Source organism: Vanessa tameamea, chromosome 13 (assembly GCF_037043105.1).
Source record: "Vanessa tameamea isolate UH-Manoa-2023 chromosome 13, ilVanTame1 primary haplotype, whole genome shotgun sequence".
Lineage (NCBI taxonomy): Eukaryota > Metazoa > Arthropoda > Insecta > Lepidoptera > Nymphalidae > Vanessa > Vanessa tameamea.
This window is the reverse complement of record NC_087321.1, coordinates 9,982,800-10,271,157: the sequence shown is the minus strand read 5'-3', so window position 1 is coordinate 10,271,157 and position 288,358 is coordinate 9,982,800. Positions and strand designations below refer to the sequence as shown.

The window sequence follows — 288,358 nt, the reverse complement described above, 5'->3', positions numbered from 1 at the left end:
TAAGCCCTTTGATATTTTTTTTATCACGCTTCGTAAACAATTTAGTTTTTAAAAGCTTTAGCTTATTGTTAGTTTTTTTTTTTTTGCGTGAAACTATTACTAGTAATTATTTAATTGAAGACAATGTTTTAAACTGACATGTTATTTATTTCCATGACAATTTAAACTCTGTTAAAAATAAATTGAATACGAATGTTAATCATCAATTGATTTTTTAGATATACTAAGACTAATAATTGCTAGTTTGTTGCACATATTGTTTTAAAATATACAAATAGAAATGATTATACATAATAAATCTTTACAATTAACCTCTCTCCACGAAGATCTACTGCGCAGAAGGTATACTATTCACTCGGTGCTAGGGCTGTAGAGAAACCCGTCTGAGTAGGTTCGGTTGCGGTTTGAAGGGCGAGTGAGCCAGTGTTGCTACAGGCGACTTAAAATCGTATCTCAAAACATTGGCGACGCATTGGCTAAGGAAATAATGGTTAATGTTACTTACAGCGCTAATGGGTCATCTGCCATTTGCTCATCTTCTTGCCTAAATTATAAAAAAGGCACAAGAATGTGCATAAGCATACACTCGAAATTCCTTGGAACCATACATATAATACATGAATACTTTTAAATTTCGAGGAGACCATAGTTTGTGAAGTAGACGTGCACTAAGGAGAGTTTGCGAATTTTTGTTTTTAAAGGGGTCACTGGCGCTTGAGAAGTTTTATTCTCATTGGCATACCATGACGAATAAATATTATTTTATATTTATTTTTTATGAGAAAAACGTATATATACTGGGTATACATGACATGTATGTATGTATATAAATACTTTCGTGCAAGTCCACAATAGACCCGATCAAAATCGATCCACCTATTATAGATCGTTAAAAAATAATGATTTTTTAGACGATAACATATTTCGGCAAAATTTATATAATCGAGATATTTTGATAGTAATTCCATGAAAGTCATGATATAACAGTTCAACGGGCAGCCAATGTTTGACGTTTATAGGTGCGTTCAGAAAGTATGTTGCAAATAATAATTTCGTGTAAGGGTGTTAGTTAGTATATTTATATTTTTTAGTTTCATTCATTTTACCCTAGCGAAGCTGGGTTTTCATCTAGTAAATACATATATTTATTTATGATGAAGATATATATATAAAAGAATAATCGAACATCCTGTACAAATAAATGAGTCACAAAAAGGTGCGTTCACAATTTACTTTATTGTTATTCTACTGTATATATTTTACAAAATTAAAAAAGGTCAAAGCATTATCTATACATTTTCATGTATGTAGTCGATTTTTCAATGTTTTATATTCTATTAAAAAAAAATTATACCTTAGATATTATGGTTGTGTCTATGGTAATATATGTATATGAACTTTTTTCGAAATCGGCACGTAATCGGTGAAGGAAAGTACATATAAAAAAATAGACAGTCACCAGAGGCCCGAGATGAAACATTAAATTTGTTGGTTATTGAAAGAATTAATTGAAAATAAATATATATATTTTTTATACTATACAGCGATAATATTTTTAGTTAGTACACAATTTAGTACACAGGCACACACAGGTTCTTTATAAGTACCGGGTCGTTGCGTGCCGTTCATCATGCCGTTTTCCAGTTTGAGTCAATCTTACAACCAAAGTCAATAGATCTGTCACGTCAAAAGTATGTTGTTGTCGATGTATACACTACGAACGGAGAGTTTGCTCCCCTCGATACATATTGTATTAAAATATTTGGGAATAAGTCGGGAAGGGTATATAGTTCAATATATTTTTAATGTAATTACAATATCTTTAAGCAAACAATCTTAAAATAAGTTTGACATACGGCCAACGCGTGCAGACCTCATTAATTCGTAACGAAGCTTCGAACTTTTCGCATTACACGAACTTTATTGATTGGACTATATTAATATTGCTGTTTTTCGTATTTATATTACTGAAACTCTAAATAAACTTGTACATACATATTACGCATTTCGTAGCTCATAAAACTTTTTAATTAATCATTTTGTATCAGAGCAGATATGAATTCGAACTTTATTAATTACAAAATTAGCTAAATCATTATAGACAATAATAATAATTATTATAAAGAGGCAAAATTTGTTTCTATGTAGGTATGTAGATAATTCCGGTACCAATTATCTTTAAAAAAAATTGCTGGTAGAAATCTGTCATTGTTCCCAAATGCCTACTACGGGTACACCCGTACTGTAAATTGCGAGCATAACCGTGCTCAGTCACTAGCAAATTATAAATACAAACTAAGCGAACGTAGTTTTTTCAGTACTAGTCGGGATTTCAACATTCAGTTAAAATCCAGGTTTTCTCCTCATCCACATCCATTGACATGGAAAACTAAATATTCAATAATATTATAAACACTGACGAGCTATGCAGTATTTAAATTAATAAATGATATTAAACCATAGAAAGCAAAACTATGTATACATATATGTATACAAACATACATATGTCCCGAAAATAATAGATTAATTACCAAATGATTTTTTTTATACGTATAAGAAATAGTTTTTATATGATTTATAATGTCAATTATAATTAATTTTCTTCATCATTCTCCGTTCTGTTCCACCGTTGTGTAAGGTTAATTAGCCAAGATATAATATTATGATGTATTTATTTAATACTATGTAATATATACACTAATAAGTTTCAAATTCATAAGTTATAACTGGCCATAGTCACATAATTACTTTAATTATGTAACTATGGCAACGCGGGAATAAACTAGAAGGCACTTGACATCATTGTTGAATATAATTGTTAACAATATAATATTTAAATAAGAAAATAATCGACTTTAATTGGAGAAATAAACTTAGATGCTTTTAGTTGATATAGGCCTCTGCAATGGAACGTCAACGATCTTAAGCCTTCAATTTCCTTCCGGCGCCATGCATTGCGTATATCGTCACCTCACCTACTACTCGCTGGAGGGCGTCCTGCGCCACGCTTGCCAAGGCGTGGTCGTGAATTTATAATTTCAATTGATTAAATACAATTATATATTTTATTTTTACTGTAATACTTATCTTTATGTATTCTCTAGTTGCTATAAGCATGGAAGTTTTGCATTGGCACATTTAACAAGGTAAATTAAATCCATTTGTTTGAAACAGAAATTCTTAAGTTTGATGACAATGTAACAAACACGAGCCAATTACAGATTTTTATAAATACTCGTATGGAATATTAAAGAGCTATTATATCTGGAAGCTTTGCATTTAGGTCAAGGGCGCATTGCACGCATTTGTATTCAGTGTGCAAATCAACCTTTAACATTTTCGCATAAAGATAAACTCGATATGGTGATGCTTCGTTAAACTTGTGACGTTTTCCGTTATACATTTTTAGCTAAGTTAGCCAGGTTTAAATCCAGTTAGCGGTGTATCGATATATTACGGACTTAGCTAATATCTAGATTAGATGTAACTTTACCAGTCAGCCTATATTTGCTGATCAGCCTTCTATAATTCTATTATTAAATAAATAAACATTAAGTCCTTAAATATATACAAATATAAATTAAATATTGACCGCATATGAATAGTGGCAAGAATGAATCGCAATTGTGATCCTCTGGGCAAAAAACGAACCAGCCCTCCTGCCACCGGTGGAGGCAATAAGGCAAGGTGTTCTACATTTAAAGAAGCTTTTTGCACTACTACTCCAAGAGTCAAGTGTTTCGACAGCAAAGGTGACAGCATAAATTGACGCAGAAAAAAGCAATGATAAAAGGCGCGTACATTATACATAATATGTGTATAAGTTTAATGTATGTTGTTTATGATCCACGCAATAAATTCCGCGTCGGCTTCTGGAACTGAATTAGGGTGGGGCGTCACTACCAGAATGCGAGATGAGACACGCATGCCTTGACCTTGTATGAATACTCCATTTAAAAGCGCTTTGTGATGAGTTATAAATTCTACGACAATATATCTTATTATGACAAGTGTTTTTTTTGTAATCTGTTAATTATATAAATAAATAAATACATAAATAATATTCGTTTCATTTTACAATTTTAATTAATTTCATTGTAATACCTACTAGTTTAGTTATGTTTTAGCAATGTCCTCTTAGCACTGTTTTATGTCATTTTCGTGCTATACAATATTTTGTTTTTATACATTTTTAATTTGATCAGTATTTAGTAGCAGTACTGTAAATTTTTTTAAATTATAAATAGTTTTATTTTGATAAAACTTGGTTATTTAAGTTCATCTGTTAGTTTTTAGCCCAGACCCATGCGATTCAGCAATAATAATGAATTAGTAAAATATCTATTTTAATTATGAATATAATGTAATAATCTCACATTAAGTATACTTTTAATAAATGGTCAAATATTATAAAATAAAAAACATAAAACTAAACAAACAATTTATAAAAAGAGAGGTGTCCTGAGAGGCCTGATTGGAACGAAGTTCGTTGCATGTTATGTATTAAATAAAAGACACAATTAAATAATGACAAAAACATTAATAAATACCCAGAGTGAATAAAAATATAGGCTAACGTAATATTAAGCCGTATACAAAAGAGAGAGAAAAAAAAGGAGAGAACGGGATGAAAAGTACCCTTTCGTTTACGTGACGATTACTGCTAGTTCACTCTACGTAAGCTACGTAAAAGAAATTCGTTTCAAAAATAATAGAAAACAAAACAAAGCCTTGTAATATTCTTTCACTTCTCATTATATACCTGAAGCTGTCATGACAAAGATCGTAATCAGAGTTCCGTGAGCGCAGTTTTTAATCTTGAAATGTGTGCTTTGATGCATTGTTACCAAGATTCTAGATAGACCTTCATATTGAATTGAATAAATCTTCCAACGAAATTTGTAAAGATAATTGTATTTACAATCTTATAATCGATGGCGAAAACTTCGTTAAATATCATTACGTCACAGAATAAATTAAAGAGAATAATCAACAGTTAATAATAAAAGTGGAAAAAAATATTTCAATCAAATTAAATTGATTAATTAATCGTTTACACACTTTATGAGGGCGCAGTAATTATTTCACCAAAGTCACGTAGGAGGGACGAGACACGAAGGTGAAAAAAATATTTTTAAATATAATAATTATCTGTTACCATTCAAACCTTCTCCTCAAAAAAGGGGGAGGTTCTTAGCCCAGCAGTGGGATATTTATAGGCTATTATTTTACTTACTTAAAAAACATTACGCGATACCTTTGCTTATATTAGGTAAGTTGGGCAGCGGATTCTAGACAATGTCACAGTATCAGGTCAGGATTACCTTACTATTGTCAAATCATTGAAATAACAGAATTAAAACGGTTCATTCACTTTGGAGCTACGATGCCACAGACAAACACACATATACACATTTAGATAACCGCTGTTTTTGCATCGGAAGCTAAAAATTGAGATTAAAAAGAGCATTTTAATGCACTGCAGTTGCCTTCGAGCTTTTAAAAAACCACAATGCTATCAACATTTACTTTAATCGTCGCGGTAGAATGCTTTCAACAAAATTGACCACATTCTCCATTGCAATTTATTATAGTCTGTAATCGTCCAATGATCAGGTGCTAAGCGAACAATTTGCGGAGTACGTGCGCCAATGGGCCACCACCAGGGAACGATAAATCTTCAATTTGGCCCAGTTACCAGCTACTATAGTCAACAAAATAATTTAATACATTTTCTTTTTTTTTTACAATACATTATGCATTTAATTTATTTTTATGTCATTGAGCCGAGATGGCCCAGTGGTTAGAACGCGTGCATCTTAACCGATGATTTCGGGTTCAAACCCAGGCAGGCACCACGGAATTTCCATGTGCTTAATTTGTGTTTATAATTCATCTCGTGCTCGGCGGTGAAGGAAAACATCATGAAGAAACCTGCATGTGTCTAATTTCAACAAAATTCAGCCAAATGTGTATTCCGCCAACCCGCATTGGAGCAGCGTGGTGGAATATGCTCCAAACCTTCTCCTCAAAGGGAGAGGAGGCCTTTAGCCCAGCAGTGGGAAATTTACAGGCTGCTAATGCTAAAAAAAAATGTCATAGCCACCTTATAGTAAATTGTCATAATCGCCCATAGACATTGGTGGCGTAAATAATATTAACCATTCCTTAAAACACCAATGCGCAAGCAATCTTGGGAACTACTTAAGACATGATGTCCCTTGTGCCGGTTATACTGGCTCACTAACAATGTTCAAGCTGTTTATAAATACTGAGTATTTTGGTAGAATATGTAATGTGTGGACGGTACCTACCCAGGTAGACTTGCCTAAAGCTCTACCACCAAGTATACATAATAATATATTTAAATAATTCGAATACGAATTTAAGATAAATCTTTAAAAAAATTAAATATAACTAATATTTGTACAAATTTAAATATAATTAATATTTTTTTGTTATATAATATTTATATATCAAAAACACGTCAATTATTCAAGCTACACATAAAGAGAACTAAATAAATTTAAATAAGGTATTCTCTTATTCATCCAACGGTACTATATAACGAAAATATATTATATTCTATGGTATTATAGCTTTTATTTTTATTGAGATAAGAGCTATTACTCTTAAAAGGTCTACTGTGTTGGCTATCTCCTAGCTTTATTTTATAACCCATTGTATAAATTGACATCTAAACGTTTAATCTGCGATACGTGTTCAATGTTGCTAGTTTTTCTATTAAGTCAAGAAAAATATGGTTTTTGTGCTATTTATTTGGATTTCGTGTGACGTTATCTGTGGATTTTTTTTTTATTAAGCTTTTCTTATTACACGATTACAAAATCCAAATTATAGTAATAATAGTCAAAACTAAATTTGTAGCAATCTTTAAATGCTGAAAAGTATTTTTATATAGTGTAAGTCGCTAATCGCGAGCACAAGAGGACATCAGGATCAGCAATATTTTAGTGAGATCAGTCATAAAAGATCATGACACTTCCCAAGACAAGTTTTCAAGTATTTGAAATAAAATATTACGATCTATGATTTTCAGCATAAAATGCTAATATACAAATATGACTGATGTCATATGAATATAGCGCCTCATATGACGATAAATTGAGCATGGATAAATGACTTGAGGCCTCTTGCTACAAGGTTTTGTTAGCTTACTAGAAGGCTCTCAACCTTGTACGTTAGAATGTTAGAAAGAAATTAATAAAACTTATTATTATTACAAAAAATAAAATGGACGACTATTGGCTGAATGACTGAGTATTTTTCTTTTCTTTTACTCTTCTACAATTCGATTGGATGAGTCAAGAAGTTTATTTAAAACACTACTAAGATGTTTAAGTTACATATTTAACGCACAATTTTGGTATGATACGCAATAGCGTAGCATGTATCTACGCGCTACGACATTGTAGTAGAGCTACGAAAAATCTCAATAAATATCATATCGTAATATTTCTATTACTTTTACCGTAATGGTTTTCAATATATGGTTTCTTAACGTTCTTCCTTGATAAATTTGATTTAGATTTTAGAGCTAAATAAGGTATTTAGAAAATTACAATTTAGAGTAATGCTTGCCCGTATAAAAAGACGTTTTTAAAATCCATATTTCATTCATTATTTTGTCATTGATATCCAAAGAATAATACACAATTATACCTACGAATAAAGAAATGTGCAATACTATGACACAGCTATTAATCTTATTTATATATATAACATTGGAAAAAAGCTTTTCAGTCTTAAAGTTCATACCAAATAACGGCACAAGTTCATAGATATTCACATATATCTCACCTCGATTATAACCCTAAGTGACAGCATATGAGTATCATTAGTCACTAAGACCGAGATGAGCACAGCCATAAGCTATAAGCATACCCAAGTTCGTATTAGAGTAATAAAAATTCTCATTACAACCTTCGGGCAAACATCGTTCGCTAATATTGAGAATTCCTCCTACACTTCAAGGAGAAAATATTTACTTTCTTCGATATGGGAAATTAATAATACATGGAAAAAAAAAGTTTGTGAATTTTGTCTTGAAATTACAGCTGAGTGAACAGAGCACGGCTATTTTATCTTATCTGACAATCTGAGCAAACAAGACCGAACCTTTACGTAAGTTTATATGCGTATGAATCGAGCAAATTATATTGGAGGACGTTGCGTCTATATAATAAGAAGGTGTCCTCTTAATACGAGTGTTCAAGTGCATTAGTTCAACAAACTCTCATAAAGACCTCATTTTAAATCACCAGTTTAAGGGTATTTGAAACGATAGAAAAAGGATACGCGTCAAACCTTCAAATCCTCCTTAATGCTTTCAGTGCACTAGACATAATAGCTGAGTAATTAATATGACGTTTATAGCCGAAAAAGGTACTAGACAATGTTTATTGCTAAGTAATAAGTCTTGAAGAGAAATAAATGTTGTGTTTAATTCTGTAAACTCACAGATTTTCAGATTGGAAAATACGACTAGCATATCTTTCTTCTTCTACAGCTGATAAACTAATATTTCTACATACAAAAATGATGAAAATAACCCATCATCGAAATAAGACTTGACGTAATTATTAAAAATATTGATAACGGTAGTTCCCTTGATATGTATTTAAATTTAATGAAGAAATAAAATACATATGTACATAGAATACAAGCTACACGTCCCGATTTCACTGACGTGCTTTCACTGACTAGAAGCATTTATAGAGATTTACACTTCGTTTTCGTGAATCAGTAATAGCTTTAGCAGTACTTGAACAGACAATTTTTAATCCCACTTTAATGACATAATTGGATTCATCTCAAAAATTCGCAACATATATACTATACAATCTATGGTTACGTCCTAAAACTAAAATAAAAAAGTTCCATATCAATCAAATAAGTAGTTAACTTTGTACAAGCCCACCTGGGAAGGTTACACTCTCATCAGATATTCGAACGCCAACAGCAGTACTCAGTGTTGTTGTGTTGCGGTTCGAAGGATGAGTGAGCCAGTGTAATTACAAGCACAAGGGACATAAGATCTTAGTTGCCAAGGTTGGTGGATGTAAGAAATGATTAATATTTCTTACCTACCATCAGATGATCCAGTTGCTCGTCCACCTACCTATACGATAAAATTAATTGTTTTTGTAAGACGGGAAAACACGAACGAACAAACAAAACTTCATATTGATATGATTAAGAGGATTTGCGTTTCCAAAACAAATTCAGTACTTATAAAAATAATGATTAAAATTAAACTATTGTTATGCGTATTGTAATTTAATCGAAGATTTAAAATTTGTTAAAACGATAAATGAATACAAATATTTAAACCAATCAGCTTTAATTTAATCTTCGAAAATCCGATCACCGTGTTTATTCGATCATCCAATAATCCAAAGGATTCGTTTTAAACTTCAATATGACTGTGACAAAGGGTTATTCGTTCGTTATGCAAACAATTAAATTATCCCAGAGTTGATCCGAGCGTCTTTGTTGACACATTAGAATTTCGTCATTAGATTGCAGATTTTAAAATATCATATTGTGTCTGTGTGATGTGTCTGTTTAATTCTTGCTGCGTTTAATCATTTTTGATTCATCATCAATGGTAACTAATCGCATATCCATCAGGTAAATGGTCACCATTTACCACATCGAACATTCTACATGGTACATAGATAACAGAAAACTTTACATAAAAGTACACAGTATATAAATCTATTTTATTATCTGTAATCATCCTGACCGAGTTTCGTTTCGAGACCTTTGACTAATTTTCCAATGTACTACAATTTTACTAAATAAAATGGGACGGCACTTATCTTTTACTAATAACGTGTCCACAAACACTAACCCGAAAATTGATAGGGAAATGGGAAGCGTGGGAGGACTATATACGTATATCTTTGACGTAGCGCAGTTAGTTAAAGTAGCTTAGTTTAGATAACTAGCGCTCGCCACATTAATATGTAAACTACCAATAGAAACTCAGCTTAGGTCTTAGTTGACGACTGCTCTGATACTTATCAACATATAGGTACGCGTACATGACATATTCTAAGATTAGTTTACACATACATTGTTTTTAAATTTTTATCAAATATGTATTTCTTAAATGGTTTAAGTTATGTATAAATAAATAAAATTAAATAAATCATATACATTGCTCTTATCTCAATGTAGCTAACAGCACTTGTATTATGGAAAATCAGTAACGACGGTACCACATACACCCAGACCCAAGACAACATAAAAAACTAATGAACTTTTTCTACATCGACTCGGCCGGGAATCAAACCGGGGACCTCGGATTGGCGTACCCATGAAAACCGGTGTATACACTACTCGACCACGGAGGTCGTCAAATAACAGTTATTATATCTAAAAGTTATGTTAAACATTTATAATATTGTCAAATGTATATTGAGGTTAGGTTTTAGGTTAACATATGCATATATTTCTTTCTTGTAAGATTAGGGTCGTATTTATATAATGATGTATTTAACTAAAATGGTCGTTGTGCAGGCATTTCTGTTGTACACTTTTATTAATATAAATATTTTTAATACTCGTAATTTAAATGACCTGTTTAAGTAATAGGTAGTATATTTATTTAGAGAAAACAAGTAAATAATCCAAATATGTATCCAATATGATATTTTAAAATCTGCAATCTAATGACGAAATTCTAATGTGTCAACAAAGACGCTCGGATCAACTCTGGGATAATTTAATGTTTGCATAACATACATAAGTAGTAGAACTTTTGCCTTGATAATTTTGAAATGTAATTTTTTATTTTTTATTTTGGATGTGATATTGTATCTACTGTTGTTTGTCCTAATGAAAATAAAATAAAATAACTAAATAGACGAAAACAAAATAAAAATAAATGAAGATTAATGTATCGTAGCGTTGTTCTGAAAGTAATGCAGTTTAAATCGTAAAAGAGATTACAACAATAGGAAACAGAAATGGGCCAAGGTTTGTTCGTGAGAATTACTGAAATGGTTCAAGCGAATTAGGAAAAATTACCTTTTAAGCGATTTCCACGAACTCGAACTCGCGTTTTCTCTTCATGTTCTTATATGTTACAATTTTTATATTTATTTGCTATAAATGTACCTCTATTGCCATTTGTAATTCTCTTAATTAATCGTTCTATTTGTTTAGGGTTTCGTGTATAACCAGCAGAAACCGCGGCTTCGACCACGTGGAATTTAGCTTACTCTAATAATAAAAACTTATATAAATTGTAGATTGTGGAGACTGCTGTAACGCCAAAACCAAACACAAGGTAGACATTTCTGACTTTCACCAGCATTAGCTAGCGTGGCTGTACTACTTTCTCAATACTGTGTCTCTAAATTTCGCGATATAATCAATTATTTTTAAATTTAAATACTAATAATGATTCTATTTTATTTTTAAAAACGAATAAAACCTCATACCAAATTAAATATATTAAAATAGTTTTATAGTAAAGGGACAAAACCGTTAAAATGGCTTTCTTTTTGTGGCATATGTAAGCGGACGGCCAAATGTACCACCTGATGGTAAATGTTCACCATTGCCCAGACATTGGCGCCAAATAAGATTAATCACACCTTACATCGACAATGCACCTCAATGAGTGGGAAGTATCATTTTATATATTTTGAACCAGTTACACTGACTGACTTGTTCCTTAAATATCTATTTAGATCCCAACCTAAGTAAATAATTTTACATTTATTCCTTTAAAAGTTAAAATTACTATTTTAAAGGAATAAATCTTAAATGAAATTAATTGAATAAATCTTAGCTATATTGCCGACGTTAAAAAAGAAACACAATATTCATACGTTAAGTAATTTATTAATGTCCAGCTCATTCATCAGGCCACACGATACCCTCAATCCAATCAACGAAACTGGAAACTCTGGTGTAGACGCCGGGCAGGTTGGGTCGAGCGCATCCGATCCCAAATGAAGTCACGCCGATCACGAAGTGCATTGAACCTTCCCTAGATACAGGAAGAGGTATTTTCATTTGAAGAGGTCCGCCCGAGTCACCCTGTGATAAAATTCATTGTATTGTATAATGTAACTATAAACTTGCTTATATCAGCAGGCTCAACATCGTAGGCTTTAGTTTATAAGTGAGCCCTCATTTCGGAGTCTTCCCAAAAAACTCAACCACTCGTTTGTTCTAAGAGCGTTAAAAATAAAAATAAATAATTTATAAAAAAACATTTAAAAGTAGTTATAAAATCCAATAATTTGTAAATTGTAGAGGATTGTAAAGAATTCTAGTCTATTCTATTATATTCAAATCAATTACATTATTTAATAATTGATTTGAATCTGTCGTTTGCATGATTAAATTCAAGTTATTTTATAGTGCTTGGCCTATTTTCTTTCTGCTTGTATATTTTTGATGGCAATTATTAACGTGTACTCTTACTATAGGAAAGTTTGTTGGTTGATTTATTATAAATAAATAAATTTATCATTTGTTAAAATCACTTGAAATCGCCTAAGAAATCTTCGTCGTTCTAGCTGTCTTGATATGGCAAACTGTCTCGTTAAGTTGTGAGTGTTAACAGAATCAGCACCGAATTCTAACAATTAATTTGCCTTTTATGTATGTATGTATATTATTATGTCACTGTGAAATTGTTACGACTGTTTGATTAAAATAAATCTAGATTGTAAACTTGTCGAAAAATGTGAACGGAACATTGAATTCACAATAAAAGGCATTAAATACCAACAGATTAAAATGTTTCAGTTTAGATTCGGCGAGTGTTACACATTCTGTATAATTTAACTCAAATTATCTCATTAGTAATTTTTTTCCGACATTTTTACCTTTGCCGTTTCATAAATTCAAATCATTTGTAAAAAATACATTGCTAAAGGAGACATATTATTCAATACAAGATTATATAGACGCTAGCTGCCTAGACCACATTTTACTACGCACGAAACGCTTAACCAAAACCATTGTCCTTGACGCCACCGTCACTGATCATAGTTCTATTTTGATAGCTATCAAACATGATAAAACTCGATATCAGACAGAAAAACCAGTGACAAAAGTAGATTACAAATCCTTGGACCTTGCAATTCAGCAGACTAATTTCTCTTCTATACTCGACATATTAGATCCAGGAACTGCTATTTATTCTTTAGTTCGCTTATTGAAAGTTGCCATTGATACCGCGAGAATTATCAAAGTACCTTCCAAGCAAAAGATACTCAGACCATGGATTACTCCTGGTTTGTTGAAGTGTCTGCGTAACAGAGATAATATGTACAAACAGCTTAAAAAATCACCACATAATATAATTCTTAAATTAACTTATTCACGGTATAGAAATTTTTGCACAAACATTTTAAAGAAAGCCAAAAAAATTTACGATACCCAGGAATTTAACAAGGCTGGAAACAATTCTAAGCGTATATGGAACGTATTCAAAAAAGTTATTGATAATAACCATTCCAAACAAAATTCTTCTCAATTCTTACTTACAACTTCAGATTCCCCGAAAGCGGCGTGCAACTCAGTAAACCAATTCTTCGTTAATGTTGCCAGTGAATTGGCATCTAAAATTAAATTATATTTTCCTGCAAACAAACAGCCTTCACCGACCACCTCAACTAAAAATCTCTCATCGTTCGTATTAACGAGTACAGATACAGATGAAATTCAATCAACTATTCGGTCCCTTAAATCTGCTGCGGCTGTGGGTTGGGTTGGCTATTCTTCTATCATTCTTAAGACGTAACTATTACGTAACTATTTTGTCCCATATATTTAATAAATGTTTTTTAACTGGATGTTTTCCGACTGTATTGAAAAAGGCTATAATACACCCCATTTTTAAAAGTGGAGATAAGACTTCTGTAAATAATTATCGACTGACAATCGCTGTTTTACCTGCTTTATTGAAGGTCCTCGAGCTGTTAACTAATAACAGACTGGTATTACCTTGAAAAGTACAAACTAATTTCGCCTCAGCAGTTTGGCTTTCGTAAGAAGAAAAGTACAGCAGACGCAGTTCATGGATTGACCAGTTTTATTCTAGACCATCTGAATAAGGGACACAGAGCTCTTACTATTTTTATCGATCTTGCAAAAGCTTTTGATACAGTCCCAATCTCCGTACTTATTCAAAAACTGGAAGCGATAGGTGTTCGAGATACTCTACTTCAATTCTTTCGTAGTTTTCTTACTGGTCGGACCCAATTAGTTAAAATAAATGATTATTACAGTGATGAACTATTTCATATGGTGTTCCACAAGGCAGTATAATAGGACCTACCTTATTTATTATTTTTATTAACGACTTATGCAATCTATCTCTCTATAATGGTAATATCATTTCTTATGCGGATGATACTGCCATTTATTTTTTTGCGAATTCCTGACTTTTTTTTTATGTCATAGGTGGCAAACGATCAGGAGGCTCACCTGATGGAAAGTGACTACCACCGCCCATGTACATCTGCAACGCCGGGTAATAACCTCCAGGTAATAGCCCAACAGGGTTTCCATTCTGTTAATTCTTGGCTTATTACCCATTTTCTAACACTAAATTCTTCCAAAACTACATTTATTAACTATTCTATCCGCCCAATCTCTCAACCAAAAACTTCTTTAACTTTGATTGCCCACTCTTGTTTTTTTAATCGTTATTGTCAATGCCCTTCCATATCTTCAACCGATAATATAAAATATCTTGGCCTGATATTAGACAATTTTTTAAACTTTAAAGCTCTAGTTGACCTTCTTACCAGTAGAGTACGAAAATTAATATATATATTCAAAAACCTTCGTGACATCGCCAATCACTTTATAATACGTAACATTCATTTTGCTTTATGTCAGTCTGTGATTTCTTATTGTATTTCATGTTGGGGTGGTATTCCGAAAACAACTTTGAAGCCCCTAGAAGGTGCACAAAGGGCAATCCTTAAGATCAGTACATTTAAACCACTACTCTATCCAACCTCACAGTTATACAGAGAATGTAGTGTACTCAATGTTAGACAATTGTTCATCTTGGATACGATTCTTCGTCAGCATTTGTCATGTGCCCTTTCCGAAATTTAAATTCATCAAACACTTTTTTATCTATTTAGGTCCTTATTTATACAATAAAATTAATACAGATATATATATATATATATATATATATATATTTATATATATATATAATATATATATATATATAATATATATATATATATATATATATATATATATATATATATATAATATATATATATATATTAACAAAATGCCATACATAGAATGTAAAAAAAATATAACACATTTTCTTCTGAATAAAAATTATGAAGAAACTGAAATATATTTTAGTACAACATTCTAGCTTGTATCTGATGATCTACAAATTACATTATTTCAGCACATCCTCACACACGTTCACATACACACATCATATCACATCACACACACAAACACACACATACTCATTCATGCTTTCAACCGTGGCGCTGTTTTGCATTCTCCCATGAAGTTATGTAAATAACCCATAAAGGATAATAAGTTTTACTCTTTTTAAAGTGCCAAACCACATGTAAATAGAGTACTTATCTAATTCATACTTATTTTGTAAACTCATATATATAAGCTTCTTTTGTAATATTTACTTTTGCACCAATAAATTATTATTATTATTATATAGATGATAAAAAAGCGTCGAGTTAACGCTCGTTGACTTCCAGGCAGGATATATTACATACATATATAATTGTACCTATTTAACTAACATGACTATATTTTTAGATGTTGAAAAAGAGTAATTACTGAGTTTCTTGCCGACTCTTCACGGTAGAATCTACATTCCGAACCGGTGGTAGCATTACTTAGTATAGTTTCTTAAATGACGATTCATAAGTGATTGTATAAGCCTACTTGTATAACGTATATTTTGATTTGATTTGATATAAGGTATTTGCCGATGTAAAAAAATATGCGCCGTTCATTCTACAATCTGCCTAGACATAATATAGGTTCTTACAATTATCCGACAACATTTGTTAATTTAAGAATAAATTTACCTATTTGTTCTTAAATAAACAAATCTCCTCAAACCTGTTGCAAATGCCTTTAGTTGGTATTTTTTATAACAATCGAAATTATAAGATTACTTCCTATGTTGACAAGGACTCTAAAGTTCACTTGTTGGTAGGGCTTTGTGCAAGCCCGTCTGGGTAGGTACCACCCACTCATCAGATATTTTACCGCCAAACAGCAGTACTCAGTATTGTTGTGTTCCGGTTTGAAGGATGAGTGAGCCTGTTTAACTACAGGCACAAGGGACGTAACATCTTAGTTTAAAAGACTTAGACCTTTGAGCATTGATCACAAATATTAACTCAGTTCAGAAAGATCTTGAAACGGAATAAGCTCTATTATATTCACCTGACACGCGTCCACTCCGCCCGCTAGTTTCCCAGCACATATCTGGTGCTCCTGAATACCACACCAATGTCTGCTGCACGACGGCCTCAGCAAAGTGTCACACTGCTCCGAATCTATGATGTCCACTACAGCTGCTTGTAATTCTGGAGGTATTCTTTGCGTAGCTGAAATGTTTTATTTACAAAAATTTACAAAAATTAATGTGTTTAAAATTTACCAATATTTCTGTTGAATTTAAACATAAACATATAAGAATAACTATATGATTCCAAAGACATTTTTAACTTTTCCATTCAGAATTCATAGTTACTTGCCGGTTCTTCTGGGTTGAATGTACATTCTGAACCGGTGGTGGCTTTTTTTAGAACTGTGAAGTTCTAAAAAGTGACGATTAAAAAGTACAAGCACTAAGATAAAAAAAAATACTTAAAAATCTACTTGAATAAAATATATTTTAATTTCGAATACGAAATAATTACCTGTTTCAACAACTCCCCATCCAGTTAACGTAGCTGATGTTCCAAGAGTGTCGGTAGTAAAATTATTCCAGAGGCAGGCTGGTTGCACGTTCATTGTGAATTCAACACGTTCAGCCAGTTCCATTAACGCTATATCATAATATTTTTTTGGTGCCGCATACTGCGGGTGGACTATGATTCGTAAAATCTTAGCATCTATTGGTTTATTGAAAAAGAAGGGCTGTAATAAAAAAACAAATATATAGCCGTTATATAGATAGTATATAATATAACAACATAATATAATCTCTTTTTTTAAATGTTATTCTATAATCCATATCAAAACTATCCTGTAAATAATGGTTAGATTAAACAAACAATTATATTATGATTGTTGTAGCCATACTTTCATTTGGGTAGTAGTAGACTGGATTTTAAATGTATTCTAATGAATAAAAAAATATATTTTCCTTTGGTTATAGATAACCGAGAGGCGTCGACGTCATCACATCAAATGAAACAATAATTATTACTCGTTGATATAAAATTATCAAAAAAAAAACAAATAGACGAATAATAAAAAAGATGAAATTTTCAAAGAAAATAATACACACGCAAATTAAAACAAAGTAAAACACAATTTGCAAAATCAGTTCAATAACCTGTAAAAACGGTTGTAGATTAAACAAATGAAAAAATACGCCCTGGGTCTAAGTTAATGAATTAATTTGATTGTTTTTTTGTGTTCGGTCTTAGAGCGCTATGTATGCGTTGAAGTCACAGGGACATTATAAATGGTGATTGGGCGTATAAAGCCTTTACCGCTAAATATTCAAATATGTCATTGACATGGAAATCAAACTTACGAGGTTCATTATATTTTTGTCGCCAAGTCTGACAATCTCAGGTATTGGACTCGCCAAACTCGGATCAGGTGGTGATTTTGTACAATGTGCAGCAGTTAGGGTGAACTTCGAGCTGATGAGAGTGCAGCCGCACTTGAATATCCACGTCCCATGTACGACCCTCCAACCGACTGCTCCCTTAAAAATGATTATATTTAATGCAATTATTTTCAAACTTGTTACTTTGAGCTTATGCAAAATGTTTAACAATAGAACATCTGTCTTTCTGTGTCATTAATATGATACTAAATTTGAAATTTTTGAAGAATAAAACGTCGGCCATACTTACCATATGTGGGAATTCCCCCGGTGATGTAGCTCTACCGCCGATTGCAAAGTGCGGTTTGTTTTCGAGTTTACTTAACCATAGCTGAAAACCTTCACCAAAAATAAAATTTAACACACTGCATTTATCAATTTAAAAATAATTTACTGGAATTTATTTAAAATGAGCTGCAAGATTTGACACGCTCATACTAACATCCAGAAAATAAAACTACTTACATTTGTGGTGCTTTTTACTTTTGTTTTCTCTGTTGGTTCGTTCCCATATATATTCAAAACATTCTGGAAAGAAAATATTTGTATTAATAACTCAGTAGTTACTCTTTTTCAACATCTAAAAATACAGTCATGTTAGTTAAATACAATTATATATGTATGTTATGTCTCCTGCCAGGATGTCAACAAGCATTAACTCCACGCTTTTTTATCATCAATATAATCTTGTATCGAATAATATTATGCCTTCTTTACCAATGTATTTTTTACAAATGTCTTGAATCTATGAAACGGCAAAGTTGACATAATACTGTGAAAATAACCAAAATATACTTGACGAGCGGTATCGATATCAGTTAGTTGTCTAACTTTTCTAACCGCGTATGTTGCGGAGCTGAGTCTTCCTATCAGGGACGATAAATAAGGACTCCACTGAAGTTTGGAATCCAATGCTATTCCCAAAAAAACCGCAGTATCGGCTACATCAAGACGGCCACCATTTAAAGATATATTATAATTTTGCTTTCTAACATTAGGTAGGGTAAAAACTACAGATGTTTTTTTTTGAGTATTCAAAATTAAATTATTTACTGTAAATTACCGAGAAAGCAAGGTATTAGTGTAATTCAAATGAAGCTATTTAATCGGATCATACGACACCCAAGGTACCGTGGGATGGGATGATTTTATTCAACTCTATGCTCGAACATTTGATGTTCATGCATGAACAAAAAATATTTATTTAGCAGGGTTTTGTGCAATCATTTGAACTACTGTAATCCTGTTTAAAGACTTAATCAGCTGGGTCAATTAATACCGTGCATATTATTAATTTAATTAAATAAATAAATAAAAATCTATCAATATCTTAGCACCCAAGATTGGTGGAATATTGGCGATGTAAGGAATGATTAATATTTATAACTGCACAAAAGTCGAAGAGTTTTGGTGATCACTTATAATCTGGTGGCCCATATGTTCGTCCGCCAACCTATACCATAAAAAAACCCATTCTAATGTCTTTGATAAGATCTATCATATAATTTGAGAGAATTATAGAACGTATCTGTCTGTCTATCCCAGATACCCTTACGGTAAATAATACGTAACCATAACAATACAAAGCGACATACGAGGCTAAAGATTTACTAATAATACAGGCAGTTATTTTAATTTTATTTTAACATTAGTATTACGGTATAATTAAAAATATTTTATTAATTAAAGTAGGACATTACTAGCTTCACTTATGCTGCGTCCTGGTTTCTTGAAATCCGGTTTATGTGGTCGATAAAGGCAAGGATCATCTGTCGTAGTGGCAGGAGTCGAGGTCACAAATGGAGGTAACAAATCGAGATTATAATTTGCCTAAAAATAGAGATAAGTCTGTTTAAATAATAGTAATCCTGAGTTCTTTTTTGAACAAATTGTACTATTAATAATTTAAAAAAAAAATAAGGCCGTTTTCTCATTATGTTGCGATGTAAAACGCATTAGAACTCGTCCTAAAATTTATGAATCAATAGTGTAAAGTATACTTACGACAGCTTCATTGTATTTTCTACTAATCCAAAGCCAACGTTCTTGCTGAAATAAGAGATTACGAAAATAATTACTGTGCCTGTATACATATGTATACACCATTTATCGTACTGTTATAGCTAAATGAAATTATTTGATTTCGAGTAATCGGTCAGAAGGATATATCATGAAATTGTGCCCTACAACATCAAAGCGATCTTCCGATATTCTAGTCGCCTCTGAATTTATTTACTTGAATATAATTTCTTCATCTACATACCCTTTTGTTTCGCGTCGATGTTAAAGGCATGCTGCCACCAGATCCTGTGAAGTAGGTAAAGAAAAATTATAAAAGTATAGACATATAACCATAACAAACTTTTTTATATTTGGTAGTAGAATATAATAATATTTACTTTTTTTTGCCTATTAAGTGACGTCGTCGCCCAAATGTAGTAATTTTATTATAAATAGAAATATTCACTTTTTAGTTTTGTGTTTGAAAAAAAATAATTAATGAACAGATGCTTTCAATTTCACATTTAATCTATACTTCCATACTAATATTATAAATGCGAAAGTAGCTGTCTGTCTGTCTGTGTGTCTCGCTTTCACGCCAAAACTACTGGACCGATTTAAATGAAATTTGGTACACAAATAGTCTAGAGCCTGAGAAAGGACATAGGCTACTTTTTATTTGGGAAAAAAGTACTATAAAGGGTTGAAAAGGGGGATGAAAAGTTGTAAGTTGTTGAAAGTATTGTCATTTTTAGAACTAGAAGCATAAAGCTTATATTTTAGGCTGTGCCCTGTGGAAATTCTACTCCTAAAGGGGTGAATGTTGTTTAGAATTCCGTCATTTTTTAAGATAGAAACATGAAAATTTATTTTTGGGATACTGTTAAAAATGTGGACAACATCACAAACATTACTCTGATCCCAATGTAAGTAGCTAAAGCACTTGTGTTATGGAAAATCAGAAGTAACGACGGTACCACAAAGACCCAAGACAACATAGAAAACTAATGAACTTTTTCTACATCTACTCGGCCGGGAATCGAACCCGGGACCTCGGAGTGTACACACAACTCGAACACGGAGGTCGTCATTATAAGATACCACATTAAGGTCCGTGCCCCAGGAAGAATGTATTAACTTTGCAATGGAATGTAGGAGTTAGTGGTTTACCTTTCACGATTGTCACCGGGTTTATCAAAATGTTCTATATTATTGTGAATTCTATATTTTTCTAAACATATTTTGAAGCAACTGTATACCGACTTTATTAAAACACATCCCGAAGTTACATGATATTAAAGGGCTACCTATGTACTTAACTTTAATCATCTACTTTTATTTTTTTTATTGTTCTCTTTTAAATTTATTAAGTGCCACTATGTAACATTTCTTTATGTTTAAATTAAGTTTAATAAATATTTAATGTGCTTGACACGGTCTCTTATAATTGGAGGAGCACATACAGTTTAAATAATTATTGCACAATGTGCAATTAATGTACTCGTGAGTTTGTATGCTTTGTAAGAGATCCTTTGTAATTAAATAAATAAATCTACTGAGCTTTCCGAACCGGCTACATAAATGCAACTATGAACTGACGCAACAGAATCATCTAAGTACTCAGCCGGAGGATTTGTCAAATGAATCTCACACAAGGGTTCGACTGCACTTATTCTTGAATTACCTGGAACTTTCCCAGTAGACCTTCATACACCGTTCTCGCCACGAACTACGACAACCAATAAATCGACAACGCACTCTTTAATTATTTATTAAATCGTGTATTCATCCATAAATCTTATGTTGTTTGTTATTTATGTAGGTATGTTTACATATATCGAGATTTACACCCGCAACGAGTTTATAAGTTATGTAAAAATATAAAAAGCAATAACTCAATTCGAATATAACCAATTCTTATGTCATTTCTTATATAGAAAGAAAAAAATAATTATATCAATTTGGAATTACAAATGCAAATCATAATCAATTTAAATATCACGTTACATTAACAGCCTGTAAATTTCCCACTGCTGGGCTAAGGCGTCCTCTCCCTTCGACGAGAAGGCTTGGAGCATATTCCACCACGCTGCTCCAATACGAGTAGGTGGAATACACGTGTAATAATAATAATTATTATAATTAATAATAAGACAGAATATCGTTGAAATTTGACACATGCTGGTTTCGTCACAATGTTTTTCTTCACCGCCGAGCACGAGATGAATTATAAACACAAATTAAGCACATGAATATTCAGTGGTGCTTGCCTGGGAGATACGTATCCGATCCCCGGGTTAGTACAATGGAAACTCTTGACGCCTTGGTAGAACGCATTAATTTGACATTAAAACAGGATTGGGACGACGATAACCAAGTCAAATTTAATCCCACCAAGACTCAAGCGTCTTTGTTCATCACCTATTCCCCCTGATTTCGACTTTCTGAAATGTATCTGTACCTATCACCGACAGTATTGAGCTTATAGAAGTTACTTTAACATACAAACTCAACTTTGACAATGCATTGAATCCGAAGCTAAAACTGCTGGCAAAAAACTTGGCATCCTCAATCAGTTAACAGTCTAACAGTACTTCACACCGAAACAGTTCTGACCTTATATCAAGCCCAAGTTAGATCGTGCATGGAGTACTGCAGCCATTTATGAGACGGATTAGATTCAGAGGATCGTCGTCCAAGAAGGCTCATTGACACCCAGATCAATGATCAATACAAAACTCCTGAGCTTGGAACACTCGCACCCGTACGTAGTTGACGTACTCAAAACACGTACGAAACGATTTGCTTCCTCGTATACCGTAATTCCCTTACTATTCCCCACCACCTACAATATGTGTACCTTCAAGTCTAGCTTGAATAGGCATCTTCTAGGCAAGCGCGCTATACTTTAGGCTGAACCATCACTTTTCATCGGGTGTGGTAACAGTCAAGCGCCAGCTTATAAATCAAAGCTTATATATATAAATTAAACATATGTTTATATAACAATCGTTTCCCTACCGGTTTTTCTCAGTGGAATCGATGGAATTTCGAGAATGTAACTAAACTAAGTAACTTTAAAATTCAATTCAATATTATATAATAATAATTTTAATGTGCTAGAAAACAAGGATATTTATATGACCTCAAGACTTCCAGTACGATAAGTGGAATTAAACTTGTTGAACAAAATAAACAAGTATTATTAATTAAATATATAATCAACATACCGATAACCTCTTCACATAATATAGTCTTTATTGGAAATAAATATCTGTGTGATATTAGTCTTAATTTCAATGATTATAAAATTTAGTTATTAAAATTTGATTTTATATATTTTTTACTGATTTTTTTTTTTTACTTAATTCATATCAATATAATTTAATAGTGACATTACAAACAATAGTCCTAAAAATGCGTAATCCATTATCCCGATCCTACGCTCAAAAGTAGTAGTACAGATCCTTGATGCAAAAATAATTACTATCAAAAATAATATGTCTCATCATAATGAAAAATTCGCTAATCACGAAAAATTCGCTTGATCAAATCAAGTGCAAAAATGGACCATGGATCCTGCACTATAGGTTAGTTTGTTTTATAATTTTGAAGGTAAGTGGTGTTTACACCTTTCAAGACGCATCACTTTGAATGTTACCGACATCAGTTTTCAATTTTTATTGTTTAGTGATAAGTTGATGATGAAAATATTTTAATAAATAAATAACATTGAATACTATATATATATATATATATATATATATATATATATATATAATATGTATGTGTAATATGGTTCTTTTCAAATCACAAATTACGATATTTAATATAACGATTTTTTTTATAAAATAGGTAGGCGATCGAGCAGTACCAAATATTTATATTTGGCGATAGAATATGTGAAGAGGGGATAGTACCCACCCTGGTGGGCTTGGACAAAATACAAATTGGATAAAAAAATACAGCCCTCAACTGACTGAAGGCAAAAGCCTCATTTACAATGTAATCTAGCCACTAATTGAGAATATTACAACTCAGTTGAGCTATAAATAATTATAAATTATAAAAAACCCTCAGTTTCATTCGCCGATCACGGGCTCTTAGTTACATCCCATACGTTCATTAACGATGTAAGGACTACGTGATATTGCTATCCTTATATGGCTTTGTCTATGGTTGGCGATTGAGGTGATCAATCTTCCTAATTTAAATTTTAAAATAAAACTCCAATTTGTTTGTGCCGGTATTTGTTTCCATAACTTCCACTCCACATATACATGCATATGGCCGAGAAAATGTTACAATTATTAGAAATGAAAAACTTACTCCATTGTACTCAACATTAGTATATATCAGTACGTACGGAAGGTACCAATAAGTTGTATAATAATTATTATTGTTATACATAATGAATTCAAAAACCTACCTATTAAGAAACAAATAGTAATTATCCACAGTTTCATTTTAACAATATTTAAATTATTAATAAAAAATATCACATTCGACACATTACATAAACACAGTATTTATTGACTTCTTCAAGATAAACTAAAGCTTTTTTAGCTATCTTCGTACAACGGAACGCGGCTATGTTACGAGTGATACTAACAAAACAAATGCCAGAGTTTTGTATTTATTTCGCTTCACAGGCTGCAATTTCACATAGGACGTTTTTTAAACGAACGTTTCTGTAATAATAAAAAAAACATAGTATAAACGGCTTAGATCTTTTTTGAATTCAAATAAAGTAGAAGCCTACGAAATGTACACATTAATTTCAACTTTATTTAAATTCAATATCCTATTTGAAATTAAAATTCTATTTTAACTTTAAAATGTTCCACACCGACAAAAGTCATTTCCTATAAAATAACTTTTGAATCGTCGGCCCACGTTGGGCCACGTCTTTCAAGGAGGACGACGAGTTCCAACTCCAGCGAAGATCAGGTGATGTTTAGTAAAAAGAAAAATTGTAAACCGCCACACCTAACTAGGAGAAAGGAGGAGGACTTCAAACGGGGAGGAGGCCTTAGACCAGTGGAAAATTTACAGAAATTATTTTAGTAACGACAGATCTTGTCTGATGTATTTTTTTACTTAGTTAAAAATCTTTTGTCTTTTGTTTAATGTTTGGCAAAAATATTTGGATGATCTATTCACCAACAATATTTTTTCCGTTGATCTTCTATAATCTCGATTCAGCAGTATTGCTGCTAAATTTAAGCATTTAAACGCCCCGTGCTAAAGTGCTCATGATATATTTTGCTCTATCTTATATATAACGAGGGAAAGTCCCTTCTTAGTGGAAACTATAAGTAATTAAAGCAATTAATTTAACTAATAACATTATGGATTAATTATCGGAACGATTTATGCCTAGAACTATAGAGATAACATTTGTATAACTCTAATTACATACATAGATCATTTTACACGGCTTATAGATTCTAATTTTGAATTCAAACCACATTATATCAAACAACCAATCCGACCACCCGTTTCGCAGGTTTTATAAACACAAATTAAACACATGAAAATTTACTGGTGCTTGTCCGGGTGTGAACTCGCAATCATCAATTAAGTAGAGGTTTTCTTTTAACTAGGTTACTCCGGTTTTTATTTGATATTACAAGATAATTTTCCATTATTTATTTATTATGTAATGTAATATGTAACATATTAACATGTTGTTCTGGTATTTTAAGTGATTAAATTTAAATTGCTTAAGGAGTGAATGGTGAACCAGAGATGGGGCCCATTGATGCAGCATTTTATTCTTTAGCTACAAGTCATTTACACTAATTCGTCTCTGCTTCTAAATTAAATTTTCCTAGGTGGTAGGGTTTTGTGCAAATCCGTTTGTGCAGGCACCACCCACTCATCCTATATTTTTCCGCCAATCTTTCATACTTAGTATTGTTGTGTTCCGGTTTGAAGCGTGTTGAGCTAGTGTAACTACAGGAAAATGATATAACATCTTAGTTCCTATAGTTGGTGGCTGTCGTCTGATCGTCAGGGATATGGAAAAGGGTACCCAACAACTGTTATATAGATAAATAAATATATATAAAATCAAAATATTCTTTATTTTCAAGTACTTTTCAATCGTCATTTTACATAGCCGTATTAAACGTAAAGATACCACCGGTTCGGCATGTAAATTCTACTGAGAATAACCTTAAATACAATTAAATACGAATAGCTGGCTCCGACCGCGTGTAATTTAGCTTTTCACGAAAATCTATTGTCATCGTCAATGTCTATTTTAAAGCTAAGGTTATTTTCTAATAAAAAACATATCTAAACTGTAGATTGTGAAGACTGTTGGACAAACGCAAGGCAGGCATATCTGACTTTCCGATGGTACGTCTTGCCTTCAACCAGCGTTGGCTAGCGTGACTATACTAGTTTTTCAATATTGGGCAAGAACACATTCCGTGATTATAATCAATTATTTTCATTTTAAAACTAATTATGATTCAATTTTATCTTCGAAAACGAACGAAACCTCATACTAAGTTACATCTATTTATTTATTTTTTTAGTGAAGTGACATAACTTAAGCTTAAATCTTTTTGAGGCATAGGTAAGCGAACGCCCAGACATTGGCGCCATAAAAACATTAATCGCACCTTACATAGACAATGCACCACCAACATTTGGAACTAACATTTTATATCTTTTGAACCAGTTACACTGACTGACTTGTCCCTTAAATATCTATTTAGATCCTAACCTAAGTAAATAATTTTTATTTATTCCTTTTAAAGTTAAAATTACTATATTTTTTTTAATTTCACGTTATTAGCTATAGGTAATATTAGTGGTCAGTTTTCTATGTATTCTTGACAATCACGAAAAGACCATATAGAGCCCCACTATAACTAGCATATACATATATATATTTGTATATTATAAAAGTTCCAGATAACTTCATCCCAAATTTTGCCCCCATGATGGTTGATTAAATGACACACTTATATAAAGTAATTAATAAAAAAACAAATGTTATAAAGCAATATATATATACTTAATATTTTCTTGCTAAGATCACTTTTCATTTTCCTTATTAGTAACTAACACCCGTGTGAAACGCTGGTCGAAAGTAGAGTTATCAGTTAGTATTAAGTAATAATACTTTGAGTATACAAATGAATTGAAAACATATTATTTGTATTAGAATGTACTTATTACGATATGCATCGTAATACAACCTATCTATGAGGAAGAAGAAATTAATTTAATAAATCTTAGCTATATTGCCGACGTTAAAAAAGAAAGACAATATTCATACGTTAAGTAATTTATTAATGTCCAGCTCATTCATCAGGCCACACGATACCCTCAATCCAATCAACGAAACTGGAAACTCTGGTGTAGACGCCGGGCAGGTTGGGTCGAGCGCATCCGATCCCAAATGAAGTCACGCCGATCACGAAGTGCATTGAACCTTCCCTAGATACAGGAAGAGGTATTTTCATTTGAAGAGGTCCGCCCGAGTCACCCTGTGATAAAATTCATTGTATTCAATTATACTGTAACACATTTCATAGCCTCCATAAATTGCTTACTAAATATGTCAAATACTCATTTGCTCTAAGAGTTCTAAGAGCTTTTTATTTTATAATAAAAAATAAGTAACATTAAATAAAAAATAAATACTTAACAACGTAACGTAGTTATAAAATGCAGTAAATTGTAGAAAATTGTATAGATTTCGTGAATAGGCAAATCAATTATATTATTTAGTAATTGATTTGAATCTGTCGTTTTCGTGATTAAATTAAAGTTATTTTATAGTGCTTTTTATATTTGGTTTTGTTCAAATTAAAGCGTTACTACGATTTATTTTATTAAACAATATTTATATTTAAAGATAAAGATACAATATCAAATTCTAACAATTAATAAAACTTAGTAAGGCGCGGCTTAAATTTGTTAAATATCAAATGTATTTCGTTTATTTTTCGAGGTTTTTTGTTACTGAAAAAAACTTATGGTCAAATCTGCTGTCCCATATGGATCAGAGCGTTCGGCCACACAGCGTTGCAAAAGGGATGAATGAAAGACAACTGCATGTAGCGGAGATGAGACTGTTGAGAGATGTGTGGTGTTACGTGAATGGATAGAGTAAGGAATGAGTATACATATGAGGAAGTCTGAAAGTGGCACCGATAACTGAGAAATTATGTGGAAGTCGGCTGTCATGGTACGGGCATGTTATGCGGAGTTTGACCATGTTGTATGGAAGGTCTTGCGCATAGACGTGGATGGATATAGAGGAAGGGGACGATCAAAAAAAACGATGGATGGACTGTGTGAAAGACGTTATGCGAGCGACGAGCTGGAAAGAATATTACTTGTGAGAGAACTATGGAAGAAGAAGACATCCTGCGCCGTCCCAAATAAAATTAGGATAAAGTTAGGAGGATGATGAGAAGGCTATTTAATTAAGCATAAGTATAATATAATATTAGCTCAGTTCAGAAAGATCTTGAAACGGAATAAGCTCTATTATATTCACCTGACACGCGTCCACTCCGCCCGCTAGTTTCCCAGCACATATCTGGTGCTCCTGAATACCACACCAATGTCTGCTGCACGACGGCCTCAGCAAAGTGTCACACTGCTCCGAATCTATGATGTCCACTACAGCTGCTTGTAATTCTGGAGGTGTCGTTTTAGTAGCTGAAATATTTATTTCGAACAATACTTCAATTGAAGTGCTTAAAATTATCCAATGTTTGGATGGTTTTAAAAACTAATAAGAATAACTGTATGATTAAGTAAACATTAATAAATAAAGCATATCATTATATATTATTAATAATAGGCAAGTTATATTCAACGCCAGAATATATAGATAATAACAAAACGTGGAGCTAATATTCTTGATTTTGAAGCTGGATTTCAAATGTTCGTAAAAAGTAACTACTGAGTTTTCTGCCGGTTCTTCTGGCTAGAATCTACATTCCGAACCGGTGGTAACTTTCTGTTTAGTAAATTTCTATAAAATGACGATTAAAACGTGCATGTAAAAGTCTACTTGAATAAAATACATTTTGATATCAATTTTGAAATAAATACCTGTTTCAACAACTCCCCATCCAGTTAAAGTAGCTGATGTTCCAAGAGTGTCGGTATTAAAATTATTCCAGAGGCAGGCTGGTTGCACGTTCATTGAGAATTCAACACGTTCAGCCAGTTCCATTAACGCTATATCATAATATTTTTTTGGTGCCGCATACTGCGGGTGGACTATGATTCGTAAAATCTTAGCATCTATTGGTTTATTGAAATAGACGGTCTGTAGTAAAAAAACAAATATACTGTAGTTATATACATAGTATATAATATAACAAAATAATATAATCTTTTTTTTAAATGTTATTCCATAATCCATATCAAAACTATCCTGTAAATAATGGTAAGATTAAACAAACAATTATATTATGATTGTTGTAGCCATACTTTCATTTGGATAGTAGTAGACTGGATTTTAAATGTATTCTAATGAATAAAAAATATATTTTCCTTTGGTTATAGATAACCGAGAGGCGTCGACGTCATCACACCAAATGAAACAATAATTATTACTCGTTGATATAAGGCTGTTCAAATTATCAACATAAGAAATGAAACTCACTATGTCGATTATATTTTTGTCGCCAAGTCTGACAATCTCGGGTATTGGACTCGCCAAACGCGGATCACGTGGTGATTTTGTACAATGTGCAGCAGTTAGGGTGAACTTCGAGCTGATGAGACTGCAGCCGCACTTGAATATCCACGTCCCATGTACGACCCTCCAACCGACTGCTCCCTTAAAAATGATTATATTTAATGCAATTATTTTCAAACTTGTTACTTTGAGCTTATGCAAAATGTTTAACAATAGAACATCTGTCTTTCTGTGTCATTAATATGATACTAAATTTTAAAAGTTTTGAGTTGAAGCATAAAACGTCGGCCATACTTACCATATGTGGGAATTCCCCCGGTGATGTATCTCTACCGCCGATTGCAAAGTGCGGTTTGTATTGGAGTTTACTCAACCATAGCTGAAAACCTTCACCGAAAATAAAATTTAACACACTGCATTTATCAATTTAAAAATAATTTACTGGTATTTATTTAAAATGAGCTGCAAGATTTGACACGCACATACTAAAATCCAGAAAATAAAAACTAGGTACTTACATTCATCGCTCTTTTGACTTTTGTTTTCTCTGTTGGTTCGTTCCCATATATATTGAAAACATTCTGGAAAGAAAATCGTTGTATTAATTCCATTTCACCGTCGACTTCCACTTCATCTGCGCTATGTTGCAAATTTCATAATAAAATTATTTGACTGGTCGCCAGTCCATTGTGCCTAACACCCATTGTAGAAATAAACAAAAATGATAACAAAAAAAAACCGACTTCAATTTAAACACTATTCCAAAACAAATTAATATGCACTAAAAATTTAAAAATAATAATTGCGTAATTCTTCTACAATTTAATAATCAATTTACTTTTTCTACTCATCAATATGTAGGTACGATCTATGAGTTTAGTAAGCAAGTAAAATTAAATGAAAATTATTAGAATAGTTTGTTACATTAAAAAATATTTTTATAATATTAACTTTTTTTTAAATTATATAAAACGTCACAAAAGTGTCAATTCGCTAAAATCCGTGGCGTTAACCCATTTCCCACTTCCGGTATATATATCGGTATTGCTGGCCCAATACATCATTTTGGCTTTACGTAAATTACATTTATTTTATCAGTGCAGTGAAATAATTATTACAATTAGATTTTATTATCTAATTCGTTTGTTGTGATTGTTGGAAGTCATTCGTTTCATATTAATTTATTAGCTGTCATCCAATTTCAAGGCTAGTATTTGTATGGAAATGTCGGATATTTTTCGGCTTTTATTAAATTAAATAACTTCCAGAAGGTAAATTACTGCTTACATCCCTTGTTAAAGGTATTTATCTCTTGGTTATTTACTTGATTATTGAATCTGTATATTTCGTATTGCAGGAGATTCTTTTTTTACCCACCACGTAGATTTGAAATTTTAAGCTGAAATATTAAGTGTGGACGGCTGCAGTTTCCTGGTTGAGTGTGTCCAGATAGTTGCTGGTGCAACTCCATGGATGGCATGCCTGTTCCCTTAGATATAAACAATATCCACGTGTAGCTGGAAATTTGGTGATGTACCCATGTTTATTTTTTATACAAACTTAGTTACACTGGACATCTTATGGACCCCCATTTTTTATTCACGCCTACGTAAACCCCCAGCAAGTCTCCCGTGGACCCCTGAGGGTCCGCCTGGACCACTTTGGGAATCACTGAGCTAGCGCAATAACAAGCAGAAGCGCCATAACTACCGTGATAGATCAAAGGATCTATCACGGTAGTTATGGCGCTTCTGCTTAAGGATGCATCCTTACCGCCTACTCATCAGATATTCTACCATCAAATAACAGTAGTCAGTATCGTTGTGTTCCGGTTTGAAAGGTGAAAGAGCCAGTGTAACTACAGGTACAAGGGACATAACATCTTAGTTCCATGGTTGGTGGCGCATTGGCGATGTAAGGAATGGTTAATATTTCTTACAGCGCCATTGTCTATGGGCGGTGGTGACCACTTACCATTAGGTGGCTCATATGCTGGTCCGCCAACCTATGCCATAAAAAAACCCATCCTAATGTCTTTGATAAGATCTATCATATAATTTGAGAGAATTATAGAACGTATCTGTCTGTCTATCCCATCTGGGATAGACAGACAGATACGTAAGGGTATCTACCCTTACGGTAAATAATACGTAACCATAACAATACAAAGCGACATACGAGACTAAAGATTAACTAATAATACAGGCAGTTATTTTAATTTTATTTTAACATTAGTATTACGGTATAATTAAAAATATTTTATTAATTAAAGTAGGACATTACTAGCTTCACTTATCCTGCGTCCTGGTTTCTTGAAATCCGGTTTATGTGGTCGATAAAGGCAAGGATCATCTGTCGTAGTGGCAGGAGTCGAGGTCACAAATGGAGGTAACAAATCGAGATTATAATTTGCCTAAAAATAGAAGTACGTCTGTTTAAATAATAGAAAACCTGAGTTCTTTTTTGAACAAATTATATTATTAATAATTTAAAAAATAAAAATAAGGCGGTTTTCTCATTATGTTGCGATGTAAAATGCATTAGAACTCGTCCTAAAATTTATGAATCGTGTAAATGAATAGTGTAAAGTATACTTACGACAGTTTCATTGAATTTTCTACCAAGCCAAAGCCAACGTTCTTGCTGAAATAAGAGATTACGAAAATAATTACTCTGCCTGTATACATATGTATACACTATTTATCGTACTGTTATAGCTAAATGAAATTATTTGATTTCGAGTAATCGGTCAGAAGGATATATCATGAAATTGTGCCCTACAACATCAAAGCGATCTTCCGATATTCTAGTCGCCTCTGAATTTATTTACTTGAATAAAATTTCTTCATCTACATACCCTTTTGTTGCGCTTCGTTGTTAAAGGCGTGCTGCCACCAGATCCTGTGAAGTAGGTAAAGAAAAATTACAAAAGTTTAGACAAATAACATACTTTTTTTATTTGGTAGTCGAATGAGAGAATGAGTTAGAATTTTCTTTTGAGAATATAACTCCGTACGATGTATTAAAAAAATTTAAAACATTAAATCTTAATAAAACCAGCGATCTATGGGATCTATCAGTAACAATTATTAACAACGTAATTGTCGACTTGGCTCCTTGTTTAGCTATCATCTTTAATAAATGTATACAATCTAGTATTTTTCCAGATCTATTAAAATTAAGTAAAGTAATCCTATTATTTAAGTCCGGTGATAAAAATGACCCAAACAATTATAGACTGATCTCTATTTTGCCAGTATTAAGTAAAATTTTTGAAAAAATCATGCTTAATCAATTTTTGTTATACTTTAACTCGAATAAGCTATTGCATTCTCAACAGTTCGGTTTTACTAAAGGTCGCTCGACTACTGATGCGGGTATAGCATTTGTTGAGCACATTTATGATGCGTGGGAGAAGTCACAAAATGCTATTGGAGTTTTTTGTGACTTATCAAAAGCTTTCGATTGCGTTAGGCATGATATTCTTCCAGAAAAACTTAAATATTATGGAATCAAGGGCCCTACATTGAAATTCATTTCCTCCTACCTTAATGAAAGAGTTTTGAAGGTTGTTGTTAACGGTGCAAAATCAAATGGCGCTCTGGCGCAAATGGGTGTACCACAGGGTTAAATTTTAGGACCACTCCTGTTCTTAATATATATAAATGATTTATCGTATTTTGTAAATAAGACTTGCGACATTGTACTGTTTGCAGATGATACATCCCTTATTTTTAAACTCGACAGATAAATAAACAACTGTGTGTAAGCAGTGCTCTGTCGCGGGTTCTTGGTTGGTTTGACATAAATAATTTGGTACTAAATTCCAAAAAAACTAAATGTATTTTGTTTTCTCTGCCAAATGTCAAATCAAATTCTTCTGCCGTCATTTTGAATAATGAAAGGCTTGAGTTTGTTGAGTCGACGGCCTTTCTAGGGATAACCCTTGACTCCAAACTTCAGTGGGGCACCCATTTGTATGCCCTAGCAGGGAAACTAAGTAGTGCCATTTATGCAATAAAAACAATAAGAAAACTCACGGACATAATTACTGATAGACTAGTTTATTTTAGTAACTTTGGCAGTGTTATGTCATATGGAATGTTGCTATGGGGTAATGCAGCAGATATTGAAATAGTATTTATTCTGCAGAAAAGAGCTATCCGAACTATTTATAATATTAGCTCTAGGACATCATTACGCGAAAAATTTAAAGAAATAGGTGTATTAACGGCTGCTTCACAATATATTTATGATAATATAATGTTTATACAGAAGAATATACAAAAGTATTCCATAAAAGCTGATATACATACTATTAATACAAGAAATAAGAATAAACTTGTAACCCCTACTTTCCGTTTGCATACGGTACAGAGAACGTTTTTGGGCAATGGTATACGCATATATAATAAGATACCGGGAAATGTAACCAATTTACCATTTACGAAATTTAAAAAGTTTATTAAGACTAAATTAATAAATAAGTCTTATTATTCATTAAAAGAGTACTTTTTAGAAAAAAACGCCTGGATTTAGGCTCGGTTTCCATCACAAGACACTAATTATTGTAAAAAAACAGCATTGTAAATCTGTTTATTTTAAAAGAGCAACTATGCGAGTTTCTTGCCGTTTCTTCTCGCTGGAGGCTGCTTTCCGAAACGGTGGTACTATTTTAATATTGACGATTCAAAAACGCTTCGTTGTGAAGTTTACTTGAATAAACTTGATTTGATTTGATTTGAATATGTTTACTTTTTTATTTCTCTTTGCCTGTTAAGTGACGTCGTTACCCAAATGTAGTAATTTTATCTAATAAAAATTTAATCTCTTATTGGTCATGTGTTTGAACAAAAAAATTAATGAACAAATACTTTCAATTTACTTGGTAGGGCTTGGTGCTATCCTGTCTGGATGGTACCACCCACTCATCAGATATTCTATCGCCAAACAACAGTACCCACTGTTGTTGTGTTCCGCTTCGACGGATGAATGAGCCAGTGCTACTACAGACACAAGGAACATAACATCTTAGTTCCCAAGGTTGGTGAAACATTGGTTCTGTAAATAATAGTTAATATTTCTTACAGCGCATTGTCTACGGACGGTGGTGACCACTTACCATCATGTAGTCCCACTTGCATATCCGCCTATCTATATTATAAAAATAAATAAAAATACAAATTCACACCCAATATACAATGATGTAAACTCAGAAAAAAATGATGGCCAAAGAATATGTGTGAGGGTTCCCGCATTCCCGGGGTCGAGCAGCAGCTGTTACAAGTGATAGGAGCAAATACAAAACACATGACGGACCATGTTTTATACGTATGTTTATGGCAGATACGATTAGTTGTAATAGTTGCGAAGCAATTGAGTCAATCTAAAACAGACAGCTATAATTTAAACTTTGCAAATAGAAAAAAAGTATAAGAAAATTTGCAATCAGCTCTGCTATACACACTAGAAAAAGTTGTTAATGTATTTTCGTATATAAAACAAGTCTGTATCTGTATTTTTATGTTACTTCCAAAGTATCGATGTCAACTTCGTCGATATTCAAAAAATTTTCGCAAGCCATTTCTGAATATCTCAGTATAATTTTACTAATGTCAAAGTAATTTATTTCTTCTTGTGGTCGGAGTGGGCTACTACTTTTTCTAAAGTGATTTATGACCAGACGAGAAATCAAAATGTTCTTTATCAAGTAGGGTCATAAAAATCAGCTATTTTGAATCGTCATGTTTCAGTGTTGAATAAAATTTTGTTTTTTTTATGTTAGAGGTGGCAAACGAGCAGGAGGCTCACCTGATGGAAAGAACTACCACCGCCCATGGACATCTGCAACACCGGGGGGCTTGCAGGTGCGTTGCCGGCCTTTCATGAAGTAGTACGCTCTTTTCGTGAAGGTTCCCAAGTCGTATCGGTTCGGAAAAACCGCCGGCTAAAGCTGGTTCCACAGAGTGGTTGTGCGAGGCAGAAAATGTCTTAAAAATCGCGCTGTTGTGGATTTTCGGACATCTAGGTGGTGCGGGTGATATTTGGAATTTTGACGAGATGTCCGAAGGAATAAATATAATAATAATATATAATTTTGAATTTAAAGCTATGTAAAGCTTCGAAAGTAGTTCCTACCGAGAAGAACCGGAAATAAATATACTGAGCTTTCTGAACCGACATACTAGCAACGGGGAACAGACGCAAAATAATCATCTACTCAGCAGGAAGACGTGTCAAATGAATCTCACACAAGGATTCGACTACACTTATTCTTGTATTACCTGGAACTTTCCCACTAGCACTTCTGCATACACTGGGCTCGGCACAATTACAGAGAATATTTTATGTTGTTCGCACGGGTGCAATGCTGACACTAAATATACTACAGAATGTCTTATAACGGTTCAGTCATTAGACAACACAAACCGCTACGTCCCTTTATGCGTTATAAATCTGTAATATCTTCGAAAATTAATCATTCAAATTACATTATGTAAAGGGCAATATTGATCTGTATTAAATGCACAATGTATTTAAGGTATTTAATTGCATAAGGATTAATGCTGTTTTGCTTAAAGTCGCTTCGAAAATAAGTCATTATTTCTCGTAAAAAAAAAAGATAAAAACTGGTTGCTGTGTTATCCCTAAGAGATAGATATTTACCATGGCGGACTTTTTTGAAGACCTTTTTAAAGTTTACAATACTGTATTACATTATATTGATCTATCTTGTAGGCTTCAGCCAGCGTTTGCAATGTAAGCGCAAAAAATGTGTTTATTTACGACATCACTTCAGAAACCTCTAAAATTATCAGTGTTTATCTACTATATTGTACATGTATTATACATATAAACCTTTCTCTTGAATCAATTTATCTATTAAAAAAAAATCGCATCAAAATCCGTTGTGTAATTTTAATGATCTAAACATACATAGGGACAGACAGCGGTAAGCGACTTTGTTTTATACTATATAATGATGATATAGGTATATTTATATCGATATTTACATCCGCGAAGAACGAGTTTATAAATTATGTAAAAATAAAAAAGGCAAACTACCTTTTCGTCTTAATAACGTAGTCGTGATGATTATAACAATACAATATTTTATGGTTAATTACCTATTGACCTTTGGTTCTTAGAAGACGAAGGTAAAAAATAAACTGCCAAGTTTTACATAGCAATAGTGCTAAATTAAAATTAAAATATATCAATTTTAAATTGTAAAAGTAAAACATAATCAATTTAAATACATTACATAACAGATATATTTTAGACAATCAAAGAATCAAGACATAAAATATATAAATTAAAAATAAAATTACAATCATAATGCATGCAGATTTTGATTAGTTTCAAAAAAAACACTGCCAGTACGACTTTTGATAGTTGATTATATCAATATACGTTCCGTGTTCTTCCCCACACATACTAACAGCCTCTAACGAAACTCGAAACAATTGTTTTTTGTCAACAATAATTTATTTCCGAGCAAAACTGGGTCCGTTTCTCAAACTGATGTTTTATTTGTGTTGCTTTACTTCTTTAATTTGAAATGAACTAATATCTGTCCCTAACTGACGAATTTATAAAAGACTAAATTTATTATTTCATTAAACTGGATGATGGATGACTAATCACCAATTACATCTATTATAAACGAAGCACAGGTACATATAGCAATTAATTAGATGTACTATTATTGCATATTAGTATGAGTCCAAGAGTCACCGCTCTTTTTCAGCCTAAATAACTACTACAAAGACGTATAAGAACTAAACGCATTCCAACAAATATTGATACACAAATTGAAAAAAGTAACACTCGAATACATTTTCTAATAAAACACACACATAAAATGGGCGAAGCAATCTTGTAGACTAAGAAGAAGAAGGAATTCGGAAGGAAAAGAGGAAGAAACGGAAGTAGTTTTTTTAAAATATCATCCATATTTTTTGTCTCTGACTTGGTTATTAAATTTCATATAATATTATAGTAGTAAATTAATGATAACCTATGGATGAATTGAAATAACTGTCGATTTTAAGTATTTTCAATTAATAATAGGAATACAGGAATAATATTCGTATCACTATATTAAAGGATATCGGAGCGTTAGATCGGCCGCTAAATTAACAAATTGTTTTAAAGTAGAAACGCTAATTTAAATGAAACAATGACTTTAATGTAAATAATAAACGTTTTCAAGAGTGTAAACATGAAATAAACCTTACTTTTTTATATTAATTAATTTTTAAATTTTGTAATAAATACATTTAGTTTTTACGATGTTATTAGAACATTACAAAATATTTGGAATTAATACTTAAAATCATTTATGTTAAATTTTATATAATAAATATAGTTTCGAGGTGTAAGGGCGATATTTGGCACGGGCCCTATAGTCTACATGAAGTCATCTACTGATAATCAAATTAACGTGAATCTTTTTAAGGAAATAAACGAGTTTATTATTATTAAATTTTAGGTCTGGACCCGCTAAGCTAGAGTCAAGAGAGATTTCGGGCATATTCATTAATTAATTCATTGATTTATTTCTGTGTGTGCAACTGCTGACTGATGTCAGTCATTGTATTCAACTGTTTATTACAACGGCTAATAATATTTTTCTTATTCTCTTACGTAGTCGTTTTTGTAAATATAGCAAATACCCATTAAGGTACATTCCCTTTTCAATATCGTTCAATAACAGAATTCATTCGTTTCGTCAGGTTTAAATTTGCCTTTATATGAATAAAATTGAAACGTAGTTCAAGTGCACATGTTAAGGAAAATTATATCTCGAAATAAGGAAAATGACGAACTTCTAGAAGTTATCACGTGTGTTGATAATCATTAATCAATTTTTTCAATAAAATTTTAATTTTTATAATTATTTAGCATTCAGTCCAGTGTTCAGTCCTTTCATCATTGTTCAAATAAAAAAAAAATACAGGTGATTTTTTTGTTATTTTTTTTTTTATCATAAATTACATCATCATTCACTTGCATTCATCCTTCTAATTTAGGGTCGGTGTGTGAAATTAAAATATTGGGAACAAGTATTTTTATAGGGAATTTAGTTCATTTCAAACTAAAAAACGAGGTGAGACTAAAAAAGGCTTGTCTGTTATTATTAAGCTCGTAACTGAAGGTTAGTAACCGGAAAGAAAAAATCACATATTACATACTTCCATGGAATTATACTTAGTGAACAAAAATAAAAAAGTGTTATAAATTAAATATATTTGACAGAATTAACATACCGATAACCTTTCACATATAGTCTTTATTAGGAAAAATTATCTGTGTGATACAAATTTTAATTTCAATGATTAAATAATTTAGTTATTAAAATTTGATTTTATATTAGTTTCATTTATAATTTTGAAGGTCAATGAATGCTATTTACACCTTCCAAGACGTATCACTTTGAATGTTGCCTATATCAGTTGTTAATTTTTAGTGTTTAGTGATAAGTTGATTGTGTAAGTATTTCAATAAATAAATGAATAATATATACGATATTTAATATAACTTGTACTTAACATAAGTATATAATAGTAACATAAGTACGTACGGAAGGTACGACGAAGAAAGAGAAGATAACGGATTTACGTAATGAATTCAAAAAACCTACCTATTAAAAAATAAATAGTTATTATCCACAGCTTCATTTTAACAATATTAAATTATTAATAAAAAATATCACATTCAACACATTACATAAACACAGTATTATTCACTTCTCAAAGATAAGCTTAAGCTTTTTAGCTATCTTCGTACAACGGAACGCGGCTATGTTACGAGTGATACTAACAAAACAAATACCAGAACTTTGTATTTATTTCGCTTCAAAGACTGTATTTCATACTGGACGTTTATTTAAACGAGCGTTTTTGTAAAAATAAAAAATACATAGTTTAAACGGCTTAGATCTATTTTGAATTCAAATATAGTAGAAGCCTACGAAATGTATAATTTTAATTTTAAAATGTTCCACGCCGACCAAAGTAATTTCCCATAAAAGAACTTTCGTCATCGTCGGCCCACGTTAAGCCACGTCTTTCAAGGAGGACGACGAGTTCCAACTCCAGCGAAGATCAGGTAATGTTTAGTAAAAAGGAAAATTGTAAACCGTCACACCTAACTAGTAGTAAGGAGGAGGACTTCAAACGGAGAGGAGGCTGTAGACCAGCAGTGGAAAATTTACAGAAATTATTTTAGTAACGACGGATCTTGTCTGATGTATTTTTTTACTTAGTTAAAAATCTTTTGTTTTTTGTTTAATGTTTGGCAAAAATAATTGGATGATCTATACACCAACAAGGATTTTGTCCGTCGATCTTCTATAATCTCCATTCAGCCAGCATTCCTGCTAAATTTAAGCGTTTAAACGCCCCGTGCTAAATATACCAAGTTATGTTAATAATACACGAACATTGTGTACAAACTTGTTTAACCTGATGATACATTTTGCTCTATCTTATAGGTAACGAGGAAAGTCCCTTTTTAGTGGAAACTATAAGTACTTAAAGCGATAAATTTTATAACTCTAATTACATACATAGATCATTTTACACGGCTTATAGATTCTAATTTCAAATTCAAAGGTCAACATTATATCACACAACCAGTCCGAATACCCGTTTCGCAAGTTTTATAAACACATGAAAATTTTCTGGTGCTTGTCCGGGTGTGAACTCGCAATCGTCGTTTAAGTAGAGGTTTTCTTGTAACTAGGTTACTCCGGTTTTTATTTGATATTACAAGATAATTTTCCATTATTTATTTATTATGTAATGTAATATGTAACATATTAACATGTTGTTCTGGTATTTTAAGTGATTAAATTTAAATTGCTTAAGGAGTGAATGGTGAACCAGAGATGGGGCCCATTGATGCAGCATTTTATTCTTTAGCTACAAGTAATTTACACTAATTCATCTCTGCTTCTAAATTAAATTTTCCTAGGTGGTAGGGTTTTGTGCAAACCTGTTTGGGAAGGCACCACCCACATATATTCTTCCGCCAATTATTAATACTTAGAATTGTTGTGTTCCGGTTTGAAGCGTGTGTGAGCTACTGTAACTACAGGGAAATTATATAACATCTTAGTTCCATTTCACATCATTTATAGTTGGTGACGCTTTGGCGATGCAACGAATGGTTAATATTTCTAACAGCGCCAATCAGATGGCCCATTTGCTTGTATGCCTATATCTACGGAAAGAAACAAAAAATAATCGGTAATAATATTTACACTTTTCTATTACTTAAACTATAAGTAACAAAAATAATAATAATGTTCCTGTTTAAATGATTCCATTAAAATGTATAGATTAACATTACATCGCCTTGTAGAATTTAGATAGGTTGTTTTACTCATAAAAAACTCAGGAAACTACTACCTGAAGTACAGACAACGAAATAACAATGTCGTTTCCCCCGTTACATAGTTCTTCCCTTTACCTTTCCACCATTATGGTTCCACGAAGTTATTAAGTACGAAACAAATTTGAAACTCGATGCTTAACCAGATTAATAGAATACAGAGCAATAACGATTAACGGAACCGCCTTTAAATCGCGCAAATATATAACTTAATGCGAATAATTCTGAATATAATTTTAATAAAACATAAGGCGAAATCAATTATTTTATGCGCAAAACAAATAATGTTTTCAAAGAGAAACCTTAGTCTCAAACTAATAATATAGGATGTTTTATTATTTTAACGTGTCTGGAACTGACTGCAGTCGAAAGCATTCGTCACTGTCGTATTATGATGAAGCATTTGTGCGATCGCATTTGTCACCGCGCAGACATTCTCGACGCTGAGGTAACGAAAACACTAAATCTGAAAACATCGCCGGGTGAGATACGTTCTAAAACGACATTTTTATTTTCTATTTAGTATCCGAGTAACTTTATTCGTTTTCTTATCAATAACTTTGAACTGTAATCCAATGTTTGACTTACCGGCAGGTTAATACTATGTATGTTATATAACCTATACTAATATTTTAAATGCAAAAGTATCTCTGTCTGATACCTCTTCGTGCTCAGGCCGCTAAACCGATTTAGATCAAATTTGGTATGGAGATAGTTTAAGTCCCTGGGAAGGGCTTTTTTAATTAACCCCTTGAGGGGGTAAAATAGGTGACGGCTTATAGAGTTTCATAAATTCCGCGCGGGTAAAGTCAACCGGATCAGCTATTCGTGTTTAATTGTATTTTAGGTTATTGTCAGAAGAATTTATATGCCGAACCGGTGTTATCTTTGCTTTAAATACGGTTATGTAAAATTATGATTGAAAAGTACTTGTAAATAAAGTATATTTAGTTTTATATATATTTATATAACAGTTCTTGGGTACACTATTCCTTTTCCATATCCCTGACCATCAGTAACAAACGCATTTCACGATGATCGTTTGAGTAGCTAAGACTAGAAAGCGTAACAAACAATCAAAAACATTTCGCATATACAATATTAGGTAGGATTATAAATTACATTTAAATGCTATTTTGTAAGAACAATTTTGAATCTTGGCACAGAAATATTATTATAAATTTATAACATGCAACATTGACTTCATAATTATGACACTTGAAGCAAACGCGCATCGAAATAGCGTAACACAGTCAGTCGGTTTTAGACATTTCAGATGAGCACTGCTCGTTTTGCTTAAATTGGATTCTAGATTTAGTATTGAAATTATATTGCTCTTATGAAAATATATTTTAACCGGCGTAATTTGGAAACATTATAACAAAACTCTAGTCAACTCTTAAATTTAATCCCTCGTCTTCTCTATTCGTGAAGGCTATGAATTAAAACTTTAATCAAGATTTTTAATATTCGTTTAATTACATTTTAATTTTGATATACATATTACATAATAATATTTATATTTAAAAAATATATATATTTTATTATACCTTTATATTGTATTAGACTAGCTCAACCCGAGGCTTTACCCGCGCGAAATTTAAAAAACTTCACAGCACATAAACCTTACCTACCATTTTTCCCCCTCAAGGGGTGAAATAAATAAAAAAGTTGCTTATATCCTTCCATGGAACTCAAACTATCAACATACCAAATTTCATCTTTAATTTTATTGGTTCAGCAGTTTAAGCGTAAAGATAGAATTACTTTTGCATTTATAATATTAGGAGGTAAATAGGTATTACATATGAGGTGATGACATCGTCACATTACACGATACCCCAAACAACATATGGCGTTCTAAGACAAACGGAAAAGTCTAGAGGCCTTTACCTTTTGTATTTTACATGTGTATAAATTCTTCTTCCTAACCAACCTTCTAAATCTTATATTTTTATTATTATATAATTTATTAATCCAATTAACATCCTACCCATAGCTAGATTATTTATTCTCATTACTATCTAATATTATTGTTAAAATGTAAATCGTAAGTAACTTTAATTTATGCAAGAAATAAATGGCTGTGGTGACAAGACCAGTTTGGTGTGCAGGAGATAAGTAAAAGTCGAGAGATGCGCGAATAATGCATTGATTGATTTATTGATTGCCATTGCTCACTTTATTTCGAAGCGTTGTATATTTATAGCAGTTAGAAACGTGCGTCATTACAGAATTTGCTGATATATATTTCGATGCGTTGTAGTAGGTTACAAAATGCGTCATTGCAGAACTTGCTGATGTTAATGTAGGTTATCTACAAGACTTTCGTTCGATTCTATTCTATATGTATAAGAGTAATTAAGATCAACAATCGTCCGAATGGATTCAAACGATTGTATGGAGTCCATTCAAAACCAAATATCAGTAGTCCCTGCCAAACTCCTGCAGTCAGGACTTTATGTGAGTCCGTCTGGAGAGGCACCACCCTTTGATTAGTTATTTTGCCGTCAAACAGCAATACTTAGCAGTTGTGTTCGGTTTGACAAATGACCCACTGTAACTACACAAGGGACATAACATCTTCACTTCCAAAATTGTTATAAATAAAAAAATAACCAACTCGTATTTAATTCTAAAGTTAGTTACTCTTATGAAAGTGTGTGTTTATGATAATAGTTTTCGTCTGAGAGGAGCGTCGTCTGGTAACCGTTAATGTTTGAAGTGTTCAACATCAAAGCGATTTAGAGTTCAAGTTGTCTTCTAATTGCTTTTAGTAAAATGAACGGCAATGTCGATAGCAATTACAACATTAAGCTATTAATATAGCTATTAATATATTGGTTTCAGAACTTTCAAATCAAATCAAATCAAATCAAAAATCTTTATTCAATATAGAAGTGTTTACACTTGCTTATTGATTGTCAAAAATCTACCACCGGTTCGGAATTTAGCACCTCGGACCTGAGAAGAACCGGCGAAAGAAACTCAGCGGGATATTTTTTTTTTTTTTCATTTTGCATGTACAATAATAATTATATTTTAGTTATTTGAAACAGCCTGGAGGCGATCATTTCATTCCCAAGGTGTGCAGTCAACTAAAAAGTCATTAGTGTTGTAATATCCTTTAGCACACAAACGCTCTTTAACGATTCTTTTGAATTTTATAATTGAATAATTTTGAACGTTTTCTGGGATCCTGTTGTAAAAACGTATACATTGCCCCAAAAAAGAGTTACTAACCCTGTGTAATCGGGTACTTGGAGTAACAAGTTTATTCTTGTTCCTAGTGTTAATAGAATGTACGTCACAATTTCTGGGAAAATCGTTTATGTTTTTGCGTACATACATAACATTATCAAAAACAAATTGAGAAGCGACAGTCATTATTTTAATTTCTTTAAATTTATCTCTTAACGAATCTTTTGGGCCCAGGTTATAAATTGCACGAATAGCCCTCTTCTGCAGTACAAAAATAGTATTAATGTCAGCTGCATTACCCCAGAGTAGGATGCCATACGACATTATACTGTGGAAATAACTGAAGTACACAAGGCGAGCCGTATCCACATCAGTCAAAAGTCTAATTTTTTTTACCGCATAGGCTGCAGAGCTGAGTCTATTCGCCAACTTATTTATATGGGGGCCCCATTGGAGCTTAGAGTCTATTGTCATACCAAGGAACTCTGTTGATTCTAAAACATCTAATGCTTCCCCGTTTAAGCGTACACTCGTTTTGACACATCTTACATTGGGAGTAGTGAATTTAATACATTTAGTCTTTTTACTATTTAACATTAAATTATTAACACTAAACCAATTTACTATTTCAGAGAGAGTATTGTTCACATCGTCATATATTGAAAGACGTCTTTTTATTTTAAAAATTAAAGAAGTATCATCAGCAAACAATACTATCTCGAGTTTATCACCTAGGAGATGTGGCAGGTCATTTATATAAACAAGGAAGAGGAATGGTCCAAGAATTGATCCTTGAGGGACCCCCACAGTAACTGGAGACCCGGGAGATCTCTTTCCATTTACATCAACCCTCTGAATCCGATTGCTCAGATACGAAATCAGAAGACTGAGTGCAGTGTCCCTAATTCCATAATGACGTAGCTTTCTGACCAAAATTTCGTGTTGCACGCAATCAAAGGCCTTAGATAAATCACAAAATATCCCTAAGGCATCCTGTGACTCCTCCCAGGCCCTGTAAATATTTTTAACGAGCTCAACACCAGCGTCAGTTGTCGAGCGACCCCTTGTAAATCCAAATTGTTTCTTGTGTAGCAACTTGTTATTGTTAAAATGTACTAGCATTTGATTTAGTAATAACTTTTCAAAGATCTTGCTAAGAGTTGGTAGTACAGAGATGGGCCTATAGTTGTTGGGGTCTGATGTACTACCTGACTTAAATATTGGTAATACTCTACTATGTTTCATGAGGTCAGGAAACACGCCACTAAGGACACATTTATTAAATATAGTGACAAGGTAGGGTGCGATTACATCAATTATTGAATTGACTACCTTGACTGAGATCCCCCACAGATCGGCCGTTTTCTTAATATCTAGTGATCTGAAGGAACTTATTACATCACTTACACTTACTGTATTAAATTTAAAGCTAATATTACATTTTTCCACGTGGTTTTTTAATAATGATTCAGCAACGGTAGGAGAGGAATTTAATGAGTTAGTAGTCGAAAATGGAATGTCAGCAAAAAATTTTTCAAAAACAGTTGCAACATCCCGATCTGAGGAAAATAAATTGTTGTCAATAGATAAGCTAAAGTCGGAGATGTTATTTTTGACTCTTCCAGTTTCACAATTAATAATTTTCCATGTCATTTTAATTTTATCAGGTGCGTCATTTCAGAAATTGTTAATCGTAATTTTAAACAAAGTGCATTCTCTGTTTATGTTTGGGTCATTATATACGAAAGAGGCTTAATATCTATCAGCTTTGGAGCAATTAGAGCGCTGGATTTACACTGACTGCCCAGAGAGACAAAATTAAGAGGATGACAAAAAAAAATGTTTGCCCTATTGAAAATGATTTTCTTATCTTCCGAAATATGAACGATTAACAATATATAAAATAATAAATCCGCATTTATTTATTTAATTTTTTTTTTTTTTCGGTACACACGAAATTGTATCCATTTTATGCGAAATTTCGCTAAGATTGATTCGGCACTGAGTGTTTAGGCAATTTTTGAAAATTACATAAGTTTCGTATTTTTTCGATAAAAATAATTACAATTAGCCAAAATGCCATTGCTGTCTAAGAAGCCGATCAATAATTGGGTTGTCTCGAAATATTCTCAGTGAATACAGACATTCATTTGATTAAATTAGAAAAATAATCAAAATATGAATGGAGTAATGTTGCCATATGAAATGTGAACACGCTTACAATTCATATGTTTTTCTTAGTTACCAGCACTCGATTATTCGATATGACTAGCGCAACTATTGTACATGAATAGAATATGCTATAAACCTTCACCACGTGCTAAAAGCAACTGAACAAACTGTCAAGTCATTTATATAAACCGCTATCCTTACAGACGGAGAATACGAAGAAAAATAACAATTTACATTTCCATTAAAAAAAAATCATAAATGAAAAAAATAAAATGTAGAACCATTTTATTTTTTTAGATCTTTCACAGTTAAAACCTTTTACAATTCATATAATAAATTGAAATTAAAATACACATAATTATGCCGCAACTAATTGTTAAACTAGGCATTTCTAAGCGGTGCCGATCAACCAGCGGACTGAATGATATCAGTCAATTCATCTTCCTTTTATAGTATAGGAATGATCCCAAAACCAAAGTTGTTTAGCAACAATTTCCAAATCAGTGACATTCATAACAAAGACTAAGCTAAGTAAGACCGACAAGATCACATAGAATAAAAGAAGAAATCGAGCCGTTTTTATCACCCGTTTAAAAAAAAATAACAAAGAAATTAATATTATTCTAAAGCATTATATGAACGTAAGATGAATTGGCTTATGTCATTCAGGCCGCTGCTTTAACGTTTCCGTTTAGTAAATTAAAACTACGCATCTTATTTAATAGCAATTTAACTGTGACAACTATATCATAACGCATTCATTGAAATTGAGTTTAGTATACTGGTCAATCAAGGCACTGCATCTTTAGGTCAATATTAACATGTTGCTATAAAAACTAGTTTCTTTTTTTTTAAACCCCTTTTTTACATCGGCTGTTTAAAAAGAGGGATACTGCAGTACTATATATACTTACCAACAAAAGTTCGAGATCACGTTTGCTGTGTTGCCAGTAGGCAATTACGAAAAATGTATTTTAAAAATATGAGACGGGTGAACAGAATTGTATAATTTGTTACTTTATGTGTAGTATAGTACTGAGTTTATATTACCAGAGAAAATTGGAAGATTTACTTTGGAGCACGTTCCTAATTCCAAAATGCTTTCAGTAAAATTAGTAAATAAGATGTCATTGTTAACCCTACCAATGCAAGTAGCTCGACGTACAGGTCATCCGATCGCTTTTTATTGAACAAAACATTGAGTGGTCGTTTAAGGGTTAAGACTTTTACGATGGCGACGTTTCTTTGATATATTAAAGCGTTGACTGCGCTACGATTTATGCAGTAAATCAAGAAGAGCCATGTTTTGTTTTATAATGAAAACTTTATGTTGGATTTTAAGATCGATCATCCATCTCATGCGATATGAAAAATTGAGCATTGTTGTTGCCATCACTAGCAGTTGGGGAGTCAACTCCCCAACCGATATCGTATATTAATATATTGAATCTGTAATCAGGGCGCAAATAAATGTATAGCCATTCGCAATACACTGTTATACTGATATAAATTTATAAAAAAAAAGACTCGCGAGTTTTTTTCATACATTAGTTTATCACACACTTGATGGACGGGAAGTGTTTTAAGACAATTTTTTTTATTTTTTTACCTATCTATCACATTAAATAAATTTTTGTAAAGTATAGAATTGATTTCATATAAATTATCTTCATTCTGTGAACGAAAAAGAGTTTTAACATAAAAAAAATTCTAGCTTATATATATACGAAACATAAGATGTATGTTCTTCTATTTAAACGTAACAACTTAATAAATAATTAAATGTTATTTTTATTCTTTAAAAATTATGTGAAAAATCTTTTTATTAAATAAAACAAGTTATAATGATAACAAAATACATTTTATTGTCGAATTCAATAAAACATTTATGTAACATCAGAACACAGCCTATTATTACCCATATCAAATATATTTAAAAAAAAAAACTATACTAGCAATTACTTTTTTATTTTCATTTGGTCAATATTTATTATTAGTAAAAACTAAGTTATTATCTAAAAATTATATAAAAATATATTACTATAATTGTACGTCTAAAAATATATTTATTTAACATACAAACAATATAAAACAAAATCCTTCGTCGTATGCGTTACATCGTTTGATTCCAATTTCAAATATTCTCTACCGATTTCCGTTTAAATCTATCTGTACATAATACAATACATGTATAATGCGACCAAATTGTGATGTGTTGTAAAATCACCTATCAAATTCGATAAATTGTCTCTCATTATTACAACTATAACATAACATTAGCTACTTATAACGTAAATTTATTTAAATATAAACTATTTGTAGAATTTAATCAATAAACTAAATTCATAGCAAAGTTGAAATCGACTCGTAACGGTCGCTAAATGTCGTTATCTCGCCCTCTCAACCGATCTCTACTCCCTTGTGTGTGTCTTTGTGCATGCAGTGAACGTCTCGTGAATGTTCATTACTGCATAATTAAAAATACAATGATACTTTATTAATAACATTTTAATTTTTAATTATGTTAAATAAGCTTCAATTAATCTCGATGTCACCGCCTAATGGTGACATCAATTCCATCGCACTACAAATCCAAAAAATGGAATTCTCTACCACTACACGTGTTCGTGAGGAAGCTCTTATAACCTAGGTCACTTTAAACGAGGCATGAAGAGGCATCTTGCGGGCTGGCATGGCGAAGGCGATCTCGGCGAGAGGCGAGTTCATTCTTCCTGATCGTCTTCGCGTTTGGACTCCACAATCACTTACCATCAGGTCAAGTGGAGTCATTTGCCTACCCCGAAAGTAATCCCGAGGCGGTCACTTTTTTCCATAATTTCTGTCTTCATATTAATCTAACATTTCTAACGAGAATCTAATACATATACGGAAATGTGAAATTAGTTTCGATAATACTCGTGTAGTATATAACATTTGGTTTATGAGGTCTGCATTAACGATGAAGCGAATATTTGTTGCATGATGTGTGGCAGAGATGCGACGTCCATGCACACGTGTGCGTGTCCCACGGGCAGCCGGCGCAAGAGTCTGCAACAACATAGTTTGGTTATATCCTTACGTGCATTAAAGTCTACTAGTCTAGTCTTACTAGTAAAGGCGAAAGTTTATATGTACCTACAGAATATACTTTAATGAAACTTTACAATAATATAGCACATACATCAAACTAACATATAGGCTAGAATATATAAATATACTGTGTAAATAATAGCTGACGTTCAACCCTAAACTAGAGCGAAAACTATTTTATAGAATCAAACTAAACACAGGTATGACTAAGTTATGTATACTCTCAAAATATATACAATATATTCATACAAACATACACAGACTATGTCCGTTCTAAAATTGTATGTACTGTTATATTTTAAATATAAATATGAAAGTCCTTTATAACACAGATCAAGACAAGGAAATGAAAAGGATCTATAATATTAAGTATGGCTACTATAGTATTTAATTATTATCAATTAGGTTTAAATAATTTATTTCTCATAAAAACATAAAGTTCACTTACAATGGGATACAATCAATATTCTATAGAAGGACGTGACAATATTTATACCTCTTGAACGCTTAATGTAAACATTTGTAAACAACGCTTCATTAAAACTTTGATCAAATTGTATATACGTATTCTTTTAATTTTGATTTTAGAAAATTCATGATGTCCGCACCTTTAATATGATTAGGTAAATTATTATACAGCTGGACTCCCTCAAACAGTATGGTTTTTTTATCCGACTTTGTACGTACACCAGTTAGCCTCAATTTATCCTTATTTCTTAAATTGTGTTTAGTTATTTTTTTATCAATTTTGATGTTAGAGTGTATTGAATTTTTGATGATGTTATAATTCAATTTTTATTTAGTATCATACTTACTTCTTTTTAGCTTAGATTATTTTTATTTCTAAATAAAGTAACGCAATACAAAATAACTAAAACAAACGAGTCAATTTTTTTATCCAAGTAAAGGCTACGCTTAATACACGCGAAATTTTACACTATTAAACCAGCGCGCGTGTACTGTGTGGCCGAGATGTGGCCACAATTTTGATTTTGAATTCTCAGCTTTAACAGTCTAAGAATATAAATAATCAAAGCTTTTGATAAATTAATACCAAATAAAATTTGATTTCGGGTTTCCGCTTTTATATTTCTAACATTGATAGAGCCATTCATTTGACATTTGAAGTTATTAACACTTGGTAAACATTGAAAAACTTACGTAGCGGCTTCATCGCCGAGACTTCCGATAAATATAACGTGGGCCTGTACTCTTGGATCTGATGTTAAAATTGCACCTAAATCTTCTGGTCGGATGCCATATCTGCAAAAGATAAAACCGGAGATAAGATCGATATGATACTATAATATTTTTGGGTGTTCTCGTACTACTTGAATCGGTTGCAACTCTTTGGAACTGAGTTCTGCGCGGTCCGCGGCTAGTTCTATATTTTCTATGCTCCGTATTTTCTAGGTATCCGATTAACAATTAGTGAGATAACATTTCAAAAAGTAAATTAACTCCTTTTTGGCCAGTTTTAATCCCAAAGGATTGAATTAAAAACATTTTTTTAAACTATTGAATGAAAATACCTTTGTTTTCTTTACTACAACTAAAATGTTATATGTTTAATACAATACATCCGGTTTTGATTTCTTCTAACGATTTTAAGTTTCGATTCTACAACAATTTCAAAACTATAGACACTAAAAAACATCAATTTACATTAACGGCCTGTAAATTTCCCACTGCGGGGCTAAGGCCTTCACGCTGCTCCAATGCGGGTCGGTGGAATACACATGTGGCAGAATTTCGTTGAAATTAGTCACATGCTGGTTTCCTCACGATGTTTTCTTCACCGACGAGCACGAGATGAATTATAAACACAAATTAAGCACATGAAAATTCAGTGGTGCTTGCCTGGGTTTGAACCCGCAATCATCGGTTAAGATGCACGCGTTCTAACCACTGGGCCACCTCGGCTCAGCAACAACCGTCAAAGAGCGCACCTGCGCAGGTTGGCGTCGGACAGCACGAGCAGCACGGCCTCGTCCGCGTCCTCGGCCGCCAGCGCGCCCAGCGCGTGCTGCGCCGCGCGCAGCGTGTTGTCGCCCGACCAGCAGAACTGCGCGTGCGCGTGCATCGTGCGGATTATCTGCCGGACGAAGACTCATCAATATTCACTAAAATAGTATTTCATTTGTATTTAAATTTTAATTTCAGTTACGTCCTAATAAGTTATCTTCTTAAAGCAATTCAGGTTTTTCAATTCAATTTACTTTTTTTTCTTCTCAAAAGCATTTGATGAGGTGAACCTTGTTTTGCTTTGTTATAAACTTATAGCTTGCTGGAATACATTGTTGCTTACTCCATTGGGTCGAACGATATCTAAATAGAAGAACGCATTTGGCTGCTACTAAAAGGTGCACTTCTTTATCGGTAATAGTTACAGCAGGAGTGCCACAGGGATCGAACCCTAGCCCCTTATTCTTCTCGTACGTGTTTTCCTGGAGTGTGATCAATCTCTTTTGTTGTTGAGTAAAATACATTATTTTCAAAATATTATTTTAGAACAGAAAAACCAGGAGGAGGAAAATCCGTATCCGTAGTGTGAAAATTGTCATTTAAAAGTCGTTATCATGAATATTTTTGTAGAATTTTATAACTCACTTGTAACCGTTCCTTCTCATTCTCCGGAGGCCTGTCCACCTTGACCAATTCCAAGGCGTATTCCTCTCCTGAATGAGCATACATGTCGTATCTTATTCTTGATTCGTAACCCTTCAGAGCTTCCGTCATTAAGACTACAGCTTCCATAGAACGTTCGAGACGACCGTCGTATGAATTAAACCTGTAAGACGTTAATATCTTAATTAATCACCAATTTACGTCATAAAGCAAAAAAATCTGATTCATAATTATTGAGTAAATTAGCCATCTGTTGTTAAATGGTAAACTCCATTTATAGTCATTGATGATTTTAGAAATATAAACCATTTATTACCGTCAATGCGTAGCCAGGAGCAGTATATAAAGTGTTACGTCCCTCGAGTCCGAAATTGCACTGGCTACCTCACCCTTCAAACCACAATACATCAACACACAAAATTGCTGTGTGATAATAGAAATACGAAAAGGTTTTCCACTTCGAAAAATGGTATGCTCTAATAATCATTGAGATTCTATATTTAGACAGAACAATAAAAATCAAAACAAATGTATTATTGATGCTCCTGCAATACTGACCTATACATGCTGCCGGATACGTCCACAACTAGTCTCAGACGTTTGGGCTTGTCTGGCGGAGCTCCCGGAGGAGGGTCCTGTTCAGTCCTCCGTCTGTAGATAGATCTTTCACCAGTTATACCTAAATCAAAATTATTCTTAATACGTTGCATTAAGTTCCGGGATAGAATATGCTAAAAAACTGAAACTTTCTACATGCAATGGATGACATTTTTTTTGGTCAAAAGTACCTTTAAATACAGACATAGGATCTATATGATATATACATATTTTTGTGTCAATATACATATATTTCTGTGCCAAATACTTGGTCTCGATGCTATTCTTGCCTGTGCCTATTTTTCAATAAAGAAAATTCTATAAAATCCTGACTACTGTTATGTATAAAAAATGTTATAGCTACATATGTATGTCTGCCAACAATATAAAGCCGGTCGTTATGTATATTCAATAAAATAAATAAACCCTTAACAACCGATACCGAATCCGATATTCGTACTTTGTTAATCAAAAGTTACCTTCAATTATTTTTCCATCATCTAATTCACCGCTGGTCTGATGTCTGCTCCATTGTCGTTCCTTTTTTTTAGCTTGTAATTCAGCTAAAACTCCTCGAAGAGCTCCAATCTAAAGATTTTATACGATTTTGCAACATTTCCTAAAGGTTTAAAAATATAATTCTTAATCAACGCTATTTATTTATACATATTGCTATATTTTCGTAAAGCAAGAGCGCAAAATGAAGGAAAGACCAAATGAAACCAAATATGTACGTGTAACCGGAGTTTTTTTAATATTCTATCGCATCGTAAATGTTGCGACTGACTTAAATACACTTGTTAAAAGTAGACGTTTCGTTATTTCGAAATAAACAAATAACCGAGAAAATATATATAACAAAATACGTCATGGGGTTGTTAAACAATATATTTGGCATATTTAGAGGCTAGTCGCCCGCCTGTTTGGCTAACCCTCAATGTTTTTGGTAGCAAAGTTTAATACTATAAAATGGTTGAGACTCTTACTTAAGTTCGATTGAGGGATTCGCTTGAGAAACAATTCCTTAGCATGATAACGTACGTCACCCGCGATTTGAGTTGAAATTGGAGATGGGATAGAGGTCTTATCTCCTCTACCAGAACTATTAACTACCCTGATTTCAAAACGTGTAATTACATAATACAATTACAAAATATTGTAAATAATCTAACCTGAGGCTGAACAGCTCTTAAGAATTGGCCGTACAACTTCGCGTCATATTCACTCATCTTAATCTCTTTCAATCTTTCCTCGAAAGCCTTCCTGTTCATCTCCCGCGCCGCCTTCTTAACGTGCTCTGGAATATCATCTTTCTCTGCATCTGATAGCTGAAAATCGAAGGATTACATAATAATTATTAATATTAATACATATTCAATAGCCCTATTCAAAGTTCAAAGCTTTTTACTAGTAACAATAATTAGACGAACTCTAACCATCAAACCCCAAGTTACAGCGAAACAATAACTGAAAAGTGTACACACCTGATGGACATCATGCCCTTTATCCAGTCGGTACGGTCCCCCCTTTCCCCCGAGCCCCGCTGTGTCCCTGCCCCCCGTTCCACCAGCCCACGTGTTACCACCTACATGAGGCTGGTTATCAGGGTCTTCTTTACCATGCTTGGGAGATGACACGTCTTTGCTAAGAACAAATATTGCAAATGAGAGTTAATTTTTAAGTTGTTGAAAAAGGGAATATGATAAAGTATCCGAAATAAAAACGATAAGACCAAGTTTTAGCTCCATCATGTCCCACTGCTGAGCAAAAGCCTCTTCTCTTGAGAACATGGTTTGGAGCTTATTCCACCACGCTGCTCGAATAATATTTGGACTAATGCACATTTTCTTAAAATGTTATCCAAAACAGCCGAGCAAGAAATGACCTAACAAATTAGGCACATGAAAATTCAGTGGCGCTGGCCCGAATTCGATCCTGCCATGTGCGGTTACGGTGTATTCATCAAGTGCGTTAATATAAAATACTTACCCACTGGTTCTCTCAATAGTCATTTGTATCTTTTGCAAGGCTTCCTTTGATCTCCCCTCTAGCACTCCCTCAGTGGGTAGCCCACTAGCGTGTAATACTTCTAATAAAGTATCGGCCATATCTTTGCTGTAACGATCGAAATCGAACACGTTGCCGATCGCTGTTGCTAAGTCCTCTTCTGGATATTTCTGGAACGACGACGACATCAAAGGTCAGAAAAGAGGTGATCACACATCACTAACGAGGCGGTAGCTTATAATATAATTGAGTTTAAGTGGAGAATTTGTTGTTATATGTATGCACCGCACGTAACACGAACGCAACGAAAATATTTTTTTATATTCATAGTCATTCAATTCTATATGTTATATTTATTTTTTATTATTATATTCTAGTCTTTACAGTCAAAACCACTCGAAACGGTAATACAAGTGGTGTACGTGCTCGGATTATACCGGATCCGTGTCGCAGACGTGGGCAAATGTGGGCAGACCCTTACGATGACATTGTTACTGTTAACATATTAAGAATCTGACAGACAAACTTTTGACATCAACACTAAGTTCATATAAATAAGTGGAAAGAAATTATTTTACCTGCAAATGTTTAACGATGTTCACAAGCTCTCGTGTGGAGTAGGGATAAGTTAATTGACCTTGGTCGGCCATATTCCTTAGTACTGCGAAAGCTTCGACCAATTTCTTCATTACTTCTTGTGGTACATCAGGACCATAGGAGCGGAGTAACTCTAGCTCTGAATCTATTGAAGGATTGTCCACTGCATGGCAGGAGAAAAGGTCACCTGTAATAAAACAATAAGTCCTCAAAATTCGTTATTGAAAGAAAACCTAACTATTTAAAAAAAAATTTATACTTTTAAGTTTCTAAGAAAATAATACTTTTTATGTATAAGAGCTGAATCCTGAGTTACTTTAGTTTTAGATTAATACACGAATGATGTTCAATTTATGTACATGTTTTGAATAGTACAAAAAAATATTTATAATAATAAAGACTAACCCAGCGAAGCGAAGAAGTCGTTCCCTAAGAAAGGAAATCCTGGTCTATTGGCTAGCACGATCATCCTGAAATCTTCATGCACCGGTATAAAACTGGACACATCCCCTCCAGAACTTTCCATCATATCCTTAGGCACGATACGTCTTCCATCACTGAGGATCATCTCTCCGCTTTCCACCAACGTTTTCAGTATACAAGTAACATGAGTGGGGGCCTTATCTGCTTCATCCACAACTAAAACGTGGCCGTATTTAACAGCCTTGACTAATGGTGAATCTTCGTAAATGACAACACCATCTCGCACAGTTGGCTGAACAGTTAAGGATTGGACGGTCGTGTCTCTGTGTAACTGTATATATTCTCTCGGACGGTTTAATAATTGAAGAAGTCTATCCGCTATTTTGTTCTTTCCAACGCCCTGGTTACCGACTAAGAGTAAATGGTTTCCCAGTAGGAAATCTTGCAGGAGCCATTCCAGAAGAGCAATATGTTGAGGTACGTCATAGAATAGAATATCAGGAACTTTGGTTAAGGCATCAGTTTTAAATATTTCCGTGCTTGTTTTGCCAATAGTTAGCACTCCATTTTGAACAGAACATCCAACTTTTTTAGGATCTCGTCCAAAAATACCAAATTTCGTTGGTGGTTGGATTCCAATCTTCTGACTGGCTCCATCAAGCGCTCGTCTAGCTAAGTTCGGAAGGAATTTTGCCAAAAACGTTCTTTGTACGGTTTCATAAGCTGAATCAGCAGGATATTTAGACATTCGACTTGCTATCCTCAGGAGCTGTCTCGTAGATAAGGACGATGAGAGATTCTTTAGAGTACTGTCTTCCGATAGTCTTAGTTGATCGGCTAAGTCTATTATAGAATGTAATGGACTAGAGATGTCTCCATACTGTTAAACGATATGACATCGATTACTTTATACAGAAATAGAAGATAAACAAGCGTGGCGTTCATATTTGTTGACTATTAAATAGGATATATCATATAAAATTATTTCTATGTAACTGATATAACTTTATATTTCAAATGAAAGAAAAGATTACCTATCGAGTTTCTTGCCGGTTCTTCTCGGTAGAATCTACATTCCGAACCGGTGGTAGGTCTACATTTAACACAAATTTGTAAAGTGACGATACAAAAGTGCTTGTGTATTATGTATTTAAACTTACCAACGAATTAATAATGAATATCTCCTCGTTTTTACTTAAATTCCTCATCTCGTGGAATATGAACAAACTGAGTATTTCAGGAGACAGCCAGTGTTGCCCTCGACTAGTGACAGGAGGTTCAGCTAGTGCTATTAGTCTGCGAAAAACGAATTAGATATAGAAAACATGATTTGGGCACATTTTACAAATGTTTCTCCACGATTTCTCTTAAACGCGAGTGAATTGCTAAGACAAAAATATTTTATTTCTTAGTTATAAGTTTATCTTATCAAATACTGATCTGATTATGATTTTTACCTGAATGAAGGATGAATTCTCTTAACGCCGCTTTCTTCCAATTCTCTTTGAGACAGTCCAGAAGACAGCAGATCATCGTATCTATCGTGGCGAAGGAGTCTGGTGCCATCGTGGAGTTGAATCTCTCTGTCGTGGACTAACCTGTTACGTTCAAACGATTTCTTGAAATAACACCTCTTGTAATTTAAGTAATTTCTAATATTCGCATAAAACAGATTTAATACAGGTAATTTTAAATAACCCCAATGATTATAATAGTTTCAAGCCTAACATTTTCTTTTCTTAACCAGTGACTGTTTTCACTTTGACTAATAATACGGAAATAAAATACTTCTTTACTCAATAAAATTGTTTTTTTTTTTTTGTTAATTATATATTGAATCAATATATAATAGGACTATTCTGTAAGACGAAACTCGAAACTCACCGCTTAACAGGAGCGTGAAATGTCAGAATGTGATAAGCGACGCTGACTATAAAACTTATATTTTTTTTTAAGAAATATATATCAAAATGGCGCTTCACTTTAAGTCGGTTATTGTCGACGCCAGGAGCATTTTTAGTTATCGATGCCGTAAAATGGAATTTTGCAGGTTGAAGGAACTGATAGAAATATTTTTTAACTACAAATGGGACCCGTGGCACTAAACACAATTATTATGTTAAACTGTCTGTAATGTTAACAAACATTTGCGTGTCTGTTAAAATTTAAATAATCTATAATACGGTTAAACTTCATGAAAATCAAGTAATTATAAAGTTTGTAAATTCGTATCTACAGCAATCACGCGAAAGCTACAATAATATTATCAGTCTGATAATTTGCGAAGTTTCCTCATAACAATAATTTATTTAAAAAAAAATCTAATTCATTATTTTGTTTAAAAACTCAATCAACAACAACAACAAAAGTTAAAACACCACTAATATTTAAAATAACTTAAAACTTGTTTTAGATCCGAAATGTTATAAGTCGATAATTACTTATTTATAAACTAATATAATTTATACCATTTTTCAATGAAATAAGCAGTAGCAGTATAAATAAACTTTAGATTTACGTATTCCTTCCTATATTTATAGACATACGTATTTATACGATTTACTTATAGTTCCGTTGCATGCACTACAAACAAACCTTGCAATATATCTAAATTAATTCATTAAAACTCAATTCCAAACCGGTGCTTATTGACTTCAATCTCAAAAAAGACAATTCAAAAGTAGTTTTATTAGTCTAGACTTTGAATGAATATTAGCTCGAATCAAATCACCTGTGCAAAACAGCTAAAGTACTGGCATGTATTCGATGTAATCCATCTAATACTGCCAAATGTCCTTTTAGAGCTGCTTCAACTAAGGCGGAGTTTCGCCAAACAGTATCCCCGTTGTCCAAGGTTGTACGCTGCTGAATTAGATCTCTAGCTGTCATATCCTGATACAGGACTATAGGTTCTATTGTATAACCTAATAAGGACGCCATTTGAGACACAAGAAGACTTTTACCACATCCTTTGGGACCTTTAAGAGAAAATGAAAGAAAGTTACTTTGACAATAATAATAGCCTAAATTGTAGTGAAATAATTGATATATGGTTGAAAGTCATTTTAAATTTTTATTTCTAATGAATACATCTAAGAATAAAAACAATGCAATTTTGACACAATATCATCAATTGTAATACACAGATTTTACTCGGTGTTAGAGCTATGTGCAAGCACTCCAAGGGTAAGTACCACCCAATCACCATCTATTTTACCGCCAATCAGCAATATTTAATATTGTTGTGTTCTGTTTTAAAGAATGAGTGAGTGTAATGGCAAGCACAAGGGATATGACAACTTAGTTCCTCAGGTTTAAGGCGTATCGGAGATTTCAAGCCTAACATTTTCCTTTCTAAGGTATGGCTTTTTAAGGTATGGAACAAATTTATTGCGACGACAATGTCTATGGGCGGTGGTGACCATTTACCATCAGATGGTCCATTTGCTCGTCCACCTAACTATTTTACAAATAATAATAATAATATAATCAATGATCCTCTAAAGTTCTGCGACCTTTTCTCTTGTATCCTCACCTGCAACAGTATAAATAGTAACTTTAACACTTACCAATAATACAGAAATCTCCAACACTATGGCTTAGAAGTATCTCATTCAGCAACTGAGTCTGGTATTCAGTATTAACAAATCCTTTCTTCTCCGTCTTACTCTTTCTATCACCGAGGGCAACCCCAAATTGTGAGGTTTGACCATTAATTTCCATATCTATAATGTCCTGGTTTTCTTTAAAGTCTACCTTTTTTAGAGATATATTCCAATCTGGTTTGGTGTCTATATTGAGGTTATGTAAAACGGCCTGCACGTTCTTCACGTGGTCTTTTGAAAGGAATGTGTTGTATGGATATAAAAAGTACAAGAGTTTGTGCACGGGTATATTTGGGTTCCTTTCCTGAAAACAAAATTTGGTTTGAATAAGGAAGTACATTGACTTAGGAGTCGAGATGGCGTTTTAAATCCAGGCAAACACGACTGTGTTTCATGGAATTAATTTGTGCGACTGTCTCGGTTGAATGTCGCGGTTGGTATTCTACAATATGTAAATACGCCTACCCGCACTGTTGCAACGCAACTTTAAGAGGAAAGGAGTCCTTAATAAATCCTAATCCCAAGGATTGGATTTATGCCCGAGTTACCTTACATAGATTTCTATAGAGCTCTATAAAAAATAAGTAATCAAACTGTCATCATAAGAACGATTAAGGGTTCATAAAATACACTCGCAAATATTTTACGGTGCGTGCGTGTTGACACGTCCTTGAAATCTATTACCGATGCGCGTTTCACGCGATCTCCTCGTCTCCCAACTTTGTTTCAAGGTCAATGTTAAATTTACTTAATTTCAATAGAATATTATAAGGCAAGAATATTTTCATGATAAAACTTCATTGTCTTGTATTGTGGTTTCGAGAATAGACAAAATTAAAAGAAATATTATTTTTTCTTAATGTATTTTTAATCTTTTTAACTCGAGAATTGTGCTGTTAGTCAGTCAAAGTCAAAAATCTTTATTCAATATAGAAGTGTTTACACTGGCTTATTGATAGTCAAAAACCTACCACCGGTTCGGAATTTAACACCTCGGACCTGAGAAGAACCGGCGAAAGAAACTCAGCGGGATATTTTTTTTTCCATTTTGCATGTACAATAATAATTATATTTTAGTTATTTGAAACAGCCTGGAGACGACCATTTCATACCCAAGGTGTGCAGTCAACTAAAAAATCATTAGTGTTGTAAATATCCTTTAACACACAAACGCTCTTTAACGATTCTTTTGAATTTCTATAATTGAATAATTTTGAACGTTTTCTGGGATCCTGTTGTAAAAACGTATACATTGCCCCAAAACAGAGTTACTAACCCTGTGTAATCACCCGATTATATATCCAAGTACCCACTTGGAGTAACAAGTTTATTCTTGTTCCTAGTGATAATATAATGTACGTCACAATTTCTGGGAAAATCATTAACTTTTTGCGTACATACATAACATTATCAAAAACAAATTGAGAAGCGACAGTAATTATTTTAATTTCTTTAAATTTACCTCTTAACGAATCTTTTGGGCCCAGGTTATAAATTGCACGAATAGCCCTCTTCTGCAGTACAAAAATGGTATTAATGTCAGCTGCATTATCCCAGAGTAGGATGCCATACGACATTATACTGTGGAAATAATACACAAGGCGAGCCATATCCACATCAGTCAAAAGTCTAATTTTTTTTACCGCATAGGCTGCAGAGCTGAGTCTATTCGCCAAATTATTTATATGGGAGCCCCATTGGCAGGTCATTTATATAAACAAGGAAGAGAAATGGTCCAAGAATTGATCCTTGAGGAACCCCCACAGTAACTGGAGACCCTGGAGATCTCTTTTCATTTACATCAACCCTCTGAATCCGATTGCTCAGATACGAAATCAGAAGACTGTGTGCAGTGTCCCTAATTCCATAATGACGTAGCTTCCTGACCAAAGTTTCGTGTTGCACACAATCAAAGGCCTCAGATAAATCACAAAATATCCCTAAGGCATCCTGTGGCTCCTCCCAGGCCTTGTAAATATTTTTAACGAGCTCAACACCAGCGTCAGTTGTCGAGCGACCCCTTGTAAATTCAAATTGTTTCTTGTGTAGCAACTTGTTATTGTTAAAATGTACTAGCATTTGATTTAGTAATAACTTTTCAAAGATCTTGCTAAGAATTGGTAGTACAGAGATGGGCCTATAGTTGTTGGGGTCTGATGTACTACCTGACTTAAATATTGGTAATACTCTACTATGTTTCATGAGGTCAGGAAACACGCCACTAAGGACACATTTATTAAATATAGTGACAAGGTAGGGTGCGATTACATCAATTATTGAATTGACTACCTTAACAGAGATCCCCCACAGATCGGCCGTTTTCTTAATATCTAGTGATCTGAAGGAACTTATTACATCATTTACACTTACTGTATTAAATTTAAAACTAATATTACATTATTCCACATTGTTTTTTAATAATGATTCAGCAACGGTAGGAGAGGAATTTAATGAGTTAGTAGTCGAAAATGGAATGACAGCAAAAAATTTTTCAAAAACAGTTGCAACATCCCGATCTGAGGAAAATAAATTGTTATCAATAGATAAGCTAAAGTCGGAGATGTTATTTTTGACTCATCCAGTTTCGTAATTAATAATTTTCCATGTCATTTTAATTTTATCAGGTGTTACATTATTAGTAGACGATGACTCACCTTGATCAAGACAACATGATCTTATGGCTCCAATAATTGAAGTTTATATAGAAAGAAAACTAATAACTAAAAAGAATCTTACCAAAATTAGTGCAGCAGCATACAAGCTATCCACTGGGAAGTCTGGTAGACTTATTTGCTGCAATTCAGGGCTGATAAGTGCATAGGCGGCAGACAACAATTGTTCTAGCTTGGCCGTATCCACACGGGGTGCTTCTTCTTTCAAGGCGTTTAGATGTTCCTGAAATTGAATATTTCATATGTTTAAAAACTTGAAACGAAGTTGCTTTCGCTATATATTATGTTTTAAACTTAGAACATTAGAGTGCGTTTACAAGAAATATGTAATACTTTTATACTAGTAGTTAATACGTTTCGAGCCAGTGGTATTTCGTTTAAAGAAACGATGGAGAACCGATGGATGGATAGTGTGAAAGACGATATGGTTAGAAAGAATGTTACTTGTGAGATGACGTCCGACAGGGAAGTATGGAAGGAGAAGACATGCTGCGCCGACCCCAAGTAAAATAGGGATAAGGGCAGGAGGATGATGATGATTATCATTTATCTTATGTTAACATCTGTGTATACAAGAAATACATCTAAATAGGAATTCAACCTAGGCAATTATTTCATTTTGTAGTATATAATTGTAAAAGACGTTAGAGTTCCGTTTCATGACAATTAATTGCTCAAATGTAAACTGCATGTGTCTAAATAATTTAATTAAAAACAAAATAACTGTTACAATTGAAAAAAAAAACAAAAGCGCTTCGTGTTGCGTTCTCCGATGATAATGATAAAACGAATACCATAAATCTAAGTATATCATTCTGGTGTAAAACAAACAACACGACTGTCGCAATGTTCGCGAAGTTGGAAGATTTACAAACCAGCCGAAGTAACACACGCGAACGCCACAAATCGTCTCGATATATTTACCTTTTTATGTTTTTACCTAAACAGTTTGTTCACAGATTATTTAAGTACTTACAAATATGAGCGAACTGAGACCGCGAGAAGCTTATATTACTGAATTTTAAGATCTCTTAATGTACAGAGCACTAAGCGTTAAGTAATCTTTATCGGTACAAATAAATTAAAGTGCATTCATAGAACGATATTCATTCCTTATCACGTTAGTAATTTAAATTTAAGGCGGGTATAACTGCGAACTACAACTACTTATAAATTATAATAATATTATATACGGAACCTTCGCCTAAACTACACTACATAATCTGGTATAAGATTTATGTATACATAAAATAATTTATATTAGATTAGTAGAATTTTTTTCCGTTAGACATTACAAATGTTTAAAAAAAAAAAAGGTAACATATCCTTATTAATTCGTGTAGATTGCAATTGAAAAGTTTGGAATTAAAAAATTCAACCAGCATAGCTCTGATTACAAATTCCCGTACAGTAACAAGAATAATCACGCCTTCATGTCTACGCCCATTTAAGTCCTCGCCGCTACACGGAAACTATTTGCCGCAATTACCGAGGAAAATTAATTCTATCAACTCGTATATAACTGTAACTTAATCTGTTTTAGTTGGATAATGACAGCCTTATGTTACTTGTAATCCTTTAAACTACTATAGAAAAACTTTACCAATTACCAATTCACTTGGCTTTGTGCAAAACTGGGTAGGTACCACCTACCATATCGCCAAGTCACATATTCTATCGACAGACAGGTATACAATGGTAAGATGGTAATATAATTTTGTCTAGTAGTTACACTGGCTCACTCATCCTTCTATCCGGGACAGAAAAACAACAAGTTCTGCAGCTTGGCGGTAACCAAGATAATATAATGTTAATAAGTCAAGTGAAATATGAAGTGAGTTCTTGCAGATTAAGGCTGCATTTGAATTATCCTAAATAAATAGATACTGCGACGTTTTTGATAGTACATTATAATTTATAATATTTATCTTACATTCCTTTACTATAAACTAAGTTGAAATGGTAAAGATCGTAGCAATTGAATTAAAAAAAAAAAAAAGAATATATATTGACATTTCGCATCTCGCATTTCGCATATTACTTGACATTTACGATGGGGTTCTGCGATGAGTTCCGCGATTATTCTTATAGAATAGCTGTACAGATTTAAAACCATAATTTGTTAATTATTTAAATATAGATTTCGTTCTAGAACCAACCAATGTATACAAAATTCACTAATCGCAAAGCCTGATATTATTTGAAAAAAGAATGCTATTTGTTTTATGAGCATATTACGTGTCGTATTTAGATAAGTTAGGTCACGTAAGTTGTTTATGGGTCTAGCAATCTCACAAACAGAACCTATACAAGTCGCAATGACATGTGATAGCGATCTCATTTGAATACGGTCTAGTTTTACTTTAACTAACTCCTTATACCTAGACAATGTTTATCTACTTGTTTTACTTCACATATTGGATTTGCCAATTGCTTGCTTTTGTTTTATATTCACTTGGTGGTAGGGCTTTGTGCATGCCCGTCTGGGTAGGTAGAATATCTGATGAGTTGGTACTCATCAGATATTCTATCGCCAAACAGCAGTACTCAGTATTGTTGTGTTCCGGTTTGAAGGGTGAGTAAGCCAGTGTAACTACAGGCACAAGGGACATAACATCTTAGTTCCCAAGGTTGGTGGCGCATTGGTGATGTAAGGAATGGTTAATATTTCTTACAGCGCCATTGTCTATGGGCGGTGGTGACCACTTACCATCAGGTGGCCCATTTGCTCGTCCGCCTATCGAAAACATAAAACCAAGAACACGTGAATCTTAATCGAAGTTTTTGAATTTTAACTTGGCCAAGTACAAATGAATTTTCATATGCTTAATTTGTATTTAAAATTGATTTCGAGTCAACGGTAAAGGAATCATAATGAAGGATCTAAATGAATCCTGCATGTTTCGGTAAAAAAATCTGTCTTCCAGTGGGAAGTCCACAGACTGTTACTTTTTTTCTGTTTTATGAGAAATATATGTATATATGGACATTAGTCCCATGTATCATTAAACATGTTGCTAAATGAGTTAGATTTGAGGTTTTAAACTTAATTTTACAACTGCGAAAGTAACTCTGTCTGTATATTGTCTTTCACTTCGAAACTACTGAGCTGAATCGAATTGATGAAATTTGATACGAAGCAAACTTGAACTCTAAGCAAAGACAAAGACTACTTTTTATGACTAATACCTGACAACCTACCCCTGAAACGCGAGCGAAGATGCGATCGACAACTAGTATAAAAAATAAAACTGTCTCTAACTCTTCGCTGATTATTTCTTAGTAGAAGCGTAGCAGGTTATATAAAGTAAATAAAATTTATGATAAACTTTATAGCTTTAGAAAGACTGGCGAAAAAGTGAGCCTTCTGATGGCGAGCTGTCCAGCATTACCGTAGGTTACTGACTCTTCAAGCTCAAACACATAAATACTTTGTATCGGTCTTTGGAGGCAGAATATATTGCTGTGTGGGACCTACCCAGACGAATCTGCACAAAACCATGCACTAATGTACATTACAAGCCATTGTATTTACAGTTACGTAGTCACTGGGCGGTATTCTCATCAGTTGCTCATCAGGGGGCTCATTTGAGAGTCGGCCTATCTATTTACATAAAAAAAACTTATTTGCAACACTTTAACCCCTACTTTTAACCTGTGAGGGGTGAACTAAAAAATGGCTGTTTGTCCTCGGGCTTCGAGCTTGTTCTGGACTAAATTTCATCAAAATTGGTTCCATGGTTTAACCGTGAAAACGTAACAAACAGACAGACAGACAGAAATAAAATAAATGTTTTGGTAACTCGCAAATAGCCATATCAATTACAATGAAGCAGTTATTTGCATTTTTTTAATAAATGCCTGAAACTTAAGTCAGGAATACTAAATATATATAAAAAAAATCGCATTAAATATACGATTAGATAGAACGAACATAGTTTCCCCGAACATAACTTCGCATCAGCACATAGATCGCATCAGCCTATCAGAAGATCACCATTAGGGACTTCGAACATTCCCAAACTACTAATTTTGGCGCATAAAACTTAATGTTTCGTGCAAACTAACAGTTTCGCTGTTCCGATATTACACGAAAATCATTGAATTTATAATGTCTCTTGTCGATATTATCGCGTGATTCCCGATCGCACGAATATCAATAATAGGGACCGCGAGTCATTATAACTTGGCCCTTAAAATGAGCCTAGCCTTTGACAGGTAACTAATATTTATTTATGTTATAAGTTATGATCTGTACGGTAAAGTTTGTGTTTAAATTTTTCATTTTCTGTTCATTCATTCTTTCGTTCCTTTCATTATTGAGCTGAAATTATGAACACACTTTTTAATCTGGTATAATAAATCAATTGTGCATAATTATATTCGTTTTAGTAGAGATAAAAAAATAGCTTATTCATAAAAAGTACTGTTTTTAAAATCAACTTATATAATTCATCGTAATTTGATGCACAAGTTTAATAATTACAAATATCATTTTTATCCTGTTTTTTTGGTGATTCTTAGCAACGAAGCAAAATATCAGTCCCAATCTTTCCTTAATAGTATTTCCTCTACCAACACCGGTATCCTTTAAATATACACCGAAACGACGCGTCCCTTATCAACTCTCAACTCCTGTCTCCTGGCAGCATTACGGACAAATTCCAATAGGAAATGGTGTATATCGGTTTGGAGAATTTAATTTCCTCATTAGAAATCCAAATATATTGAGTGGAACATGTCCAGAACGCAGCCTAAGAGCAATAACAAATTGGTGACGCGTCAGCCCTAAGTCGCAAAACCAGGGGATACGAGGAGAATAATTATTTTTAAAACATGCAATTCATCCTTAACTCTATTCCAAAATTACAAAATCAGAAATGGAAAATAATACTTATAATTGTCCTCCTTTTGGATAAAGAAATATTCAAATACAGCACATTGCATGATGTATTTCCACAACAGCGAGTCCCAGATATAGGGTCACTTTACCGCATGAAATATATAAGTTGTACTGGGAAAGATTAGCAGCAACACGAATTGCATAGCACGGCTACCTTGCTTCCTTTATAATTAAATTAATTACGGTTAACACTATTCAAATATTTACATTTAGTACCTTTATAATAAAATATGGGAGACAGTTCAGATATGTAGACTCCACGTTTTTAGAAAATACGGAATACTTAAATTAATTAATCACATCAATCAAATATACAAAGTAGTCTTTTACGAGCACTTTTGAATCGTCATACCGAAAAGGACCGGCAAGAAACTCGGTAGTTAATCTTTTATAAAATTTAAAATACAAAGTTATATAAATATAATACAATTATTGATATATAATATATTCTGCCTGAAATTCTATAACTTCTTATCATCTATGTATATATTCTTCTGTTGAACAATATTCCTTGTTTATAAAAAATAGCAGTAACTTGTAATAGACTCTTCAAGATCATAGTCGTCAACTACAGTGATAGACTCTAGTCTATACTAGTGGTATAGACTAGACTTTATCCTTAATTACATAATTTATTCTATTCGTATAATTATATGATTCCTACGGTCAAATAGATCTCTCCCTCTAAAACAGTCGAATCTTATCTCCACTAACGGAGCGACGATCGATTTTTTTTTTTTTTTCGTCAATCTGGCCTAACTGCATATCTTCTTTTAAATATATCTCTACATATTATAAATATAATTAGTGTTTATTAAAAAATCATATCAATTCAAAAGAATAAAAAATTTAAAATAATTAATTTAAATATAGAATAAACTACGATAATATAAGTTTTTCAGCATTTTTCAGCGATGACGTTTTATTTAAATTGCATCAAAAAAAGAATAACACGAAGCTAAAATGAGGTTAAAGTTAAATAAAATAAAGATTTGTTCATAACATAATAAATAACTAAGCAGGACTTCATAGGTTCCGTATTAAGTTCTAGCTGGAATATGTCCACTTAACGTCAATTAAATTTTATTAATCGTTGTTTTGATGAAAAAAGCCGATATAATGCTAAATAACAGGTCAATATTAACCGATGATGAAGGGTTCAGATTCAAGACAAGCAAGACCCGTTGAGTTTTCAGGTGCTTAATTAACGAAACCTGCATGTGTCACCCCTTTGAAAGAACATGGAGTTGAACAAGTCATATGTACAAAAACTCACACTGAAACAGCGTGATTAAATCAGCAACGGCCAAGCAGTGATGCATTTACGAAGACGTTTATTTAATTTTACTTAATTTTAATTGATGATGATGATGTCTTCGAAATACAAAACAAACTTCCTACTTTTTTTATTTGGTTCAACAACAAATAAATACATTTATACACATCTATGACGGTTTTAAATTTATAAACTACTAAATTCGAAAATCCGTGCTACATACTTCGGTAAGACTTTCGGTACGGTACGGCGTTATCACCACGGTCGTCGTTTTGGAAAATGTATCACTGTGAACAGAGCTTTATAGCAAAGTTCGAGACAAAACTCGTGAACGTAACGTCGGGTCTTCCAGTCACTCGCATCGCGGAAGTTCGTTGCGACGTCATTTACATTTCAATAAATCGAAGTGATTTGTTTGTGTAATTTTAGAATATTAGAGAATAGTATCAACATAAAACATATGAATTGATAATGAATTTGAAGCTGTTGATATTATTGGAATTAATATATTTATTCCAAATATTAGTGATTTCTTGTATTTGAGACAATTTGCATACTTTATACATTTTTAGTTTAAAAAATACTGGCAATATTTTACATGAATAATATTTTAAGCAAATGATAACGTATGTACGTACGTTGTTGGATTGGTAAGTATATAAAATTATATATTTTGTGATATTCAAAAAGTGACTTGACAATATTTCAATTGACAGTTTTTGTTTCTTTTTGGTTTTAGTTCTTTGTTTTTCTTTGTCCAATGTACACTTAAAAAATAATAGACGATTTAATTTGGTTTTCCTATAAATATTAAAAAAACTGCATCTAAGGCAAAACGCCCGAAAGGTCTGTAAATTGTTGTAGATTATTTTTAGCCAAGATAATTATTATTAAGTATATTATTTTAAAATTACTAAAATTTTGATTAAATTATGAATCATGTATATCGGCCATTATTTTCGTAACATTTATTTACACTATTTTATTCAGGGGTGAACTAATTTTATAGAAATATGTCATACATAGGTTTTTTATCTCTAGCTGTATTCTTCTTCATAAGCTTCATTACAACATTAAATAATATAATATGTAAAATATTATGTAAATATATAAAATAAATAAAATGCCTAAATCACGAAAAAAGATCCGCTTAATCACATTGCTACGTCCAATAGGACATGTTCAAATTGTAACTTGATTCGTTTTTTAAATTATTTTTTTCTTCTGTTTGTCAATTTTAATCACTTTTTTCCTCTGTTTATTAATTTTAATCAAATCTTGAATGTAAATTTTAAACAAGTTTGACATAACCGATTTGACAACAGTTCTTCAGACGCTTTTAATACTGGTGCTACACAATAGTCGTTTAAGCATGTTTTTTTTAATTTTTGCATATTAAACAGTATAGTTTTACAAAAAAACGATGGGAAATGAAACGTAACTCTAATAAGGTGCCAAATTTTTGAACATTCATTCAGTAAAACTTCCCCTATACGTTGCATCTAATTACGTCACGTCACGCATGACTCACATTAATCAATTCAAGACGCAAGGGAATTGAAAGGACTTGCTATAATAGGTCATTTAACACGTTTCAATTAAACGACTTTTATCAAAGGTTTAAAAAAAAATCAATTAATTAAAGCCTTTTTACCAGAAAATTTACTGCTCAATAATTCTTGATGTAACTTGGATAAAATGAAAAAAAATATTTCACCAAATACTTATCACAACTAAATAAACAAATAGGGGACAGTGCAGTAATTTAAGGGGGTACCTAATACACAATAGTTAAAGAAACAAAACCAAGTCACAAAATGATGTAACGAATAATGATTAATAAATAAAGAGTTTATAATTACAAAAAATCCGACATTATTTATTTCAGGAGGGAAAAAATAAGTTTCTTACAACGTATATACATTTTTTTATGAATCTGTCTGCTTTAAAATTTAATATTTCTTATTTACCAATAATTCATAGGTCTGAGACAAAAATATTTGATTTTATTTTTATATATCAACAAATATTCGTGATAACAGGATATTAATCTTTGTGCTTTCTTTTAGCACGTCAAGCGTTTAATCATTGAGGAAAATAACAATCAATTATGAAGGGAAAACAAACATTTGCACCGATTAAAGTATATCGCGTGTCTAGAAGGTTTAAATTTTAACCAGCGGGTGGTGTAATATGCCAGCTCTCTGGCAGTCGTCTCAGCGCCCTATGTACATTAGAACTGTATGGGTCGACGGTTTCCGACACGCGATACTAACCCACGACGATCCCCACTTCTTGAAACTTGTCGCTAAACGTCGAAGACCGCATTCATCCGCTAGTTGTGCGAAATCTACGTTGAGCAGAAACATAAGCTCACTCAGCCACCACGACGACTTGAGGGGCTGTCTTAGAAAATTAAACTTCGTTATAAGAAATGAGAAGTACGAGAGACGAGTTAACGAAGAACCAGAAATAGAAAAATTAAATTTATCCGATGTTGAGAATTGCGAAGAAGATTTCATTATCAAGGCGTCTCCTCAACCATTGTGCGACATTAACAACTTCCGTCTAAACTTGGACACTGATAATAACATGAGGGCTGTTAAGAGCAATCGAACTGTGCGAACCGAAGTCAAAGAAAACACAGAACTATCAGATAGGGTTCTGCAATGGCTGGATCTAGCCGGAAAAGTGAACCTCTTAACAATAGACAACGTGGAAAGGATGGCGCAGCCGAGGCACAGCTGGCCCGAAATCCAAAAGCGCAATTTGACAAAATCGAAAACCGCAACGGATTTAAGAGCAAAAGAAGTTAAACAGATTGTCGATGCGAAAACGAATGGGAATATCGATCGGCAGGAATTTTACATGCCAACATCGGCGAACACGATCGAGAACTACGCGCGACAGTCACGAAACGCGAAAAGCACGCCACGACATGACACGAAGATTAAGGAAAACAAAAAGGTCAAAGACATGAGGGCGAGTGTCATGGAGACGCGTCTCAAAATGGCCAACGAGAGGAGTGCTGTCGAAAAACAATACGCTGAAATGGTCAGCAAGAAACTTATACCAGACGTAGGGAAGGTAAAGAAGCAAGTGCATATATTTATGCCTGAAGCGCTGAACAAAAAGTTCAACTCGAACCCATCTAGTGTCACCGAGAGTATATTGTCACAGAAATCATAATAACATTACTTTAACTTCATACATTATATTGTAATTTTATTGAATATACGTCTTTAAGCGCGTTGGGAGTACAATTTAATGGAACGAAAATTATGTTAAAACATGACAAGATGAAGCTTTTCGCGAAAGAAAGATAAATATGTAGGTACTTATACCATATTCAGTATATGGTATAAGTATATGGTAAATGTTAACTTTAAAATTCGTTATAAAAATATATATAAAGTGCCCTAATCCTATTCAATTATTTTTTTTATTATTTCCTATAGGCACTATGATAACGCATATGTGTCAATTTTAACAAAAAAAAGATACTCTTGCTTTATAAACATTACATTCTATGGAAATTTCGAATCTATTTTACAGCAAATTAAAAAAATACCTCCTAACGCATTGTCCCACAAGCAGGCAAAGGACGTTCCTCTTAAGGAAAAGGTTTCGACCTTATTCTTCCACGTTGCTCGAAATATTTCGTGCTTTTCTAGATTTAAAACCTTCGGCTAAGATTAATATTTTATATATACTAATATTATGAATGTGAAAGTAAATCTGTCTGTCTATCTGTCTGGTGCTCTTTCACGACCAAACATTTTGTATGTGCTTCATAGCTTGAACTCCAAGGAAATATATTAAATATAATATAATTAAATATAATACAATATTTATGCCTAAAACCTGACGACCATCACTTAAAACGCGGGCCGCGGAGACAATGAATAAACGAAGATTTATTTAATTATAAAAATAAATTGTAAATTATTGGAAAATAAAACACCAAGTTCAACGTTATGGATATTGAAAAGTATTACTTTTTGCTTTGTTTACTGAAGATTTGTTATTGTTTTATTAATTCATGTGTTCGCAATGATGTTTCAATTTATTCCTTTTTATACTAGAGACACCCGGCTTCGCACGGATGGAATATATAAATGAAGAAAATGATAGGTTAAGATAAATTATATTTATACCCTGTAGCACTCAGGATTATAATTTAGCTTTTAAAAAAGTTAGTTCTTATATAACTTTTCTAACTGTCTAATTTAATTTATGTATTGGTAAGTTTGGCATAGTATATCTATTATAATAAAATTAAAGTACACAAAAATATGAAAGCTAAGCTAATGACAAATATTAAATTGTCATAAGTATTCCTGTTATTTGTTCCTACCAATTTGTTTGTCTATATTTAATACAAATTATAAATTGAGACAATGATTAAAATCTTGTTTATAATACAGTATAATGTTTTTTTTTATTCTTACCCCAAATCCAACAGCAGCGACATCTCTCGCCTGAAACCGCGAACGCAACGGCGGATCTAGTGGTTGTCCGGTGTACTTTGGAACTGGCAATCCTAGCGCTATAACGCGAAAATTTTCATCTACGCGCACTAAGCGCCACTTTGAAACCTCTTCTGCACCATGTTCCTGTCAAAATAATTGAAAATATTTAATATAAACAGTTAAACAGAAAAAAAAACACAATAAGAATTTAATTATTACGTATGTGACTAAAATTCTAATTCAAATTTAATTAGACGAACTTTCCGTTGCTAGAAGCGTTTACAACTTTGAAACTTTGAGCTGCAACGAAGAATTTCTTGACAGAAAAACCCAATAACATTTTATTGGCCCGCCCTGAGGACCCAGAACCTCTAGATCTGCCTTATGAGCTATGCACTAGATTATTACATACAATTTTGAAGTCATTAAGTTTATACTTCAATAATTTATAAGCATAGGTCAATTAAACTTACTTGTAACAATTTATCATATCTTGAAGCTGGTATTAAAAATCGTCCATCTTCTAAATGCATTTCTCTATTTTCGAGAAGGTTATTTAACACTGGCAATACATTCCGTTCTGCTTTTTCGATACCCTCTATTACAAGGACACGACCTTTAATTGCCGCGCGTACTGCACTCTATAAAAAAATGGTAAAAAATATATCCTGCTCAAAATGGACAAAACTTGTATTTGAAACAAAACATTTATAGTTTTTAATTAATGTTGTTGCAAAGCTGTGTTTGTTTTATTTTATTTTTTATTTTATGTAAAGTCAAATAACTTATAAATATTCAAGTAAATAAACATATGAAATAAAGAATTAATGAACTTTATATAATAAAAAACCTCCAGCAACAAATAAAAGCCATATATACCTGATCAAAATATGTAGCTGTAGAACTTTGTATCTCTCGTCGCTGCTTAAGGTCTGCTTCCGTTGTATCCCTTGATAAAGCGACATATTCTAATTCTCTTTGAGTCAACTCTAAATACTGCAATGCCACTTTTCTCCTATAATATAATATAATAATATTATTTTCGTAATATATATCATATAGTATGTCATGATCATATATTAAAATTGATGCTTTTTAACTTTTTAGTATTGTAAATACTTTTTATAGATTGAATGTATTCATATTAAATATTATCACTAATTTAAGTTTTATATAATATAGGTAAAAAATGAATTGATTCTATCAAACTTGTGTTACTTTAAATATAAATAATAAATCCGTAAGCTACAATCTTTATTTCAATGTACTTCACTGACTATTTAAGTGACGTCTGTATGACTGCATTTGGGATTAAACTCACCGACTAGGTCCAGGTCTTCCTAATAAAAACATATCCTGTCCTAAAATATCCTTTTGCATCATCCATCTTAAATTGCGTAGAGTACTTTGTGATAATGACTTTAGTTCTAAATCTTCAGTTATAACTACAACAAACATAAATATTAAGAGAGTACAGGTACACATTTAATTTTCGTACTGATTGATTGATTCTCCTAATTGATTTATGATGATTTTTATAATTTATTTTTAAAGTATAATTCAAAAGGATAAATAGAAATGTTATGAGTCTTACAGGTTATAAATATTGTAAACATTAAAAACTTACGATATTTTCGAGGCACGTATTGAAGCTTTTGTGGTTTCGTAATTTCTTTACTTACATTTCCTATCGTAATTTTACCTTCAGACGAATAGGCTCGGACAGAGTTAGAGGATAATATCGTTTTACGACCATTCAAAATACGAATCAAAACATCGATTCGTTTTACAATTACCGCTGGATTATACATTTTAACTTTATTAAACAAAAAACAATGTTAATATAAAATACTTCAACGGGCTTAAATCATTTCATTTCATTATCTTAAATTATAAGTTAATACAAAAAACTATAATTATTGCGGATAATCCGCAAGTTCAAAGTCTAATCAACGCAGTTTAAGCATTATTGTAAATGTCAAAATGACGCAATACAGCTGATTACATTATGACTACGTTCAAGCTTCTAATTTCTTAACCATTTAAGGTCATACCTTTTTATGGTATTAAATGGATGTCATAAAAGTGCAATAAATGAACATTATTTAATCTACTAAAACGACGCGCACGGTTTACTTTATGTTATTGATTACTAAGACCCCTTTCTTACCTATAAAATAAACCAAGCGCAGCTCACCAACTTTATCATATTATCTGTAGATTTTTCCATATTATCTGTAAAATCAACGTACAAATCAATGTTTTATAAAATTATGTATTACCAATAATAGTACCATAATAATAAAGTAAAAATTCTTTAAGGGTCGGGAGTTAGAGGAAATATGAAAAACCATTGATTAAGATCTTTTAATAATATTCTTTGTATAATATATTTTTACTAAATCATTCAATTGGAATGCGCACATTTAAAATATATAAAAAACTACAAAGTTGAAATAAAAAACCATTAGAAAAGATGATCTATCACTGCTCAACTAAAAATTAATCTGTAGCATATTCTATGTTAATATATATTTTTAATAAATTATGTTTTATTATAAATCTCTAATATCATATGTTTTTGTGCTTGCTTAGATAATACAGAAATGGTGCGAAGACTTATAATTATGCAATACATCAAATATTGAATAACTTACAAACTAAGAAATTTAAAAGTGAGCTAGAATTTTTCTAACTAATGTTAAATGAATACAAATGATTATTAATATTAAGCACTAGTATATTATAAATTACTCCATGTGTTCATCATCTAGCGGTTCTATCTTAACGCTGACAAAGTCAGTAGGTTCTAATTCCTCTTCTACAGTTGGTGTTTCCTGCTTTATTACCGTTATCTCTGGTTTTTCATCATTTTCGCTTTCCTTGTCTGTCTGTGCACTGTCTTTGGTATCATTGTTTTCCTCCTCATCCTCAGAATCATCATCGGACTCTTTATTTGCTGCATTTTGGGCAAACGACAACTTCTTCGAGAATGTAACAAAATCTCCTATCAATATATCTGGTACTTTCTTCTTAGGTGGGCCAAATATGCTGTTCATAGTTGATTCGTCCAGATTCAATTTACACTCTCTAGGTTCTAATCGGGTGAAATAATCTTTTATATTTATTTCCGTGCCTTTTAATCCGTGACGTTTTCGCAAGTGCTTGACGATGGTCCTCTTGACCGCATAGGATTTAGGGCAACATTTGCACTGTAAACAAAAAAAAAGCAAGTTATAATGAAAGGTATTTTTTTAGTAGTCAGTTATTTTATTTTGTATTCTAAATATAGACATATTATTTACTATTTATAGTTTTACATATCTCTTGATTAGAATAGGTTATAGTGCTATACATACTCGGAACGTGTTGAGTGGGCTGTGCGTGATGACGTGATGCCTCAGGCCGGCGGCGCTGGTCAGTAGCTTGTGGCAAATCGGACACGAGAACTGCGAACGCGTGTGCGACGTGCGCAGGTGACGTAGCATGTAGCGCTCGTCCTGGTAGCCTTTATCTGCAATTAAGACATTTCAATGATTAAGGACCACTCCCTGCAACATAACCACCACCACTTCTTATACCAAATTTCATTAAATGTTATTGACTTGCTTAAATAAGGTGGTTTGCATTGCCATTCGGAGTTCACGTTCGAGGATACCAACTGCTTACGTTGATCCGTTTGGTATAATCTTGTGCGACATACAAGATAACGAGACAATAATTCTTCATTGTATTTTTTATCAACATTATCACTTAATTTTTTTTTTATATAATAGATCGAGGCCACCTGATGGTAAGTGGCCACCACCGCCCATAGGCATTGACGCTGTAAGAAATAATAACTATTCCTTACACTACACCAATGCACCACTAACCTTGGGAACTGAGGTCTTATATCACTCACCCTTAAAACCGGAACACAACTTTGGTGTTTGGCTGTAGAATATCTGATGAGTGGGTGGTGCTGACCCATCCAAATAGGTTTGCACAAAGCCCTACCACCAAATATAAAAAATATAGTTATACTTTTAAACTACGCGAGGAATGTATGCTACACTATTGAACAAGTAGGTGAGTTTAAATTAAGTACTTATCTTAAAATTACACCAATATTTTTACATATAAAATGACTTTACCACAAAGCGGACATTTGACAATTTGCCTCTTCTCAATGTGTGTTTTCATGTGTTCTCTTAAGGAACATGCACTTGTAAACAGCTTTGAGCAGACTGTACACGACTCCAGGTCTGAAATTAAATAATTGTTTTATTATTTATGTGTGCCAACACACAACTAATTAGTCAGTCTGTAAAATAAATATATTATTATACAAAAATAAAGCTACAATAAATTAAATCACGAATATTATTTATAGGAATGACTTACTTTCTCCGGTGTGTTTCCGAATATGGTATGTGAGTTTAGACTTCTGTACGAATGTCTGCCCACAATATAAACATGCATATGATGTGTCTCTTGAATGTGTTCTGGAAAAAATATTTATTTATTTATGTAAAATATAAAAACAATTAATTCAACATTTTTTTGAAAATAAAGGCAATATAAACTGTTAAAATTAAAATTGGAAAAGTTTTGAACGAATTTTTAATTCATGTGCGCTCAGAGTTTCAATTAGCAGATAACTAGTGCTAGACGTAATTAATGTAGCTTATTATTTGAATTTCTGCTTAATAACAGTGAATCTCGTGCTCAGCAATTGTGTATTAGCACACACTTTTATAGCACTACAGTATGCAATCATGCCAGCGTGAGGCGCAATCGGTATTTTATTAATATCAGTGATAAAGCCAACCGAAAAATATGCCCCACATGGGACATAGTTTATCCAAAAGTCACACTGACAGAAAATTATTGCACCCAGAAAAAAAATATTTAAAAAAGGAATCGAGTTTGGATATTATCTTTTATCTAGTAGCGGAAAAATACACGGAAACTCCAAAAGTGGCGCCGGCTACCTGGTGTGCGCCGTGCAGGCGCCCTTGTCGGCGAAGGCGCGCGGGCAGTGCGCGCAGCGGTAGGGGCGCTCGCCCGTGTGGCGCCGCTCGTGGCGCAGCATGTTGGAGCGCTGCACGAAGCGCATGGGGCAGTACGAGCACGCGTGCCGCGGGCCCTCGTGGATCTGCACGTGCTCGCGATACGAGTCCTTTTTCTGGAAACCGATACTCTTTTAATCGAACGCCCGATCCAGTGAATCTTAATTTACGATCGTTATTCAAATTCAGAAGGAACACACATACTAATATTATCAAGTAAAATGTTTTATAAATATATCCGTAACGGTCACGTTTCACATCAAATTATTATTTACGAGCCAATTAAATCCTTTGATTATTGATCAAGACCGAATCGAGCACTAATATGTGATTAGGAACACGATACGACTTTACCAGGCCGAGATCGGACCGAGAACGAACTGTGAACGGCATCACAGTGAGGATCTGCCCTTAATATTAAGCTCACCGCAAACACTTTGCCACAGTAGCTACACGTGTAGTTCTGCTTGTTGGGCATGTGATCCTGTTTGTGCATGTAGAGCGATGACTTGTACTGGAAGGATTTGCCGCATTCCGAACACTCAAACGGATGACGACCAGGATGACGAAGGAGATAATGGAGTTTCCTTTAATTAAAAATAAAAACCATGTCAATGATTTTACATATTAAAAAAAAATATGATTATTATTTATAGACCAGCAGGATTCACTTATATATATATTTTTTTATATATATAATTATTAATATTAACAAGGGAACAATGAATCTTTCTTATTTTAATAAATAAATTATTTATTACTATAGTTAAATATCTATTAAATATTTTATTGTTATAGTGACTAATAAATAGATTGACGACCCCAAAAACGCTGGGTATATATAAAATGTGTTGGGCTTTTCTGTAAAGAAATAACAAAACAAACCAATACCAAGAGTTTTGCGGCATTTGACGGGACATCATAAGTGATGTCCATATAGTTTATCGTAAGTGACCAAAATTCGACCACATAAACGAAACTTGTTCAGTTATAATTATTGTATAAAAATTTAAGCAAAGACTAATTGTTGTAAATAAAACAGTTACCTACCTTTCATCTAAAGTCTGAAGCACTTCCCTGCACAGTTTACATTTGAATTTACCAGGACCGTGTACTTGAGCCATATGTGTACCGCAGGCACGTGCGCTAGCAAATTCTCTTTGACACACGTTGCAAGTGACTGGCTTATCTGATCTGCCTGAGGGGCCGTGGATCATCTATAAAAAGACACTTCTCATACATAACAAGCGTAAAATGCGCAAAGGTTTGCGGGCCGCCTATGATAATAGGTGATAAGGTTAAAAGCAGGGGGTAAATAGTTCGTAGTAGGTAAATAATTCGAGGTAAATATTCAAAAATACTCAATTAATTTGGCTATTTCTTTTTACAACTTATAATAATATAATAAACATACATTGATACATTATTTATATCTAGTATTTATACAAAATATGAATAATTTTACAGCTGAGTTTTTTAAATTTTAATTAACACTTTGAGAGACAGTGCACAAGACACAATAGCAAAGTAATTGTTATGATTTGTATAGATACTTACGGTTCAAGAAAGTAACACTTTCTCTAACCTCGGATTGAACACAATATACTTTTTAAGAAGTTTGCGTTTTTAAAAATGAAGCGATAGAATCTTTATCTGTATTTATATTATTATTGATTATGCAAATCTCGTTAGCCACCAATCCTATCAGAATAATTATCCTGCATTAGTATAATTATTATACTGTTGGTTATGTATCACAAAACACACGAGCCTATGGAGCAAAGCGGTAATATTAAATGCCAACAATTTTTTTTATATTATTACATAGATGGCCGACAATCACTAGGCTCACCTAATGGAAAGTGACTACAACCATCCATGGACATCTGCAACACCGGTGGCAGCCTTTAAATATAGCTGAACTATCACACTACTACAGGTCAACAGTAAGTCTAGACTATATGTTATAAAAAAACATACCTTAACATGTAATTTGAATGACTTTCGATGACTAAGAGGCTTGTACATGCAAGAATCCAGAGAACAATACAATTTCCTGAGTTCAGGATGAGTCTCTTCAAAGTGACTTCTCATTTCATCAACACCAGACAGTACAATGCAGCATAAACAACACTTGAGCAAATATGAACTAGTCGGAGCTCCCTGTTCAAAGTGTTTTTCTAAAAAATGATGTATGTACCAAACCTTAAAAAAAAAAAATCTTTATATATTTTATATTGTAATCAAAATTATACACAGAATTAATTAATACTCAGATATACTATTACTATAGTGTAGAGCAAGAGCTTGTTGACTCTCGGTCAACACATAAAATATAAATTTGATTGACTTATCTTTGTATTTTAAATGTTGGAAAAATACAACTACTGAGTTTGTTGCTGGTTCTTTTTCTTAGAATCCACATTCCTAAGCCCATGGTAACTTTACATTTTATATAATACTTTAATATGATGATTCAAGTTCAGTTCAAATTAAATAAAGTATTATAATATATTTTTATTCAAATACGCTTTTGTACAAGAACCATCCAGTGCTACTTTACAGCTAGTTTTTTAAATACAATAATATGTTTACCAACCTTATCACCAAATGTTTGTGAACAACTTTCACACTTGTAAAACTGTTCTTTATATTTATTAAAATGTACTCTTATCTGATGTGTTTCTCTGTCTGGCTCATTCCAAAATAAAGTAGGACAATACTTGCATTTGAAACCTAAGTGTGGGCTGAAACAATTATCATAATCTAAGGCATTCCAGTGTTCTGTCAAATGTAGCCTCGTTGCCTCTCTGTTATCAAACTCTTTATCACAGAATTGACATATCCATAAATCCTCAAAATCAGCCAATTCTTCTGTTATATGATTTGTCAGTTCATTATGAGTATCAAATGTTGTTGCACATACTCTACAAGAAAAAACAGGCACCGTTTTAATACTGTGTATTTTATTCATGTGTGTAGTTAGGGTCAGTGCTGTTTCCAGTTTTGTTTTGCATAGAGAGCATTCCACATCCATAATAATATCAGATTTAGCTTTCTCATAATCTATATGAGAAGTTTGTGGCATTTGGTTAGAATTAATATCAACAAGAGTCTGCTTAATATAGTTAAAATAACATTTTTCTAATACTATCAATTCTGTCAATGTGATATCAAAATCTTCATCACCCTTATAATCTATTATTTCATCATTTTGACTCTGTTCATCCTTTTCACTCATTTCATTGTCTCTTTCTGGCTTCTGGTCCTCCGTATCACTAACATTCTCTTGTTTTACTTCTGGTAAAACAACTGTGGAACTTTTACTTTCATTACAGGGTTCTTCTGCAAAGGATTCAATTATTGGTTTTTTGTCAAAATTCTTTGGCTGCAAATCAACATAACCAAGCCTCACATGTCCTTTTAGTTGTTCATCGATAAAACGGTCACTGACTTCTGCTCCATTCACCAAGAATGGTGTGTCTTTTCCAGCTACAATTGTTGTCAAACATTTGAGTGTGAAGTGATGGTAGCCCATATAATGTCCAAAGAAGTTCGACACTGAATTATCAGATTTAGAACAAAGTAAACATAGAAATTTATCAGCTCCTTCGTGGTCAAGCTCCCAGAGAAGTTCTTCATTCTTAGAAGATACATTTGTTACACTGTGTTTCTGGAATAAGTGTGAATTGTAGTGATCATCAGCAGTGACTCTGAAGTGGCACAAACGGCAATGGACTAGATTATGCACAGTATTAAGGTGCTTGCGTAATAAAACTTCAGTTGGGAATGTCTCAACACATTGAGAACACGGCCATGGAGTGTGAAACTTTTCATGATTCCACCAAGTCTCTCTGTCCGGTACAAAATATCTGAAAGAGACAATATTTATGATAACAAATGATATATATTTCATTAATTATAATTGTAAATACAAATATTGTCTTCCTTAATGTTTCATTCAAATAGATTTTTTTAATTGAATGTATTGTCCGCTTATTGTAAGAATTAATTGATAAAAACACTAAATACTTTTCAATTGGTATAAAAATAATTTAAAAAATAATAATATGCCTCTGTACAGCGTTAGCAGAATAAATAATGTAAATAAGTAATTTAAAATAATTAATACTTAGGGGATTTTTGCGCTTCATGAGTGCTTGTAATAAGACGACGAAATGTAGGTTTTTTACCTGCAAATTCCACAAAAATCCTTTTTGTGATTCAAAGAGTAATGCATGATCATTTTAGATCTGTTTATGAACCATTCTGAACATAACAGACAGCTGTAAGGGCCTGTCGGATTTAAATCTTTAAGGTAGAGCCATACATCCAATGGCCTAGCAATAACTACTGGTGGAATAACGGTGTTTATTTTTTTAATTTTTATGGTAACACCTAATTTTTTATAAGGTGGATCCTTCTTTTTCTTTTTCTTAGGTTCGTCATCACTGCTTTCAGAATATTGTTCTTCAAATCTTTCTGGATTAGTCTTCTTAGCCGCCGCCAAAACGGAGAGAGGTTCATCGTCCGACTCGTCAGAGGCCATTTGAAGTACTTATATATAACTAAACTAAATTGACAAAAATACAATCGGTATTAGTAGTTTTTAATCTATAAACTGTTTCGCAACGAATTAAATCTCGCTAAATTTCAAATACTTAAGATAATAGATCATGGGACATCAAACAAAACTAAAATTCGAAATATATCAACAATACTGTCAAAAAAACAAATAAGCAACAGATAGTAATCAATAAAAACTCTCAATTGGACCAAAGAGCCATAGAGCATAAATTTAGATGGAAATGAAACAAACTTTCAACAGCATTTTTTAAATATTGATATTTATTATTAATATCAAACAATTAAATAGTAAAATTAAATGAAGCAAATATTCATAAAAAAATATTTTCAGATTCAATATTTTATTAAAATGTTTCATTCTACGTAATAATGAATTTTGATTCTATTTAGAGATACAACAACTATCATAAAAAAATCATAACCAATCTAGTGCATATTTTATTTATATTTAAAATAAGTCAGGAAAAATGTTATTTTATAAACGTTATTTCAAAGAAAGCGAATACGTAATGAATGGCTCATAAAAATAAATAACTTTTAGAAAAACAGCAATGTACAATGGAACTTCTACGAAAAAGTTATATCGTGGCAGCCATTTTATAGATATTAATTTGTCTATGGTAAGAGCCAAAGAAAGGTGAAGCTAAACAAAAGGGTAGCATGTAGATAGCATTTGCTAAATTATTGGTGAATTATAAGAAAGAACTAAAATTTTGCAAGTATTTTTATGAAGTGAATAAGTGACTTTCATTCTTGTTATAAATGTGTATCGTAAGTGTCAATAAATTGAAGTACAATGCATCCTGTAATGGTGGCCATTAGGAGTAATAATTATGTATATTGGCATACTTACTGTTTTACGAACCATCAATGATACTTCTAAAGTTGAACTATATTGTGTGTTAATATAATATTTACACAAAACACTATGTAAACGTTTAAGTGTTTATATTATGTGAGTGAGAGAATCTAACCCAGTGTAAATAATAATTACCAATACCATGGCCCAAAATCAAGGGGATGTTCAAGTGACACCAACTCAACCTGTAAAAGATAAAGATATTTACGCTTGTCTTCCTGATATACGTACAAACGGTCCTCTTGGACCTGACGAACCGTGTTCTGGTGGAGAAGAGTTGAGATGGTTGCCAGCTCAGGCTACAGACAGGGATCTGGTTATGTACTTGAGGGCTGCACGCTCTATGGCAGCGTTTGCAGGTATGTGTGATGGAGGTTCTCCTGATGATGGCTGCGTAGCAGCGAGTCGTGATGATACTACTATTAATGCTTTAGACGTCCTACATGATTCAGGTTACGATCCTGGTAGGGCACTTCAAGCTCTCGTTAAATGTCCCGTCCCTAAAGGAATTGAAAAAAAATGGACAGAGGAAGAAACCAAACGATTTGTTAAAGGTATTCGTCAATTTGGTAAAAATTTCTTTAAGATTAAAAAAGATTTACTTCCACATAAGGATACTGCTGAATTAGTTGAGTTTTACTATTTGTGGAAAAAGACACCAGGTGCTAGCAGCAACAGACCTCATAGAAGACGTCGCCAAGCATCATTGAGACGTGTTCGAAATACACGAAATTCCCGTGCAGGTACACCTAAGGAACAAACACCTGAAGCTACGCCTACTGTGCCTGATACAAATGGTTCTCGACCATCTCCTATTCCTAAAGAGGCAGGGGAAATGAGTTCAGTTACAGAAGATGAGAATTCTGAAGATGATAGTGACTCTAGAGAAGCAGTAGGTGATCTTGCCAAAGTTGACAATGGTAGGGTTGATAATCCAGAAGATTCACCTAGCAGAATGAGGACTAGAAATAAATCAAAAGAACAAACTACTCCAAATGGAAAGAAAGTTCAGGACGAAAGTGATAATGACTCAAAATCTAAAAAACCTACTAAACAAACTACACAGAGTACAAATAATAATATTCAAGAGAAAGTATTGGCTTCACCTGTTAGTAAAGAAATTAAAAAGAAAGTACCAAATGGTAAAGTTGACGTGTCAAAAGTTAAAAAACGACTACCTGACGATACAAAACCTGAGGGGATTATGGATGGTGATGTACAAATGAAAAAGAAGAAAGCTGCTGAACCACCAGAAAGTCCATCAGAAAGCTTAACTAATGATAGTTTTCCAGCGATGGACGAAACAGAAACTGCTGAACCAGAAGTAGAAGCATGTGACTTTAGTTTTAATAAAACTGACAAAGAAAGTCCTGATCAAAATAAAGAAACTGAACCAGATCAGCCTCAAAAGCCTATGGAAACACAAATTAAATCAGAAATTAATTCTGAATCTACTATTAAAATGGAAAAAGATCTTTTACCTCCACTTTATAAAGCAGTGCCTGAAAATGATGATAGAACTGCTTTGGACTTAAAAACTGATTCTAATAAAAACCTGGAAAATATGGATCAAAGAACACATCCTTTATTCCCTAAAACGGAACTTATAATACCTAAGGTAACACCAATGTCTGCAGAAGTTATGGAAAAAATTAAAATAAAAGAAGAAATTGATATGGAAGAACAAACGCTTAATTTACAAAAGGAAGAATTTCAAAAAGATCCACTCGCTCACAATTTTTCAGGACATGCTTTAAGTCAATCTAGCAAACCATTAAACTTAGAAAACACAAACTATTTTGTCAAAGACAATCACTTGTATAATCCAAAACTTAATCACAACATTAAAATTGAAGGAGTCCCAAGTAATATTTTCAATCCAGCATTATCCAAAGATAATTCAATTATAAGGAATACAAAAGATTTTGCAAGTGGAATGCCACCGTTTTCATATCCATCCAGTATCAATTTTAACAGTGATCCTAATAAACATAATCCTCATATGAACCCATTAAAAACCGTGATCAAGTTGGAACCCAGAGATGAAACTAATGATATGAAAAATCAAAATACTCCTGAAATATTCACTGCAACTATATCTACTGCCAACAAAGTAGATTCACCTAGTACGCCCCGTTTAGATTCTATGCAAAGGATTAGTCCTTCACCAACAAATACGCGCGCCTCTTCACCACCACATATGGAACATCCAGTTACTACAAATACAGAACCCATTTCACCTGCTAATGCACAAGAAATGAAATCTCAAGAATCAGATGCTGAAGAAAAACAACCCACTGATTTAAAAACACAGCCAATGTCAAAGCATGATAGTCAAAATAATAATTTAAGACAACCATTATTTCAACCACCAAGACCAGAAAATCTTGGTGTAAGATCAACTGAGGCATCTAATACAGTATCTGGTCAAAATATGCCACCTCCCCATAGCCAGCCATCCATGACAGGGCTTTTGCCTCCAGGCCCTCTTATATCTGTTGGGAGTGGATCTAATGTTGGGCCTTATGGTTTTATGCCAGCATCATTATATGGTCACCCAGGACATCCAGGCTTAGAAAAACCAACAGCTCTGCCACCGTTAATGCAACAAGTTCCTCCATCCCATAGTCATTCTGCTTCAAATTTGATTTCTCAACAGTCCAACCAGAATGATCCATCAATGCCGCAAGATCTTAAAATTAAACAGGAAGTTCCCGATAATATGCCTGCTAATTTATCCACACAAAATGTGTCGGATCCCTTGCAATCACTCAAAGAAGTGAAAGTGCCTGGTTATCCGATTGGAAGTGCAATTGCACAACATTTAAGTTCAGAGAGAGATAGAGAATCAAGTGTTGAAAATAACAGTCGACCTCCTAGCCAACCACCTAACAATGAAAGTTCAAATATGCCAAGTGGTTTCCTTGGACCTAGGATAGAAAGTATAAAGAAAGAACCAGATTTCTTACATCAACCACATATAACACCTGTATCAACGAGTCAAGGTAGTGGATCAGACACAGGAAGTACTGCCCCGCCTGTCAAGAGTCCTCATACACCTACACCTATCAAAAGTCAACCAGGTCATAATGGAACGCCTGGCCATCCACGTCCTTCAGCTACGACATCCCCCTTTTCAAGGCATTTGACGAGCCCTTCTCAACCAAGACAGATTTCAGCTTCTCCTGTTCAACCACATACTCCAGTCTCACATTCAGCTTTGAATTTAATGAATCCAACACCACTTACAATACCAGCCACGATGTCTGGCCCTATAATTCATTCTCAACAGCATGGACCTCCGCCACATCCGTTTGCTTCACCGCTTCATCATCCTCATCACCATTTACTTCATCCATCTTCAATTTTCCAACTGTCTGCGGCGGCAGCGGCACACGCCATGCATCCTTACTATTCACACCCACATCCCGGTTACTCCATGCCTTACCCTTATCCTTATGGACCTTTGCCGCAGCATCACCCAATACCGCAAATGCACCCAGCGTCAAGCACGCCAGGAAGACATGAGCCAGTAAAACCATCAACTATAGAATCTACTACTATGCTTAGTGCTCATCATAGCACTAGTTCATCAGTAACGACAAGATCACTAAGAGAGATATCTGAAAGTTCTGATGATCCAAGAAATCCAAACGCAACAGAAAGACACCAGTTGCATGAAACTACTATGACTCATCATCATTCAACGAGTCACCATAGTGCGGTCCACACTAGTACAGAGAAACAACCCAGTCACGTTGGAGGAGGTACCAACCATACTCTTTCTATATCGCATTCGACATCGAGTAGTTCATCACAATCGATTCAGCATAAAATAAATACACAGCAAAAGTCCAGTTCACATTCAAGTTCTCCTCTTCACTTATCGGCTAGTGTGTCACAAACAACAAGTAGTTCTTCAAGTGTAAACGTAAATAACCATACGCATCATCACTCTCATCATCTTGCTCACCATCCAGAACGGCTATCTCCTGCAGACTCAATGCTTCTAAGACATCACCCTAAAATGCTACCAGGTAACCCAAATCATCTCATGATTCAACCTCCTTCTATGGGTCATCCAGGATTAAGCCTAGGCTTACAATCTGGCCCTGGGCCAAGTTCCATTGAAAGCTTACGACTTCACGCTCAAGCTGCAGCTGGGTTACAATCTTCGCATAACAGATCGGGTTCGCCTCATCAATTACCACATGGTCATCCACATTTACGTGGTCCACAGCGACAATTACAAGACGATAATCCCGAACTAAAACTTGAAACACAGTCTCAACCTGAAGAAGAGGAAATACCGAGTCCTGCGCATATACCCCATGGCCCTAGCCCGGAACCTAAAATTGAAGATACCGAATGTCATAGATCACAATCTGCAATATTTTTAAGACATTGGAATCGCGGTGATTATAATTCATGCACCCGCACTGATCTTATATTTAAACCAGTTCCGGAGTCTAAACTTGCGCGCAAAAGAGAAGAACGTCTTAGGAAGCAAGCCGAAAGAGATAGAGAGGAAAGAGAAAAAATTGCTCAACAAGCTCATAGAAAAATAGCTACACCTGAAAAGCCTGAGACAAAACCACCTTCGAGAGGTGCTATTGAAACGATAACATCTCCATATGACAGATTTCCTCGACCTCCTGGATATCCCGACACTCCAGCATTACGACAATTATCAGAATATGCCCGGCCACATGCAGGTTTTAGTCCAGGAAATATTCCTCGACATTGTATGGATCCGATGTTACAATATCAATTAAGTTCTATGTACGGCGCCGCTGGTGCAAGAGAACGTTTAGAACTTGAACATCTTGAAAGAGAAAAAAGAGACAGGGAAATAAGAGAGTTACGAGAACGTGAATTGAACGATCGATTAAAAGAAGAACTACTTAAAAATAATGTCGGGCCGCGTGCTCTAGATCCTCATTGGCTTGAAATGCATAGAAGATACGGAATGCCACCACCACCACCCCAGGGAGCCATTCCTGTACAGTTTGGATTATATCCGCCGGGACACGGCCCTGCAGCACTTTCACAATTGGAAAGAGAACGGCTTGAACGGCTTGGAATTCCACCTGCGGGAGCAGGAGGCCCACCACAATCAGTTCCAGTATCAGGAGCATCACATCATCCACATCACCCACACCCCGGTGTAGCAGCTGCGCAGTTAGAAGCCGCTGAAAGACTAGCATTAGCTGCAGATCCGATGGTACGGTTGCAGATGGCAGGAATTAATCCAGAATATCATGCACACACTCATGCTCACACTCATGCACATTCACATACGCATTTACACCTTCATCCTGGACAGCAAGCCGCTCAGGCCCAACAAGACGCACTGGGATTGAGCCTAGGTGCAGGCACGCCTTATAGACCACTGCCACATCCTGACCTGCTAGGCAGGCCATACGCCGAGCAGCTGGCTCAGCAAGCTGCTGCTCATGAGCAATTACAACGACAATTGTTGCTTGAACGTGAGCGGGGCTTCTTGCATCCGGCTCACCACGAAGATTTCCTCCGGCAGCAGCGCGAGCGTGAGCTAAAAGTGAGGGCGCTCGAAGAGGCGGCACGTGCCTCGAGACCGTAGTGTCCCGCACGCCTCCCGCCCGACGACGCTGTTGTGGTAATCGAGTGAAGTGAGGCTCCTCCAGTCGTGAGGCCTTTGTAAAAATACTTCAAAGTGTTCATGCGCTAGTGTTACGCAAGTTAGAACCGAACGGTTTTTATTTTTTACGTGTGACGATACCTGTAATTTATATTTATAACTTAAGTATTTAAGTTTTTATAATATTTTTATAGTCGCATGGTCGTATAGTACGCTTGTTTCCATGCTCAAATTTATTTCATAACGACTAGTCATAATTAAATTTTATTTGTAGAGAACGAGATGAGTCACACATTTTACATAGAGTGCTGTTAGTCTAAATTATTGTTTTATATTTTAATAATTATACAGTTTAAGGTGCTGGTTAACATTCATTAATATACGAATGGACCACTTGCTACATTAATTAATGTAGAGAATAAACTTTATTTTTATGTTTATGACATAATAATAGTTAATCATTATATTGTTAATGAACTTGTAAGACAAAAGTAGGGTCTGTGACTTGCCTTCTAATCGACTTGCCTTTTCGTGTACTTGAAAATAGAGAATGTGTCTTTCTATCTATATTGTCAAAAAGTATACTTTTTCTAATAGAATCGCTTTGAGTACAATATTTTAGTTTTCTAGTACGCAATCACTGTAACGCTAACTAATAACATATCAATTTAAAGTCTAAAACGAGTTATATTTCAAAATGTTCATCTTTATATTGTCAGATCGCAATAAATTTTATTTAAAGCTGTCTAATTTTGATAGATTGGAAAGGTGTAAATGTCGACCTTGTAAATTATGAGCTCATTCGACCATTAATGATAGTAATATATTTTTTTAATTCGTATAGAGCTCCAGTATTGTAATTAACTGTGTTATGACTGTTAATGATGTATGTTATGTATTCAATGAATATTAATAACCTATTAAGATCTTCAATTGATTCTTACGTGTAAATGAAAAATATATTAGTATAAATTTGTTGCAGTTATTTATATTTTATATCATAACTGAAGGAATGTTTTAGGTAAAATAATATGTTTTCAAGTACAAACCATTGAAAGGCTACTTGAAATCTCGTACAATAAAATAACGATGTCTTAATATTGTGAACAGTCATAACACAGAGCTGTTTAGTTTACGACGCATTAGTTTTACTGCAAATTTATTGCCGACGTAAAATATTATTAAGTACAAAGTATTTTAAATATACCAGCGCAATATTTCACAAGTTTCACGTGAACTATAAATGTCGGCAATATTTGTGTAGTTTATTTAATAACTTACAATTTGACTTAATGATAAATTAACTACTTTTACCTACTTAAATACTCTTGCAATGCATAAAAAACTTAACGGTGAAAGTAAAACATTAAACACGGTTTTAAACCAATAATTATTTGTTTATCTAAAGTAAAATATGTCGCAAAGAATAGAAGTGTGATTTGATACTTGTAAATTATATTAGTATTTTTCACCCACTGTACACATTAATATTCTTTATTGCACTATGTAAAATAAATCCCTTTGTAATAAATAGATCCTTTAGCGATGAAATAAAATTAAACTTATAGATTATTCTAGATTAAATAAATTTCAAAATGTCGCTTGGTAGGTATTGTGTTTATAATGCCATAGTTACTTTCAGATTTTAAAAAGAGAATGAGTATTATTTTTAGAAAAAAAATATATCTTTTAATTAAGAGGTTGAGTGTCGGATTAAAATTTCATTTATTTAGACAATAAGGTTAAATGGATGTCTTAGTGCTTTTGTGTAAATTTTTTTGAATAATATATGTGAAAAAAAATCCTTATGTTGTTTATCTGTTATAACCACTAATTATAATATGCAGTTAAAAGTTGGGAAGTACATATTTTATTATTTTTTGTCGTAAATGTCTTGAGAATAAGACCATGGTATTCCCCTTTGGTATTTCCCTCGTTAGTTTGATGTTTCGATCCGATTTAATCTCAAGTATTTTCGTAAGAGTAACTTTTTTTTTAAATTAAAAAATGTTTTTTATTTATACTAACTACTTTCTCGTAATGTCGACGAAACAAATGTTTTTCATCTAATATATTTTATGTACTGAATAGTTAGTCTTATGACTAGCTTATCCCATGCATATGCTGTATGCCCAGGTCCGGGTTTCAAACTCCGGGCCAAGAAATTCTGGAGTTTGGAAATTAGCAGCGTTAATATTTCCTTGCCTCGAAAATTATGTAAAGCAGTTAGTACTACGCCTGTACTTTCTTTGGTCTTATCGCCTCTTTATAGCCGGGATCTGGTCTCCTTTGAAAATAACTATGTTTAATAATCATAAGTCTTAAGATTTAGCCTAAAATGATCTCAGGACCCTACAAAAGAAAAGGAAATAAAGTACATTTGGTTACCTTCACTAATATTTGCGTAGTGTGTGCGGATATGAAGCCAGATATATTTTTTTAATTAAAAGGGGATATTTTCTGTGTACGGTATAGGGCTGTGTGCAAAAGTTTCTCTGGGTAGATATTAATGACAACCAGGGATATAACATTTTATATTCCTTAGAATATCTTAATTGACCATGTGAGGAGTTGATTTAGTTTGATTTTCACCTCCACGTACGGTGGCATATTTTCTGCCTTACTATAAATAAATAAAAAGAGATACATAGATAAGTACGGAATATAAAACAATAGCGAGGATTTTAAAGAAAATGTGTTAGGAAAAAAAAATCGCCATGACAAGCATAATTATTAATACTTGTTTTTCGAATTCAATAAAAAAAGAAGAAATCTGAATACCTATGTAAGTGTCAAAGTATCATAATTTATTTAGCATACAGATGTTTGATATAATTTTACGTAACCAAGAGATTGATTGATCGATATACAGACTTAAAGAGAAATAAAATTAAGTTATGGGACTAACCAGTAACACTGGGTTATTGGCGAGCGTGCTGCAAAAGTCTGCAACGAATAAACAACAAGAAACAGATAAAGTGAGTACTGCGTATGATACTATCATATCGTATGCATTTATACCTACAACGCCACTAGCTGCTTCACTCGAATTCATCCGCGTCTTTATTTTTACCGGTAATACCGCATTTTATACTAAAGTAACAGCATGTAAACGTACTGCTCGACTAAAGCCTTTCCTTTCGGACTTTTCTACTGTGCTGCTCAAATGGGGGATGGTGGATTTACGTGTCGGAGATTTACATCCATCACATGCAAGTTATCTCAAGATGTTTTCCTTCACCACCGAGCACGAGACGAATTATAAACAAGCATAGTTAAGCACGTAAAAGTTAAGTGGTGCTTGCCTGATTTTGAAACCGCAATCATTTGAGATTAACTTGTTTTAGCCACTGGGTCGTTAGTTCGTTTGTTTCTCAATTTAAATCTACTTATACAGCTTCTGGCTACATCTGCCTATAAGTTAATGTAATCATAGGGTAAAGTGTCTTAGGTAGGTACTTAGGATAAGGTACGAACAGAAGGACAGTAAGTTTCGATTTCATCTAAAAGTCTGATTATCTATCTATAACTAAAAATTTAAATCATAAAGAAAACCTTTGAATATTCACTAAATATTTCATTTTCTGGTACGTTAATAAATAAGGTGTTGTTGTTTATATTCAAAGATTTTAATTTGTCCAAAAATTAGTAAGTAGATACATACAAAATAAGTAATGCTTACGCACCAAACAGAAGGTAAGAAGGTTGCTTATTTAATATTTGTATATGTGTGTAATTATTTTTGAAATCTTGCCTTTATTATCCGCTGAATAAAATTCATTAGTGTTAAGTTAATGTTTCTAATATTAACAATTAATGCAGGTATACTCTATAGTTCGTATTCGTTGTTTACTTAGACTAATTTAGAGCTACGATGCGAAGTGACACCAGCGCCGTTTATGCTGCGCCCTTATGCAGGCCTTTACAACCCTTTCTCGAACGCTTGTTCCGTTCTATGCAACCATCCAGCTGATTCTACTGCTAAAGAGTTTGTCAAAAAAGCAAAGGATGCATGGGTATAATTCTTACTCATTCAATTTACCATATTGTTATCTATGGTACATTATTAATTCCTTATATATATATTTTTCAGTTTCTCGAAGGTAAGGGCCATTGCTTTCAAGAAGACTTAACTAAGTTTCAAGATCAAAATGAAAAGGAAAAAAATAGGACGCCACATGATATTGTCACAGAAGATATGTTTAGGAGGTACCCAGATCGGCAATGCGTACACCAGCACTATTTCTTGTTTATTGTATTTCTGCCAAGTGTACACTTTCCAAGAATTCTTAGTTTCAAGAAAACTCAGATAGTATAATTGGTTCCAATTAAATCTATGAAATACATATAACGGTTTTGTATACCAAGTAATACTTGTATAAAGTAAAGTTTTTTCCAGGTATACGGAAACAGATTCACGACCTCTTACGCCAGCTCCGACTTTAGCGAGCGGCAAATCCAGAGGTTCGAGAAGATGCCTCACGCCCGACCAGCCACATCAAAAGACGACTATCGTTCTCGATTTGAGGAGAAGCCATAGTCAGGTACGCAGATATAAGTTACAATAAAGTCTGAGACCAGAAACATTTAGATTAGATCTACTGATGCTTGGGTTCGTTTAAAACGTTCTTCTCCTGGAAATTTTGTAGTGGAAATTAACATGAAACCACTTGAAACTGCATTTGGGCCTAAAATGGCCCTATGATTTTGAATAAATGTATGGTACCATATACCAAAATTCTGAGTATGCTTTAAGCATGGTATTTATAAAAACTAAGTTAGAACCTGTAAGCCATTTTTTTAATGTTATAAGTTGGCCGACGAGTGCCACCTAATGGTGAGTGGTCACCACTACCCATAGACAATGGCACTATAAGAAATATTAAATTACATCGCCAATGCGCCACCAACCTTGGGAACTGAGATGTTATATCCCTTGTGCCTGTACTTACACTGGCTCACTCACCTTTCAAAATGGAACACAACAATAATGAGTATTGTTTTTTGGTAGTAGAATATCTGATAAATGGCTGGTACCAACCCAGGCGGGCTTGCACAAAGCCCTACCACCAAGTAATAAAGTATTCACGACGTTAGAATGAACATTTAAATTGACTTATTTCATTATAGGAAACTCTCTACTATCATGGTTACGCGACTTCAGAGATGACCACAGGACACACGCCCAGCGCCAACGACAGGTCCACATTACCGTCGCTAAATCTATCTGGCAGCACTCATAACCGTCTTGTGAATGGTCAATGCGAACAACTACCACCGTTGGCTTCACCTTTAATTTTATCCAAAAGAACTACTAAAGACCCCATTAGTGTGAGAAGTATTAAAAAGGTAAGGTTACAATTATTTCGTTTAAAAGATAAAATGCTTTAAATACTCTTAGGGACTGTCATATTGGATTACTGCGGCTAAATATAATGGCTAAAATTATTTATCTACAGGTTATTTCTGTATATTATCTTGTTTAATTATGTATGTTTTTAACATATGTATTAATGCGTATAATATACTTTTGTTATAATAGGATATATGTTTATAAGTATAATTTTTTTGAAGTGTGTATAACAATATTTCAGGAACTTCATTTTAATAAAAAATATATTTCGCCCGTACGAAGCTAGAAGCGATTTAGTATATTATAATAAAAAATATCTGTATCTATATTAGTGCGTAAACTCATATGCATCATACATATATATATTGCTAGATAGTAGGGTTTTGTGCAAGCCCGTCTGGGTAGGCACCATCCACTCATATATTCTACCGCCAAAAAGTAATACTACTTAGGGCACGTAAACCAGTGTAACTACTTGTACACAACATCTTAGCTCCAAAAGCTGAAGGCGCGTTCGTGATGTATGGAATGGTTCAGCAACTTTTCAATGTCGATGGGCGTTATATTACCTACCATCCGATGGTCCATTTGCCCGTCCGCCTTATATGAATTTCCAATGTGGTCCTGACTCTAAAACTTGGTTTTAACTGGAGCCCAAAGGAGATAAAGAAAATCCTGCTTCAAAGTTTTTACGTAGTGGGCTTAATATAAATAATCTCTATGACCCTGGCACCTTAACCATCTGCTCCAAGAGTTACTAGACCGTGTTAGATATTTAATATTTTATGACAGATAAGTGCTAATCAATAGCTGACTGACGTTAGAGATAGTGTAACTTTCACTAACCTTCGGTCTCGTACGTTTTCACACATTTCAAATAAAACCTTTCGAACGTTATCGCCTATCAAAATGTTACCATTTCTGATATCAAAAACTAAATTATTACAAATTAAAAAACAAAAACCGAATGATCAAAAGTCAAAAGGTAAAACTGTGTTTAAAGTGACTGATGGCTTAGCTAAACCCAAACCTAGACGCTTGAAACGTAAACCTCTAAATATTCCTATGGCTATTTCCACGTCACCGTGTGATTGTACATTGATGCACGTGACAAGGATAGTTGTGAACTATGCCCCAAAAAGTAGGAAACGTGGTGCGTCGAATATAGTGTTTTCAGTGACGTCTTGGGGTACCACAGGGCAGCAGAAGAGGATTAAATTACCTAGTATTCAAATCCAAAAAAAGTTTATAAAGAAAGAAAATACGGTAGCATACGATAGTGGTGATTTTTTTAAGAAGCTCGAGGTAATCCTCTTTGACTTCTTCAATATTAGATTCAATTAGAAACCAATTGATACTAGATCTTTTTTTTAGAATCAACTAAAAGCGTTAAATATAGGAAAAGCGCTTAAAAATAAGGCGAAAAGTGAAACACCGGCCTCCCAGCGTTCTGTGGGTGAAAAGGATGTTAATGATGATAATGAAAATATTGGAAACGTTGATGAGAACGGTAATTTTTTTCTGACCGATTAACTAATCATAATCGCGTTACTTTCTCGCATTTCTTTAGGGTCAAATTGGGGGTTTATTCCATCCTGCTGCTCCAATCCGATTATGTGAATACACCTGTTGCAGATTTTCATCCGATACTTACAGATTTTCTTGCATTCGCACGAGATTAATTCTTATCAAACACTAAATACAAACATATTTTTCAATTGCGCTAAGCCGGATTTGAAGTTCCGTAAAGATTAACGTTTTCTAATCTGGGTTATCTTGGCTCAACTAACACATATTTTTAATATTATTTACGATTTGCAGCCATCCATCACACTATACATATATATAAATAATTTAAACATATTTTAAAATATAATAGTGTAATTGTACATTATTAGAAAAAATATTAAATATTTTGAAATAGTTTGATAAATTTTTTATAAAGGTGGTGAAGTTCGACGACGTGGTAAAAGACGGCGCAAGGGCAGACCTGGAGGTAGTGATCGTTTGACCTCAGCTGGGTTAGCAGCCCAAGCTCAGCAGGATCCTGAAACGCAAGTAGGAATTTCTCCGAATGTATTAAAATTGACACCCTTTTCTCTGAAAACTGCTTTTTAATTCAATATAACAAGTTAAAACTTAATTTATAAAATATATAAAGATAATCTAAAATACAATAAATTAATACTTTTTTAACTAGTTAAAGCTATTTCTAACAAATAGCACTCTATTAGATCGCAGGTATAGTTACGGACTCCCAAAATCCTAGTTCCCGAGGCTCAATATCTCAAGCAGTAGAGGATGATATTATTCTACCGGTGATCAAGGCCAGTGCAGCGAGAAAGACAGACTCATTCCTTGATGATGATATTTTGAAGTATTTACATAGGGAGGTCGATGAAGAAGCTATCGAGACAGAATTCGACACAAAGGTTTGACGTTACAATATCTTTAACTCTTCATAGCAAAAAGATTTTGGTTAACGACAAAAAATGGATTTTCCGTTCTATTATAAAACACAAAAGAGATACAAAACTTTCTATAAAAGGTGCAATATTTCAATTTTTTAGCGTCGGTATGTGCTAGAAGAAGCATTACGTACTCGTCCTGAGCGTCCCTACTGTCAAGAGATGCAGAATCTTCTACGTGAGCTACGTGTACCGGCTGTCAGTTTGGGTGATTGGCTTCACATACCGAGAGTGTTTTCAAGACAGAATGCTCAGTTCAGCTTGCCAATCGACTCCAACGCTTTAGAAAGTAGGAACTAAAAAAGAATATACCATTTGAATTGTATCGTGTCTACATCTAAATCCTTCTATTTATCAAACTTTAATATTCAAAGTAGTCTTTTGTAATACACAAAAGGTTCAATTTAGTTAGCATTTTAAATTTGTATGAATTACTTGTATTCAATAATTTTTGTATTAAAATATTTAGACTTAACACCAATGCAGTATGCGGCTCGGTTCGTAGTATTGAAAAAATCAAAACAACTCCTTTACTTGACAGTCTTAAGAAAGTTCAGACAAAGAGGTTACAGGATGCCAATAAAAGTAAGTATTTCAAGGATTTTGTATTTTCTTTTACGTTGCTTAATACTAAATGATAACTCAAAGTATCTTTTGGTTTTCATCTGTTTGAATATATAAACAAGAGTTGGTAATGAGTATAGACTGAGAAGGAGTTATAATAAGCCAATTAATAAACAACTAAATACTAAACAAGGTTAATTTATCTTTTTCAGAACTTACAAGAAGGACTTATGCTAATGATGGGTGGAATACTTTCACTAGAACAAGCGGAACAGTTTGGTACCATCATGGAATGGGATGATTACGAAGAAGACGAAAACATTCCTGATGAGATTAAACTCACTCTTCTCGACACGGGTTATAGAAAAAACGATCATATGGAAGGAGGTGATACGGGCGAGGTTATAAACACAAAATTTTTAAACATAGAATTTATAATTTTTTCTTACTAGTGAGGCTATTTATTTTTAAAGTAGCATGGTAACGGTCGCCTGGTGGTAAAAGGTACTAATCGTTGACATAGGTGCTTCAAGAAATGTTTACCATTCGTTACATCGCTCATGCACCGCCAACGGAACGAAGATGTTATGTCCTTAATTATGTCTGTATATTGGCTCATTCGCTAAGTACTGCTGTATGGCGGTGGAATATATGTGAGTAGGTGGTGGTGCTATTAAAGCCCAATCACTAAGCAACTATAGATGAGCTATTCGCATTAGGATAGTTAAGATTTGTTTTTTCAGAAACCTGGGTAGTCATTTTATTACTAGGGATTAATATAAAGACGTTGACGTCATCCTGACCGATTATTTATTGGCGAGTGGCCATTCTCATTGGAGAATCGTCAAGGATCGCAAGGAGATGCAGCCTGCAGTGCACTATTACCCCGCTCTAATAAACCGATTAGACGGCAATCCAAAACAAACAGAGACAAACGACTATCGTATACAGAATACAACGAGAATAATTTTATTGTTTCATGATACATAACATAGTCAGATATATCATTCTCACACAACATGATCTGTTATCATACGTTCATTTCAGTTATCATACATGTATTTTATTTTCTACCTCGTTAAGGCTCATTAGCAGCCTGTAAATTTCCCACTGCTGGGCTAAGGCCTCCTCTCCCTTTGAGGAGAAGGTATGGAGCATATTCCACCACGCTGCTCTAATGCGGGTTGGTGGAATACACATGTGGCAGAATTTCGTTGAAATTAGACACATGCAGGTTTCCTCGCGATGTTTTCCTTTACCGCCGAGCACGAGATGAATTATAAACACAAATTAAGCACATGAAAATTCAGTGGTGCCTGCCTGGGTTTGAACCCGAAATCATCGGTTAAGATGCACGCGTTCTAACCACTGGGCCATCTCGTTAAGGCTCGGAGCAGTACAAAGACAAAGGGAATTTGTGAAAAAAAAATCTAATTGATATTGCTGACGTTTAGAAGTTGACAGTACATTACACTCCCGTGCTAAAAAAAGCACGTTAAGCCGTTAGTTGGAGGTGATTGAATCGAGCATTTAGAACGAGAGAATAGTTAGTGCAACATGGTTGACTGATTATAAGATGTTACATATACAGGTTTTTTCGCTGTGGAAACTCGCTCATATTTTTCATATTTGTTTAACATTCCTCATCAGCCCTGAACGATTTCAACCACGATAGCCAATCTCAAAGGAAACCAACGCAGGACATATTGTGTACTAGTGTGTTCGCAAACAGAGGTGCACTATCTAGTCCCTCATACTCATAATGATATGATAATTCCGACACGGCCCGTAAGGTTAGGGCGAGACATGCGATACTATTGACTTTACCGTACGGTACTATTGTTAGTTTCTATAAAATGCACCAAACTAATATTAATATGTGGATACGTTTTGTATTGATATTATATTTATAGATGTTTACATATTTTAATAGGTCGAAGTTGACAGCATAACTATAGTTAATCAAAGACTTTATTTTCAGTCTGATGCACGAACGTTAAAATATAGAACTTGGTGCGGTCTATGCGCAATTTGCGAGCGAATGTACGGGCGCTTTCCAGCACGAGAGAAGGACCCTCCTGACGGTGTACGTATTTTACGTAAAAAAAACAACCTATTTTTTTTCGATATACCCTTCATAGGCGAAAGTAACTATTTTAAGGTATTATTGCTTACGCAACGATTGATTGTGCTTTTCCTCGAAGTCATCAATACTTGCTTCTGAAAATAGCATCTCAGCTTATGCTTAGACACTACTGTCAGTACTGTCAGCTGATTATGCAGCTGTTGCTTGCTAGTAATACTGGCTACAAGTTTTGAGTAAATTCTGGCATTGAGTTTTAGGAATATCACAACTCATAAATAGAAGTAAAATTGTCTATTTCTAAATATTATTATCTTTAATTCTAGTATTTCTAGTATCTATGATTATATAATGTTTATAGGTCTATGCCGGAGAATTCTGTAATAATAATTACTTATATAGTGAATTTGTAGATAAACAAAACCAATAACTGTGATAATAACATTCTGCGTCGTATTATGGCAGTCTGATTTTTTTATTGAGAATTGCCTATCGTATACATGTTCTGTATCTCACAGATGTTTCAGTTAAAATATTTGCCTATAATAATATTTAATGCCTTCAAATAATATTTCTTTTTGTGACCTTACGTATGGTGCTGTAGTCAAAATGTCACCAAATATTCTGTACTCATTTTTTTACCAATATTTATTTTTATGTTTACAGATGGAACTCAGTGACTTTACTATGATAGAAACAAAGCTCGCTATGTTAAAAGTACACTGTGGACTGATAGAAGTACTAAATACAATTAGAATACGATAGTTTATTATTTATTTACCTTACTTGATATATTTTCGTATAAATGTTTGTACACGTAGTTTTGTTGAAATAAACCTTTTTTTACCTATAAAATGAAATTATAATTAATCTACCTCATCACACTTTTATTTGAAAGTAAATTTTATTTTTAAAAAGTATAATTTTCATTTTAAACTTTTTTCAATTAAAAAAACACGATAATGATTTTTTACAATAAGTACGTACCCGTAAGTATCCACACGTACGTGTTTTAATATATTAACATTCGTTTAAATCTAAAAGACGTAGAGAGTATGCATCTTACCTACTCGTATAATAAAATAATAAGGTTTTAATGTTTTATTTTATAATCTTTAGGCTCTTTATTATTAAATGGACTCTAAATAATTAATAATTCTTTGGATTTATGTCTTAAATGTGATTCAAAATGATCAAAAAAATATTTGTATGAAATACCATAAGATTTATTATTAATAAAATGATCCTGCAGTAAATTAATTCTCATTATTTATTTCTGCTCGATGTTGGCATTAATTAATTTTTAGGATTATTTTAACTAAGTCAATAATATTTGCATACCTTCCCTGATTAGAAAAAGTTCGTGAGCAAAAAATAGCTTGAATTTGTATGTTTCTAAAAAAACATAGGTCTAATAGAAAAAACTTATTTGTCTAATATGGACAACGAAAAAAATATTTACTTCTGAATTTTCATTATTAAGTTTATGATTAATTTGTACTAACATTCTGGAATTATGAAATGTATGAGGCCAATAAATTATAAAAAATATATAAGGCCATGTAATTTGTCAATGGTATTTCAACTTTTATCTGAAGAATAAAATTTACATCTCTACATTATTTCTATGCAATAAGTAATTAATGAAAAAAATCATAAGGTAATTTATTTTTTTACCTCTACATAACTTTAATTGTGAGTTTACACAAATTAATTTTTGAAAAAAACTGTGCTGTCTTCACCAAAAAATCAAAATATACTTTATTCAAGTAGGCTTTTTAAAGTACTTTTGAATCGTCATTTTACAAACTATATTAAGTGAAGCTACCACTGGTTCGGTATGTAGATTCTACTGTGAAGAACCGGCAAGAAACTCAGTAGTTACTCTTTTTCAACATTTAAAATAAAAAGTAATATTAGTTAAATACAATTATATATGTATATAATATATCCTGCCTGCCTGAATCGGCATAATATTTTTTACCATTTATAATCTTTTTTAATGGCACGTGTTCTACCAGGTAATTATTTGCGTTAAAACAACTTTACTTATGATCATATCAACGTATTTGGTTTGCAGTTTTGTGTAAAGCATTTTAAATTAATTCAAAAATGCGCAATTATACAGTTTAAACTTCATAAAATGAACGCAGCTTATATTTTAATTTATTAGTGGTATTATCTGTGGCGCTTTGTTTATCAGAGTAAAAAACAGTGCAGTGCCTAGAAAAATTATCGACTGTCATTAAACATAATTTTCAAAATTTTGTTTTAAACAAAATGAAAAAAATATTTTATAAAAATGTTATTAAAAATGTTTTTATTGGTCTAAGATGGTAATTTTATGATAATAATTTAAATTTTGAAACGAAGGAAAGTAGCAGAGTCTCTCACTTAATTTTATCGATATCGATCACTAAAGTAGGACTTGTCATACTAGCTTGCACAGCACTACTTACGTTAAACCGTTTTTATTACAAAACTATTTTTGTACTTCGTTGTAGCGTAACGAATTTATTTAGGCTAATGAAATATAAACAATTGACTTCTAACGTACAAGCGTGACAATTTCCAGATTAAAATAATTAATATTATTGTAAATATTATAGTCTGAAGTTCGGCAAAAAAATGAGTCTTGACGGTGATCGAAGCACGGACGGTGAGTGTAATTTTAAATGTTTATTATTGTGACTATGCGTTGGTATACTTCCTCATTACTGACTTGCATGGTTTATTTTCATTTTTAGAATATATCGTCACGGCCCTACAGATCTTTCATTATTGCGGTGCCAATAGTACTAATACTTTACGGGTTGATGATTTAATTGACAAATTCGCGCCTTTTGTCAAAACAAATAAGTAAGTAATTATTAATTTATTTTTAATATTATATTTTACTACTGTAATACTATATTTATATCCACATTTTTAAAAATATATTAAAGTTCTTGTTTAATTATTTTATAATAATATTTTATTTGATTTACAACCCAAAAATACGTACTTACTATAATAAAAATAAAAACTTCATAGTGTCTAAAATGTTTACTATCACAATATTCTTATTCAAACATATAAAGATATTAAAATAATTAATTTATAGAGTGAAAGAAAATAATTAAATTCTTTACATAGAGCTGAGTATAGTTATCTCCGATCTCTATTGGACCCGGATCAGAGCAATCCTGAGATAACAGTTTCAATGCTGGCATCAACACTGAACAAGTATAGCGAAAACCAAAAAGTCAAAGTTGACTTGGACGAGAGGTACTAATATAATTCTATCAACAAATTTTATATAACTTAAAACTTTGTATTTTTAAGCTCAAATTAAATATTCAGTTCCTTTTAAAAGTATATTATTCATTAATACTTTTTATCACGACTAATGTCATTAATTGGTGAACAATTGGTAGAATACCAAAGGTATATGAAATATCTAACTTACTTGCTTGGTGGTAAAGCTTTGTACAAGCCCGTCTGGGTATATACCACCCACTTATCAGAAATTCAACTGCCAAACAACAATATTTAGTATTGTTGTGTTCTAGATTGAAGACTGAGTGAGCCAGTGTAACTAAGGGCACAAGGGACATAACAACTTAGTTCCCAAGGTTAATATTTCTTACAGCTCCATTGTCTGTCTTGTATGGGCCGTGGTAACCACTTACCATCAGGTGGCCTATATGCTCGTCTGCTAACTTATACCATAAATATATACATACATATAAGTAATGGTCAGTTTGGTCTTCAGTCAATCAATTGGCTCCATTTCCAAACTCCCTGATAATATGCTTATACTACACCACAATCAGTACTGGTGTTGCTTTACAAATCAAATAACCAATGTTTTTTCTAATCTCCACAGTTTCAATCTGAAGAGTGAACAGGGCCCACATGATTCTGATTCCGGCATATCTACAGATGGTAAGTACTAAGTACACTTCAAATAAAATATATATGATTGATAATGATGATGTCATTCTTATGGCTTTCGTCCCGTTAGTATATACATAAAGTTATATGGTGTATATTTATATTATGTATTGGTATAATGTTATTTATATTACATAAAAAATATTGTTATTTAGTGATAAATTGTTTTTAAAATATCTAGAGATTTCTGTTAATGAAATATGATAGAAAACCATAGTCCTAAATGGCTTATCATCACATAGTATAAAACAAAGTCGCTTATCGCTGCTGTCCCTGTGTATGCTTAGATCTTTAAAATTACAAATTAAAACGGAGGGACATAGCGGTTTGTATTTTCTAATGACTAAAAAACTATGAATGTTGTAAGACATTCGGTAGTAGGTATCTTTAGTATCAGCATTGCACCTCTGCGAATCCGGGGCTGGTCACTAGAGATCAATAAGTTTAAGTAGCAAAATGTCCAAGTACCCAGATTGACTTTATATCAAAACGTTTAACTATCGAAACATAAGAAGTATGTATAGTACAATGAGCAAATTGTCCGTTTTTTTTTTAGTACAGTCGAAAAGAAAAGAAAATTAAATTGAATTATTATAAATTTCTAAGTAAGATGTATTAGTTAGAGATTAGTCGGTTGTACAACATAGACTAGTCGGCCGACTTTTCGGCCTCTTCACTTTTGCTGTGCACAGGTCAGAGCGATGTTTATGTGTAAAAAATAAAGTATTATCTTTCATTAAAGTGAATGAGCTTAAGATCATAAAAATTTCATCATATTAAAAATAAAGTTTTGTCTATGTATTTTTTTTTTTTTTTATCAAATGAATGTAACTAGACTTATAAAGTAAAGTAATTTCTACTATATAATTTTTATCATGAAATACATATAATAAAAGAAACCAGTTAGTCGACACTCTTTGTCGAATAGTCGCCGACTAATCGGAACATCTTTGTAAATAGTCTTTGAAAATCAGATGAATGAAATAAAATAAAGATAAACTTAGAAAATGTGATCCATCATTTACTAATAAATCTATACAACTTCTTTATATTGAGGCCTATGCGGACCATCACTATTTAGGGAAATTCTTGGGGTACAGATAACCCTCCTAGACCGGTTTACCAACGCACCGATATCCCGTAAGCACCTGAGTCAGCGTGAAGTTTAATGTACGTTACTCAGTGACTCCAAGTCATAATCTTACCTCGTTGAGGTGCTGAAAAAGAAATTCACCCAGGAACCCCGTCCGGACTAGGCGCAGTAGATCTGTTACTCAGTCATTCAAGCTCCATCTCAATCTCTAGCTCCGTGAATTCTGGTGGAGCCACATTGTAGTCCGGAGCGAAGGGCCATATATGTATGGAAACTGAAACTTTTAGATTAAACAAAAGACGTGAATATTTTTTTTCCGACTAGGAAAGTTGGAATTCTCGAATTATCATATAAACCTTTCTCTTAAATTGCTTTGTTCATTAATGTAAACCGCATTAAAATCTGTTGCATAGTTCAAAAGATCTATGCGTACAGACAGTGAGAAGCGACTTACATTTATACTATTTAGAAATTATATATGTTGCTGTGCTTTGCAAGCGTGTATTTCATGTTATACAATATATAATTACAAATCAATATATTATACTATTAAACACAATGTTATTACTCCATTGTCATAAATATAAAAAAAATAATCATGTTAAATGATATACGACAATTAATACAAGCATAACTCTTAAAGTGTAAAACAGATAAATTATTTTTATACTCAATAAAACTAAAATTGTACAAACATTTCTGCATTCATTCTGTCACATGAAGCTTGTGTAAATATTTGCTTTTATTTCTGCTACAATATGTTAATGATTATCTGAACTGTATCTGATAAAGGCAGTCTTGTTCTAGTTTTTGTTTAATTTCACAGCAAAATGTTCGTTTTTCTGTACAATTTTATTTCGTTTATCGTATTTTTAATTTTTGTTTATAATTTGTTACTTTTTCAATGTGTTTTTTGGAGGTATCTGAGAAGTTTAATAACTGTTGGACAAAATGGTGAGATATTTGATCTTTTTAGTTCGAAGTTAATCATTGATCATATTAATATTTGGCTATCAAAATTCTGGTGTTCAATGATTTTTAAATCGAATTTATCAATACTCAATTCTTTAATTTTTAAAATGTCAAAGTAAGGTTGTGTACTAAGTAAACTAAGGCTAAATAAGTATCCATATGGCTAACTTTAATTAGATCCATAAAAACTGTTTGAAAGTAGTAGGTACGAGTTTATGTAAAACTACCTGAACCTGCGGCTTTACACACTTAAAATTTAATTTAAGACGAAATTTTTTTAAGAACTTCCTTTTATCCCCTGACATTACCCCTCAAAAGGTTAAAAAAGTAGTCTGTCAGTTCTAACTTCGGACCAAATTTCAACCTAATCGATTCACTAGTTTAACCCTGAAAGCGCAACAGACAGAGTTACTTCCGCATTTATAATATCAGTACAGATTACTTCCGGGTTAAGGTCTATACCACGACGATATTTTTTTTCTAATTATTGTTGTAACGAATAAATGTCTTAAATTTATGTTTCAATGCGAGACTGTTTGAATAAAATTGACTAAAATATGTCGGTAGAATCTTAGTCGAAGATTGCGGGTTCAAACTCAGGCAAGCACTACGAAATTTTCTTGTCGGCGCAGGAAGTCATCGAGACGAAAATCTTCCACACGTTTATCCACCAAATCGTATTGGAGCAACATTTTATTGAGGCTAGCTCGGTGGGACATTACAAGCTGTTAAATTATTATTCAATTATTACATATATAATCTTATTTGTATTTTTTTGCTGCCTTTATTTTTATTGTCTTACGCACACTAAGATATCTTGTAAACGAGCGTCACTCATAGTAATAATGCATTAAATAATCCAAGCTTATACTTATAATAATTTTGTCGTCAGGATTCCAATTGCTAGAAGAGTTGCAATGCGAGTTGCGCGAGAAGTCCCACCTGGCTCACCAGCTGCGCACGCAACTCGAGTACTCGGACCGCCACCACGAGGAGGCGCTGGCGGCGCTCAGCGCGGAGCGGGATACGCTGAGGGCACACCTCAATATGTACGTTCTAGAGCCATGTATTCTTCTAGCCTTTATCATTGTTAGAAATATGTCTATCTAGTTAAAACGTAGTGATTGTCAATGAGATCATCCTAATGTCTTTGATTAAAAACTAAAAAATACTTTGTATTGAACAGGAATTATAGTCATTAAAATTAGACATAACAGTCATATATCATAATTTTTAGTTGTAGAACCACTCACTCTACATTCTACTGCCAAACAGCAATACTAAGTATTACTGTGCTCCTGTTTGAAGGGTTAGTTGTAAGTAACACTGGCAGTGTAACTACAGGCACGAGGGATATAACATCTCAGTACCCGAGGTCGGATGGCGAATAGGAGATGTAAGGAATGGGTAATTTCTTCTACGGGGCCAATGTCTACGGGATGGGTGACCACTAACTAACAGGTGGCTTATTTGTCTGTTCGCTTACCTGTGCCATAAAAAGAGTATGGATTCAAAGTATTGCCACACTCAATCCAGCAGGACAAACGACAATCAATCGACAAGGTGTAAACACTTCGAACTTCCAAACTCTTTTAGTCGAGGACCTCGATATCATAATGTAATCGAATTGAAAACCACGGTGAATGTACCGACAAGGCTACGCGACGAGTCGTCGGCGCTGGGCGCGGTGCGGCGCGACTACGAGGAGGCGTGCGAGCGGCTGTGCGGCGCCGAGCGCGCGCTGGGCGACGCGCGCCGCGACCTGGACGCCGCGCGCCGCGCCGCGCGCGGGCTGGCCGAGCGGCTCGCGCTGCTGGAGACCGAGGCGAGTCGCGCGCTCTATACTGTCTGCCGCTGGTGTGGCCATGCCATTAGGACATCCTTGTCGGCAAAGTTACGTCTGTAAAACTTGACGGTCGCTTGGGACTTATTGGTTATTTTTTGTTTTTCATTACAGTTACTCATTGACGTTTTAAAATAAACTTAAATATAACTTTGAAGTTTAAGTACCTGTTGAATATTACTCCGAAATGAATTTTGTTGATTTAAATAGCTGAATTTGGGATAAAAAAAAACAATGTATTGTTGAATTTAGTGTATTATTATGTATATTACTTCTACACGGAACGGTAAGTTGCATGATATGATAACTAATTTTCAATGTTTTTGTTTATAGAAACAGACCCTCCAAGAATTGTTATCTAAATCTAAAGAAGAATGTCATCGTATCAACGACATGTACGCGTCTCGGCAGTCCACGCTATTAGTAGAAAATGAAACACTAAGAACGGAGCATGCTCACCTAACGGCTCGTCTGCAGGACCAAGACGAGTTTATACAACACATAATAAAAGAAAAAGTTAGTCCAAATATATATCTTAATCATTCCACTTACACTTCATATTTTCCACTTAAATCGAACAAAATTGAAACAACTTACATTACATTTTAAAATAATAATTATTAAAATTAATTATTAAATTTTTATAGATATTAATTAAATTATTATTATTTAAAAACTCATTCAGTAATTTCCTACAATGATAAAACTCTTATGTCAACTCAATTCAAGGTCAAAGTTATTTACTTTTATTCCTAGCATTTTAATATTTATCTCATTAGTTTGAAATACATGCAATTTTCTAGGAAATGTATAATTTCATTACTACACAGATATTAGAGAGTCTTCAGTAAAAATATGATAAATATTTTATTTTGTATGTAGAGAGATACATACAAATTGGTAATTATCATGCTATGATATTCACAAGCATATTTTAACTTCTTTGCCTAGTTATATGGACGAAACATTATTTAAAAACAGGTGTTATATAAATGTCTGGTTAAAGAATCTTTATCTCATACGAATCACATTACTTTAATAAAGACACAAATTTTATAACAGTTCAACTGAACACACAAAAGTATCAATAATATACACTTATATAATAAAGAAATTCGTTGTATATGTGTATGGAGGACTTAATCCCCGGAACTAATAATCCAATTTAAAAAAAAAGTCATTGTTCAAAAAAAAAAAAAAACTTTGTAGCTTCTTAAATTCGTGATTGCTATACATTATATTTATATCATATAATTAACTTTAAATTGCGCGAGGATTACTCGGATTGCTTTGCTTATGACATGGATGTACTAAGCGTGAATATTTTATAATATAACCCGATCTAGATACGGCATTGAATATTATGAATAACGTATAGAATTAAATAAATAGTACTAGTAATATTTCACTTTGTCTTACGATTAATGATGTTAGAATAGATTGATTTTGTAATACTACAATGATTTTGAATATGTATATTTCTAAAAGTTACGTACAGATTTGCATTGATATTTTTTTTTTTATAATTGGCATTATATGTATGTATGGTAACACCATTTAGGCACGGGTCCCCGTGGAACAGGCAAGCTTAGCTCTCGTCAGACGCACAGTTGTCGGTTTTTAGATTGTGCCTTGAGTCTTACAATTATATTCAAAGTATTTCTTAGTTTTTTTTTTTAAGCCCGACTGGGTAGATACGACAAGAGATGTGCACAATTGTTTATAAAAAATATTTTAATGCAAAATTCAAAATAGTTTTAAATTTTTTATTTAAATACTAAACGCAAAATATGTATTTTCAAAATATTCTTTATTAATATTTTCAGGATCTTCTCGAAATGGAACTAAAAGATATGCTGAATAAATCCAATCAAACACACTTGCGCTTGGATCGCTCTATCGACGTCAGCTACACGGAGGACCAGATGCTAACGGCGCTGGACACTCTTAACGCTGATAGCAGATTTACACAAGGTAAATAATGATTAAGACACATTAATGTCTTTATCTATTTTATTTTAATATTTTTAAGTAACGCTTATTTTCGTTTAATGAATAAATTAAGATGCTTATTATTATGACAAATAATCCCCCATTTTTATCACCCCGTAAATATCTTACTATTCAACATAAATCTATGTTTCCTTTAAAAGTATAATTATAATTGTATTTCTGCTATTTAACATTTTCCATATACAACAACAAACCTTATTCGTATATAATGAAGCTTAATATCGCTTAATTTTATACTAATGCTTTGTACGCAATCGCTCGGCAACTGTTTAGAAGGCCGTCTGCTGGATGAAGAATCCTTTGTAAAGGCTCTCCGAGAAGACCAGGGTCGGGTTACGAATATGTCCCTCTTCGATGAAATACGATTAAGTTTCTGTAACATGTCCAGACATAATCTCAACGATCTCAACTCTACCCAGCCTTCTGATAAGCAATCTGAACACGACAACTCCCTTATAACAGCTGCCACCCAAACAGAAAATGAACTTTATTCACTAGATAAAAAGGATGATATTTGTATTTGTAAACGTGAAACTTATGACGATTATAATCCGTTAAGGAATAGTACAACGCAAACTGATGAAAGAGAATGTTATTCGTATAATAAAGACGATATTTGTTCAAACGATGATAACATTAAATGTCGAATAAATTATGACGTTTCATTCAATACATCGTCTTGTCAAACAATAGATTTTCCGTTAAGTGAGTCTTATGTCTATATACATAAGAAACAATATAAAAATATCGAGACACAAGACAAAATGACAAACACAAGTTGTCAATTATTAGAAGTGTTCAAAGACATAGAGGTGATGAATTTCGGTACACAGACGGATGCAATTGAAATTCAACCTTATGTTAATAACAATAACGATCCACTTTGCATTGAATGTCACAAGTGCGTTGAGTGCGACAGATTAAATAAATATATTACTAAATTGGAAAAGGAATTGAAACACGCGCACTATACGACAAAGGAAATGCAAATCGAATTCGACAAATATGAAATTAATTTAAACAGGCTGAAGCGATATGTAGACGAAGGGAATGAGGATAATCGGTATTTGAAGACGGTTGTGGATAGTCTAACAGCCAAGCTCGATACACTAGAAGGCACGTGCGCAGGTCAGGGAGATAGGATGGAGAACTCGGTGGGAATTCAGACTGAAAGTGGTAATTTTGTAGCGTGTATAAAATATATATCAACTTAATGTAGAGTTGGTGTTAAAAAAATATACTGTAAATGTACTGTACCGTTTAATAATTAGGGTTTTATCGTAGTGTATATTGTAATGTATTTTTTACAAAAAATTATCTGTATTTTTAAATGATGTAGTTTTTGAGATTTGGTGATGGAAATATCTTAAATATTATATTAATTATACGTAAACTTGTAGCGTCTAGTATTTGTTTCGTTAGAATTCAGGATTAGTTTTAGATATGGATCTGGAGATTGTGTCAAAAGATTTCTCACTTGAAGTTGTCGCCCGCAGCTTCGCTCGCGTTTTAGGGATTGGTCGTCAGTGTTTAGATTAGAAAAAAGAAGCCTATGTGCTTCCTTGGAGTTCAAGCTTGCTTCATTAACAATTTCATTAAATTGGGTTCAGTGACTTAGCTGAGAGAGAGCAACAGACAGAAAGACAGTTACTTTCGCATTTATAATATTAGTATATATGACTAGGATTTTTTTGTCACTATGTCCAGGTCGGTTAGTTGTTGTGATCGTTTTATATAGTTCTAACAATAAACACAATATTTAACATAAAAAAAACGTTTATAATTACTTCGTAAATGATAATAATAATATTTCTTTATTACAGAGCAATCCTCCGTGTCCACCCAGGCTGATATACCTTGCACCGACTGTACATCACGGCTCATTCCACATCGCGGTCTCGGGAGATATTTTTGGTATGTCTTAGCACATATTAAATTATTTAAAAATATCAGGATCTCCATATTGTCGCATTTGGTAAAGCCAAAGAGAAAATCTAGTCATCAATAATAATATTTTCTTATTTATTTATTTTTTGTTGGAAAAACATATAAAAATTGTCCATTTTGGACAATATGATAATGTTAGAGCAATTGCAATTGGTACAAATCAGTTTTGCTTTAGAACTTTAACTTGTTAAGAAACGTTGCATCACATTAGAATTTTTAATTTTACTTATATTCGCATTAGAGTTTTAAATTTTACTTATATTGGGCTTAAAAACGTTTCAATATATTAATTCTCTAAAAATATATAATATATAATAAGGCCGACCTTAGACTATTGGTTCAGTCAAATGGAACAAGTCACTAACACCACAGAGTAAAGAAAAAATACCTGTATGCCAACGGACTCGTCTAGACAGGTCGACTATGTGGCGACCTCGAGCCCAAGCTGACAAAAACTCGCTTGGGACGCGCCGGTCAGGGGTGTAAAAATCTAAATTTATGAATCGAGCTGATCGTGCCATGTAGTTGATTTTACTATTTTTTAGATATTTTATATTTTAATCTATAATAAAAACACACATTAGATTCCCGGTATCGGTACCCGACACACGTGGACTAGCGATAAACGAATACGGGACAGACTAGGTATAACAAAGAATAAATAAATGTGACAACCCTGCGGCATCGCACGAAACTCTACGTAACGTAGTGTGCTAATCCATGGGGCGCGGCAGGGAGCCGCTGAAGTGCGCGTTCCAGCTGCTGGCGGCGCTGTGCTTCGTGTGCGCGCTGTGCGCGCTGTGCGGCGTGTCGCGCGCGCGCCGCGCCTGCCGCGAGCCGCTGCCGTGGCGCTGGCTGCAGCCGCACGACCTGCTCGACCTGCTGCTGTCCGTGGAGTACGTGGCCGACGTGCCCATGTAGCGGACGTGTTTAGCTTCAAGCGCTCGAGTCGGCTGCCCTCGTGTTTTCGTCGTGTCTGTTGATCGTTGTAGTATACGATTGTGAATTCCACTGTCGTTTAAAATACATGCTGAAATAATATTGAGCATCATAAACTTTATTATAATTAGTTTAATACGTATTGAATTATTTCCCCTATAAAAGTCGTATGTGGGTAGTAAAGTTACGCAGTACGTTGTCTTCTTCCTTTAAATGACAAATAACCAATGGTAGACAGAGATAAATCGGTGCGCGACTATCAACTCAAGTATTGTAGAGCCGGTTAACCACTCCTTTGCTTTGCTTCGAGGTCAGCGATTCAATTGATATTAATAAACGGATAGTAAAAAGGTTTTTTTAAACAAACTTGTATATAAAAAATTCGGTGTCTATGCTATTGTAAGTATTGTCATCGAAACTGAACAAAAATGTAAAATTTTAATGCCATAGAATAAGAAGAAGTAGGTTCTGAATTTGACCTAAACAAACTAATAAATATTGCAATTAAAATAAAAGCTAGTAGAAATACCCATATAAAAATCAAAATATATACATAGATTTTTTTTAATATTTAAAACAATATTGTCTGAAATACTTTTGATTGTTGTTCTGTATTATATAAAATATTGTCCAAATGTTCATGACAATATACATTAATAATAAATATGGTATATTATGCTTGATAAATACAAACTGATTTATAACGATTGCTATAAAATTGACAGTATTTTGACAGGAAATATATTTGGATCATCCAAAGAGATATGGAGCAACAACTCCAAAATATAGATCAATCTTTAGAAAGAGACAAAGCCGTGTAGTCAGTGCCCATCTTCTTATATCGGCCTGTAATGAGAATAACTCCAACAACCAGTAGCCGAAACATAGCTTTGTCTCTCTCACACGTGTCGCTCTTATTTGATTCAAACGTTATTACCATCTCAATAAAGTGTCGAATACACTAGGGAAAATTTTGTCCCGCAACATGATACTGCAACTTAGAATAATATCCCACAGCTTTTTACATGACGCAAAACATGTTGCTTGCTTCCGCTCCGAGTGCGAGCGCTTGTGTCCCGCGTCATTGTCCCGTTAATTCTCACCGAGAGTAAACGTGTACGCAACGTGCTTCTATGTTTCATAATTACGTACGTTTCATCACTCCTGAAACAATTATGTACACAGCATCTAAGCAATCTCCTCGAGCGACATTTTTTTTGAATACTGACTAGTGTAGCATACAGTCATCTCGGTGACATTCCACCTAGTTGCAGGTCCCATAGCATGTTGCTCTCATTGTTCCCTAGTGTAACCGTGGCTTTAAAATTTATGAAATCATCTTACTATTCCAAATCGTATAATTTAGTTCATTTCTAAATGTTTCTTTCTAACATACTTCATTTTATCGTTTCGATTTTTTGTGTCTACTGAAGAGATAAACATCCTTTTTAATAATTTGTAATTAATTTCTTATAAAAACATTTTAACACTTCATATGAATGTACATATTATCCAATGCATAATGTGTGTGTTAGTCTGTTACGGTTTACGGTTATAATATTTATTGACATTGTTAGTACATTATTTACATCACAAGATTATAATCTGTAATATTAATTTTGTCTTTACTTACCTAATGTAATGAACATGTAAAATAACTTTTCATTAATATTATATTTTTTAATATTAGCATTTAAATGATGATATCTATTATTTGTTAAATATTAACATTTTCTATTAATATAACATGTCTTCCCAGTTTCTTAATACTGTTTTATAATTTTATTACTTTTATTGTTTGGATAAAATAACATTTTAATTTAACATATTCAGTCTCCAGTGCCTAAACAGTTTCGTACATTATATGTGTCGTATATTCACAAATCTAGTATATGTTTGTATGTAACTGAACTCCTCCTAAACAAATGGAATTTTGATGCAAATTTTTGAGTGTGTCTCTGGATGGTTTAAATTGAACCCGGTAGGTGGCGCCGTGATTGGAATGTTAATAGAACTCTCCTGGTGAAATATCACCCGGACGAAGTCGGGCAGCTATTTTATGTACGAAAAATGATAGTATATGTATGTTTGAGATTAATATACTTCGACGCTGTTGGCTAATTACATTGACAGTTGGCACATAAAAAATTCATGTATTTATAGTTTGTATTTCGCCGCTAGATGGCGCTGCAGTACACATACACATCTGTATCGTTCAACTGATCGCAATGACCATTAGTAAATATACACGCAGGAAAATGTTTGCCTTGTTTTTTGAGTATTTAATAAATTCGCATTAAATCTAATATAGCGTATCCAAAATCATTCAATTTGATACGAAAAATTTTAATCTCACTATTGCTGTTTTGATATTTATTCTATTTTACTAAAGAATGTTATTAAATATAATTTTCCCTTCAAAAGAGCACTAAGGATAACGGGAGTGGATTGAATATTATGAATGATATTAAACTATTAATTGTTGCGTAATATTTGATTGACAAACAGATAAAATTAAGCAAAAAAAAAAGATATCAACTGAGAAATATATGACTGTATAATCACATGTTTGCCTAATGACATTAAAATTAATCCTGTGATAAATAGTGCCAGTTTAAAGTAGGATAGTATGGTGAAGCGTGCATTGTTGTTAACTAATGTAAAAATTAGCATAAGTCATAAATTTTAATGTATATTCAACCAAAAATTAATTTTATCTTTCTTTTTTTTTAAAGCAATTTATATAAGTTTATGTGAGTTCTTATATCTATGAATGTTGAAAAAATATATTTGGTTCACTTGTAATTCATTGTATTATAGTATTTAATACAATTTTGTGGAATAATATTTTTAATTAGTATATAAAATTACTAAAATGTTTACAATAAATGTAATTTGTTAAAAATATCGGAAATTAATAAGACCACGTTTTTAAGTAATTTAGCATTTACTAAAAGGCATTTATATTGTGAATTATATTCTAATGTTGGATTCTTTAATAAAAGTCAATACATTTAGAATTATAAATTGAATTCTTTATTTCCCGCTGTAAAAAGTAACAACGAAATTACACCACAAATATATATTGATGATTTATTTATTAAAAATGATAAAGTACCTTCAAATTAGAATACTGCAATATTAATATTTTTGTTTGGGAGGATTTGAGGATTCAACATTTTTAAACCACTAAAAATCAGAAGGTATTCAGTATTTTTCGTAGCATATAGAAAAAAAAGGATCGTTACTTTCCTTTCGTGGTTTAGAATATTAATAATGCATAGCTTGAATTCGATCAATTATTAAAGTGAAATAATTTAGTCAAATATTAAATTGAAATGACGGAAATACATTTTTTGGAAGATTATTACAAGAATAATATCTAAGATAAGATTAGTGCTACTAGGTAAGAGGTAGGACAGGACGCAATCTTACCTAAACAACTAAAAATATCCTTATTGATAACGACAACGATACATCTCATTCTGTACCAACTACGCTTATTCTATATACATCTAAAAGATAGAAACCAAATCGATAAGATGTTACAATTAGTGTTGAATATCGATAGACAATCGATAGTCTATTGATAGTTAAGTGTAAGCGATAGTATCGAATAGTATCGATAACTCCTCATGAGCAATATTGTTGATACTATCGATAGTATAGCAAAAACCATTACTTTTAACCTAAACTATCGATGGTTTTGTACTATCGATTTATTATTTTTACTTATTATTGTACTTATTGCTCATAGATAGCTAGCGATAGTATCGATAGTATCGCCGTTATCAATAGTATTGGTCTTATCGTAATTGTTCTTTTCTCAAAATTCATTCAATGACTATCGATAGTCTAAAACCATCGATAGTATCGATAGTATCCCTGTTATCAATAGTATTGCTTACGGATAGCTAGCGACACTATCGATAATATCGCCGTTCATCGTATTGGTCACGGAGAGCTATAGATACTATCGATAGTATTAATCAAAACAATACTATCGATAGTACTATCGATATCCTGAATAGTTTTCGAGGTCAACTATCGATATTCAAACTATCGATAGTTCTGCAACGCTGGTTACAATATAACGTAATGTCAATTATTGTCTTTATTTAATAAAATTTTGGCTTTTATTTGTGCCGAGAGAGCACAGATTATTTCGCCAATGTCACGTGCGAAATTCTTACGTCAATAAAGTATAATTGAATTAAAGAATAGCAATACGGCAACGATTACGTTCTCATTCGATAGCGATAAAGTGATAATTGTTTAAGTAGAATTGTTCCATTGTATGGACTACAGAACCAAACTCTGTAACAAGAGATTCCAGATTCTTACCAAAACACGATCGTGAAATGTCTGAATATGATTGATATGCGACAGTGACTTTATAATAATTATAAAATGTGTAGGTTACACGTACCAAAACATCATATATAATTTAGTTTACATTTCACGAATGAAATACGATGTGATATTACTTACAGTATCACATCAAAATAAATACTGTTACAAAATTGAATATAACATTAATTTATTATTATCGTACGGAACACACTAGGTAATAGCAATGATGTCAGTGGGACTATTCGGTTATAGCATAGCAACTGTTGCTATCAAATATTTGTTGCGGATTGATAAATGTTGCAGTCAATAAATCAGTATTATTCTACTGCATAGGTCCATAATACTGATTTATATTTTTTTAATTTGATTTGATTTGATATCAATCCGCAACAAATATTTGATAGCAACAGTTGCTATGCTCTAACCGTAATAAACTCACAGATCATACTTAAATGATCGCGGTTTCAAATCAATCATTATTCGTTCAGGCTTAAGCCTCGGCGGTGAAAAAAAATTCAAGGAGTCATATGATGAAATTTGTCCACAAATGTGAAACTTATTTAAATTATAAGAAGGGAGTCATTTGACCAGTTGTGAGATATTTACGGGCTGTTGATTTTTTATTTTAAAATGTTTTACAGACACAAGACGATCCCCAGCTAACGCCGAATTAACAATAAGGATTAGTAGCAAGGTTAAGGATTCCGTACAATCTGATTGTTCATCGTTATGATGGATGATCGTAGATATTCAATGAAATGTATGTACGCCTTATAATATAATATCTTTATAATTATAAATAAATATATAACAACTATATTTTTAAACTCGGTAACATTTAATAAAACAATACTTTATTCAAATACCTATGTTTTTTTACAAACACTACTGAATAGTCGTCGGACGCTTCAATTTTTCAGCAATCAAATTGCATAATATATAGACTTTGTTTATCAACGTTATAGTATTGTAAATTTTATAAAATTACTATGCCTATATAAGTCTGTGACTTTTTAATATAAACATCTATTGCTAATTTATTTGGGTTGCTTGATTATTTATCAAAACTGGGTGTTTAGTAAGTTTACCTGTAGCTATTTCCAGTTAATTATTGAATAAATATCACTGTTTATATATGAAATTAATTTGATAACGGGCGAAAACCTTAATAACTTTGAAACACACTTCGAAAAAAAAAACACCATTAAATGACACACTCTCGCCAATAATTTGCATTCAAGACTTTTAATTCTCATAACCTTATCGATAATGACTCCTTTTAAGCCGTATCCTTTTCAAAGGTCCGCAATTTTGAAGGGCTTCACAAAAGACAGTCAAGGTGTAGCGTAACAAAAGAATATTGGTAACTGAGAAATGCATTGGTTAGTACTTCCCACAACTTTGCAATTTCTTGGTGGACTTGTCTGTGGGAGCAACTTTAATCCTATTACGATTGAATATCGATAGGATATTATTATGTAATTGAAAACAGAGTGTTATTACGAAAAAAATTAATAATATTTAAAAACTTTATTTAGTTACACAAAATTATTTCACTACGGCTTTGAGCCTGATCTTCAATTTAGATTTTCTTTCAGAACACTTGAAGTATTTATAATCACTAAAGACAAATTTTCAAAGACATAATATTTTAATAGTTTATTCATATGGAGTATGGGCTGATTGTCTGATCATTCATAAATTTAAATTTTGAACCAGTTGCATTTTTCAGATACCGCAAAATTTAAAATGCACGTTGTTTTTAACTCTATCGCAATTCACTTTTATTCCGTACGAATAACGTTCATTATTGTACCCACGTCTTTTAGTTATTACAAACCACACCTGTTGTGGGAGCGTGAGAAAATGGGGTCGGGAGGAAGGAGCCGATTGGTGCAATAAACGTGTCCTCGTAACGGGAAAGACTTTGTTGGTCGATCATTTTCAGTTTTCATTATAATATATTTGGACTGTATGCCTATAACTTAGTACTTTATTGGTTGGTAGTTTTTTTATAATATAACTATAAAATATATAAAACCTATTTTTAAATTATTAATTAAAATTAGTTTTAATTACCTATATAATATATAAAAAAATATTATTTGTAATTTAATTAAATTTAAATAAATTAATAAATCATTTAATAGATAAACATGTTTAAAGACGAATTCTGACACTTTGTGTGCAGGCAGTTGTGGATGAAAAAAATATCTAAAAAGTCTCAAAATCTGTATCATTTTTTCTGCAGTTCCCATAGATTTTCATAGTTTACCCACAGAAACAGGTGTAACAAAAACAGGGCTCCCATAACTATCAACTCGTTTTTATTGAGAAGAAATAAAAAAACCACATCCGGGGCTGGATTTCCGGGTCGAGGACGAACGTTACAAAAACTTATTGTATAATGATTGATAGATAAATATTTAGAAATATTTATATCACGGAAATTTATATTTTTACTTCCGATAGATTAAGTGATTTTCATGTTTACGTTAATAGATACGTAGTAACCATATTACATACCTATTAGTTTAATGTTACATAAAATAATAGAAGATACTTATTATTAAATTGAATAAATTATGATTTAGGTACATGATATTGATTTTTTTTTCATAAAATTTACGTACATTGTCTACGAAACCTGTGCAAAAGTTTAATAAACCAAACTAAAACTTGTCAACTTCGATACAATATTTCCTTGAGATTGTCAACGAAAATAAATTAATGTATTTGAATACTTTTACTTTCAATAATCCAATATCCAATAAAAAAAGTACACGGTTCTCATCCATCGGTAAACATTTTAACTGACCAAATATAATGCAAATGTGTTTCTTTTCTGTATGTACGGTGATCTTTAATAATGTCTGTAGGGTGACCAATGTTTTATTTACGTTTAATAAAGGAAACTGATGCAAAAACAATTTCAATTTATGAATAAATAAATTAAATATTAGTTAATAAAGTATTTAGTTAGAGGTATTAATTTTTGATTTTGCAAGCTGAAATATTAATTCAATTGTTGCAAAATATAAACTATCAATATCTATTAAGATATTACTTAAACAGTTAAGTAGCAAAAAGGAGAATATATTTTTTGAAGGTCTAACATTTATATATGTATATAAATTTTTTCTTTCAACAGTCTTAATATTACTGCGAGTTTTGTAATAAACACGGTTAATGTTGAAAAGGAATTTAAAATCCAATAATAAATTAAAGTCGCTAAGTATCTACTAATACTGTAATCTAGGTTGTCACCCTCTAACGATATCCCGGCGCAGGCGCAGGGCGGAAGGAAGGACCGTTACAATTTGTTTGAAGTTGGTTCACACGAGCCCCTCACTCCTCGGATTAGACCGAGATGTGTGACCGTAGTTTTATTGTTCTTTGTTGTTTATACTTTTTACTTACACTTTCTGAAACTTGCCAAACAGTTGTCGGAAATTTTCAATTTGAAATAAATATAAGAAATAAGTATTTTTTATAGCACTTTATTGCCTACATATTATAATAGACTTCATTTAATAAAAACTTATTACCTTAGTAACTTCTACGAATAAAAAAAAATATACATAACAATAAAGGTCTTATATTCTGTAATATTCTCGAATAAAAATAAAAATATTATAATTAATAAAACAATAATAAAAATAAATAATTAGATAAATATGTATACAAACTAAAAACTATTTACCGAGTTGTAAATGTTTGATCTTATAACCTCTATTCTCAATGAAGTAAATAAAAAAAAAGGTCTGAAATTGTATGAATTTTCCCACTGGAGCCCTCATTGAGCGCGTTAACGACATATGACAACGGTTATTCACTCTCACCGTTCATCACGCGATCGCATGCAATTTCGTCACATTCGAATGCATCCTTAAACTGCAACACGTTAATTTATCGACACCATTTTGAACCTTATGGTTATGTATATAGAAACTATATAATCCGCAAGTGGCTGTGGTCAGCAATTCGTTGCGATTTTAAACAAATTTTCTTTACTCGTGAACTACTGTATTAGTCATAGCATTCTGACTCTTAATACAATGTAATAAGATATATTACTTTTATGTAGAAAAATGAATAAAAACATGTTTGTTAATTTTTAATTTCGGTAACTACTCGTAACTACACTTGCCTAATCTTATTACATAGCAATAAGGTTGAATTTACAACAGCAATCTGTCATACAACTTAAAATTAAGTTGGTAATTGTTGAAAAGACCGTGGGAGAAATGAGTTAATTGAAGTTTAATATTAAAATATGTATGTCGGTATGTGGGGACGGTATAAAGGTCATTTAGAACACCTGGGCCGGTCAACGGCATTTAATAATTACGTAACTATAAATTATTTAATCATAATGTATTCCGAATGTTGATTAAATTCCAAAATTAATTTAAGTGATAAACAGTGAGAAAATAGATAGATAAGATAGAATAGTTAGGGACTACGCGCGGTGTCGTGTTACGAGTTTTGTAATTATTGTATGGCATTATACTAACGAACTTTAACTATTTCATGATAACAAGACGCAGTATAATTTCTTTGCTTAACATTAATTTAAAAAAAAAAGCGATAAACTATTCATTTCAAAAAATGTATGTCTCGAAAAAGATACATCGTATTTTTTTGAAATTTAGTACATAAGTATATAAATATAAATCTGTTTTTTTGTGTATAATATATATAATTATATTATTAAAGTTATTTTATATAATGTAATTTTGGATATATTTTGAAAATATATTACGTTTAACACGTAATTCCTAAGTCATTTTATAACACCTATATAAAACATAGTTACCTATATAATTATGATATGTACTTAGATAAATGTACGCACATAGGTAGAGTTTTCTTTTTAAAATAATCGTCTATCATCATGTCTTCGATTGCATGACAAACAAACATACCTCTAAGGTCCGAAACTGAACCCTTGCACCTTTCTACATTCCCACACAGCGTGAGAATCGGGCGACACCCCATAAAGAACCCAATTCCTATACTAAACCCTATAAAAAAGCCATACTCACCTTTTACGCTACGGTGCCCATGAAGTATCGCATTTACCATTGAACGTTGTGAAATAAATTAATATGATACTTTATAGAAAGGTGCAAATTCATGAAGTATGCGATTTTTTGAGAATAAAATGGATGGCGGGGTTTGAGGTTTTTGATAGACGTGTGTATGGCCGTACATTCCCATACTACGTGAATGAGGGGAGAAATGAAGTAGCTTCATTTTATATTATTATTTTTATATAAAATTTGACTATTTCTTTTTATAATTTAATGAATAAATTTGATATAGTTAAGTGTATATTATATATTTAATAGTAATACTAAGTAAAAAAAAACAATGGTTTTATATCATCAATACAATTGCAAACGGAATTAGGAGAAAATAGACATTTTTTTAATATTATATTATGAAAGTACTGATATATTATATAAAATGTAATTGAAATAACAAAGCTTTAATAAAATTTAACTTAAGTAAATTTATACTCTGCCCGGAATCGATCTCAAAACTACATATCCCTAATAACCAACAGTTCAGCGGCGCCATTCACAGCAGGTTCCCGTACAGAGCGAGAGGGAACGAAAACAAAACATTCCTATACAGTTCCCATCGCTTTAACCCATGCGTAAGAGCGAGATAGCATGGTTTTCACGATTCATCTTCGAAACAGGATGATCAAATATGGTGGACAAATTTAAATGTTGTTCCATGATCGTCCTACGTCAGTTGATTGTGAAACGTTGTCCAGGGTGGATATTTGTGTTCTAGTGAAGTTAAGATCGTGGATAAGTTAAGCTTTAAAATGCCGTGCAGTGAAGATGACGATTCCCAAAGTGGTTTCATGTCGGAGCCATCGCACTCTATGTCCAAAGCGGAATTGCGCAAGGTGAATACCTAGCTTTATTTTTATATATTTGTGGAATTAAAAGACGAAAAAGTCCGATTGTGAATAATTAAAGTTTTTTAGATAATTAATTTAAATATATAAAAACAGTGTCGGAAACGATTAAAACGTGTGTTTTAAATAAGTAAAATTAGTATAGTGATTCGATTTGTTTCAATTGTGTATCAAATTATGTTTAAGTAATATGTATTTTAATCATTTCAGACAAATAAACCGATAATGGAGAAAAAGCGGCGCGCGCGCATAAACAATTGTCTCAACGAGCTGAAAGATTTACTAATGGATGCGATGGACAAAGACGTAAGTTTTGATAAATAATATAAATGTTGTTGAGCAATTATCGAACATATTAACTTCATTAGATGAGTATCAGTTGGTAAATAAATTCATTCAAGTATTTTAATTCTAAGTTATATTTTTACTATAAATATTTTTTTCGCTTAAGTGATCCTTGAATCTTTGTTGTTATTCTTTATAATATTTCTACTCTATACGTTTCTGAATATATTCTAATGTAAAATTATATACTTACAGCCAGCGCGGCACTCAAAGTTAGAAAAGGCAGACATCCTGGAGTTAACCGTAAAACACCTGCAAACGCTACAGCGCCAGCAACTCGCTGCTGCTATCGCTGCCGACCCAGCAGTGCTGCACAGATTTAAGGCTGGTTTTGGAGATTGTGCTGTTGAAGTCCGAAGATACCTCTCCAGACTCGCAAGCGTTCCAACTGGACTTCGATATCGTCTTGGAAACCATCTAAATACTTGTATAACTGGTATCGAACGCCTCCACCCTTCAGACTATCCTCCATTAATTCCTGACCCTCTACGGCTCGACGACGAAAGACCAAGCGCCTTCCACTATGTCAAGTCCACGAAACCGACCAGCCCACCTCTTAGCCCGCTATCCTGCGACTCAGCGTGTGACTCCTCAACAGAATTGGAGACTCCACCGAGACCAGTACAAAAGTTTCCTTTCCCAACACCACCCAGTCATTCGGCATCGGATCAAGATTCGAGTCCAGAACAAAAAGCCACAGTATCGTCGACAACTATTTCTCCGGAAACGTTGAAACAGGAAGCTCTGAGGAAGAAGAAATTCATGGAACCCTTATCCATAGTGATTGATGTTGAAAACTATAAAATCGGTATCGACGCGTCCCCGAAACGTGCAGTTGACTACTCGATGCGTCAGAAGTTAAAACGACACGTAGAAACAATTGGGCCTATGCCAAAGTTGATACGATTAGAAGGAGAAAGGACTCTGACAATACCAGAAAAAAGTCTTTCCGAGAGATTGGGAGGTTCGTGTGAAAAGTTGGAATCAGAGCGAAAGGTAATGACCGAACCGCATTCTGCATTCAGAAAGGTAACGGGAATATTACCTTACCCTGAAAGAAAACTTACAATACCCGAAAGCATACCAGCGGTGGTTGAGAAACATTCGCTCGAAAAACGATTGCATATTCCCAGAACAGTGATAAGTCACACGGCTGTGTCGCTAGCTCAGTCTAGTTCACAAGACACAAGAAAAGTAGAAAAAGATTCCAAAGAAACGGAGGCAGATACGAGTTCGAAATCTCCAGAGCAGAGTACATCTAGTTCTGAAATGTGGAGACCTTGGTAACGACAGATAGATATTTATCTATGTAATATAGAATTTGTCTTCCATATTTATTTTACCAAAAGAAAGATTTTACGTATTGAAGGGTCTTTGGAATATTATATTTTTGATATAATGACCTCGTTTGAGTGAAGTTTTACGAACGATGTATTTGTGAATTTCTTATTTATTTTAAGAAATGTGTAATTTAATTACAGTGAACGCAATTATTTTTTACGTTTAAGTATATTTTGTGTTCGATTATATCTTATTCCAGTAAGGAATATATATGAGAAATAGCTTTAAGTTTTACCAGTTGGTATACTTGTTTTAAGAGAAGATTATTAAATGATTATTTTAAGTTTTTTACACCAAAATTCATTTTATTCTACCCAATAATGGTACTGATTCTTCGTACACAATTCATCCCCTTCTCGCGAGTGGAGTTAAAAGGGATAGCGAGTATGTTCAATCTTGTCTCGACGTTTGGTGAAAAGATTATGAACTACAGAATTTGTTCATTTATTATAAATAAAACTCCAATTCTATTTAATAATTTATTTCATTCAAAATACAAATCAGATATTTACCTAATATTCTACATAAGATACGCATAAATAATATCATTGCAAGTTGAATACCTTAAATAAAACAAGCGTATCCTGTTATCGTCGTTTAATCACATAATTGGACGGATTTGAAATGAAAACAAACGTTATTATTAATATTAAGCTAAGTAACAATTACATAAAATGTAATTAGACCAGGGCCGGCCCGTAAGTTTAGGGGGCCCTGGGCTAACACTACTTAGGGGCTCACCTAAGATATATCTGAACGTAGACTTGAATTCATTGAATGGGTTTGATTAATTGCAGGACTCGCAGGGCTTACATACGATACAATCTGTTTAATTTAATAAAGTTATGGATTCTTTCGCATTATAGTCTATCTTTAACTTTGACTTGACTTAGCCGAGGGCCCCTTGAATCCACGGGGCCCTGGGCTAAAGGCCAAAAAGCCATATGGTAGATCCGGCTATAAATGAGCCCAAATATCGCAGTTGCTAATGTCACCGAAGATCTTCGACTACCGAATTTCAAATTTCAATTTAATTTTGTTTTTTAAAAAATTAAAAAAAATCGATCCATTGTGCGATTATTTCTATTAAAAGTAAATAGGTGCCAATGCCAAGGTAAACGACCATTACACAAAATTAAGAGAAATATTGACATATGTTTGATAAATGAAGCGTTATATGTACCGTACAAACGTCATCATTTCCATAAGGTCTGATGTTGTTCTAAATTTCATAGTTTTGTTCATACTTATTACACTTTGGCTTAAGATTCCCATTTCATTTTTTCTACCTTAATATAAAAAATTAAACAAACATTTTGAGCATTAGCTTTAAAATAGCAAATATTACAAAGGCTTCTGAACTGTGACGTCAGCAAAATAACGGATTAATTTATTGTAATCAAAATAGTTAAAGATAATAATCAAAAATCTAATTTTTTTGACGCAATTTCCGCAAATTCAATATATAAATGCTACAAAGCGAGCTAGACTACACTACATGAAAGGGATTCCTTCTGTTGACAAGACATACATCGAGACCCCTCACCTGAATTACTTATTGTATTAACAAAGATTGCGAAGTTACTTTTTAATAATTTGATATATTGATAACATTAAAATACAATTTAAAGGCAATGCGTATTACCGTAAGTCGATTTTCAACACTTTACATGTGAGAGACGAAGTGTATTCTTACAGAATCACACTGCTGGCCTTTGTTCCACTCACTACAAGGTTCGTGTCTGGTTCACACTTTTGCACGAGAAACCTTAATAAAATAAGTTAATCGGGGTCAAATCTTTGAATAAGAAATTACATCGTTTAATCACTATATCACAGTAAGATCGAACATCAATGATTAGTCTAAAACTATTTCGACTTAAGGAAGTCCTTCCTCTGCTGCTGTAGCTTCTGTTCCAGCAGAGTTATCTTCTCCTGGTACTTGGCCGTCTCCCTCGTTAGCGCCTGTATGGCCGAATCTTTTCTCGCCACTGCTACTTTTACTCTGTGACATTAAAAAATATTCTTATCGTTGATTTTATTACAAAAGCTCTTTAAGTATATATATTGATTATAATTAATAAATACTGTATTATATTTTAATGGTAAATTATCAATATTTTGTTAAAATTTTTATATGTTTTGTAATATCATATATACATCAATTCATCAGTGTTAATCCATTGATTTGTTAGTATGAATATTTGACTTAATATGTTGAAAGCATTGTTATACCAAAAGATCAAAAGTAAAGTCATTGCTAGATATAGTGCTGATGTAAAGACAGGAAACTCATTATATATTAAAATCTAAGTGCTTTGCACTAGTCATTAGATATTTTTAAGATTGTGATCGTTGATTTGTGCCACATCAAACGCCGAAAAACGTGAAGCATTATCCTTGACAATTGCAATTGTTTAAGCAGAGACAGAACAGACTTCGCTTCCGTTTCAGGAGGGCGTCAGGTATTCGGAATAAAAAGTAACAAAATTCATTAAATTATTTTTAGTGGTTTGGCCGTAACAAACAACAGACAGACAGTCAGAGTCACTTTCGCATTTATAATATTCGCAAAGATATGGAATGATTATGTTCTTTCAATCACTGAGCGAACATTCGTCTATCTCAATAGAGTAACAGTACGAGTTGCCAGTTGGGAAGCCGTTACAGTCGGCAGACCCTCCCGTCTGGGATACTCACTTGGCGTACAGCTGGTGCATCTGTTCCTCATGAGTCTTCTTCATATCTTCTATTACCTTCTCCAAATTTTCAACTTTACTCCTCCAAGACGATTCGCAACTAGCTCTTATTTCCTCTGCTCTCGCTTCTAATTGCGAATTTTTCTATTGAGGAATTTAAAAAAAATTAAAAACTTGCAATACTAAAAATATAAATATTTCCTATGACACCCGGCTCTGTTTATCAGACGGTAGAACATAGTAGTATTTATTACAAATAACAATATTACATTACATAAATTAGCAGCCTGTAAATTTCCCACTGCTGGGCTAAGGCTTCCTCTCCCTTTGAGGAGAAGGTTTGGAGCATATTCCATCACGCTGCTCCAATGCGGGTTGGTGGAATACACATGTGGCAGAATTTCGATGAAATTAGACACATGCAGGTTTCCTCACGATGTTTTCCTTCACCGCGGAGCACGAGATGAATTATAAACACAAATTAAGCACATGAAATTCAGTGGTGCCTGCCTGGGTTTGAACCCGAAATCATCGGTTATGATGCACGCGTTCTAACCACTGGGCCGTCTGGGCGGCAATAACAATATAATTTTGTATTTTTACATTACACTTTTTAGTGTCATATTATAGTAAAAATTGGTTCTTCGAGCCGGATTTACCTCAGTCAAAACTCTGTTTCTTGTCTCGAGTTGACTGATTGTAACTTCGAGTTCTGCGCCTGAAAAATACTATTAATTCAGAAACAGGCAATATTTTACTTTTATCGAACATGTTTAAAATATTTACATCACAAAAAAACTTCTTACACAGCCATTTACCATCTCAGTATATGTATAATTTAAAATACTAATTTATATTTAAAATTATATGATATACTTTTAAGAGAGATACATACAACGATCTTCCGTCTCTCTCACTCTCGCCTGCGTCTGTTGGTATCGCTTGAGGGTGGCTCGCTCCGTCTCCGCCAGCTCCTGCAGTTCTGCTTCATACTGCTCTTTATTGCGTCTTAAATTATACACAGAGTTAAATTACTTCGTACTTGCTTACTTATAAATGTTTATAATACGTTACCGAAAAATCCATATAAATATGTATATTGGAAGGTTTTATTATATAATATTTATTTATTATATAAGAAGCTGCGTATAGTTTCATCCACTTTAAATTAAGACTAATAACATTGAAAAGCGTAAGTTTAGAGTCCTTTAACTTATATAAAGAAAAAATAATAAGAATTTATTACCGTCATCATACTATTATTATCTTGAGAACAACTTAAATAGCATAAACGCTTTGAATACAAATTTACGAAAACGGTTTAATTTCGTTATTTAGTTCACAGTCGAATATAACATTCATTGTTATTTATCAAGTAATAAAACTTCGGAGAAAAATGTTCGTGCAAATTGTTCTTAGTTGATCGAACATTATTTAATTCAATATAATTTATTTCGTGATGACAAACAAATGGGACGCCCGATGGTAAACGATTCACCGAAAGACCCAACAGTTTCAAGTCAATCAGCCCAACGCGAGAATAAACCCCGTCATCTTATAATGTGCAATCTAGCGACCTATACATGTATTTAAAATCGTACCTCAATGCGTCCTGTAGTTCCTTCCTCCCCACTTGGGCCTCGGCCTCCATGCTCTCTATAGCTTTCTCTATCTCCCTGTCCCGCTCCAACCTGTGCTGTGTCGCTATTTCCGTCTCTCTCTTCTTCAACAACACCTGCTGGTTCGCTTCGTACTCCTTCTTGTAACGCTCGAACTCATCTTGAAGTTCATCGCGTTTTTGCTTCAAGCGTTCCTGATATTAGAGAAATTCGGTAAAATTTTAAAGTTATTACAGATAAAAAATATATTTATATTATTTATATATTTATTTAAAATTTTAATTGAATAATTAAATGCCACTGAAATTATTTATCATATGTAATTTTAAACATATATTTGTAATATAATTTTTATTATTAATGCAAACCCTAATAATCAGGTCAAACCGAATAACCAATACGTACCTCGATTTTGTTTCTCTCATCGTTTAAATCCTGTTCCAATTTCGTTTTATTTTCTTCCAGTAACTTCTCCTGAGCCTGCGTCCATTTTTCTTAAAAATATTAATAGTATTAAATGGACTACAAATATAGGACTATGCTCAAGACACCCTCCCACTCATCAGAAGGGGCCCACCCCACCGATGATGAAAGTGTAATAAAATAAAATTTATTATTAGCAAAACAATAACCGAGTTAAAATATTTTATTTCTATTAAATTTAAATAACCCCCCCCCCAAACAAAAACAATCCAAATCGGTTCATAAATGACATAGTTCTGAAGTATCAAACATAAAAAATACAACAGAATTGATAACGGCTACAAGAAAATAAATTCTTATTTACTCGAAGTCGGTTAAAAGCTTACCAAATTGTATTTTCTGCTGCTTTTCCTTGTCGACGAGTTCAGCCGCGATCCGCTCGTTCTCGGCGCGCATGTCCGCGACGAGGCGAGTCCTCTGCTCCTGGTAGCTCACTTCCAATTCCAGGATTTGTTTCTCCATTCTGAAATATACACATTGCGTTTTTTATCACGCGCTGCTCCGTCTAACCAGTGGGCAGGACTGTTTGTCTTAGCAATTCACTTGGGCGAGTGAGCCGGTGCTTCAAATGTTGGAAAAGAGTAGGTACCCACTGATCTTCTTGCCGGTTCTTCTCGATGATATATATATTCCGAGCCGGTGGTAGATTTACTTTTAACAGTTACGTAAAGTCACGATTTAAAAGTACTTGTAAAATCCTACTCGAATAAAGTATATTTTGATTTTGCTTTTGTGGTTGATGTGCACAGAGTTTTAAATATACTATATCCATATCGTATCGTTGTTTTCTATTAAGATATTGTCAATAGCGGCACGGAGCTAAACGCTGTCAGCTTACAGACAGTGTTGACCCTCTCGCAAAGCACCAACTGGAGAGAGGTCAGGACCAACATGCGCCTGAACCTCAACCAGTCCTCAACCTCAACCTGAACCTCAACCCCAACCTGAACCAGTCCTATCTGATCAGTTGTGGAAATATATATACATATATGCACAATAACCCCTACCCAGCTACAATGACCTATAACGACTAACGCTCAGGACATCATCACAATAATTACTTATCTACGCATCTCGCTTCCTCACCTAGAACTTGCTAATTGCCTCTCCTTCACTAGAGCTACTTCCTTCTCCTCTTCCAGAGTTCTCCTCAACTCCTCCAGCTCCGCTGCATGCTTGGCTGTAAGTCGTCCATTTTGTTCTGCATGATGCATTTTTATATCGGATATCTCTTTCTGTTGCCGTTCTGCCATCTCCCTTAGTTCTCCTTCCAGACCTTTTACTGTTAATTCCTGAAAATGTATATTATTTAGTGTATAAGTGTTGAAGCGCCTACAAATTCTTCCATCGATTACATACAACGTCACCTTCACTAATTTCATCTGCCAGGCGTACGCTTTTGTATGAACATTATTTATATTTATTATATACAAATAATATAAATACACTATACATACTATACGTACTCTAAATAAAGTATATATTTTTATATTGTAATTGCACCACTCCAATATACGTCTACAGATGAACAAAGGCATTGTTATTTAAATTTTGTAATATATCAGGGTCAAAGACAAGTGAATATTATTTATTTGTATGGTTTCAAATACAAGCAAAACTACTAAACTAATCCCATTAATAAGGGTAATTTCGATATCTACTAATACAATTAAACATTTATGAGATATGGATTATTAAATCTAAGTATTTTGGAGCTCTGAGTCAGTTCCAAAGTCAAATACAACACACACGAAACTAACAGAAACACGATAATTTTGTATGAAAGAAAAGCTACAATTTATATATAGAGGTACTCATGTAGTTAAATTAACCAGTAAAGATATCATGTACTTAAAATTTAGTCATGTGAAGTCGAGACATACCTATGTAAACGATAATTTAAAAGTAAAAAAAAAAGAATAATTAAATTAAAAATATTAAAAAAATTATCTCAAACAAAATGACTCCAGCACTACTCGGTTACCTCCCGCGTACTAACCACAAGGCGGTTAGTCATATGTACAGGAATAATACCTTAATTTTCTCAGCTTTCTGTCGGACCCAGCGCTGTCTTGCCACCTACAAAAGAAAAAAAGTTATAAACACGTCATATTATATTATTTACAAAAATATAGTATTTTAAAACAGATTTACTTTATTTTTTACACAAACAATAACTATAAAAATATTTTATTAAGTAGAAGTATTAAATTTTTGTATTCATGATTAATTCCAGCTATATTACTTTATATATCAACAATTTATGACATTATATTGTAATACTATTTAATAAAGAAAATAGTATAAATAGACATATTATAGATATATAAATAGTATAGAAAAGCCGATAATTTCAAATTTCATGGCAGGAAAAACAAAATATTTTTTCTTTTTGTGTTCTTAAATCTAAAATTTGTATATAGACCCGTATTGTTATGAAGCCGGGGCAAGTAGCTAGTATATAGTATAACAATACTGAATCTTTTTTTTTAAATAATAAATCTATTTGAGGAAAAATATATTGTAAATTAGTTTATATAAAATAAAAAAAAAATATTATATTACATGCTATATGCAATACTATATTTAAGTTTTGAAAAGTGAAAAGTTAGTAATAAACGGCTTTTTTAGTTTATTTTATATATTTCTTATGAATTCCTCGTTAACATTATAATAAAGAAAAATAAAAAGGTTTCCCGTACCGGGAATCGAACCCGAGCCTCCTGGGTGAAAGCCAGGTATCCTAGCCACTAGACCATACGGGATTGTGTTAGAAATGTCGAATTACATGATAACATGATTGTCAAAACTTAACTATATCTGTAAATTATAAAAAAAAAATATTTATAATAATTAAAATAATCTAAGTTTTTAAAATGTATTTTTTTGCGATATAGTATATGGCGGTATTGCTTACAAGAACGAATTATATCAATTAATAAAATTAGCTAATTACAAAAAAAGTTGTTATTACTATTAAATAATGAAAAAATGAATATCTTAAAGAATAATCATTTATTTAAAAAATCTAACAGTAATATTTATTGTTAGAAGTCCAAAATGGAAATGTACCTAAACATATTACATAAAATTATACTTTTATGAGTATTTGCTATTTTTTTGTAAAAGTTATATTTTTCTTAAATAAAATTATACCACCTGGCTTTCAATGATTTTAAGATGTTTATTAATATGAAGACTATGTTACGCTTACGGTATACTATATGACCATTTGGACCACTATCACCCAAAAACAACGGCCAAAAAAATAACCTATTACTCGGTATACGAGAAGTAAAATTGACAATCAATACGAAAGTAAGATGCTTCTATGTCGAATAAATATTTTTGAATTTCGAATTTGAATTAGAATAATATATAAATAATACTAACACCTATAACATCATCACCTTTTAAAGGTTGGTAGGTGTTAGTATTATACCGGAACACCCACACACAAAGTATTGATCCTTGACGGTTATTGATGAGTAGCACTACCAGTCAATTTCTAGTAAATAATACATGAATTAAGAACTCTCTTTAAGAGTTTTAGTGTACCTGCTGAGCGGCGGCCATCTTGTCATGTTGGTTACGAAGCTCCAGCTTGTATCGCTCCTCCAGCGCCTGCGCTGATCGCTTCCACCTCTCCTCAAGGGAACGGCGCTCATCCACTAACTGCTCTATGCGATGATTTAAAGTCTTCTTATCATTTATAAGCTGAAATAATAACACGAAGTATTTATGTAACTAGAAGGCAACCCACAGTTATAACCTATTTTTTCCCATATATTTTTTTTATTTTATCGTTTTATGTCTGACTGACTGCCTAATTTATTATTATTTATTTCCAGGACTCAAAATTAATGTCATATTTCATAACAATTCATTGGTATTGTCGTTACGAAACAAGCAAAGCGAAAAGAGTTTATTATTGTGACTAATTCAAAGTTGAGACATTATTATTTGTATTGACTTGCAAAATTATACCAAATGCCGTTTATATAACTTAGAAGAGGAGAAGAATAACCTGATCAATAAAGTTCTGGTGCCTCTTGATAGTTTCCTCGCACTCCTGCTTTACTTTGGCGATGTTACGGTGAGACTGCTTCTCCAAGTTGTTCACTTTAGATATCATCTAATTTGGAAAAAGTATTTATATTTATTTATTAAGTCAAGCCGTGAAAATCCAGTGGTTAGACCATGTTAATCTTGATTGAAAATTGCCGATCCAAGCCGGGGTCGACGCCACTGACTTATCCTGTGATTGCATTTACTAAAAATATTATTTAAAGTCAGCCTCGTCTTAAGAACAACAAGCATCCGAGAGCAAGCTGAATTTGGGCGATCTCCAACAAAAAAAATAATTAAGAGACCTTCTGGCACTGCACTGACTTCCTCAGACTTTATTATTCGCGAAACGCCCCCAAGGCGTGACACTCGAGTTCCTTGCACCTTGGCTTAAGACGAGCCTGTCCAAAGTGAATCTAGTACGCACCTGTTCTTTGTGATTAGCAAGACTCTCTTGTAATAACGCGATGCAGCAAGATCTTTCTTCCAGTTGCAAAGATGCAGTTACGAGTCTTTGAGCTAATTCCGTTTGAGGTAGTTTTAGGAGTACTTCTAGTCTGTTATCGAGAGTAAGAAGAAAAATTTGATTAAAATTATATTTCGCTGTGTTTTTGAATTTATACTTGAATAATATTAGTATCTTGTATTATCCATACTTCGGAATTGTTTGCGGTGTGGTATTTGTCACGACTGATAGTGCGTCGTTGGCACTTTGCTCTACCTTTTCCAAAAATTCGAAAATTTCCCTGTAAAATATAAGGTAGGTTACATGGTGATATATAATATTCACTAAGCCATTGTTTCTATTCTACTTACATAAAATTGTCTTTAGGTGTGTTACACCTTTCTTCTTCCTTCTTCTCGGGTTCAGGTATGATATTTGTATTGGTCACTGAAGTTACGGGGTTATCTCCGTAGCTTTCAATTTCTTTCAGCATAGAGTAAATGTCTAGAACCGTTGACTTTGCATTTAATTCTTTTGGTGTTTCAGTTTCTGATACAACTCCAACGTAACTTGTATTTTCTACCACATTTTCTATCTTCTTTTCAGAAGGTTTTGATTCAACTGATTTTTCATCTTGTTCTTCTTTAACACTATTGATTTCAAGTAATCGCGGTGATGGAGCAGAAAGGGACATCCAAGATTCAATATCTTTGTCGTTTTGAACACTATCTATTCTAGCGCTCAAAGGAACGCGCGCTGTAATCACATTTTTTTGATGTCTCATATTGACGGGTAAATTACTTTTATCGTTAATTTTCGAATTTCTATTATTCCAAAACTGTTTGTAACTTGAATTTTCCTCAGATTTAGAATTAATATTGTTTAATTTCTTGTCAAACTTTTTAAAGTTTTTCGAGAAACCGTCTTTAGTATAATCGTTCTTTACTTTTAAATAATTTTGTATTAATTCTTTTGTTGTGACTTTGGTTATATCTTTTTTATTTGTTTCTAAAGAATTCTTATCACTTAAAGTGGGAATATCGCTTATATTAGAACTTTCTTGTGAATTTTCACTCGAATCCTTTTTGTCGTCAGAAAAGTTATTGGAATTTTGTTCAAACAATTCATATATGTTCAGTGGAGTTGGAGAAATTGCATCTGTTTTTATATCTTTCAATGTTAGTTCATGTAAATTGTTTATAGCTTCTAATTCTTTTTTATAATCTTCAATAACCTTTGAAGTATATGCTTTAGTTGTGCTATTTAGAAGATATGTAGGATATACTAAATTACTATTTTCTTTGTCCTCTTTTTCAATATCACACTCGCTAGCACCCGGAATGGGAACATCACATTTAGTAGGCGTATTTTGCGGTGGCAAAGCGACGTGACCTTCTTTTTTCAAGAAGAAATCTTTATAAAGTAAGCGGCTATGATTTAAAGGCTCTACACATTTGTTTTCTGATTCGTAACCACAATAATCTTCTTTAGTTATTGGGTATTCTAAGCTCTTTGCGCGCACTTGATTTTCTAATGTAAAATCAGGTCTTTTCGTGAAGGATGTTGATGGCAAAGAGTATTTCGGAGAGAGCACTTTTTCCTCTCTCAAACCACTATCAGTATAGCCTGAATCTTTCGAACTTGTATCGGTGTGGATGGCGGTACTTGAAAATTTACTTTTATGAAAATCGTCGTAAAAATTGCTATAATTTTGACTATCAATCATTAATGTGTCAGGAGGTTTTGAGTAGTTAAAAAAGTTTCCTTTAACACGTGAAACATTTAAAATTTCATCTTCAACTGGATCTTTTTCGTTATTATCAGGAGTAGATTTCGGTGAAAAGTTAGTCATATTCTGAGAAGGAATACTATCAAGATCTTGAGTCGATTCCTCTTCAACTAAGGACAACTGTTGTTTGGTTACTCCGAGGCGATGTGTGTAGGTGTCAATAGATTTGTCTGTTTCAGAATTAACAGGCGCAAAGGATACTCGACCCGATAATCCATCTCCACTCTTGATATCACCATCAATAGAAAGAAAATATGACTCGAACGTTTTATTTTTAAATTGAGGCGAAGCACTTCTAACTTGAGACAAATCTCTGAATCTAGTTGGCGACGGTGATCGTGATTTTTCTGTTATTGTAACTTCTAGACCGTAATTGTGTCCATTATTAATCCTTTCATCATTAGAAGCGCAATCTATTTGCTTACGTCCTTTTTTGGCAATGTTTCTGTATTTAATGAAATTCTTTGTATTGTTGTTTTTATTTTTAAAACACGATTGTGCCTTGGCTTTGATCTTAGTACCTAAACTCATAAAAGTATCTTCTGAACCGAAGTCTGAGGCATTGCTGCTTATATCTCTATTTGTTTTAATATTTGGATTTAATCTACTCTTTGAGTGTGCCAATAGTTCTTCAGTTGGCGGTAACACTTTCACACTTAGTGGAGAATCTACAATGGATTAAGTTTAATCAATTCAAGAAAAAATTTATCAGATTTAGTTTTAAAGTATTTTTTAAGTTTATAACATACACATTCAAAGACTACTATCCTTGATTTGACCTGTGCTATTACTAATCAGAAAAATATATATGAGATATAATTATTAACAAACTATAAGTACATACTATCATATGACTGAAGTAACTCAGCACTGAATGTTTTTAAGAAAGATCTCGTAGATGGTATATGGTCCTTGGTGTCTGCAGAGAAGGGCCGCTTATATCTTTCCTGTATATCCTACAAAAGAAAATATATATTCTAATCTACTCAATTGTTATACAAATAAAAAAAATATATTAGACAATTGACTTTAAAATTGATACCGTTATTATAAACAATACATCTTTTTCTAAATCAACAATCTATAAAGATAGTATATTTTATAAAAAGTAACTTTTGTATGATGTAGGTGATGTGATTGCTTGCCTCTTGTTCTTAATAATACTTATTCTTTACTTTCCTTAACTTATCTTATTCCCTGAAGCAAAACCTATGAAATTGTAACTACATACAATACCTACTTATCTATAAAATATTAATATTATAAATGCGAAAGTAACTCTGTCTGTCTGTCTGTCAAACTTTCACAGCTAAACCACTGAAATAAATTTGATGAAATTTGGTATGAAGTAAGCTTGACCTCAAGGAAGTACATAGGCCACTTTTTTATACCTAATACCCGAGGACCAATCCCTAAAATGGAAGTGAAGCTGCAGGCGACAAATAGTAGGATGTAATTTTTCCCACTACAATATTTTAAAATATAAGCTGGTGTTATACTTGGGTACTTGGGCTGAACTTTAAATAATCAATTTGTTACTCATACTTTTACGATGGCACAAGACTTAAATCTTGCCAGGGGCACTTATGGCCATAGCTACGATGGTGGCGAGAGCAATAGCTTCTTAGAAAAATGTGACAATTTTTCATATCATGTTTGTAATATTAAAAATCGCTTCTTCTATGTCATTTGGTTAATAAAGACACAAAAGTGACTTTCATATAAAATGTAATGCAAATTTTTTTTTTTTTTTGCAATAACAATTGTAATAATTATACTGTTGTCTTAATAAAATTAATAGGTGTTTTCTTTAAATCTGTGAAAGCTGTGACGCCACGAATATTTATCAAAAAACGCGGATGAAAATAATTGTATTCTTTTATTTACCGTAGAACAGGAATTTTGAAGAGCAGATCGCGGTCGATTTTTTGAATTTTTTCTCTCTTCCTTCTTTTTACTCCTGTAAGTTAAATTTACTGGCGAACCAAGGAGCCGCAGATTATTACTTTCTTTCGACATTATATATAGATTTTTTCAAATATACTACTTTATTGAGAAAAGCCGATAAGCGAAATTAACGGTAGTGACAATTTAGAATGTTTGTTGATAAGCTTTCGTTGCTTAGCAACAAAACTATTTTTGACGTTACACGCCAGAAAAAGATTTTTTAATATATGGCAGCATTGGTCTAAGAATACTTATATACATTATTTTAAAAATAAGTAGAATTACGTCATGATATAAATAACATTAAAAATGTATATTTATATAGTGGCATAATATAACTTAATTTTATTAACAATAATACTAAAAAATATCTAGAGAATCATTGAAATGCAATAACAAAACGCGTATATCATGACGTAAGAGATAAAAATAGCTGGATGGCTGTTGGCTTTTGCTACAATATTGTTAATTGTATCATTCAGTCGGAAACCGAATAGTGTTCGGTTGAGTTCGGATTTGAGCATTTCGCCTTTTCTTGCACTTGCGGTACGAATTTGAAGGTTGCGGATATTATTACGGTGATTTGGTCATACTATGTACTTTGGAATAGCGTAGATTTAAAATTAGTGTGGCACTGACTCGTTTTGACGTTGAAATTAATTTATCTGTGACTTAATTCATCAGATCATTAATTTAACTTGTGGCTTTTATCAACAGGAAAAATGTTCAGCGGAATCGCAGGTAAGATTTTTATTAAAAATAAATTTTGTAAAAAAACACTTGATTTATGTATAAGTGTTAGTATTAATAAAACAAATGAGTCATCTGAAGACAGGTGAATTTAATACGATTATTTCATATTAGTTTTAGATTCTTGGTTTATAAACGTAGAATGCCATGGCCAAAAGTATGTACTATGCAGTATCTATTATTTTGCAGTATTATTAAAAATAGCGTAGTGTAACGCATATTTGTAACTTTGTAGACATTTTTGCTTGTAAGTATATAGTAAGTAGGTAGTTGTTGCAACATTAAATCGTTATAAAAAATATAGTACAGGAGGTAGGGTTTTGCGCATGACCACCTATAATACCCTCATCTGTATCTGTACCACCCACTCACGAGTTATTCTATCGCCGAACAGCAATATATTGTATTGCTGTGTTCCGGTTTGTATGTGAGTGAACCAGTGCACAGGCACAGGGAATTTTATAACATCTTAAATCCCGGCGCATGAATATTACACTTACATTCCTTTCAGTCTAAGACCTACTCGTTTAATTCCCACTTCTTTCCAATTATAAATTAATGAAAAATCGACTTACAACGTAGGTCATATTATATTGAAAATCAGTTATCACAATAAAACGAAATATTTATAAGTGTTTATGGTTTTTGCAATTTTACAAGAAGAATTTCCAAGTCATGCGGTATCTTGTTAGAAATAAGTAATTAAATAAAAAAATATATAAACTGAATTCCTGAATGGGTTCGTTCGTCCAACTTTTTTAATTTCAGTGTATCTGTCTCACGTCATCCTTTATTCTGTTGATCAGTTTTTAATTGTACTGTTATTAATAAATATAAATAAATGTGTTTGCGACCTGGAAAATTAACCATTCGTGTTGTGCAGACGTGTGTAACGAGGTCAGTTATAGGACGGCACTCGACCACGCAGTCCATATGAGATAACAATTGTTTTGGAATGTGTATCTGTTAATGAGTTCTTAAGGAACGGTTCATTAGCTCCATGAGTCATTCGTGTCTGAGATTGAGATTGGAATTTTGAGTCAGTACAAGAGTCAAGAGCGACGAGAGATAATACCTGGGCGATCCAGAGTACCGTACGTTTAAAGCAATATTGCCTTGTTTATACGAAAATAATATATCAAGCCCGACTGTATTGTTGTTTTAATAAAAAACACTGCTATTAAAAAAAGGAAATAAACATACAAAATATTAAGTTACATATTATGATTTACAATTATATGTTCTTAAAAAGAATACTACTCAATTTGTATTTTCTCGAGCTTATATTAGTAAAATCTGCTGAATATGATCAAATGAATGAAAAACATTGAATGAAACACGACTGCTAATTATTATACTTGATGAGTTTACGTAATTGAAGGACTCATTCTAGAAGAACCGCTTTGTCAGCAATTAGTCTCTTTGTCATCTATTGAAGTAGCAAAGGAAAAAATAAATAAAATAATATCTAGTTGTGAGTCAACTACAAATTGTTTGAAATTATAAGACGCAAAATCTTTAAATATATCTGAATTTGTCGTAAAGGAACTACGCAGTACAAAATTGTGAATTTGGTTTATTTTGCCCAAGTGGCTGAATAGTCACGTTCATTGCCTATTGAGAATTCGAGCCAAGAATACGAGTGCACATTATGTGGAATAGCAATGTTGCCTCGTAATCGAACTACCTCGTTGGTCTAGTAGTTAGATTATCCAGTGGTCCGAGGTTCTAATACTCTATAGGAAAAAATATAAAAAAAAACCGTTACCCTTAATAGCAGTCCAGATTAAGGAAATGAGAATGACAGTGCTTCAATACTGTATCTCGAAAATTCAGTGAAGTTACTCCTGCACATGGACTTTCTCCGACTGTGTCGGATTACTGTCGAATCGGACTATTAAGTGAGTAAATAGAGAGAGAACACTTGTGCAATTTGCGAGTCTGAGATAGGTTGCACTTGCCCAAACTCGGTCAAGAGATTTCGACCAGGAGAATCATTCAATAAGTTTCCACTTGATCTAAACCAAATGCTGCAATTTAACCTCAAAATTCCAATACAATACACTTATTTATTTTAAAGCGCTTGTAAACATTGAATTCTACGTTTTAACTTGAATATTATTCTACTCGAAAATTATAATAGGCTAAATCAATAAGCTGGAGCTACATGTTATTAGCGTTGTCACAAGATAGTGTACCGCATGGCGCATACACACGCCGCGCCGCTTGCGTCACATCGTTTGAATCGATACTCTTACATCACCCGTAACATATTTCCTACCCTGTAATATCGAAAATATTTGCGTTTCATTTTTATTATATGGTAACTCTAACAGTGTTCCTTATTACTTATTATACGATAATCCTTTAACAGTGGTACTCAATACTTTATAGGTATATATTATGTATTTACAGTTAAATTAGTTTTTGTCTGGTACCCTTCCATCAGGAATGGGAACTTTGTTAGAGATTATAATATTTTTTTTTTATATTATGGGTGGTTAACGAGCAAAGGGCTCACGTGATGTAAAGTAACTACCACCGCCCAAAGATATTTGCAACACCGGGGAGTTTGCTGGTGAATTTGTACACATTTAGAGAGACGATTTTCAGAAATCTCTGAACTCATTTCTACTTCAGTCAAGTAGCTCGACCAGATATTTCCTATTGCCATTAATTTATATAAATGAAACCATAAATAAATAGATATGTCATTAATGATATATCGTATTACTGATGGCGATTACTAATGATGATCTTTACTTAAATATTATTAAAATATAATTTTAATAATTGCCACTTTTCAACGCAGTCATAATTTGTGCAGTAGCTATTTATAATTTTGATTCGTATATAGGTAGGTAACTGAATAACTTAATGTTAATCTTTATTACGTAAATAAGTAGGATGATTGGTATCGACGGAATACATATTATCGATATGATTAATATGTCTGTTTTTGTCAGAAATAAACATTGTAATTATAATTATTGCTACTAATATACAAATAATATATACTAACTCTACCTTTGGCCAATGAGAATCCATATATGTACCTTTGCTGTCAAATGGCATTTAAGGATTATTGAAGCTTTTTCACCATGTTGCTCCAATGTGGGCTGGTGTATATACATGTACAATGTACATGCATGGCTAAATGTAATAAAATAAATTCTAGGAATCGTATGAATGCTCGGATTTATCCCTGCTACCTTCAGATAAAATCCACGTAGTTTATCCACTTAGATCGGTTCGGTTGTGAAAGGATTAGTTTAATTGGATTCAAAACAAAATAGAAGTAAAAAAGAAAAAAACATGGCGTGACAATCATTGTGTTTTTTTTTTTGATAATTTTTATTTTTTTAGGCGAAGGTTTTCGTTGAATCTGTATTATTTAATGATTAAGACGATTAAGATTAGTAATTAAATTAAACATTTAACTACAATAATGGCTACAGCCAGTATAGTGGTACTACAGATGTAGATTCTAAATACGAGATGCAAGGTAAGACTATTTTATAATTAAAAAAAAACTAACTGATAACGAAAAATAATTCTGTTCCTAAAGTCTATTCTAACTACGAGAGGTCAAAGGCCAAATAAACAACATATTACATCGAATTAACGCGATGTCATTGGTCGAGAGCTTGAATAGTCTATGATATTCATTATGGAATTTTAAAAAAAATGCGTTTTTAATGTTATCGGAACTTAAGAAGTATTAATAAAATGGATCGAAGTAGTTAAGCAAATTAGTGTTGATTATAAATAAATATATATGAATCAAGAACTCTTAGTAGTGCACAATATAGCTGATCTTTTAGCAAATCGCGTGGAATACGTAAATCAATGGTTTGTTTATTTTTATTCCTTCTTCGATTGGAATAGGCTATATGATGATAATGTATAGTTGCTACTCTAAAATTATAATGGTTTTGTCAAAAATATAGGCCGCGTAATATTTCCATAAACAATAGAACGTTTTTTTTATCAATGTCGAACAATTTATATTTTAAATTACAATCTCAACCACAATCTTATTTTTATAGCCAGTATGACGCAACATCGCCACAAGCCAATTAATTTAAAATAAGTTTATTTTATAAGGGTATGTGCTTTATATTTTCACGTAGGAATCGCTAATGTGGGCGTCTCAAACATTCCCAGTGCACGTGCACTGGGACGGAGGTCACGGTCATACAGAAGATACGCAGTATTGTGGAATTTGTGATTCATACGTTGTTTCGGTTTATGTTTTACTTAGGGAGAGTTTAGGAACTACCTGGTTAAGTACCTGTCTGCATATAACCTTATGTGTCTTTTGGCTATTTTACTTACTCGGCTGGAACGTAATTGCTCGCTTAAGTTGATTCCAAAAAGGAGAAAATGATGATGATCACGGCGGCTTTAATTTTAACAGAACCTAGCCAACTACGCCCTTCAGAGATTCCATGGCCCATATAATCAGTATGTATCTCAGCAAACAGGTGCATTCATTCATTTCAGGTGCAAAATAATCGCTTTATGTGTTTTCCGACTCGGTTGTAACCTAGCTTCTGAACTATTTAGGTCTGAAAAGAAACTTATTTGAAAAGAAGAACCTAATAATTTTTCAGCCCCAAGTCTGGCATCAGCTCGTATTCAGGAACTTGGAATCTACAGTCTACAGTATTTAAGCTAGTTATTAAATCCACAAATCAGTGATACAAAAGAAATGTATAATTAATATACAAACCTACATTTTAACCCCTTTTAAAAAAAAAATGCAATATTTTTATTAAAATAATAGTTACTTACATCGTGAACTTAAATAAGTATATATTATATCAAAATAATTAAATATTGTACAAAAGTATTGTACAAAATTACAAATAATGATTGCGTGTAATGATGACAAGAATTCCAGCAGCATTCTGCGTTTGTAATTCCGGTCCTTTGATCGATAAATGAACCAGCACTTCTAACACCAATGGAGGCAGGCAATGTGTAGTTTTTAAAGGTTTTTGACACGATTATTCCAAGGTCCAAGTGTTTCAATCCCATACGGAACGAATTTGGAATAAGAGACGAATACTTGTGTTGCCTGTTCGCATCAGAATTTTAACCTAATTATCAAGTGCCTACTTATGTTTTTATCGTATTAAAAAATAAACAGTAAAGTAAAGACAAAGGTCTACTTAGCCCTCCTGATAATATTTTCTTCTAACCTTGATCAGGCCAAGTAATCTATAAACCTTTGTCTGAGGTGCTTGAGCCTTTGATTAAGGTTCAAATGATTCATTACTCGTAAATAATTTGATTAGTTATTACTTTAGTATTCATAGTCACGCACACCTTACTTTTTATACTTAAGGTAAACGAACGGACATACCAGCCACCTGATGGTAAGTAGTCACCGCCCATAGACATACATGGCTCTGTAAGAAATATTTACGATTCCTGACATTGTCAATTGGTGGTGTTGAGTTAAGATGTTTCGTCCCTTGTGCCTTTAGTAACACTGGCTCACTTACCCTTCAAACCGGAACACAACTACTAAGTATTGCTGGTTGATGGTAAATCTGATGAATGATTCGTTCCTAGCGAGACGGACTCATAGAAAGCTACCACCGAGTTATTTTTTTTTTAATTTCGAAATAAATTGAAAAAAGCAACATTACCTATATTATTTTTTTCGTAAACAATAACCTTAACTAATGACTAAAGACTTGAATTGACACAAAACACTCTACCCCACGTACATTTCCAAACCTTCAATCGTCAAATTATGTACGAATATATCACATACTTCATCAATTATATACAATATATTAGGGATATAACAATTTGAAGGTTTTTTTAATAAACTATACAGTACATAGTATAGAATGAAAAATGTTTACATCAAACAAAGCCATCGTGTTATGGAACAATCAAAACAAATTCTGTAAGCAAAACGGTGACATCATCAAGGTCGACAAGACGAGGCTCGTTATTTTTCTTCCGTCTCTGTTTTACCTATTTGAGAATCATATGTGCGAAAAAAACAGCACGACCAGACAAGGGTCTTGTATGGAATGTGGTGTGTGTTAATTTGAACTTATTTTATAAAATTATAGCAATCTGCCCTCGGAACAAAAGCACTACGTTCTATGGAATAGTTAACTATCTACAACAGAATTATAAAAAAACTCATTATACTTAACAATGTACTTAATACTTTTATTTACACGTTCAATTTTCAAATTGGGGCCAATAAAATCAGACTTTTTGTTTTATTTGTATCAATATAATATATATAAATAAAATATCATAAACCTGAAAATTTATCTGTCTGTCTGTCTGTAAATGAAATTTGTGAGGCCAACCTCACTTTCGTTAGTAATCTTAAATTTAATAAAAGGGGATTATCCCACCAGATTTATTTATTTTTAATCTAATCGATCTTTTTTCATATTGTAATTAAATGCTCAGCGTAAACAATGGTCTTTCGCCTCAGGCATTCATTTATTGAATAGATTAAGTGTGGATTGAATAAATTCATTTTCTCATTCTCGAACAAATGTATCACACAATGCCGTTAATAATAACGCGACTTTGTATTAGCTGTGGTAATTTAAAACTAGTGTTTTTAATGTTATGACTTATATTGACTACAATTTTTTATTGTCATTTTTGTAGTTTCGAATTTACATAAATTAATATTTATTACATTTGATTTTCAAACAAATTGTTCACATCACAAAATTACGTTATAAGATGTTACTATTTAATTATTTATATTTTTGAGTATTTTTCAACATTATACATAATAATATGTTTCAGCAAAACTAGTAACCACAGAGTGTAACTAAATTTAACAGATGATTAGTGGATGGTGCATTCACCAGTACAATGTAAAAATAAATTATAAAATAAGAGTAGAACTTCTTAGAATTCCAATTAGAATCTTTTAGAGACTTTACGTCAATTACTGATTAATATTATATTCATTCAAAGTGACTCATTTACTGTAACTAAAACTCTGTCCACGAGGTCTTTTTTTATCATAAACTTCAGCAAATATTTTTAATATATTTTTTATTTTAAATAAAGAATTCTGGAAATTTTATGGTTCTACTCACCGACTGTTACATAAAATGTTTCCATATTATGTAACTTTTATAAAATGGTGCGATGTGGGATGTCGAAGAATGTCTAGTAAAAAATTATATTACTTATGATTTAGCCTTTTGAAGCGAATACATTCTAAAATATCAATGGCCTGATGTCAGCACCTGCTCGTACTTTTTAATACCGTGTATAGCAAATGACCTAATAATCGTGATTCGTGATAAAATTCTTCCTGACATACAAGGCGCATTTATATTATGTGCTTTGAATGAATAGACAGTCTTTGTTCTTATGTTAAATTAATTTATACAATTCCTTACTTGTATATTATTTAACATTAAGTAAGTTGGTATTAGTGTTTCATAAAAACTGAAAAGAACATTTTGAAAAATTTTAGTAGTTTGTCTGTTCAGTAATTACTTATTCTTTTTTTTAGGCTCGATGTATTTTTCTTTCGATCTTTTGTTTTAGTAACGTTATTTAAAAATAACAAATATTGAATTTGTAAGGAGACCTTTTTAGATTGTTAATTTTAAGTTAAACGTTATGAGAGTGCATATACATTTCAATCTGTGGTTTATTTATAACCTCGAAGCCATCAGGACCATATGAAAGAAGTATGCTATACGAAGAACGAATTAGAACAAGCAAAATGTTAACAATGCTATAATTACGGGACATAACTACACAGCACACCTGAGTACCGTTATCGCTGGGCTGTCTTCGACAGAGTAGAAGAAGCTAGGAGTTGATATTTACTTCGATGTATGAAAGGCCATATTATAACATATATAGCATATCTTGAAAAAAATATTTGGTCAATTTTTGAATACTGGCAAAACAATATAAATTGGGCAATACCACAAACCAATTAAATTTAATATTTAATTTTCCGATTACCTGTGTTTTCCAATATCTCGACAATAATAATACCCGAGACAAAATTGTTTCCTCTATTCAAAAGAAACACTTATTGTTTGCGTGGGCTTGGAGCAGGACATTAGTTTATCTCTGAATTTATCTCAACTTTGACACACGACCCGCATTTGTAATAGTTAATACGCAGTGCACTTCTACGACAAGAATATACTAATTGATTTTGTCATTAATTGAACTGTATTTAATTGCTTTAAAAATTAAAACTTCCACTAAAGTTTTCTGAGTACGATTCTGTTAAAGAGGTAGGTACATGTGTAGGGATTTTGTATTTGTGTGTGTTCGTACATACGAACGTGTACATGTTAGTGAGTATATTGTCCAGCATTTTTTATTGAATTCCTTTTTAGCTTTGTGCAAGCCCGTCTAGGTTACTAGGTACCACCCACTCATCAGATATTCTTCCGCCATATTGTTGGGTTCCGGCGTGAAAGTTGAGTAACTATAGGCACAAGGGATATAACATCTTAGCTACCTGATTGGTGGCGCATGTAAGGAATGGTTATTATTTCTTACAGCGTCAATGTCTATGGGTGATGGCGACTATTTGCTATGGTTGCTCGATTGCTCGTCCGCCTAACTATTACGTAAAAAAAAACTACGCTGGTCATGTCATACCGGTACAGAACAAAAAAAAAAAAAAACTAAAAATTCATATACATAAATATACATATATTAATTTTTGGAAGATTATCTAGCATCGATGTAAATTTCATAACTGGCTCTCCTACCTACCTACTTGAAAACAAATTATGAAAATATATTCAATTCTGATTTATAAGAAACTGCTTTAAAAATTGACGTATTCCTCAAAAGAAGTAAATAGTATATATGTATACTTATTTACAACCAGAATATTAAAAAAATACACCTTCCTTAATTTTGTGTTTATTCTTGTATTCTTAAATGAAACCTTAATCTGCAAATATTCTATTACTTAAATATAAATAGCTCACACAAAATAGTTTCTGAGAGTACTGACTTCACAGCCATGAGGTCATCGTATGCCAAGACCGGATATTCGGTTAGGACGCCTCCAGATAGAAATCATTCAAGTGGACAATTTTGTTCCTACATATAGAAATTGTAGGCGTTATGGAAACATTACTTTTGTACACTGAGTTTGATTATAAGCAAACAAATATTACAAACATAGAAGATAAGTAGCTAATTCTAAAATTCTGTTAAATATTTTAGCTTAGTTGAGTAGAGTTGATTTAAAATTCAGTTGCAATATTTGACGTACCCATATAATATTTATATAAAACTATAACTGTACACCTCCGTATCGCATTTTTAATCTCTCATCCTTACGCAAAGTTTGTCTGGGTGAGATCGGTCTCCTATCAATAAGACCGTCTTTCGTACATAACATTAATTTTATTATTTATTTTTTGTGAAAAATAAATCCAAGACTTATACTGAGACAACACATGCCCAGAGTGAGAGATGCTGACATCGCCAGTCTTGCTCGTCTCCGAACCTCTCAACTGGTAACAAAGGCATAAAATTGATAATTTAATTCCGCACGGGAACACGCATGACCATATGGGCTGCCCGAGACTATGTTATTACTTCTGCCCATTTTCATTGGCACTATAAATAATATAAATAATTTCTTACACTGCCAATGCACTGCCAGCCTGGGACCTAAAATGATATACGTATGTCGTATATCGTCTATTCCATACCTCGGAGATTATTTCACTCGTTCTTCAAATTCGAACACAAACTATTGATTAACTGGTAACTTCCCAGCTCAAATGGACTGACCTACCACCAGTAAACTTTCAGTATCTAAGGCTATCACTATTCTGAATTCTCATTTACAAACTTACATAACGAAGGTAAAATATTACCTACTGGAATTAATTGTCTCGTAATTTGATCCGTTTCATTACTTTCTAATGTATTGGATTAGGTGTTACTTGTTTTCTATGTTGTTGTGGTAGCCTCGTCACTTAATATTTACCGCAGATCACGTGGTTAATGTTTATCTTAAATAACATTACTACGAGATTTTTCATGTGTTTTGGTACTCTTATATTTGGTAAACTCTCAATGTGTCTCTGTTTTACAAATTGACCTACATTTTAGTTTACGTTATTAAAACGTATATTAATATAAGAATTTATTAACACTTTTACATGCCCTAACTATTTCAGGCATACCAATACGAAATAACACCAAACCTACTTACTTTTTAGGACACACACACAGTCACACCTAGTAGTTAGTTTCGAAAACAGGTACTGGGAAATTTTACACCGAATCAATATTTTAGTTTACCGCCCTTGACAATAAAAATACACCGTCATCAAATTAAGATGTTATGTCTTTTTTGGCTTTAATGACACTGGCTCCTTCACCCCTATAAATGTGTTTTGGATACAGAAATACGGAGTATTAATTTTCAGCGGAGTAAATTCACTCAGATACAAAAGCACGCTTCGTAGCGCCGCCATAAAACGCAACGATCAATACATTTAGTATTAGTGGTCTAGATTCCTAGTGCCAGACAGACTGGCGACTGATAACGGTCGCGGGAATCGCTTCAGGGAATGGTTTTATGGACTCATGAAATTACATATACAATATCTTGTCAAGTCAACTACAGTATATTATTATTTATTTATTTAGGCACTTTAAGACCGCCCTTTGACAAGATTACATAAACGAAAAGCTATTTAATTAACATCTATTTTATCTTAATTGGTGGGAAAAAAACGGTAGAGTCTGTATTCCGATGGTAATTTTAAATATGATTTTACTGATTAAGGACCAACTTAAATGAGCTACATCTTTTTTTTAGATTTTAACTTGGTTTCGGTTGTGAATTACACAAATACAAATAATTGCGCCGTAAGAAATTTTAATCATTCTTTACATCTCCAATGCGCCACTAACCTTGGGAACTACGTTGTGTCCCTTGTGCCAATGTGCACTGGCTCACTCAGCCTGTATCAACAAAATAAAGTATTGCTGTTTGGCGATAGAATATGTGATAAGTGCGTGGTACTACTTCACTGTTTTTCTTTGTTGTACCATAAATTAATCATAATTCATAACTAGATTCATTTGTTTGCTCAGTGCTATTAGAAGTAACATAATAAATCTCTGAATACACAAACCTTTATAAATGTCTAAAATCGCAAATATGATTAACTGTATACCTGACAAAGGTAGATAAAGGTTGACCTATATACTCATCTCCACTTACCACCGACAACTAGCAGGTAAATTCCGGTTGACCTGTAAACTATTTTTATACCGCGTATTATCGCCATAACATTCCGTGACTATGAACGAAATCAGTATTGTCTGCTCTCTGCTAGTATATCTACAAAAAACAGCTCGTATTACGTTTAAATCTATTTTCGTCATTCACGTAATTAATATTATATGTGATTGTTCAAAATACTGCATCGAACACTGCAATATTATATAACGTATAAAATTACTAATAAAATTCGTAAGTTCGTGACCAGCGATTTATTTATGAAATGCTCGGCCCGGTAGACTATTTGGATCATTCAATTGCATGTGGCCGATCAATTTCAGCCTCTTTGAATGTTTTATTGCGAAACAACACTCAAGACTCGTGAGGTTTCAAAACTAAGTTATTTTTGAATGAATTGATTGAAAAGCCCTCGAATTATTGTTTGATATACTATTTAACAACTCAACTCAACTATATTATATAGATATACTTTTAACACAAGGCAACTGTATCGTTTTCTATTTATTTTAAGAATAGCTAGCTTCTTAAATTGCGCTTTTAGAAATTAGTTCAATTAATTCTTGGCTTCAAAAATATAGACCCCGTTATATTGGCGCCACTGGTGACAGTGAGTCTAGTCCAATTGCACCAAGATATTCAAAGTATTCAAATTTGAGATTCGTCGTGGCAATGCTGCTAGCATTCTTGACATTCCAACCGGGCAACATTTTAACAGTGCCTTTTTTATTTTTCAAGTTTTATTTAATTTGTATATATAGGTATTTTGAAGAATTACTATTTAAGTATAAACTAAATAAATCAGTAGCTATTATACAGCACGAAAACGAGGTCGTGCTTTTGCTCTTATCGATAGAAAATAACGCGATTCAACATACTTTTTTATTATTATAATCGATATATTTCTAGTTAAGTCGTCAATGCAATAAATTATTGTATATTTTTCATATAATGAACAAGAAATTTCAAACATTTTATGAATTATGTAACATTATGTAATAAGATAAAAAAAATTCGTTGTAATATTTAAATCAGAAGCGAACGGTGTGTTCGGATTATGTGAACGGCTAAATAGCAATTTTTTATCTCATGATATATTTATAGTAAGTAAATATTTATACCCACGAAAGCCAAGATTAGACCAGTGATCACGTCAAACATTTTTTACGCTGATGATACACGAAAGTATAGAATTTATTCATTCTAATATCCTCAATATATGTAGCACTACCACTTTTTTCCAGATAGCGTAAAATATAATTAAAAACCTAATTCCTTAAATCAAATCCGCTAATCCGGGGTGGGTTACCAGTTTGGAACATGACTTTTTCCGGATCTGATTTGATCTTATAGGTTTGGATAACCAGTGAGGTAGATAGACAATGTTGCGTACGTTTATAATTGTTTGTAAATAACATTTCCGCCATATATTTTTTTGATATAATTTCTATCGATCGATGTACACGGCGCATGCCATGGAAGCTCCTAATCGGCACGTTATTTTTGGCGGCTTAAGCGATATATACACATAATTATAATTAACATTACATTTAAAATTCAGCTTTTGAATATTATTTTGAGCTGATTACGCAATTGCACAAATAAAACGAAACATATTTGTTAATAAAAATTAACTTTAAATTATAGTCATTCTTTCTTTATTTCCTTTTTATATTACAATTTATAAAATGACTATTTTAAATTTGTTTCGTTTTTTTTTTAAATATGTAAATGTTTTTTTTGCAATTATAAGCAATAATAATGATTATCAGGAACTGGCTTCTTTAAGCAACTTTTGTTTTTAATTTTGTTCAATAAATAAAAATAATATTCAGATATACTTAATATAAATAAGATTCTATATTCAAATTACGTTAAAAAATAAGACCAGTGTTAAGACAAATAGTTAAGATTAGTAAACTATTATTTTTTTTTCAAAAATATTTTTATCGTATACCTAAACATTGCGGAATACAATGGAATGGAATAATACCACGCATCGATAAACAGGAGAGCAATAATCCCGACTGACCGACTGAGCTCTATTTTAGAGCCAAACTGGACCAATGAACGCATGTGACATCTAAATAGTTAGTGCTAACAACCCATCACTCTCCACGCTGCCAAGATTATTGTCGAATTTACATTTAAGATTTAACACTTCATAACTCTAACGCTGTGTCAAACAGAACTCGCACATTTTAAAATAAATAATTTTATTACACAACTGGGTACATACATAGAGCGTGGAATTGGCTGAAACAGATTTAAGAACCGCCATAACCCAGTGGTTAGAACGCGTACATATTAACCGATGATGGCGGGTTCAAACCCAGGCAAGCACCACTGAATTTTCATGTGCTTAATTTGTGTTTATAATTCATCTCGTGCTAGGCGGTGAGGGTAAACATCGTGAGGAAACTTGCATGTGTCTAATTTCAACAAATTCTGTGAATGTAAATCCACCAATCGAATTGGAGCAGCCTGGTTGTAAACCTCCTAAGCTTCTCCTCATAGCGAGAGGAGGCCTTAGCTCAGTATTGGTTAATTTACAGGCTGCTACTTTATTTAATTAGTAAAGTGATTTAAAATAGATAGCTAGAGTGGCGTCTGTTCGTAAGTGGTCATTACCGCCCATAGACATTTGCAATTGTAAAAAAACATTAACCATCCCTAACATCGTCAATGCACCACCAACCTCAAGATGGTCACTAGTTAAAGAGCCGAGGTGGCACAGTGGATTGACGGTACACCTGGATCACGCTGGCGTATGCATATAGATATTAAACATCAAAACATTTTTATCTACTAAGAAGAATATATTAAGACGTGTACGGTATTTTGAAAAGAATATAAGTACAAAAAAATACTATTTCTTCTTGAGGTATTTATTTTGTCATTTTGCGAAAAAATTGTTAATAACGCATGTTTTAATATTCAGAAAGCAAATATTGCTATTAATAGTAAAGCACATCCACATCACACATTACCGTAATGTTATATAGTTGATATCAATAATTGATAGGTTATATACCCTACTAATAAAAGCTTATTTTTTTTAAATAATATTATAAACATAATTTTATCACGAAAGAATACAAATAAATATACAAATGTTGTTTATATTTCCAAAGTAAACATATAATTATCGGAGTAATAAAATAAAATTTTATCATCAGCATAAAATATACCCTGAATGCGTTTAATTATTGCACCGGTACAATTTGCTGCAAATATAACTCCTTGCTATATGTAAGTATTTCATTTAAAAAAAAACGAATGTTTTGTTTCAATAAAATCCTTAATCCATATCCATTATTAATTTTAAATTAAATTATACCTCAGAATAATTCCTATGATAAACAATTTATTTATATTTGTTCTTCCGGTTTGAAGATAACTATGGACATTGTCTGAATGTCATAGACAAAAATAAAAATAATGATGAATTTGGTAACTTGAAATGGCAAAGTTTTTAGGATAAAAAGCGTTGGGTACAAGCAGTGTTCCCGCGATCTTCCCTCCCCCCAAAAAAGATTGATAAGAGACCTTCTGTGGTGCCTCACCGATGGTCCAATACTTGACCGGCGAAGCCCAAAGGGCGGTGGCCGGTTTCTTTCCACTCTCTGCACCCTGGAAGATCATTAGATTAATTTGATCACAATTAAATATCATAAATATATAACCGTTTAGCAGAAACCTAGACCTTACTGAGAAGTTAAATATAATATCTTAGTAATATAATGGTACTGCGTCTATATTTAGTTTGTAAATGGACTCCGAGAAAATGAATAGTAAATATACCATGGTTAAATGAAATATGTTGCCGTCACGAGTCGAGCCGGTTTGCGAATAGGTTGAGGTCACATCCCTACCGTAAAAGGATGCTGTGAATGCGTTTTTAACATCTGGTGGAATTAACATCAAAATACACTTAGTACAGCATTTAAATTTTCTCTGAAATGTTTGATTCCTAAATATTTTACACGATACTATTGTACAAACTATACACTGGTTGGTTGCAAGTTCATTCAATTTGGACTTGAGTTATCCAAAATCTGAGAAAAAGACAAATGACTACGTTTCGAAGTCTTCATACCCAGAGTTCGGTAACAGAATCTCAGAATTTTTAGTAAAAATTCTCTCTTCCTTTCTTTCTTTGTCTATTTTATCTATGTTTATAGGTACGTATATTGGACACAAACACTCTACGTACATACATATATACCTATGCGTTTATGTATCTTTAGGCTCGCATATTGAAAACATAAACGATGATATCGGCTCCAAACCGTTGTCATCCTACACGTCGTTATAATAACAACCAATAAATTATAGACAAAGCAAGGCAGGTTCAGAGCTTATTTCATAGTATATTGAAAGATAGATACTAAGATAATAAAACAAAAGGCAGAAAGATCGCACGGAACAAAAAATTGCATGAAAAGTTCCGAAAGTGCGAAAGGAGTCGTCGTTTTGTTAATACGTCAATAAAATTAATAATAATAAAAGTCACCATATGCCTTTTTTCATGCTCTTAAGATAAGTCATAAAAATATATGAACATATGATGACACACGTTAAAAAAGGTTTTTTATTTAAAATCAATAGACAGACTGCCATTTAGCCCACCTGGTGGTCAGTGGACTCCGCTCATAGCTTACCGCTCGTTGTAAGAAACATTAACAAAGCGCACCAACCTTAGGATCTAAGATGTTACGTCCTTGTGCCTGTAGTTACACTGGTTCACTCACCTTTCAAACCGGAGCACAACAATATTAAGAATTACTGCTTGGCGGGAAAATATGTAAATTAGCGGCAGATTTTATTATTTAAAAATATTTCGTGTGATAAAAATCGTTAAAGATATATTTAAATTTAATTCAAAAAGTATTCTCGTTACGAAATGTTATCTATCAATTAATATTAATATAACCACAATTTTCGATGTCAATAATTAAAACGTACCTGTATGTACTCAATAAATTAAGCCTTTTAAAGTTTTTTATCTCGCCTTGACATCAATAAATTCTCAGTTTATTAACTCAAGTTATTGTAGAATAATGTATTTCTTACAAAATATTTATATGTATTTTATAGATTTTTTTTTACCCTGAATTTAAGAAGCTTAAATTCGGTTTAATTAATAAACCAGTTTTGCGTTAAATCATTGCAGTAGACGATTGGTTGATTGACTAATTATATTTAGTGTACATACAATAAATATACACTAAATATTTCTGTACTTTTTACGTTAAATGAAAGGAAAATGGGAACATGTTGCTTTTATAAATAAATAAACGAATTATCCGTTAAATATATTTTCGCGCAATTCGACACGCTAAGTATTATACTAAAGGACAAATTTTATTATTGTATTGTAAACAACTAATTACATATAAACATAATTATAATTTAAAATATGCATGCGCTATTTGTTAAAAGATTTTTATCATATGGCAATAAAATATAACTATTGTATTTGTAGAAGAATGAATCTGTATTAAACCTATGCATGAATCACCTTTTAGTTACAATGTAATGCTAGATTCATCAACAAGATTAATACATCGAAGTATAGTATAATTGCGTATGTTACAAACCCAGTAACGATAGATGGGGCTGATTAAAAATGTAAATTTTCTGTCGAGATATTTGCTACTGGGTATTCAGATTATGGAAGAGCATATACTCTTTTCCAAATATAAGAGGAGAAAAGCCAAATAAATAACATTTGACAGCAAATTGACGAGATATTATTGGTCGAGAGCTTGATTAAACCATGACATTCACTGTGGATTTGCGAAAAAATGGCGTCTTGCACGTCGAAACTATTATCGCAATTTTGGAAGTAAAATTAAAGTGGAAATAAATAGTTAAGTCTTGTATTATAAATAAAGATATATTCATCATAAACTTTTAATTAGTAGACAATATAGCTGAATAATTAGCAAATCGCATGAGATACGTAAATCTAAGGTTTGTTTATCTTTTTTCCTACTTCCATTGGAACAGGCTATACGTAAAATTACGAACCGTTGGTAGCAAATTCTTGGTTATATATTACGTAACCCTTGATAGTACTTCGACGTAAATATTTAGCATGAATCATATTCATTTAAAAGTAGAAAAGTAAAATTTCATTTTTATGAATTTAAATAATATTAAGTTACATCTTCATATGTACATAAAGTTCCTCCCACATTTCTTATAATATATTCATACTTCATAGCTATATTTAGAAGAACAAGTTTCAGCATGGATTTGTAGATAAATAAATTATAATATAATTACGTATTTAGTTTGTTAATTTTAATATAAATAATTGATATATTATATTTCCATGCTTTCCGATAGACAAGAACCTTGGTGAGTTAGAAATCTTTGTTATTTATAATGATTCATATTTAATGAAATAAGTGCAAACGTTTATTTTATAAATATACTCGTATCTGTTTATTTATAGAACACTCTATATTAATTAATGTACAGTAATTTAAAATACAGCGTGATGTACCTGAATTATAATACCGTGAAATTTTAATAATTAATGATAAAAAATTACTAATTTGATATAAGTTTAAAAATACTGCATTATTTTCTTTTTGTTCTTAGTACACCATGTATATATAAAACTCTAAAAATGTATTGCATTTCTCGATACCGTAGTATAAAAGTACGATATCATAAGGCAGGTGGAATACACCTCCCACTACTTTTAGTCTGCCAGTGGGAGGGGGAAGGTTAACCTAACTTTGATCAATACAGCATAACGAACTGGGTGTCTGACGTAAGAAAATTTTATACGTGTAATGCGACAAAAGGTAGCGTATACCTACAAACTCTTCTGTTTATCTACGTTTATTAACATATTTTCCTTTTTATTCCTTATTAGGCAAAAAGGATTTCAATTAAGTAACAGGAAAAAATATAATAGCAATTATTAAAATATAACAAATAATATTATTTTATTACTTGGCAATACAACTCGTAACGGTCAGAAACAATCTGTGGCCTGGAGCTAAAAGGTCCAAAGTACATTTCTGACTAAAATGTACACCACATTTTACCTTCAGCCAAATTATTTAAAAATTATAAAATGTATTGTGCTAAAACTATATTAAATATTAACCTTAATATAAATATTAGGCAAAAAGGTTTATGTTCTGTTTAACAAAAGTAAGGGTAATTAATATTTGTCCTTATAGAATCAGGACACAGATTATATTATTGAGTTGTTAACGCTATAAAATTGGTACGGTTTTCTTAAAAAAAAAAATACGGATCCACAATAAATGTTTTGTTCGATAAATATTACAGTAATATTATGACTTTCAATAGAATATTGTGAAGGTCATACCTAATGCGTGTATTACGTGTTAAATGTGAATTAATAAAAACGTCCACCATTTCCAACTAATGGTCGATGACTAAAGACAAATGTTGCCAGCTTTTGTTTAATATTTAAATGTAGAAAATAATTTAATTTTGAATTAATTTATTCTAATATAGATCAATCGTAAATGTCTCTGAACAAGACGATAATATATATATTTTTTTTATTAAGTTAAAAATATAGCAGGTTATAACATAAATTCGAATATTCATAAAATTCATATCACAGGAGCGTTCCGAAGCATCGGAGAGAAGACAGCATCTCTCTTCGAGAGGAAGAAGAAGGATGCAGAACAGATCGCTCAGGAGAAAGTAGCAGAAGCTGCCCATGTTGTTGAAGAACAAGTTAAGAAGACCGGAGAACTCGTCGGCGGGGCTGAGAAGACGGCGTCTGATGCTGCTAACTCCGGTAAATACATGATCAAATATTATCATATCAACGAATTATTAAATACTGAATCTATGCTTAAATATGAGTATAAGAAATTCTCGCTCGTCTCTTCAATAGTCAATTTAAAGCGAGTTAATATCAATACACATTAATACCTTCTACTAAATGCGTTGTATCTTCTGGTATAAGTTTGATGTATAATAATTAAGTAAGTTTTCAGTTATGTCTAAAAAAACATCCTCGTTTCATAGATTTGATGTATTTGCCTACGTGTCATTTGTGGAATGAACGGCACTTTAAACACGTTTATGTCATGATAGGGATCGAGGAGGTAAAGCGCTTAAAATCAGACTATCGCAAAAAAATCTGAATTATATATCTTTGTTCTATTTTAAACTTGATAGTCAGTCAGTCAGTAAGTTGTATTTTATACGTTACAGAGTGTTGTGAGCAAACTTCTAAGAATATAACTTTATTTACCCATCAACTATCACAGTTGATTGACTTGAATACTCCATCCAACGTAGGTACATATATGTATTTACTCTGTCTGATTGTGCCATAGTTAATATGAAAAACTATAATATATTTTATATATCAAGATTAAAATTAAATACTCGTCCATTACTGAATAGCTGAACTTGCAGCTCCGTCCGCCTTAAAGGCAATTTGTGGCAATGTCCCATCCACCATTTTACACTCCATTGGGGAATATTATTGTTTGAAATCCGCCATTGTTGCATCTTATTTCTTGAAATAGCTGTTTGTTAGGTATTTGTGTCGGAAACTCTGAATTGTCAAAACACAACATGAAAAATAATAATAGGCGACGGCGTAATATACTTACCCATAGTTTGACAAGAAAAGAATTGTTCATATTTATAATTAATATGTTGTAATTAATATTTTGTATCTGTTTTCAAAGGCATTTCCACATTTCCAAGTTTAAAATAAAACAATTACATAAAAATATTAATCCCCAACTTTCAACCTTCCTTAGCTGAACTATAAAAACCCCAACTCCGGTTTTAAGGTTACTCCGTACGAAATTTTATCAAAATCGTTTGAGTTGTTAAACCATGAAAACTTATAAGACAGAAAGAGTGACTTCCGTATTTATGTTATTAATTTATTTGTATAGATACAATAATATAGAGGTTTTTAAAAGAACCTCACAATCATTGTATAGACACGAGGAGGAAAGGTAACTTATAATATCTAATTGTATTGTATAATAACGTAAAGTCAATAAATCCTTCCTGGGATTCAGTATTCGTTTCTATAACAAGATTTCACGGTTATTTTCACCTTGACCTATTAGTAAATTATAATCTCACGTCAAAAAAGCATTGATTACTCGACGCAAGATTTTATTGATAAAAAACTTGGACTTAGTATTAGTCAATTTAATTGTATTTTATTGATATGAACCCGAGAGCCGAGATGGCCCAGTGGTTAGAACACGTACATCTTAACCGATGACTGCGGGACCACTGAATTTTCATGTGCTTAATTTGTGTTTATAATTAATCTCGTGCTCGGCGGTGAAGGAAAACGTCGTGAGGAAACCTGCATGTGTCTAATTCCAACGAAATTCTGCCACATGTGTATCCACCAACCCGCATTGGAGCAGCTTTATGGAGTATGCTTCTCCTTCTCCTCAAAAGCAGAGGACACCTTAGCCCAGTAGTGGGAAATTTATAGGCTGTTAATGTAAAAAAAAATGTAATGACATATAATTAAAATGGTGGTAAAGATTAACTGATTGTCATGCCGGTTCTTCTTGGTAGAATCTACTTTCCGAACCGATGGTATGGTCCATTTAATTCAATACAGTAAACATGACGATTCTACGAGCCTACTTGAATAAAGAATATTTAATTTGATACATATAGATATTTTTTCTTATAACATATTAATAATCTGTATAATATTGTAAAATATACATTAGGTATCTGGTCGGCGTTAAGTTTAGATCTAAATCCAGTTTTGCTGTTAATTTTCTCAGTCCACTCTTGAATACTGGTCGTGCTGCTTCCAAGACGATTGTTTGGTATCAAAACAGGCTCCACCACTTTAGTACAACTGTACTAGGGAATATTTTAATGATGTTAATTTATATTTTATCGATACAAATACCTTTACTGTATGGGTTTAAAAAAGGTCAAGAAACTTCAGAACAGTTTTTTGCAAAGGTTGTTTTAATTTAATCGCTAATCTTATTGAGGATCTCAAACGTTTATATGATAATAGGCTTTCGTATTTTTTTTATGTAAACATAATACTCAGTTTTTTAAAAGATTATGGCCGTTAAATGTTTATCGTATTAGGTTTAACGTAGACTTGAAAGTAATTATTTAAAAATAAGTTACAAGTTGCTTCTTTTAAATTTTAAAAATTAATAAATTGTAAAATAATCAATAATTTTGCTACTTAAAGTCATATCAAATATTTATCAAGAATTATGTTTTTTCTGCTTTTAAAGTCACAGTCAAAAATATTTATAGATACTTATTGATTCTCAAGAAAAAGACACCAAATGCATAAGCTAATAGCAAGTACTATACCTATGTCTTTTATATTTTAACGAACATATGTACATTACCTTATCACGTATGTATGTATATACTGAGAAGCGACAGACAATATTTTAATATCTGTAAATTTCTTTTATAAGGAAACTTTGTGGCCCACGTTATATAGTGCACGAATAGGCCTTTTTTGCATATCGATCTGTATATAGCGATCGCATTGATATAGATTGCATTATTACTCCAGAGCAGAATGCCATGGGATGTGGTTATTCGTGTGCCATTAGATGTGGTTAGTAAGATTTTTTTATCATTATACAAATAAATCGAAAGGTTAAAAATATCTTAAGTCGGGATTGGATTATTTGTAAATATATATTATCAAACTTTTTATGTATATTTTTTTATGTTTTGACTCAAAACAGTCCTTGAAAATATAGTATAGTTAACATACATATATTTAACTTTTATCTTAGAACAAAATCAAGTAAAAGATTAGCAATTTTGCTTTACATGCCCTCCGAAGTTCGTGTCATAGTAAACTTATATATACATTTTATTATTTATTCACGATCTATATAAAATAATAATAATCTCCAAGATGTTGAGTTTTCGCCAAGAAATAGCGTGTATATAATATTTGACATTAAAATAGTATAAATAATTATCTACATTTATTAATAAAATCGTATTCGCTCTAATAAGAGCAAAAATTTGTAATCAATGACGTCTTTTAACAGCTGCAAACGCGAAACACTCGGCGATTGACGCGCTGGATAAAGAATTGTCGAAAGTTTCGCTTGCTGCCGGTGAAGCTAAGGATGCTGCCGACAGAGCCTTAGCCGATGGGAAGAAGGTGGTCGACACTACTAAAGGTAGGTCCTTAAATGGGGAACGTTCTTGCGAAATTCTTTTGAAATATTTATTAATTTACAGCATCTTATGTTTCTTTTTATAAATATTTAATTTTAACTTGTCGCTTTTTAATAGCAATTTATTTTGGTATTTAATTTTCATTTCGTTCGTTTGTGTTTAACTTTTGTTTTTTTTGCTTATTTTCATTATTATAGATACTATTTCAACAACAGTAGATAATACGAAAAAGGCAGCTGAATCAGCTATAAACACAGCTAAAGGTAAGGTTTTATTTCCTAAGTATGATATAGGTGAAGTTGCATCCCTAGATTTGAAAAACACATAAATGCTAATGTTAATACTATGCAGAGGGACGATCTTAGAATTAAACTTTAAACCTTTACACTCAAAGCTTGCATGTTCTCTTATTAATGAAATAAATTGGTATGGTGATAATTTTCAATTTTTCTTTGTTTTTAAGTTAAATTTATTTATGCTTGTAGATACAGTATCACATGTAGTTCAAAGCACAATAGATACAACACAAAAAACTGCACAATCAACAATAGAATCTGGGAAGACGTACGCAGCTAGTGCTAAAGGTATTATCAAAACATTTAGAACGCTAAATTTTATACTTATTACTTAGTGGATTACTAAATGTATCTGTCAAATTATAGATTCAGTAGTGAACACAATTCAAAGCACTGTTGATACCACGCAAAAAATAGGACAATCCGCTGTAGAAACTGGCAAATCCTACGCTATAAGTGCTAAAGGTAAAAAGCGATTCGATTGTTTTACAACAACAAACGTATTTAAAAGTATCGATTTTATTTTAATACAATTTTGTAGATACAACAGCTGATGCAATTCAAAATACGGTGGATAGCACTAAAAAAACAGGCCAAACTGCATTCACAGCTAGCAAAGATTACGTTGCTTCTGCGAAAGGTAGAAACATTATATTATTTTTATTCATTGATCGAAACATGATAAATATTTATTTGCCATTATTGTCGGTGTAATTGTAGATTCAGTAGCAAGTACCGTACAAAGTACATTAGATGCATCAAAGGCCACAGCACAACCTACGTTTGATTCTAGCAAACAATATGCTACAAGTGCGAAAGGTACAGATCGCATTTTAAGTATACTAATAATATTATTTTTTCATGACAATGAGTAATTATTATTTCATTATTTTTATTTTGTTGTAGATACACTTGTAAGTAATATTCAAAGCACAGTAGACACAACACAAAAAGTAGCTAATTCCGCACTTGAAACAGGCAAAGATTATGCAACGATTGCAAGAGGTATTATTAATCCATTAGTTTTCGTAAAAGATTAGAAAGATATGTTTTCTTGATATGAAAATTTCACTTTTGTAGATACAGTGTCAAACACTGTAGTAGGTGCACAAAAAAGTGCTCAGTCAACCTTCGAAACCGGCAAATCTTATGTCGGCGGTGCCAAAGGTAACATTAAAATAAACTGAAATAATAAAATTGAATTGAAAATTATTAATGTTAGTTTGCTTGACCACAATTATAAAAATAAAATTGTTATTGTAGATACAGTAGCAAGTACGTTTGAAAGTACAGTAGATGCTACACAAAAAACAGGTCAATCTGCGCTTGAAACAGGGAAATCCTACGCCACAAGCGCAAAAGGTAATGAACGATTTTATAATCGTTGTAGGACATGTTTCTTATTTTATTTTATTTTATTATATCATCGAATTATTTATTTTTATTTTGTAGATTCTGTTGCAAGTAGCATTCAAAGCACTGTTGACACAACACAAAAAACAGCACAGTCTCTTTTTGATTCTGGTAAAACATATGCATCTAGTGCTAAAGGTAAAATGATTACTCGTCATCAGATATACAGTAACCATTTCGATATTGACTGATTTATTACTTTGTAGATTCTGTTGCAAGTAGTATTCAAAGCACTGTTGACACAACACAAAAAACAGCACAGTCGCTTGTTGATTCTGGTAAATCATACGCTTCTAGTGCCAAAGGTAAAACAATTACATCTTTTTTTTTTTTATTACGTTTCATTTTATTAAAATATATGAATGTGCAATAGATACTGTAGCAGATGCGGTTAATAATACGGTTGAAGGAACCAAAAGTATCGCTAATTCAACTACAGAAACGACTAAATCGTACGTGGAAAGCGCTAAAGGTAGAATGAACTCGAATGTCGTGTTTGTAATTCTGGAAAGCTAGTATTTGTATTTTTAATAATAACCATTATTCAATTTTTGAGCCATTAATAGTGTAGTAGTTAGCTAATTTTATCTGTCATGTATTTGTGTAGTAGTTTTAGCTTAGTTATTCGTGTTACATATTGGGTATTTATTTTAATGTATTATTTGTATTTTATTTGTGTTTTGTGACTGATTTCTTTTTTTTTTTTTTTGGTTTGTGCTTAACCTAGATTCAGCCCAAAACTCATATCAATCTGCATTGGATTTCTCGAAGAGTTATGCGTTTTCTGCTTACGATATCGGAAAATCTTACCTAGATAGTGCTAAAGGTTAACTGTTGTTATTAATGCTTTGTTTTTGATTTATTTTTTGTTACTTATGTTTACCTCTTTGATTTGAATTTTAAATATATGTATCGCAATTTGTAGATACAGTAGCGAGTACAGTAGATAGTACAGTGAAAGCTGCTCATAGTTCTGTCGAAACAGGAAAATCTTATGTGGATACAGCCAAAGGTAAGTTACCTTCGGTCTAAGAATTTTGAAATTGAAATTTTTGTGGCCGTAAAAATATTGTAGTTTTTTAACATTGTGATCTAATTGGGGCCCAATAAAAAAAAAAGTGTATTTCTTTTTGTCGTCATTCAATTGCAATAGATTTTATATTCATTTTATTTCTAATATAATCCTATAATAGACATATTTAAGTATAATGCCCTATTCAACATATACATTTTTTTTCATATCTGTAGTCATTCCCATGCTAATACATGTATGTTTTAATGGCGTTATAGATACCGTAGCGAGCTCCGTTCATTCAACTGTTGATAGTACTAAAACTGTAGCGGCATCAGCGCTTGATAAAGGTTCAGCTTTGATAGGAGGCGTTAAAGGTATAACAACGAAGAAAACAAACGTTTTAGTTGAAATACGTTTAATTAATTGTGTTAAAAATAAAATCATATTCTAAGTTCAAATTAAAAGCAAACATTCCTTATTTTCTAGAAAAGTGTATCTTACTAAAAATTCAAAATGTCGAAATTTTGTGTATTTGCAAGTTTGTTACTCGAAACTCGGAAACTATTGAACGGATTCTTATAAAAGATAGATATTTCGAATGTCGTGAAAATAAAATCAATTCACTTGAATTTTTAAATAAAAATAAAATAATGTTATGTTTTCATTCACGCCCTGCGAAGCGGGTCTTACGTTTGGTTATAATAAATTATTAAAGAAATATGAAGTCATGCTATGCCCATTATATTATTTATTAATAAACTTTAATGATTTTTTCGCCGTCCGATTCATACCACGTTTAGATACAGTAGCAAGTACTGTGCACTCAACAGTAGATACAACAAAAAATGTAGCAGCATCCGCTGTAGATAAGGGAGTTTCGCTAGTAGAAACCGTAAAAGGTATTTCACTGCTTGAATTTTATTGAAATAATATTTTTTGGTATTCGCAATTTTACATAGAACTATTTCATTGCACTAGGTACCGCTGCAAGTACTGTAGATGCAACTAAAAATGTTGCTGCGTCTGTTGTTGATAAGAGCACATCACTTATAGGAAGCGCTAAAGGTAAAATGCACTCACGTATATATTAGCCGTTTATTTTATTGTATATTACGATCATTACTTTGAATTATCATACTTGTAGATAATCTAGCAAGCACCATACACACGACAGTAGATACCACTAAAAATGTAGCAGCGTCAGCTTTCGATAAAGGCTCATCATTAGTAGGATCAGCTAAAGGTATATAAAATGAAATAATATTACTATCTTTGTGTAAAGAATAATTTTATCGATTGTCCTAAACAAAAATCTGTATTTTTAAACGTTTAACCATCATAACCTAAATTGATTAGATTAATCATCAATTAATTTTAATCGGTTGAAATTTGTAGATACTGTAGCAAGCACTGTTCAATCCACTGTCGATTCAACTAAAAACGTTGCAACATCTGCTGTCGATAAAGGCGCTTCATTAGTAGAGGCTGCTAAAGGTAAATCACTAGTACACTTGAGTTATATCACGTTGCAATATCTTTAATTCATTTATCTCGTAGGAACCGTGGCAAGCACAATAGACACCACGAAAAATGTCGCATCATCCGCAGTAGATAAAGGTTTTTCTATAGTTGGCACAGCTAAAGGTAAATTTGATTGATCAGCTTGATTTATATTTTGCAAGATGACATCTTAATGTTTATATTCGCTTGTAGACACTGTAGCGAGCACTGTTAATACTACTGTAGACGCAACTAAGAGCGTAGCAGCATCAGCTATCGATAAAGGATCATCCCTTGTAGGATCAGCTAAAGGTACAATGTGTTCATAATGACGACGAATTAATTTCATATTTGGATATAATTTCTGAACATTTTATTTTATCTGCTGTAGATACTGTAGCCAGTACATTAGATACAACCAAAAATGTTGCCTCAACGGCTGTAGATAAGGGCCTTTCGTTTGTCGGTACTGCTAAAGGTTAGTCGAATCACTTGGACAGTTTTTTTAACAATTCGATTTTAATGAATCGTCAATTGTATGTCAGTATTAATACAAGTATAATTTGTGACCTGTCAAAAATATAGTATGTGTATACAATGGTTCAATGATATATTTTGAATGATCTTAAACATATTATATTATGTTTTCACCTCTACGTCACTTTTTCACCTCTACGTCACTGCAAATTGGTGGCGATGCGATTGCAGGTTTCTTATCATAATTATTGTCATGTTTATTTTACTAATTAATTACAAAAATTTAAAAATCAATATTTAAACATTCAACAATATTATAATGTAACGTACTTTTTCAACTATCAAAATTGATCTCTTTCATTTGTTAGTTGTTAAGTAGTGTTGTGTGTTTTGCTATGGTTTTATTTTAATTATTTTAGATACCGTATCAAATACAGTTCAAAATACATTAGACTCAACCAAGAGTGTAGCTGGATCGGTTTATGATAAGAGCTCTTCAATTGTGACCGGCGCTAAAGGTACTTTCATTTATTACGCTATGATTGTGATTAAAATGCGTTTGTTTGAATAATAATAACAATTAAATCGAAAGACAGATTGTTATTGGCGAGATTAGGAATTTGTGCTAAATCACTTAAATTTAAAAATGTTTTTTCAGCTTGGTCATTAATAATATCTACTCTAGATTTAGTTTCTGTAGTTGCATGTGTTTATGTATCTTCCCTTATTTCTTTGCTAACTATTGTAGATACAGTAACGTCCTCGGTGGGGGGCAGGACTGGTGCTGATGAACAAACTAAAACTATTATTGATAATGTTAAAGGTATAGCACTTTTCGCTTCTTATCAGCTTATTTCCTAACTAATCTTATATCTTCAAAGGTAAGTAACGTATAAGCCAGTGGTGTAAAAACTTGCATACTACTGGTTAATTTTTTTTTACTTTGTATTATTTATATGTTATTCAATGTTCCTATCCAAACCAAATGTTTGTAAAATTCATAGATATATTCTCAAGCAAGACCGAAGGTGCAAAAGATTCTGCTGAATCGTCAGTAAATAATGTTAAGGAAACCGCCCAGGAATTAGACGGTACTAGCGTTCTAAGAGTGAAAATGCTTATATTAAAACCAATAAACAAATGCCGAAGACTTAATCGTGTTGTTTTAAAGCTAAAATATTAACGAACTGACTAAAGAGAGTGTTAAATTTTTTATATAGATGCTTTTTAACGACAAACAAAACCAACTATATTAAAAAAATGACGGTTGTGAAAAAACACGCTTGTGTTTCTTTTTAGCGGCCGTTCTAAAACAAGTAGGACGCTTAGTTTATGTTATTCATAAATATATGAAATTTGTATTTAAACGTAACAAATTTTATAACAGACACAATCAACGCTACAGTAGACACGACGAAGAAGACTGCAGAAGAAGCCAAGGCTCAGGCTCTGAGAGCCGCTGAAGACGCAAAGGAGAAGGCTAGATTAGCCGCTGAGGCCGCTAAAGAGGAGGCTAAGAGGGCTGCCAGTTAGTATACGTTTAAACTAATGAATCAGAAAAGTTTTTATTCATAATAATCCGTATAAAGCAGCAAACTTACTTTGTCTAATGTTACGACTGTTACTCCGGTAATAATGTCCGTTGCGTGATTAACTTCTACAAAATTTTATCAAAATCTAGACCAAACCTTCTCGTAATTTCGATCATGTCGGAGTTTTGCCGCTTCTGGGAATAAATACCAAACTTAATGCGAATAACTGGCTTTAAAAGTTTTCTATCGCCATATCTAGTTTCCTTACTAGCGCTCAAAGTAATCAACAAAAACACTAGGACCTAAAAACTATTTACGTGATTAGTTAATGTTTCATTATAGATGCTGCCGTTGAAGAGTCTAAGAAAGCGGCCGAGAAGGCGGCGGCGGATGCCAGTAACGCCGTGCAGAGCACCGTCGACAACACCTTCAAGAGAGTAGAGAACGCTGCTGACCAGGGCTTGAAGAACGCGGGACAAGTAGTCGACGCTAAAATCAAGGACGCCGACAAGTTCTTGAACGAGAAACGTGACGCGGTGAGACTCGTCTAATCTCTGAACATCTAATAAGTATTTCTCGGTAATGTTATAACAACTCAGAAATTAGTTTATTAAATTACATCAAGTTAATCATCGCCGTCGGGCGACATTAGAGACTGTTTGTCCTATTTACATACATAGTATTAGATCTTTGTGCAAGCCCTTCTGGATAGGTATTACCTACTCACCATATATGTTAATCTATGATATACTTTATTGTACACCACAAACATAAAATTCAGAAATCTTAAGACTAAACACGAAAAAAATAAATAATACTAAAAAAAAAAACAAAAATATACTTGATGATATGATAAATTATTTGATGTGGACTTATGGCTGATTAGCCATCTCTTCCAGACAACCCAATCTGAGAAAAATCAGAAAACATGATCTGGGTAGGCAGTGCAGCCATAAACTTACATACAAATACTTACAGACAAATACTTAGTATTGTTCCGGTTTCAATTGTGACATAACATCTTACTTAGCAAGGTTTTTTGAGCATTGGCCATCGCCAACATCGTTAAAAATATCAACCATATCAGAACATCTTCTGTTCATATTGTTAACACCGCCGATGTCTATAGCCGCCTGGCTATATAAAAAAAAACTAACTGAATGAAAGTGATACCTACATACCCGAATATTCGCCAACGTATCATAATTATTAATAAATTAATAATAAAATGTAATTAAACGTTAGAAGCAGAAATACAGCTTCGTCACCATACCACCGAATGGTACGCTCGAGATCTGGTTACCTACATATTAATAAGTGGTTTTTACAACGATTTAATTAATGCCGCGGTCTTCAAACTAACACCTACATGCTTTATCAATTAAAAAACACTAAATGCTATATTTCAATTGTATGCTTTCAGCTGGTATCAAACTTTTCGAGCGCAGCGCACGACGGAGCCGAAGGCGCTGCGGGTTTGCTTAGCAAGGGACTGGCTGCCTTCCCCAAATAAACATTGCTTATCTAGTACCTGCTCCGCTCGGGAAACTTACAACGTTCTATAGTATATAAGCATAAAACTATTTATATATAATAAAAAAAAACAATATACTGTATAATATATGTCTAAAGATAAAACATATTATTGAATTGTAAAGTTTTCCCGATTTATTGTTTTATATTCTTGCACAATTTTATGCATTAATCGAAAATGTAAAGCTTAGTTATGTAATAATTCGAGCCTAAAGTACCGCGATTACAATCTCATGTCACAAATTTGTGAAATTATACGAATACGTTCATTACATTAGTTGTTGATAATTTAAGTTATTTTATAAGGATTTCTTTTATTGGATTCTCTCGCATTTGGTGTGCATTTTCAATAATTAACAGAAACTATGCTTAGCATATACCGTCCATGTTGCCTTTATAACGGTCAATTTTTTTCGCTAACAATTACATCAAAAATGTCGTGTGATGTTACAGTGTTGCTTAAATAAAATTAGTCATAGGAATTTATAAAAACTGCTTTGCAGTCTATTTTATATATAAATATATTATTCCTATATTAAAAAAAAAAAGTCTTAAACCTGAAAATAGATATTTATTACATAAAACAAATTAAAATTATTATCATAAAGATATATATTATGTTACAAGATATACATATATGTTTTAGAAATTTAAATGTCATGCTTAGTAATTGTTGTGCGCAGTTGAATTTCGTCGCTAATGTACCTAAATCCTCTTATACGGTTATGTTTTTATATGTTACTTTTATTATTGTAAATTATCGTCAAAAACGTGTTATTTAATAAATGCATTACCATCAAATATAATTTAGTTTTATTGTGTTTATTCACTTCAATAAATTAAGTCTATGTGCATATAATTGCTTTAAAACATAATCATACTGTTCTCTTTGAATTGCTTCATAAGGATTTTTTTACATTTTTACATCAGCAGCCTGTAAATTTCCCACTGAGGGCTAAGGCCTTCTAATAATTATTCATAATTCGAAAGAAGAATACAGAAGACTTACCAATTAAACTAATTATTACTCAGGTAGGTTGGCTTCTACAAGATTGCTGTCACAAGTCCCTACTTTTGAAAATTTTAAATTTATTCTATAACGCATGAATGATCGATCAATCAATACAAAGAGAAAATATAACGTAAAAATTAATATAATCATTTGTACAAATGATATCGAGCAGAGCAGCTAAATAATGAGCGAGTGTCTAACTATAAATAAATACTGATTATAGAAATAAACAATGATATTAGTCTCTTCTGGCATTGTATTAATATTATTTTATCCTTTTTCGGATCTTTGAAATGTAGTTTATATTTTTTGGTAGAGTGAAGACTATACTTTTACGTTTATCTTGAATTAGAAAACATTTTTTTTTCGCTCGTCTATAATAAACACGACGGAGATCACAAATGCCTGCGGCTTCCTTACACCGCCATTCGCACCGCGCCCGTTCTTGTGGTCCGGTGCAAATTGAAATTTTAAGTAATGGAAAATTCTTACAATCGGATTAAATCATTATGAATTTGGTTAGTATAATCTGCTTTTAATGCTCTTACTACCTTAAATATTCTTGTTACTTGTAAACTTAAGTTATTCATTGTGTCATTTAAGTAAATAGTTTATTTATATTTAAAGTATATTTAATAATATGAACGATGATGAAATAAAGTTTAATTTTCACTCCCGTTTTTATTAATATGGATATTTTCCTAAATTATTGCTGACCCAAAGCTGTATATAGATTTGGATTTTTTTTTTGTCGAATTATTTTAATATATTGATTTCTTGTACGTATTCTTGAAAATTCATTATAGACCTCACTACATACCAAAATTTTATGAGCAAGCCCATCTTACCTCGGAACATTTCGTTAAATAATAATTTAATAAACTTAATTGATGTACTAATATCCAAAACGTAGCAGATTTATATGAGTGGAACGTTGAACTGGTCCAATGCTATACCATTCCTGGCCAAAAATGTATACATTACGAAATTAAAGTAAATAAAAGTACTTCGTTAAAACAATAATGTAAATTATTTAAAAATCACATTCACTGAAAATTAATTTCAAAACGGTTGATTTTGTGTTCTGTCGCTGTGCGCGAAAATCGAAATTATAGCGTGTGGTATAACAAACTTCCATTGATAATAACTTTTATAAATTTGTCGGTCTTTTACTTACATAAATAGTTCTACGAAATCATTCGTAAATAATATATAATTGTTTGTTTAGTGTGGTTCAAAGTTACGCCACTCTGCTATAAAATTACCCCATTTTACAGTATTTCTGTAGATTTTCCCTATTTATTATCAATAAATAGTACAATCACAAAAAACCTACAAAATGGCAACATCGATAGCTTAAAATTGACAATTGACATTAATTTCATAATTTGGATTCTGTGGTACATCTTGTCAAAGTAAAGTAAAATATTTAGTAGAACAAATTTCAATATTTGTAATTTACTGGAAAAGAAGAAAATATAATGTCGTTTTTAACTCGAACTGGCTACTCATTCGCAAAAAATACTATATTGTCAACATCTTTACGTTCTATATCAACAACAAAACAATTACGACTTAAAGAATGTAAGTAAAATAATGATACATTTCGGTGTCCTCATTTTTATAACCTCTTATTAAAAGTTTACGTGTATTTTTAGTACGGGAACATAAAGAGGGTTCTTCGTTAGTAGTTGAAGGCGTAACCGTTCCTTCTCCGCGGACAGAACTCCTAATAAGAGCGGTAAACCATCAAGAAAATCCACACCAATGTAAAGATACTTGCTATATGTGTGCATTAAATTTAGACGTGAAACATACAGATGTACTTATCTTGAGTCAGTTTGTGAGGACCGACGGTTGTATGTTACCTAGACGTATAACAGGATTATGTCAGAGACAACAGAAGAAAATTGGAAAACTAGTCACTATGGCACAGAAAGCAGGTTCGATATACATTTGTCTTATTTATAAAGAACATAACACAATTTTTTTTTTTATTATTTATATACTTAAGTTTCATAGAGCTATGGGGCCAATTTGCTATTTCTTCATAACAACCTACATAACAAAGCTATTAATGTGGAATCGGATTTTTTGCACACACAATTAAGAAATATAATATGTACATTTAAAATGTATGTTGTAAAACCTTACAGTTTTATACAAAAATGTTTTAAGGTACTAAATTTATCTCAAAAAATTATTTCTGTTTCAGGTTTGATGATAAATTTAACACCAGCATACTGTCACAAAGATCCCAAGAAGAGATATGGCTTTAAAAAGTTTAACACATACTTTGATGAAAAAACAATATTCATGAAGAGAATACCAAAACCCACAGATAGATTTGAGCGTTGAATGGTTATTTATCTGTAAAATTAAATTGTGATAGATTATTAACACATCTTTTATTTTGTTATGCTGTTATCTATTATCTTTGCAAAAAAAATATGTTACTTATATAACACTTTAACTTGACTAATTATTCTCTAAATATAATTTTCGTATATACCAGGTAATATACAACACTCACATATACTTTATCAAAAAAAAAAACACATTTTTTAATTACTTTTGTATGGGATGTACTGGCCACATAGAAAAAGTTTATTAATTTTACAAAAAATTACTATTATTTTAAGATATTGTCAATGTAAGAATACTTGAATCATTTAAAGCAGATATTTATTTTACTGTTTTTAATTTATGTTAATTTGAAGTCAACTGCCAATTTTTCATAAGTTAAAAAAAGGAAATCTTAAAGTAGCATGCTTGCAAATAATATGTTTTGATTTGCTTTTGTGTATTCTCTACCATATGAATAGTTACTGCAACTCAGCAACTAATACTTAGTGCTAGTTAGTTGGAAAAATAGTTTTGTATAGAGATGCCCTTGTTGAGGTGAAATTGTAGGAATTACAGCTCAGACATACCTAAACAACAAACCATTTATTTATAGAGTAACAAATATATATATATTTGAAATTCTTAGTCTCTTAACATGAAAAGCTTTTAATTCAATGCTCAGTTTATGGGTTTTAGTTACGCCGACAAGACAGATTATTTCGCCAGTGTTGCATAGAATGGAGAAGACACGAATGAGATTACAAAAGTTAATTAAACTTTGAAGACAAGTATCAGTAGTAGCAACTTCGTTGTTAATCCTTGACCTAGAACAACACAAACATTAAGGGTTAATAATAAGGTAAATTAAAAATAATTTTCAATACTCTAAACTATATATAATAAAATATGATAATGAATTGGACTATTCACAACTTAATTAATTTAATAAATTTACATAAAAATAAACAAAACGAAGTAAACACAAACGTCAACAAACATTCAACATTTATAGAGCAAGGGACTTTAGAAGGGAATTCTCTCTTCTAGTCGTTAAGGCGATGAAGTAGTTTAGGGCAAAGGAACAGGATCTGGGTTGCGGAACCTTTGTCTAGGCCACATTTACTCAGCGAGTAGTCACAAACTCTTATATTAGCTAAGTGAGTAGGTGTGCATGAATGGCCGAAGCGTAACCAGCAGATATTTATTGATATTTATTTATATAAATAGGCGGACTTAATGCCTGAAGGCATGCTCTGCCAGTCAACCTTTATGCCAAACAGAAAGCAGTAATTATAAAATTGACCATATATACCAATATATGTACATACTTATATATAAAACTATAAAAAAAAAGATACGTACATACAGTATTAAAAATATATAATTGATCTATGCTATCTATAGTAAAACATACAAATAATAAATACTAATAGTGCATAATAGAATTAATGTGAAAAAAAAACTAAAATAACAAAAACTAAGGGATTTCTGACAATATGTTAGTACATATTGTCAGAAATCCCTTAGTTTTTAGTTTTATTGATTTTAAGACTCGTTTACTTTTCGTTTCATTAGTACGTAGACGAGTCTTAAAATTAAATTTAGAGGTAGCTTTTCTAATATGTTCGGGTACTTTATTCCATAACCGGACAGCTTGAACGGAGTAGGAATTAGAGACGAAACCGGAAGTATGAGTAGGAACAGAAATAAGGTAAAAATCCTTAGAACGTAGTTAACGATTGTGATTATCAGGGAATGGAGAAGAGATGACAGTAATCGAAATCGATCTTTACGCTGTCGAATTGTAAACCATTTTAATTTATCGCGGTTGAGAGATATGGTCGAACTTACGAAGAAAAAAAAAATGAAGTGCAAAGAGTTATTTAAGACACGGTGAAATTCATCCAGATGATTTTCGTTGAGATCTTAATAACATGCGTCTGCATGGTCAATTATGGGAAAGACCAAAGCGTGCCCAAGTAAAATCTTAGTCTTGATGGGAAGGAAATATCTTCTATTGAGACAGCTTAACGTGGCTGTGACTGAGCGATTGATATCAGATATATGCACAGACCAACTTAATGTGAATTCCTGTCACGGTACTCGTGTACGTCGCACGCGCCGACCGATTATTACGAGTATAATTAACGTATTCTTATCTTAGTTGTTTACGTTTATTAAGGCGGGTCTGCTATGCAGGTTTCCGCAAAGATTGTAAGGTATGGATCCGGATGATTGTGAGTGTGAGCAGAAAGACAAAAACTTAGACATGAGTCAGGACGAAGAATTACGTGGTTGGATATCGCCAATTCTAATGGATCACAATAAGAAAAATTATGAGCATGTATACATGGAGGAGGACGTTAAAGAGAAAGAAAATATCACTTTAGATAGACCGATAAAGCGAAGCAGAGAGGAAGATGATAATGGATGGACAAAGGTGGAAAAGAAGATTAGGAAACAAGGCCAAATTAGAACTGAAATTTTTATATCGAGTAGAGAAAAATTACCAAAACAATTTGCTATTGCCAAGTTATTTACATCACTCAACTTTATCGAAATAATAAAAATAAAATATATGAATCCGTATAGAATTAAGTTGGAAGTTCCAAATGATGACTACGCTAACAAAGTTATAAGTTGCCCGGATTTTGAAAAGAAAGGCTGGAGAGTGTATCGAGAGTCAGAAGTTAACGTTACTCATGGAATTATAAGAAATGTGGACCTTGAACTAACTGACAGTCAGGTTTTAGATGCGATTAAGTGTCCTAATAACATACAGATCCTAGCTTTAAAAAGACTAAAACGGAGAAATGAGGATGGCCAATGGATACCTAGTGAAGTTGCGCGTATTGATTTTAAATGTTCCTACTTGCCGGCCTATATATACATCGATAATTTGCGTACCAAGGTGGAGCCGTACATTTTCCCGGCCACACAATGCTCAAGATGCTGGAAATTCGGGCATCCTAAAGCCAGATGTTCGTCTCGGGTGATTATTTGTCCTAAGTGTGGCGGTTCACATGAAAATTGTGAAGTTAAAGAATATAAGTGCGTGAATTGTAATGGTAATCACATGGCGCTGAATAGGAACTGCCCTATTTATTTAAGAGAAAAAAGGTTACGGGAATTAATGGCAGAGTTTAACTGCTCATACCGGAGTGCGTGTAATTTATATGTGCGGCCAGAATCATTACCGGAATCACGGCAAATAATAAAACAAAACGAGGAAAAACAAAATATTATTACTTCAAATAGTTTTATACATCTGCAAAATGAAGAATCTACTACGCATAAATATACGCCAATCTTACCAGAATTCTCACATTTGTTTACTCCGAAGCGAACTAAGTCACAACAAAATAATAGCAAGGTCAAAAACACAGTCGGCACAGCAAGTAGTAAAATGAATGAGTCAGAGCGGGACAGGTGCATTGAGCCGGACTGCACTCCACACAGATCAACTGATAACGATGACCATAGTAACATAAATAATAATAAACGCGAGGTGCATTTTAGCGAGCTTGTATCACGTTTGAAAGAAATATTATTTATTAAAAATTTAACTTTAAGTGAAAAATTTCAAAATTCTATTAAGTGTTGTATTGAATGGGTTATTCTTGTGATGGTTGATAATATTTCTGACTGGCCGTATATGAGTTGTATTTTGGAATTTATCAGTAAATTTATCAGTGGATAGCAATAACAAAGTAATAAAAGTTAAATTATTGCAATGGAACGCTCAAAGCTTAAGACCGAAACTATATGCTTTAGAAAATATTTTACTTCAGGAAAAAATACATATTTGTTTAATATCTGAGACCTGGTTGCAGCCCGGCAGTTGTTTAAAAATTAATTCATATAATGTTTATAGGCAGGATCGTGATGACTCATACGGAGGAATCGCTGTTGTTGTTCATAAATCAATTAAAGCGCAGTGTAATAATATTAGTTTACCTAACCGGCATATACAAGCATTGCATATTAAAATTTTTAACTGTTGTCTTTTAGAAAATGTGATTTTAGTATATTGTCCGCCAAATATTAACACGTCTAGTTACGACTGGAAGTTATTATTCTCAAAATTGTCTCATAAAACAATTATAGGGGGGGACTTCAACGCACACCATTTAAATTGGTCGTCGAAACAAAATAGTAGGGGTGTTCAAATATATGACGCTTCTGTTGAATATAATTATGTTTCACTTAACAACGGAGATTCAACGCGAATTAAATACACCTCAAATAATTGGCAGAAAAGTTCCCCGGATATCTCATTTGCGAGCCCTGATATTGCTCTCCGTTTTGCTTGGAATATAATAAATGAAAGCTTAGGTAGTGATCATTTAATGGTTTGTATTTCTATAGATATGACATTAACAGGCTTTTATTTTAAAAAACGTAATTTTAAACAAGCAGATTGGCAAAAATATAGAAATATACTACACGACAAGCTACAAAATTTTAACATTTTGGGGGATATTTTAGAAATATACGATAATATTGTGGAACTGATTAATTTAGCGGCTGACGCATCGATCCCTGTGATCAAGTTTTGTGACAATCCCACGTCTAAATTCAAACCGAAACCTTATTGGTCACCCGAATTATCTAAAGCTGTGGCTGAACGGAGGCGAGAGTTAGCACAGCTTAGACGGAATCCTACACCGATAAATTTAAGTAATTTTAAAGAAAAAGTCTCGAATGTTCAAAAACTTATTAGACGGGCAATTGCCTATTCGTTTCAACAATTCTGCAGTACTATTTCACAAGTCCTTTCTAGTGGTGAGATGTGGCGGAAAATGCAATGGCTTAAAGGTTACAAGAGTTGCAAAAGTAATTTGGATTGGGAAAAAGCCTGCATGCTCCTAAAACAGTTAACGCCGGATTACGTTTTACCAAAATCGCCCAATTTTCATTCTCATAATAGTTATTTAGAATCCCCTATTTCGGTACAAGAACTAAACAATATTTTAAAAATTAAAGATACGGCCCCAGGTATTGATGCTATTTCATATTCGATGATATATCATTTTCCTAACAAACAAATATTAATTCATATCTTTAATAGAATTTTATTTGAAGGGAAAATACCACCACAATGGAGGGAAGTTAAGATTGTGCCGATCCCAAAACCGGGTCGTGATCCAAGTGATATATCATCTTTAAGACCAATATCGCTTATTTCTTGTTTATGTAAAATGTTACATAATATTATTACACGGCGTCTTGAGTGGCATTTTGAAAAAAATAAATTATTTTCTAATAGCACTGTAGGTTTTAGAAAGTCACAATCTTGTTTAGATAATTTAGTCAGATTAGTTTGCCAAATTCAAATTGGGTTTTCAAATAAACAACAAACATTAGGTTGCTTTGTAGATGTAAACAATGCTTATAATAACATTGATATTGTACAGGTTACACGTATATTAGATGATATGGAAGTTGGATCTTCTATATGCAGATACATTTGGGAGTATCTTATTGAAAGACGTATAACTATATTAGAATCACAAACTAATAACTCGGTCACAAGATGGACCTGCAAGGGTTTGGCGCAGGGGGATCCAATGTCTCCAATTTTATTCAATGTTGCAACTAGTGCTATCTGTAAAAATATCGAAGGAGTTTTTATTTCTCAGTATGCAGATGATTTTGTTTTGTATGTATCGGGCCAAAATTTAAGATTGATGACTATTACTTTACAAAATGCATTAGATAGTTTATCCATAATGTTAAAGAACTTAGGACTGGATTTATCACCAATAAAAAGTAAAATATGTTTATTTTCCAGACGTAGATTACACCAGCAGGTTAATGTTCTTATTGATGAGGTCTCTCTTGAAAATGTACAAACGGTTAAGTATCTGAGTCTATGGTTGGATAGGTCATTAAGATGGGGAAAACAAATTAACGAAATATGTAGTAGAGCTAAGAAATTTTTAAATATATTTAATGTACTAGTAGGATCATCTTGGGGTGTTCATCCATTACAGTTAAGACAGTTGTATATCTCAATCATACGGAGTAGGTTAGATTATGCAAGTTTTTTAATAGACACTAGTGCCATGACAAATTTGAAAAAAATAGACAAGGTTCAAAACCAAGCAATGAGAATGATAGGAGGTTTTATTAAGAGTAGCCCTATACACACGATGGAATCTGAATTGTGTTTACAACCGATGTTTTTACGTAGAAGATATCTAGCTTCGAAATTTTTGTTAAAAACAAAGTCTTTTGATAACGGTGACACTATTGCAGTTATTCGGAAATTAGCTTCTATATGTGAGAATTCTGGTTATTGGAATAATAAAACCAAACCATTGCTAGTTATTGTATACAATGAACTATTTGATATAAACGTACATAGTTCACAACTTTTAGAAATGTTTTCTCTATCTACATGGGTCACTAACATAGATATTAATTCACATTTATGTCTTTGCATCAATAATGTACATGGTTCTAAAAGAAGTCATAGCTCAGTCATGTTGTTAGAAAACTGTATAGCAACCATTCAACAAAAATATAGTGATTACTATCAAATTTACACGGATGGATCCAGAGATGATAACGGAATTGGGGCATCATTTTATGATCCACAAGCTGATACGACCGCAAAATTTAAATTAAATAGCAAAATATCCATTATGGAAGCTGAACTATTTGCAATATCTGAATGCTTATCATACATCAACTCATGTCAAGGTAATAATTTCGTAGTGCTTAGTGATTCTAAAAGTGCCCTACAACATTTAGCTCGGTGCACCTCGGGAAAGCGAGGGTTGCCTGTAGCATATTGTATTTTGGATTTATTTTTGAATTTACAAACACACGGCAAAAATATTAAGTTTCAGTGGGTCCCATCACATGTCAATTTGATAGGTAATGAAATTGCTGATATTGGTGCAAGGATGGGAATTGTAGAAGGTATACCTGTAAACCATATACCTTTTTTCACAAATATTTTGAGAGATATTAAAATTAATTGTATAGAAATTTGGAAGGAGTATTTTAACAAGAGGTCAGTGGAAAAAGGTATATGGTATAAAACCATTATGAATGAGCCGCCTAAAATACCGTGGTTTATTAATGTTCCGCTGAGTAGACAAATGTTGGTTACAAGCTTAAGACTCCGATCCGGACACATTCCACTGAATGCGTTCGGGTTCATGATGAAAACCGTACAGTCTCCTAATTGTTCATTATGCAATAAAAGAGAAGATGTTTTCCACGCATTGGTGGAGTGTGCTCGGATTGGAGCTGAACGTGATACATTAGAATTAGAATTTGATATTAATTTACATGATGTTGGGTTATGTAATTTGATTTTGTCTAATCCTTCATCCAAATTGGCCATTAGTGTGTACTCTATGATAATCAAATTAATTAAGGTAAGAAGTTAGTGATTTGTAAATTAGAACGATGGGGCTGACATAGTCGCTCAGCGACTAAAGCCTCTTTTCAAATAAAGATTTAAAAAAAAAAAAAACTTAATGTGGAATCAATATGAAGACCAAGGTCTTTTACATTATTGCGGTAAGGAATATTGATGTCATTGAACGAAACGGGAGGCAAAGATGTTAAGCCCAGATTGGTAATAGGGCGAGAGCTCCTAATAATGATAGCTTGATATTTTGATACCTTTATTCCGAATTTTTGAGACCAAGTACTTACACTAGCTAGTTTGTTAATTGTTGCGACAGCATCATTTATATTTGAAGTGATCCAAGGGTCAGCGAGCCTGTGAAATGAAAACCAACGTATACTCGGAATTTCAGGTTGTAACGCTGATTAATACTTACCATAAACCGATTTTGATAAAATCCAAAATGAGTTTCAGGATTTATTTATTTGAACTGTCGCAAGAGTGAGCAAATCTTGAGAGGAATTAACAAAATGCTCGGATGTACAAGATTGCATAGTAATCTTAGCATATGAGTCAGTCACCTCATTTCCAATAATACCTAAATGAATTGGAATGCAGACCAGCAAAGCAGTGTGTAGGAATTGTCCAATCTAATAGCCCATATTGTAATTCCTGAAGCTGGGTCGGAGTCTTTCAGGGACACATGAACGATGAAAGGACCCTTGTCCTCATCAGTATAATAAATTATACTACTTAAAGTTATCACTCAAAATCTCTTACAACATTTGTTAAAAACACGAAAAATGCTTTATAATTAAACTAGAACTATATTAATATTGGGGCTTCAGGCAGAACTTTGTCTAACTTTGCCCGAAGCTCATCAACGCCGCTGCTGCCTTGGGCCGCCACCTACCCAACGTGGGAGGGCCGGAATCACTATGCCAGCGCTCTGTATGGTGTAACCATTTGGGATGTTCTTAAGCGTCGCAGGGACTAGGGGTTCCCTTTACTGCGAGAATTCCTTTAGATTGATGGCTCGCATAGGCGGGCTAACCATCGGGGTGTCACGGTTGTATGCACAAGCGATCCCGTGACGCTCTTCGCAGGGACGGAGAGGATACCGCTGGTTTTTTCGTGTGTATTCCGGCACTCGGTTTCCGGTGAGTAACACATACTCATATATATAAGCAGTATATAAATATTAAGCCAATTATCAAATATTTTAATACTTGTTTAACTGTATGAAGTTCAATTAAAGTCCAATTAAAGTTGCTCTATTTACCAAGAAGAAAACTACAAAATATCGTTTTTATTTTTAATTTCGTTGTCTATTCCATTTTAAACACTAGGATTATTTTATATTTTGACATCAATTTCAAATATTTTTACATAAGTATTCATAATACACTCTCTCACAATTATTTATTAGTTCTAATAATACAATAATATATATTTATTTAGCAACAAATTTTATTAACATACATAATGTAAACTAACATGGTATATTAAAAGAAAAACTTTGCTAGATAAAAGAAAAAAAAGCATTGAACATTGAGCTTGTATTTAATATTAAAAAAACAATTACAGTAAAAGCAGATTACCAACCATTTTTGGTATAGAGATAAACAAACGTATTTCTTTAGTTAGTTAAGACATTTTTAATACCTAATAAATCTTTGTATTTTAAATAAATAGTCGCTAAAGTATTAATTAGTACACCTTAAAATTGTTTAAAACACATTAGCGCAGTCTAAGACATCTTGATATCATTTTTGGTGCTAAATGATCACTCGCTAAACATCACAGCCTTTCGTAAAGATATAAATATCCGAGATCTTTGGGAGGGTTTTCTGAGAGAGCCACCTGAAACAAAAGTCAATATTTGAGCATAATGTAATCAGTAAAGGGTTTGTTCCCGGTTCCCGAGAAAGTTTTATAGATATAATAAACGAAATTTTAAGAGGTTTCTATAATCAACCTTAATCACTTAATTTCGATTAGGTTGCAGATTTGCTTTATCACTTGAACAACTAATTTCATATTATAAATGATTATTTAATTTACATATTTGGTTTTCAGAAACTGACTTTTTCTCCATTTTAAAATTAATATTGTATATAAAGAAAAATATTTTATAGGCTTATTACCTTGTTGTCATTGAATATGACCCATCTTCCTTCGTGTAGAATATGACAGACATAGTGACCGACCATTGTTGACGTGCCCATGTGCGAAATAAATGCAACAAGCTTGTATTCTGAAACAATACAATAAAGATAATAATACATTGCGGCCTCAACTGTGCAACTGTTTATGGAAAACAAATATAGAAGTCGTAGTATTCGGTCCTAGAATATTTTCATAACAACTTAGTTTTTTCTTTTTTTTTTTATGTTATAGGCAAACGAGCAGGAAGCTCATCTGATGGAAAGTGATTACCACTGCCCATGGACATCTGCACCTGCAACCCCCCTGGTGTTGCAGGTGCGTTTAAGGCCTTTAAGGAATAAATACGCTCTTTTCTTGAAGGTTCCCAAGTCGTATCGGTTCGGAAAAACCGCCGGCGAAAGCTGGTTCCGCAGTGGTTATGCGAGGCAGAAAATGCCTTAAAAATCGCGCTGTTGTGAATTTTCGGACATCTAAGTGGTGCGGGTGAAATTTAGAATTTTGACGAGATGTCCGAAGGTGAAATTCAGCTACCGGGATCAATCCAAACAATTCCTCGGAACATTCCCCGTGGAAAATTCGGTAGAAGATGCAGTGATCCAACATCTCTACGCAGAGCCAAAGGATCGAGCAGATCAAAAAGGGCTTGATCGTCGATAATTCGAGCTGCTCTACGTTGGATACTTTTTTGTTGGATTTTTGTTCGGAGCATGCACCGTCGACAACGACCTTGATGCTCCGATCTGCCAAAAAGCTGGTAATCCAATTGCATAATTTCCCGGGAAGCCCATAGGAGGGAAACTTCGAAAGAAGCGCTTTGTGCCACACGCGATCGAAGGCCTTCGCTATGTCCAGACTAGCTGCTAATGCCTCCCCCCTGCTCTCAACTGCTTCCGCCCATTTATGAGTAAGGTAAACTAAAAGATCACCGGCTGAGCGAACCTGACGAAAACCGTACTGGCGGTCACTAATCAGCTGGCACTCCTCTAGATACCGCAGGAGCTGGCAGTTTACAATGGACTCCATTACCTTGGAGAACAAGGGGGTGATGGCTATAGGCCTATAATTGAACGGGTCTGAGCGGTTACCCTTTTTAGGAATCGGATGCACCAAAGCAGTCTTCCAGGAGATCGGGACGACGCCTAATGCGTAGGATTGCCGGAAAAGACGCGTTAAGACAGGTACCAACTCGGGAGCACATGTCCGTAGCACGATTGGAGGGATATCATCGGGTCCACTCGACTTATGAATGTTCAAGGAAAGAAGTGCTTTACGAACTGCACTTTGCCGGAATTTAACGTGGTATTACATTGCGGGATTGTTGGTGGTGAATTTCCTTGGTCATCCAGAGTCGAATTCGACGCGAAGAGAGAGCCTAAAAGAACAGCTTTCTCCTTCGCGATATGGGCTAATAACTCACCGTCCTTGTGCAGAGATGGAAAGGAAAGCTGACAGAAATTCCCTAAAACAGCCTTAGCGAGAGACCAGAACGCACGTATTCCTGAAGGGAGGCGCACCAGTCTCTCGCCAATTCTGCCAATGTACTCCGTTTTCGCCTTAGCGATCATGTTTTTGAAGGACCTAGAGGCAGAGTTATATTCCTTTCTGAATGCGCTGGTCTTTACATCACGAGACGCCTGCGTTAGCCCAGTCATGGTAACGTTCCCATTTTCGGCGTGAGGCCGTTTTGCAGAAACGACCAAACCAGGGCTGGGACTTGCCACCGATGGGCACCAAAGAATATGGAATGAACAGTTCCATACCCTGAAGCACCACATCGGCGACAGAGTCAGCAATAACGCTCGGATCATCCGGCGAGAAACAAACCTGCCCCCATGGGTAGGATGCAAAGAAGGACCGCATCCCATCCCAATCTGCTAAATTGTAGTGCCACACGCGGCGGCAGCCCACGAAACGAGGTCGTGACTACCGCGCAACCGGCACTTTACTCCGAACGAGACAGTGGTCCTACGAGCCCAAAGGGGGATCGACGATAACCTGATAGCTATCCGGATGGGAAGTCAGCAGAAGGTTCAACAGGGAAGGTGTATGATCCTCTACGTCTGGTATTCGCGTTGGCGAGGTGACCAGTTGTGTCTAATTATATGCTAAAGCGAAGTCGAGAACAGATCTACCCGCATGATCGGTAGTGCGTGATCCAAGCCATTCGGCATGGAGGGCATTAAAATCGCCAAGAACTACGATCTCTGCGGATGGGATCTGCTGCAGCACGGAATCTGTAGCTATTTGGACGTGCTCGACCAGTCGGTCGGTTTCGGCATAACCGCTATGGGACCTATAAAGGCACGCGTTGATGGTCGTCACAATCTACACGCAGCCAGATAATCGATAGGTCCTGTCCTTCAAGTATGCCGAGGCGTCGAGAGCAGATATCATCTCTGACGTAAACGCACACCCCAGCTCGTGGTACAAAGGAATGAAGGAAAACTCTCACATACCAGACGAAACGCGGTAGCATAGCTACCACTTTACGCCGGTTTTAAGTGAGAGAGTGGTACTTCCCCGGGTGTGCCGACCCATTCGGCTGCAACCCTAAAGTATGCAGTGTGACACTACCACTTGCAAAACTTCAATATATCTTTGAGTAAATTTAGAATATTAACAACTGGTTGTCGTCTTCGTCTTCGCACGCTTTTTAAAGGTTGGTCGTCAGGTTTAAGCATAAAAATATGTAAGCCTGTGTACTTGGAGTTTAAGTAAAAGAAGTTATAACAAATTTCATCAAATTTGGTTTAGTGGTTTGGGCTGGAAGATCAACAGATAGACAGAGAGAGAGTGATTTTTTATTACATATCACAGGCAGTCCCTAAATATAACACAAAATCCCATATTTAAACTCTTTAACATATCAATGTCATAATATTTCTATGTGATGAAATCTGTCCCATTTACCTGATTGTCTGCAACAAATCAATTCATCTAGAAATCAAAACATGCAGGCAAACTTACTCTCCGGTCCATCCCTGCAGCCCAGAGTTCTATCCTGGACGGGTGCAGTGGGTAGCTCTTCACTGTCTAGTTGATCAGCATGGCTGAAAATCCAGTCCAGTGCCCTGGCCACATCACCATCAGTGGCTCTCAGTGCTCTGGCAGCCTGAGTTCTCGTGAAACCCATACTCGTGATCTGCTCCACACTCGCCTCATCTACAGTCGCATTTGCACTTGCGCCTTAAAATAACATACAAAATGAATTCCTTTTGTCATTATCAGAATTGGCTTATTGCTTATATTATATTTGTATTTAAGCTTTAGAAAGAGAAGATAGAGACAGATTCATCCAGTAATAGGAGTCAATGGTTTTAATGAGCCAGTCTTTTTTTTGTTAGTCTATAAACGAAGGTTACCAGTATTTTATGAAGAAAGGAGCAAAAAAAATAGTTACAACTAAATGGAATATTTATTAAATGGAACAAATTTTTATATCACAAGTATTTCAATTTCTTACTATTCAAATCTTATTTTATCAAATCAAAATCAAATCTAAGAAAGCACTAGAATGAATGCAGTTCAAAATATTTGAAAAATGATATAAGAGATTAAATACCTGTGTTCTGTGAGCCGGGTGGCTCAAACTTATTATCAAAGTCCCAATCAGTCATGTGTTCCATGAGCCAGTTGGAGGCTGCTTCCATGCCAGAATTGTTTGTGTAATATAATGACTTTTTACAAGCTTCAACTGGGAATCCCATGTCCAACTGTAAGAAATGCTTATTATAAGTATCCTAATAATACACAGACAACATACCATCTAGCAAAGTTAACTTAAGCCGTGTTCAAAACGAATGTTCAGATAACGCAGTGGTACTGACGAGCTTGGCGAGCAGCGCCTCGTCGAAGACGGGTGCGGGCGCGTCGGGCGGCGCGTCCGGCAGCAGCGCCTCGCCCGCCTGCACGCCGCGCCCGCGCAGCACGCCTAGGTCCACCTGATCACGGGACCTGACTATTACTCATATGTGGGGTAGAATACACTTTTCTAATTATAATGGTTTCAGTCAATTCAAATTGAAGGCCAGTAACTACGATTTTTACTTACGTCTGCAAATATGTACATACTGTACTGCGTAATTATAATCAAATAAAACTATTTATAGTATAATACTACTTATTTAGACATGAGTATAAATGAAATGTTTCCTCTATTTTTTTTTTAACAAAACATAAGGGAATGTGATATGCACTTGACTAGAATTTTGTAAGCAAACATATTATTTTTGTTTTATTATTTATTATTCGCTAACCTCCCACGGCATGTCCACTGCTACGTCGAGCTTCGCGGGCGTCCAGTCCTCCTTGATTGTAAATTTCTTCAACTGTATTAGTAAGTAGTCTGGGAAAGTAGCTAGACGTGTTATCCTATAAATTAATAAAATCTTTTTTTAATAGCATATTTTTTTTTGGGTATATAATTTTATAGACTAATTTGTATATTGAAATCTTCTACATCTATTAAAATTTAAAGGGAGTGGTAAAAACATATAATACTGATTAAGTAGCTTTTCTTTCTACTCACTTTCTGGCAGTGACTTTTTTATTGACGGCCGAGCTGAAGAACTGCTCGACGGTCTCCTCCTTCATGAAGCTGTCTAGACACGCTTGGAACGGGATTTGAGGCCGGACCATTTGGGACGAGTCACTGAAATCAACAAAGACATGACCTTCGACCGGGGCTAGCGTGATCGAAGAGTTAGTATGCCGTGGAGTAGCACACAGACGATAGCGGCGGACGGGCGGCACACTCACAGGCGCTGGCCGGCCGCCTCGGCGCGCGCGCGGCGCAGCTCGTAGTCGCGCAGCTGCGGCGCGTTGGTGGCGGCGGCGAGCGGCACGGGCAGCGGCAGGTGGCGCTCGGCGCGCGCCGTGTAGCGCACGGCCTGCGACGCGCCGCACTGCACGCGCTCCTCCACGGCGAAGCGCAGGCACTCGGCCGGGTCCGAGCGGTGACGGCTGTGACGCTGGATTTACGAACGTGATTTTTTATAGAAATTCAGTTTACATTTATTTGTACAATATATGAACATAAATACTATAGTATATGAAATTAATGACATGACTTTTGCAATCGTCGTATAATTATTATTTATTTTTTTAAATATAAATATTTATTGACTATGATTACAAAGAAAATAAAATAACATACAGTTTTCTTTAAATAAACAATGAACCGCATCAATTTAAATAAATTAGCTAAATGGAAAATCGCTGAAACGGCCGACCGACCTCGATGAGTGTCAGTAGATGCAGATAGAACTCGTGCGCATCCTGCTGGCGCTTGCTGGTGAACTCGGGGTGTCCGCGGCCCACGACGCGGCGGAACATGTGCGCCGACACGCCGGCCTGCGCGCCGTCCGCGCCCGGGAACGAGTAGCGCCCCGACACCAGCCCCACGCCGAGCTTCGCGCTGGAATACCACACAGTCTCATAGTCGTGGAAGGCAACAATAGTGTGCGTCTGAGATAGCACGTCATCGACTACTATAATATTTAATATATATTTTTATTATGTAGTTTAGATTGTATGGAGATTGTAGGAACAAGTGTGTAATTACGTAATGTCAAAAAATAAAATAGGAACTAACGTCTGCACGTTGAAATCATTAGCAGGATCTTCGGGGAAGGTGGAGAATATTTCGGGTGCTCCTTCGACGTACCGTCGCACGAAGTCAGGCATTCGGAATAGGACCTTAAAGTCAAATTAACTAATATATTCACAAGTTCTTTATATATAAGTTCAAACAAAAATGCTTGTATTTGCAGAAATTATTTCTTACCTGTACAACACTATTGATGTAGCATGAATTGCCCAAATTGTTCAGTCCAGTGAGTGAAGGTCCATGCAGCGGTCGCAGGTCACTGCCGGATTCCTGAAGAGTGTTCCATTCTCCCGTACGACGATTTAGTTCCAGCTCCAATTCCACCATTGATTTGTCAGTCTGGAATTAGTGATTTGAACTAAATTATATTTACAATAAATAACAAATACAATATATCTATTATTAAAATATAAAAGGTGTAGTATGTATCCTAATCCTATTATTATAAATGACAAAATATGTTTGTTACATTTTCACATCTTAACAAAACAACCAATAATCATTAAATTTTCCATACACATTGTCTGGGGTATTAAAAGGGTGTACATACTCTCCTCTTCACAAGTGGATAAACACAAGTTTTTATAAAATATGTTATACTATTGTAGATGTTAAGATATGTCTTCATTCAAGGTTCAATAATAATTGGCAGAAATATGTGTGTCATGCAGGTCTCCTTACGATGTTTGCAATTTAAGCATATAACATTAAGTGATGTTTGTCCCGGTTTGAACTTGTATTCAACAAAATGTTCAGTATAAACTACTGAACCATATTAACTATTGCTTGTCTAGAGGACATATTGTTATTCATGGAATAAAAAAAAAGAAAAATTTCATTATACACAATTCACACAGTCAATAATTATGTACAGAAAATATATAAAGTACACACCTTCTGAAGTTGTTGCACATTAATACCGAAATGTTTCAGATGGTCAGCTAAGTACGGATCCTCAACCATGTCGTCCTCTGCATAGGAGTACACATCGCCCTTGCCGTCCGCTGTGATGGTGCCCAGCTTCACAGCTAATGGGTAGCCAGTTTGACGATAATGTTCCACCTTTAAAATTTTACATAAACTGAATTAAAAATCACATACATATTATATACATATATTAACACTTTAATAATAATAAAACATTTCACTTAGTCAATTTCTGGTATAGAGTTTATATATTGGTTTAATAGTTTTTTAGTTAAAGATTAACCAAACAAATGCAATTAACGAAAAAACAAAAAAAATATTAGTATAGATGGATAAATTGGTTGTAAGTTGTGCTTGTTACATAATGATAATAATTATATTGAAAACTTATGTAGTTCACAGAAAAGTAGTACATATTTTTGATTTTATAAAAATTTGTGTGAAAACAAGGTATATTCTTACAGCATGATCGTTTCCCCCAGAACCATCGAAGAAGCGTCTTCCACAGAGTATAGACCCATCGGTGAGGTTGAGCCAGAGATTGTTTGTGAGATCACATTTATCACACTTCCATCCAGATGGAGGCACCTTCACTCCATTGTCTAACTGCTTTAAGCTCACAGAGTGACTAAAAAGATAAAAAATAAGTAAGTCATCTTCAATCAAATTCTATTGAAATAAAAGTATACATGACATAATCTATTTCTGTGTTATACTCATATACTTCAGATCAGCGGTAACACACAAATAAATTTAAAATGTCTTTTATGTAAAAATTTGGATTAAATGTTAACAATATTTTAGCTTCTGAAAATGTACTTATTGCTATATGACTCAATATGTACCAAAAATCGTAAAAGGTACTTTATTAAAACAATATAAATATTTTCCTTCTTATACTAAGTTCGCAAAGTATATAAACGTAAACGTAAAAGTATGGGTTTGGTAACAATTTTAATTTAATTTTTAAAGATGTAATTTGTCAGTGCATAACTTCTTTTTGTTTGAACATCATCGAAAAAGTTTCTATATGTTGTCGATTTGCTTTGAGACTTTAAAGAATATCTAGTTTATAGTAACTTACACAGAGACTTCACGTTTCTCTCCATCCCAAGTGCCCTGCAAAGCTTCCATTTCAGCGATTTTGAATGGCGACTCGGCCTCTAAGACTCCTTGCACCGATTGCTTTACCTATGAACCATAAAAAGAAACATAATATATAATTATTGATTATTATTGACTAGCATGGTAAATTAGGCGATCTTATGAATAATTTGTTCCAAGCACTCCAATCTAAAGACCATATTATACTGTAACAGTTTTGAAAAATTAAGATCGAAAATTATTATAATTTAGTCAATCACCAAATTCCCGATTCGCATTCGATAATATGCGACTACCTTTTGCCAATACACAGTCTTTATCACTCCAAGACTCGTCTACTAATTTTGGAAGCTATGTCGCGAAATTTGCGCTCTGACGGAACTAGTCCACAAATTCAAGTTCACTTGCTCTATACAAAAGCGCGCGCACTTAGAGTGTGCACTCAGAGCGTTGAAATGTTTTTAATACTATTGGGCTCAAAAAACGTGGCGCAATCGTCTTTGAGAGGACGCCCACTTTTTACGTCACCCAGAAAACGAGATCCTTTCAATCTAGACAAACTCCGGACAAAAACTTCGATATTTAATTTGTCAATTGTAAGGTTTTAAACAATTATAACAATAAATAATGCTAGAAAGATATACAATATAAGCCTATAATCTGAAAATATTCAATTTATTTATTTCGAAATTAACGCATGCAACCTTTTAGGCATTCATTTAAAAACATTACTTCAATCCCTGACTACGGTGCCATATTATATTTAGATAAATGATTTATTACAAATAGAGAAGTCAAATGCACAAACTTACCACATCAGGTAATGTATCGTTCGGCCAAGGGAATGTGTGGAATCCAGGCAACACAACCACATTGTAATGGTCTGTGTACGTAAACTTTGGTTTACCACAATCTGGGTCAAAACCCCCCTCGACACCAATCGCCAGACGCGTGATCTTTTTCTCTGGACCATCGCCGGTTTGTTCTGGTTCTGGTATCTGTGAAATTCAAAACGTCATAATATATGTAATTCTGTCTATGCCACTGAACCCATCGTAATAAAATAATATATTGAGGTAATCTAAGACCTGGATAAGGTAAAAGGCATATAAAACAATGAAACATAAATTTCGGCATTTATGAGAAAACATATTGTTGGGAAAGAACAGCTTGTATAAAAAAAATATCATTATATCGAATATCTACATATCTAACGTACCTCAAACAACCAAGTTCGGTGGTAGATTATACAATAGTCAGAAGAGATCTGACAGAATCAAGTTTGACCCTGAGACTATTTGTAATGTTCACAACATACTGTAAGGTTTCAAACTCCCTGTGTAGCATATCTATACTATTATAAATTATGAAAGTAATTCCGTCTGTCTGTCTGTAATGCTTTTGCACTTAAAACACTGTACCGAATTATACCTAACACCTGGAAAGTAATCCTTAAAACGCGAGCGAAGCTGCAGGCGACGACTATTTAAATATATGTCAAACTATTTATGGTATTATTATACTGGTGATATTAACACAAAATAATAAAACGTCTCATTTTAATCTTTCGGATAATTCGGAAACAATATACCCTAACCAAATAGAATACATTTTGATATGATGATAACTTACTGGCTTTTTCTCTCTAAATATGTGTAAGAAGACAGCGTTGCCAGTCTTCTGGAAATACTGTTCTACGTAGTTACGGCCGAAGCCGAGGAACGATGTTAACGAAACATACAACCCTGTCTCTGATTCCTGTAACAAAGAAAAAAAGTTATTACATAAAAATATTTTAAGTATATATTAGTATATCGAAGTCGTTGCGTTCCAATTACACCTCAAAATTAATGTGAACAGTTCACTACGCCATTTAAAGTTTGCATTTTAAGCAGCCCCTATAATTTACATGCTGATAATGGCTATCACCCGGTGCGGAAGCTTGCGAAATCATGGTGGTTCATAACTGTCGCCACGCCCGATCGAACAGCACGCGACAAAATGTTCAAAACCATTGACTTGTACTTAGGTGTATTCCTTGTATTATGTGGATTTGGGATAAGTTTACTCAATCTGAGAAGTGTGGTGACCAGTAAGAACAAATTCTCTTCTGTGCTCTTATCTGAAAATATTCTGATAATGTGTATTGGTATCGCTTTTTTGTGCCGAGCCGTTTACGAACTTAATCCACTCAACATAGAAATGGGAGATGTTGAATCACGAATGGCAGGACTGAGTGTGAGCACGGATGTGACTTCGAGATGTGGTTTCTCCTCTCTTCTGCTAAGCTATGGCCCATTGGTGGTGTCTTTAGTTAATAGTTTTCTGAGCCTTATCATTGATAATTACATGCATTATAAAATGTTAAAGGACGTTAAGATAAAAGACGAACAAGACTTAGTACGAGAAATCGGAGAAAGTTCTAGAAGTGAGAGGAAGGTAAAATTAAATAGATTACGCACATTCTGGAATAAATATTTCTCTTTCATAGCAATTGCTCTGCAGTGGATTATACCTATTCTGGTTGCTTCGTTTATGTATCCAATGGGAGTTAAGGAAATGTCTATGGTTGAAGTTCGAAGTATGGCAGATTCATGCATGGCAATGTTAGATTTAAAAAGCAAAGACTGTGTTTATACACTCAATACTAGTAAGTGGATAAATGAAACGGATTTACGAAAGTATACTCCAGATCCGTTAAACTATTTAGAAGTAATTGAAAGAGAAAGACATGATACAAATTCATCTGATAAAATAGATTCAATAATTAACAATGTATTAGATATTTTAAAGAATTTTAACAATAAATCAGATTTTGAATTCACAAATACAACAAAATCACCTAGACAACCAAAGATCAACGAAAAATGTACAAAGATATGTTTTACAGACAACAAAAGTATGTTACTGTACATGTTTGTGCTAGCATTTATAAGTTACTTTGTCCCGATTACAATTTCAACTGTCATATTGATGAAAATCAATATTATGGAGATAAATCGACCTAATGCCAAGACTTACGTAACCAGAGAACTTTTGTACAATATATTATTCTGGACTCCTGTCATGTTCGATACTTTTCTGTCACTAATAATGTGTTCCTTCTCAATGCACGGCACTAGAATGTCTTTGTTCAATGTTATTGCTAATGTATACCAGGCTGTTAAAAACTTCATGAACACAAGGTACTTTAAAGATAATGTTATTGTCCCATCTTAGGATCTGTATGAACCAAAAATATGTTCATTTTGTTTTTATCAGTTTCAGTATTACAGCAGAATATTATGTTATTCATCTTTATATATTCTTGAAGTAATAAAAAGTATTGTATGATTTCTAATTAAAACCTTTTAGAAGTGTACTTATGAGTATTATAAATAAACTGGTAATCTGTATGGGTAATATTAGTATTCAACCTATAAGTGAGAAAACTAAGTTGGATTCTAGAACATTTAATTTTTTTGTTAAATAAAAGTCAAATGCAAATTAAATAATGTATAACTGTTACTTACACTTACTTATACAAACAATGATAAAATGAATTAAACATATATTTTTAAAACATATATGTATTTGATTAAGAGCTATTAAAATGAAATAGATGCTATATATTATATTATTACTTTAAAAATATTCAACCTGCTGGTTGGTTGATAGATTTCCATGCCCATAAGAGTCGATTGACTGATTATTGAAGCTTTAAATAAATCACCTTAGCCCTAGGTTGACATGGGAATGTTGATGGGGAGCCTTTATTTGACATGAATGGAACCATACGGTACTCATTTTATATTTTTTACGTAAATTTCACATATTGTTAAAATAAAATATAGTTTGATTAAATTCGCTTTTGTTCATTCTTATTTCAATGCTAATTCAAATGCATTCAATATAAATTTGATTTGAATTTACAAGCAGCTACTTCATCACAAATTAAAGTATTTTCAATAAACACGGTACTTTATAAAGGTCAATTACCTTTTTGGTTATCTGTTTTTTAATAAGATACCAGAGGTTAGAAACAAAATGCAACTCACCGGGTTGTCAAAGGAATATACACACTCATCCTTGTAAATCAATTGCTGAGATGATGGTATTTTTATCTTGGATAAATGAGGCGTTAAAAGCTCTAACGACGCCATATTATTGACACTATCGCGTTAACAATTTGTTTTCTACGATTTTTCAATAATATTAAAGATCATCGGCGTCTCAACTTGAAGTTAGAACTATAGTATTAATATCATAATGTTAAATTTGAAATTGTTTGAGTGTTGTCATTTGCTAGTCAATAGTTATGAACAACATTAGATTTAATATCGATTTAGCACTCGATTAAAAAAGCACTTTTTGAGAAGCCATATTATTAAAAATAATTTATTAAAAGTCATTTACGTATTAAGAAATATGTTTGTATTAATTGTCATTAACGATAAGTAATTTATTTAAGATTTATGAAAAATAAAGGTTTTTCGTTCTGTTTACGTTCAACGTAATAAATGATTGAATTTTATATGACTTTTACCTTCAAATATATACTTTATTAATATACTTTATAAATAACTTTTATATATATCATTTCAAAAAAGTATTAATAGAAACCTAAGATTATTTATAAAGTTGAAAATATTTTAGTTTTTACCTTACCGATCCAAGAGATTAACTTTTTCCATCAATTAAATTACGTCGTTAAAGATAATTAAAATATTTTACATTAAATTGTATAAAAATCTATTAATACAATTCACAAGTTTTTTTTATGTTCTTCTATCAAAATAATCAAAATGATTGTGGAAATACATCATATTGTTGTAAATATACTGTAATGCAATTTTACTTCCATTGGCATCACAATTACTAGTTTGGTACAAACTTTGGTATAAACAATTAACTCTCTTCGTATGTATCCAAAAAGTGCAATTGGTTTTTATTGTTGTGCGTATTTTGCTTGGAAATATTTTACTCAAAGTAATATAAGATTTTATATTTTAAAATTTTCCAAAATATTCTAATCGAACAGGATAATATTATATACGTAACTACGTTAGCTATATAAACTTTTAGTGTACAGTCATGCGCAAGTGTCTGTACGACTCTCTAATAATGTTGATGTTTCGTATCTGCCAGGCGTCCCGCGATGGCTTTTTCTGTAAAAAGACTATTATTCTATTATTTTCTTTGTGTGATTAAAATTTTAGTCGATAAAAATGTCGATTTAAAAATTCGAATTCGAAAGCATCACTAAGCAACCAAATGACTTCATAAATAGAGTGTTACCATTTTAAAAATGACGTTTTTAATTAAATAATTGTAAATGTTACGTTTGATAATATAAATATTTTTTCTCGGATATTCAAGAACATGATTTTTTTTTATTTTGCAACTTTTTTGTAAGTGAATTTTAACATCTCACGATGTTCTCAGAAACAACACTATATGTGTCGAATAAAATTTGACCTACGGTATATCTACAGAACGCAGTGAAGTAGTGATGAGTGATTTTAACCATGATCCTGTAGAGAAGGGGTTGTGGAATTTTAAGGCTGCTACTTTACTTTTAACAGTAGTTACTTTTGTAACAATAGGCAAATACTCTAATATCTTTAATTACCACATAACTTATTTCACAAGTTTCATCTCGAACCATACAAATGATCGACGATAGTAATATCGATAATCGATATCAATCACTATAGATGGTCATTTATATTTCGAATTCTGTCAAAATACAAAATGTTTGATACGTGTTCTACCATTTAATCCATAGCAGCGTTGCAGACTGTCGATAGTTGACCTCGAAAACTATTCAGAATATCGATAGTACTATCGATAGTATCGATAGCTCTCCGTGAGCAATACTATCGATAGTATCGGCACCTCTCTGTAAGCAATACTATTGGTAGTAGCTATACTATTGCTACTATCGATAGTATCGATAGTTTTAGACTATCGATAGTTTTAGACTATCGATAGCTAGCGATTTTTTTATAGTATTATTTATTTAATGTAAGTAATGTATTCTTAATGTATTCTAATCGCTACACTCAAGATTAATACAAAAATTTTCATTATAATGCCACCGTCCTCCTAAAAGTTTTTTTTTAATATTATGAGTATTTATAATGTTTATTCATAAATCAAACACAAAAAATATTGACAAAATTTTTCACATTTAAATTTTTCATTATTCCTTATTCCGCACAAAATGTCTTAATTCTAAAAACAAATATTGTGGTAAAGTTAATTTCATTTATTTAAATATACACTATAGTTGGCCTACTAAATTACTTATCTTGAGAAAGTAATACTATCGGAAATTACTGGCTATCGATATCACAAAACTATCGATACTATCGATAGTTTAGGTTAAAAGTAATGGTTTTTGCAAAACTATCGATAGTATCAATAGTATTGCTCATATGAAGCTATCGATAGTATCGATACTATCCATAGTATTGACACGTGACAATACTATCGATAGTGGACTATCGATATGCAACACTAATCCATAGATTATTTGTATTTTGTAAACTCTTTGGTAGTGCGTAGTAACTCAAATTTGAAAAGTAAAAAATATTAAAGATAATCATTTATTAATTTGGAACCTAGTCTAAATTTTGTTAAGGCAAGGTTAATAAACAAGCATTTCAAAACTTTTTTAAATTACATACTATAATTATGTCGGACAGATCTTCTGTAGAAAATTGATATACTTAAGTCTCAGTATATAATAATTATAATTGAACTTTGGACTTATTAGTTTCAGACTAGGAGTAATGTCGACTAGGTTGTAAACAAACAAAAATTTTACTTGGAAAGCAGAATAGAAATTAAAATGTCACTTAAACTATATTATAATTTAATGTCTCAACCATCAAGAGCCTTGTATATATTGCTTAAAACTGCAAAGTGCAATTTTGAACCAAAAGTACTTAATTTGACCAAAGGTAAATCTAAAATAATAATAATAATACATATATACTATATATGCTAGAGGGAGGCGATTAAGACAGCAAGTTCTGAACAAAAAAAGTCAGGCTTTCCAAGTTTTTCCAGTTACGAAGTTAACACTAAAAGCACGTAAAGCCAGGTCTTGGACCTTGTCTTGTTGTGCCACATTGTAGTCCCATCGGATTATGAGAATACACCTATACTTGTAAACACACTACAATATAAGAACTAAATAATAAATATCTACACAGTTGGCCATAGCAATAGTAATCATCATTTAAATTTATTTTATTTTCATTAGATAATCTAAAGAATTACTGTTTTAAATCGTCATGATAAATAATTAATTTATTGTTGTGAATGTTTGAATGTGAAATTATATATTATATTTATATATTATAATTATATATTATATTCCAGCATTTTTTATTTGTATAACTACAGTTATGTAAATCAATTAATTTTTTAGGAGAACATTTTTCAGAAGAATATACAGCAATTAATAGATTTCAGAAAGTACCTGTAATTGATCATGATGGGTTTATATTGAGTGAAAGGTATGATTACCATTTTCTATGTAAACTATGTGCTAATTTATATATTAACATAATGATATAATACATACTATGAAAACTTAATCATTCATTGAAAAACAAACAGTTATTGATAACTATATTTCAATCTAAAAATATTTGTTGATCTGAATTTAGTTATGAACGAATACTATAATAATCATTTTAATTTTGTATGTAATGTTAATGTTATTGATAGTAGTCACCTACATATTATTATGGCATTTATTTGATATTATATTTTCAGTGTGGCAATTATTAAATATTTAGCTCGAGAAAATTTGATACCAGAGAGTTTATACCCAAAAGAAAGTAAATTGCAAGCTCGCGTTGACGAGTTCTTGGAATGGCAACATATTGAATTGAGACTTCACTGTGCTATGTATTTTAGAACAAAGGTAATCTAAATATAAACTTTATAAAACGATCGAAGAATTAATTGTATATTATTATAAAATAATTTTTGGAATCATATATTTATGCTATCTTATATTAACTGGCTAACATTACTGTCATTTGTAAAGTGTACATGGCAGTGAAACAGATGAGAAAGAGGTAGGACTTCTGCTTAAATCTCTATGATACTCGTTTTAGTTATTCCTAACATTTTTAGTATATGAATCCAATTTTGTTTGGTACAAAATATGATGCAAAAACACTTGAGGGTTACACGCACAGGATGGAGTCAGCATTGGAGAAGTTTGAAACACATTGGCTGAATAATGGGACTGAATATATAGCTGGCGATTCTATCACAGTGGCAGATCTGCTGGCAGTCTGTGAAATAGAGCAACCAAGTAATTTGTTTCATGATTATTTCCAAATAATACACAGCAATACAATAACACTTAACACACAAGTCTTTAAAAACTGAAACAACTAACATCTTATTTAATTTGAGCTTTGGTAGTGATATTCTTATAAATAAAATTTTCAAACAAATACCTGTAGATACAATATTTATAATATCAACTAGCAAATAACAATTGAATATAACAATGAGCTTTAAATAAATAAGTTCTGTTTTAAGTCCAGTTTTCACTTAATTTGCTTGTTATTTTTTAAAACTTAGTGTAGATTTTTATTTGACAAAATTGCTATCCAAATATTTGATCTACAGTTACATATTTCTTTATTTTTCATATATATTTTTTTAATTTAATTCACCATATTAACTTTAACTTCGACAATATGAATTGTTTTAATCAATATTTATTGCTTTAGGAATGGCTGGCTACAATCCGGCAGATCATTTTGAGGGTATTTCTAAATGGTCTAAGAAGGTTCAAGAGTATTTCAACCCTCACTATGATGAAGCACATGTTATTTTGAATAAAATTGTTAACAAACAAGCCAAATCAGCGGCTAAGCTATAGAACATAAGAATATAAATACATAAATATATATACATAAGAATATAAATAATAAATAAATTTTAACATGTTTATAATTTTATAATAATAAGAGATTGATATATTATTGTTACAATACAAGTAATTTTATATGTAAATAATTTGCATTTAATTTTTTTAAAATCAAATGGCTCTCAATCAATAAAATTATTGTAAAAAAAAAAAAAAATAGTTAAGTAACCAATTTTAAAACTGTGTGGATATTGTTGATACTCACAATAATTCTATTTTCAGTACTTTCTCCTTCCAAGATAACTTGTTATCATTGATTTATTATAATAATTATTTTTAGTCAAATTGAGTCACAAGCATAAAAAAAAGTGAGAACATTTTGTTTGCATCTTTTTTATGAGCCTGAAATTAATCTTTAAGGGTTTTAAAGGATTTAATAAAAAATATATTTGCGTAATTTTAGTTTTAATTTTTCAATCCTTTTTATGAAAAAAAAAAAATATATATATTTTATACTAACTGTATTAAGGTTTACTACTAAATAAAAGTTTAATGCAATTGTTTTGCTCATTTATAGAATATAATAGCTATCCTTACAAAAAGATCATTCGTTTGTATTTCGAATAAATAATTTAAAAGTATAAATCCTTTTTAAAAACAAGCTTTCATTTAAATGCGCTAAAAAGAAAAAATAAACTTTTACACTAAAACTTACTGTTAGCTTATAACGTTATCACACATTTGACACAATTTATATGATACAAAAAATTGTCGCGAGATTAAGTATTCATTTTACTTAGTTTGAAAATTTTAATAGATAAAATTATTCACATCAAATTACTTGTTTATCTACACAAGTAAATCTTATAGTACCTATAGGAAATCTTATAGGAATAATCTTACTAAAATAAATGAACATGAAGAAGTATATAAAAGCCTACTTTTATTTCACAGTTACGTTATATAAATAGTATGATATCCATTAATTTAAATAGAGCAAGCAGGTACGTCATGTCGAAGTTCGGTTCAAGCTCCCGAAATTCGGTTAAATCAAATGTCAAACGAATTTCGGCCCATCCCTACTATTTATATAAATGAATATCAATCATTTGATTAACAATTCAGTGATGTATATATATATTGTCTATATGTATATATAATGTATATTGTAATAAATACTTTTTTCTCCGCAACTATTTTTACTATTATTACAATTACACAGCCTCAATATTTTAAGCGGAAAACAACATTAAAATATCCTCGTTGCGCCTGCAAAAGTCGCTATGTGTGTTTTCTTATTTTTAGATTGTTATGCCGTTTTAATCGTTATTTCAATATGCACGTACTGTAAAAACAATTGTGTGATAATTTCAATAATTTAAAATTTAGCTATGCGACGTTCATACATCGAAAGCTACATAAATTGAAATAACGATTAAAACGGCATACAAATTTAAAAATAAGAAAAAAACACACAGCGACTTTTGCAGTCGCAACGACGATATGATGTATGTTTATATGCATAAAATTAAAATATATCTATTTCCTACTGTTGGATAAACAATAAAGAATGAATATGGTTATAATATTTTATAGATACCGTTGTTAAATTTTCATAAAATAAATTGCCTGCAATATTACGGTTCAGACGCGTAAGTATCGTTTGTAGGTATTATAGCAATCAAGGCATTTACTTGAATAGCTATCGACGAGCGCACCCGTACCAACGCCCATTCAGTTGCACCAATTAAATTCGGATTATGTTTCATATTTGCTACTATTATGTAGGGAATAAAATATTGTTTACCTTAAAAAAATCGCATATTTCATATATTAATATTTAGTATAATAGATAGTTATAACCATTCAGAAAGGCTTAATACATACCTGATTACATTTTTAGGGTATATACCTCCTTGTGATTTAATCTGCCGGATATAACATATCCTCTGGCATACTGCTCTAAACAAAGATGTTACATATTCTCATTAATCTTTACTGAAAAAATGACGTTTTTTGTGTCGCCAATGTTGTTATCGGAACTTGGAAGTAAAAATAAAGGGGATATAAATAGTTAAGTGAGATATTGTTGTTGTATATTTAAAAACAAATTAGTCAATAATTGTCTGTAGTGCATAATATAGCAGAGGTATAAGAAATCGGATGGACCGCTAAACATGACTGACCGATTTGAAAATACACTTACGTTTATGATATAACAAAAAATTCAATCCTGTTGGTTTCCGAACTCCGTTGTACAACCAATAACTTCCATTGAATTGGTATTGTAGAAGTAGATCCAGAACAAAGGACAATGCTTTATTTTCTGAAATCTGACAAAGGTTTCTATCTTTCTTTTTGTAGTCATCTCTGAATACATAAGTAAAATCAATTAATGAATATTCGCCTTATATTAGTGAAATATTAAGTACAAAACAACCAATTGAGTGCCACATTGCGCAGTTAGATAAATACATCAAAACTTTTTAATATTACAATATTAAATTATAAATTTAAGACGTTCGGTTGTTTGTGGTTTGATTTTTATCGATGAAAATACACTCAAATAAATCATCTATAAAAAAAAATCACAATCTCTTCATACATTAGAGAACTACAATGCCACGACAGACGCAAAGATACATATACCCCTAGTTTTGAGGCTTAAAGTCACGCGAAGGGAGTCCCGGGCACAATCTAGTAATTAATAAAATTATTTGAGCATCGCCTTAGATATCGGTTGCCACTTTGATTTTAGATGACAAGTAGTATTTAAGGAGGATAGTCTTGCAGATTAAGTTTTTGTACAAATTCGAATGCAGGACGAAATCAAAATGAGCTATGCTGCTATCGTAAAATATGACAATTAAATTACTTAGGTACTCATTTTTAATAGGTACACCTTCACTTAATATCAAAGCTTCCTTAAATCATGATTCACATTTCTGAAATCGAATTCTATGCAATATAAGTTGGTCATTGGAATGAGAAGGAGAATCGGTATGCCCAATCAGCAAGTAGAATGCTTTCGTTATTGTGGAAAATATAATAAAAATGAAAATATAAAATATAAATTGTGGAAAACCACTTGATTCAAGCTCGAAACTGATAATTTTATCAGTTTCGAATCAAGTGGTTGAACTAGCTGACGCTCGCCACTTCGTTCGCGTTTTTAGGGATTGTCAAACTCGAGTTCAAACTTGCTTCATATCAAATTTCATCAAATTCAGATAGGCAGAGTAACTTTCGCATTTGTAATACATACATTACTTATGTTTTATAGCCTCCCTTCGATGACACTAACCCTCATAATTCATAAGTGGAAGAGTTTGAACGAGACAAGATTTTGAGTTTTAGGCTTATTTGTTTAGCGTATTCTAGTAATATTTAACTCATTTAAATTCATCATACGTTATAATTATAATAAATAAATAAATCATATATTTTACCACAAAATGATTGCCCCAGCAAATAAAAAGAATACAGAAAATGTTTTTGCGAAATATTTTCTACTATTAAAATTTTATAATTTAATCAAACTGTGCATAATTATATTCATTACATATTTGAGTTACGTTTATGAAATATTGCGATAAAATTTTAACATGCGAAATTTTATTTAGCGTTTTGCTATATAACTGAAAGAATTTTTAATAGACGCCCTACGGCAGATGGATAATAATTAAAAAATCAATTAATTCCACAACGATACACTCGACCCTCAACGAAAATTTGCACACTTATTGATTATTCCCATACGTAGAACTTAATTGAATATAGCGAGTAATAGTTATTAATTCAGTTAGGCAAATGGATCTCTTAATGCGCATATACATTAGAAAACATTGATTTAAAATCTTTCAATGCGCCCTTAATAAATTAGTGAGTTCAAATTTGGGCAAGCAACTCTGATATACTTCATTTGTTCGTGTGTTGTGTGTTTATGTTATACGTGCTGAGCGGTGAAGAAAAAAGTCATGAGGACTTGCAAGTGTCGCATGAAAATCTTTCGTATTAGCTGCGCGGTGGAACTAGCTCCAAATCTTCTCGTCATATGAAGAGTTGACTGGTCGTTTAATATGATATAATTGACATGCATGTTATTATTTTTTAAGCTTTTTTTTAAATTTGTAACATTTTATCAGAGCTCTGATAATTTTAAATCAGCAATAAATTTAAAGGCTTTTAATACCGACAGATTACGATGTTTTAAAATCACATATTAGTAATACATGGGTTGCCTTTTAAGTCGTATCTATTTGAGTTTAGAATTTGAAAACAAAAGAATGTTTTCAGCTTGGTCGAATAGTTTTATTATATAGTATATTCAAAGGCGACAAGTCGGTTGTAAAAATGGAAATATTATAATATTAATTTTCTACAACTTTCAAAGGTGATTATCGCAACTTCAGTGCTTTGAGGAGATCACTTCTGTGTTTGGTGATGCAGCACCATGTCTTTGCATGATTTGAGTGCATGCAAAAGTGTATTAAATATCGCGAAGAATTCTTTGAAAAACAATAAATGGTAATCTATTAGATTGTCTATACTTATTCCAAACGACACAACATAAAATGCAGCCCTCGTAATAACAATGGACTTAAACAATTTCCGTATTGAGACAGGTAGGGAGAATCTCTCATAAGGGTAACACCACGGTAACACCCCGTCACGGTCACGGTCACTACATATTCTCAAAGGGAACTGCGAGTGTAGGTCGCGCAGTAGTTTTAATCCACATAGAAGAACTTTAGGTTATCATGAACCGGTCAGACGATTACCAATTTTGTTTTTTTTTTAATGCCAGTAATTAAAAAAAGGTTCAATTTTAAAATTGACGTCTATTTAATAAAATATGTAAATTTATGCACGTATTATATTAACCAGTATAACATTATCTTTTACTAAACTCACTGAAAATAGGTAATTAAAACTACTGCTATCTAGGTATGCTGCTAGTGGCCAGAACGAGTAAATCATAATCCTACTAAAATTGTGGGTTCTAAACCCGGGCACATTTGTAACCAATAACCAATTCGCATTGGAGTCGCTTGTATGAATAAGCTCCAGAACCGTCTCCTCAAATGGAGAATTCCTTTATTATGTTATTATGATTTTCAATAATTGTTAGTAAAATTTCTAAAAAATTCTAGGTATTTACCCTATTATTATGGACAGCGGCCGGTTGGCACGTACATATACTATCAATTTTATTTATCTTTTCAGCTATTGTTAATTACGACGCTAATTGCTTGTACTTAATTAAATATTGTTCTGTATTCGGCTAAGTTTCATTTTAATAAACACTATTTAAGATGATTATTGACTAGCATATGGCACTATTGCCAGCTTTATCTATCTTGAAATTTTTTAAATAAACAACTGGAAACTTGGAAATTTATTACACAATAGAAAGATAAAATTCAAGATGGAAGAGTTTGAATCTTAGTATCGAGTTTCTATAGAATCGACTTCGCTGCTGTTGTTAAGTCTTAATAAAATAACTTATATCAATGTTTATTTAGTCGAAGGCGAAGTATTCATTCAACATAGAAGCATACAATTTATTGATTTGCAAAAACGTGGAACAGTTATGAAATTGGAACACCTCTGACATTTGAGCCGAGATAAAGCTTTTATATAATATCGATATTTCATGCAAGTAACCAAAACGTATGGAATTGCTTTTTTTATACAATAAGTCACGTGGGTAGCATTCGATCGAAGGATACAGACGGATATTATATTCCATAGAGGTAAAGATATACAAAACTTCGATTTAAATATCTCATGCGATTTGCATATATTAATGCGATCAATAGGTCTGTTATGATTACTAGCGACCCGCCCCGGCTTTGCACGGGTGCAATACTGATACTAATTATACCACAGAATGTTATTATATACAAAGTTCATAGCTTTTTGTCATTAGGCAATACAAACCGCTATGTCCCTGAGTTTTAAATATGTAATATCTTCGAAAATTTACATTTAAATTACATGCTCTAAACGGCCATATTGATCTAAGTATATTAAATACACAATGTATTTAGGGTACTTAATTGGCTAAGGATCAATGCTGTATTGCTTAAAATAATTCTTCGCAAAAGGTAAAGGATACAAAATGGTTATTGTGGGTTATCCCTAAGAGTTAGACATATACCAAAGCTTTTTTGTAGACCTTTTTATGGTGTACAATATTGTAGGACATTATATTGATCTATCTTGTAGGATTCAGCCAGCGTTTGCAATGTAAGCGCAAATTTTCAGTGTTAAAATTATCAGTGTTTCTCTACTATATTGTGCATGTATTATACATATAAACCTTCCTCTTGAATCAATCTATCTCTTTAAACCGCAACAAAATCCAATAGACAGACAGCGGTATGCGACTTTGTTTTGTAGGTGCTATGTAATGATACTACTTTATTATTTATATAGATCTTACTTTCGATAAAACCGACATTCAAAATACAATTTTTCACGAATCAATTATGTCATGTCAATTCGAGGTTAATGTTTTTTTTTTGTATTTATGTATGTATAATTTCTGTATATATATATTTATGTATGTGTATGTATTTATGTATATTAGGCTTTGTATTCGAATATATTGTATATTACATCTTATTTTTAAGTTATTTTGTTAGCTCAGTTAATTGCAAATGCACACTAAGCCCGTTTATTGCCCTGTCTGGATAGAGGTTTCTTGGAAGATATCACTTTAAATGATAAGGCCGCCTTTTCAACTTTATAATTTAACTTTTCATCTTTTATCGTCTTATATTGAGGTTGAGGCTTCTTTTATATGAATATATAAGTCTTTATCAATCATCTCATTGGAAATTACTCTAGGTTTCATCAAATAAACTGTTCCACTTGTACTTGAATCAACAACAAGAACAAAAATATAATCTGTACTAATATTATAAATGCGAAAGTAACTTCGTCTGTCTGTTTTCACGGCTAAGTCACTGAACTGAATTTAAGATTATCTCAAAGAGGGACATATCCTTTATACCAATAACATGTAATCGAACATACCACGAGGCCGATAACTGGTTCTCACTCACCCCTTTAACATGAAACTGATTTTTCCTGGAGATATCTTTATTGAATATTAATATATTATTTACATAATTTAATTATTAATAAATATACTTTAGTATTTTATATTTATAAGCTGCAATAGCTTCGTAATGCTGTCTTACGGTTACAGTGAGTGAGCCTTGAAATCACACCTTATTTATCATTGTACACGTCGAATTTTCGGTATAAGGAATAATTAATAGACTACTTAACAGGTTCGAATCCGTCGTTATGGGCAATTGACTAATTGAGGTAGACAGTAAAACCTTCTTAATAAAAAAAAAATTAAACGTGTGAGTTTCCAAATACACATACACACACATATTGTGACTGAGCATGTTATAAGGTAACATAATTCAGATGTTCTATATTATCATTGAGTTTTAAGTAGTTTGAGTATTAGTCTAGTGGATTGTACTATTTATAAATATAACTCTATTAAGTTTTTGTAATATTCACTTAATAGGGGCAGGGCTTTGTGCAAGCCCGCTGGGTACCACACACATAATAATATATACTACCGTTAAGCAGCAATATTTAGTACTTTTTTGTTCTGATACAGATGAAATAAAAACGGAGACAACACAGTCCGTTGAGCTGATCGAGGAATTAAAGCGAGGATTGCGACTTTCAACGAATCTCCCTTAGCGTCGGCGGAATTTGCGGCTATATTATGAAGATTTAAAATTAATATTACTTATTAAGATATTTATAAAACAGTATTGCAGTCATGTTATTATAAACAGAAACACAAATTTAAAATTAATTACATTCATCTAACTAAGACTAAAACGACTATAAAGTGTATAATTAAAAAAAAAAAAAAATATGACACCGACGCAAACGTCTGCGGACAAATAAACGTTTAATTTAAAAATGTCCAAACGAAAACGGTTTCATAATAATTATTTTATGAATAGAGTAGCGACTGAGCGAGTTACGTCAGCGCTTTACCGATTTTTGCCGGCGTCAAAGTAATCTGATGAATTTTTATCCAACAGGGATGTTGATTAGGGAACGTGTTAGTTTGAAATATATGTCACAGGTTTCAGAGCTATGATTTAAGGTAAATTACAAAAATAAATGTACTACAAACTCATCATATATTCAACCGGTAAGCAGCAATACTTATTGTTGCGTTTCGGTTTGAAGGTGAAGAAGGTTGAAGGTTTTTTGGTCTATGGTGAAAATTTCTAACGGTGCCAATGTCTAAGTGCACTTAACATCACTTTTTTCAGACGGTTGTTGGAATTATTTTAAAAAAAGCATATTCATTAATTTTTTACATATTCGGAGATTATCAAGAGACTTAGAAATAATATCATCAATGTGCGGATAGCAAATGCAAAAGAAATAATAATAAACTAAATTAAATTAATTAAAATTTTTTGGTGGTAGGGCTTTGAGCAAGCCCGTCTGGGTAGATACCGCCCACTCATCAGAAATTCTACCGTCAACCAAGAGTACTCAGTAGTTGTGTTCCGGTTTGAATGGTGATGAGCCAGTGTAACTACAGGCACAAGGGACATAACATCTTAGCTCCCAAGTTTGGTGGCGGATTGGCGATATAAGGAATGGTTAATATTTCTTACAGCGTCATTGTCTATGGGCGGTGGTGACCACTTACCATCAGGTGGCCCATATGCTCATACACCAACCTATTCCATAAAAAAAAATACATGCAGACATGATATAAATTATGAAAAAAAACAGACCATCTAAAGGATTGTCCGGTGACAATGTACACAAGGCACTATTACCGCTGTGAACCGCAAGCCTCAGTCTTTGAGTGAAAGTATCGCCAGCTCAAGGGTCACTAGAAGTGTCGAATAGTTTTTTATATTTTTTTTTAGTATCTGACGGCGACGGACCTAACGTTTCAAAATCCAGCCCTGCAAATGCATACTCGTTGGATAAAAGTGTGACTATTTGTGCAGCTTCAATGACAGAAATAGCTATACGGGACGTGCTCTCGTTATGATATGACTGCTAGCGTGTCTACGCAAGTTGCATCCCATACACGGTCACATCCCATCCACCATGGCACTACTGTTATGCCATCAGTTCCTTGCTATCATCTCTGTATAAATAGATCCTGCAATTTTAAAACTAAATTGCAGGAATCGATGCTGTGGCTAAAGCACGAAGGTATATGATGTCATTAAATACTCCATGGCGATATACATGGCCAGCGCTTTTGCGACAGATGAGTCCATGGTGTCCGAAATGACACACGGGATTTAATAGTGGACCCAGGTTACACCTAAATGGTCTTAATTTGAAGCGGGCGAAACTTCGAAGCGCAGCTTGCTACAAATATAATGATATCGAATATTATAAACTAAAAACCTTATCCGCTGCATGTTCACCTATATTAGTTTACTAGTTTTTTCTGTTGTGATAGATAACGATGTAAGAAGTTTCTTCGACAAAAAGAATGCGTTCGAAGCCCGCTTAGAAGATTCGGCGCAAGAATCTTCGCGAGAGTCATCGTTGGTTTTGCGTAGTCATGATAGTATACTTGCTTTTAATTTTTTAAATGAAGAACTTCCATGGGATTGTTTTTTTTTTCAAAGTTGGTTTAATAACAAAGCTTGTAAATCATCCACAATGCGAGTTAGGGTATATACTTATAAGTGATAAAATACTTGTATATTATACAACCTGGCGAAATAAAAACCAAGCCTTCTCCTCTAAACGAATGGAGGTTTAACCCCGTCGTGGTACATTTACTATTGAATAAAAAAAAAATACTAAAAAAAAACTAAAACTCTTAGAGGTTAAGGATAATTTTCCCGTTAACCGATATACTAATTATAACAAAAAATACATAATACTAGGATAATCATTACAAATCAATATAATTACGCGTAATATATATTTTATTTTATTATTTATGTACTGAAATATAAACCCAACATTAATTAAAATGGAACTGTAATACAATAGACTTATTTATAAATATTATGTATATGGGAGTGTAATATTGAACGCAACGCAATTAGTTTGATTCGTAGTCTAAAAATAAATGAAAATGGAATTCCACGTATGTTCTTGCCATTGGTCGGAATTGCCCAGTGCATTGGTGTTTATAATCAATCATAATATTATATTCTAGGAGTTAGTGACTTTTGATTAACGCTAAAATTTACTAACAAATTATCGCTCATTAATTTTCATAACACTTACAATAATTTGTACCCTTTGAATTTTAGTATGTTGGATAATTTATTTTAATAGATATTATATTGGGCTATTTAAATTCAGGCTAGTTTAAGGAACAGTTCATGGTCAAAAGAATATTTTTGTCAAATCACTTTTATTCTGGTATCTAATTAAAACCCAAAAATAAATAAAAACTGTTATTTAATTTAAAAAAAAAATCTGGCAAATCTATTCGAAATCTAACCGATAATTTCCTATATAAAATTATACTACTACGAGTCTCTATCACGAAATTAATATAATTATTATTTTAAATTAAAAGTTTACAGCTCTCGGAGTAAGTGATATTACATCGTAAAAAGAGCGCGAAAAGTCTAGCGTCAGATGCGCGCGCATCCGCCCCTAATTGGTCCGGAAAATGCACTGGGGATGGACCCGCCTTCAAGTCTGATTTCCCGGGCTTGACGTAATTGCTGCAGTCGGGAGTTACTCTTCTAACTGATCGCACGTTCGTTGAAGAAAACTTTGAGTCGTAAGTTGGAACTGCATTTGAGTATATATTAGTAAGAGACAGATATATATAAATAAAAGAGATAGAACATAACGCGTGTTGTTTTTTGTCAAAGTGCTTATCAGTTAAACTGTATCTGTCGGCAATTGATTTAGTTTTGAGTTTTCTAAAACTTCGTTTACGTGAACGGCGTAACATCGCTAGCGAACAAATTAATTATGGACAGGAAATCAAAATCATACAAAAGAATTATCAGAATTGAAAAGAAATTAAAAAGTTGGAGCAAATTATACGATAGTTTAATTGAAATCGTGACAGAAGCCAAGCAGGATATGGCCCCTCGATCTTCCTTACCTATATCTATTCCTTTTAATATGTGAGTTACCTTTATTATATTTTATTTCGTTTCTATTATCTTCACAATAAAAAATCTATTTATTTTTTAAATTAATTTCAATTTAGGAACTTTATTAAGAATTCTTATGTTTAAATAATATTATATTATATACCAAAAACACGATTTTTTTTTTGATTAAAAATTTATTATATTTTAGTAATATTAAGAATAAAGAGTTTGTTTTGGATTATTGTTTAAGCTACAAATTTATATTAATTTTGAAAGATGTCTATTTTGAAATGATAACGTTTTAATAAAAGATTTATTTTTAAATAAATCCAAGCCTGCCATGCCATGCCAAGAATTTCCGACTAGTCATAGGCCACATTCATAGTCGGCGACTATTCGGCAAAGAATAACTGCTAATAGGCTAGTCGGCTAGTTGGCCAAAGTTATAATCGTCACATCAAAATTCATGTTAAAATGTAAGCGTTGTTGATAAAAAATAAAATTAATTTGTGTCATTGTTGGGCGAGTAGACAACCACTTGACAGTGTATATTTATATCTATATTTATATCTATATTCATATCTATATTCATATCTATATTTATATCTATATTCATATCTATATTTATATCTATATTCATATCTATATTCATATCTATATTCATATCTATATTTATATCTATATTCATATCTATATTCATATCTATATTCATATCTATATTCATATCTATATTCATATCTATATTCATATCTATATTTATATTCATATCTATATTCATATCTATATTTATATCTATATTCATATCTATATTCATATCTATATTCATATCTATATTTATATCTATATTCATATCTATATTCATATCTATATTTATATCTATATTCATATCTATATTTATATCTATATTCATATCTATATTCATATCTATATTCATATCTATATTTATATCTATATTCATATCTATATTCATATCTATATTCATATCTATATTCATATCTATATTTATATCTATATTCATATCTATATTCATATCTATATTCATATCTATATTCATATCTATATTCATATCTATATTCATATCTATATTTATATTCATATCTATATTCATATCTATATTTATATCTATATTCATATCTATATTCATATCTATATTCATATCTATATTCATATCTATATTCATATCTATATTTATATCTATATTCATATCTATATTCATATCTATATTTATATCTATATTCATATCTATATTTATATCTATATTCATATCTATATTCATATCTATATTCATATCTATATTTATATCTATATTCATATCTATATTCATATCTATATTCATATCTATATTTATATCTATATTCATATCTATATTCATATCTATATTCATATCTATATTCATATCTATATTCATATCTATATTTATATCTATATTCATATCTATATTCATATCTATATTCATATCTATATTCATATCTATATTCATATCTATATTCATATCTATATTCATATCTATATTTATATTCATATCTATATTCATATCTATATTCATATCTATATTTATATTCATATCTATATTCATATCTATATTTATATCTATATTCATATCTATATTCATATCTATATTCATATCTATATTCATATCTATATTCATATCTATATTCATATCTATATTCATATCTATATTCATATCTATATTCATATCTATATTCATATCTATATTCATATCTATATTCATATCTATATTCATATCTATATTCATATATATATATTCATATCTATATTCATATCTATATTCATATCTATATTCATATCTATATTCATATCTATATTCATATCTATATTTATATTCATATCTATATTCATATCTATATTTATATTCATATCTATATTCATATCTATATTTATATTTATATCTATATTTATATCTATATTTATATATATATTTATATCTATATTTTCTTTGTTACAGATTTCAACCAAAAAAAGTTGTGGATAAAAATACTCAAACTGATATAACATTTTTGGAAAAATTAATCGTTGAACATATTAATCCTGACACTTTAACAAAAAACAATCAAAAGGAACTTTCTAAACAAGTCGAAGATAACAATGCAGAAATAAATCCTAATTTAGTACCATTAACACCAATTGTAGGTACACTGTACGAAGCAATGGCACCTGATGTTTGTGTTCCACCTGATTTAACTCAGAAGGATAATAAAATAATTATAGGAAAACATCCACCAAAATCTACTAACGTCAACAAGACATCCAATGTCATGATTTTATCAAATGAAAAGATTTCTCCATCCGAAAAAATGAGCAATAAAAGTAAAAATCCTGAGGTTACAAATCATGATAATCAGAAAACTATTGATCAGAACGATTTGGTATCAGACGATGAGATGACTAGAACTATTGTAGATAACAATGTTTTAAAAGATATATATCATACTAGTCAGAATTATAAGACTTTCGTTAATAAAATATTTTTGACAATAGGTAAGCTATTTAAAGCAGGAACTATTGGTAACAATACTGAGAAGTTAAGCAAAGTTTCAGATATTTTTGATAATATTGTCAACTTGTTTATAAGCGAAAATGATTCCAATGTTGAAAAACGCGACCAAGAAACAAACACTGACAGTCGTCCTGAACAGACAAATATTCAAGTAGCGTCAAAAACAAATGCAGAAATCGATATGCAATTACAAACAATGAAACAGGAAAGAAAAGACGATGAAGAGAATGAGGAGGTTGCAGCTGAACTCCCAGAAATTATCACAAGAGCGGAAAAAGAACCTACACCAGAAAAGCAAATTGAAATACCTCGAACCGAAGCAGTCGCTCAACCTAAAAAACCTCAGCCACCAACAGAAACCAGCAACAGTTACAATTACGACCAGTATCATAATTTATACATGGCACAAAACCAACCAACAGCAAATACCAACGGTTCAAATTTGGCACAAGTAAGAATAATTAAACCGCATTAGGATTAAAAGAAATACAACTAATATATTTAAATATATTTTTTGCAGAATACAAGACCGCCCTGTCCTCCTCCAGCTCCGGTGCAAAATATACCGCCAGGTCTGCCTTACTCTAATCAAAGTTATTACGCAAACCAAGAAGCTGTAAATAAAAGTCACCGCTACCCTTCCAAGAGGCCTTATAGCGGACATGGCAGCCCGTATCAAAGGTATCCTCAACAGGGTAATCAGGTACCAAATCAGCAGCCCCTTCACAACCAGCAGTCGTTTTACCCGCAGTACCTTCACCAACAAAATTTGCAAATGCAAGGCCAAATGTTTTCGCAAAATACTCCATATCATTAATCGGTAATAACGATGGCATAATCGAATTTTAAGTTCGTTCAATCGTTAATTTATTTTAATAGTTAAAAGTGACCTTGAAATATTTGTGTCTTTTGCGCTTTAAGACAATTAAAGTTTTATGGCGATATAGTATTTTATGGATTATTTACAACATCTATGAATAGATTTTCAGAGATTTGTCAATGGAAAAAATATCTTTATTTTTATTTTACATATATTCCGTCTTTATTATATATATATTCTGTCTACTTTGTTTTCACATGATAATTTGACAAAAAAACCAAATATCGCATTTTTAAAATAAATCGGACAAGGGAAAGCATGATGATAAGCAAAATCCGAACTTAAATAAATTTGAGTACAGTTTATTTTTCATAATTAGGTATCGAGGCAGTTAGGTCATGCGCAGGGTTCATACGTCATATTTTAGTAAAAACATTTTATAGTTATTAACATTTTACCGGTTTATTTTTATTTAGTATATTTGTTTATTAAAAGAATGGTAAAGATGTGATATCATCTTTGAAATACCAACGCCCCAATGGTCCGTCCAAAAAATTCGAAGTAAAATCAACAGTCACTTTAACTGTAATGAATATTTATTTGCGCCTACTTTGTATGTATGCGCCTTGTCTCTTTTTGTTGTGTTTTAATTGTGGTTTATTAATTATAAATTTAGATTTTGCATGAGTGTTCAAAAAAGCTATTTGTCTCTTTCTAAATATCTACTAGCTCTTGAAGAGCAAAGAGTATACCATCAACGTAGCCGAGGTGGTATTTTAACCTGAACTTAATTATTTTGTTACGCTATGAGCGATTGAATGTCGATTTGCATTCGCGTGGCGTTTGAGTTGTTTTATCGTAATACGTTTATCATCACTACTAAATAAATGTGTCTTTGGTGGTAATATTATTCCAGTAATATTTAGAAATATCATAAAATGTATGTGTAACTGTAACTCCGAGACTTATATAATTCTTCTTAGATCTTAAAGATCGGAGTTGATCGTTAATATTTGTCTATATATAAGAAATTCATTCGGTGTTACATGAGCATGTATATTCATGTATAATGTATGTAATTTAGTTTAATATAATTAAGTAATCGCGTAAAATACTTGCATGGGTATATTATTGTATATTGGTAAGTGAATCTGGCAAAACAATTAAAACCGAATAATTTTCATCAATCGTGCGCCGACGCCTCTCTTCTGATTAGATAAATAATCTCAATTATTGGTTTTTGTTTTTTTTTTTCTAATTTAACTTTTCAAAGATTTCCATCATAATGTTGAGTACACTATTAATTAGTGTTATTGTGGTCGGCGTAAATGGTCATTGAGCCAAGACATATAATTTTACTTCTTACTATGTTTTACCTTTCAATTTTGGGCATGAAATTCCAAAAACGGAAGGTACCTCGGACTTTTAAATATAAACAAAAATCTAAGTATCAATTTCCATATAAGCTTCATAATAATTTTGGTTCTTTGTGGACAATTACTACCACAGATTCTACCACTGAAATCATCTTTGTATATAAGTTATATCTATTGCTCATTGTAAAAGTGAACTGTAAGGTTTTTTATGAGTAATAAAAAGTTCTAAAGTCCTCAGGGAGTACATTTTCAGAAAGTCTGTCTTTGTACATACCCATTTTATGGAGTTGTAGACTAAGCTGTCTGTCAGGCAGTGCTAAAATTTTATTAAATAGATGTATTGCCAGTTTCTGAATTGTTGATCTAATACATATTTATAAATCAAACTAAATACTGAACGCTCATTGGTCACCTATTACGACATCGGCTGCCACCGAACAATTACAATTCAGATTATAGTAAAAAATTAAATTATTACTTTATGACGTTTCAGAAACTGGAGATTAGTAAAGTAGACGTGTTTTTAAAATAATTAATATTATAATCAACTTAAACATATTAATCATTAGTCATAATAATTACAATAATATAAAAAATTAAAAATGTGTGGTCTCGCTATCGTACCAATGAAGTAGTTATAAGTTGAGGTCACTTGACCCAACAGTATTTGTAAAGATATTATTCTAGGTTTAGATAAATATACCATACATATTTTTTATGTTTAGTTTTTTTTTTATGGATTGCTATGAAATTAATTAAACGTATATATTAAATTTTCAGTACGTAAAATGTTTTCGTGTTGTTAGACACCTAATTATTTATTCTCAATCCATTTTTGGTATTTATATCGTTTTACTTATTTTTATTATTAATTCTAATTTCATATTAACTTACTCGCCGGGTGTGAAGCAATTTAATGTAATCTAGGTATTTAAAGAACTTCGTAGCAATAGTGTTGATGTCGCTATTTTAAAGGACTTAGTAAAGGGTTACTTAAGATCTTCATATTTTTAGGTCTTTGATGTTAGCATTAACTCGTTCCCTGTATAAACAACAGACACACTATTTTACAATATGAGCTGTTTTTGACTTTTAGGACAGCGAAAGAGCCAATAAATTTATAGGCTCTTATTTATTATTATTATTCATAAAAGTTATCATAGAAGTAATAATAAGGCTATGATCATATTAATAACTGTGTCATAGTGTGTAATGTTAACAATAGGAATATAAAGTTCATTCCCCATTCCAAAGTCGAACCACCAGGAAATAAAATACTCGCACCTCATTGGTCGATACGCGCCGCTAAAGATAAATGAGAAGTATCGGGCATGTAAGACATTCGTAAGAAATGAATTGGCTATTGAAGATCACGCGCATTAACCATGAGTGTACAAGAAAACAACCCTTTGGGAGTTTGTTTCGCGAAATAAAGTATTGTAATATTTCCGATCATCGACCCAAATTTAGTCGTAATACTCGTGCACGGTCAGTTGCGCAAGTGTGAACGATTCTTAACGATTTGTATTTTATCTTGTACGTATATAATTAACTTAATTTAGAATTTAGTGAGTGGTAGTTTTTAACTAGACTATTTTTATAAAAGTAAGAAATTTCATTTTCGTCCTTAGAAATATTAAAAAGTAAACTATTTTTTTTTTGGAAAAACACAGTTTAAAAAATTTAGTTTTCGTAATGAAGTGTATACGTGTGGGCATTCCAATCGGATCTCCGTCTTTGATCAAACTTTTAGTGCGCCCAATGACAGTTTGCGCTTTACGTCTACGTCTACGCTTACATAAGTAACACCTTAAATGCATTACTTTCGAAATCTACTTATTTATTACTAGACTATATTTTATCCGTCTTAATAAATTTTCTTTCTGAAATCAATCAGACTTGAAGCGTAGTGTGAACACCCCGTATTCACAAGTAACCCTAGCGAGGGATACTTTGCTTTTTCTAAGCTCTCTTTATTATTAACGATAATAATATAAATATAACTTACATAATATAATATTCTGGATATGGAGTTAATATAACCATACTCGTGTCGTGAATTTCTAGGATTTTCAAGTCAATCTTTGTAATTTCATGGAAATAATTGTGAAACATCGTCGTAATCATTATGAAATCCAGCTTCTCTGCCCCTTAATTCATCTCGGTGCTCGTCAAACATCTTTTATTATGAAAATAAAATAGACGAACCTATACGCGCGTGTGCATTGTGAGAGGCCACATACTAAGTATTTGATTGTGAATACGGGACTGAAATAAATTCGTTCATAATATTTATTTTATTTTTGAAGAAAATATATTAACATGATTACTATAGAATCCTAACTATATAATTATATTAGCTTAACTCTGCGTTTCCTCAGTGAAAAAGCTGGCATCTTGTGTGTTGTAAACACGAGTTGAGAAAGTTACGTGTTGATCTTAAGTTGTTAACAAAAATCGATAATGTTTTGTTATTATTGGGTACTTTTTGGTGGTAATTTATTACCTTATATTCGCCCGTCAAACAGTAATGCTTTGCATTGCTCCACTTCGGTTTGATGGGCTAGATTAACAAGGTCACATGGTTGGTATCGTGTAACAAGTTATGTTCGTAATTTTAACACAAATAGGAAAGCGAGCAGTTACAAACACAGAGGTTGCCAACTATTTCAGAAGAAATGCACTATTATAGATATTTCGAGAATGTATTTGAATACATGTTCATAAGCGCGTCATGGCTGTGAAATGAAAGTAGCCTGTAAATCTCTTCTTATATTTTTAATCTCACTATTATCTCTTATATAATGCTTTGTATGTTCGATGTCTATTTATATAACTTATAAAATCTTGTAACCTTCATTATATGTACTAGAACGATAAGGAAAAAATATATAATCGAAAATATTAGTAATTGTAAAATGTATACAATATTTTTGATGTTTAGATTAATGGTTATGCTATATTCACGTAATCTTGATGTTAACATATAATTTTTTGAAAATCTAAATGTGAAATAAATATTTCAGTGTTGTGAAGTTTTATTTTATTTGTCAGAAGTCTTTACTATTATCAAAATGAGGCAGAAAGAGTGACTAAATCTATTGATTGCATTCTCTTCCTTCAGACCAGTTTCCACAAGAAGATCCTTCTTTGCTTTAAAGAAGACATTTTTCGTAAATAACAAATTGGATATCGTTATTTCCCCACCTCTCCTCCGCTCACCTTCTCACTCACCAAAACTCACTTTCCAAACAGGGAGATGTGTGCGCTGTCCGGAGAGTTTGTGAAACATGTCTTTCTTCCTTGATCGATTGCGTTACACTGTCACTCGGAGAGAAGATTGTTCCACTCTATCCAGACTATGTCTCCATCTTGGACAACAATTATAGGACGAAGGCGTCGGATAAACTCAAAGCTTTTGTATATAATCTCCGACTCGTAGGACATATTGTTCGTTATCAAAATTTAACAATATATTCATTAAAATAACGTATTAGTCGTGCAACATTTAACATTTAACAATTATTTTCTCTTCGTTTTTCTTATATGGCTCCGGAACTTTTCAGTTTTTCGTTCATGTCTGTCCCGTTTAAATGACAATATTGTATCATTGTTTTAAGTTACAATAGGCTTGTAAGCAAAAGGTTACCTGTAGAAGAATACAGGCTTTAGCATTTTTTATATCACTAACTTATGCAGGTAGGCAGGCTTAAATGTTTGGAAGCTGTTCTCAGCTGATTGTAAGGTGTTTAAGACAACATGAAAATATTTCCAAAATTGGTATTCGTCGTTTTGCATAAATCTTGGTTCAATTTCACCTTTTATTTAATTAACGTGAATTGCTTAAGTATATAGTTTTAATGTACATAAATCAACTGAACTCAACATCACCAACTTGTAGATAGAAGAGGAATAAAGAAAAAAGGGACTAAATATTTTGGTTATTTTTTATTATTTTCTGGTAAAATAAAAATAACAATAAAAAGCCCGAAAAATAAAGTCTTGATTAAATAAAATAAGTTATTATATATGTACATAATGTACACATGCACAGAATGCAGAGAAGTAGGCAAAAATAATGACAACTGCTTCATGACCTTTGCTCTTTTTAAGTGGAGAGTTTGCTCCAAGCCTCACCTTAAATATATATAGTTTTCGTTTACCAAGATGATGGTTACCAGACGATAAACAGTAAATGACTACTTACATGATGCCTGGCATGAATTGACAGTGAAAAATAAGTAACCGCACCGTCGCCGCGCTCAGGTCGCCTATCGTTGTGTTCGCTTAGCACACATGAATACAGTTAACTCGATTATTTGCTTCGATACTTTGATCAGTAGCCTGAAACTAGTCATCATTATTATTAAATAGTATAAAACAAAGTCGTTTACCGCTGTCTGTCCCTATGTATGCTTAGATCTTTTAAATTACACAACGGATTTTGATGCGATTTTTTTTAATAGATAGATTGATTCAAGAGGAAGGTTTATATGTATAATACATGCACAATATAGTAGAGAAACACTGATAATTTTAGAGGTTTCTAAAGTGATGTCGTAAATAAACACTTTTTCTGCTTACATTGCAAATGCTGGCTGAACCCTATGAGATAGATCAAAATAATGTACTACAGTATTGAACAGCTTAAAAAGGCCTTCAAAAAAGTTCGTGATCGTATATGTCTATCTCTTAGGGATAACCCACAATAACCATTTTTTATCCTTTACTTTCTACGAAAATAATCGCTTATTTTCGAAGCAATTTTAAGTAATGAAGCATTAATACTTATCCAATTAAGTATCTTAAATACATTGTGCATTTAATATAGATTAATATGGCCCTTTACAGCATATAATTTAAATGATTATTTTCGAAGATATTACAGATTTAAAATAGCGGACATAGAACATAGGACATAGCGTTGTAAGACATTCTGTAGTATGTTTAGTATCAGCATTGCACCGATGCGAAACTGGGGCGGGTAGTTAGTCCTTAATAAACGGACAAACTAAAATAAAAGTAATGTTTTAAATAGGGTTGTACTAGATTAGCGCATTCAAACATTAATAATTGAAATTGAAACATAATAAATATATACATTTTATTGATTTATTAATGCTTAAAATATAAAGCATTTTATATGATTTGAATTTACATTAGTATTTGTTGATTTTTATATCTATAAGTAAATATAAATTTAATTGTACTTTACTGACATAATCTTTTTTTTATGGCATTGGTTAGCGGACGAGCATATGGGCCACCTGATGGTAAGTGGTCACCACCACCCATAGACAAAGGCGCTGTAAGAAGTATTAACCATTCCTTACATCCATGCGCCACCAACCTTGGGAACTAAGATGTTATGTGCCTGTGATTACACTGGCTCACTCACCCTTCTAACCGGAATACAACAATACAGAGTACTGTTATTTGGCGGTAGAATACCTGATGAGTGGGTGGTACCTACCCAGATGCTTGCACAAAGCCCAGCACCAAGTAACGTACAAAAAGAGTTACTAATGAGTTTTTTATCGGTTCTTCTCGGTAGAATCTACTTTCCGCATCGAATTAAATGTACAGCTACCGTCATAAGTTATTTTATGAGCCTACTAAGAATAAATAATATTTTGATTTTGATACAACAAATTACGTGTAGACGTTGAAAATATTGTATTTCGATGATTTTATTTCTATCTCACATTCTCTGAGAAATCGTTAGTAACATAGCATAACAGCGTCAAGAGTACCTTATTGTATATAAAGTTATTTATAAATTTTGGATGTTTAATGACATGCAATAAGGCGTAAAGAATATTATTTAGCACATTATAGAAATTAAGTGAATAATTATTTATTATAAGAATAGATAACATTAAGTGCTTAAATATATACGTAAATATGAATTAAAAATAGTTACTATATAAATCTTGACCGCGTGGAATGGTGGCAAGAATGCTAGCAGCATTTCCCCGTTGAATCACAATTCCGATCCTCTGGGCTAAAAACGAACCAGCCCTCCTGTCACCAGTGGAGGCAATAAGGCGAGGTGTTATACTTTTGCACGATGAAGCTTTGATGATGATGATGAAGCTTTTTGCTCCAAGGACCAAGTGTTTTGACAGCAAATGGGACAAAAAAGTAATTTGACATAAGACACGAATATTTAGATCTTTTTTTTGCTTCAGCTTTTTCCGCAGCGGCACCGGCTCTTGACATTGTTTTTCGGATATGAGACGGAGCCAACGTGTCAACGCATGTAGCGTCCCACACAAGGGCCTGTCCTCGTTCCCAGGGAACCAATGTTAATCCATCAGGTCTCTCATCATCACGACTAATTCCACGAGGCTCTGTAAGGGCAGGAACGTCGATGGTGGCAAGAGCCCTTTTTATTGTACCATTAAGAGAACCGTGGCGGAAAAGCCTGCCTGATTTTAGAGAGTAATAAATTCAACCAGTGACTTGACTCTTTAGTTGATAACGCTAGAAGCCTGGCACGGTTTTGGGCACTTGTTAAATTTTGTGTCAAACTGTGTAGTGTAACGTGGACGAATGGCGAATCCCAAAGTTTTTATTTTGTAACTTCCTTAGGGATATCATCATTACTTTACCTTCCAGGTCTCTATCGCCTTAGTAACATTTGTGATTTTGTCTGATTTTGATTTTAAAATTTGTGAACAAAGGCCTGAAATGCTATGTACAGAAGAAAGAAAGGCCGGAAGGGCGACTCTTGAAATTTTCCTCACGCCGATGCCACCATGGAATGGGAAGAGTAGCTTGAGTCCAAGAATACTCACCAAGAGATAAATTTAGATTTTTTTCTAAAGTTTTTTTAAGGATGGCATCGATTTGATTGGTAAGACTAGGATATTTCCAGATTGGGCTCGCGCGTAGAATGTACATTAATTTTGGAACAAAAAGGCAATGTTTTAAGATGGTATAAGCTATATGAGAATTTAAAATGCCCAATCTGTCAACATTGTCCGAAAATATTTTAATTTTATCATTAAGAATAGGCTCTATGCCTTCATCAAATAGTGGTGCACCAAGGAGGCAAAGTGTATATTTATGAAGAATTTTTATGTTAGGTGCAATTTTATTAAATATATCCGTTGCCGAACTAATATTTTTGGGACTTAAATTGTCCGTAAGAAAAATTTCACATTTTGAAAAATTCAATTTAAGACCGACTTTATCAAATTGTATTTTACTAAATCTTCAATAACGTCATCTACTTTACCTCCTATAGTTCCATCATCTAGGTACCAAATATTTAATTTAGATTTTAAATTTGAAATGCAGTTATGGATACCTAAACTAAAAAGAGCAGGACCCATTGGATCTCCTTGCTGAACGCCTACATTAGAATGAATAATATTTCAGCCAAAAAATAATTTCGAAGGTGAACTATAACATTGCCAAACGTAAGGGTAAATTTCAGGTAAATTAGAGAAGACTTCGTTGAGCAAGGTTGCCCTATCTAAGGAGTTAAAAGCATTATTTACATCAACTTTCAGAAGCACCTCGGCCTCGTTTCCTTTTAGAAAGGTACGGGTAGAGTGTACTGCTAATTCACAACCACCTCTGCTTCCAAAACCGAGTTGAATTGGTTGAAATTTGGTTTTTAGAGTGGAAACTATGTGCCTACATACTAATTTAGATGCCAAACGGCGAAAAGTGGTCCCGATTGCTATTGGACGGATACTCCCGTCTTTTTTATTAAAGGCACAAAGTCTTGCACCATAAAGAAGTGGTAAAAAGGATGAAATCACCTTACCAGTTAGCATAAAATTGCAAAGATTAGTTATATAACAATTAATATATTTAATATTCGTTTTTTTCAATCGAATATCATACTCCAATATCTCCAATAGCCCCGTTGTTTTCTACTTTGAATGGATAAAAATTATCTTTAAGTAACTAGATGGTTGTCGCGTCAATACTTTGTAGAAACTTTGCGTCAGCTCCATCCTTTGTGTTCTTTGTTCTTAAGTGTCATTGTGAATAGCACACTACATAAGCCTTGTGTGGTTATATTTTAACCGTATCGTGTAACATTAATACTTCGTAAGAGGATTACACGTTTGCAGTGCAAGCGCATTGAAATACACAAAATATATCGCAGCTATCGTTCGTGGAGTGCGACGGCCCACGTGGGAGTTTTCGTTATTCATAAAGAGGCTTTACTGTTATGTGTAAGAGTGTTTTCTAAACTATGTTCAAATATTATTTATATTCCCTTTTTTATTAGTTATATGATTACTGACAAATAGAATAAAAAAGTTCATTGAGTACATACAACCAGAGATGCGATGAATATTATATATATATTTGATCTTATACATCTGTTTTACCCAATATGTCTTGACTGTGTACAATAAGCTTCTGAGATATTATTATCTACTTCGACTATAATAATTATAAAATTTATAGGATACACGCATCAAAATGGCGTAGCACCGTCGTTGTTAAAGGCGTGAGATACGAATTTAATTTTTACAGAATCGCTCTGCTGGCTAGTTAAATGAAACAATGCGCGCTGTTGAGGTTATAGGCTGTTGAGGTATATAATATATATGTTAAAACTCACGAATAGAGTAGAATAACACTTTACAATCCTTGGTTGGGTCGTAAGAGTCGACTAAGGGAATTTTAGTAAAGCGTATGTAAACGTTTCGGCCGGTATGGTATAGAGAGACATACCAGCTAAACATTTGCGAGGATGGTTAATGATAGGACGGCGGCCGTGCGTAAAATCCCTCACACGCCGCCGACATCACATATGTAGCTGGGCTAGAAAAGGAGTAGGGGCAGGAAAATGAAAATGAATCATCATTCAAAATAATAATATTCTTTAATATATAATCATTGTACTTTATTTGACAATTCCAATATATTTTATTCAAATCAACTTAATAATAAAGCATTTTCGATTTATTAATATTTAAACTTTATCACCGTTTTGGAAAGCAGAATAAACGGCAAGAAACTGACATAGTTGCTTTTTTGAAACAAATTAGTATTGTAGGTAGTATTTATTGTCCTTCGTTGGAAAATTCAAGTATCTCTATCCAAAAAGTATTCTTTAAATGAGTAATAAGATTTATTCGTTAATTAATTTTACCTTAATAACACAAAATAACAAAAGTAACTAATCAAGCTATAAAAAATACAAAAGTAACTAATCAAGCTATACAACAGTTATAAAATTTATTAATTCAAATTCAAACGCATGGAAGCATTACACTTTCTTATTGAATGTCAAAGTTTTACGACCGAAGAAACGAAACACCTCAGATCTGAGAAGAACCGGTGCAATGAACTCAGCGTAATATCTTACTAGAATTAGTTTCAGTTTAAGAACTTTATTCTCATTACGACAACGTCATTTACATGAGAACTTATATCTAACTTATAAATATAACAATTCGTTCGCTTGCTTCGTTCGCAGTTTGCTATTTTTTATAATTTTTTTATAGTATAGTACAGGCAGACGGTCAAATGAGCCAACTAATATTTAGTGGTCACCACCACTAGGTCCATAGACATTGTATAAAATGCGTTGTTAGAAATATTAACAATTCCTTACATCGTCAAAGCGTTAATCTTGGGAGATAATTTTATTCTATTTTTCCTGTAGTTACACTATCGTGTTTATGCTTCAAACCAGAACATTATAGTACTAAGTATTGCTGATTGGTGGTAGAATAACAGATGAGTGGGTGGTACCCACTCAGACGGGCTTTCACACCATACCATAGTAAATAAATTTAAGACAGATATGATTTTATTTTTATTTTTAAGGCGAAATATTATATTTTCGTTTTATTCTTTTGTTATTTTTTATTCTTTATGCTATCTTATAAGTTGTAATAGGACTAGTAGAAGATTGCGGTACCTACTCTTCAAAATCAGCGGTACATTCTTTGTCATAGAAGGATGATACGGGATTGCTTACGTATTCTACCGTGACGCCCTGACGATTTGCTTCCAATAAAGAGTTGATTAAATTTATTTTCCAAAGAGATGAGTTAACCAGACAACAATTTTTTTTTTTAAGGTTTTTTTGAATTCATTTCGTCGTAAACTGCAAATTACTCATCTACATTTGGCCGCAAAATGATTAAATCTTTTTAAAATATTTTTTAATGTCAGATAGTATACATGAGTTCAGTTGGAATTGGAGTTTATTGATAACAATTTACTTCAATTTTATTAAGAATAAACTTTCAACAATTTACAGTTAAAATATTGTTATTTTAATTAAATTAACCTAATAAAACTTGTTTCATAAATGGTCAATGCAATGAACTGTGTATTAGTGTAACTGTGTATTCTCTATTAATGACACCATGCTGCTAGTTGTTGTCAATTCGTATCTTGAGTGAGTTTTCAGAACCGACTCGAGATAATGCAACGTGTATTTCACCGCATGAGAAGTCGGAGCTCGGCAAACGAAGGCTGATTTTGTCCAAAGTTTCTCCTTGGCACTTATTAATCGACATGGCAAATGCCAACTGGACTGAAAATTCTTCGCGCTTCAGAAGGCCTAGCTTCACGTTCAAGTTACGAAGCAGGGTGACAATTGGACCAATTTTCTATTGTAATTTGCGAGGTGGACTGACTCGTTGAGGCTGTATCGAGGCTGAGTTTCGAGTTTGTCCTGCAAAATCGTCCGTGACAACAGAGTCGATGTTTACGTGGCCGCGACTGACCTGGTAGTTTTTCTTGGACCTGTTGATTGATTTGGGCGCAGTGATCGTACTTAGGTGCAGGAATGGCACAGCCACTGACTTGTTTATTGCGCCTACTGAGAAATCAGTACCAGAAATATAGCGACAGACAGATAGACAGACAGAGTTACTTTCACATTTATAATATTTGTATGGATTAGTATAGATTAATTTTGTATTGAAGAGTTTTGATTCATTGTTCATTACAATATAATTTACAATTATAACATGAAAAAAATGTCAAAAATACTACAAACTTGTTCGTGCACGTACCTAAATTTAAAACGGTCCCAACGGAATTTAAAATTAAATTTATCTGATTTCTAAATTACAATAATTACGTATAATCAATTACAAAACAACAGTAGTGTAAATTTCCGACGCTAGGTTTAAATTGAGGATGGGCTCGCTGCTTTGCATTTCTTTCCACGTCAGCTTCTCTTGATTTGAATCCGCTCTTGTAGACCACATATGATGTGGTTGCGTAAAGTATGAAGTCGACCACAGTGCAGCGGTCTTCATATATCATATTTAAACGGAAAAACGGAACGGAAAAATTTAATAAAATAAATAGAGACGAAATTAATTGTCACATTGTCTGAGTTACATTGCGATTTTTTTTTAATATTAATAAGTTAATAAGATCGACATATTATTTTAATGGTGTAATACCGAAAAAAAATATTTAGATGTATATAATCTGCGTTTAAAAAATAAATTGACATAATTGAAAAAAAGAACTGCCAGTTCTTTTTTTCAATTATGTAAATTTATTTTAATAAGTACGCATTAATTACAAAAACATAAAATATTTATAAATATGTTTAAATTTCGAATGCAGAACGCGGAAAACAATCAAAATAAGAAAATATTTTAAAGTAGAAGCAATATAATGGCTGCGTCTTGGCGGCGTGTTGTGAACATGTGAGGTGAAGTGTAAAATTATATGTACGATTTATTTAATTCTACGCGTTACGAAAAATATTAAATGCCACATCTAGTAAGGGTTATGGTTCACACTTTGTATATCTATACTGCAAGCAAATTAACATTGTCCTGTCTGTCACCTAACGTCTTCAATTCTAAAATTGTTTTGACGTACAATTTAATTCTACTTTTTATTATATTTATTTTTGTTCCTTTTTATTATACAAGTGTGATACGTTTCTGTGCTCAATTAAACTTTTATACATTTTGTATTCTCACTGATATAATGTAATTCGTATGAAAATAAAGTACAGTATAAGTACAGACTTTCGTGTCTATATTAAGATTATATTTGTAGCTCAAGCATTGGGTCGCACCAGTTCGATATTTTGATACGTAGATCAGTTGAATTTATGAATTCATATAAATATATTAGCTGTCAGTCCTGACTAAGTAGGAGTAAAATTCATAAAAAAATTAACCTTCCAATTCCAAAAAAAGTTGAATTTTCCAAAAACGACTATTTCACAAAAGGTACCAAATCAAATGGAGTAACTGTATTTGATTTTAAGTCAATCAAACGTATTTACGTATATCGTATAAGGTTTAGTGCTATGAATGATATATTTATCTACGTATTAGTAGAACCAATTAGGAATGTATCACGGAATGTCTAGATGTCCGGTCAATCTACAACATAAAATAACAACAAGTTGATAATTGGTAGAATTGTTCAAAGTATAACTAAAAATAAAATGTAGAAGTTCCCCACCATTCCTATGTATGGAAAAAAATTTATACAAAGTCAATGCTGGGAAATCTGTTACGATTTAAAGTTCCACTGGCAGAAATTATAGAGTCAAACATTCTACCTACTCGTACCTGTTGCATAGCTTAACTCTCGTTTTTATACTTTCTACAGCTTGCCATCCTTGCTTAAACATTATATATACGAGTATGACTTCAAAACATAACAATGCAACTGCTAATTCAATGTGTTACATAAATAAACAAAAAACGATCCTTTAATGTATATTTTAAGCTACTTGTCCAAATTGCGAAATGTAAATTTTTAATCACAGAAAATTCTTAAATTGATATTGTATTATATTGATTAAAGAATAAAACAGTAAATTATATTATTGAATAATATACTTATGCCCTGTGTGTTCTGTATCCCTTATAGCTTAGATAGCGAAAAATATTGTTAGCTAGCTAAAAGCACCTTTTAACCAGATAAAGTTTTTTAGAATCGGCAGAAAAAAGTTAACTCCACACTCAATTCACTCCGCGCTTAAAAGCATTTCTATTCAGCGGTCACCCCCTAAATCAGCCCGAGTGCTTGATATCCCGTCGTTGTGTGTGGACAGTATTTTTCAGTATTCCTTCCCGAGGTAGAGGATCTCAAAGACAAAAGACATGCTGTGACCAAACGCTTCATCTTAAAAGTTAATAAATGACATTGCAATCGATCGTAATTTATTGGAAAATAATTTATTTCGTAATTTTATTATCACAAGGCTGTAATATATTAATACTATGATTATCTACTCACAGTGCAAAAAAAGCTTATGAACTGGTTGAACAGGAGTTTGTAAATATAAGATTATTTTTTGACAAACTTAATAAGAATACCTGTTACCTACCTACTATCTTGTATGTATTTATGTAATTAGGAAGCGCGCGTTTAAAGTCAATAATACACCTTTTTTGCGCTTACATTACAAACGCTGGCTGAACCCTACAAAATAGATAAAAATAATGTACTACAGTATTGTACACCTTAAAATCTTCTTCAAAAAAGTCCGCGATGGTATATGTCTAGCTCTTAGAGATAAACCATTTTTTATCCCTTACCTTTTACAAGAAATAATAGCTTGTTATCGAAGCGATTTTAAGCAATACAGCATAATCCTTATTCAATTAAGAACCTTAAATACTTTGCGAATTTAATATAGATCAATATGGCCTTTTTGCAGCATGTAATTTAAATGAATACTTTCGGAGATATTACAGATTTATAGCGCAGGGACATAGCGGTTTGTGTTGTCTAATGACTGAAAATCTCCGAACGTTGTAAGACATTCTGTAGTATACTTAGTATCAGCATTGCACCCGTGCGAAGCCGGGGCGGGTCGCTAGTAGTCAATATAATTGTTTTTTTAATTTCATTCATTCATTAAATTTTGAATTCACTACCTTAAACCTGATTGTAACCTTTCACAACTGACTTGAAAATGCAACAAAACATTTGCGGTGAAACAAGTAAATAAAAGAATAATAATAACAAGTTAGTCGTAAACTTTAGGTACATACATAAATACCCGTACCTGTTTAAGGTAGAAGTGTATAGATTCAATATGTTGAATTTAAAAAGTTAAAATAAAAATAAAAATACATAATATGATAAAGAATTAATTTATCAGTTCTACGAAGTCGTATTTACGCGAGAACAAGTTTTGTTTGCTGAAACACGATACAATATTAAATTTTGCATCAGATATCAAAGGGGAATTCCATAAAAACTTTTTGCACTTCTGCGGAAATCTGTCCGGAGTCCCTTTTACACGATTTTAATTAGCCTTTGACGTGTGCATTTTATCCGGTATATATTTTCAAATAACTCTACTCAGTTTCAGGAAAATGCCGGGCGGACTGTACAAAGGTTTATATCTATGGGATGTGGTGCGAAAAGTATATTCATCTCGCTCTTACATGTCGATGTTTTCTGTCTCCTTCGTACTTTCAACCAGTGTTCCATAATCTGTTAAATTAAGTTCTGACGTGATCGTGGATAACAATAGCGATACGAACAGGAGTTCGGTGGTAATTTTGCTTGGCATGTCTATGACACCGTTGGAGTGACACCCTTGTCTCTAGTGTGTGTTCAGTACACACTACCGTTGTATATGCTTTAAAATGAAGTTTTAAACAGCTTTGAGTGGAAATTTTAATTGTTACGAAGTGTAATATTTCTCATACACATATTTTTTATTAAAAAACTTTGTTGTTAATATTTTATGGTGATAGTTCATGGTCTATATTATTGGGTTTTCTGAGGATACATTTCCAGTAATGGTCTGTCTGGAAAAGTCTGGAATTTAGAAGTTTGTATACCTCGGATCAATTCGTTTAAAGCTTTCATTCGAATGTTATAGGGTAAAAGACAATATGGCTTCGCCGGAAACTTAATTTCTTATTTATTAAAATATTTATTATGAGTTTACCTTAAAAGATAGACATGCTATCGCAGACTTATTTGAAGGATTATTTAAGACCTACTCGTTTCTAGTACTCTTTGTTATAGCTGCTAGGGTTTATTATTATTCTAAATTATTAAATTTAAACGTGGAAAGAATATTAATGTTCACATTTCCTTACAATAAAGAAGTGCCACAGGAAAATTCAATTAGATATAAATTAAATAATATGTTACATATCATGACAAATAATTATTATGTAACAAGAAATGATATAAGTAATAAAATAAAATTAATTGACATTAATAACATAATTAATAATAAAACATGTTTATTGACATGTGATAGGTGTCCCCTATCAAATTTTTATAAGAGACAGATAGCTAGTTCGCTATCATATTTCATTATTACAAAATCAACCAACTGCTTGGTTGACCAGACAACTGCTTCTATTGAGCAGTATAATAATAACATAAGACAATGTATTTTGGAACATGTTCCAAGAAATTTAAATTAAATACACTGGTTTAGCGTAAATTATTTTAGGCTGAATAATAAAAAAACTAAAATTGTAAAATTTAGTACACCAAATGTGCAAAATGTAAAAGTTGGTGTACTTATCAAAGGGAAATAGATGGATCCAGTTGAATCAACTGAATTTCTTGGCCTTACTGTTGATGCCAAGTTGCAATGGGTCCCCCATATTAACGGATTGGCGAGTAGACTGAGTTCTGCGGCTTTTGCGGTCAAAAAAATTAGATTATTTACCGATGTTGGTACGGCTCGCTTAGTATATTTCAGTTAATTTCACAGTATAATGTCTTACGGTATTATTCTTTGCGGTAACGCAGCCACTATCCATACTATATTTGTGCTGCAGAAGAGGGCTATTCGCGCAATCTATAAACTAGGAGCCAAAGAATCATTAAGGTATAAATTGAAAGATATCAAGATATTGACTGTTGCTTATATACGGAAAAATAACAATGATTTTATGAGAAAATGTGATTCTCATAGCATTGGTACAAGAAACAAACACAAACTTGTTACTCCTGTTACTCGACTGCATAGAGTCAGTAACTCTTTTGTGGGGCAATGTATACGGTTTTACAACAGGATCCCAGGAAGCGTTCAAAATGCTTCTGCTGGTAAATTTAAAAAAATTGTTAAGGAACGCTTATGTGCAAAAGGTACTATACAATTAGTGAGTTTATGATTGATAGCACACCTTGGGAATGAAACAATCGCTTCCTGGCTATTTCTAATCATATTCAATATATGTACTTAATTTGATTGACAAAAAAAAAGACCCGCTGAGTTTCTTTCGCCGGTTCTTCTCAGGTCAGGGTGTTTCCTTTTCCGAACCGGTGGTAGTGTTTAATTCGACTATCAGTAAGTAAGTAAGCTTCTATGTTGAATAAAGGAATTTGAGTTTGAGTTTTGAGTCTTGAAAACTGTTTATTGGATAAAAATAAGCCAAAGTATGAACTTATTACACAATTGACTATAGGATCTGCTCAAACATTTATTACATCTTCCAAGAAAGGAGTGTTTCACTGTCCCAAGCGTGATCAGGCTAGTATAATGGGTTGCAACTTATATTAGGTTAGGGTCTGTTCCCAATGTCACGTGTTACGATAAGATTAAAAAATGTAACATTTATTTTTAAGTTAGAAATTTATGTATCCATTATTATTATATATAATTCTATAAGAACTACAAAAAAACGTTTGGAAATTGTTAGGAATGACACAACTTCTTTTAATTCACCCCTCGAGTGGGCACAATGCGAGGTGACGGTTTGTGTACTATAGGTAAAGTTTCATGATTTTGCGCGCGTAAAGCCGCAGGTTCAGCTCGAACAATATAAATAGTTTTGTCCACTATAAATGAGAAAAGCGAAATGATTAGAAATATCGAAAAATAAATGGCACAGTTTGCAGTATTATTCCAGACATAGAAATACCAGTATCTAAAGAAAAAATATATATATAACCTACACATATCATATAGGGATAAATTTATAATATTCAGATATGTTAATTTAACGGTTCATAAAGACAAATTACGAGTTTTTCATAGTCTTATAAAGCAGTGATGGACATACGATCACTATTATTTATGACATCATTATTATTGTTTTGAATTAGTATGGATACGTAAAAATATAACTGTATAATTAGTATGTTTTATATGATAAGGATATTAAAACCCTTTTTGATAACATTCACTTCGTGGTATGGTTTTGTGCAAGCCCGTCTGGGTAGTTACCACCCACTCATCAGGTATTCTACCGCCAAACAGCAAAACTTAGTATTAATGAGTTCCGGGTTGAAGGGTAAGTGAGTGTAACTGCAGGGACAAGGGACATAACATCTCGACTCGAAAGTTTGGTGGCGCATTGGAATGATGTCCGGGATGGTTAATATTTCTTACAGTCTCAATTTCTATGGCGTTGGTGACTTACCTTTGGGCGCCTACCTATTACTTAAAAAAATACCATATCGATATGAAATTGAAGGTTTTATTGAAATAATTGATAATAATATGCTCGCCACGCATCACGCACACATTCGAGAAGAGAGCGGGAGCATGGAGACATAAAAATTTGTCTTTATTTCACAAATTACTTTATCACAAATTTGTTATAACAATTATACTTTTAAGCCTAACTCTAGTGCTACCTCTCCAACAACCGCATTTCATTTCACTTTAGTGTTTAGTGGTTTTTTTCTTATCGTTGGAAATGTTTAAATCAGGATATCACAAGCATTAAAAAATGTATGAAATTACTTACTAAAAGTACAGATACTATGAAAATGAGTTACAGTGATCTCTTTGACTGATGTTTAAAAAAATGTCCCAACTGGATGCGCCTATTATGTTAACTACAGATTTATTGCTTAAACTATATTATTCCACCAACTTAACGTTTAAACATCTTGTTTCAATTTAACTGTTTTTGTGATAATTTGACAAATAATATGGAATCGAGTTTAATATTTAAAACTCAATCGAGTTTTATTTGTATGGTGATGAGGGTCATTTACTAAGCGGCCAAATTGATGAAGTTTGGTCTATTAAAATACATACAAATTGAGCGTACATGGTCAGTAATTTTTAGAAACTTGTTAATATTTAGATACTAACTACAGAGATTTAAACATGCCAAGGTAAGCGGAAAAACTTTGGCGGCTAAACTGAATTCTAGAGCTCTTAAATTATTTTAATTGGTCACGTCAAACAATTTTTTTTTTCTAATTAGCACTTCGGTCTGACCTTTTTGCGATTTCAAGCAATAATCCTGGAACGTTACGAAATACACACGATTGGTAAGAAATTTAATAATAATTGGTCGATTATTATTATATTTCTGGTGATCAAAGATATCCGTATCATCGTAGCACCTTAATTTGATCGGATAAACTCCTTTTAAAGAGAAAATGCTTATGCAATAACTATGCAAACGATAAGATATTACGGTACACTTATTCATAATAACTATCAAATAATAAGTAAAATTTGTGATATTAATAAATAACAATCAATTGCTAACGACTCACCACTGATCAATGACCTTGGAGTTTTTAACTCAATGTAGTTAGTGACATAGTTTGAATAACTGGACCACTTTAAGAGGTCAACTTTCGTCATTTGGGCCGCTTATTAATACATGGAATCTTGAAAATCTTTCATCCCTTATATAACAAAATAAAAAGATATAAATATTTAACTTCGACGCGAAAATAATAAAGATCATGCGAACAAGCTTCGTTAACATTGTTAAAGTGCACGTAACGCCGCCGTCGGCCTGACGTCACACGTATATGACGTATTAATATGTGGATCCCTCGCTGTTAACGAATTGTAATTTGCAGTGACATGAACAGACTTCGCATTATCACTGTTCAAATTTAATTACAAGTTCCCTTTAGTACTTTTAATTACGTTTTAAAAATAGAATTTGGTTACCCTATCACTAAAATTTTGTTTGTAATTTTAGTCACGAATAGACTTGTCAATGGTACATGATTCGTATGGTAAATTTGAGGACCCTCTCGTTCATTAAAAGGGATTTGTGTTGGGATAGGTTTCGCATTGTTTATACAATCATCACGGATTATTATTTAAAGGATACGTTCTGAATGCGTTTTGATTGTTATGGTATGTGCATAGTCAAGTATATTATTATGTGTGATTCTGATAACTTGTTATATAATAATATTTAATTTAATATGAAATAATGTATAATTAAGCATTACATATGATCGGAAAAGATAAAACTTCTCTAAGTTTTTTTTCTATTTCAAATTTATGCATTTTGTGTTGATAATTATAATTTCTTAAATATTGCAATATTGAATGGTAACTTTAGAAAACATGGTAAAGTATTTTGTGGTTAAAAAATTCTAACAACTAATGCGTCAGACGTCTTAGACTGTACCTTTGTCGTGTAATCTCTCAATAAGCATCTCTGGTGCTTGTATGAAAATATAATGTCTCTAAGTCCTTTGATAGATATTTCCTGTCTGAGGTTTTGATTTTGTTTAAGTAACGCTATTACTAATGCATTAGTTAGCTTCTGCCAAATATATTTTGATAGCTCATTAGAATAAACTTTAGTGGACTTATATGGGATGCGTGACAAAAAGAATAAAACGCATTTATTTACGAACGTACAGTATTGTTGCTCCATCAGCCATAATCCAATAAATCAGCAATACAGAAAAAAAAAATTGTTAGCTTAATACAGGATAGATTCAGTGGGCGTGTAATTTTAATTATTAAAAACTTACTTAAAAAATGTACTCAGGTGATTTTGATGAAAATTTAAACTGCATCATTATATTTAGAACAAAACTATCTTCCCAGCCAGGATTTGAAACCGTTGACCATTAAAAAAACATGTATACCCAGCTGACATATACTCTAGATATCAGCCAATCTGATTTTATATAAGAAACGAATGATGATAAATATTCGTTATATATTTTTATTCCAATTATTATTATTTATTACAAAAATTAGATTTCCATATTAAATGAGATCGCTTCTAAGAACTTATTACAGGAAACTTACAAGTGCTTCATAGCCTTGATGAGGAATTCATAGCTTTTGATACTGATATCAGACTAATATTATATGATGAGGTTTGCTGTCAAGGGATTTGAGTAAAAAATGTAGCTGTCGACCTTTTAGAATAGAGCTTGAAGTAATAAGTTATTCCGTAAATTAAAATATCCTTATTCATAGAATTATGATAGGAAAGTCTGTAATAAGAATTTCTTTGGTAGATATACTTTAAATTAAGTTGTTAAAAATAATTAATGTAACTATAAAATTATTTCTAAGTAAATACGGTGTTTCTTGAGGATGCTTTTTGGTGTAATAATTATTTTCGAGATTTCGAAACGGTTGTTATTTACTAACGTGCTTGTAAGTTTTTTTTTATAATAAATAAAAATGTAATATATGTTATATAACAAAACATTCGATTTCACGCTTTTCAATTTTATAGTTTAATTTGAATGCTAGTAAAACTGGGAATCTACTTATATAATAAAATTATATATTAACCTTGGAAACACGTTGCATCATCTGGTAGAAGTTTTATGTATATTGGTTTGGTAGTTTTTTATGAAAAATTTTAGCATTACAAATGAAACTCTTTTTTATTATTATAGATATTATTCTAGATAATAATTGGACATTGTAAAGTATTCCATCTTGACTGAAATTATAACTTTCATACCTACTGTCTCACTGACTGATCTAAGTGAATATTAAATTGTAATTTTTGTAAAAAGAACCGCGTTTTAAAACTATACACACTTACAACTTACTTATAACCACCATCATTTTAATAGTATTAAAATATGCTGGGCGTAGTATTAGATGTTTTAGCGCTGCTAATTAAGTTAGGTACGGGTGGGGAGATCGTTGGCACAGGATATTATTTTACGAAACACCACACATCCTGTCAATAAATAAGGATTAGAAATATTTTGGATATTGAACTATTTATTGCCCTTTTACAATTATATTTAAAGACACGATAACTCAAATGTATACGAACCAGGCTAGATGTGAAAGACGCTGTTTCGAATCTAACACTTTGCGTTATGGTCACATCCATTCGTAACACAAGATTTGCCTTTAACTGCAGGAGAAAAAATAAGTAGCTTCTATAAAAAAGTAAGTTTATAAGACTATGTATTTGGACAATAAATAATTTTATTATTGAGGATTAATCGAATACAAAATAATAAGAATCGGAAACTTTATATTTTATCACTGGAACTGATTAGTATTAACTAAATAGTACGCGTTTAATTAAATTTATTAATTCTATTATCAACATTACTCGTGTTATTTGCATGCTAAAAATTTCGACACTTCCAAACACACGTATGCATAACAGAAATATGTTTCCGAGGGGAAACCAGATCTCCCCAGTCGACCGTGAAAATATAATCAATAATATTCATACCACAATGTACCTATATCATCTTCCTAGGTCTTCTAATTTGAGTGTATTATTTGATCAAATTGCACCCTTAATAACGGAATACGAGCTGAATATGCAAATATCGTCGCATCCTAGTACATTGTTTGTAATCCTTGTTCATGATATTGATTTTGTATTTCATATTTGTGTTTTTATGTTTGGCTAAACAAACTATAATTTAGTACGAAAACATTCGTGTTGGGATTTCGTTCGTGTGAACTTTGTGTGTGTTTATATATCCAGTTATTTTATTAAATACTATCCGTAAAGGGAGCATAAAAACGTTATTTTTTAAGATATAATAATTTTTTTAATGATATATGTAGGCGTACGAGCAAATGGACCGCCTTATGGTGTTCAACACCACCCATAGACATTAGCGCAGAAATAAATACATATTAACCATTCTTGACATCGACAAAGCGTGATTGAGTATTAACCTTGGGAGCTAAGGTGTTATGTCTCTCGTTCTTGTAGTTACACTGGCTTACTTACCCTTCAAATCGGAACACAACAATATTAAGTATTAAGTAGCTTAGTTGTAGAATATGACGTCACGAGTGGGTGTTACCTACGCAGTCGGGCTTGCACAAAACCCTACCATCAAGTAAATAGAATTATATTGAAGGAGGGCTAACACCGGGTGGTCTGTCATTCTATCGCTATCAGTAGTACACTACTCTGTTTATTTTGTTCTGGTGACATAACGGTCCTTAGCGCCCTATTTAATAGTTTATATTTCTTAGCTTAGTTTCGACGTCAATATTAGGATGAACAGTTACATTGTGTAGTTTATTTATCAATTCGACTTGTTACGACGCGACTTCTCTGGTTGGGGTGAAGATTTAGAGCTTTTTATTGGAATTATACCTGGCAGAATATCATTTGACACAGCAGGTTTCCTCACGATGTCTTCCTTCACCGGCGATCAAGACAAATTTAAGCATATGAAAACTCGTAATGTTTGACTTAATGGTATTTTCAATGAGTCATGTTTAACATATTGATCTTTATATCGATATTAATAAATTATGAATATTTTTTATATTTAGAGATTAGATTAGAGATTTTATATTTTTATGCATACATTAGTTGATTTATATTACTCTTGTGGGGATGCTAGCTTCGCGCTCAAAGAGTTTTGCTAATTATCGAATGTCTTAAAACAGTTTGTCTGACGATCGTATCTAGCGATCATAATTGGCTTAAATACTAGGGGTGTGTTAGTCTGGTATCGACGCAACATTTTAGTAATTTAATATATTTTTTAAATTTATTTACATTATTTATTTCAATCTATATTTTGAACTTAAATACAGTACAGGTCAAAATAACATGTATCTGCCTAACAAATGGTGGCAAAATTTATTTATTTTAGAAATATATTTTTTGTAATAACATACAATATTGTTATTAAATTTTTGAAATCTGAATAAGCCTCAAACAATTTAAAATGCGTACTTAGGCGTGTCTCTTAATACATTTTATTTAATACAATATAAAAAAAAGAAAATTTTTGCCTTTACAGACAAAAAATATATTATATAAGTAAGTATCTATGTAGAAAATGTATAAAATTATATTTCCATTTGTCGGCAGAAAACACTAAGCCGTCCTTTGTTCAGATGCTTTCAATAAAATTACACTGCAATGGAAAATAAAAATAATATCAACAAAATCCCCTTGAAAGAGACAATATGAGCACTAGGCATTGGATTAGGATAATCTCTTCGTCCATTAGCGGAAAAACTGCATAATTAAATTGCAAACCTTACGAGCCTGTAGCGGGCAGCTTAATTGATTTAACGCGTGCAGTAAGGTACATTTTACAGTTTATTTAGCCCCTGGCATACGACGCACGCCACCGCCAATATCAACTCATCAAGAGAATAAAATATCATGGATTAAAGCCCTTTGCACACTGCTCGATTACATGTGTTAATTCTTTGGAAAATATTTTTCAGTCTAATGTGGCATTATATCTAGTAATTGGGATAAATGGAAAAGTTCTTTAATACTATGAACGGACTTTATCGTAGAGCTAGAGCACTAGTTGCATTTAAATGATCACCGTTATTATTTTAGTTTTCGAAGTATATATAAAAATAAAAACGCTTTGAAAATATATAGTACGTAAGTACATAGTGCAGGGCGAATAAAATAATAATTAGATTAGTACAAAATTACATAATATTATTTTCGTGTAATATCTGTTTAATAAAAATAAATAATCGAAATATTAATTTTGTTAAGTAATTGCCTCTGTTCTAACAGTTATTAAAACATTTTTTTTCATTCGCAGTAGAAACCTTCAGAAAGGTACCCGGGCTTCTGGAAGGGAACCGGGTTATGTTGGAATATTTAAATAAAAAAGTAAACTAATAGAATGTAAAATTATTGTAATATCGATCCTACTTATCGAAAATAGCCGGAAAGAAGATTTACTTTTTCTCGAATGAATTACAATACAACAGCATATAAAGTGCACGCGACAGGAAAATCCCCGAGGTAATATAGATTTCATTTGAGTCTTCGTTATGTTAGGTTAAATCGCATTTTAAATAAGAAATCATGAATATTCAGATATTATAAAAAGCTCTATCGTCATATTTATAATAAACATTATATTCTATTTTACCAATTAGAGTTTGCATCACAAGTTTTTTTATAGGAATCTCGTTACAAAATTATGAAAGTTTGGTTCATTAACTGAAGATTTATGAACTTGCCTCCGTCGTACGTGATTTGTACTTTGTATTTTGTAAGATATGACAACCTATCCAAACTTGTAAAATTTGTTCAATATTTTTAAATACAAACCGTTTTAATTTCTCTTGACGTTCTACAATTGTAGTATTCATCTAATATTACTGAGAGTAGACTAAACACTCGCCCATATGTACTACATTCCGTGTCGATACTCTGAGACTATTGAAATCTCGCTAATTGGACTAAGATGTCTCTCGTCGATGTAAGTACGCTTTGCACATTTGTATCAAATTATAATTTGAATTCTGAAATATCTTACTTACCTATTGTGATACGAATATTGAGAAAATAACAGACTAGGTCCTAATGAAGAATTACTACCGTTATATATTTTATTGTCATCTGTGGTACAATGACATGGTAACCTAGGGTAGGTTATTAGAGATATTTTACAGATACTGGCAGCGATAAAGTCAATGACGCGTGAGAAACAGGAGACCTACCTAAATGACCCACGAGCATTTTTTTATGTGCAATATTAAGACAACGGATCTGATAAGACTTTATTAAATAGTTTTTATTCGAACGTGTGGCAAATGAGCCTCCTGGTGGTAACCGATCACTACTATAGATAATTGGCACCATAAGGAATTTTAACTATTCCTCACATCACCAATGTGCTAACAACTTTAGGAACAAAGTTGTTATGTCAGTTGTGCCTGTAGTTTCACTGGCTCACTCATCTTTTAAACCGGGACACAACTTCACGTTTTGCTTTAAGTTTTGCTGTTTGGCGGTATAATAATTAGCGCGGTACCCACTCAAATGGGCTTGCAAAAGCAAAAACATGCTATCAACTTAATCGTCATTGATTTTAATAATTAAATTGTAATTTTAAAGTAGTACATATCTGTCACTTTTACTTATCTTCTTTCACCTCAATCTCTGCTACTTTGGACACCAATTACAATAAAAATAGTTGTAAAACTGGTCCGAATGTATTGTTGCTTATTTTACTATTCGTGTTTTTATCAGAAGCAAGTCTATTTGATTTGTCTAAGAAACATTTCGAGGCTTATACGAAAATTTACTAATGTTTTTCTGCAATGATGAATCGTAGTGTGCAAGGACCCTTAATCATTCAGGTAAAGTTAGTATGGATATGCACGTCAGTACATCGAATATGGTGGGACATGCAATACTATTAGAGTAAATCGCCTTTGGCTGTAGAGTTACCCACGTATCCATAGAATCTATACGTACCCCTTTCTGTTACGTGGGTATTAACTAAGCTGTAATCCTAAAAGGTTCCAAACCTAACTATAGTTCGTCTAAAATTCATCACGGGGAAGTCTATTGAATATGGTAGGAATTAATTCGATGTCTTTGGAGGGTCCACACTCTGGAGATTGGTTTAGGATTTCATATTCAAAAGTTTGTTTAATATTTTATGAATTGAGTCGCTGTTTAGTTTTTATAATAATTGTCAGTAAATAATTAATATGTAGGTAGGTGACTAGTTTTACATTTAATTTAACAATTTAACATGACGATGCAAAATAAGAATGAGCCTACTTGAATACAGAATATTTTGATTTATTGAATGTAATATGATGACCCAGCTTCAAGTAAACGGGATCATCAAATAATTAACAATATTTATAATAGTTTACAATATTTATATTTTCCAGTTTTTGTTACAATCCTCCATTATCTTCCGTTTTTCAAACCAGACTAAAAATTCCCGTGTGAAATTCAAAAATATTCTTTTTCTAGTTTTATTTATAAAAATGTCAAACCAAAAATTATCGATTATAAAATAAATAAATAATTAATAAAATAAATATTAAATAATTATATAATTCTGTGATTGAATATATTTAGAACCTATACAACATTTAATGATTATTTATAAATATTTTATTTAAAATAAAATATAGGCTTACGTGTTATTATATAACAAAACCGGATTATGTTTTTTCATATTAAATAAAGAATCACATAATCCTCAATATATATTTGTTTAATACAAAAAATATTTTATCCGAGAAAATATTAAAGACGAAATAGGTACGAATAATGTTGAACTTTATTTTCGTTATAATAAAATATAACATATTATTCGCTTTTATCAATAATAAACGAAGCGCGCGTAGGTATTTTAATCCTTATTTCTAGAGGAAATCACGCTAATTGGCCTCCGATAAGATGTCTGACGTCTGCCCTTGTCTTTAAAAGCTTATGAACCTGTATTTCTGTTATTATTATACATTGGAAATTGATAAGCTGCAAATTATACGATCGTTAAACTTTTTATCGGATATTCTTGATAAATAATCCTAGGATTACAATTTTTAAAATATAACGTAGTATTATTTCAACGCGCAGTTTATCTTCCTACAGGTTTCTTTTTATGAAATAGATAAGTTGACGTTCAAATGGTCCACCCGATAGTATGTGTTCACCACTGCCAATGGTAATGCCATGTTATCAATGGTATTCGTATATTTTAAAATAATCAACTGGCCAAATGATCTGATATTACTGTACTCATTTAATATTTTTCCTTTTGTTGAAATATCATGTAATATATTCGAAAAAAAAAAAACCATAAATAGATTAAATTCCAAATTGTTTCTGGTCGCTAATCGTTACATACATAAAAAAATACCTCCCTTATTATGGCAGAGTAAAACACGACTTTGTTATTTAAATTGTCAATAATTGTATATAGATATAGTGTTGTTTCCTGACGATACTTCACTGATTTTTAAGGTAGACAGGAAAAAACTCACTATGACGATGTGAACGGTGCATTATCACAGATACACGATTGGTTTACTGTAAATAATTTAGTTTTGAATGTGTAGTTTTTATCTTATCCAATGTTAGAAAGCAAAATTATAAAATATCTTTAAAACGTGGCCGTCTTGATGTAGCCGCTACTACGGTGTTTTTAGAAATAGCATTGGATTCCAAACTTCAGTGGAGTCCTCATTTATCGTCCCTGATAGGAAGACTCAGCTCCGCAGCATACGCGGTTAGAAAAGTTAGACAACTAACTGATATTGATACCGCTCGTCAAGTATGTTTTGGTTATTTTCACAGTATTATGTCATATGGCAGATTACTTTGGGGTAATGCTGCAGATATTGAATCTGTTTTTATTTTACAAAAGACAGCAATCCGTTCTATTTATAATCTTGGAGCTAGAGACTGTCTTCGGGATGCTTTTAACAAAGTAGGAATACTCACTGTTGCGTCACAATATATTTACAACAATATTATGTATATTCACAGTAGCATTGATCACTTTGATAAAATCAGTGATAATCTTTGTATGTGCACAAGAAGTAAGGATAAGCTTAGAACACCAAGTTTCCGCCTCCGCAAAGTCAATAAATCATGCTTTGAAGCAGGTAACCGTTTCTATAATAAAATTTCGCAGACATTTTTAACTTCGCCGTTTCATAAATTCAAATCATTTGTAAAAAAATACATTGGCATATTTTTATTGGCAGAAGGCATATTATTCGATACAAGATTATATTGATGATAGAAAAGCGTGGAGTTAATGCTTGTTGACATCCTGGCAGGAGACATAACATACATATATAATTGTATTTAATTAACATGAATGTATTTTTCGACGTTGAAAAAGAGTATCTACTGTGTTTCTTGCCGATTCTTTTCGGTAGAATCATTCCAAACCGGTGGTAGCTTTACTTGAAATAGTTTGTTAAATAAAGATTCAAAAGTGCTTGTAAAAGCCTACTTGAATAAAGTTTTTTTTTTTTTGATTAACAACTCTTTTAAAAACCGTTTAAACTGGGACTTTAAGATATTAAATACATCAGCTGTGCTGGGACTTGCCTGCATTAAAGAATTGCACTTAGCGGTATTTATACGTATATACGTCGGAAAATTTTAAGATTAGTACCGAGTACCGAGTATCGTTTAAGAGGTTTACTGTATTATTCATAATATATAGACAACTTTCTTGGTTCGTATCGTATATCATTAAGGTGATTGAGTCGATATTTTATACATTTATAGACATTTCTAAAAGTTCTCTTGCATAGTATCATCACAGATAACGACGTTGGTGTAGGATCGGATAGTTGTTTAAAAAGAATATCTTATATTAATAATTAAATATTACTGATTTAAAAGAAAAGAAATAAATTTATAGCGGCCTTTTTCTATGTTTTTCGACACGGCTCACCATCGAGATTTAAATATTTTTAATAACTTAAATAATGTAACCGTCTATTTTCAATTTAATCGTGTACCTACCTGATGGAATAGGAAAATACCGAATGTCAGTCTCCATGACCTTTCTGGTTATTTATAAAATAAAGTATAAAAAATTTTAAACAGGTAAGATAATATAATCTTTCTTAAGCATCTCCTACAGAGTATAAAATCATAATAAACAAGATTTTCTATCTTCAAATAAATAGAGTTAAAATTCACAAAGCGTTACAAAGGCGTAACTCTTATTTCATTCGTAAATAAAGCTTAAAATGCTTTGATATATAACGCAAATGCTTTGATAAAACAAAGCTAGAGATTATTACCTAGACGTTGCACAGATGAAGTTACAACATGAAATTACGCCTACAAAATGTTAAAGGTATATTAATTTAATAAACGAGATTCTTTTCAAAGAAATATTTCACAATTTACTACGTAGAATGAAATTTTCAGATGCATGCATATTGGAAAATATGAGTGGGAGATGCGAACTGTAATTTAATATTCCATCGAACGTAATTTAGTCTGTCTGGTTCAATAATATACCAAGCTTAATGGCTTTCATTCTCAGTCAGGTGATTCCTCTTTCAAAGACAAACAGTCCATATGATTATATAAATTGTCATGTGTAAATAAGTTTTCAATTTATATTTAATGTTTTGTTGTCACGATGAAGATGATTTTTCCATCAGTTATCGATATCATCAAACAATTATAACACATCACTAAAATTAAAATGATTATAAGCCTCAATCGAACGGAGCGCCAAGGCCTATGTGTAGATTTAAGTTCCAACTGAATTCCATTTCCAATATATTTTAGTCTGTCCGAGAATTTAATCACACGTAATACTCAGACACTCCATACAGGATATTAAGCGCGACTATTGGTAACAACAATGACGGACTGTGAACCAACTGCCAGGTTCCCTGCTTCTATCCGATAATCAAAGGGATGTAATTGAAATACGGATCTGTATTTGTCAATGCTGTTATTAAATCGTACCTTTGCGTATTGATATTACTGGACATTAACTATTTGAGATGAGTTCTCTGTGCAGAATATACATTACTCATAGTATTATTAATCACGTGAGTGTTTAATTTGTATGAATTATTTTAATATGTAAAGAGAAACTAGAATCTGATGTAATATTATGGATGTATATATTGTCCCTTTTCATATGTTTAATTTGAATAAAAATGCCGCCCAACGATGAGACCGCTTGTTGCGCATCGCATGTTGTACCTGAAGGGTCATATAAAAACATGTCGATAGCGCTTGGTTATTGAATCGTACAATGACGACGTTCGGCGTTCGTTATAACACTTATATAAGATCAAACAGGTTGAATGATACGAGGCTGATTTTTTATAATAAATTAAATAATATTAAAGAGAAAAATATCAGCGAGATTCACTAACAATTGCGACTCGACGTCGACTGGAGAGAGAATTGGCTTGAAATATTACTCCTTGTACATCCCTCACAGATGCAAAAATGACGACAATGCTTTGAACTCTATAAAATTTCCTGATGCTCTGAGTTAATAGCGAATTGTCAAAGTAGTTCCATTTACATAATTAAATACAACAGCAGCATAAGCGCTAAACCGAAGTACTAATAATCGATTCTATATCGATAATAATTAACACATTATAATCGATTCAAAGCCTATGACTGTTTTTATAATTGTTTATGTTGTTATTATATAAACTAAATATGAAAAGATAATTTTAAAAATACAAAATTAAAACGTGATCCGTTGCTGAAGGATCCGCGCGTGGTTCATTTAATCCGAATGTGTTTCCTACGAACAGGATCCACGATACTTATGTATATTTTACAATTTTAAAAGTTATGTTTGTATCGTAAAAAATAGCAATAATTTCGGTTCAAGATTAAAGCTCCAACTGCACTTCACAGATAAAGGTTTGCTTTTTTTTTCTTAAATTAATTTTGAATTAATTAAATGGTTGCAAAAACAAGATGTTTCTTGTTTTCGATTAGGCGATTTCAGATTTTCGAGTAGGCGTAGTAATGCTCAGAAGAGATATATTTGTTTCATTATTCGTTTAGAATAAGCTTTAAAAAATAAGCATACTCAGTGATCGTCGTCGTATAATGAACACCAAACAGCGGCGCGGCGACGATGCGGATCATGTCCTGTTTTAAATACAAACTTGCGGTTGCGGGGCTTGTACGAATGTCATATATGTGGATATAGCATAAATAAGCTATATTTATAACCGAAATGGTCGAAAACAGTTGCCAATAGATGGTAACTCTACACTAATATAAATTATGTAGTCGTCAACTGATATCCTTTGTGGCAGGCACTGGAAAATGCGTTCATAGCATCCTCCAATAAATTTAAACCACAAATCGTGGCATATAAAGATAAAAACGCTACAAAGTGAAATTGTATTAAAAGAAAACTGATAAAACATTATAAATTGTATAACCGGTGTACACACTACTCGACCACGGAGGTCGTTCTCCGTGGTCGAGTAGTGTGTACACTGTCGTCGGTGTGAGTCGGTTTTCATGGGTACGCCACTCCGAGGTCTCGGGTTCGATTCCCGGCCGAGTCGACATAGAAAAAGTTCATTAGTTTTATATGTTGTCTTGGGTCTGGGTGTTTGTATTTATTTATTATTTATATTTAATTTAATATTTTAAATTTTATTAATGTGTTAATTAATCGCACTCACACACAGAACCAACCATACACAAAAACTGGCAAGCAATCATGCGGACGGATGTACAAATACGCGGATTTTTTAATTTGGCAATTGGAAAGACTGACGGATTACATTTGCGTACATTATTTATTTATTGAAAAAAAAACCAGCAACTTATCACTAAGCACTTAAAATTAACAACAAAAACAACATTGGTTTTGTAACAAACGTATAAACCATTTCTTATACCGTCAACAGTGGAATCTAATCTATCATAGCTTAATTATTTGTATCGACTTCAAAACTTTTTTTATATTTATTAAGCGGTTGGATAATTTATGTTTGTAAAAGGTAATCATTAATTTATAATTGTTTATTTATATTCATTCATCTAAATTGGTTGAGTTATATAATTGAAAATAATTCTATAGGTAACAAACATTAAAGTCGTTAAACAGCGAAGTATGTTATTGAGAAAAATACGTTCTTCAACAAAGAATTTTTCTTAGCGAGACGTACACGTGACTGTTTTTCTTTGTAACGAGTATATTTGAATGCGATGTTTTGATAAGCAAGAAAGATAGACTTGCATCTAAAAGTTTATTATTTACGCGAGAAGGACTTTCAGAAACATTTTAATTCGTTTTACATATTTCAATAGAAATGAATTCTGTCTTTATTCCCTTATAGATTTCTCATTTCAATTGTTATATTTGTATAGATTATGATTTTCAATTTTGTATTTAAACAGTAGATGGCTATTGTTTAAATACAAAATTGAAAATCGGGCACTGTTTTCGATCGGATCGGATCTATTTATTTTCATTGTAATCGTTTGTAGAAAATGGTCGTCGTCTAGATTTTAATTTATGTTACCATGACAGATATGTTTTGTACATTGCTTATATTATAAAGAGTATGACATTACGACAAATTGTTTGAAACATAGTGTAGGTATAAAATAGCCTATTTCTTTCCTTGGGTTTTCAAGCTTGCGTCATAGCCATAGAATTTGACCGCGACAGATAGACAGACAGAATTACTTTCTCATTTACAATATTGGTATAGATGAATATGCTTGCCGATAGAAGATTTTAGATAGACAACGTCTTTGTTTCGTTAATTTCACAAGACAACAGGTTGTTTACACAGACAATCCACAAATGTTTTTCCAATAACAAAATGAATTTTACGAACTTTTTTTTTTTAAATATACATTTCAAAATCTTATTAATCGGGCCACCAAAGTCAATCAGTCAGTAAATGAGTGATACAAGTCAAATGAAATCAAATCAAAATCAAAACATAATTCATTCATCTTTGAATCGTCATGTTACAGGATCGAATTATATATAAATTACTAGCTGTGCCCGCGACTTCGTTCGCGTAGTTGTCGGAAACACTATCATGATTATCGTTTGATTGCTCACGTTGGTTTTTGTTATTATAATCGACAATAAGATTTAATAATATGTTTTACAGTACTTTAGCGTAGATTATATTTTTAGTTTTATTTTCTTGTGGTAGAAGAACATACTGATTTTGCCCGCAACCCGATCTTGACAACGCGACATATAGTTGGCCGTGTGAAAAGCAGTCTTGACGTAAATCGATTCCTACGTGTTTAAATGTTTGGCTTTGTGATTTATTAATGGTTACGGCAAAAGATAACTTAATGGGAAATTGAATTCTTTTAAAATTAAAAGGTAAATCATTTGGAATCATTGGGATGCGAGGTATAAGCACTGTTTGACCAACTGCCGGACCAGTCAAAACTGTTGCAACGATCACGTTATTCCGAAGAAATTTTACTTGAAGGCGGGTCCCGTTACATAAATTTGGTGGTTTAAGATTTCTGAGTAAAATTATCGCAGCACCTATTTTTAACTTCAGGGAATGTGGTGGAAGGCCGCTCGGGTTTAAAGAATTGAGAAACTCTTGTGGGTAATGGACAGCATCTTCTTGATCCATTACATTATCAATAGATGTGTAGGTAGTTATATCGCCTGGAAGTTTAGTTAAAATTAGGTCGTTAATTTCGTCAACGCTACTATTTCTCGCCGCCAATATTGCCCTTTGACACATCCATTGGTAATCTTTATTTTCTATTTCGACGATATTAGGGTAAACTTTTGATATTAAATCCTCTATGCTAGTCACTTTTTCTCCTAAATCGCGATCAATTTCAATTTTATTTTCAGAATGAGGTACTTTTCCATCTCCTATTAAAAGTAACTTTGAAGGAAAATTTGTACTTCCTCCCCCCAAATGTGCTCTCATATTCGTAGATAGTTTTAAGGTATGGACAAATTTCCATAACGGTGAACTTTTAAGGCAAGACCTTACAATGTCTGCTCTAGTTCCTCTTAAAATTACCGGTAAAGTTTGTCGAAAATCCCCAGAAAACAACGGTAATCCCACCCATAATTTTATCACAACTTCTAATATCTCTGAGAGTTCTATCTAGAGCCTCTACATGAGCTCTATGGATCATGGTACATTCGTCCCAGATAATTAAAGAAACGCCTTGTAAAACTTTACCCAGAGGGCCATTTTTGCGAATAGAGCACACGGTATCTTTTTGTAAAGAAACAGTTAGAGGCAGTTTAAAAGTGGAATTAGCTGTGCGTCCACCTGCTAATAAAGTTGCCGCAATTCCTGACGACGCAACTGCCAAGGCTATTTTTCCCTGAGACTTTACTTTTGCTAATATGAGATTAGTAATAAAAGTCTTTCCAGTTCCACCTGGAGCATCCAAAAAATATATTTTTCCTTCGTTAAAACGAATACTGCACATAACACGATTGTACGCCGTCACCTGGTCCTGGTTACGGGCGTGCCCGACACGTCCTTTTAAGAGCTCCCCCCTCCCAAACAAATAGATAATATATTTTCACTATCATAAAAAGTAATTGTTCTTTGTCATCAGTGTAAATCTTAAAGGTCGCCATATAATTTAATAATTACCAACATCTGTGTTTTTATTGCTTATTGTTATACGGTCAATTATGACAACCCTTTTCTTAAACATAAAGCCTTTTCAGCATCAACGTAATTATCGGTCATCTTCGAGTAGGCGTGGATTATCGGGTAAGGAGACGGTACCACAATTTAATTTAGACAATCTTATAATAATTATAGCTAGCTTTGAATCAGAACTTAACGTCCACCGAGCACGTGAATGCGTGCGCACTTTGCGACGAACCAAGACTCACTGTCGCTTTTCACCCCATGGCCGCCCCTCCAGTCCTCGGTGTTCGTTATGTATATTGATGTTTGACAGATCACGTGATAAGAGGCGGATGCGCCGACAAACATAAAAGAAATATTGTACAATAGTGTACGATTGCGAATATTTTTTTTGTTAACAATTCGATGCAGGTGTATCGGACATCTGGATGTAAGACAAAAGAAAAATTCAATTGTAAATAAATAAATCACAAACAAAATTCATACTCTGCCAAAACAAACAAAACGTTCAATAGGGAATGTAATAGTAAATCTGAATGACTTTTCTTTGTCTTGAATTAGGAGAAAAGTTCATGAATTGTAATACCTGACGGTAGACATGTTTGCTTAAACACTCAATTTTGATTCCAATTTTCTGTCATTATATAGGACCACTATGTACGTATAGGGTTTAAAAAAACATCAAGAAGAAGTGTATTTATCGATAGACCAGATTTACAAATTTGGAGTATATCATATATTTACAAACCTACCTTGGCTGACACCGCCTCCAAAAATAACAATAATTTTAACTATTTTTTACTATTTTTACTATTTAATATATTATATATTATCGTAATAACTTTGCTGACTTTTAAATAGTCTAAATATTTTTAATTTCATTTTACATAGTATAAATCTAAAAAATATTGTGATCATTGTTTGTTATTCATAGGTTTGTGTTAAGTTAGATTTAAAGTGGGTAGGTACATACTTCCCAACAAACATTTTTGTCGAATAAGAAGAAATTACGCGACTAATAATGGTATAAGCGTTGTATAGAAGTAATTTTATTCTCTTATTCGATTTAGTGCCGCAGAGAGTTTATTCGATTTATAGTCGTGTAAAAACGTCGTAGAAACTTCTATACGACTGTTTTATACAACTATTACACGGTATTTAGTCGTGTAACCAACGTTGTGACAGTAGAAACGTCTTTGCGACTTTTATACCGACTATAGTCATATTAGAGTGATGTATAAAACTCCTATACGAATTAAAGTCAATATGACTTTTTTACGACATTTATATGAATGAATGTCCTATAAGAGTTTTAAAATACACTAAATATTACACAAACCGCCATTCATTTGCGTCTTCGTAAAAATAATTTTACAGAGTTGAAATGGATAGAAAAAGCTAAGGGCAAACATAAAAAAAGTCTCCACTTTAAGAGCAAAGTTAAAAAAACCTATGCATCATTTCTTACCTCCGATTGTATTATATCGAATATAAGTACGCGACAAGTTAACTGCAGGCTAATTGGAGATGGTTCCGTATAAAATTTAGGGAGTTCTGAGCAACGTATTAATCGAAGCGCAGAAAGTGCATTTAGTGGCTCTAAAAAAGTAAATTCAAACGTAGACGAATTTGACGAAACGTTTGATAATTTGTGTGTTAGTGATAGTCGATTATGATAGCACAAATGAAGCCCATGAAAATGATATACTTCGTTATAATCTAAAAAAATGGGCAATTAATTACAACATTTCACAAACTGCTTTGAGGGACCTAAACAAAATTCTTAACGAAAGGATACCCGGTTCAGTTCCAAAAAATCCAAGAAAACGTATTAATGTAATAAAATCTGATTTAGTTAAAAAATTATCGATATTTATTATATCACGTATCATTTTTTATCTCAGCTGAACCAATAAATACTCAATAATTATATCAAATAAAAAGGATTTACACACTTGGCAATTACTAAACTGAACTCTAATTTCGTTTTCTATGGCGGACGTATATGGAGCGTATTTACAAATCCATTAATGACATAAATTAAAACGTCGTTTAGAAGTTGTATAAAGGTCTTGTCCTGCACTTTAAATCGTGTAATGGTAATTTTTAAAACTTACTTTAAAAAATCTCAATAAAATATTATTTATTGAATTGATTACACTAGCGCGTTCATTATATAGTTAAAACTAGCCCATAAAACTCGATAAAATTAATTTCCCATCAGATCAACATTCCTTGAACATGAGTTTCGAAGTAAACACAGAGATAAATAAATAAAAAATAATGTTCACAATCAATTTAGTTTGTTCGTGACAGCTTTCAAACTCAATTTACAATTAATATTTTATCCTGTCACTTTTACAAAAAATATAGTCTGGTAAGAAGCGTGTTGGATATTGGTATTCGATCAAATGTCGTAAAGCAGCGGTAATAAACACTTTAAGTCTGCGGCACGACCTCTATACGACCTCTATACGACCACTATGCGACCAAAAAGTAAATTATGCGACGGCTACATGACTCTTATAGGACACCAAGTCGTATAAAATGGGCCTTTTCTTGGTGATGTCGACGTTATAGCGGCGTAACGGCGACCAGCTTATAGAACCAAAAGTTACAGTTGGCACGTTGTGGCGACCTGTCAAATGTTTGTTGGGTTATCTCCTTGCGTGGAAACACAGAACGTACCTACATATTGGTAAGGAGAATAAGTTACTTGATTATTAAGTTGTAGAATAATAAGCAATTATTTTTTACTTTTTAGAGCATATTATTTTTTTTTCTCTTTTGAAGTCGGTTTTTTTTGTCAAAATTTTTGTTTCTAAAAGATTCGGCCGAGTATCGCTAACGTGCTCCTTAGAATTGTTCCGTTCCCTTCCGTACCGTTACTTTGTCATGGATCATATGTTCAGAACCTTACCAAACTTTCACCATAGTACCCTTGAAGTATATCCTTTATAATAAAAAAAGAATCATTAAAATTGGTTGGCACAATTTTGAGTTATTCACCTATTTATCGCGCACATACATAATGCACATTTAAGACTTATATCGTTTTCATAGGGATACCATCATCGTAACAGGATAAAATTAAAATGGGGCCCCACGGGAAGCACTACCTTTCAAACAAAAAAAAAATATCAAAATCCAGTGAAAAGTTATGAGGTAACAAACATATAAAAAAAAAAAAAACAGACGAATTGATAACCTCCTCCTTTTTGAAGTCGGTTGAAAACAAACAATATTAACTTAAACGTAATAAGATAAACAAACTGAACAATAAGAAGTTTAGATTGTTTCTCCTTTGGTGTTATTATTTCATAAGGTGATTATAGTAGAACCGTGTTGAATATGCTTGAACGTAATAGAAATTACTTGAAATATTGAACTACTAATTTATTTGTGTAGTCATTTTAATCGATATTCACCTATTTGCTTATTTGCATAATTTATTTTCTCAGTGATGATTAATCTGCATCGGTGAAAGTATCGCTCGCCATTTTGAACTTTTTTACGTGTGTAATGTAATTTTTATACCTTATTTATACCGTGAAACGTTTGAATTGTTTACTTGCAAAGTACGAAGGAATGTTCATTGAAATTTTATCTTATATCGTAAGTTAAAACTACAGCAGATTATGATTTAAATGTAATCGATTTTAAACGATAAAAAATAATGAGCAAATAAGCTGATAACAAAACCTAATTTTGATAAATAATTTAACTATTAAGAATGTTAAATTTTTTAAGTCGTTATGTGCATTGCTACTTCGCAGAACTACACCCGCGGGTGAGAGTGGCGAGCGCGGCGGCGGGGCTGACCCGCCTCCCCCTCATCCGCCGCCGCGCCCCGCCTGCTAGCACACTCTTAACAAATAGACATATAGTGTCACGGACTTTTTTTTTATTATTAAAAGAGGAATATATCTTTCATACACATTTTTTGAGTAACTTAAAACGTTTATGCTGCGCACGCATCGAAAGTCCATAAATGTGAATAATTTTCCCCGTTTTTGCAACATTTCTCACTGTCGCTGCGCTCCTATTGGTCGCAGCGTAATGTTATATAGTCTAAAGCCTTCCTCTATAAATGGACTATTCAACAAAAAAAGAATTTTTCAAATCGGACCAGTAGTTCCTGAGATTAGCGCGTTTAAACAAACAAACAAACAAACTCTTCCGCTTTATATATTAGTATAGATAAAGCTACAATCATTTAAATTTGCAAAATGTAGTTTTTAAGAATGGACTTTTCGAGAAACAAGAGAGATGATTGTTTTAAAACTCGATAAGCAATAATTTAAATAGATTTAAACTAGTAGGTACTTTTTGTATGGTATAGTTGGCAAATGACCAGGAACGTCACCTGATGGAAACTGACTATCACATCTCCATCCCCGGGGGCTTGCAGGTGCGTTGCTGATCTTTATCAAAAGTTAATATCACAGATTTAATATTTAAAGAAAATGAAATTTCTAAACCTGAAAAAGAAACATTGTGAGTAGAATCTATGTCAGATTCTACTCACAATGTTTCTTTTTCAGAGATCAGCAAAAATATGTCTCGCAACCCTTAACTTTACTAACCCTTTATCAAAATAATAAAATCACTCAACGTGATCACAGTACATTTTACCCCTCGATTGGTTAGATGATTTTGATATCCGCCCGCTCTCAATATTTTAATTACAGGCATATTCTTTTTTTTTAATTTTTTTGTCATATATGTATGTTTTTTATTGTATTTCTGATATGTTGAACATATAACAATTGAAAGACAAATTATGTCAGTTAACTGTTTTGAATTAGCTCCACGCTTTTTTATAATATATATCTTGTGTTGAATAATTTACATACTTATACTTAGCATGTAAGCCTTAAGCTTGTAATACGATAATCAATTATTATCTAATAACTCACTTTGTAAACAATAAGGAAGCAAAACAAATCTATCTATCACTATATTAGTTTCTACAATCGACACTCTATGGGTATAATAATAACAAACATTGTCCATTATTTATATTTTTGAAATTACAAATACTCATTAGCATAACAGCACCTGCATTCAAAAAAGTTACCTGTATTCATAGTATCTGTAGTTGTATCCATACGTCATTACATCAAACAAAATAATATTGCATCTGGTCAATAGCTCCCCAAGTTATTGTGTGCGGATCAAAAAGGGTGCACTCCTGTGTATGTAATAAAATGATTAAATAAGCTCCAGACTAAATACACTCGAATCAATGATAGGCATCCCACATACTACCTAGGTGTACCTATAGATCAGAGCATCCTACTAACTGCACGTTGTAATAATGTAGACTCGTGGTGTCATTGCATTAGCGAGCGATTTTAACCGTCCAAGCGATTTTATCGGATAGTATTAAAAATATACTAAGACGATTTAATGTTATTTTTGTGTTTGTCCTTAACTATTGAAAATAATAAATAATTTACCCGGACAACATCATACAATTGTGATGATACCACCAAAATATATTTTCAAATGATTGCTTTTTATATTTCTTTTCTTAGACAAGAAGAACAGTTAGATTTTTCATATGTTATATTTGCATTGCAACATATTTTAACGGAAATTTCAAAAGTAATATTTACAAGCATGCAGATTCAAAAGGAAAAAAAATCTGTAGCAAAGTTTATTGTTGTTGTTCGTGCAAAGGTATTTTGGATTGAGTGTGAACCAAGCTTTACTTGGTAGAGGTGGTTGGGTTTGTAATACATATATCAAAGCTATTTGATTGAAATACCGTTTTATAAAATATTATGTGATCGCCTACTGCGTCGTTGGAATATCGGTATATAACGTTCATATATTTCAAATTGGATGTTGTGACCGATTCAAGGATGAAAAATGATATTCCTATGTTAGATAAGTTTTCTTTTGCATATATGTAGGTACGTATATATGTATATTATTAAAGACTTTTATAAACTAGCCATATCTAACAAAATTAATTATTTTTTAATAACATTGTTTACCATTGCGCTTGATAAAATGGCTAAGTAAATGAGAAGAGATTCCAGTGGTTGGTACGCATGCATTTTAATGGATAATTACGCTTTGAAATCCAGGCACTCATCACTGAATTTTCATGTGCTTAATTTGTGTTTATAATTGATCACGTGCTTGGCGGTGAAGGATAACATCGCGAGGAAACCTGCATGTGTCTAATTTCAATGAAATTCTGCCAGCGTGGTGGAATAAGCTCCAAATCCTCTTCTCAAAGGGAAACGAGATGAGTTTATATTGCATTCGTTTCATTCGAAAATCTATCATAGTTTCGTAATAAAATAATATTTAAGTTAGAGGTTCAAAAATTAATGAAGATTTGATAATTGATCTAAAATTATTTTCAACATGAGTACTTTCACCATAATAAAGGTACCAATGTGAAAAAGACGCAAGTGCTGAGTTTACATGAAAACCCGGTGAGATTCCTTCAATTTATGATATTTTTTTTACCTCCCCTTCGCTCTATCGGACGTGTTCTCTTCGGAGACTCTTAATATTGAATTGTTCAAACCACTGGTCAGTCTCGACTATTAGTAATATTAAAATACAAATCAAAATTAATTATGTTATGAACATAGTTACAAAGAATATTTTTAATCTTCTTATTTGGTTTCATATTAAATCCATATAAAGAATGTTTGGCATACATATAATATGTTATATGTATGCCAAACATGTCTATGGACATATTTATGAAATACGCATAGGAAAAAACGCGCTTTACTCTTAAAAGTATAAGCTTAAAATATCGCATTAAAATAAAATTAAAAGAGGAGAGAACTGCGAACAGGGCTTAAGAAAAACAAAATAAAACTTTTGAGACTTGAATTACATGGACTGAATGCTCAGAAAATATATCGCTTGATTTATATTTTTAAAATAGACAGGAATTTCATTTTCTTTGTACCTTTGATTGCATTTCCAATTAATTCGAAAGCGGATAAGATTAATAATGCAAGTAGCGTTGAGATACGTTTTTCTGTATTATTCATTTAGATTCTTTGAGCTTTGCTCTCCGTTGCCTTTAAATGAGCGTCGGAATTCGGCTTCTTCCACGACGCTTATTGTCCAAATCGAGTTTTTATTTATTTATTTAGTTTTCGTCCACGGAACCCTTAGAAATTGACATTACATAAAATATTAACCATCCCTTACATCGCCTCTGCGCTACTTATCTAGGGAACTAATATGTTATGTCCCTTGTACCTGTAATAACATTGGCTCATATACTCTTCAAACCAGAATACCGCAACAAAAGTATTGCTTTTTGGCGGTAACTAATGTATGGGTATCCTACAACCTTAGACGGTCTCAAATTTTTCTCAATATTGAAGTAAACAGGTTATTTTATAGTCTATCTATTGTGAATTTATTACGAAGCTAATTAATTTACATTATTAAATCTTTGCAATGTAAAATAATCAACAATTTTAAGGTTCAAATAATAATCTGAACCTTCGCTGTGAGCTGTAAAAGTGTAGCTATTTCTTAACTTGTTTGAGAACCTGACGTCTAGAGAATGTGGACGACATTCTTCAGCATGTCTGCTAGACAGGACAGACTATAGTTGATGACAGCGAATTAATACCGATAATAAAAGTGGCAGAGTGAATTTAATATCCTCCTAATGTACTGTTTTTATCTTGGATGTTGAAGTTAACTTGTCTACGGTGGTATTCGATTTCACATGGTAAATGATCTGACGTCCATTTTGAAATATGTTATTTGTAATGAGTAGACAATGTTCGTGTAATTTACTAAATAAGCTGATACTGGTATTTTTTCTTACTTTTACTACTTACATTTGTGATTAGTTTTTCTATGTATAAAATATATGTATATACGTAAAGGATGAACCTTATATTAATGGTATTACAAGTATATGTGCAATAAGGGCTAAGAATATGACTAGAGATAGAGATTATTACAAAAGATTACAATCATCTCATCATCCGAGATCTATTTTCTATATAAAAATTAAATAATTGTGCAAAACACCCTATGGCGGCTTTTCTTGCGAAAATTTAGCAATCGAAGAATGACAGGCTAACTACATAAGCATTTTTCATATATATGTATAATAACTTTGCAAAAGGCCGTCGAGTACGTGTACATTGGAAAGGTATTTTAGAAAATGAACAAGTTTCTTTGATCTCATATTTCATTATAAGTACGTTTTTGAGCTATAAGGTTTCAAAGCCGCTTCAAAGTGACTTGCAGTATTCTCCAATATACTAGTAATATTTTATTATATCAATATTATCGAAAAATTAAAATTTATAGTAATAAATATAACTTTATTTTATATTAAAAACGTAATCATGTAAAAATAAACATTGTTCAAATTAATAATTGTCCGAATTATACTAATATCATTAAGATATATTTTTTGTTTGTACTTTTGACATGTACTCACTACTACACACTGTACTACTTTTGACACGTACTTATCACACTATGACAGCTCACAATTTCTAATAGAATCAAAGCTATGTTTATAATATGTTGCGTATGTTTTATGTGAGAACACGTAAAAATTTAACATTGAACTCTCTGCGGTACTTTCAGATTATGAGACTAAGGGTGTAGACTGGCTGTAGTTTAAGTTTTAGTTTCCATATTATGAAGATGATTAGTGATAAGTGCATGTACTATATAAGCTTGTAATAAAATATAATAATCAATTCAATATGCTCCTTTAGATTTTATGCTGTAAATATGTGTTTTATCTAACCCTCCTCATAAATAATAATAAATCATTTTAAGGCTCATTGCGCATTAAGGCCTTAACTACATACAAATAATAATTTAAAATAGTTTCTGTACAAATCATGACCACGTAGTTTGTTCCTCCGGGCTAAAAAATGAACGAGCTCTCCTGTCGCCTCAGGAGGAAGGTTTTTGTACTACTATTACTACTACTAAGGTCCAAGTATTTTAACTCCTTTTTTGTATTAAAATTTCGTTATATCGATCCTCAGTTACTATTAGGAAAATGATCGAAATGCATGAAAAAACTGGTTTCTTCAGGCCGTACCGATTTTACGTACAAAATCAGTAAACTGACGAAAATGACATTGGAATGCATGAACAGTCTTTAAAGAACGTCCTGTAACCTCCACCCTTGCGATAAGTAAAGAGAGCTTTGCTTTACGATTATTAAATTAAATTCTGTATGAGATAAATCGCTTGACAATATTTATTTTAAAATGTTTAGAAAAATAACTATAACTACAAAGACTTAATATCGTATGGGTCGGAGTGCCGTAGCTATTGTAGGCATATACCTCATACCTCATTGGTGCGGTAAACATCAAACACGATCCTGTAATCTGGCCTTACAATTCCATATCATGTCTATGTTTATTTGAATCTTGTCTATACTTATGGGATTATTCTTTTGTAAAACTTATACTGTAAGCCGTATTTGTTTTTTTTTTTTACGACTTAATAATTGTGTCGACATAAAATAAACGGAGAGTTAGTTGACGTAATTTTAGTTCAAAATTACTAAAAAAAAATTGCAAGTATTTTTTTACATATTAACATACTCTTACGGTCCAACTAATGGTAAGTGCGTTCTATGTTTATGGTCTGCAAAATGTACTGCCAACTATGAAATTTAAGTTGTCTCTCATAAAATAACTAAAACAAATATTTCAAAACGGAAAGAGAAATTGTTGGTTTTACACAAGTATCGTACACATGGTTGGTTGGACACTAGTCCTTACTAGTAATTTACTAGGTTTAGGTTCCTACCCTGTTAAAGATTTAGGCCTTTGTATGTATCACATGATATAATAAATATATCTTATGGGTGAAAGAGAATTCATTTATTTGTATTTGATTAGCAATCATATTTGAACTAGCTGATACTAATACTATGTCCATCTGAATATTTAGCAAGAAGAACACGAGTAAATCCCCGTTGAACCGCAGAACTGGGAGTGTTTTAATGGAAACGGATGTAGACAGATGACGTGTAACGGATCGAAAATTTTGAAAAGTGCAGAGTGAAACATCGATCACCAAATACAATCCGTCAGTTGTTAAGTGCATTAGATGGACATGCGAGAGGGGCTCCAGATTTTAATTATTGACTGATCGTATGATGCGAGTATGTTTTTATTGAAAGACTCGTGATTATAGGAACGGCTGACTGGTGCAGTGTTTTTAAAACAAATTTAGTTATATATGGATATATGACATATTCAATAAAAACTGGCCAAGTGCGAGTTGGACTCGCGCACGATGGGTTCCGTACCATTATCTATAAAATCGGCAAAAATATTTCGCTGTATGGGAACACCACTTTAATGTTTATTTTATTATATTTTAAGTATTTGTTGTTATAGCGGCAACAGAAATACATCATCTGTAAACATTTCAAGTGTCTTAAACATCACGGTTCATGAGACAGCCTGGAGACAGACGGACGCACGGGCAGATGGACGGATATCCGAGTCTTAGTGATATAATATATAGGAATGTATATATATAATTAGTAATATAATAATATAAAGTATACTTCTAACAAGGTTTAAAAAACTTTGTTCGATATGCTATATATCAATTATATTGTAAGATTAAATGTATTATCAGACGTGTCAACTGTTTAACTTTCATTCGAGCGAAATATCATTTCTAATTGGCCGAATGCCAATATCCAACATCGTTGTATCGGTTCTCTTATAAATTTGACACTTTTGCTTCATGTATTTTGATCGTGTCACTTTGAGTGACAAATGAAGCTGCAAAATGAACGAAAAACGAAACTTTAGTGATATTTTAAATGAAATTTGAATAATTCTCAAGATTCTTATCGCGCAAGTAATATATTAATTAGTAGCAACGAATAAATGTTCCGTTGAGAGCGAAAGAAATTCGCTTCTCTTAAGGAGAAATTTTGAGCTCAGCTTTGAGAGTTTGTGTTGGTTAATAAAACGAAGATTCCGTTGATAATATAAATTCACAGATGCCAAGCGCCTGATTTCAGATGCCCGGATCTGCGTATAGAGTGAATAGATTAAATTGCCAGCTTGTTTCTTAAATCTCTCCCGTTAGATTGTTACCGACGTGCATTATTATGTGTGATTAAAGTTTGGGATGACTTGCTTTGTGAAAAAAATACAAATTATATTATACTTGTTGTGTTTGTTTTATTGATAATTCCTGCATAACATGTTTTTGCCTACATTATTTCTATCTGTCATATTGACATGCTTCAAGTAATTTTATTGTTGAGTTAATATTTTGATTAATATTGTTTAAATAATTTCATCATACTAAAGCGTGGTATGCGTCTGAATTCTTTTTTTGCTGACAGAGTCGTATCGCCGTCGGTAGATTCAACGTTATCATGTTCTATTTCTGTTTAATTATACTATTCGTAAAATTTTATAGCCTTAAATTGTTTGTTAAAATTAATGACAACAGTATTGTTTACTTGTCGCGTCATGACTAAATTGATTTCCATTTTTAGGGTAACCGTATAATAGTGAGTATGGAATACTGTTTTGTCTGGAATATAATCAAAGCACGGCATTATTATAACTATTTAAGTAATAACTTGTGTTGTGTTGGCCCAGTTTACCTTTTACTGGCATTTTTCTTGTAGTACACATAAAATATTAGATGTTATTGTGTTTGGTAATTTAGAAGCAAGTGAAATCCACTGCTTGTGTCTCCTGCGTTAATATATTTTACTGTAGTCTCCAGATATATGCTTGATATGAGTTGATAATTTAAAGTGCATTACTATAACTAAGAGAATACTAGAATTATCTTAGATTTAAATGAAATCGGTTCTCATAATATTGAGAGATAAAAAAAAAGTTGTTAAAACTTTAAATTTATAACCATTTCCTTAAATTAGTTAAACATAATAAGCGTACTCACTGGTGTTAGTTAATTCCTGTTAACTTGGTGATAAGGTGTGCAATGCCCGTCTAGGTAGGTACCACCGACTTATCTACCGCCAAACAGCAATACTCAGTACCTACTGTTGTGTTCCGGTTTGAAGGGTGAGTGAGTACATAATATCTGAGGTCCCAAAGTTGGTGGCGTAATATATATATATATACCTCTGATATTTGCCTAAATATTTTTTTGTGTTTTATATTAAGTAGATATAATGTATATATTTCTGTTAAAGAAAAAGTAAATAATAAGATCTCATAGAATGGTAGCAAGAGCAAGCAATTGCTCCGTTGAATCGGAATTCCGGTGCTCAGCGAAAACTTCGAGGCTTGAATGTGTTGTAAATATACTCACTATGACGACATGTGGCTCAGCTTTGTTGTCTTCGCAATATAGAACAAGATAAAGCAATTAATGTTATCAATTGATTGTTAGCTTCTAAGAAACGGTAATTTTCCTTTAAGTTTTGTTTGTTAAGCATGACTTTATTGGATTAAAAAATATTATAACGTATTCGAGATTTTCTGATATTATTATATTATGGTTTTATTAGAATAACACTTGTTACTTATAATTGGACAGTTTCCATTTCCTTTTCAGAAAGTCATATGACAATACTTCCTTGACTTAATCAGACGTCACAATAAATATCATAGTTATAGTTTTAAATTACTCACTTATCGTCATTGGGTAAGCAAACACCAGACTGTTCCCGTACGATAGTTTGGAAATGCCTTTGTTTCTGTATAGCACTTTCCATGTAAGACATTTTCCATGATTTTTATATAAATGATATTTATAAGGAACTTATTTTTGATTAACACAACTATTCTAGTTATGTAATTCTGTGCCCTGCTTCATAGAGATTTTCGTATTTTTTGACAAGACGCCGACATAACCTAAATGGTTTTCGACGACCGACTATTAGCTACCCTCAACTATAATTTATACCGTCGACATTCTAACAATAATATTGTGACTACTTCGTTGGTTTCACGAAATAAAGGTGCAACAAAATATCACCCGCAATTGTTGTTCAATAAAATTTTCATTTACAATAGAAAAATAATATACAGTCTATTTATAAAGTGTTTTCGAAAAAACGGTGTTTGATTTCATCGTATCAATCAAGCGCAGACGTTGCCTAAGTTAATGTCCTTAAAAATATAACTTTGAGAACAACCTAACATCTATCATTTAAAACGTCTATTAAGTTTGAAATAGTATTTCATAAAATATATCAATCTCAACAGATTTCTGTTGATCCGAAAAATATATCTGTCTAAATTATATAATTGGTTTATGGTTTCTAGCAGACTCTGCTAGATGATGTGTATGCTATTCTACTTAGGATATAATAAAATCTATAATCTGTGGGAGTCGTAATAGCTGACCCATGAAAATAATGTATTACGCAAGTACGCATTTTGCAGCGAGCGGCACATAGCGCTTTAAATACCTAAATCCAATAGTGTGGTGGTATTTATGGTGTAGAATAAACAGACGATTAAAAGCACTATAGATGAGATTATTAGTATTTTAATCTTTGAATATTTTTAAATCAAAGTACGACACAAACGGTAATTTGTATGTAACACCTGGGATACCTTTTTATTACCGATTGTAATGGTGTGGACATTAAATAAATCCTTCATTTGAATACTATATATTGTTTTTATACAGATATGTATGTAAATTAGACAAGGGTACAAGTATAAAAGGAGGATGAATATTATGCCTAGAAATAAGAAATTTGTGAACAACATTTCTAACTTCACATAACAGGGAAAAGAGCAAGTAAGTGACAATATAATCTTTACAAATTTAACTCTGAAATATAAAAGAACAGCCAGCGCTTATATTTCAAGGTTATGCTTAAGGCTATTCTAAGTTAAAACGAGAGCGTGCCCCTTTGAAAGACCGAAATAATATGTTTAAGAATTATTCTCTTGGCGCGATACTAATGATTTGTTATGTACAGTAACTCAAATAACAGCTAATTGAAATTGATTTTACAAATATCACTGCAAAATGCTTGTTATAAATATGTAAATTATTTACATAAAATTATCTTAATCAGGAATATTGTAGTTAACTAGCAAGCGTCTGGTAAAATTTATTCATAATTACTAACTATAGATAAATTTTCTGTAGACAAATCAAATCAAATCAAATTCTTTTATTCAATAAAGAAGCATTACATTTACTTATTGTTCGTTAAATAAAACACTAACTTCGGTTAGGAAAACAAAATACACTGACCCGAGAAGACGCGGCGTAAGAAACTCAGCGGATCTTTTTTTTTTTTTGTTTATTTTATTATTTAAAAATATTCAAAATGACCAAATATCTGAAATAAACACCAAATCAAAAAATAATTTGTTTTATTAAATATATGTATTCGTATGAACAATATTTATTGTGCAATTTAGCGTGGGACGAAGCATTTTTACGTTATTATAAATTTAGCCATAAAACTGATTTTATTTACAAAAAATATAATTAAAGTAAAGCGATTCATGATATTCTAGACTTATTAATTTATTAGGACTCTCGATGGCTTCGTATTTGACTACAGCATAAGTTGAATTGATTAAAATTATATAAGAAAAGTAGGTATTGAATAATTACAAAAAATACAAGATATTTTTACAAGATAATTTTTGTTGGTTTGTTGTTGGTCATTTGTGCTTTGTACAGTAACTAATTTACTTATTTGTATATACACAAGGCACTAATGTTAATAATTATTATGTCAGCAATGTCTTAAATATGTACTTCACAATAATAATATTTTACTACTTATTTATATCCAATCTTATTTTACTTTCCTAGTTTTCATAATAACTTTCAAACGCAAATTTTTCATTAAACTTTGATGAATACCAGAGGTTATTTAGACGTCGACCAATGATGTCATGTCAATTCAAGGTCAATGGTCTTTATTTATTATTACTCCTTTCGCTATTGGAATCGACTAGACTTTAATTTTAATTCAGTTTTTCGCGTGCCGACGGAAAACGTTACCGAAGTAACATTTTCACGTTGGAAATATTAAGAGATAAATTATTTTTATAGAGTAATTCACACTCGAGAACATCGTGTTCGACAAACATCTTTACATTTTCACCTCATTATACGTAAAGAAGATCTACTAATTAAATGTCTCTTTTATTATACTCAATAGATAGGATATAAGTTTTTTAATATAAGTAATAAATCAAATATCGACAACACTTCGACAAAAATATTTGTATGGCATATTTGTAAGTAAAGTAAGTTTAATTTGATATTTCTTTTACGTTGATTGTTTTCCTGTTTATTATAAAAGTATAATAAGTCCAGTATAAACATAACTCTCAGAAATATAACACGTGTATAGAAATTGTTTAAAGAATTTCCTTATATCGAAGTTACAATGCGATTCGACAGTTGCATTTTTCATATTACAAAAGCAGGAGCCGGAAAAAACTATAACAGAGAGGGCAAAAAAAGTATTGACTATGGTTCGCTTAATACAACCGCTATTTGTAATTTGTGTGAATGCAACGGCGGCTGGCTATTCCAATTAGAGACACGCCATCATTATTCACGGGTATTGAATGTCATACATGTCGGATCTATTGTGAACTGCTGTAGATTGACAGCAATCCCGATGACAATAGTTTATAATTATAGCGCGTGTTTTGTTACATCAACAGCTAGGAAATAGTATGACGTCACAAAAGCTGTCGCAGATTAAAAACGTTTAATTGATTAATTAAATTTACTTCAAATAATCTTCATTGCTACAGCAATAGCAAGTGAAAGACGCGTAAAAAATATCGAACTGATATTCTTAAGTAATCTTATTTAGTTTTGTTTGATTATTTTTTTAATTACAAAAACGATATTCAGATCTCTAGATAGCAAGAACATAACTATTTACAAGATAATACAATAGTATTGCGTATATTATTTATATACTGAATATTGCAAATTCTTGTATATATATGTTATTTATTTCTATTTTATTATACGTAGCATGAATTATCTGATCAAATCATTGCTAATCAGATAAATAAAAATTGTCTCATTTGAGCAAACAAGTTAATAAATAAGCTAATATTATACACTTAAAATATATAATACGTGGGATGAAACCCGCTTGTCCGTTGGATTAACACAAGCACTTTTACAAGTATACAATATAAATTAAAACATATGGAAACGGAACTCTAAAATGCATCCATTGATTTAAAAGCTTTGGTACAGAGCGGGACATCGGCGAAGTTTATTTTTATTCCATTATGTTTTCTTTGCGGCACGAATTCACTCGACTAGGCAACTAATTTGATGTAAATTTCATTGTCTGGACATATTCTACATCGAAAGTATTGAATATATTTCTGTTGTGATAAATATTGTTACGATCACGGTATTATTTTAAATACAAATAACGCTCGTCTGGGTACGAACCACTCATCATATGTGATAAGAACAATACTGTATTTCTATTTGGCGGTATGTATGTACTTCTATTTGAATTATGATCTACCGCCAAATAGAAATACAGTATTGTTGTGTTCTGGTTTGAAGGATGAGTTAGTGTATCTACAGGCACAAAATACCTAACATCTAAATTACTAAAGTTGTCGATGCATTGGCGATTTAAGGAACGTTAAACGATCCATCAAAATGAGAATTTTAATAAAAGAAGGGATTTTTTTTTCTAACAACGGGCTCGTAAAGAATTGTTTTAATGATCGGTAAACAACCAATAAATATATGGAACAACAGTAACACCAACTCATCAATTATAGTACCGCCAGTACTACTTTATATTAGTGTGTTCCGGTTCGAAGGGTGAGTCAGCTACCGTAATTATATGCAAAGGGCTACATCTTAAACGTCGAGGTTGTGAGAGCTTATACTTTATTCCAACCATAACAGGAAAAAATCCAAATAAACAACATTTGACAGCAACTCGACGCGATATCATTGGTCGAGAGCTTGATTAATCTATGATATTCACTATTGATTTGCGAAAAAATGGCATTTTGAACGTCGACGAAACTGTTATCGGAATTTTGGAAGTAAAATTAAAGTTTAAATAAGTAGTTTAATAGTATTGTATTATAAATAAATATGTATATATTTATCATAAACTCTTAGTAGTGCACAATATAGCTGAATTATAAGCAAATCGCATATGTAAGGTTTGTTCATCTTTTTTCCGTTGGAATAGACTATAGAGCTGTTCAGCTGTGTGCCTTACTGCAAAACCATATATGTTTACCACGTAACATCACTAACAATCTTGTTTACTTTATTAAATTGTTTAAAAAACCTATTTGTATGATTAACGTTTGTTTTCAAGTCCCTTGCTATAAGTAGCGTCCTAATTTCCCAATAAATGGATAAATATCGAGTTTTCGCCCTCTATAACAAATACTGATAAATGCAAGTATTTTTAACATTAGTGAAGCGAATTCATTAAAAAAAAAAATACTCAACTAGTTATTTTTTTTACATCAAACACTCGTAAATAACGTACACATGTTAAAGTGACTCATTTGACACATCTATAGAGAATCTATATATAAATAAAACATCAGGCTTAATAATGTTATTTACATTAAAACTGACGCAAATGAAATAAACGCCTACTCTACGCGAACAATAACTTACAATGACATTTCTAGTAATGCACGCGAACAATAACTTACAATGACATTTCTAGTAATGCACGCGAACGAACATTTATACTTGGTGATCGTATTGATCACTTTATTAAAATGCCATCGTTATCGACCTGAATCAATACTAGGACGTACCGAAATAGACTTTAGTGCTTAAAGACCTCCCTATTGAGGGCGCAGTGACATAATAAAATTAAATATGAAACGATATGGACACGTATACAGAACGAGTAGCGTAAAGTTATTATGGCCCAGTGGTTAACACGTTAACGTCAACCGAAGATTATGGGTTCAAATCGTTATGTGACTATTCGTGTTCATAATTCATCTCGAGTTCGGTGGTAAAGAACAAACATATGGAAACATATGCCGCTTGAAGTTCTGACACAATGTTTGCGTGTGTTCGCAATGGAGCAGTGTTTAATGAACTAAAACCCCATTGCCTTAAGTTAAAAAAATGTTTTTTTTTGTCGATTTACAGTCTATTATTTTAATATTTTTTATCAGAATACAAATGTTTCAAATGTTATTATTTTTAAACTGGTTATATCCGGATAATCGCCTAAATTAACCTACTAACCTGTTATTTATGTCATTCAGTGCTTCACAGGTGACTATGACTTTTAAGTAACTAATTAAGAAAATTTTACAAGATAATAAAAAAGAAAGTAATTTTACACTTAAAAAATAGAATTAGGACATAATTCAATTGTTTTAGTTTGACAAAATCCCTGACTCTAATGTCCATAATTGTAGATACAATATTTTCAATATAAAAGTTAAAGAGAACAGGAAATCGGCCATAATTATAGATCGTTTAAATAAAGACACAGAAGTTTAAGTCTCAAGTCGTACTTATACATGTATGTATATTACAAATCTGGAAGTTTGTTAGTTAGGATGTTTGTCCATTAGACAACTAGCTCGAACAATTCAACGGGTCTAATGAAATTGACAAAGGATCGATTACGCGGAGTAATAGGAGACAGGTTCCCTATTTATTTATTTAATATTCATAAAAAATCACAATCAGTATTCCATAAATCATAATCCAGTAAAAAGAGAAGTATTAAAAATATGAATTTCTTTGTCTCGTCTATTAACAAAGAACATAGATAAACTGATCACTGCATGTAAAACGAATAAAACTATGGAGTTATACAGAAGCATCGAGTATATTTTCATAAAACAACGCGTTCGCAGTCGACATCAAAGGTTGTTTACAATTTTATTACACGAGCTCGCCCCGGGCCATCGGAGATGCATCCCAGCGGTTGCCATGACAACTCCAGGGGCCGCTGCAGCCCTGTTACCTGTATCTAGCTTACAGTCTAGACCGAAATATATGATGATTACATATATATTATATTGGATAATGTATTCTATAGCGAACAATATAGAGTTCGATTTCGCTTGAATAAAAATTATTTGGAGAGAGAAATGTTTAGGTCCGGAGGTTGAAAATTATTACTCGTTTATAGGATATGAAACGGGACACTAACAAAGGCGTCTTGTTTGAGCGTTTAGGGATTTGATTTGAAGGGCTTATTAATTTGATGTGGAATCGTGCATGCTATTGATTTCATGTCCTTTTGTTAATTAGATGTTTTTTACGAGTTATTTGTAATATTAATTGGCGTGTAGTTTGCTATTTCAATGTAGCATTAAGTAGATGATAACAGGTATAAAGAATCAATATCGAACCAGCGATCTCAGTCGTTTATGTCCACCCACAGCTCTAGCGGGGTCGAAGTGTACGTACAGAAGTTCAATGCCTTCATGTCTCGGAACTTTTTTCGGTAGATTGTTATTTTCTTTGTTTGATAAGGCACTACCGAAAACTGTGTTAACCATCGACGTCAGAAATCAAGGGAAGGCGACATTAATTTTGTTCTTCCTTTCTTTGCGCGTAACTATCATGTGCAAACTAGTATTAGTATTAATTCATTAGAAAAATATTTATTTAATATTTTAATTATGTAGATTCACGAATTATATCAAGAGGACAATCTTAGCGGAGCTATGAATAATTAAACAAAAAAAAAAAAATAGGACACTGAAAAACGAAAAACCCTTGCGTTTGTTTTTAAAAAAAACTATCTACCTCTATTCATTTTATAATGAATAGTATTTAAATGTTCTGCCAAATAATATATATATATATATATATTTTAAAGAATAATAAACTTATCAAAAGATTATTTAGTTCTAAGATTAGTTCGATAGCAAGTCAGAAGGAACATTATATATGATTATATTATTCTGTACTACATAGATACGAGTATATGCGTTAGTATTCCTTGTATGTAGTTGTCGTTTGACAATTATAATCACCGGTCACCTTATTAATATTACTAACTTGATGAAAAGCTCACGAACAATAATACAATAATCGTGTATTGAAATCAAAATTCGTTTATTGTACATTTTTGATGGCATCAAATTGAAAGTTACGGTTTAGATAATAGAAAGATAAGGTTCAATAAAATGCATACATTTTTTTTAGTTTATAATGTAAGGTAAAGTTAGTGATTAGAGCTTCGTGGGACCACGAGCGGTGCACATCATGGGAGTGGCCGGGGATGGATGATTATTTTAAACGACCTAAGGGGTTGTTTTAACTCGTTCGCCTCTCCAATCCGTGCTGACGACGGATAAGTATCACACATAATACGCCCCCCCTCTTCACAGGTTTAGGCAGTTCTTTGACGGTTTTCTGCAAAAAAATCTACAGAATCGTTAAATTAATAATAACAACTGTGAATGAATCTTTCGGAATCCAAAATATTTTTTGTAGTTTGGATGATATTTGGACTTGCATAACGGAAACAAATTCATTTTATCGAAGTATGAATAAACTTTAGAGGGGTGGAAAAGGTATCGCCTGTCGCCGGACAGGTTGTAGTGACAGACCACACGCATACATCTCGCCTCGCGGCAACGCCCGGCAGGCGAGAGGGGGTGTGCAGGTGCTACGACGAGTCTTGTTAGATATTTTTATTATTCATTTATCTCCTAATATGGTTTTTTATGTTTATGCAAATCCCATATAAGGAGATAAATATTGTGTTTACATACGTGTTGTCGGTCTAGAAGATAGTAATTATTTATTTCAAAGCCAATATCTTTGGGTGAAGGCGACCACTTACTGTCACCGGGGTATAATAGTAACCACTTGTAAACGTCCCACTTCTGGGCTAAGGCTTCCTCCCTCTTTTGAGGAGAAAGTTTGGTCTAATTCTACCACTGTGTACCCACCTCGTTAGATATGGCAGAATTTTATTGAAATTAGACACATACTGGTTTCCTCGCGATGTTTTTCCTTCACCGCTGACTACGATGTGAAATTATATCACAAATTAAGCTTAAACATCAATGGTGCTTGCCTGGGTTTGAACACGCAATTCTCGTTTAAAATGCCCGCGTTCCAACTATCTCAGCTCTATTGTGTAATAGCTCTCATATGAAATATTATATAATAACGAATTTTAACTGACCTTTCTTAACGGAAGTAATTTTTTTCAATTTATAACTGTACTCAACCTTTTTACAATTTACTTTTAACTTTATTTATAACTCAAGTTTCTATTGAAAAGGTAATGATTCAAAGAATTTTTTTTTTGTGTAAGCAGAGTAAGTACTATAGTAAATTTAAATGACATTGTAAACGGCCCTTAAAGTATTTATCAAAACGATGCATTGAATTTTCTTAGTTGACTTTTTGCAAAACGTAGAATAGTCCAGTCATTACGTCGGAAAAAACGGGTTTTAAAAAACTGTATTTAACCCTTTTTTCAAGATGTCAGAAAATGTACAAGGAAATTTTGGTCGAGATTTTGAATTTAAGCTTTTCTAGACCCCCCCCCCCATGTAATATCCAAAATTCAGCTTTCTCAGACATGCATTTCCAAATGTATATAATGACTGGACTAGAAAATAATTAACATATCCTTAAGAATTCTGTTTTTTTTTTTAAATATAAATAATACTGTAACAGCCTGTATATGGCTAGGCTTGAGGAGGTTTGGAGATTATACCGCTGCACTGCTCCAGTGCCTGTTGGACACATGTGGCACATGTGGTTTTCTCACGTTGTTTTTCTTCACGGCTGAGTCCGAGACGTATGAATGGAATTTAAAACTGTGGATTTATTGGGTTTTCGCCATAAGATGTTAATGATCATATACTGATAAGACAGACCACTGAATCAAAGTTATTTTTAAATTACCATCATAACTAAAATATTCCCAGATACACATACTAGCTGTTGCTTAGGAGTAGAATATGCAGACACGCTTAAATATTTATGTACTCATTTTTAATCTGTGTCCTAAAAATAAAGAATTATGATTCCTACTTAAAAAATGACGGACTTCCATATAAAAGTTCAAACCCTATTTCACCCCTTTAGGGGTAGAATTTCCAAAATTCCTTCCGTAGTGGGTGTCATGATATGTTAGTTTATAAGTGTACAGCCTAAAATATAAGTTTTATGCTTCTAGTTCTAAAAATGATAATACTTTCAACAACTTACAACCTTTCATCCCCCTTTTCATCCCTTTACAGCACTTTTTTCCAATTAAAAATGTCCTTTCTCAGGCTCTAGACTATTTGTGTACCAAATTTCATTTAAATCGGTCTATTAGTTTTGGCGTGAAAGCGAGACAGACAGACTGACAGACAGAGTTACTTTCGTATTTATAATATTAGTATGGAAGTATGGATATATATTTTGATTAAATATCTGATACGACTTGAGGAAGAGTTTAAACTCAGATTCCCGAAGTCAGTATTATAAACTAGCCAATAGATAAAACGAGGAGCGAGTTTGTGTGAAATCACCTGTATATGGCAAATAAATGATTTTGATTGATTGCTATAAAAGCTTTTAGTGGAGGGTGGTGGAACACGATTTGAAAATTCGGAACGTGGTTTTGCATAACACGTGACTTGATCATACGATTTCCTATTTACACAGCGTTTCAGATAAAGCCTATTCGAAGTTTAATGAAATCTTTTTTATTACAAGCTTGCAATGATTGTTTGTTTAGGTCAAGAGGAAAGAGAGGAGAGAAGTAGAAGGTCTAAGTCAACTAGTAAGTATGGACTTACCAGCTGAATTAGACAGTTTTTTCAATCATACAGAGTTGAAATTAGACTTATAGGTATAGTAGGGGTTTTCTGGCTCGAAATGGCTCTTCACGAATCCGAGGCCCTTGTTTTTAATGGGAACACACTTATTTATTCATATATAATATAATAATATTCCGCGTTCCGAGGAACGCGCCACCTCAGGTGTCCTCTCCATCGGGTCTACGATGAAGTACCTCAAAAAGCTACTTTTTTTAACTCGGGACGGAGGCATTGAGCATAAAATGCATTTCGTTCTCGTAAAAAAAAGGATATAAATAAATAAGTTTAAATGTATTTAAAGTTATTACTATTTAATCTATGATATATTTTTTTATTTTACTTTATTTTGTTATAAGTTGTTGATGTGATAAATTCTTTAGAATTTTCATTAGTTTTCTATGTTGTCTTGGGTCTGGGTGTTTGTGGTACCGTCGTTACTTCTGATTTTCCATAACACAAGTGCTTTAGCTACTTACATTCTGATCAGAGTAATGTATGTGATGTTGTACAATATTTATTTATTTATTTATTTATTTATTATATTACTGCATTTGTTAATTATAATATTAATTGTTTTACTTTGGAAATGAAATGTAGTTAAGCTCTAGTATTTTAGTGATATAAAATTATTTTAGTAAAAAAATATACTGACCAAATATTTATTTTTAGTAATATCTCAGGACCGGAGCATTTTAGGTTAGGGGTAAGACCGAGAATACCAAATAGAGTTAAAGAGTCGGGCTTTTTTAACCAATTTAAAATAACATAGAGTCTAAAGCAGGTTACCCTATTCTATGAATGGATGATGAATGATGATGGCTGAGTGTCTGTGAGTGTGAGTGAATATGAAATAAAGAAAGAATTAATATATGTCGGAGAAACATCGTTCTTGTTGACATCGTCGTCAATGGTTACGGACTTGGTGGGCGTCATTAAGATAAAGAACAAGCACAAAACACAACTATCACGTTTTTACAGTATTTTAACTAAAATAAAATCAACAAATTAATACTGTAACGAGTAACAACACCGTGCAGCGGGTTCAGGGCACCGGTCTGACCTTTATAGGCAGTCTTTTACACTTTTCAGATCCAACTCAATCTGTCCCTTTTTCTAATCAAACAAAATGTGTCCGTCAAAACTGTCTCAACCTCTGTCAACAAGATGGCGCTTCGACCCCGCTCGAGGCAAATGCTTCGCTCTGATTGGTCGTTACAAGAAATACAATATTCATAACTGTCATAAAATTAGTATGGTTTAGAACTTCTAAAAAAATATAACAAATCAAATATAATAACTTAATAATTTTAAAAGTTATTAAAATGTAAACAATTTGACGTATTTTTATAACATAATTTACAATGAGTTTACATGTTACAATAATTTGTGAATATTTTGTACCTTATATTGATTATAATATGTCTGTCTAATTTGAAACTAATTGCAACACTGAATGTGACGTATTGTAATAATTCTGGACATTTATATTATTATCAATATAACGACTAATTTTATCTCAAATACAAAATACGATACACTATTCGATAGCCAGACGTGTTGAAAAATTAATAAAATAACTATGGTATTATTTACTATAGGTATGGTATATTTACAATCGCAAGAAAAACCAATAACAGGAATGGACATTCTTCTTTAAACTGAACGGTCGTTAAAATAATTTAAATGTATACTTTTCTGTAAATTCTAAACTACCAGAACAGTATAGGTTTTGTTTAATATTTTATAAGAAGAACAAGTGGAAGTTAATAGAATTTCAAACGGACAAATAATAATAGCAGCTTAAATGTTAAGTGGCGGCAGCTGCTTTTCTTCAAACGAATTGTATTTTATAACGAGAAGATTCACCAATCAATATATACTGAGAAACGACGCAATTATTTGAGGAAACTTAATTGGTTATTGCTCATTTAGTGTTTAAAAAGTTAAAACAATATAAAATAGCTGTATTTTTCCCTAAAACGAAATTGGATTTATTTCAAATGAGCACTGTATGATCTTAATATATTATGTTAAAATAACTGGTGTTTATCAGTATGAATAACAAAAAAAAAGCGGCTAAGTGCGAGTCGGAAGGGTTCCGTAGCAGCAAGTACCAAGGTTTTTGTTTATGAAATTAAATGTTTTTTTTTTATATTTGAGTTGATTGAATGAAAGGTAAATTACGGTTTTCGATATATGACGTAAAAACTACTTACTAGATCTCGTTCAAACTAATTTTGGGTGGAAGTTTGCATGGTAATGTATATCATATATATTTTTTTGTTTTATCATTCTCTTACTTTAGAAGTTACAGAGGGGAAACACATTTTACCACTTTGGAAGAGTCTCTAGCGCTACTATTCAGTTTAGAAAAAAATGATATTAGAAACCTCATTACCATTTTTGAAGACCTATCCATAAATACCCCACACGTATAGGTTCGATGAATACTTTTTTTTTTTTTTGAGTTTCATTTCTAAGTATGAGGAACCCCAAAATTTATTGTGTTTTTTTGTCTATTTTTGTGTGAAAATATTAATGCGGATCACAGTATACATCTACTTACCAAGTTTCAAGAGTATAGTTCTTATAGTTTCGGAAAAAAGTGGCTGTGACATACGGACGGACAGACATACAGACAGACAGACATGACGAATCTATAAGGATTAATTTTTTTGCCTTTGGCTACGGAACCCTAAATATGGATCATCAAACTATTGTATGACAACTCAATTTTACGAACTACGGACAAATCAACACGAATGGCGATTTCTTACACAACCAAAGCATCATCAACCTTGGGCATTTAGATATTATATCCCTTGTTCCTTTAGTTACACTGGATTAATCACTCTTCAAACTGGAACACAACGATACTAACTATTGCTGCTTGGCGGTAGAATATTAGAGGACATATTTTCATTTTGAAGAATTAATTTTTATTTACATAATAATTACATCCAAATATTTAATAAACTTAAAAAAATCTATTAATTGTTGGATTGCTTGACTCTTAAAATTAGGCCTAGGCAGTGCCAAAATAATTTTTACTTATGTGTCTTTTCGTAATACTTCCAAAATCTCTTGATTTCTGATACGTTTACGAATGGAAACCCCATTGAGCTAGTAGCAGAATAAAATACAAAATTATGAATTTAATCATGTTGCTTGACTATTTTTTTTATATTAAACATAAGTAAGTTTTGATAATAATACCGACATCAGACATGATAGTTTAATTAGTACGATTACGACAACTTAACGATGGCCGTGGTCAATATAAATCAAGCAAAACGACCTAACCACGAGCCCCAGTATAACAAAAGCCACTACAATTTAATAGTACTAACCAGTGACTAAATAGTCAACCTTGTTACATCAAAGTACTATTGTATTTGTGATCGGATTATTTGTGAAATATATTACACTTCAACTTTTTTGGTTCTGGTCAGTACCACCCACTCATCAGGTATTCTGCTATCAAGCAACAGTACTTAGTATTCTGTTGTGTTCTAGTTTGTGTAACTAGAGGCACAAGGGACTTAGTTCCCAAGGTTGGTGGGTCATGGGCAATGTAAGGAATGCTTATTATTTCTTGCAGCGCCAATGTCTGTGGGCGGTGGTGACCACTTAATATCAGATAGTAAAAGCACGTCCGCACATATTACATCAATAAAATATATGGAAGTGGTTTTACCTGACGACCTTCGTGGTCGAGTAGTATGTAACACCGGTTTTCATGCGTACGCCACTCCGAGGTACCGGGTTCGATTCCCGGCCGAGTCGATGTAGAAAAAGTTAATTAGTGTTTCTATGTCTTGGGTCTGGGTGTTTGGGGTACCGTCGTTACTTCTGATCTTCCATAACACAAGCGCTTTAGCTACTTACATTGGGATCAGAGTAATATTTGTAATGTTGTCCAATATTTATTTATTTATTTACTTCAGTTAGCAAGATTTGAGCTAAACAAATTACATGGCAAATAAACACTACTTGCAGTATAATATACAGTAAATAAAATTTTAAAATGGTATAGAATCCTTGATGCGGTCTCTTCGCACACACCTTGTTAAGCTACGCTTTGCTACGCGACGCTACGCCAATCTACTCGTCCACATCGGCTACGTCGTTATGAGTTAAATTATATTGTATAGTAACATAATTTGTATGTATTGAAGTGGTATTTATCCCACTAATATAATAAGCTGGTAAGTTTTGATTTGCAGATTCGCTTAAAAAGACAGTAAAATTATTTATTTGTTTTTGTACATTTTAATTCATGTTAAGTTGGGTCGGGAAATTCGTATAGATAAAGAAGTCGTTTTAATAAAATCTGAAATTACCCTATTGTAAATTTATTTTTTAGATTTGCTTAGGATAATATTTTTTCCTCTTTAAGGCTTATATTCGTTTTTACGTCTAATTGGATAAACAGATTAGAATTAAAACAAGTAAACATTGTTAGTAGATAGTACTATTTACATTATAAAATGTTTTTCTAAGAGTTGTTTTTTTACTAATTGATAAAAAGGGAACTAAACAATTAGAATAAATATATTGTAAAAATAAATACTCGACTGACTCTGTAATGTCTTATTCATTTTTGGTAATATTTTGTATATTATTATAAAAGGACAATATAGGATATAATAAGATGTAATTGTAGATTATTCTTATATAGAGTGTTTCTTTTCGTAAGAGTGTGTTTTTGTTCAGCTCTTTAAAATTGAATATTTTATAAAAAATATTTTTATTTTGTTTTGGTGAACAATTAATAAATCTATGCCCTCTTCGAAAAATGCTTTGTTAGTTTTCCTACGAATCAAAGAATATCTTGGAGGCAAGTTAACTCAAAACAAGTATGACGTAATTTGTTCTTGCAAGCTATTTCTGTCTTCGATGTTTTTTCTTGTCAATGGTTCTCATTATGAGCCATTGATAAGATGATGAGCGTCTGGTACTATTCGTTAGATAAATACGTACTGAGATGAAATAATCAAATCATTTATATATTATCACCTGTATGTGTGTATGTAACTGAACTCCCTCTAAATGGTTCGAACGATTTGTATATTTGAGTGGGTCCCTAAGCTTGATGGGAAGCAAATAAAATTATTATTTCACTCAGACGAAGTCGGAGCGGACAGCTAGTAGTTCTACTATAAAGGCGATAAATATTCCGAAGAATTTTCACAGACTCTATAAATGATAAACCAAACCTATGCACTATAGTTTTAGAGGCTAAAGCTGTTTATAAATTATATTTATCTTATAATCAATTAGCAGCCTGTTAATGACCCGCTGCTTTGCTAAGACCTCTCATCCCCTTTGAGGAAATGGTTGGGAACCTACTCCTTCACGCTGCTCCAATGCTAGTTGGTGGGATACACAGAATTTAATTGAAATAAGACATCGGTTGTGAGGAAGGTCTTGAGCATGGACGTGGATGGATATCGAGGTAGATGGCGACCAAAGAAACGATGGGTGGATTGTGTGAAAGGCGATATGGTAAGAAATAATCTTTTGAGATGACGTCCGATAGAGAAGTATGGAAGAAGAAGATATGCTGTGCCGACCCCAAGTAAAAATTGGGATAAGGGCAGGAGGATGATGAAGACGTGACGGATTCCCAGGTTTAACCATATTTAAAAAAAAAAATGACGTCAGCATTGCTGATGTCATGCTCTTCATTATTATCATAAGTTTCCATAATAAAAGTAAGTACAACCAACTTCTTCAAAATAAACGCTTTATTCAGATAAAACTGATAATAGAGAGCTCTATCCTGTTCGGCTACTCGTCACAGAGGCCCCTGTGCGACAAGAATCACTCATATTTATAACTAAAAGAAAGTGGGGCAATCTTATGATATTTTACAATTAACGTACTGTTCATATGCGCCGTACTTATTCATAATAATTTTAATTTAACGTAACTAATTTTAATACAAATAAACAATAATAGAATGATTTGACATATAAGAATAAACATAGCAATCAGTTTGTGAGATTATGATTTTAAAACAATCGAAATTATAAAACACATCAACATGAATAAATAAAGCTGTTGCGCCGATAGACACATGCAGGTTTCCTCATGATGATTTCCTTCACTGCCGAGCACGAGATGAATTATAAACACAAATTAAGCATATGGTAATTCAGAGGTGCTTGCTTGGGTTTGAATTAACAATCTTTGGTTGTTAGAACACAAGCATCTTGCATGTGTGCATCTTACCACTGGGTCATCTCGGCTCTATGTCGTGTAATTAGGGGTCTTATAACAAATTAAAGACGCAGCCAGTATTGTTTTACTGTATAGGGAAACAAAGTCTCAGAACGAAGTATCTACTTGTTAGCTCTTTGGTCATCCGATACCGGAACAAACACCCGTGTGAGTGAACCATTGTTATAGATCTAGTAGTACTCGTATTGTACTCATATCTTTGGTACTAAAATGTTACAATTAGAAGAAAGATTATTCGAACATATTTATTTATTTATTTATAAGTATAGAAGTATAATTAAAAAAAAGAACAGTCCGTGTTGACTTATCGAAAGGTTCTAGAATATTATTTGAAGTTTATTTTTTACGTTAATTTTTATTTTCGGTCACCATCACCTTTTTGACAAAATTTCTTTAATGTGTATTTCAAAAACATTGTGTTGTCTGTTACATAGCTTATATCAGACAGTCACAATCGCCCCATGAAGCGAATTAAAAACTAGGAAAAAAAACACAAACATATTTTGTGGAAGTGAGCTTTACGTATATAAAGCTTAAAATCGATACCTCGAATGCGTTTCCCGGGAATTCTAGGAAATAGCTCGCGCTGGGCGGCGGATTATTCGCCCCGTATTCAGCCGGTGCACGAGTTATGTAATCATATTTATACACAGATACATGCTACATTATATACCGACGTTTCTGTTTAACGATATTGTTTATATGTATCATTGTTAACTGATCCAATTATTCATAAATGTTTTCAAATAAAATATTTGAGATTTTTAAATGAAGTTAGTTAATGTATTCATTAATAAATAAAATAGCATTATATTTAACCGTTTAGAAATAAAACAAGTTATAACAACCTACTCTATATCCATTCCGTTTATAGTCTTCGATACATGTAATACAAATTCCTGAAAACAGGTCTGAAATGTACAGTTTGATATTTCCAAGCAAGAATTGAAACCGCGACCATTTGTTTAGAAGGTAAGTTTGTGAAGCTTCGCCAGACGGTTTAGAATCATATTGAAATCGGAGTCGTCTTGAATAATATTATTGAAACTATTTAGTGCAAGTAGTCTGACTCCCTTACGATGTTAGAGTTCAGGACTGTAAACGGGTGGAGATTAAACGGAAATTTCGCTCCGTAATAACTGGAAAAAGCTTTTCAAAATATTTGTCGGTTTCCTCTCTGCGCGGTCTTTGTTCTGATATAAACATCTGTTAGGAATTTACAGCATTTGTTATTCTTAGAAATGTTTTTTATTATATTTAACATTTAAAGCATAATAATGTAAGTAATCAATGTTTATCAAAATGAATCCTAGGCGATTAAATTAATATTCTCAAACACCTTTAAGATTAGCAATCAAAGAAATCAATTAGGTCCGATAATTTTAATGCTTAATTTTTCTTCCAAACTCTAAGATTCTGACGCAAGATACATTTAAGATTTTTTTTTTCAATCAGTTAATTACTTTTTATAAAGATTAATTTCTGTTTGAGATAAAAAAAATAGTTTATGTAAATGTAAGTAAGAAATACAGTTGGAGTTGCAAGTCTACTAAGTTATTAAAGAAAAGGATACGAAGTTTAATCCATTGCGGGATTACGTTTCAGATCACCGGAAATAAGTGTTTTCGAATTACTTCTGACGCATGGAGGTTCCTCATGTCGTTCGATATACGATTTCCTTTTATTTTAAATGTGCTAAAATCTTCTATTTCAATTCACGACCATTGATTCATGTGTTATATTAGTTTTTAATTTATTATTAAAATTACGTTTCAAATTACGTCGTAAAAATAATGAAAAACATATGATACTCACCGGTAATAACCGGCAATATGTATTTACGCTCAAAAGAACGCTCAGAATGAATAACAACTATGGCGGTCTTTAATGTATGGGTAAGTTCTTTCATCGTATAGATCATACAAGTTATATTTCAAAAGGTATACTCGCACAACATATACCTAGTTCCGAAAAACCTGCTTTTTTTAAAAAAAAGTTTCATCAAAAAAACTTCGTGGTTTATTTATTTACCACAAATAAACACGGTCTGCATCAAAAACTGAGTTTGCAATCACGGAGATGTAAAAATATTTTCCTTTAAACTAGGGATAGGGTAATGATTTATTTGCTTAGTTCCTTACGGCATCAGATCAAATTTCAAATAAATACGGTCGACCGAACATCACAACGTGCAGTTTGCACATGCGAATACGAATATGTTTCATTTTAACTTCGTATGTTTTTCATTCCGACTGTCAAAGGATGATTGGATTTTGACGTATTACTTGGTCAAATAATAGGGTATTCCACTATGTTTGAAAAAATACTTCAAAATGTTGCTTTTCCTAGTAAAAAGCCACAAAAAATATATTTCGTCAAAATAAGCACGCTTCTGTGGCTTTAATTAAACTAAATTTTATACCTTTTTTATTTCCGCAAAAACACTGTCAGCCATTTTGGTGACGTCATATTGGTAAAAACAACATTCGTTTATGTACGATCGGGACTCAATCAACGTTAACAGTTATACATATATGGTGCTTTTTGGGATATTAATGAATTACAATCGTTATCGTACTATCTATTGGTACAAATTGAAGCATTAAATATTCAGAAAATTTGTTTACCAAAGTGCCAGATTATATTGGAATGAGGAATATTTGGTTGGATCACGCAAAACGAGATCCTTATCAACTAAACGTCGATTGTATTTATCTGAGGATCATTTCAATATAAGTAAAACCCCTTTATTAATATTTAATAATACTTTGCCCTTTCCCCTGTATATAAATAAAGTTGACGGTAACAAAGCCTACAGTTACTGAGAAAGTTAGTAGATACGTACCTAGCTGTTTACACTGAACTGTCAGTTTTTGCCTATATGACGTCACATCATGGCTACTCGTGTTTTGAATCACGTATAGATAAAAAAAAACTTAATTATAACATACAAAAATTGCTTTTATGATTCAAAATCAGAATATTTAAGTATATTTCCACATAAATTTATATTTTTATCAAATATATTTTGATCTATCGAAAGTATTCTATTATCACATGATTAAAATATATACAAATCATGCTTGTAAGTAATTAGTATAAGTGACAAAGGTGATATTTTGCGAAGGAAACGATGAATTTGGATGTGCCACAGATAAAAATAAAGCAATCAAATTTAATCTTGCAAATCGAAAAGATTGGGTATTCTAATTTCGAATCTTCTGGAAGTGCAAATTTCAATGTCCTGTTACGGTGTGCAGAAAGACATTATAACTTTCAACGGCGTGGTTTATCATTGTTGTTTGTTATTTAGCGCCCAACAACCACGCTTTCGTCACTGGATGAAAAGACCAACCGTTAATTTAGCGGAGAATTGTAGCGAGTGTACGCCTTTCATAGTCCAGATGCCTCGCCATTGATGTCAAGCCTTGGACCGTTGTTTCACTGAGAATTTAGATTTTTTCACTATCACTATAGCAAATTGCAAGTTTTGCTCGCTTGTGTATAAGAAATGACAAGCGTGAAACCGCGGTAATTTCAGCCGAAGTTTTGTAGTTCGCTCGTCGATAAGATTAATTTAAACGGAAATTTGTTAAGCTTCATGATATATGATGACCTTAAGAAGTATATTCAAATTTCAAAGCTTTTCTCATGAATATGTATAACACAGAATTTAATTTTTTTTTTCTGATATTGTTATGATATGCGTTTGTTTATATGTGTGTGTTTATTGCATAGTTTTGTTTATATTATATGTTAAAATTAATATTTAAGTGATACATAGTGTTGTGTTCCTCACATTTTCTTTTTAATGTTGTATTTTATGTGTGCTTCTGTTGGAGTTGCTTTTTTAAATAAATAAACATAACTGTGTTGGCTATGTCAAATATTAAGTGATGTATTATTAGTGTTAATATTTTCGTTTTGAAACTATGCTTTGAATTTCATTATTATAAGTTCACCTTGGATTACGTATATCCTATTGAGTTTTGTTTATAAAATGTGGATGGTAAATGGATTTATTAAATATTTAAAATATATTTGAAACATTCAAGAAGATAAACAGATGTTTTATAACTCGAGTTTAGCCATGTCGAATATAAATATATTCAATCACGATCGGCGTTCCCGTTATTAGTTTTCTTAAGCGGTAAACGAACGTTCACCCTCTGCAAATGCCACTGGCCGACTGCCCTAGTAAATAGTAACCTGATTTGCAAGTTCAGCGCTTTTAGATCACGCGTCCCTCTCGCACATAAGAGCTTTGGATATTTCATCTTTTTCTTGAATACCTTAATTTTATTTTGTCACTCGTGTTCTCTTTTCGCAAGCTGTTTGACGACAGTAGAGCAACAGTTCGTTTATTTTGTTTTCTTGTTGCTCATCGGAGAAACATATTTTATTTTTAACAGAATTCAAAAAGAAGGGAATTGAAATCGGTCGTTGTACCAATATATATTTATATGTTCCTTGATAGTTTCGCTGGTTGTGAACAAACTTTGGTATTTTTTGTAATAAATAAATTATAGCTTGGTCCTTAATCCATTTAAATAGATTATGGGTTGAAAATTTCTAATTTTTCAAAGCATGTATAATCCATATTTATTATAATAATTATAACACTTATTACCTAGAAATGTTAAAAAACTAACTTAACCCGGATACCGGAACTTGATAATATTGGATGACTGGACTCTCATAATAAATTAATACATTTTTCAGAAATAAAAAAGAAATGTGCCAAATCATTTTTTAAATTATTGTGGATATTCTTTCTATTGACATGGTCTGCACCATGGTGCCAACGCCGTATCAATTATTTAGCCGACAATCATCTATACTGCCATTGCCAAGTTTAGGATTAAACGGTGAGTAGCTGTTAGTATTTTCGAAAAAACTGAGAAATTTGTTCTTAATATAGAATTACAAGTAATAACGATTTGGACGCTTAAAATAAACTTCGACTAATTGCAATAGGAAAAAAGCTTTTGAGGACCATTGAGATACGCGTTTTATTGTTGCATCTTGGATTGAATCGAATCAAATATTAACAAATACCAAATCGGACGACCATAACTGTGATTTTTCGACATTGAAAATTGCAGGAAACTCGTAGACATGATGTGATATACAGCGAATCAAAGGGCGACTAGCATTGCATTGATTTTGTACACATGTACATACAAACATATAATATACAAATACATATATGTTTACTCAAATAGATAATCAACGCAATGGTTACCTTACCTTTGGCTTTCGCAATCAATAATGATAGTGTTGTTGTGATTATCAACTGAAGCTAGGAGTCCTCTCTCGTTCATTAGACTAGTGCATTCCTCAATTACATAACGGATACAAAACGGACAGCCAGTCATGCACCACTTGATAAACAAGGATTAATTAATACAATGACAATAATATAAGCGAATAAGCGGTTGTTGTATTGTGTTCGTAAATTCAAAATGACATAGTAATGGAATTAGAAACAGTTATTACATTTCTTAAATATTTTCTAGTGAGATATATTATCGAATATGTATTTACAGGTTTAATTTAATATTTTATTTTATTGATATTTTTTTCTATCTATTTTTTTTATATATGCTACTCCGTCAATAATTGTAAGGATACGAGTATCAAAATTGCGTATCACTGTTTGTCGGTTGTCAATTTTTAACGAGTGACTTACGAAGTGAATGCTCACAAAATCATACAACTAAATGGAATGAACTCGGATAGGGTAATTATTTCGTGTACGCTAAGTTTAAAAATAAGCCGAGATGGCCCAGTGGTTAGAACGCGTGCATCTTAACCGATGATATCGGGTTCAAATCCAGACAGGCACCACTGAATTTTCATGTGCTTAATTTGTGTTTATAATTCATCTCGTGCTCGGCGGTGAAGGAAAACATCGTGAAGAAAACTGCATGTGTCTAATTTCAACGAAATTCTGCCACATGTGTATTCCACCAACCCGCATTGGAGCAGCGTGGTGGAATATGCTCCATACCTTCTCCTCAACGGGAGAGGAGGCCTTAGCCCAGCAGTGGTAAATTTACAGGCTGATTATGTTATGTTATGTTATGTAAGTTTAAAAATATATCGTGTTACCCAAACTATTTAATATACTAAAAACTTCATAACAATAGATATGATATACAAAAGTATTTTTATTAAGAATGTTTTTTAACTAAAGATTGACATATTTTGTCAATTTTCAAAGTACAGTTGTAAATACAGGCACACACAATTTTTAATGCTCTTTTTTTAAGATATCGGTAGGCGGACGAGCAAATGGGCCACATAGACAATGGCGTTGTACGAAATAATTTATTAACTTTTTCTTTTTCATTCCTTACATCACCAATGCGCCACCAACCTTGGGAACTAAGATGTTACGTCCCTTGTGCCTGTAGTTACACTGGCTCACTCACCCATCAAACCGGAATACAACAATACTGAGTACTGCTGTTTGGCGGTAGAATATCTGATGGGTGTGTGGTACCTACCTATACGGGCTTGCACAAAGCCCTACCAGCAAGCTCTAGAAGGGCCTACGTCACCGACATGACTTATTTATACAATGAATAAGTTTACCCCTCACTTACAAGTATGCATTTTATAGCAGTTTATAGAAAACATATATTTCGAAAAACTATTTTGGTACAATTATATTAATAACTCTTTGATAAAATTATTGTAATTTTTTTTTTATCCGAAGAGGGACGGCGCGAGAACTTACCACTACTAATTCTACTGATACATATCAATTAGCTTTATTTATAACTAGCTGGTGCCCGCGACTCCGTTCGCGTGATTTTAAGCCTCAAAAGTGGGAGTTTTATATGGTTGACATATCTGTGTATGTTTGAGTCTGTCGTGGCATTGTAGTTCCCAATAAGTATTTGTCTAACTGCATAATGTATATTACACGATATTACACGTAGTGCCGTCGGGCATAGATTTTTTTGCAGTTGCGAACACGCGACACAGCCACATAAAGCTAGCCGTGTGCCTTGGACTCGCTTAAAAGTAAACGATTTTTCTTGGAATGAAAAGGAACCGGACCATAAAAATAAAATCACCTCTGCCGCACCCATTTATACTAATAGTATATTTATTTTCAAACGCAAAGCTTATTTTAATTGACATTTATTTTTTTATATTAAATCTAGGCAAGCACCACTGAATTTTCATGTGCTTAATTTGTGTTTATAATTCATCTCGTGCTCGGCGGTGAAGGAAAACATCGTGAGGAAACCTGCATGTGTCTAATTTCACGAAATTCTGCCACATGTGTATTCCACCAACCAGCATCGGAGCAGCTTGGTGGAATATGCTCCAAACCTTCTCCTTAAGTGGGAGGAGGCCTTTAGACCAGCAGTGGGAAATTTACAGGCTGCTAATGCTAAAAAAAAATCTGGCATAGTCTGTAATTAAAATGGTGGGCTTCTTGCTGGTTCTCTCGATATACTTTACTTTCCGAACCGATGGTAGCTTTAAATCAAATTCTACACTGTAACATGACGATTCAAAAGATTTTTATGACATTACTTGAATAAAGAATATTTCATTTTATGATCCTATTGTCCAGTTATACTACACTAGGTATATAATAAGGTGACAAAGACATATTAAAATAGATTAAACCAATATCTTTTTTAATTTGCGAGTTATGCGCACAGCCATGATGACTGGTTTATTCATTAATAGGTTTTGGCGGCAGTCCGTGTGATAGAGGTGGCATTCATAGGTTTTAGATGTACAGAAGTAGCCTATGTCGTTGGTGTTAAAGATTGTTACATACCAAACTTCATCAAAACCTTAACAGACATATAGAAAGATAGACGTATACTTTATTTCAATCACAAGAGGATAAAAGCCAAATAAACAACAATTGACAGCAAATTGACGCGATATCATTGGTCGAGAGCTTGATTAATCTATGATATTCACTATGGATTTGTGAAAAAATGGCATTTTGAACGTCGACGAAACTGTTATCGGAATTTTGGAAGTAAAATTAAAGTTGAAATAAGTGGTTCAGTGTAATAGAATTGTATTATAAAAGATATATGTATATATTGTTAGAAGAAAATTAAAGTCACAAATGGCAACACTACGACCGGATATATAAGGACGACGGTTGGCGGCACTTGTCTAACCGCTTAGCTGTCCGAATATAGCGATTGCCGGTCATAGAAGGAAAATGTCTGTTGGCCGCCATTACAATATTTTTAAAAAGATCATTTCATTTTCTATTTGTAATAATATATATATTAATCATAAACTCTTAGTAGTGCACAATATAACTGAGTTATTAGCAAATCGCATGAAATACGTAAATGTAAGTTTTGTTTATCTTTTTTCCTACTTCGATTGTAATAGGCTATACCGAGTTACATTCTCATTTATAATATTAGCATAAAAATGTTAGTCCCGATTGCTTCAACGGTTTGAATATTCAAATTTAATATTAAATTTAGATGAAAATGTATATAAATCTTGAAAGAGCATCCATTTGCAATTATATTAATTAAATTCATCTAGCAATCATAGTATATGTACTTATTATTTTAAATAGCATATATGTTTTATATCAGATGATCTTTGGTCTAAAATTTGTACCTCCTGGCAGGAACACTAAGTAGTATACGCCAAAAATTTAAATAAATAGTTGTATTAATGCCTGCTTCACAATATATTTAAATGATAAAGATATTATAATGTTTATACAGAAGAATATAAAAAAATATTCCATAAAAGCTGATATACATACTATTAATACAAGAAGTAAAAATAAACTTGTAACTCCTGATTTTCGTTTGTCTATGGTACAGACAACCATTTTGGACTATGGTGGCGCATTTATAATACGCATGTATGAAGAGTGAATGAATCAATAAAACTTATTTTTCATTAAAACCTTTTTTTTAGGAATAACGTGGATTTTAATTGAATAATAATTGTGAATAACAGCATTATAAAATATTTTTTATTTGAAAGGAGCAACTATGCGAGTTTCTTGCCGTTTCTTCTCGTTAAAGGCTGCTTTTCGAAACGGCGGTAGTGTTTAAATATTGACGATTCAAAAAAAGCTATATTTTAAAGATTACTTGAATGAAATACATTTGATTTGGTTTAAAAATAAGCCCATAGTGATCGATAACATTGTGACATCAGAAGGAATTGTCTTATATTGAAGAAAATATTTGTCTAGGCATGTAATAATAATATTATAATAATCGAGTTTCAATTAAATTGTTCTATTAGTTTTAATTCATTGTTATTTATTATAATATATGTTTTAATCAATAACTATATACCAGAACCGAAGATGGAGTAGTTTGGTTGAAATTAAACAACGGCATTCGAATAATATTTTTTTATTAAGAACAAACAATTCATTTCCAATTAGTTCCTTCCGTATTATAAAACAACATATTTATTACAAGCAATTATATAGATACAGAGTCAAAAAAAAGATACAATAATTGTAATTGAATGCAAAGCGATATAAATTCAAGTTCAATGTGTCAAAAATACTAAATATTATGTACCGAGTATTCCATTAACAGTCGCCATTTTTTTTTATCTTTGCTCAGTTTTAAATTTCAATATTAAATTTAGTGACGTCCGCACGTAACAAATCGACTGAAAAATAATGAATAAAATTGTATTGTCATAAAAACGTATTTTTAACAATGGGAATTTATTGTATTCAAAATAGGTTTCATAAAATGTCTGAAACCATTTGACAATATTTTTTATTTATCACAAACTATGTTATATTACGAGGCCGTAATAGTGCGGCGAGCTGAAATACTGCTCAAAACTGGAACCAGCAGTGCGATTCTGTAACAAATCACAATAATTATTATAGTCAATAACGTATATCACATTCTGACATTTCACGCTCGTGTTCTGCGGTGAGTTTCGACTTTATTTTTTCAGAATAGCCTACCTGGAACAATATCGTACATAACAATGATAGACGAATGTAAAAATATTTAAATTGCGTTCGTAAATTCAGTATAACGTTTAAGCTTCTGTGTTTTCTAGAACCCATTTTCTTCTTTGTTCTTTCTAGGAGTTGTTAGGAAGACAATCAAGTTTAATGACAGCCGTTTTTATCAGTATTCTGTTTTAAATATATCTAATAAAAAGGGTTGCCTGAAGACCGGATTGTCAATTTTGATCACCATATTCCTCGACTTCGTTCTTTCCTCGAACCGTTTGTTCTTTGATCATATGTCATAATACTTATTTATTTTTAATTGTACAAGACATAGGGTCAAAAAATAAACAATTTTAGTTTCTAAAGTTAAAGACATAGATAATTATTACATACAATATAAATGAAAACAATTTCACAAACATTTAAAATAAATACATAAATGGAAACATTACAAGTGATATGTAAAATTCTGATAATAAGTTCTTTGCCTTCCTCACTCGTGTCGCGCGTTGCAGCATCATTATTCAGATTGACACTCATTCGATAATTTGGTATATCTTGTAAACCATTAAACCGAATGGGAGACCACCCGAATAACAACTATGGCGATGTGGTGAAAATCTGAAGGTAATCATAAAGATTTTTTTCTTCTTTTTCATCTCTTCTCAACTGCTATGTTGTGCTCCGTTGCAATTACACGCTAAGAGTCCATCAGAAAATCACACATCCGTTTCTTTGGTAACTTTAAAGTACTTTAACAAAGGAAGAGATGTGAGATGTCCTAATTGACATAGCGCGGTGTATTAAGCCAGTTCATCCTTGCTTAAAGAATACAACAATAAATAACCTTAATAAATACGACAAATTTAAAATTACATCGTAATAGATATCGCGGAATACTATCCGTCTGTTTGAAAATCACCATTTGATTAAACTTAACAAAATTTATAAAACGTTCAAACGGAGGTTGTTCGCTTGCTCACGGTCCTATCTGACAACGAAAGGTGTTCTACAATCTGAGCCCCCAAAATATTAAAAAAGATTTCCAGAGAAAATCACAAAATATTACATATCGGAAACATACCTTTAATAATAATGATCTTGCAATAAAATTAATATAATATATTCGTTTTTCACAGAGATATTTACACACTAAACAACATAATTGTTAATGATAAGTTTTTCCTTGTTAATTCCTCATAGCGTCATTTTGTTCCGTTGCAACCTTTGTGTGGAATGCCATGAAGGTCGGAACCCATTCTATTCTATTTTCGTATGAATACGATATCCACAGAAGCGAATGGGTCACGGCCTAAATGGCAAAACCTGGAGATGAATCAAAAATGTATTATTACATATTTAAACTTGTTAATAACAAAGCCTTATAAACCAAACATGTCTGTGAAATCTAAAAATTAAAAGGATATTAAACGTTTGCGTAAATATTTCGTTTCTTCTTCAAAATCTTCTGTAAATTATTCTGTTGCAACGATTGCGCTGAGTATCAGTCAGTCCATGATACACCCCCTTCTCTGGCATGTAATATTAAACCCGAGGAAGGGATGTGAGATGACGCAACTGACACATTTAGTTGGTTCAATCTCGTCTCATTTCAATTTTGGATATAGCATTGAACATTTATTAATACAATTAAAATAAGTTTAAGCCCAATTGTCGAAATTTCTGTAAAAACGTCTCGGAAACTGGTAACTGATTAAATTTATATTTACATGTTGTAACTCTGCCTTACATCGCCATGTGCCACCTTGACAAAGTTAAACCTTGGAAGCTAATTTATTTCCTTTGTGCCTGTTGTTACGCTGGCTCACTCACCCTTCAAATAAGTATAGTTACCTACCCAGACGGGTTTGCACAAAGCCCTGCCTCACCAAGTAAATAACTTAAATGAAACTTGTGAAAATTACGTATAGTCTGAATCATTTTTTGGCACAGGGCATTTTATAAAAACAAATAACATTTATATTACAAAATTTAAATATTGCTAATTTTAATTACTCTTGGCTTTAGATATGCGGTCATCCTTGTGAAGAATGTCAAGTAGATCAATACTCATCCAATTCCATGTTCGCTTAGAACGATATCATAGAATTGAACGATTGACGATCTAACTGACAAATTCTCGAGACAAATCTGACGATATTTTTTTTTTCGCATATGAGCGTAATAATATAACTTTACTATTTAAAGTAATATTATTCAAT

At 32.4% G+C, this 288,358-nt stretch overlaps 15 protein-coding genes and 1 non-coding gene across 38 annotated transcripts; 9 read left to right on the top strand and 7 right to left on the bottom strand.

Moving 5' to 3' along the window:
* Window positions 1-11,860: 11,860 nt before the first annotated feature.
* On the bottom strand, window positions 11,861-24,457 carry LOC135193600 (serine protease snake-like). Its single transcript, XM_064216717.1, has 10 exons — window positions 24,291-24,457; window positions 20,124-20,167; window positions 19,865-19,909; window positions 19,561-19,690; window positions 18,326-18,388; window positions 18,111-18,199; window positions 17,783-17,959; window positions 16,938-17,157; window positions 16,459-16,622; window positions 11,861-12,078 (listed from the first exon to the last, which is right to left on the bottom strand). Exons 1-10 carry the CDS (start codon window positions 24,325-24,327, stop codon window positions 11,893-11,895), a joined length of 1,155 nt encoding a protein of 384 aa, XP_064072787.1. The 5' UTR covers window positions 24,328-24,457; the 3' UTR covers window positions 11,861-11,892.
* Window positions 24,458-27,151: 2,694 nt separating this feature from the next.
* On the bottom strand, window positions 27,152-39,344 carry LOC113398494 (serine protease snake-like). Its single transcript, XM_064216716.1, has 10 exons — window positions 39,193-39,344; window positions 32,404-32,447; window positions 32,145-32,189; window positions 31,830-31,959; window positions 30,065-30,127; window positions 29,845-29,933; window positions 29,511-29,687; window positions 28,952-29,171; window positions 28,389-28,552; window positions 27,152-27,369 (listed from the first exon to the last, which is right to left on the bottom strand). Exons 1-10 carry the CDS (start codon window positions 39,227-39,229, stop codon window positions 27,184-27,186), a joined length of 1,155 nt encoding a protein of 384 aa, XP_064072786.1. The 5' UTR covers window positions 39,230-39,344; the 3' UTR covers window positions 27,152-27,183.
* A 9,835-nt stretch (window positions 39,345-49,179) lies between these two features.
* Window positions 49,180-74,553, bottom strand: LOC113393739 (von Willebrand factor A domain-containing protein 8). The gene is made up of 21 exons (XM_026630764.2): window positions 74,217-74,553; window positions 73,911-74,034; window positions 73,469-73,604; window positions 73,063-73,230; window positions 72,569-72,733; window positions 62,003-62,161; window positions 59,231-59,570; window positions 58,393-58,639; window positions 57,119-57,259; window positions 56,822-56,957; window positions 55,644-56,541; window positions 55,220-55,425; window positions 54,624-54,811; window positions 54,119-54,278; window positions 53,807-53,962; window positions 53,114-53,222; window positions 52,596-52,716; window positions 52,020-52,200; window positions 51,359-51,504; window positions 50,571-50,672; window positions 49,180-49,367 (listed from the first exon to the last, which is right to left on the bottom strand). The coding sequence occupies exons 1-21, from the start codon at window positions 74,398-74,400 to the stop codon at window positions 49,259-49,261; spliced, it is 4,176 nt and encodes a 1,391-aa protein (XP_026486549.2). The 5' UTR covers window positions 74,401-74,553; the 3' UTR covers window positions 49,180-49,258.
* Window positions 70,183-71,405, top strand: LOC113393740 (uncharacterized). The gene has a single exon (XM_026630765.2). It carries the CDS (start codon window positions 70,311-70,313, stop codon window positions 71,304-71,306), a length of 996 nt encoding a protein of 331 aa, XP_026486550.1. The 5' UTR covers window positions 70,183-70,310; the 3' UTR covers window positions 71,307-71,405.
* Window positions 74,554-75,151: 598 nt separating the features above from the next.
* LOC113393741 (zinc finger protein 33A-like) lies at window positions 75,152-82,380 on the bottom strand. The gene is made up of 10 exons (XM_064216663.1): window positions 81,837-82,380; window positions 80,243-81,515; window positions 79,624-79,848; window positions 78,694-78,860; window positions 78,071-78,230; window positions 77,566-77,759; window positions 76,976-77,076; window positions 76,726-76,836; window positions 75,949-76,103; window positions 75,152-75,801 (listed from the first exon to the last, which is right to left on the bottom strand). Exons 1-10 carry the CDS (start codon window positions 82,190-82,192, stop codon window positions 75,340-75,342), a joined length of 3,204 nt encoding a protein of 1,067 aa, XP_064072733.1. The 5' UTR covers window positions 82,193-82,380; the 3' UTR covers window positions 75,152-75,339.
* A 376-nt stretch (window positions 82,381-82,756) lies between these two features.
* LOC113393749 (arginine-glutamic acid dipeptide repeats protein) lies at window positions 82,757-90,513 on the top strand. The gene has a single exon (XM_026630792.2). It carries the CDS (start codon window positions 83,232-83,234, stop codon window positions 88,689-88,691), a length of 5,460 nt encoding a protein of 1,819 aa, XP_026486577.1. The 5' UTR covers window positions 82,757-83,231; the 3' UTR covers window positions 88,692-90,513.
* Window positions 90,514-91,460: 947 nt separating this feature from the next.
* LOC113393750 (uncharacterized) lies at window positions 91,461-100,041 on the top strand. The gene is made up of 13 exons (XM_026630793.2): window positions 91,461-91,687; window positions 92,567-92,725; window positions 92,803-92,918; window positions 93,109-93,253; window positions 93,840-94,058; window positions 95,437-95,572; window positions 96,008-96,120; window positions 96,297-96,494; window positions 96,633-96,819; window positions 97,000-97,115; window positions 97,307-97,495; window positions 99,076-99,180; window positions 99,844-100,041. Exons 1-13 carry the CDS (start codon window positions 91,607-91,609, stop codon window positions 99,940-99,942), a joined length of 1,863 nt encoding a protein of 620 aa, XP_026486578.1. The 5' UTR covers window positions 91,461-91,606; the 3' UTR covers window positions 99,943-100,041.
* Window positions 100,042-101,617: 1,576 nt separating this feature from the next.
* Window positions 101,618-113,362, top strand: LOC113393752 (uncharacterized). The gene is made up of 11 exons (XM_064216776.1): window positions 101,618-101,836; window positions 101,925-102,036; window positions 102,313-102,444; window positions 103,046-103,104; window positions 106,071-106,227; window positions 106,835-107,003; window positions 107,355-107,537; window positions 108,848-108,995; window positions 109,308-110,210; window positions 110,858-110,948; window positions 111,716-113,362. The coding sequence occupies exons 1-11, from the start codon at window positions 101,806-101,808 to the stop codon at window positions 111,900-111,902; spliced, it is 2,172 nt and encodes a 723-aa protein (XP_064072846.1). The 5' UTR covers window positions 101,618-101,805; the 3' UTR covers window positions 111,903-113,362.
* Window positions 113,363-122,051: 8,689 nt separating this feature from the next.
* LOC113393751 (protein deadpan) lies at window positions 122,052-123,911 on the top strand. The gene is made up of 3 exons (XM_026630794.2): window positions 122,052-122,199; window positions 122,422-122,517; window positions 122,752-123,911. The coding sequence occupies exons 1-3, from the start codon at window positions 122,116-122,118 to the stop codon at window positions 123,841-123,843; spliced, it is 1,272 nt and encodes a 423-aa protein (XP_026486579.1). The 5' UTR covers window positions 122,052-122,115; the 3' UTR covers window positions 123,844-123,911.
* Window positions 123,912-125,691: 1,780 nt separating this feature from the next.
* LOC113393743 (centrosomal protein of 131 kDa-like) lies at window positions 125,692-137,128 on the bottom strand. Its single transcript, XM_026630767.2, has 16 exons — window positions 136,888-137,128; window positions 135,845-135,956; window positions 133,583-135,668; window positions 133,423-133,512; window positions 133,194-133,323; window positions 132,726-132,833; window positions 132,257-132,415; window positions 130,733-130,777; window positions 129,785-129,990; window positions 129,025-129,161; window positions 128,621-128,709; window positions 128,198-128,409; window positions 127,492-127,604; window positions 127,256-127,314; window positions 126,598-126,740; window positions 125,692-125,902 (listed from the first exon to the last, which is right to left on the bottom strand). The coding sequence occupies exons 1-16, from the start codon at window positions 137,017-137,019 to the stop codon at window positions 125,767-125,769; spliced, it is 3,957 nt and encodes a 1,318-aa protein (XP_026486552.2). The 5' UTR covers window positions 137,020-137,128; the 3' UTR covers window positions 125,692-125,766.
* Window positions 131,392-131,463, bottom strand: Trnae-uuc (transfer RNA glutamic acid (anticodon UUC)). Its single transcript has one exon. It is a non-coding gene; the product is annotated as a tRNA-Glu (tRNA).
* A 282-nt stretch (window positions 137,129-137,410) lies between the features above and the next one.
* Window positions 137,411-168,725, top strand: LOC113393744 (perilipin-4-like). 23 transcript variants are annotated; one of them, XM_026630768.2, is made up of 31 exons: window positions 137,411-137,688; window positions 155,321-155,332; window positions 156,588-156,767; window positions 160,021-160,155; window positions 160,351-160,416; window positions 160,639-160,737; window positions 160,816-160,914; window positions 160,991-161,089; window positions 161,170-161,268; window positions 161,356-161,454; window positions 161,530-161,616; window positions 161,713-161,811; window positions 161,902-162,000; window positions 162,069-162,167; window positions 162,236-162,334; window positions 162,590-162,688; window positions 162,788-162,874; window positions 163,153-163,251; window positions 163,678-163,776; window positions 163,856-163,942; window positions 164,022-164,120; window positions 164,273-164,371; window positions 164,435-164,521; window positions 164,591-164,689; window positions 164,769-164,855; window positions 165,274-165,372; window positions 165,603-165,677; window positions 165,859-165,945; window positions 166,242-166,382; window positions 166,729-166,922; window positions 167,810-168,725. In XM_026630768.2, exons 1-31 carry the CDS (start codon window positions 137,670-137,672, stop codon window positions 167,897-167,899), a joined length of 3,018 nt encoding a protein of 1,005 aa, XP_026486553.2. In that variant the 5' UTR covers window positions 137,411-137,669; the 3' UTR covers window positions 167,900-168,725. The 23 variants fall into 23 exon arrangements, with proteins under 23 accessions (XP_026486553.2, XP_026486557.2, XP_064072887.1 ...); XM_026630772.2 differs by lacking the exon at window positions 162,590-162,688; XM_064216817.1 differs by lacking the exon at window positions 162,788-162,874.
* Window positions 168,726-170,320: 1,595 nt separating this feature from the next.
* On the top strand, window positions 170,321-171,331 carry LOC113393748 (large ribosomal subunit protein mL66). The gene is made up of 3 exons (XM_026630791.2): window positions 170,321-170,515; window positions 170,590-170,874; window positions 171,147-171,331. Exons 1-3 carry the CDS (start codon window positions 170,413-170,415, stop codon window positions 171,287-171,289), a joined length of 531 nt encoding a protein of 176 aa, XP_026486576.2. The 5' UTR covers window positions 170,321-170,412; the 3' UTR covers window positions 171,290-171,331.
* Window positions 171,332-179,947: 8,616 nt separating this feature from the next.
* LOC113393746 (ubiquitin carboxyl-terminal hydrolase 5) lies at window positions 179,948-192,732 on the bottom strand. The gene is made up of 17 exons (XM_026630789.2): window positions 192,492-192,732; window positions 190,087-190,212; window positions 189,267-189,452; window positions 188,435-188,541; window positions 187,813-187,978; window positions 187,318-187,485; window positions 186,601-186,762; window positions 186,409-186,512; window positions 186,051-186,231; window positions 185,574-185,785; window positions 185,344-185,466; window positions 185,072-185,186; window positions 184,643-184,756; window positions 184,378-184,528; window positions 183,783-184,001; window positions 180,794-180,903; window positions 179,948-180,509 (listed from the first exon to the last, which is right to left on the bottom strand). Exons 1-17 carry the CDS (start codon window positions 192,594-192,596, stop codon window positions 180,447-180,449), a joined length of 2,412 nt encoding a protein of 803 aa, XP_026486574.1. The 5' UTR covers window positions 192,597-192,732; the 3' UTR covers window positions 179,948-180,446.
* A 2,386-nt stretch (window positions 192,733-195,118) lies between these two features.
* On the top strand, window positions 195,119-197,359 carry LOC113393747 (glutathione S-transferase theta-1-like). The gene is made up of 5 exons (XM_026630790.2): window positions 195,119-195,401; window positions 195,875-195,962; window positions 196,225-196,375; window positions 196,591-196,774; window positions 197,202-197,359. Exons 1-5 carry the CDS (start codon window positions 195,290-195,292, stop codon window positions 197,351-197,353), a joined length of 687 nt encoding a protein of 228 aa, XP_026486575.2. The 5' UTR covers window positions 195,119-195,289; the 3' UTR covers window positions 197,354-197,359.
* Window positions 197,360-210,424: 13,065 nt separating this feature from the next.
* LOC135193604 (uncharacterized) lies at window positions 210,425-211,894 on the top strand. The gene is made up of 2 exons (XM_064216762.1): window positions 210,425-211,421; window positions 211,491-211,894. The coding sequence occupies exons 1-2, from the start codon at window positions 210,621-210,623 to the stop codon at window positions 211,785-211,787; spliced, it is 1,098 nt and encodes a 365-aa protein (XP_064072832.1). The 5' UTR covers window positions 210,425-210,620; the 3' UTR covers window positions 211,788-211,894.
* The last annotated feature ends 76,464 nt before the right edge of the window (window positions 211,895-288,358 follow it).

Coding starts and splice junctions, on each gene's coding strand:
- LOC113393739 (XM_026630764.2), bottom strand. CDS start 74,400: ATGTATAATCCAGCGGTAATTGTAAAACGAATCGATGTTTTGATTCGT. Junction 72,734..73,062: donor GATATGATAAATTGTTACAA/GTAAGTTTAATT, acceptor TTATTTTGACAG/GAACATGGTGCAGAAGAGGT. Junction 58,640..59,230: donor TGGAGATTTCTGTATTATTG/GTAAGTGTTAAA, acceptor TTTCTCTTAAAG/GTCCCAAAGGATGTGGTAAA.
- LOC113393740 (XM_026630765.2), top strand. CDS start 70,311: ATGCCAGCTCTCTGGCAGTCGTCTCAGCGCCCTATGTACATTAGAACT.
- LOC113393743 (XM_026630767.2), bottom strand. CDS start 137,019: ATGTCGAAAGAAAGTAATAATCTGCGGCTCCTTGGTTCGCCAGTAAAT. Junction 135,957..136,887: donor TTCAAAATTCCTGTTCTACG/GTAAATAAAAGA, acceptor TTTCTTTTGTAG/GATATACAGGAAAGATATAA. Junction 132,834..133,193: donor TTGCTAATCACAAAGAACAG/GTGCGTACTAGA, acceptor TTTCCAAATTAG/ATGATATCTAAAGTGAACAA.
- LOC113393741 (XM_064216663.1), bottom strand. CDS start 82,192: ATGGCCTCTGACGAGTCGGACGATGAACCTCTCTCCGTTTTGGCGGCG. Junction 78,231..78,693: donor CTTCAGACTTTAGATGAAAG/GTAGGTAACTGT, acceptor TTTTAATTAAAG/GAAACTCCATTATCTCCTTC. Junction 77,077..77,565: donor GCCTGCACGGCGCACACCAG/GTAGCCGGCGCC, acceptor TATTTTTTCCAG/AACACATTCAAGAGACACAT.
- LOC113393747 (XM_026630790.2), top strand. CDS start 195,290: ATGTCACTTAAACTATATTATAATTTAATGTCTCAACCATCAAGAGCC. Junction 195,963..196,224: donor GGGTTTATATTGAGTGAAAG/GTATGATTACCA, acceptor TTATATTTTCAG/TGTGGCAATTATTAAATATT. Junction 196,775..197,201: donor CTGTGAAATAGAGCAACCAA/GTAATTTGTTTC, acceptor TTATTGCTTTAG/GAATGGCTGGCTACAATCCG.
- LOC113398494 (XM_064216716.1), bottom strand. CDS start 39,229: ATGAAGCTGTGGATAATAACTATTTATTTTTTAATAG. Junction 31,960..32,144: donor GAAAATTCAATGAAACTGTC/GTAAGTATACTT, acceptor TTCTATTTTTAG/GCAAATTATAATCTCGATTT. Junction 29,934..30,064: donor AAGTCAAAAGAGCGATGAAT/GTAAGTACCTAG, acceptor TTTTCGGTGAAG/GTTTTCAGCTATGGTTGAGT.
- LOC113393748 (XM_026630791.2), top strand. CDS start 170,413: ATGTCGTTTTTAACTCGAACTGGCTACTCATTCGCAAAAAATACTATA. Junction 170,516..170,589: donor ACAATTACGACTTAAAGAAT/GTAAGTAAAATA, acceptor GTGTATTTTTAG/TACGGGAACATAAAGAGGGT. Junction 170,875..171,146: donor CACTATGGCACAGAAAGCAG/GTTCGATATACA, acceptor TTTCTGTTTCAG/GTTTGATGATAAATTTAACA.
- LOC113393750 (XM_026630793.2), top strand. CDS start 91,607: ATGGGACTAACCAGTAACACTGGGTTATTGGCGAGCGTGCTGCAAAAG. Junction 91,688..92,566: donor AACAACAAGAAACAGATAAA/GTGAGTACTGCG, acceptor TTGTTTACTTAG/ACTAATTTAGAGCTACGATG. Junction 97,116..97,306: donor GTTACAGGATGCCAATAAAA/GTAAGTATTTCA, acceptor TATCTTTTTCAG/AACTTACAAGAAGGACTTAT.
- LOC135193600 (XM_064216717.1), bottom strand. CDS start 24,327: ATGAAACTGTGGATAATTACTATTTGTTTCTTAATAG. Junction 17,960..18,110: donor CGGGGGAATTCCCACATATG/GTAAGTATGGCC, acceptor ATCATTTTTAAG/GGAGCAGTCGGTTGGAGGGT. Junction 12,079..16,458: donor GCGGAGTGGACGCGTGTCAG/GTGAATATAATA, acceptor ATTTTATCACAG/GGTGACTCGGGCGGACCTCT.
- LOC113393751 (XM_026630794.2), top strand. CDS start 122,116: ATGCCGTGCAGTGAAGATGACGATTCCCAAAGTGGTTTCATGTCGGAG. Junction 122,200..122,421: donor CCAAAGCGGAATTGCGCAAG/GTGAATACCTAG, acceptor TAATCATTTCAG/ACAAATAAACCGATAATGGA. Junction 122,518..122,751: donor TGGATGCGATGGACAAAGAC/GTAAGTTTTGAT, acceptor ATATACTTACAG/CCAGCGCGGCACTCAAAGTT.
- LOC113393744 (XM_026630768.2), top strand. Junction 160,915..160,990: donor CTACGCTATAAGTGCTAAAG/GTAAAAAGCGAT, acceptor ACAATTTTGTAG/ATACAACAGCTGATGCAATT. Junction 163,252..163,677: donor TTTGATAGGAGGCGTTAAAG/GTATAACAACGA, acceptor TACCACGTTTAG/ATACAGTAGCAAGTACTGTG.
- LOC113393746 (XM_026630789.2), bottom strand. CDS start 192,596: ATGGCGTCGTTAGAGCTTTTAACGCCTCATTTATCCAAGATAAAAATA. Junction 185,187..185,343: donor AAAAAAGTCACTGCCAGAAA/GTGAGTAGAAAG, acceptor ATTAATTTATAG/GATAACACGTCTAGCTACTT. Junction 184,002..184,377: donor ACCCGGCTCACAGAACACAG/GTATTTAATCTC, acceptor TGTTATTTTAAG/GCGCAAGTGCAAATGCGACT.
- LOC135193604 (XM_064216762.1), top strand. CDS start 210,621: ATGGCACCTGATGTTTGTGTTCCACCTGATTTAACTCAGAAGGATAAT. Junction 211,422..211,490: donor ACGGTTCAAATTTGGCACAA/GTAAGAATAATT, acceptor TATTTTTTGCAG/AATACAAGACCGCCCTGTCC.
- LOC113393749 (XM_026630792.2), top strand. CDS start 83,232: ATGGCCCAAAATCAAGGGGATGTTCAAGTGACACCAACTCAACCTGTA.
- LOC113393752 (XM_064216776.1), top strand. CDS start 101,806: ATGAGTCTTGACGGTGATCGAAGCACGGACG. Junction 106,228..106,834: donor CTGAGGGCACACCTCAATAT/GTACGTTCTAGA, acceptor TGTACCGACAAG/GCTACGCGACGAGTCGTCGG. Junction 107,004..107,354: donor TCGCGCTGCTGGAGACCGAG/GCGAGTCGCGCG, acceptor TTTTGTTTATAG/AAACAGACCCTCCAAGAATT.